Consider the following 221,591-nt stretch of genomic DNA (forward strand, 5'->3'; position numbering starts at 1 on the left):
CCAAGATAAGTTCTGCTTGTTTTGCAGCCCACATTTTGTGGGCCTCATTGTTCAGTGCATTTCATGTTTTTTCTTGTCCAGCTTAATCTGTGTAAGGATTTATGCAGTCAAGCTGGAATCTCTGGAGAGGCAGATATACCCTCCATTTCTTTAGTTAGATGTGGAGTTTTTTGTATTTTCTGTGGTGGATATTTCCTAGTATTTTAATACTGACCGCACAGTTCTCTGTCCTATCTTTCCTATTTAGCTAGATTGGCCTCCTTTGCTAAATCCTGTTTTCAGCCTGTGTATGTTTTTTCCTCTCCTCTCACAGTCAATATTTGTGGGGGGCTGCCTATCCTTTGGGAATTTTCTCTGAGGCGAGATAGTTTTCCCTTTTCTATCTATAGGGTTAATTAGTCCTCCGGCTGTGTCGAGGTGTCTAGGATCAGTAGGTACATCCCACGGCTACTTCTAGTTGCGGTGTTAAGTTCAGGGTCCGCGGTCAGTACAGATACCACCTTCTCCAGAGTACGTCCAATGCTACTCCTAGGCCACCAGATCATAACAGATGGCCACAGAAGATGATGTTACAGTAACCGAGGCAGGAGATGATGAGAGCATGCACAAGCATTTTGGTAGAGTGAGGGTTGAGGAAAGGATAGACTCTGCAGATATTTTTGAGCTGGAGGCGACAGGAGGTGGCAAGATTTTGGATGTGTGGTTTGAAGGACAGGGCAGAGTCAAGGGTTTCCAGAACAGGGGAAAGCGTGATGTTATTTTTTGAGTTGGTAGATCAGGTAGGGAAGATGCTTGAGATGGAGGAAAGATAATGAGTTCAGATTTGTCCACATTGAGCTTGAGGAAGTGAGAAGAGAATGAGGATATGGCTGATAGACACTCCGGGATTTTGGAGAGCATAGGGGTGATGTCTGGGCCCGATTGGTAGATTTGAGTGTCATCAGCATACAGATGGCACTGGAAGCCATAGGACTTAATGAGTAGTCTCTGGCCAAGAGTATAGATAGAGAAAAGTAGGGGTCCTAGGACAGAGGCTTGGGGATTTCAACAGAGAAAGGTTGAGATGAGGAGGTAGTGTGGGAGTGGGTGAAGCTAAATGTGCTGTTGGAAAGGTATGAGGAGACCCAGGATAGGACAAGGACTTTGATACAAAAGGAAGAGAGGATGGGTAGCGGATTTTAGTTAATTTTTGATGGAAAGTCAGCATATTATTTGTCTCCCACTAAATAAAAAATGGTTAATCTGTATACTCTCTTTTGCTTCCACCCCTGCCAAGGAGATGTGGTACGATCAGACCTTGTTCCTGCACTGTCACACAGCCATTACACAGTACAGAGCAGGGGCACATCTCTTAGATTATCTCGGCCAAGGAACATTTTTATCTAACACATCCAATTGTGGAACTGATTATTATTCCAAGATCTATTGATTAAAATGTACTTTGTTCATGGGAAAACACCTTTAACTTACATTATCCCATATATAACAGCGTGATATAAGTGAGATACACACACATGGCTCCTTATGCATCATATACTGTACACACTTGGCTCCACACACGTCTTACAAGCAACACAGCTCCGCTCTCCACATGTAGTATACGTAACACCAATCCATACACGTACTTGCACAGCTCTGCTCCACACACATCATAATCACGCCGCTCACGTCGTACACGCACACGGCTCTTCCCCACACACGTCGTAATTGCGCCGCTCACATCGTACACGCACACGGCTCTTCCCCACACACGTCGTAATTGCGCCGCTCACATCGTACACGCACACGGCTCTTCCCCACACACGTCGTAATTGCACCGCTCACGTCGTACAAGCACATGGCTCTGCTCCACACATGGATTTATTCCATACACATCTTACTTGCAGTATATGTCGTACAAGCACACAGCTCTTCCCCACAAACGTCGTAATCACGCCACTCACGTCGTACACGCACACGGCTGTTCCCCACACGTCGTAATCACACCGCTCATGTCATACAAACACACGGCTCTTACCCACATGTCGTAATTGCGCCGCTCACGTCATAGAAGCACACGGCTCTTACCCACACGTCGTAATTGCGCCACTCACATCGTACTAGCACATGGCTCTGCTCCACACATGGAGTCATTCCATACACATCTTACTTGCAGTATATGTCGTACAAGCACACAGCTCTTCACCACACACGTCGTAATCACGCCACTCACGTCGTACAAGCACAGGGGTCTCTTCCCCACACACGTCGTAATCATGCCACTCACATCATACAAGCACACGGCTCTTACCCACACGTCGTAATCGCGCCGCTCACAACGTACAAGCACACGGCTCTGCTCCACACAAGTTGTACACACACAAGGCACCACTGCACTATGCACACTTTGTACAATCAACACAACTCCACACACACCATTATCGCCTGGCTCTGAACCGCACACACTCGTCTCCACTCCATACCCATCATACTGGCAAAGACACGCTCCACACATAAACTTCCTCTCATCCAGCACCATGACAACCAGCACCATACAGTCCTACATACACTGAGGCCCCTGATCATGTGAACCCTGACTCCTCCCCTCCTGTGACCTCATCCCAGGTCCTGTGTGCACAGAACAGCCATATATGTGGTGTGCAGCTCTGCAGGTGGAGGTAGGTGCTGGAGATTCCCCATTACTGGGCGGGGGCAGGGGGCAGTAACCCCTCCATTCCCGGAGATAGTGCCCCCAGCTCTGCCATGTGTATATGTACAGTAATAGATCGCTGGCTGTGCTCATGTATACAGGGGAGGGCGCTCTGGTTTGGGGACAGATGACGCTTTCTCTCTAGGGTGGAAATTACAGGGAATGGAAATGTCACGTCTCTATTGTCGGAAATCTGGAAAAATGTCATTTGCAATGTAATTGTGGTAAGCTCTTTAAAGGATTGTCCTGTGAAAGCAAGTTATTACATATCCATATGATTGGTGAATTTGTGGACTGGTAGAGGTCCGACCACTGGAACCGACACTGATTGGCAAAATGGGGATCTTTTATCCCCATTAAAAAGGTGCGGCATGTGCTCCATTCATTCACTATTTGGCTACCGAGCGCTGTCCTTGGCTTTTTCTACTCGCCCCATAGAGAGTGAATGGATCAGTGGTCACAGATTGCAATATGTGTTTATTTATTTAACGATCTCAAGCCATGGCGACTTGATGGATGAACACTTTGTAGGACTAGGAAAATGTATCTTGTGCAAGCCCAGATGGGTCCACCAGGAAGCTCTCCGCCATTATCTTTAATGTATCAAGCCGTCAGGTTGTTGACCTTCCTCTTCGCCTTATGCCTTCTAGTCTTCAGGCCATAATGTCCTTCTCCAGTGATTGCTCTCTTCGTTTGATGTGTCCAAAGTAAGCAAGTCATATCTTTTTGATTCTTTGTGATGTCTGGCTATTTGTTCCAAAATTGATTAAAAATTCCGGACCTGACAATCCGTGCAAGCTCCAAGCAATGGGACTGCCACTGATCAGCAGTTTATCACCTATCTCGAAGATACGTGATAATTAGTTTTCTAGTTTTCACTGGACAATCCCCTTTAGCTACCTGAGACTTATATTTTCATCACAGGTCACAAGCTGCTGTCATAGAGTGGGTTCAGTAGCTGTGTTTTGCAGCCAACACCTGCCTATAACAGCAGCAACTAGAGCTAGCTCAGATCGCTGTTTAACAAATTAAATGCTCCTATCAAGCATATAAATAGCAAAAAAATTATATCACCAGATCTCAAAAGGGTAAAGTAAAGGTAATTTCTTATACAGCCATGGTCGAAAGTGCTGGCATCCTTGAAATTGTTCCCGAAAATGAAGTATTTCTCCCCAATAATTGCCTTTGTGTGTATTGTAATAAGGCAAAAAAAAACTGAGAGGGGGGAATGTAAATTGGACATAATTTCACACAAAACCCCCAAAATGGGCAGGACATAATTTTTGTCACCCTCAACTTAATATTTGGTTGCACACCATTTGAAATAAATAACTGCAATCAATTGCTTCTATAACCATGAACAAGCTTCTTACAACTGGAATTTTGGACCACTCTTCTTTTGCAAACTGCTCCAAGTCTCTCATATTTGAAGCAGCCTTCTCCCAACAGTAATTTTAAGACCTCTCCACAGTGCTTTACAAAAAAGCTCTATACTGGTCTCATCTATCAACAAGACACTTTCCCAGAAGGATTTTGGCTTACTTTCATACAATTTTGGCAAACTATAGTCTAGCTTGCTAATATCTCTGTGTCACCAGTGAGGTTCTCGTGGGTCTCCTGCCATAGCGTTTCATTTTATTCAAAGGTCGACGGATAGTTCGCACTGACACTGATGCCCCCTAAACCTGCAGGACAACTTGAATTTCTTGTGGCTGTTTATCCAACATCCTGACTATCCTGCATTGCAATCTGTCATAAATTTTTCTTTGCTGTCCATGTCCAGGGAGATTAGCTACAGTGCCATGGGCTGTAAACTTCTTGATTTTATATTGTTCACCGAAGACAAAGGAGCATCAAGATCTCTGGAAATGGACTTGTAACCTTCAGATTGTTGATTTCTATCAACAATTTTATTTCTCAAGTCCTCAGACAGTCCTCTTCTCCTCTTTCTGTTCTCCATTGTTTGGCACACAGTGCAACTTCTCCCCTTTTTTATCTGGGTTCCGGTGTGATTTCTATATTTCACATGCTTGAAACAAAGTTGTTTACCCACATTTTTGGAAAGGTGCAAACAATTTTGTCCAGCCTATTTTTGGCGTTTTGTGTGATATTATGTCCAATTTACCTTTTCTCTGTTTTTTGTGTTATTCCAATACACAAGAAAGAAAGGAACATGTATAACAAAACATGGGTAATTTGTAATAATTTTCTGGGAGGAAGAAATATTTCATTTTCTGGAACAATTTCAGTGATGTCAACACTTTCGACCATAACTATATCTATTGTTCCTGATAGCATACACCTCATATGGAGCAGGATATGGGATAAAACTCAAGAACTCGTTGCATTATAGGATCAGATTGTGAATTTTATATTGTGATAGAAATTTATGGGGTAAAAGTCAAGACCTCGTTAGAACTATGATTGTTGTGCAGAAGCAGCTGTGGTAAAATGAAAGCTGTGCTGCAATTGGTTGCCCTGGTAAAGTGAAAGCAGTACTGTGATTGGTTGTCCTGGTAAAGTTTTAGTTACGGTATTAGTTGCTATAAACAACAATACAAAAAGTTTTTCTTTATGACAGTTTTATTGAAAGTAATAAGCTGAGCGTGGGGGGCCACGTGGTATGGGTTGTCACCGTACCCGGCCCTGTCATTCAGGCGGTATTGCACCTGTGAAATGCTCCAGGACAGGTAGGTCCATTTTTGGGGGATCTACTAGTAGACTTATGTTTGTGTGTTTTCATCAACATAAGAAAGCTCACATGGGCAAGTAGGTACATATAGGATAAAAGCAGTGTTGCAAGTAGGGTGGATTTGATTTAAATCTAACTGATTTAAATCACGATTTAAATCACGATTTAAATCACTAGTCAGTAAGGCTTGATTTAAATCAGTGATTTAAATCAAAGTTTCTACCTAAACTAGTTCTTGCTACTTTAACATGCAAGTAGATGAAGATTTTTAGAATCACTTTTTATATTACTTTTTTCTCCCCAGTTTAATGGGTTAATCATTCATATTTGGACACCACTGTTCTGTTGTACTTAGGAAGGAGAAAAATAATCCTGACCTTAATAACAATTTAAATAGATTTATTCAACTGAAACAATAACAACATTACAGCATAAGTTATTTGCTTAAACAAACATCCATGTTTGTTAACTAATTTGGCTAAACAAAATATATATATATTTTAAGAAACTTAGACTGTCAGCCCAGCCGACACATGAAAAACTTAAATACTACTGTCCCTGCTGTCCTCTGTAGCTCACTTGTCGTCATCTTCATCATCATCTTCTTCTTTGTTCCTATTCATAATCTGGAAAAGAAAAACAAGCTTTCCTGCTTTATTGGGTCCCAACCGATTTCTCAATTTAGAATGAATGAGTCCAAAGGAAGAGAATATTCTTTCAACGCCTGCAGAAGAAGCTACTGCTGTTAAAAGTGAAATCATTACTTGAACAGTCTCTAAATCCAAGCGCTTAAGTGACTTCCACCAGTTTACTGGTGTGACCTTCCTTAAAATATCTTCAGCAAACATATATTTCTTGAATGGTTCCCCCTTAGCTCTGAAGTTTATTATAGTTGGCATTAAAGATGGATGATTGCTGGATACCCATGTCATAGCTAACTCCTCTTCCTCAGCACTTAGGTTTTGACCCTGATATTGGATATTGACAATATTTGCCAAAAAATGAGCTGGAGTCAGTGCTTGTCCCATTCGTTTGTTTACTGCTTGTAATTTAATTCTGTCCATGTGTAGTTCTGTTTTCAAGTGTTCACTCAGTTCCTTCCAAATTTCAACAGCATCCGCAATAAAACAGCTATTTTTCTGTATTTTGTTTAAAGCTTGAGAGATGGGTTTCAGGAAGCTCAGCATATGTTCAACATTTCTCTTAAGCCCAATGTTGAGGATTTTGGCCGTGACAGTGCCATCTATTTTATCTCGATTTTCTTCACAAAGTGTCATCAGAATAGGCCAGTTTTTGATATACTGCTCAAAACAGTCCACCACAGAGTTCCATCTAACATCTTGTGGGAGCGTTAGCTTGGTTCCACCCATCCTTTTCAGAGCTGCTGCAGCAAAATGATTATTATGGAAGTATTTAGCAATTTCAACAACATTAGCCTTTATTTCTGGAACACTTAAGTCTTTGGCTAAGAGGTGCAGCAAATGAGCACTGCAACCATATGTTATTAGCAGCTTTGTATTCCCTCCCTGCTCTTCTAAATCTCTTCTCATCTTGGATACGTTTGCAGCATTGTCAGTGACCAAACTGCGTATTAGACATTTGAATTTTTGTTCACATGTCGTTATAGCTTTTACTGCCACTTCTTGTAAGTATTCTGCTGTGTGTGCATTTCCTGACGTATCAGTTGTTCGTGCAAGGAAGACTTTACCTTCTTCTGTTGTTATACAAGCACATACAATAGGATCATTGTGGACATTACTCCACACATCACTACTTAGGTTAACAATTTTACCCTCCAGAGCTGTTGCACATTGCTCCATTTCTCTGTCATACACTTGATCCAGCAGTTTCCCTGCAACATCAGCTCTGCTGGGTGGACTGTATCCTGGTCTCAGTGACTGAACCATATTAATGAAATGTGGGTTCTCAGACGGAAAGAAGAGTTTGTTGCATAAATAAACTGGGCAATTTTTTCATCAATCAACTCTTTTTCTAATCTGCTAGTTCTTATCACAAACCTATCTATGGTGGTTCCAGGAGGTAAAGGTTTTTTCTTCCTTTTGGGTGATGGTGATATGTGGCTGTGGGTGTCTGATGATGATGCTGCTGCTAATGAAGCACTATCCTGGATGGATAACTCTGAAACTGTAGAACAGGATGATGGTGATCTTGGAGGTGGATAGTTTCCAGAATCCATGAATTCCCCTAAACAAAAAAAAGTCAATGCTGTTATTTTATTGTTTATACAATTTCTGCTTATTGTACACAACACATCCCTGCCCCAAAAGGAATATTTGTTTTTCTTCATAACTGTACCAAATGACAGTAACATGCAGTAATAATAAGAAATATAATTTTTCTCACACACGACAGTTCAGTCTTTAGAAATAGGATTCAATAAAAATGTTTACCAACCTGAAGATCCTGCCTGTTCAGAAGTGTTTCTTTGGTCATCTTCATCATGATGTTGCCTCATTCGCGCCACCAGGCCTTGCATCTCTTTGTTGCATCGTTTGCATTTTGCATGCATGCCTGCCTTACCGATAGGCGAAGGAGCTTCATTAAAATATTCCCAAACTGGGTCTCTTTTACGGCCTGCTGCCATTATAAGAATGTAATAAACCTCAGATTGTACACACAAACAGATCCAGACTTATCTGTCTGTGGCTATGCTGCAGTATTGTGCTCAAAGTTTCACTTTCATTTTCTTGTCTGCTTGCCCTTCCTCCTCCTCACACTTAGATTCACATTCTTCTTGTGTTGTGCAGATCTATTCCACTCCAAACAATCAGAAACATATTGTCTAACTTCTTGGACTTGGCACTGAAGGGGTTGATTCTGTATTCATAGGTTTGTAGAACAATAGGATTAAGGTCTTTTTCTCAACTCTGTTCATGTTGTAACATTTTTGCTGTGAAGAAGAGGCTGGGACCTCTGCGGAGTCAAATTCAGTTTTGAGAACTGCGTAAGTAAAGCGAGCGTCTGTGATAATATAGGAGAGAAACTGCCCACTAATCCTACAGAAATACAGAAACCTCTGGAAGAGCATGGCATTGTGAATGTTACACATATACAGCCTTTATTCTACTGAGTTAAACAACTCAGCTTTATCTCATGATGGAAGAACCTTTGGATGGTAAAATATTTTCCTCAAAAAGCAGTTTATTGAAAAAAATCCGATTTAAATAAAAAAAATCCGATTTAAATCAAAAAAAGATTTTTTTGATTTTTTTAAAAAAAAACATTGATTTTTATCCACCCTAACTTGCAAGTATAGTTACAGCAGAACAAATATGGAAATGTGCATATTTTGGTTGTGATAGAAATCTTCGTGCAATAGTGTTGCCTGCCATGTTGACCCTGACAAGTTCATCACGTATAGAGCAGGGCTGGTGGTAAACCATGATGGGTGGTTAGAGACGTCATAAGGCTAGCCTCCGCAAATGGAGGAAAATTGATTGGCTGCCACTGAACGTCAATGTATACAGGAGGATGTAATGGAGTTGAGAAGTAGCACTATTGGAACATGCCTTATGGGAAGGATGAAGAAATAAGCCACTATGTACTGGCGATTCACAGCATAGTCCTTTGATGACACCGCAGAAGTGATGAAACATATCAGGAGGAGTGAGGGGGTATAATTTAATATAATATATAGAACTGATGTTTTAGCTGGTTGGCTAATTATTACAGCCAATAGTGTGTATCTCCTGAGACAGCAAGCCAGTTATAGTATACCAGAAGAAATGGATTTGTTCTGCGCTGCTGGAATGTCAAAGACCAGATCTGTAGACCAAGGTTGGATAAAAATGGTTTATTGTGAACAGGTTTCAAAGTCAAACCGACACCTTTTTCAAGAAAACCACACTCCACCAGAAGAAGCAGGAGCGAAATGCGCGTCAGGGTGGAGGCACATGAGGATGGGCTTTAGTGTTGGGTGCAATTAAATCTTCTCTTATAGGTAATACGATGATTATTTATCTTACATATTGAACCATACTAATATGTCACATATATATCAGGATGGCATATATCCTATTATGGATGGCAATATCTACACTGTTACCATTTAGATTCCCCAAATAATCACTACTATTTTTTAATATTCATATGATATGTTACTACTCACCGTCATACCATGTACCTTTTCAGAGGCACCATTTTATGTTTGTTTTTAAATTGTGCTTATACTCTTCTAAAGAGATAGTATATACTATTGGACATTTGTGTTTACTTTTCAGTGACTTAGGGTACCGTCTCACATTGGCACTTTGATCGCTACGATGGCACGATTCGTGACGTTCCAGCGATATCCATACGATATCGCTGTGTCTGACACGCAGCGGCGATCAGGGACCCGCTGAGAATCGTACGTCGTAGCAGATCGTTTGAAACTTTATTTCGTCGCTGGATCTCCCGCTGTCATCGCTGCATCGGTGTGTGTGACACCGATCCAACGATGCGTTCGCTTGTAACCAGGGTAAACATCGGGTTACTAAGCGCAGGGCCACGCTTAGTAACCCGATGTTTACCCTGGTTACCATCGTAAATGTAAAAAAAAAAAAACAGTACATACTTACATTCCGGTGTCCGTCAGATCCCTGGCTGTCTGCTTCCCTGCACTGACTGTGAGCGCCGGCCGTAAAGTGAAAGCAGAGCACAGCAGTGACGTCACCGCTCTGCTTTGGCCGGCGCTTACACAGGATGCAGGAGTGCAGGGAAGCGGACGCAGGCACCGGAATGTGAGTATGTGTTTTTTTTATTTTACGTTTACGCTGGTAACCAGGGTAAACATCGGGTTACTAAGCGCGGCCCTGCGCTTAGTAACCCGATGTTTACCCTGGTTACCCGGGGACTTCGGCATCGTTGGTCGCTGGAGAGCTGTCTGTGTGACAGCTCTCCAGCGACCACACAACGACTTACCAACGATCACGGCCAGGTCGTATCGGTGGTCGTGATCGCTGGTAAATCGTTTTGTGTAACGGTACCCTTAGTCTTATCATTCAGTTGGTGTGGTAATTTATACTTGCAAGTGCTTTCCATTATTGATTTCTCATTCATTATTGGTCTATTTGGTTACCATTTTTATTCCAGTATTAGATGGTCTTATTTTATATAATAAAAGTTGTATCTTAACATACCTATCAGTAGGTGTAAGCAAGGTATTTTCGTGCCAAATGATAATTCGTAATATTGTTTTCATTAGTTAGCAAACCACCTTCTACTAGTCCTGCTAATGGTACTTTTGTAATTTTACCATTCTGCACATAAAATAGTTTGTCCATGAAACTAAGTTCTATTTTCAAATGTACTAGGGTAAATTTTTCTATCTGTTGTTTTCTTGTAGTACAGTACAACAAGACTTGTTCCAGCAACTCCATGTCACTGGTCAATACTGTAAAGACGTCATCTATGTACCGCAACCAGATTGCACAAAATTTTGCATAGAGCTGGCTCTGTTGTACAAAGGACTTCTTAAATTCTGTCATGAACAAATTGTAATAAGTGGGGGCTACATTAGCCCCCATGGCAGTCCCTCACCATTGCCCATAGTAGCGATCCTGAAAAAAACAATTACAGTACAGCATGATTTTTTATTATGCAAAGATGATGTTCTTTTTATTACAAAGAGACATTGTTATGATCAAGAGTGGCCACAAAAGCATGGCGACCACTCTGGGGATAAACATGTACTACCTCCTGGACTGCCGTAACATCATTGTTAATGGGGAAGATGCTGAGATAGGCCAAGAATTTCAGCGTTTCAGAAACACCACTTTCCTACCTCAAGGAATTCATACACTATATGGATCCCCAGCTTCCTCAGTTATGCGTACAAAAGTTTGACCTGTCATTTCACTTAAACATTAGTATTCCTATATATTACTTTTACTATACTTTTAAATTAAAATTTTCATGATCTTATACAGTATATACAAAAAATTGTCATACTGTACGTAATATAAAACTTTTAAATTAGGTTCATACTTTATTGTTAATATGTAAAAAAGTAAGCTTATTAACAGACTTGAAATAATTTTATATACAGTCATGTCCGAAAGTGTTGGCACTCTTGAAATTGTTCCATAAAATGCAGTATTTCTCCCAGAAAATTATTACAGTTACGCATGTTTTGTTTATTGAAACAAAAACAAAAAAATAAAGGCAAATTGGACATAATTTCACACACAACCTCAAAAATGGGCAGGACAAAATTGTTGCAACTTTCCAAAAGTGTGGGTAAACAGCTTTGTTTCAAGCAAGTGATTTTCATTTAAACGCACCTGTGGCAAGTAACAGGCGTGGGCAATATGAAAATCGCACCTGAAACTGGATAAAAGGGGAGAAGTTAACAAAATCTTTGCATTGTGTGTGCCACACTAAGCATGGTGAAGAGAAAGAGGAGAAGAGAACTGCCTGAGGACTTGAGAACCAAAATTGTTAAACAACATCAACAATCTCAAGGTTACAAGTTCCCAGAGTCTCCAGAGATTTTTTTTTAACCAAATATTTTTTATTGTGCAAAAGATATACAACAATATCCATTCAAGTAACAAGGTACATCAGTGTTTTTTGATTTTAAAAGAAACAAACCCACCCACCCCCCTCCCCCCTTAACTACCAACTCCAACCATACAATACTCTTGGAAAGAAAAGATTAAACAATACATATATATTTATTATTAGCATCATTTTACCACCACCCTTCAGTTATTCCCATCCAGCCATGGCTGCCACAGCTTTTGAAAAATTCCCATCTTATTCCTCTTATTATATATGCTTTTTTCGAGCTGGACAATATGATTCGCTTGTGCGATAAACTCTCGTCTAGTAGGAGATTCCTCCCTGATCCAATACCTTGCGATCACCTTTCTCGCAATGAACAACAGTCTAGCAATTGCCATTTTGGCAGTTTCGTCGGTCATGATTTCCTCCACGTACCCAAGTACACACACCACCGGATCCCTAGGAATCGAACACCCATAAATCACCCCTATCCGGTTCAGCACGACAACCCAGTATGCGAACAATCTGGGACACAGCCACATCATGTGCAGTATACCAGCCTGAGACTGGGAACACCTGGGGCACCCAGAGTCGCCTCTGAGCCCAGCTTTAAACAACATATCAGGTGTCCTGTAGGCCCTATTTATCACATATAGTTGCGACAGTCTCCCAGGTTCACTCATCGACAGCTTAGGTATGTATTCCAGTATAGACTCCCACCTATCATCGTCTATTTGCCCCAGTTCCTCCTCCCATTTCCCTCTGGCCTTAATAGGGTAATCCATTAGAAAGGTATATAATAAATCGCCATATACTTCGGATATTGCCCCTTTCGTTCCGTTGTTATTTAATATAAAATCCAACATTAGATCCTTCTGAATCACTATAGACCCTCTCTTTGTTTTGTGCCTGAAATGCGTGCTGAACCCGTCTATATTGATACAACTTTAAGCCCGGGAAATGAAATTCCTGCTGCAGCGTATCAAAAGATTTAAGATTCCCACTGTGAATCAACTGACCTATCAATCCAATGCCTTTTTCCCTCCACTCTCCCATTCCTTCCATATGATTAAATTCTTGAAAAGAGAGGTTATCCCAAATAGGCGACAACTCAGTGAATTTCACAACCCCCCTTATACCTTTAATCGTCTGCCATACCTTATGAATTAAAATTATGGTGTGAAAACAAGTTCCCAGCTTCTTAAATATGCCTGCTTCTAAACCCTGACCCAAGGGCCACCTGCCAATAATATGTACCAGGCTACTATGTCCCTGACCTTTCTCAAGTCCTTCCCCCCAACCCCTAAGATGTTGGCTTTGCGCAGATAAAAAGTATAACCAGGGATTAGGCAGGGCAAGTCCCCCTTCATCTTTAAGTCGCTGCAGTATCTCCTGCCTAATTCTAGGGTTCTTCCCACCCCACACCAATTCCCCAAATAATGATCTTAGTTTACGAAATCTGGTCAGAGGGATCCACACCGGAGAGTTATGCAAAATATACAAAATCTGTGCCATCACCACCATCTTAAGTAGATTTACTCTACCCACCACCGACAAATGTAGCTTATTCCAAGCTGAGATTTGTTTGTTTATTAAAGGCTCAAGATTTGTTATGACCCCAATGGCGAGGGTCTCAGAGGAACGTGGAAGTCTGCAGAATACAAAAATCCAGCTCATAGGGCAGTGGTAACTGGGTTGACCATATATCTACTCCTAACGCCAACACTAGAAGTAGCCGGGGATCATTCCTACGTTGATTCTAGATGACACGCGCCAGCCGGAGAATCTAGCTACCCCTAGTAGAGGAAAACAAAGACCTTTCTTGCCTCCAGAGAAGGGGACCCCAAAGCTGGATAGAAGCCCCCCACAAATAATGACGGTGAGGTAAGAGGAAATGACAAACACAGAAATGAACCAGGTTTAGCACAGAGAGGCCCGCTTACTGATAGCAGAATAAAGAAAGGTAACTTATATGGTCAACAAAAACCCTATCAAAATCCACACTGGAAATTCAAGAACCCCCGAACCGTCTAACGGTCCGGGGGGAGAACACCAGCCCCCTAGAGCTTCCAGCAAAGGTCAGGATATAGATTTGGAACAAGCTGGACAAAAATACAAAACCAAAACAAATAGCAAAAAGCAAAAGGCAGACTTAGCTGATATAACTGGAACCAGGATCAGTAGACAAGAGCACAGCAGACTAGCTCTGATAACTACGTTGCCAGGCATTGAACTGAAGGTCCAGGGAGCTATATAGCAACACCCCTAACTAACGACCCAGGTGCGGATAAAAGGAATGACAGAAAAACCAGAGTCAAAAAACTAGTAACCACTAGAGGGAGCAAAAAGCAAATTCACAACAGTACCCCCCCCTTAGTGAGGGGTCACCGAACCCTCACCACGACCACCAGGGCGATCAGGATGAGCGGCATGAAAGGCACGAACTAAATCGGCCGCATGAACATCAGAGGCGACCACCCAGGAATTATCCTCCTGACCATAGCCCTTCCACTTGACCAGGTACTGAAGCCTCCGCCTGGAGAGGCGAGAATCCAAGATCTTCTCCACCACGTACTCCAACTCGCCCTCAACCAACACCGGAGCAGGAGGCTCAGCAGAAGGAACTACAGGCACAATGTACCGCCGCAACAAGGACCTATGAAATACATTGTGAATAGCAAACGACACAGGAAGATCCAGACGAAAAGATACAGGATTAAGGATTTCCAATATCTTGTAAGGCCCAATAAAACGAGGTTTAAATTTGGGAGAGGAGACCTTCATAGGAACAAAGCGGGAAGAAAGCCATACCAAATCCCCAACGCGTAGTCGGGGACCCACACCGCGGCGGCGGTTGGCAAAGCGCTGAGCCTTCTCCTGTGACAACTTCAAGTTGTCCACCACATGATTCCAGATCTGCTGCAACCTATCCACCACAGAATCCACCCCAGGACAGTCAGAAGGCTCCACATGACCCGAAGAAAAGCGAGGATGGAAACCAGAGTTGCAGAAAAAAGGCGAAACCAAGGTGGCGGAACTAGCCCGATTATTAAGGGCAAACTCAGCCAACGGCAAGAATGTCACCCAATCGTCCTGATCAGCAGAGACAAAACACCTCAAATAAGCCTCCAAAGTCTGATTGGTTCGCTCCGTCTGTCCATTAGTCTGAGGATGGAAAGCAGACGAAAACGACAAATCAATGCCCATCCTACTACAAAAGGATCGCCAGAACCTGGAAACGAACTGGGATCCTCTGTCTGACACAATATTCTCAGGGATGCCGTGCAAACGAACCACGTTCTGGAAAAACACAGGAACCAGATCGGAAGAGGAAGGCAGCTTAGGCAAAGGAACCAAATGGACCATCTTGGAGAAGCGATCACATATCACCCAGATAACGGACATGCCCTGAGATAGCGGAAGATCAGAAATGAAATCCATGGAGATATGTGTCCAAGGTCTCTTCGGGACAGGCAAGGGCAAGAGCAAACCGCTGGCACGAGAACAGCAAGGCTTAGCTCGAGCACAAGTCCCACAGGACTGCACAAATGACCGCACATCCCTTGACAAGGAAGGCCACCAAAAGGACCTGGCCACCAGATCTCTGGTGCCAAAAATTCCCGGGTGACCTGCCAACACCGAGGAATGAACTTCGGAAATGACTCTGCTGGTCCACTTATCCGGGACAAACAGTCTGTCAGGTGGACAAGACTCAGGCCTATCAGCCTGAAATCTCTGCAACACACGTCGCAGATCCGGAGAAATAGCTGACAAGATAACTCCATCTTTAAGAATACCAACAGGATCCGCGACTCCAGGAGCATCAGGCACAAAGCTCCTAGAAAGAGCATCGGCCTTCACATTCTTTGAACCTGGTAAATACGAGACAACAAAATCAAAGCGGGAGAAAAACAATGACCAGCGGGCCTGTCTCGGATTAAGGCGTTTAGCAGACTCGAGATACATCAGATTTTTGTGATCAGTCAAGACCACCACACGATGCTTAGCACCCTCGAGCCAATGACGCCACTCCTCAAATGCCCATTTCATGGCCAACAACTCCCGATTGCCCACATCATAATTTCGCTCGGCAGGCGAAAACTTCCTAGAGAAAAAGGCACAAGGTTTCATAACAGAGCAACCAGGGCCTCTCTGCGACAAAACGGCCCCTGCCCCAATCTCCGAAGCATCCACCTCAACCTGAAAGGGAAGTGAGACGTCAGGCTGGCACAAAACAGGCGCCGAAGTAAACCGGCGTTTCAACTCCTGGAAAGCCTCCACGGCAGCAGGAGCCCAGTTAGCTACATCGGAGCCCTTCTTGGTCATATCCGTCAAAGGTTTCACAATGCTAGAAAAATTAGCGATAAAACGACGGTAGAAGTTAGCGAAGCCCAAGAACTTCTGAAGACTCTTAACTGACGAGGGCTGAGTCCAATCAAGAATAGCTCGGACCTTGACTGGGTCCATCTCCACAGCAGAAGGGGAAAAAATGAACCCCAAAAAGGGAACCTTCTGTACACCAAAGAGACACTTTGAGCCCTTGACAAACAAAGAATTTTCACGCAAAATTTTAAAGACCAACCTGACCTGCTCCACATGCGAATCCCAATTATCAGAAAAAACCAAAATATCATCCAGATAAACAATCAAAAATTTATCCAGATACTTCCGGAAAATGTCATGCATAAAGGACTGAAAAACTGAAGGCGCATTGGAGAGCCCAAAAGGCATCACCAAGTACTCAAAATGACCTTCGGGCGTATTGAATGCGGTTTTCCATTCATCACCTTGCTTAATGCGCACAAGGTTGTACGCACCACGAAGGTCTATCTTGGTGAACCACTTGGCAGCCTTAATCCGGGCAAACAAGTCAGACAACAGCGGTAAAGGATACTGAAATTTGACAGTGATCTTATTTAAAAGCCGATAATCAATACACGGTCTCAAAGATCCGTCCTTTTTTGCCACAAAAAAGAATCCCGCACCAAGAGGGGAAGAAGACGGACGAATATGTCCTTTCTCCAGAGACTCCTTGATATATGAACGCATAGCGGTATGTTCAGGTACCGACAGATTAAACAGTCTTCCCTTAGGAAATTTACTGCCTGGGATCAAATCTATAGCACAGTCACAGTCCCTATGAGGAGGCAGTGCACTGGACTCAGACTCACTGAAGACATCCTGATAATCAGACAAATACTCCGGAACTTCCGAAGGCGTAGAAGAAGCAATAGAAACAGGCAGGGAATCCCCATGAATACCACGACAGCCCCAACTTGAGACTGACATAGCCTTCCAGTCCAGGACTGGATTATGGGTCTGTAACCATGGCAGCCCTAAAACAACCAAATCATGCATTTTATGTAAAACCAGGAAACGTATCACCTCGCGGTGTTCAGGAGTCATGCACATGGTAACCTGTATCCAATACTGCGGTTTATTTGCTGCCAATGGCGTAGCATCAATACCCCTAAGAGGAATAGGATTTTCTAATGGTTCAAGAGTAAAACCACAGCGCTTAGCAAATGAGAGATCCATGAGACTCAGGGCAGCACCTGAATCTACAAACGCCATGACAGGATAAGATGACAGTGAGCAAATCAAAGTTACAGACAGAATAAATTTAGGTTGCAAATTACCAACGGTGACAGGACTAACAACCTTAGCTATACGTTTAGAGCATGCTGAGATAACATGTGTAGAATCACCACAGTAGTAGCACAAGCCATTCCGGCGTCTATGAATTTTCCGCTCATTTCTAGTCAGGATTCTATCACATTGCATTAAATCAGGTGTCTGTTCAGACAACACCATGAGGGAATTTGCGGTTTTTCTATCACATTGCACCGAATTAGGTGTCTGTTCAGACAACACCATGAGGGAATTTGCGGTTTTGCGCTCCCGCAACCGCCGGTCAATTTGAATAGCCAGTGCCATAGTATCATTCAGACCTGTGGGAATGGGAAAACCCACCATAACATTCTTAATGGCTTCAGAAAGGCCATTTCTAAAATTAGCGGCCAGTGCACACTCGTTCCAATGTGTCAGCACGGACCATTTCCGAAATTTTTGGCAATACACTTCAGCCTCGTCCTGCCCCTGAGACATAGCCAGCAAGGCCTTTTCTGCCTGAATCTCAAGATTGGGTTCCTCATAAAGTAAACCGAGCGCCAGAAAAAACGCATCAAGATCAGCCAATGCCGGATCTCCTGGCGCCAGCGAAAAAGCCCAATCCTGAGGGTCGCCCCGTAAGAACGAAATAACAATTTTTACTTGCTGAGCAGAATCTCCAGATGAACAGGGTCTCAGGGACAAAAACAATTTACAATTATTCACGAAATTCCTAAACTTAAACCTGTCTCCGGAAAACAGTTCAGGAATCGGTATTTTAGGTTCTGACCTAGGATTTCTGATAACATAGTCTTGTATGCCCTGCACACGAGTAGCCAGCTGGTCCACACTTGTAATCAAGGTCTGGACATTCATGTCTGCAGCAAGCATAGCCACTCTGAGGTAAAGGGGAAGAAGAAAAAAAAAAAACTCAGAATCTTCTTTCTTATAATCCCTCTTCTGCAATGCATTAAACATTTAATAAGGCCTGGCAAACTGTTATGACCCCAATGGCGAGGGTCTCAGAGGAACGTGGAAGTCTGCAGAATACAAAAATCCAGCTCATAGGGCAGTGGTAACTGGGTTGACCATATATCTACTCCTAACGCCAACACTAGAAGTAGCCGGGGATCATTCCTACGTTGATTCTAGATGACACGCGCCAGCCGGAGAATCTAGCTACCCCTAGTAGAGGAAAACAAAGACCTTTCTTGCCTCCAGAGAAGGGGACCCCAAAGCTGGATAGAAGCCCCCCACAAATAATGACGGTGAGGTAAGAGGAAATGACAAACACAGAAATGAACCAGGTTTAGCACAGAGAGGCCCGCTTACTGATAGCAGAATAAAGAAAGGTAACTTATATGGTCAACAAAAACCCTATCAAAATCCACACTGGAAATTCAAGAACCCCCGAACCGTCTAACGGTCCGGGGGGAGAACACCAGCCCCCTAGAGCTTCCAGCAAAGGTCAGGATATAGATTTGGAACAAGCTGGACAAAAATACAAAACCAAAACAAATAGCAAAAAGCAAAAGGCAGACTTAGCTGATATAACTGGAACCAGGATCAGTAGACAAGAGCACAGCAGACTAGCTCTGATAACTACGTTGCCAGGCATTGAACTGAAGGTCCAGGGAGCTATATAGCAACACCCCTAACTAACGACCCAGGTGCGGATAAAAGGAATGACAGAAAAACCAGAGTCAAAAAACTAGTAACCACTAGAGGGAGCAAAAAGCAAATTCACAACAAGATTAAGTTCCTCAAATCTAGTTAAGGGAAGAGAGACCTGAATCCCCAGGTATTTAAATTGCGTCACCACCCTTAATTTCGTATTCTGCTCCACCTCCCCCGTACTTTCCACTTCTCTATCCACCTGCATAACACTTGATTTATCCCAGTTGATAATCAATCCAGAAATTTGCCCAAATCCTTCAATTAATGCAATCACATTTCTTAGTCTCCCCAGGATCCTCAAGAAAAAGCAAAATATCATCGGCATATAGAGCAATTTTCTCCTCCATTTTCCCATACACAAACCCCTTTACCAATTGAGACCTTCTGATAGCCGCTGCCAGTGGTTCCACTGCCAGAGCAAACAGCAACGGGGACAACGGGCACCCCTGCCGCGTACCCCGAAAGAGCCGGAAGCTCTCAGACCGTACGTTGTTCACCCTAAGTTTAGCCACTGGAGAGGAGTATAGGAGTCTCACCCATGACACAAAAACTGGCCCAGACCCAAAGCGACCCAGAACCGACCACAGGTATTGCCATTCTATACTATCGAAGGCTTTATGTGTGTCGAGGGAAACTACCACCCTCCTACCAGCATTCTCCGCCGGTATCTGCATATTAAGGAATAGCCTTCTCAAGTTGATGGCGGTGGATTTACCAGGCATAAAGCCAGATTGGTCCGAATGAACCACCTTTTCTATCACCTGAGTCAGTCTGTTCGCCAAGGCCTTAGCCAAAATCTTAACATCTGTTGTCAGGAGTGATATCGGTCTGTATGACTCCGGCAACCGTGGGTTTTTATCAGGTTTAGGAATGACCACAATAGTGGCCTCCCTCATGGAAGCGGGCAATATTCCCCTCTCCAGTGACTCCTCAAACACCCCCAACAATCTGGTCAACAACTCTTCAGAAAGGACATCATAGATCTCAACAGGGACGCCGTCACCCCCCGGAGCCTTCCCCCCCGCCATTGACCTCAAGGCACCCTCCAGCTCCTCCACCGTAAGCGGCCTATCTAACGAAACTCTATCCTCTAGAAATCTATTAATTTCATCTTCCCTTTGCCCCGTGTGCGATGCATATAATTTACTATAAAATCCCTTAAACCCTTCCAAGATTTGGCCCCCCTGTGTTACAATATTACCATTTTCTAATTCCAGAGCGTGTACATGTGTCGAGTCCCTCTGAGCAGATGTTATCACCGACAGTAGGTGACCTACTTTCTCCCCTTCCGCATAAAAGGCCTCTCTTTGGAAAGCTCTTGCCCTCTCCGCTTTGCGTAAATGTAGTTTATTAGCCTCCTCCTGAGCCAACTTCATACGGTTCATGGTGTCCTGAGTGCGTACATTACTCAATGCAGCCTCCGCTGCCTTCAATTCCTCCAAAATGATTTTGTCAGACTCCCTTGTTTTTGTTTTATGCCTAATAATCTCTTTAGATAGTATTCCCCTCAAATAAGCTTTCATGGTGTCCCATACCACATGCTTCGCTGCACTACCATCATTAAATTTTAAAAATTCCCCTATCTCTTCCCCGATCTTTCCCATATCAAGAATTTTTAACCAGAAAGAGTTAATTTTCCACCCCAATTTAACCGCCTCCCCGGGGCCTTCAATTTTGCAGTGTCACTACCAATGGACTATGATCCGATAATATTCTGGGCATATAGTCTATCTCCTGTACCATCCTATCCATTCCTTCATTACCCAGGGCCAAATCAATACGGGATAGAGAGCCATATGTCGCCGAATAACAGGAGAAACAGTATATGTCGTTGTTACGAACTCTCCACAAGTCCCTCCATGCCACCTCTTTTAAATAGCTACCAAATGCTGTTAAATTCCCCTCCTTCCTCAACATAGCATGCTGCCCCCTATCCCAGTGATCATCAATAATATTGTTCATGTCTCCCATTATGAGTAACGGAACTCCTCCCCACCTGCCAGATAAATTTAGGATTTCCTGTAGGAAATTACGTTTGGTATCGTTCGATAGACCCCTAATGTTCCAGCTCAAGATTTTTACTTTATCCCCCATCATTTTGTATAATGGTAAAACTGCTCAGCTTCCCTCCGTTGGTCTCCCTTATCCCCCCAACCTGGGCCCACCTACCCAAAACACCCTCCCAAATCTTCATAATACAAAACAAAACCCTAACCTTACCCTTCCCGTCCCTCAATAACTTCCTCCCCCAAAACCCCCCAAAACTTTTTACCAATCAAGAAAAAGTCTCCTACTCCCTCTCTGTATGAGAAAGGGGAACGCGCTATCGCAGTCTCAACAGTGGCTCAATAGCCAACACCAACTCCCAATGGGTTTAACACTCTCCTTCAGTCGTTCCTCCCTCCGCCCTTTAAAAACAGAATATATAAACAGTTGCACCGCCGAACACAACTTTAACGCACAAGAACCACATATCAGAATCCTCTAGTAATAAACCAGAATAAATCAACAACTCGATTTTCTTCCCCTCCCACAACTATCACAACAGCCTGAAGTTCACGTCTGATGTTCCTCAGCGGGTCTTTTCTGCTCCAATACGTTTAGCATTCAAATCCAGCCAATGAGACACCTCCTCAGGATTTTGAAAAAAGTGGACCTTTTCCATGGCCACCACACATAGTTTCGCCGGATACAGCATAGAATAAACCAGACCCAGTTCACGTAAGCGTCTTTTTGCCTCTCCAAACTTCATCCTGAGCTTCTGTAAAACTGTGGAATAATCAGGGTATAGAGATATTCGGTTGCCATCAATAGTTAATTCCTCCATATTCCTGGCTTTTCCTTAGCAAAATATCTCGGTCTCTGTAATTTAGGATTTTGGCTAGAAAGGTCCGTGGGGCGGAGCCAGGGGGCAGAGGTCTGGTCGGCACCCGGTGAGCCCTCTCTACTGCAAATAATTTAGTGAGACTGTCCCCTCCGACTCTAGTTTTCAGCCATGTCTCAATAAAGTCAGTGGGGTTGTTTCCTTCGGTCTTTTCGGGCACACCTACAATTCTCAAATTATTCCTGCGCGAACGATTCTCCAAATCGTCAGTTTTAAGTTCCAACTCCGCAATGCGCTGGACATATTTTTTCTCTCTTTTTGCCAGTTTGGCAATTTGATCTTCTGCACCTCCCACACGTTCCTCCAGCATTTCAACTCTCCCTTCCATCTTGTGCATAGCCGAGCGAAAAGAGGTAACTTCCCCTTTAAGATCATCCACCTGGGCAGTTAGGGTTGTCAATGCAGTCTTACAGAATAGTACTGCAGAAAAAATATCTTTCAGGGTTGCCTCCCCAGCTCCCTCATCTCTCACAGACCCCATTTGTGCAGCATGTTCCTGGGTCAGATCACCCACCACATTCAGTGGAGCATTCCTCATAGTTGGTGCTGTTGTGGAAGCTCCGCTCACAATCCCCTCTACCTGTGCCCCAGACCTCACATCCACCTGCTCCCTCATATCTGCCGCTCCTCCTGTTACCTCTCCACCGGCTCCCACCATCAGACGCTCTGAGTCCTCTGTTCTGGCGAACTGCTCCAGCCTGGCGATCACTTCAAGCCGCCTCTGGTATGCAGCATCAGCTCTTGCCGCCTCTTCCACAGCGCTGCCGGCGCCATCTTGGGAGCGCGTGCTGCCTTCCATCCCGACCTCTTTCTGCCTCTTACGGGTCATTCCTAGCCTTCCTCGCAGTGCGTCCGGTACCCTCCGCTCCTCGGATGTTCAGAAGCTCTCTCTCCGGTTTTTGGCGTTCGGCGGCGCCTCTGAAATGTCCGGATCGCCGTTCGAGCAGCAGGGAGAGATCCGACTCACGTCTTCCTACATCTCCCGCTAGGCCACGTCTCCAGAGATTTTGATGTTCCTTTGTCCACGAAGAAGTGTAAAACCTATGGCACTGTAGTTAATCTCCCTAGACATGCATGGCAGAGAAAAACTAATGAAGAGTTGTAATTGAGGATAGTGGATAAACAGCGCCAATCAAGTTTCAGAGAAATTCAAGCTTTTCTGCTGGCTCAGGGTACATCAAAGCCAGTGTTAACTATCTGTCGACATTTAAATGAAATTAAAAACTATGATAGGAGACCTAGGGAGACCCCACTGCTGACATAGAAAATTTAGAAACGACTGCAGTTTACCAAAATGTATGTGAGTAAGCCAAAATCCTTCTGGGAAAGTGTCTTGCGGACAGATGAGACCAAGATAGAGCTTTTTGGTGAATCGCATCATTCTACTGTTTACCAGAAATGGAATAAGGCCTGCAAACAAAGGAACACAGTACCTACAGTCAAATATGATGTAAGTTCAAAGATGTTTTGGGGTTGTTTTGCTGTCTTTGGAACTGGGTGACTTGACTGTGTTCAAGGTATCATGAAATCTGAAGAATACCAAAGGATTTTGGGTCGTAATGTAGTGCCCAGTGTCAGCAAACTGGATTTGTGCCCTAAGTGATAGGTCTTCCAGCAGGACAAAAACCCAAACATACTTCAATCATCCATAAATGGATGGAAACAAAGTGCTGGAGAGTTCTGAAGTGGCCAGTAATGAGTCTGGATCTAATTCCCATTGAACACCTATGGAGAGATCTTAAAATTGCTGTAACTATGTCCAATTTGCTTTTTTCTCTGTTTCTTTGTATTGTTCCAATACTCGCAAAGATAATAAACATGTGTAATTGCAATAATTTTCTGGAAGAAATACATTTTCTGGAACAATTTCAATAGTGCCAACACTTTCGGCCATGAATGTATACATGTGTGTGTATTTAAAGTGCCTGACACGAGAGCTGGATTCCCCATAATCTTTCCTCTTAGTATAGGTGTGGCTTTTTGATTTGCTGCTCTTTCATTATCATTGTAGGTGAAGTTTGGCATTGGCCCTTATTGTAATTGAATTTTTTTGCAATACATTCTGGTAACACCTCAGTGCACAGTGATAGTGTTTATGTGAAGGTGTGACATGATATGTCATTAAATCTGGAAAAGCTGCTGTATATCTCCCCATACATTTCCCTTAGTCTGGAAAAATTAAAATATTTTTATGATTTTGCATTTTTTCATCTTCATCTCATTCAGCACACTACAATATCAGATCCTCTCAGTGGAGATCTTCTATATAAGAGAATTTTCCCAACTGACCCATCAAGCATGAAAAGGGACAGGGACAAGATAGCGGAGAAAATATTACACCTCACCCTAGAGATCCTCTTTCGACTTACTGGAGAGGTGAGAAATTCTTATGGTGTCACATTACAACTTTTTTGGGGGAGTAACAGATGGACAGAACTGGAGAAGTGAAGACTCTGGAAATGTCTGTAATGAGATTAATTAATGTGTCTCTCCATAACTAGGATTACACAGTAGTGAAGAAGACCTCTAGTGAGCGCTGTCCCGACCCTGTGTCTGATGGATGGGGAAGACCCCTGAGCCCAATCACTGGGCCTCCACCTCACCCCCTGATACATGAGGACATCAATGATCAGAAGATCCTAGAACTCACCTACAAGATGATTGAGCTGCTGACTGGAGAGGTGACATTGCTGGGAAATGTGGGACATTATACAGTAACGTTATGAAAGGATTGAAGGAATGACTAACACTGTATGTGACAGGTTCCTATAAGGTGTCAGGATGTCACCGTCTATTTCTCCATGGAGGAGTGGGAGTATTTAGAAGGACACAAAGATCTGTACAAGGACGTCATGATGGAGGATCCCCAACCCCTCACATCACCAGGTAATGGACAGGACTAAATACACATGGTCTTGAATAATCTGCGTGTAAAGATTTAATTCAGTCCCTGTATGTGTTTCCTCCAGTTCTATCCAGTAAGAGGACAAGACCAGAGAGATGTTCCCGTCCTCTTCTTCCACAGGACTTTAAACAAGAAAATCCCAATGTTCCTCAGGATCATCAGGTAGATGGAGAGAAGGTGTCATGAGATTTCCCCTATGACGTGTAGATGGCTGTGAAGGTCTTGTGCTCTGTCTAGTTTTATCCACCAGTATTTTATGTTTTATACTTGTGTAATGAGAATGGTGGAGATGGAAGGATTAGAGCTGATCATAGATGTGACTTCTCCGTCTGTCTGTGACTTGTACAATATTTGTTTCAGGATGAAGATCTGATCCATATTAATAATACAGAGATATATGAGGAGTGGTGTAAAGTGGAAATTCCTACAGATGACTACCCAGGTGAGTAGTAACCATGAAATGCAGAGATGACACAAATTCTTCTCTCAGTTGTGGGCTGGTGCCACATTGTGTTAATTGTTCTTTTAGGTTTTTCAGCTTTAAGTTCATCTCTTCTGCCAAAATAGTGAATAAAAATATATGAAAATATGATAATGTTAGAAAAAAAGATGAGGTAGTTGTAGTTTAGTCTACCTGAAATAATATAAAATAAAATGTTTTAAGAACAGCTATAGTAATAGTTTGAATAAAATACAATACTAAATAGCCCTTTTCATATAGTCAAACTTAGACCATGTCTAATTATTTAAGACATTTAGGTTAGACTCCTAACAATCACTGCAAACATCACAATGTCCTGGGGACTTAACTGAAGATTTCTCCATCAGAACCTCACAAATTGTTATAGCAGCTGTTTTTGGAAATTGCTAAATAACTTGGATTAATTTGGCTTTTTGCACAGTATGTCACAGTTTAGTTCATACCATAGTGATAAAGATAATCTTTTTGTAAATTTGTGCTCATTCTTTAATACCTTCAGTTGTCGATGTTTGTCAAAATATCCAAGACATCTTGACAGAGGTTCAGAATTATTTCGAGGCTGATGCTAACTTAAGTAGGTTTGCTGAGAAAAATCAGTGACATGGTCCCCAATTTTTTTTTTATAAGGAATAAAATTTAATTGACTGGGACTTTAGGTTTCAAATGCTTTTTGTAAGCAAAATTATTCAACCTGTCCATTGTAAATTAGGCTAGGGTCACATTGCGTTAGGGCAGTCTGTTTAGCGCATAGCGCTACGGACTGCGCTAACGCAATGTCCCAAAAGGGATCGCGTTAACCGATCCCGCTAGCGCAGATCCCCGATCTGCGCTAGTGAGGAACGGACCGCGAACGCTGCGAGCAGCGTTCGCGGGCCATCACTCAAATGACGGCACATCGCTAGCACACGCCCAATGTGGGCGTGCGCTAGCGATGCGTTCGCCATTACAGGCAATGGCGGCGTTAACGGACTACGTTAACACCGCGTTATGCCGCGGTGTAACGTAGTCCGTTAAACGCGGTCACATAACGCAATGTGACCCTAGCCTTAGGCTTATTAGTAACACTTACAAATCTATTAAAGAAAAACAGTTAAAACAGCTCAATATATTGTTTTTTTTTGTTTCATAAAATACCACTTTTAATGACTACTGCAGTTTCATAATTTTTTACCCCTTCAGCACAAGTATCTTTAGTACCTAGTGGGGCCACTTTAGTTGTTATGACCTGATGCTGTCACGTTCCACGCAGGAGCCAGATTATGCACAGCAAGACGGATGTGAAGGGAAGCACTGAAACTAGGGAATGATTAGAGGGGCAACCCCTGAAACTTGTCCTACGCAATTATGAGCTCCCTGATGCCCCTAGACGGGTTCTTTCACCCCATGTGATGATCGTGTTCTTACCTCTGTCTTTCCCTAAGCATGTTCTTGACTAGTGCATAGGTCAGCATGAATGCTAGTCCTGCTCTACAATACAGGCACAAAGGAAAACAGACAAGGGTAAAAGGAAACAGCAATTACTCTCAATGCAACCAGAATGTGGAATGGTATATAAAGGTAGAGAAAGGGAGAGGCAAACCAAAAGGGAAATAATGAAAAGGAACATACCAGGCAAACTTCCAAACAGCAATCTCTGGAGATGACTCCTAAACGGCTTGTCATTCCACGTCTCACAGCTCCAAACCAATTCCAAGATATAGCAGGCTATCACTGGCAACTACCCCAACTAAGAGGTGAGTCTTTATACAACAAGGGAGTGGAGAAAAACAGAACAACTAAGATAACTCAGGGCTGAGCTTTAGGAGACAAGCAGGAGTGTTTAACCCTTGCAACAAACGCAGGAGAAATATCTGCACAGCTAACAGGAAAGTAAAGCAGATCCAACCAGTGCAGAAATGCATATAGACAATCACTGCGAACTTCTGACCCCTGAAGTAGAGGAGACCACTCTATGGCATGGTACCCCTGTGACAGCTGCAAATGTTATGCATAGGCAATGGCCTCCAGTTCACTAACATTCTTAGGTTTTGCAACCAAAAAGTTAAATGGTTATTCTCGCCATCACATTTTTCAGAAAGAACAGTATCGGCATATCTATTGTTAAGACCCAGACCTAGCTAAACAGAAGTTTTCTTTGTGAAAGATCATAAAGATACTAGAAGTTTTCTTTCTAGTATCTTTGTGATCTTTCACATCTCCTTCTGCCCCTCTGATCATCCAGCTTTACTAAGCTGAAGGAAGATATTTATACTTCTCTGCTAAACCAAGAAATTACTTTGAATTATTCTTTATGTCTTGCAAAACTCCCTTCAAGATTGTGATAAAGCAGAGCCCACAACTCTTACCAACATCTGTGATTTACTGCTTGTAACTAGACTCTTCCTTTACTGTTGCTTTTGACCAAAAGTGTCCTCCTAATCTTCAATATTCTGGGAACTACAAAATGCAGATCATTCTGAAGCAAAACCCATAACTCTTTGTGAGGAATACACTGTATTCCAAATTATTATGCACAAAGAGTTTAGGAGTGATAAGGTTAGAATTTTTTTGTTTGTCATTTAAACTCATTGATGGTGATGTGTGTCAGGGCTCTTTATATCACTGAAAGCAATTGCAGATACCTGTGCAAATTAGTTTGGCAGCTGTGTCCAAATAAAGGCAAGACTACTTAAAGAAGTTGTCCACTACTATAACCTTTTTTTTTTTTTTTTCATAAATCTTGCTATTATGGGCCACTGAAAACATCTACTGTGTTTATTTTAGCAATATTACCTTTTATCATGCTGTAGCAGCACATTTTAGTGCTGGATTCAGCTCTCATGGGGTTAATCGACAACTTCCTTACTCCTGAGTCATTGTGCTCTAATACTACAAGTTCCATGATGCATTGCACTGCTACTAAGCCTGAACCTAGCACACCCTCTCCAAAACACACCCCAACCCCTCCCTCCCCTCCCTCCTCTAGCTTCAAACAGATTTGTGATGTCATTTCTGTCCAACCTCCTCTTTTACATTTGTCCAACCCACACTCCATTACACACAGATAGATAATAGATAGATAGATAGATAGATAGATAGATAGATAGATGATAGATAGATAGATATGGGATAGATAGATAGATAGATAGATAGATAGATACAGATATATCTATATATCTATGTCTATTTCCATAGGTATGTCCATATCCATGTTTCTAAACCCCTTCACCCCCTGGAGCATTTTTGGTTTCCTTTATCGCTCCCCTTCTTTCCAGAGCCATAATTTTTCCGTCAATATGGCCATGTGAGGGCTTATCTTTTGCGGAACAAGTTCTACTTTTGAACGACACCATTGGTTTTAGCATGTCGTGTAGCAGAAAATGTGAAAAAAATTCAAAGTGCGATGAAATAGCAAAAAAAGTGCAATCCCACACTTATTTTTTGCTTGGCTTTTTGGCTAGGTTCACTAAATGCTAAGGCTGTGTGCACCCGTTGCGGATCTGATTGAAGATCCGCAGCGTTTTTTGCTGCACTGAATTGCATCAAATCCGCAGTGTACTGCACAACCAATGTAAGTCTATGGGAGCCGCAGACTTGTGCACATGCTGCGAAAAAAGCCGCACCAAAACCACACCAAGAACTGCATCAAAACCGCACCAAAAACTGTATCAAAACCGCACCAAAACTGCAAAACTGCACCAGGTTTTGATGCAGTTTTTGGTGCAGTTTTGATGCAGTTTTTGGTGCAGTTTTGATGCTTTTTTTGGTGCGGTTTATGCGCGGTTTTAATGCCGTTTTTGGAAATAAGTAAATAAACGGAAAATGTGCATGATTTGAATGGAAACATGCATGAAAAAACGGATTCCAAGGCCGGATTCATCATTTCACAGCTCAGTTTCATACTTTTTTTGCCGGATCCGTCGCTGTGCGTTTTTTCGCCGGACAGAAAAAACGTTCCTCTGTATGTGTTTTCCATCCGGCGGAAACAGCGTTTTTGACGGATCCGGCAAAAAACGGATGAAACTCTGAGAAAAAGACGGATCCGACGGAAAAAAATGGATCTGTTTTTTTCAAAACTCGCCGGATTGTGCCTCACGGCAAAAACCTGATGTGTGAAAGCACCCAAATATATGGATAGATACATCTATGTATCTATAGATATATCTATAGATAAATATATCTATAGATAGATATATCCATAGATATATAATAGAAAGGCCGATGTTTCTATAAGGCTACTTTCACACTTGCGTTTTTCGCAATCCGTCTTTTTGGGAAAAAAACGGATCCTGCAAATGTGCTCGTAGGATGCGTTTTTTACCCATAGACGTGTATTAGTGAGGGATCGCGACGGATGGCCACACGTCGCGTCCATCGTGCAACGGATGCGTCGTGTTTTGGCGGACTGTTGGCACATCCGTCACGTCTCCAATTTTCTACCGCGCATGCGCGGCCAAAACTCCGCCCCCTCCTCCCCGGACTTCAGAATGGGCAGCAGATGCGTTGAAAAACTGCATCCGCTGCCCACGACGTGCACAAATTTCACAACCTGCGTCGGTACGTCGGCTCAACGCATAGCGATGGACCCGTGCCGACGCAAGTGTGAAACAGGGCTTAATGAGTGTTTAATTTAATAAAAAAACTGAAAAAAACGGTGTGGGCTCCCGTGCAATTTTCTGCGCCAGAGGGGGAAAGCCGACGGCCGGGGGCCAATATTTGTAGCCTGCTATGAATATCAGCCCGCAGCTGTCTGCGTAGCCTTTACTGGCTATTAAAATAGAGGGACCCCCCCCAAAAAAAAATGACGTGGGGTCCCCCTATATTTTATAGCCAGAAAGGCTACGCAGACAGCTGCGGGCTGATATTCATAGCCTAGAGAGGCCATGGATATTGGTCCCCCCCCGGCTACAAATACCAGTCCGCAGCCACCCCAGAAATGGCGCATCTGTAAGTCTACGTTCACATTAGCGTTCGGCATGGGTTTTTTTGGCCGCAAGCGTTGGGCGCAGAGGACGCAGCAAGTTGCATTTTTTTTTTGCGTCCAAACTTTCGGCCAAAAAGGACGCATGCGTCGCAAAACGCAGCGTTTTAGCGTGCGTTTTGTTGCGTTTTTGTTTGCGTTGTGCGTTGCGTCTCCGACGCTGCGGCGTACAACGCAAATGTGAACATAGCCTTAGATGCGCCAATTCCGGCACTGAGGCTGGTTTCACACTTGCGTTTTTGGACGCTGCGTTTTAGCGCTAAAAAACGCATGCTTTTTTTTCCTATACTTAACATTAAAAACGCATGCGTTTTGACGCGTTTTCGGCAACGCATGCGTTTTTGAACACGCGCGTTTGTTTGCGTTAAAAACGCATGCGTTTTTATAGAAAAAAAAAACAGAAAAAACACTGAAAAACCACCCACCACCATCAGGGTGATAAAGGGATCCAAACCCTAACCCTACCCCTAACCTCACCCCTAACCGTTTAATGAACATTTTATGACATAGTGCCACGATATTTCAGTGCCACGTATGTAAGTGCCACGTATGTAAGTGCCACGTATATAAGTGCCACGTATGTAAGTGTCACGTGCCACGTATATAAGTACCACGTATGTAAGTGCCATGTGCCACGTATGTAAGTGCCACGTATGTAAGTGCCACGTATGTAAGTGCCACGTGACACGTATTTCAGTGCCACGGATTTAAGTGCCACGGATTTCAGTGCCACGTGCCATGTATTTCAGTGCCACGGATTTAAGTGCCACCTATGTAAGTGCCACGTATTTCAGTGCCACGTATTTAAGTGCCACGTATGTAAGTGCCACGTGCCACGTATTTCAGTGCCACGTATTTCTGTCACGTTTAGGGTTAGGGTTAGGCCCTAACCCTACCCCTAGCTATTTCTATTTATAGTGGGTTTTCTTGTGGATTTTGATGATTGGCAGCTGTCACACACTTCTCAGCATGCGTTTTAAAAACGCAAACGCATGAAAAAACACATGTAAACGCGGCAAAACGCCGCGTTTTTTTCCTACATGCAAAAACGCATGCGTCTAAAAAACGCAGCGTTTTACCACATTTACATGCGTTTTTTCACACATGCGGTTTTTTAAAAAACGCATGCAGATAAAAACGCAAGTGTGAAACCAGCCTAAGCCCCTCTCTTCCCACTCCCGTGTAGCGGTGGGATATGGGGTAATAAGGGGTTAATGTCACCTTGCTATTGTAAGGTGACATTAAGCCGGGTTAATAACGGAGAGGCGTCAATAAGACCCTATCCATTATTAATCCAATATTAATAAAGGGTTAATAAAACACACACACATTAGGAAAAAGTATTTTAATATTCTTCATTTCACCATACTTACCATACTTCAGCCCCTGCAAAAACGTAAAATAATAAACCGTATACTACCTGTCATGATTCTCAATGGCGAGAGAACATAGCCCAGCATATATGAGAACTAGCTCTTGGAAGATGGAAACTATACTGACCATGAACTAAACCTGCCGCACAACTAGAAGTGGCCGGGTAGCATGCCTACGTTTTTTTATCCCTAGATGCCCAGCGCCAGCCGGAGAACTACCTAATCCTAGCAGAGGAAAAGACAGTCCTGGCTCACCTCTAGAGAAATTTTCCCAAAAGGCAGACAGAGGCCCCCACATATATTGGCGGTGATTTTAGATGAAATGACAAACGTAGTAGGAAAATAGGTTTAGCAAAAATCGAGGTCCGCTTACTAGATAGCAAGAAGACAGAAAGGGCACTTTCATGGTCAGCAGAAAACCCTATCAAAACACCATCCAGAAATTACTTTAAGACTCTAGCATTAACTCATAACACCAGAGTGGCAATTTCCGCTCACAAGAGTTTTCCAGACACAGTAACGAAACAGCAGCTGTGAACAGGAACAAAATGCAAAAACACACAAGGACAAAAGTCCAACTTAGCTGGGAGTTGTCTAGTAGCAGGAACATGCACAGAAAGGCTTCTGATTACATTGTTGACCGGCATGAAACTGACAGAGGAGCAAGGTTATATAGCGACTCCCACATCCTGATAGGAGCAGGTGAACAGAGGGGATGATGCACACAAGTACAATTCCACAAGTGGCCACCGGGGGAGCCCAGAATCCAATTTCACAACAGTACCCCCCCCTCAAGGAGGGGGCACCGAACCCTCACCAGAACCACCAGGGCGATCAGGATGAGCCCTATGAAAGGCACGGACAAGATCGGAGGCATGAACATCAGAGGCAGTGACCCAAGAATTATCCTCCTGACCGTATCCCTTCCATTTGACCAGATACTGGAGTTTCCGTCTGGAAACACGAGAGTCCAAGATCTTTTCCACAACGTACTCCAACTCACCCTCAACCAACACCGGAGCAGGAGGCTCAACGGAAGGCACAGCCGGTACCTCATACCTGCGCAACAATGACCGATGAAAAACATTATGAATCGAAAAGGATGCAGGGAGGTCCAAACGGAAGGACACAGGGTTAAGAATCTCCAATATCTTGTACGGGCCGATGAACCGAGGCTTAAACTTAGGAGAAGAAACCCTCATAGGGACAAAACGAGAAGACAACCACACCAAGTCCCCAACACAAAGCCGAGGACCAACACGACGACGGCGGTTGGCAAAAAGCTGAGTCTTCTCCTGGGACAACTTCAAATTGTCCACCACCTGCCCCCAAATCTGATGCAACCTCTCCACCACAGCATCCACTCCAGGACAATCCGAAGATTCCACTTGACCGGAGGAAAATCGAGGATGAAACCCCGAATTACAGAAAAACGGGGACACCAAGGTGGCAGAGCTGGCCCGATTATTGAGGGCGAACTCCGCCAAAGGCAAAAAAGCAACCCAATCATCCTGATCCGCAGACACAAAACACCTCAAATATGTCTCCAAGGTCTGATTAGTCCGCTCGGTCTGGCCATTAGTCTGAGGATGGAAAGCAGACGAAAAAGACAAATCTATGCCCATCCTAGCACAGAATGCCCGCCAAAATCTAGACACGAATTGGGTCCCTCTGTCAGAAACGATATTCTCCGGAATACCATGCAAACGAACAACATTTTGAAAAAACAGAGGAACCAACTCGGAAGAAGAAGGCAACTTAGGCAAGGGAACCAGATGGACCATCTTAGAGAAACGGTCACACACCACCCAGATGACAGACATCTTATGAGAAACAGGCAGATCCGAAATAAAATCCATCGAGATGTGCGTCCAAGGCCTCTTCGGGATAGGCAAGGGTAACAACAATCCACTAGCCCGAGAACAACAAGGCTTGGCCCGAGCACAAACGTCACAAGACTGCACAAAGCCTCGCACATCTCGTGACAGGGAAGGCCACCAGAAGGACCTTGCCACCAAATCCCTGGTACCAAAGATTCCAGGATGACCTGCCAACGCAGAAGAATGAACCTCAGAGATGACTCTACTGGTCCAATCATCAGGAACAAACAGTCTACCAGGTGGGCAACGATCAGGTCTATCCGCCTGAAACTCCTGCAAGGCCCGCCGCAGGTCTGGAGAAACGGCAGACAATATCACTCCATCTTTAAGGATACCTGTGGGCTCAGAATTACCAGGGGAGTCAGGCTCAAAACTCCTAGAAAGGGCATCCGCCTTAACATTCTTAGAACCCGGTAGGTAAGACACCACAAAATTAAACCGAGAGAAAAACAACGACCAGCGCGCCTGTCTAGGATTCAGGCGCCTGGCAGACTCAAGGTAAATTAAATTTTTGTGGTCAGTCAATACCACCACCTGATGTCTGGCCCCCTCAAGCCAGTGACGCCACTCCTCAAAAGCCCACTTCATGGCCAAAAGCTCCCGATTCCCAATATCATAATTCCGCTCGGCGGGCGAAAATTTACGGGAAAAAAAAGCACAAGGTCTCATCACGGAGCAGTCGGAACTTCTCTGCGACAACACCGCCCCAGCTCCGATTTCAGAAGCGTCGACCTCAACCTGAAAAGGAAGAGCAACATCAGGCTGACGCAACACTGGGGCGGAAGAAAAGCGGCGCTTGAGCTCCCGAAAGGCCTCCACAGCATCAGGGGACCAATCAGCAACATCAGCACCCTTCTTAGTCAAATCAGTCAATGGTTTTACAACATCAGAAAAACCAGCAATAAATCGACGATAAAAGTTAGCAAAGCCCAAAAATTTCTGAAGACTCTTAAGAGAAGAGGGTTGCGTCCAATCACCAATAGCCTGAACCTTGACAGGATCCATCTCGATGGAAGAGGGGGAAAAAATGTATCCCAAGAAGGAAATCTTTTGAACCCCAAAAACACACTTAGAACCCTTCACACACAAGGAATTAGACCGCAAAACCTGAAAAACCCTCCTGACCTGCTGGACATGAGAGTCCCAGTCATCCGAAAAAATCAGAATATCATCCAGATACACAATCATAAATTTGTCCAAATAATCGCGGAAAATGTCATGCATAAAGGACTGGAAGACTGAAGGGGCATTTGAAAGACCAAAAGGCATCACCAAATACTCAAAATGGCCCTCGGGCGTATTAAATGCGGTTTTCCACTCATCCCCCTGCTTGATTCGCACCAAATTATACGCCCCACGGAGATCAATCTTAGAGAACCACTTGGCCCCCTTTATACGAGCAAACAAATCAGTAAGCAGTGGTAACGGATATTGATATTTAACCGTGATTTTATTCAAAAGTCGATAATCAATACACGGCCTCAAAGAGCCGTCTTTCTTAGACACAAAGAAAAAACCGGCTCCTAAGGGAGATGACGAAGGACGAATATGTCCCTTTTCCAAGGACTCCTTTATATATTCTCGCATAGCCGCGTGTTCAGGCACAGACAGATTAAATAAACGACCCTTAGGGTATTTACTACCCGGGATCAAGTCTATGGCACAATCGCACTCCCGGTGCGGAGGTAGTGAACCAACCTTGGGTTCTTCAAAAACGTCACGAAAGTCAGACAAGAATTCAGGAATCTCAGAGGGAATAGATGATGAAATGGAAACCAAAGGTACGTCCCCATGAGTTCCTTTACATCCCCAGCTTAACACAGACATAGCTCTCCAGTCGAGGACTGGGTTATGAGATTGCAGCCATGGCAATCCCAGCACCAAAACATCATGTAGATTATACAGCACCAGAAAGCGAATAACCTCCTGGTGATCCGGATTAACACGCATAGTCACTTGTGTCCAGTATTGTGGTTTATTACTAGCCAATGGGGTGGAGTCAATCCCTTTCAGAGGTATCGGAGCCTCCAATGGCTCCAAATCATACCCACAGCGTTTGGCAAAGGACCAATCCATAAGACTCAAAGCAGCGCCAGAGTCGACATAGGCGTCCGCGGTAATAGATGACAAAGAACAAATCAGGGTCACAGATAGAATAAACTTAGACTGTAAAGTGCTAATTGAAACAGACTTGTCAGGCTTCTTAGTACGCTTAAAGCATGCTGATATAACATGAGTTGAATCACCACAATAGAAGCACAACCCATTTTTTCGTCTAAAATTCTGCCGCTCGCTTCTGGACAGAATTCTATCACATTGCATATTTTCTGGCGTTTTCTCAGTAGACACCGCCAAATGGTGCACAGGTTTGCGCTCCCGCAGACGCCTATCGATCTGAATAGCCATCGTCATGGACTCATTCAGACTCGCAGGCACAGGGAACCCCACCATAACATCCTTAATGGCATCAGAGAGACCTTCTCTGAAAATCGCCGCCAGGGCGCACTCATTCCACTGAGTAAGCACAGACCATTTGCGGAATTTTTGGCAGTATATTTCAGCTTCATCTTGCCCCTGAGACAAGGACATCAAGGCCTTTTCCGCCTGAAGCTCTAAATGAGGTTCCTCATAAAGCAACCCCAAGGCCAGAAAAAACGCATCCACATTGAGCAACGCAGGATCCCCTGGTGCCAATGCAAAAGCCCAGTCTTGAGGGTCGCCCCGGAGCAAGGAAATTACAATCCTGACCTGCTGTGCAGGGTCTCCGGCAGAGCGAGACTTCAGGGACAAAAACAATTTGCAATTATTTTTAAAATTTTGAAAGTGAGATCTATTCCCCGAGAAGAATTCAGGCAAAGGAATTCTAGGCTCAGACATAGGTGCATGAACAACAAAATCTTGCAAATTTTGTACCTTTGTGGCGAGATTATTCAAACGTGTAGCTACACTCTGAAGATCCATTTGAAACAGGTGAACACAGCCATTCAAGGACAAGAAGGAGAGAAAGAGAGGAAGGCCGCAGCACAGGCAGACCAGCAAGTGATTCAATCAAGAGCACACTCAGAACTAGAGGAAGAAAAAAAAAAAAAAAAATTGTAGCAGACTTCTTTTTTCTCTCCTTTCTCAGCCAGTAATTTAACCCTTCTTTTTTTTTTTTTGGCCGGTCAAACTGTCATGATTCTCAATGGCGAGAGAACATAGCCCAGCATATATGAGAACTAGCTCTTAGAAGATGGAAACTATACTGACCATGAACTAAACCTGCCGCACAACTAGAAGTGGCCGGGTAGCATGCCTACGTTTTTTATCCCTAGATGCCCAGCGCCAGCCGGAGAACTACCTAATCCTAGCAGAGGAAAAGACAGTCCTGGCTCACCTCTAGAGAAATTTTCCCAAAAGGCAGACAGAGGCCCCCACATATATTGGCGGTGATTTTAGATGAAATGACAAACGTAGTAGGAAAATAGGTTTAGCAAAAATCGAGGTCAGCTTACTAGATAGCAAGAAGACAGAAAGGGCACTTTCATGGTCAGCAGAAAACCCTATCAAAACACCATCCAGAAATTACTTTAAGACTCTAGCATTAACTCATAACACCAGAGTGGCAATTTCCGCTCACAAGAGTTTTCCAGACACAGTAACGAAACAGCAGCTGTGAACAGGAACAAAATGCAAAAACACACAAGGACAAAAGTCCAACTTAGCTGGGAGTTGTCTAGTAGCAGGAACATGCACAGAAAGGCTTCTGATTACATTGTTGACCGGCATGAAACTGACAGAGGAGCAAGGTTATATAGCGACTCCCACATCCTGATAGGAGCAGGTGAACAGAGGGGATGATGCACACAAGTACAATTCCACAAGTGGCCACCGGGGGAGCCCAGAATCCAATTTCACAACAACTACCTGTCCGCCATAGTCCAATTAATAACGAGTGTCCCACGACGATCTCCCCTATAGAACAGTGACATCAGGTGATGTCACTGCTCTATTGGACCCTCAGTGACACACTGACAGGAGACAATGGCTCCTGCAGTGCATCACTGAGGTTACTATAGTTCACTGGTCTCACTTTATGGCAAAAAAGCTGCGTGGGAACTTTCTCATACAGCATGCCATAAAGTGAGACTAGGGACTATTTTCTCACAGGGGCGTAGGAATACATTGTGGGGAATACATTGTGGAAGGATACCTTCCCCTCATTGTGTTCCTGGAGCCCCTGGAGAGTGGTTGCATCAGCAGATGCTCCTGTTCTCCACGGGAGATCGTCGTGGGACACTCGTTTTAATTGGATTTCTGCGGATCAGGGAGTATATTGTTTGTTTATTATTTTAATATTTTTTATGACACTGGCTTCAGGGATCAAAGTGACAAGTGATGGTGAGTATGTAATCTATGTTACATGTACTGTATGTCTATATTTTTTTTTATGTCTGTACTGTATGTATGTACTGTATGTATGTACTGTATGCGGCATGGCGCATGTTGTCGCATGGCGCATGTCGTCGCATGGCGCATGTCATCGCATGGTGCATGTCGCATGTCGTCGCATGCCGTCGCATGGTGCATGTAGTTGCATGGTGCATGTCGTCGCATGGTGCATGTCGTCACATGGTGCATGTAGTTGCATGGCGCATGTCGTCGCATGGTGCATGTCATCGCATGGTGCATGTAGTTGCATGGCGCATGTCGTCGCATGGTGCATGTAGTTGCATGGTGCATGTCGCCGCATGCTGCATGTCATTGCATGGTACATGTCGCATGACGCCGCATGGTGAGTGTCGTTGCATGGTGCATGTCGCCGCATGGTGCATGTAGTTGCATGGCGCATGTCATCGCATGCTGCATGTCTCGCATGTCGCATGTCGACGCATGGTGCATGTAGTTGCATTGTGCATGTCGCCGCATGGTTCATGTAATTGCATGCAACATGTCGCATGACGCCGCATGGTGAGTGTCGTTGCATGGTGCATGGCGCCGCATGGTGCATGTAGTTGTATGGCGCATGTCGTCGCATGCTGCATGTCGCATGTCATCGCATGGTGCATGTAGTTGCATGGTACAAGTCGCATGCCGCCGCATGGTGAGTGTCGTCGCATGCTGCATGTCTTGCATGTTGTTGCATGGCGCATGTCGTCGCATGCTGCATGTCGCCGCATGGCGCATGTCATTGCATGGTGCATGTCGCATGGCGCATGTCGTCGCATGGTGTGTGTTGTATGTATGTATGTATGTATTGTATATGTATATGTGTATTTTTTATTTTTATTATTATTACATTCAACACATTAGCCGGATGATGGGACTACTACTGTCCCATCATTGGCTAATGTGTCACTCACTGCCACTGTAGCAGGCAGAGCCCGATGGGACTTGTCCCATCGGACGATGCCTGCATACAGAGACACACACACACACACACACACACACCCGAGCACATACCGGTACGCACAGCGCCGGCGCCCGGGACCGCACAGCACCGGCGACCGCACAGCGCCGGCACTCGCGACCGCACAGCGCCGGCGCCCGGAACCGCACAGCGCCGGCGCCCGGAACCGCACGTCGCCCGGGACCGCTCGGCACCTGCGACCGCACAGCGCCGGCACCTGCGACCGCACAGCGCCGGGGACACACAGCACCGGCGCCCGCCCGCACATCCCTGCCTAGCCCCGCCCGCCCCCAGCACAGCCCCGCAGGCAGCCTCAGCACCGCCCACAGCCCAGTCACTCTTTATGAGTGACTGCTGTCTGTGGAGCCTGGGGACACGCCTGCTACTGACGTCTTGTCAATTTCCAGAGTCTGGAAATTGACGAGACGTCGGCGGAAATGAGCGGCGGCTGAATCCTGGGGGTCACGTGACCCGGACTCAGGCACCAGCATAGCGCCGCTCACAGGCGAAAACGGCTAAAGAAGGTAATTACACAAATCATCAGGGGCCCTGGGGGGATACATAGGGGGGTTAATTGAAAGTAGTGGACAACCCCTTTAAGAAGGCTGTTCCACATTATTAAGCAGCCTACATTTTTTGCCAAAATGGGAAAGTAAAAGGATGTGTCGGCTGCTGAGAAGCAACAAATTGTGGAGTATTTAGGTCAAGGCATGACTACAATCAACATTGCCAAGACACTTCATCGTGACCATCGCACAATCAAGAAGTATGTAGCTGATTCCCAGCACACACGTGTGCGTGCTGATAAGGAAAAATTGAGGACTCTTTCCAACAGGCAATTGCGTAAGGTTAAAAGAGCAGCTGCAAAAATGCCTTGTCATAGCAGCAGACAAGTTTTTGAAGCTGCTGGTGCCTCCAACGTCCCCAGAACAACAAGATGCAGGGTCCTTCATAGGTTTGCAGCTGTGCGTAAGCCATCCTGTCGACCACCTCTATCCACTGCACACAAGCAGAAAGGGCTGCAGTGGGCCAAACGATACATGAAGACTGACTTCCAAACTGTTTTGTTCACCGATGAGTGCCGTGCAAAGCCTGATGGTCCAGATGGATGGAGTGGAGGATGGCTGGTTGATGGACACCCCATGAAAACACGGCTAAGGCGCCAACAAGGAGGAGGTGGAGTAATGTTTTGGGCTGGAATCATGGGGAGAGAGATTGTCGGCCCCTTTATGATCCCTGAAGGGGTAAAGATGAACTCCATAATCTATGTGGAGTTTCTAAAACAACACTTCCTGCCATGGTTCAAGAGGAAGAACCGTGCTTTCCGCAGCAAGATCATTTTCATGCATGATAATGCACTGTCTCATGCTGCAAAAAACACATCTGCATCTCTGGCTGCTATGGGCATAAAAGAGGACAAACTTATGGTGTGGCCACCATCTTCCCCTGACCTCAACCCCATTGAGAACCTCTGGAGCATCATCAAAAGGAGTGTCTATGATGGCGGGAGGCAGTTCAAAACTAAGCAACAGCTCTGGGAGGGTATTCTGTCCACATGCAAAACAATTGAAGCAGAAACCATCCAAAAACTGACAAATTCAATGGACGAGAGAGTTCAGAAGCTTCTTTCCAACAAGGGGTCCTATGTGCAAATGTAACATCACCTAGAATAAAGTTTTCACTTGAAAACTGTTTGATTTCATTTTGTAATAAGCTGATAATGCTTAGAACTTCACAATTGACCATTTTTTTGTTCAAAATAAAAAAAAAGGTTGAAAACTCTGCTGTGCATAATAATTTGGAACATGCATTTTGAGTGTTTATTTTTTTTTTTTAAAAGATACTGTTTTCATAGGCAGTTTGTTCCAAAACATTGCAATTATACTAGAATATATATATCAAAAAAGAGAACATAGAAGCATGATGGCCATAAAAATTACAAAATTTTATTAGATTAATTAAAATAGTACATACAGTAGTAAATGGGGAGAACTATACAGAAAACACCAACCACCGCATGGGTAAAATAATGGTTTCCTTTGATGTCAAAAGGTGATCAAAATTACACACACCTCCCCGCAGACGAAGCTACACGCGAAACGCGAGTCCGGGTTATCGCCGCTGCCACCGCATGCAGGTAATCACTATATATGCCATTCATTGAAAATTATCTTGCATATGCACCATTCCATAGATAGGCTGTTTGAATATTTAGGGGTCCATCTAGTCTTTGTACCACAAGGTTAAACCACAAGATTTTTTACAAATTCTTATAGGGTTGATTTTTCTCTCCCTTTATACACAGGCCCCTTCCTACTTTCTTCTCTATGGTTAATAACACACTAGGTTTTGAAGACATTCATATATTCAGTGGCACTGGCCATTTTACTATTTTTGTATTGGCATATACCTATTATAGGAATTTACTAATTTTGATCACCTTTTGACATCAAAGGAAACCATTATTTTAGCCATGCGGTGGTTGGCGTTTTCTGTATAGTTCTCCCCATTTACTACTGTATGTACCATTTTAATTAATCTAATAAAATTTTGTAATTTTTATGGCCATCATGCTTCTATGTTCTCTTTTTTGATATATGTATTAGTTTTTGAAGCAGCGCCACTTGAACTAGGCAGTATTTTCCTTTCTTTTTGATGAATTATACTAGAATAGTAGATGACTGGAAAATAACAATGACTGCAATTCAGATAGGTAATTTAGAGAAAATATGAGGAAATATTAATTGCATAATAATTTGGAACACTGTGTAGACTTCAGGGTGAAGACTTAGGGTATGTTTCCACGTTCAGGAAACGCTGCGTGTTTCATGAAATCCCGTCTCCACTATGCATTAAAAGACGCATGCGGCAGACCCGCGGAAACGGACATGCGGTGCGTCTTTTCAGAACGCAGCATGTCCTTACAATGCTGAAACAACGCAAGAACAACGCAGGTGACCTGCCAGTGACCTCAGGTGCAGATTTGGTCAGGATTTTACCTGCATAAAATCCTGAACAAATCCTGATGCAATCCTGAACATGGACACATACCCTAAAGGGTTGCTTATACTTTGAACCCCAGTCTGGTAAAGAGGCACTGTGTCGCCCTAGGAGTAATGTAGAGGTGATATATGTAAGTGCTTTAATACTGCTGATAGGCCTGTCACTTCACTGCAACTACAATGGGGAATATTCTTCTTTTTCAGGCCTATGGGAACCAACAAGCTAGGAGACTGGTGGTATCTTGCCATTCCTGTAAAATTCAAGTGATTTTCACTACATACTTTGTAAGCTGCAATATTGTAGGTTCCGATCCCTTAAAGGGAATAAAAGATAAAGTAAAAAAAAATAAAAAGTTTAAATTATAAAAAAAGTTAGCAATACTCCCTTTTTTCTTTAAAAATAAAGAAATTAAAAAATAAAAACAATCATATTTCATATTTCGATGTCCATAGTTGTCCTTTCTAACAAAATATAAAATTAATTAACCTATGCCGCAAAGGAAAAAAAGGCAAAACACCAAAATTGTGTTTTTTACGGTCAGCCCACTACACTAAAAAATGTAAACATACAGTGTGTGTATATGTATATATATATAAACCCTCACATAGAAAATGGCGACAAACAACAGTTATTTCTTTATTTTTTTAAATAAAATTTTCAGAATTATTTTCACCACTTACATAAAATAAATAGCTAAAGAAGTTTGGTTATCCCATAATCGTACTGACTGGGAGAGTCATGTTTACAAGTTATATTTACCATGAATGCTGTAAAAATAACCCCACAAAAAAACAATTACGGAATTACATTTGTTTTTCAGCATTTCTAAGGAATTTATTTTCCATTCTTCAGTACATTATATGGTAAAATAAATGGTATTGTTCAAAATTCCAACTCATCCCACAAAAAACAAGCTCCATACAGCTAGAAAAAATTCAAAGTATAAGACGAAAAATTGTCTGCAGAGGCAAGAGGTTAGCAACACTACATAACAATGCAAAGCATTTTATCAGAAGGCCCTGTTTGTCACTATGTTTTATATTCTATTAATTTTGCTATTTGCCCTGTAGTTTGTATGGGGATTTTTACATAGAAATATTTTAAAAATACTATAATATTAAGATTATGTTATACAAAAATAAAAAAAATAAATCATTCTTCTTGGCAGGTGACTGTATTAGAAGCCCAGAGGAACTTGTCATATCTTCAAATTCTGAAGCAGATGATCAAGGCATCACACAAGATATATGTGAAGCACATTCAATTATATCAGATAGGCCACCAGCCCTTCATATGGAAGATCTACCATCTAATTGTTTTCAAAAGGTCCTATCTTATGATTCAATACAGACTGTTAAGAAAAAAAATGGAACAGATGTTGAACATGAAATATCTCACAAAGGGGAAAATCCATTTGCATGTTTAAATTGTGGAGAATGTTATATAAATATATCAAATCTTTTTAAACATGAGAAAAGTCACACAGAAGCAAAAGAATTTTCACACTTAGAAAGTGGGGACTCTTTTACGTGGACATCAAGTCTTTTCGAGAATCAAAAAAGTAACACGGGGGAGAATCCATGTTCTGAATGTGTGAAATGTTTTAAAGCTGGTTCAAAACTTGTCATACATCAGAGAATTCACAAGAGCGTGAAGCCATATTCATGTTTTGAATGTGGGAAATATTTTACAGAGAAATCACATCTCATTATACATGAGAGATGTCACACTGGAGAGAAGCCGTTCACATGTTTAGAATGTGGAGCTTGTTTTAACCGTCAGTCGAATCTTGTAAGACATGAGAAAAGTCACACTGGGGAGAAGCCATATTCATGTTCAGAATGTGGGAAATGTTTTAAGCAGAAGTCAGATCTTGTTACACATCAGAGAATTCACACAGGGGAGAAGCCATTCTCGTGCACAGAGTGTGGGAAGTGTTTTAGTCAAAAATCACATCTTTTTACACATCGTAGAGGTCACACAGGGGAAAAACCTTTTTCATGCATAGAATGTGGGAAATGTTTTTCTCGGAAGTCAAATCTTGTTGCTCATAATAAAACTCACACAGGAGAAAAGCCATTTTCATGCTTAGAATGTGGGAAATGTTTTTCTCGAAAATCAAATCTTGGTGACCATCAAAGAATTCACACAGGAGAAAAGTCATTTTCATGTTCAGAATGCGGGCAATGTTTTAAACAGAAGTCAGATCTTGTTACACATCAAAATACTCACACAAAGACAACTTATTCATTTGTGTAAATGTTTTACAGCTAGACTTGTTACTAGAGATGAGTAAATTGATGGAATGCAAATCTAATTTGTGGTGAATGTTTAGCAATTTGAATCCTGAAAATTTCAAGAACTTGTAATTCTCTCTGTGGGAATTATATAAAATGGCTGCCACCTTTTTGCACCCTCTGAAAGAAGCTTAATCTTTTCACTACAAGTGGGGATTCATTTTTACCCCACAAGGATATTTCTATTATTTAATCCTCTACCTCTTTCCTCTGGACTAGTATTTATTTAATGTGCTAATATATACTTTTATTATTGTTGGCACTCTTAATGTGATTTTTCATGATGTTACTTTTTCATTACTGATTTTTTGTATATGTTCCTCACATGTTTTTTCTGAAATCTAAGACGGTTTCTTTCTGGATATTGTGACAAAGTCACTGGCAAAGTGCTGGAGGGGAGATATGTTTCACTGAGGCTATTAGTTTCAGTGATTTGAATCCCAGAAGATTGCTTCAGCACACTATGTGTTGAGAGGGGTTAATTTTAAGGGCTGGGTTTTTGTGGATAACCATAGAGCGGGTGAGTGGTTGTTCACCTTATCTCCACCCCAGAACGTGGTCTGGGAAAAAAATAGCCAGCCTTTTGAGCCTTAGGTATTCAGTAGGCCCGGATATGGGAACTATGAGAAAGGCTGAACCATTGTGTGTTATTTTCCTGAACGAGCAGATCCCCGTGACGACATGGACTGTGCAGTAAGTTTTGTTTTCCTTAGGCCAGAAAGGCCTTGTTTACTTTTACTAACTCTGCACTGGCTTATGCAGCACCCTTAATAAACCAGTGAGAGTCTTAAAGATACAGTTTTCCTTTGTATACCTCTGTGTGCAGCCGAGTGAGCTAATCTACCACAGTGTGTACTAGAAGTGTGGGCAACTTCCCCATGGAGCACATGTGACGGCTGTGGAAACCTGCATGTCATCGGTGAAGTTGGCAGTGAACCAGGAAGGAAAGTCAGATAGCATGAAGGACCTGATCAAGCATCTTATTAAAGCACAGCAGCAGCAACAGCTGGCACATCAGGAGGCAAGTAAGATGTTTATGCAACAACAGCAGTAGCAGTACCAGCCCGAACAGCAGCAGCACCCACAAGACCAATTACGACAACAGCAGCAGCAGATTGAATTGTTCACAGAGGTGGTTTGTGGGAGGCTGGCAAGCTCTCCCCCAAGTCCAGGTGACGACACGTCTGGAATGCGGCAAGACAAGCGATGCAAAAAATGCCCCTGGGTGATGATGTGGAAGCTTTTTTAACAGTGTTTGAAAGGCTGGCAGACCGGGAGAAGCTGCCACTGGAGCAGTGGTCAGAGGTGCTTGCTCCCTAGCTAACTATTGAGCCCCATAAGGCTTATTATGACTAGAGCTGAGCGAATATTTCAATGTTTGGTTCGGTTTACCTGTGCCGAATTTGCAATATTCGCCGAACGCCATTACAGTCAATGAGAGACAAAAACAAACGCATGCACAACACCTTCAAACGGTCGCAAAAGCTGCCTAAACACTTCAGATTAGGGAATATGGCCTCAATTCACCCACAGTGCAAATTGTAGCATGGCACAGCAGCAATCAGCCATGCATGAGGTATCAGGGTCTGGGCCAGCATTTAATTGAATGTCAAAGTAAGACAAGGTAATTGAGGAATTGGTGTAGGCCTGCTGTCCTGGGAGCCCTGATACCACATGCGACAACTCAACCTGCTTTCATGCTCAGCCACACTCAGGAGGCACAAATAGTTTCGTAGACTACAGTAATAGTTACTAGTAGTAACACGGGTAGTTGACTCCAATAAATATGAGGTCTGACTGTCTCGGAGGCCTACTGCTACAGGCAACACACATGAAGGAGATCCAACCAGGAGTCTACACATTTACAAAAATTAGTGGCACACACCACCAAAGAGGAATCTATTTCACGACAGAAAAAATAGTATAATAGGAACCGACAGGTCTTCCACTACACCCAACCCAGCAGATGGACATCCAAGCAGGATTGTTCAAACTTACAAAAATTAGTAGCAGACACCATCAAAATGGCATGAATTTTACCACAGTAGAAATAGTATAATAGAGACCGACAGGTTTTCCACTACACCCAACTCATTAGATGGATACCCAACCAGGAATGTTCACATTTCTAAAAATGGCAGACAAAACCAAAATGGCATCAATTTCACCACAGTAGAAATACTATAATAGGGAGGGACCGACAGGTCTTTCACTACACCCAACCCAGCAGCTGGACACCCAACCAGGAGTTTTAACATTTACAAAAATTATTGGCAGACACCACCAAAGTGGCATGAATTTTACAAGAGTAGAAATAGCATAATAGGGATCAACATCTCTTCCACTACAGCCAACCCATCACATGGACACCCAACCAGGAGTTTTCACATTTCCAAAAATTAGGGACTGACGCCACTGAAGTGGCATCAATTTCACAAGAGTAGAAACAGTATCATAGGGACCAACACGTCTTCCACTACAGCCTACCCAGCAGATGTAGGCCCAATCAAGAGTCTTCAAATTAACAAAAAATAAGGGCCTAAACCCAGGGAAGTGGCATAAATTTCACAAGCGTAGAAATAGTACAATAGGGACAGAAACGTGTTCCACTACAGCCAATTGTTACGGCTGTGACCGCAGATGCGGCCGAGCCGACGCCTCCACGTCGCCTGACCATGACGACGTGGGTGAGTGTCCCAAAAAGGAACGCAATGTGGACCCACTGGACCACATAGAGCAACCTGGACCCACCCAGACTAGGGAAGGGCAGCGAGCAGGGTCTGTGGCAGCTGAGCATGTGAACAAGATGTCGATATGCAGAACTAGACTACACCGCACAACTTCAGGTATGAAGAAACAAAGTTTACTTAAATGAAAGCACAGTACATAACAAAACATAATGATGTCAGGATCCCGATTCCACACGTCTAGGAAGGGTACACGTCTCAGACGTCAGACGATGGCAGGAGTCATCACGGGTTGATGCAGTCCAGGGTTATCTGGCACGTGCTTACTAGGACGGCCTCTCTCAGGCCACAGGCATAGCACAGGCTCATCAGGAGAACATCAGACACCGATCCCAGAAGGATGGCATCACAGGGTGGACCTCAGGACACAGGCAGGACATCAGGTCATCGGACTCAGGCAGCACATCATGACATAGGAACACAGGCAGGACATCAAAACACAGGCTTAGATGGACGTCTGACGATGGCAGGAGTCATCATGGGTTGACGCAGTCCAGGGTCATCTGGCACGGGCATACTAGTCCGGCCTCTCAGGCTTCAGGCGTAGCACAAGCTCAGCAGGAGAACATCAGACACCGATCCCAGAAGGACGTCATCACAGGGTGGACATCAGGACACAGGCAGGACATCAGGTCATTGGACACAGGATAGACATCTGGGACACTGGTGTGGCAGCCCAGGTCATCGGCTGGGACACTGGCGTGGCAGCCCAGGACATCAGGTCATAGGACACAGGATAGACATCTGGGACACTGGCGTGGCAGCCCAGGTCATCGGCCGGGACACAGGCGTGGCAGCCCAGGTCATCGGCTGGGACACTGGCGTGGCAGCCCAGGTCATCAGGACATCGGACACAGGAAGAACATCAGGACAAAAGCAGGACATCAGGTCATAGGCAGGACATCAGGAACAAAACACAAAGCTCACAGTTCAGACAGGATCAGGTACTGGATATGCAGCCTCCAGGACAGGTGGATCTGGGTACTCTGCCCCCAGAACAGGCGGAAAACACAAACGGACTGGATATGCAGCCTTCAGGATAGGCGGATCTGGGTTCTCTGCCCCCAGAACAGGCGGGAAAAACAAGATACAAACGGATCTGGGTATTCTGCCCCCAGAACAGGCGGTAGACAGGTATCAGCTATCCCAGAACATACTGCAGACAGGAACAGGAGCTGGATACCTAACTCACTAGGCAAGACACAGAAACACAATGCAATGCTCGGGCAATGCCCAACAGGAAAGAGGGAGTTTATATAGAAGCTGCTCCTCAGCAATAGGCTGAGGAAGCAACACAGGTGCACACTCAAACCCTAATAAAAGCTGGGTAGGTGTGGCCGCGCACACCCTAAGCACAAACAGAAACTATTACAGCACAGTCAGCACAGGAACTGTGGCTTAGGGCACCTGGCAGTGACTGCTAGCCTGGACATACGTGGAAAGTCATGCACCAGCTGCAGAGGACCTCGCAAGCTGTGGCTAGCTTCCACAGCAGCAGCCAGGGACCGCTCATGCGAGTGGCCATGCAGCAGAGCAAAGACATCACATCACATGCACAGCTACGCAGCGGTGGCAGGGAACTGAGCAGCGTCCATACAGGTAACAGACAACAGTATCCCTGCACATTAGGGGGAGAGGAGCAAGGGTTAAAGCAGAGACATGCAGAGTAACGCCGAATAAACAAGGTATAAACCCAGCGGCATTACACCAATCCAGCATATTTAGACCAACCATGACTGTTCACATTTCCACAAATTTGTGTTAATATCTGCAACAACAGCAGGCACATAAGCCACACTAAAGATTTCACATTGTGCAGTTACACTAGATTAATGCAACACACTAAAAAATGCAATATCGCCTAGTTTGTACAGTTTGCGATCGGGGTGCAAAAGTCCTTTGAGATCCATGACTTGTTCATTTTGATAAAAGTTAGATGGTCTACACTTTCAGGGGACAGCCAGCTGCGCTTATCCGTCAGGATACCACCATCAGCACTGATGAGAGAACGCTGGCTGCCGGGCATGATAGAACCTCCAAGGCGTGTGAGGTGAGCTCAGGCTACTCATCCATTTTGGAAGACCAAAATGTGAAAGGGGCCAAACCCTCCCTGATGGTATTAATATTCAGTTCTAGATACTCCTGCACTATCTTCTCCATTTGTTCACCATGTGTAAGAATTGGATTCTATTGTGCTGGTGCACCAGCTGGTTAAAAAAAAAAGTGTCAAAGAATTCATATAAATTGCTTCTTTCACTTACACTACTGTAGCTGCTGCTGCTAATGTTTGGACGTTGACAAATTGACGTGCTGGATGTTGAAAGTCTAGAGCTGCGATGTGCACCGTGTGCTTCAATGCTATCTTGGGGAAAATTTGTCTTAAGGTTGTATAAAAGCATGTTTCGATACTCCAGCAATTTGGGTCCCCTTCCAGGGTGGGAAGCATCTGGCCAAATTTGGTCTTATAACGGGGATCTAACAGAGTGGCATCCCAGTAGTCAGCACTATTTCGAATCATAACTATACAGGGATCATGTTGCAGATAGTGCAGCAAGAAGGCACTCATATGTCGGGATCTTCCATGATGTCCAAGCCCATGCTGTGTTGGTAACACTGATGCTTGTTTCCTCTGTCCCCTCCAGCCAACCACAAACAGAGGGGGGATGTTTATCCTCTTCAACTCCTGACAGTTGATTTCCCATCACCCCTTTCTCCACCATGCGTTCCTCTGCTCTTGCACCTTAACTAATAGTTTGTCTGTTATCACCAGCCCCCCTCAATCTCAGTAATCCATCCTCCTTTGGCACCCCCCTGTGTGATGAAAGTCTGGAATTTTGAGACAAGTTTATCCCTTCCACATCCTCTTCTGCTTCCTCTTCTTCCTCGGGGACCACCACCTCTCCCGCAGGCTATTCAAAGTCTGCTCCAGCATATAGATGACTGGAATAGTGATTCTGATGATGGCATCATCAGCACTAAACAGCTCACATAGAAAAAACTCAGAAAAAATACATACCATAAGAATGTAATGGTATATATATATTGCTGGAAGGTCAATTTCACAGCAGCCACACAGGACTCTAGCTAGCTAAACTATCTGACTGATAAACAACCGCCTAGCTAACTAGCTCAAATCTAGCTGCTAACAGTGCCAGCGTCAGGAGTAGCCTCTCTATGCTATTACAGTGTCAAAATGGCAGTAATACAAGAAGTCGGCTCTTTATATGGAGAGAGACATGTGATTTTAGCAGCCAATGACACAAGCCGTTGTGTCAAGACATTGTGGGTGTTTCCTGCGCCCAGATTGGCTAGCCACAATGTGCACACATAAAGATAGAAAAAAAATGACAGTTTACAACACGCCACACCACTGAGCTCTGCAAACCCTCTACCCTGATCAAACACAAGGCAAGGGCTCATGATACACCACCATTTTCACAGCCAAAGTGTTGAAAATAATTTAGTGGCAATACAAATACAAATATTTTCCTGCACTTTTTACCGAATGCTACCGATTTTTTTTTAAATTTTGCTCATGTTTTTCCGATCACGAATCCGAATGTGCCATATTCGTGCCGAATTTATGTTTGTGATTGTTTTTCGAACAAATTCCCTCATCACTAATTATGACCTGGCCTTACTAGGTGCCTGGGAATATGCCGAACTAAAAACTGAGATACTGCCACACTCAGAGGTGACTGTATCTGTCCGAGCTCAAAGGGTCCACCACTGGGAGTATTGCGGTGATAAACCTCCTCGCACCCAAATGTTTGATTTCCTGCATCTGGTACAGAAGTGGTTGTAGACAGAGTCCTCCACCTGAGCTCAGATGGTAGAGCAGGTCATAATGAATAGATTTATTCACTCTCTTCCCAGATTGGTGGAGACCTGGGTTGCCCAGGTGAACCCCCATAATGCGAACGGCATGGTGGGCATAGTGAAAAACTACCAAATGGTCAAGAGGTCCCTAACGAAGCCGGGTGTTGTTGCATCCCCACACTAGGGTACCTAGAGGGAGCCCAAATCCCAAAAGAGGGATAGTAGAGCCACTACTGGGGGGAATCCTAGGAACAAAGGGTGAGGTGTTGGCTAAAGGTAAAGACTTGCTATGCTGGAGATGTCAAGGTACTGGACATATTGCTGCCCATTGTCCTATGAATAGATGGACTTCAGCATGAGGAGGCACTGTTAGTCCACACTGCAGGTGGGGAAGGCAAGAGTACTATCAGCCTGGTGAGGGGTCGCCGTCATGTCCTGTGAAAATAAATGGGACTCTTGGACTCGGAGAGTTTGATGACCCTTGTAAGGACCACGTGGGCGTCTGCTGTATTCATGAAGACTCCCAAGGACTACTCTGTTTCCAGACTGACTATAAAAACTAACTGTGGGGCTGAGTCACATGACGGGGTGGTTAAGGATCTGCTTCACCTGGTGATAATAGGGCGGGAGTTTAGCCTGTTCTGGGACTTAGGGTATGTGCACACGTCCAGATTTCTTGCAGAAATTTCCTGAAGAAAACCGGAAATTTTCTGCAAGAAATCCGCATTTTTTTTTGCGTTTTTTTTCCGTTTTTTTCCGCGGTTTTTTTAGCATTCTGCAAGCGTAATTAGCTTGCAGAATGCTAAAGTTTTCCAAGCGATCTGTAGCATCGCTTGGAAAACTGACTGACAGGTTGGTCACACTTGTCAAACATAGTGTTTGACAAGTGTGACCAACTTTTTACTATAGATGCTGCTTATACAGCATCAATAGTAAAAGATAGAATGTTTAAAAATAATTAAAAAAATAAAAAGGTTATACTCACCTGCAGACAGCCGATGTCCTCGGCGGCGTCCGTTCCTATAGATGGTTTGTGTGTAAAGGACCTTCGATGACGTCGTGGCTTGTGATTGGTCGCGTGAGCGGTCACATGAGCGGTCACGCGACCAATCACAAGACCGCGATGTCATCACAGGTCCTTCACACAGACCATCTAAAGGAACGGAAGCGGCAGCATGCACCGGAGAGGCGGGAACACTCCGGGGGCCTTCAGAGGGTGAGTATATGACTATTTTTTATTTTAATTCTTTTTTTTTACCAATTATATGGTGCCCAGTCCGTGGAGGAGAGTCTTCTCTCCTCCACCCTGGGTACCAACCGCACATGATCCGCTTACTTCCTGCATGGTGCGCACAGCCCCGTGCGGGAAGTAAGCAGATCAATGCACTCCTAGGTGTGCGGAATCCCCGCAATTCCGCATTTTTAATGAACATGTTGCTTTTTTAACCCCTTCCCGACCCATGACGCCACGTAGGCGTCGTGAAAACCTGTGCCAATCCGACCCATGACGCCTATGTGGCGTCATGGAATGATCGCGTCCCTGGAGATCGGGTGAAGGGGTTAACTCCCATTTTACCCGATCTGCAGAGACAGGGGGAGTGGTACTTCAGCCCAGGGGCTACGATCGCTCTGATTGGCTGTTGAAAGTGAAACTGCCAATCAGAGCGATTTGTAATATTTCACCTAAAAAACTGGTGAAATATTACAATCCAGCCATGGCCGATGCTGCAATATCATCGGCCATGGCTGGAAATACTGAAGTGACCCCCCCACACCCACCGATCGCCCCCCCCCCGTCCTCCGTTATGGGGTCTGGTCCCCTCCGTCCGCATGCCGGCTCCCCCGTCCTCCTGTCCGCTCCCTCCTTGTTTGGATTCACCCCCCCTGTGGTCCGATTACCCCCCCTGTGCTCCGATCCACCCCCCCACCACCCCTTCATACTTACAGATCCTCCCGGTGTCCGTACGTCTCCTCGCTGGGCGCCGCCATCTTCCATTCCAAAATGGCGGGCGCATGCTCAGTGCGCCCGCCGAATCTGCCAGCCGGCAGATTCCTTACAAGTACATTTTGATCGCTGTGGTAGGTTCTATCACAGCAATCAAAATAAAAAAAATAATAAATAACCCCCCCCTTTATCACCCCCATAGGTAGGGACAATAATAAAATAAAGAATTTTTTTTTTTTTTTCATTTTCCACTAGGGTTAGGGTTAGGGGTAGGGTTAGGGTTACGGTTAGGGTTAGGGGTAGGGTTAGGGTTATGGCATGTGCACACAGTGCGGATTTGGCTGCGGATCCTGTCATGGTTCCCAATGGCAGGGACTCAGGCAAAAACGGACTAGCTCTAGGAATGATGGAATCTCAGATGACCGCGACGCTGAACCTAACACGCAACTAATAGTAGCCAGGGGGTGTGCCTACGATGATCCCTAGACACCTCGCACCAGCCGGAGATCTAGTTACTCCTAGTAGAGGAATACACAGACCTGGCTTGCCTCCAGGGAAACCCCAAAAGTGATAGTAGCCCCCCACATATAATAACGGTTAGGTAAGAGGAAAACACGTACGCAGTATGAATATAGATTCAGCAAAGAGAGGCCCTCTGACTAGATAGCAGAAAATACAAAAGAGGACTTCGCGGTCACCTCAAAACCCTAAACAGCCATCCTGAAATTACTTTAACTCCGTTATCAACTCATGACACCGGAGTAGTAATTTCAGATCACTAGAGCTTCCAGCAGCAAAAGAAATATAAATGCATGCTGGACAAACAAACACAAAAAATGCCAAAGATCCAACTTAGCTGAATTGCAGACTTGGAGCAGGTAGCAAGCAACAGAGGTGCTCTGGTAACATTGATTGCCGGCACTAGAATGACTGAGAAGCCAGACTAAATAGGAAACTCCCAGATTCCTGATGGGAACAGGTGCAAGACAAAAGTCAGCCAGTACCAGCAGTAACCACCAGAGGGAGCCCAAAAACAGAATTCACAACAGTACCCCCCCTTAAGGAGGGGGCACCGAACCCTCATGAGAACCACCAGGGCGATCTGGATGCGCCCTATGAAAGGCGCAAACCAAATCAGAGGCATGAACATCGGAGGCAGTCACCCAAGAATTATCCTCCTGACCGTATCCCTTCCATTTAACCAAATATTGAAGTCTCCGTCTGGAAACGCGAGAGTCCAAAATCTTCTCCACAACATACTCCAATTCACCCTCCACCAGCACAGGAGCAGGAGGCTCAACAGAAGGAACAACCGGTACCTCGTACCTCCGCAACAACGACCGATGGAAGACATTATGAATGGTGAAAGATGCTGGTAGGTCCAAACGAAAAGATACAGGACCAAGAATCTCCAAAATCTTATAAGGACCTATGAACCGAGGTTTAAACTTAGGAGAAGAGACCTTCATAGGGACAAAACGAGAAGATAACCACACCAAGTCCCCAACGCGGAGATGATGACCCACACGACGATGACGATTAGCAAACTGCTGAGTCTTCTCCTGAGACAACTTCAAATTGTCCACCACATGACTCCAAATCCGGTGCAGTCTATCCACCACCGTGTCCACTCCAGGGCAATCCGAAGATTCCACCTGGCCAGATGAAAAACGAGGGTGAAACCCTGAATTGCAAAAGAAAGGAGAAACCAGAGTGGCAGAACTGGCCCGATTATTGAGGGCAAACTCCACCAACGGCAAAAAGGCGACCCAATCATCCTGATCAGCAGACACAAAACACCTCAAATAAGTCTCCAAGGTCTGATTAGTTCGCTTCGTCTGGCCATTAGTCTGAGGATGGAATGCAGACGAAAAAGACAAATCAATGCCCATCCTGGCACAGAACGCTCGCCAGAACCTAGACACAAATTGAGACCCCCTGTCAGAAACGATGTTTTCCGGGATACCATGTAAACGAACCACATTCTGAAAAAACAAAGGAACCAACTCAGATGAAGAAGGCAATTTGGGCAAGGGTACCAAATGAACCATCTTAGAAAAACGGTCACACACCACCCAAATGACGGACATTTTCTGAGAAACCGGGAGGTCCGAGATAAAGTCCATAGAGATGTGCGTCCACGGCCTCTTCGGAATAGGCAAGGACAACAACAATCCACTAGCCCGAGAACAGCAAGGCTTGGCCCGAGCACAAACATCACAAGACTGTACAAAGGCACGCACATCCCGAGACAGGGAAGGCCACCAGAAGGACCTGGCCACCAAATCTCTGGTACCAAAAATTCCAGGGTGACCTGCCAACACAGAAGAATGAACCTCCGAGATGACTCTACTGGTCCATTCATCTGGAACAAACAGTCTCCCAGGCGGACAACGATCAGGCCTATCAGTCTGAAACTCCTGCAAAGCACGTCGCAAGTCTGGGGAGACAGCAGACAAAATCACCCCATCCTTAAGGATACCCGTAGGCTCAGAATCACCAGAGGAGTCAGGCTCAAAACTCCTAGAAAGGGCATCTGCCTTCACATTTTTTGAACCCGGCAAGTATGAAACCACAAAATTAAACCGGGAGAAAAACAACGACCAGCGTGCCTGTCTAGGATTCAGACGCCTGGCAGACTCAAGGTAAATCAGATTCTTGTGATCAGTCAAGACCACCACCTGATGTCTAGCACCCTCAAGCCAATGACGCCACTCCTCAAATGCCCACTTCATAGCCAAGAGCTCCCGATTACCGACATCATAATTTCGCTCGGCAGGCGAAAACTTTCGAGAGAAGAATGCACATGGTCTCATCACTGAGCAATCGGGACTTCTCTGCGACAAAACCGCCCCTGCTCCAATCTCGGAAGCATCAACCTCGACCTGAAAAGGGAGCGAAACATCAGGCTGGCGCAACACAGGGGCGGAAGAAAAGCGGCGCTTAAGCTCCCGAAAGGCCTCCACAGCAGCAGAGGACCAATTGGCAACATCAGCACCCTTCTTAGTCAAATCGGTCAGAGGTTTAGCAACACTTGAAAACCCAGTTATAAATCGACGATAGAAATTAGCAAAGCCCAAGAACTTCTGAAGACTCTTCAGGGAAGTAGGCTGCGTCCAATCACAAATAGCCCAAACCTTGACAGGATCCATCTCAACAGAAGAAGGGGAAAAAATATACCCCAAAAGGGAGATCTTCTGAACCCCAAAAATACACTTTGAACCCTTTACAAACAAAGAATTGGCCCGCAAAACCTGAAAAACCTTCCTAACCTGTTGAACATGCGACTCCCAGTCATCCGAAAAAATCAAAATATCATCCAAATACACAATCATAAATTTATCCAGGTATTTACGGAAAATATCGTGCATAAAGGACTGAAAGACTGAAGGAGCATTAGAAAGACCAAAAGGCATTACCAAATACTCAAAATGGCCCTCGGGCGTATTAAATGCAGTTTTCCACTCATCTCCCTGCTTAATCCGCACCAAATTATACGCACCCCGAAGATCAATCTTAGAGAACCACTTTGCCCCTTTAATACGAGCAAATAAATCAGTCAATAGTGGCAAAGGATACTGGTATTTGACTGTAATCTTATTTAACAGGCGATAATCAATACAGGGCCTCAGGGAGCCATCTTTTTTACCCACGAAAAAAAAACCTGCTCCTAAAGGGGATGAGGATGGACGGATATGTCCCTTTTCCAAGGACTCCTTAATATACTCTCGCATAGCAGCATGTTCAGGCACAGACAGATTAAACAAACGACCCTTGGGAAACTTGCTGCCCGGAATCAAGTCTATAGCACAATCACAATCCCTGTGAGGGGGGAGAGAACTAAGTTTGGGCTCCTCAAAAACATCACAATAGTCAGACAAAAATGCCGGAACTTCAGAGGGAGTAGATGAAGCAATGGAAACCAAAGGTACTTCCCCATGAGCCCCCTGACATCCCCAGCTTAACACAGACATTGTTTTCCAGTCAAGGACTGGATTATGAGTTTGCAACCATGGCAATCCAAGCACTAAGACATCATGCAAGTTATGCAACACAAGGAAGCGAATCACCTCCCGATGGTCAGGAGTCATACACATAGTCACTTGTGTCCAGTATTGTGGTTTATTCCTAGCCAATGGTGTGGAGTCGATACCCTTCAAAGGGATAGGAACTTCCAAAGGCTCTAGGCTAAACCCACAGCGTCTGGCAAAGGACAAATCCATAAGACTCAAGGAAGCGCCAGAATCCACATAGGCATCCACAGTAATAGATGATAATGAACAGATCAAAGTTACAGACAAAATAAACTTAGACTGTAAAGTGCCAATTGCAAAAGACTTATCAACCTTTTTTGTGCGTTTAGAGCATGCTGATATAACATGAGCAGAATCACCACAGTAGAAGCACAACCCATTTTTACGCCTATAATTCTGCCGTTCACTTCTGGACAGAATTCTATCACATTGCATAATCTCCGGTGTCTGCTCAGAAGACACCGCCAAATGGTGCACAGGTTTGCGCTCCCGTAAACGCCGATCAATCTGAATAGCCATAGTCATGTATTCATTCAGACCTGTGGGCGTAGGAAACCCCACCATGACATCTTTAACGGCGTCAGAGAGACCTTCTCTGAAATTCGCCGCCAGGGCGCACTCATTCCACTGAGTAAGCACAGACCATTTTCGAAATTTTTGACAATATATTTCAGCTTCATCATGCCCTTGAGAGAGGGCTATCAAGGCCTTTTCAGCCTGAATCTCCAAATTAGGTTCCTCATAGAGCAACCCCAGTGCCAGAAAAAACGCATCCACATTGAGCAGCGCAGGATCCCCTGGTGCCAATGCAAATGCCCAATTCTGGGGGTCACCCCGCAACAAGGAAATCACAATTTTAACCTGCTGAGCGGAGTCTCCAGCGGAGCGAGATCTCAGAGAAAGATACAATTTACAATTGTGCTTAAAATTCAAAAAACGAGATCTATCTCCAGAAAAGAACTCAGGTACAGGAATCTTGGGTTGTGACATAGGAGCATGTATAACATAGTCTTGGATATTTTGAACCTTAGAAGCAAGAGCACCCAGGTTTGAAGCCAAACTCTGGATATCCATTTCTCAACAGCTGAGATCTGAGCCATTCAGGGGTTAAAAGGAGAGAAAAAAAAGCAGCAGATTGCAATTATGGCTAGACAGAACTTCTGAGTAAAAAAAAAAAAAAAAAGTGTCAGAAACTTCTTCTTTTCTCTCTTTCTTCAGCCAATACCTTTAATACATTTGCGGCCGGCAATACTGTCATGGTTCCCAATGGCAGGGACTCAGGCAAAAACGGACTAGCTCTAGGAATGATGGAATCTCAGATGACCGCGACGCTGAACCTAACACGCAACTAATAGTAGCCAGGGGGTGTGCCTACGATGATCCCTAGACACCTCGCACCAGCCGGAGATCTAGTTACTCCTAGTAGAGGAATACACAGACCTGGCTTGCCTCCAGGGAAACCCCAAAAGTGATAGTAGCCCCCCACATATAATAACGGTTAGGTAAGAGGAAAACACGTACGCAGTATGAATATAGATTCAGCAAAGAGAGGCCCTCTGACTAGATAGCAGAAAATACAAAAGAGGACTTCGCGGTCACCTCAAAACCCTAAACAGCCATCCTGAAATTACTTTAACTCCGTTATCAACTCATGACACCGGAGTAGTAATTTCAGATCACTAGAGCTTCCAGCAGCAAAAGAAATATAAATGCATGCTGGACAAACAAACACAAAAAATGCCAAAGATCCAACTTAGCTGAATTGCAGACTTGGAGCAGGTAGCGAGCAACAGAGGTGCTCTGGTAACATTGATTGCCGGCACTAGAATGACTGAGAAGCCAGACTAAATAGGAAACTCCCAGATTCCTGATGGGAACAGGTGCAAGACAAAAGTCAGCCAGTACCACCAGTAACCACCAGAGGGAGCCCAAAAACAGAATTCACAACAGGATCCGCAGCGGATTGGCCGCGGATCCGCAGCGGATTGGCTGCAGATCCGCAGCGGATTGGCCGCGGATCCGCAGCGGATTGGCCGCTGCGAATTCATAGCAGTTTTCCATCAGGTTTACAGTACCATGTACACCTATGGAAAACCAAATCCACTGTGCCCATGGTGCGGAAAATTCCGTGCAGAAACGCTGCGTTGTATTTTCCGCAGCATGTCAATTCTTTGTGCGGATTCCGCAGCGTTTTACACCTGTTGCTCAATAGGAATCCGCAGGTGAAATCCGCACAAAAAAACACTGGAAATCTGCTGTAAATCTGCAGGTAAAACTCAGTGCCTTTTACCTGCAGATTTTTCAAAAATCGTGCGGAAAAATCTCACACGAATCCGCAACGTGGGCACATAGCCTTAGGGTTAGGGTTGGAATTAGAGTTAGGGTTGGAAATAGGGCTAGGGTTGGAAATAGGGTTAAGATTAGGCTTGTGGTTAGGGTTACGGATAGGGTTAGGGGTGTATTGGGGTTACAGTTGTGGTTAGGGTTGGGATTAGGGTTAGGGTTGGGATTAGGGTTAGGATTAGGGTTAGGGTTAGGGTTGGAATTAGGGTTATGGGTGTTGTCATGGTTCCCAATGGCAAGGAAACGTCAGAGAACTTAAACTACAGACTAGCTCCTGGGTGATGGAATCTCGAGCTGACCGTGAGCTAAACCTACCACACAACTAACAGTGGCCGGGTGGCGTACCTACGTTTTATCCCTAGACGCCTAGCGCCAGCCGGAGGACTAACTAACCCTAATAGAGGAAAAGACAGACCTGGCTTACCTCTAGGGAAATTCTAGGGAAAAGGAGACAGAAGCCCCCCACATATATTGACGGTGAGTTCAGAGGAAAAGACATACGTAGTATGAAGGCAGGTTCAGCAAAGCGAGGTCCGCTTACTAGATAGCAAGAAGATACAATAGGGAACTTCACGGTCAGCTGAAAACCCTATGAAAATACCATCCCGAAATTACTTTAAGACTCATGTGTCAACTCATGACACCGGAGTGGCAATTTCGGCCCACAAGAGCTTCCAGCTACAGAAAAATAACATAACTGTGAACTGGAACAAAAATGCAAAACAAACTTAGGACTAAGAGTCCAACTTAGCTGATAGAAGTCTAGAAGCAGGAACATGCAACAGAAAGGCTCTGGTTACATTGATGGCCGGCACTAGAATAACTGAGCAGCAAGGCTAAATAAGATACACCCATATCCTGATGGAAACAGGTGAACAGAGAAAGTGAAGCACACAAGTCCAGTACCACCAGTGACCACCGGGGGAGCCCAAAAACCAAATTCACAACAGTACCCCCCCCTCAAGGAGGGGGCACCGAACCCTCACAAGAACCACCAGGGCGATCAGGATGAGCCCTATGAAAGGCACGGACCAAATCAGAGGCATGAACATCAGAGGCTATCACCCAAGAATTATCCTCTTGACCGTAGCCCTTCCACTTGACCAGATACTGAAGTTTCCGTCTGGAAACACGGGAGTCCAAGATCTTCTCCACAACGTACTCCAATTCACCCTCAACCAACACCGGAGCGGGAGGCTCAACGGAAGGCACAACCGGTACCTCATACCTGCGCAATAATGACCGATGGAAGACATTATGGATAGAAAAAGATGCTGGGAGGTCCAATCGAAAGGACACGGGGTTAAGAATCTCCAAAATCTTATACGGGCTGATGAACCGAGGCTTAAACTTAGGAGAAGAAACCCTCATAGGGACAAAACGAGAAGACAACCACACCAAGTCCCCAACACGAAGACGAGGACCAACACGACGACGGCGGTTAGCAAAATGCCGAGTCTTCTCCTGGGACAACTCCAAATTGTCCACCACCTGTCCCCAAATCCGATGCAACCTATCCACCACAGTATCCACTCCAGGACAATCCGAAGACTCCACCTGACCGGAAGAAAAACGAGGATGAAACCCCGCATTGCAAAAGAAAGGAGAAACCAAAGTGGCAGAACTAGCCCGATTATTGAGGGCAAACTCCGCCAACGGCAAAAAGGCAACCCAGTCATCCTGATCCGCAGACACAAAACACCTCAAATAAGTCTCCAAGGTCTGATTAGTTCGCTCAGTCTGGCCATTAGTCTGAGGATGGAACGCAGACGAAAAAGACAAATCAATGCCCATCCTAGCACAGAACGCCCGCCAAAATCTAGACACGAACTGGGTCCCCCTGTCAGAAACGATATTCTCCGGAATACCATGCAAGCGAACCACATTTTGAAAAAACAGAGGAACCAACTCGGATGAGGAAGGCAACTTAGGCAAGGGCACCAAATGGACCATCTTTGAAAAACGGTCACACACCACCCAGATGACAGACATTTTCTGAGAAACAGGGAGATCAGAAATAAAATCCATAGAGATGTGAGTCCAAGGCCTCTTCGGAATAGGCAAAGATAACAACAATCCGCTAGCCCGAGAACAACAAGGTTTGGCCCGAGCACAAACATCACAAGACTGCACAAAAACTCGTACATCTCGAGACAGGGAAGGCCACCAGAAGGACCTAGCCACCAAATCCCTGGTACCAAAGATCCCGGGATGACCTGCCAACACAGAAGAATGAACCTCCGAGATGACTCTACTGGTCCAATCATCAGGAACAAACAGTCTACCAGGCGGGCAACGATCAGGTCTATCCGCCTGAAACTCCTGCAAAGCCCGTCGCAGGTCTGGGGAAACAGCAGATAATATCACCCCATCCTTAAGGATACCTGTAGGTTCAGAGTCACCAGGGGAATCAGGCTCAAAACTCCTAGAAAGGGCATCCGCCTTCAAATTTTTAGAACCTGGTAAGTATGAGACCACAAAATTAAATCGAGAGAAAAACAACGACCAGCGCGCCTGTCTAGGATTCAGGCGCCTGGCAGACTCAAGATAAATCAAATTCTTGTGATCGGTCAATACCACCACTTGATGTCTAGCCCCCTCAAGCCAATGACGCCACTCCTCAAAAGCCCACTTCATAGCCAAAAGCTCCCGATTACCAATATCATAATTTCGCTCGGCGGGCGAAAATTTTCGAGAAAAGAACGCACAAGGTCTCATCACGGAGCAGTCGGAACTTTTCTGCGACAAGACCGCCCCAGCTCCGATCTCGGAAGCATCGACCTCAACCTGAAAAGGAAGAGTAACATCAGGCTGACGCAACACAGGGGCGGAAGAAAAGCGGCGCTTAAGCTCCCGAAAGGCCTCCACAGCAGCAGTGGACCAATCAGCAACATCAGCACCCTTTTTGGTCAAATCAGTCAAAGGTTTAGCAACATCAGAAAAACCAGTTATAAATCGACGATAAAAATTAGCAAAGCCCAAAAATTTCTGAAGGCTCTTAAGAGAAGAAGGTTGCGTCCAATCACAAATAGCCCGAACCTTGACAGGATCCATCTCAATGGAAGAGGGGGAAAAAATGTACCCCAAAAAAAGAAATCTTTTGAACCCCAAAAATACACTTAGAACCCTTCACACACAAGGAATTAGCCCGCAAAACCTGAAAAACCCTCCTGACCTGTTGGACATGAGAATCCCAGTCATCCGAAAAAAAACAAAATATCATCCAGATACACGATCATAAATTTATCCAAATATTCACGGAAAATGTCATGCATAAAGGACTGAAAGACTGAAGGGGCATTTGAAAGACCAAAAGGCATTACCAAATACTCAAAATGGCCCTCGGGCGTATTAAATGCGGTTTTCCACTCATCCCCCTGCTTAATTCGCACCAAATTATACGCCCCACGGAGATCAATCTTAGAGAACCACTTAGCCCCCTTTATTCGAGCAAACAAATCAGTCAGCAGTGGCAGAGGATACTGATATTTGACTGTAATTTTATTCAAGAGTCGATAATCAATACACGGCCTCAAAGAGCCATCTTTTTTAGATACAAAGAAAAAACCGGCTCCTAAGGGAGATGAAGAAGGACGAATATGTCCCTTTTCCAGGGACTCCTTAATATATTCTCGCATAGCAGCATGTTCAGGTACAGATAGATTAAATAAACGACCCTTTGGAAATTTACTGCCCGGAATCAGATCTATGGTACAATCGCAATCTCTGTGAGGAGGTAGTGAACCAAGCTTAGGCTCCTCAAAAACATCACGATAATCAGACAAAAATTCCGGAATCTCAGAAGGAATAGATGACGAAATGGAAACCAAAGGTACGTCCCCATGAGCCCCCTGACATCCCCAGCTTAACACAGACATAGCTTTCCAGTCAAGGACTGGGTTATGAGATTGTAACCATGGTAATCCGAGCACCAAAACGTCATGTAGATTGTACAACACAAGGAAGCGAATCATCTCCTGATGGTCTGGATTCATACGCATAGTCACTTGTGTCCAGTATTGTGGTTTATTACTAGCCAATGGTGTAGAGTCAATACCCTTCAGAGGTATAGGAACTTCCAGAGGCTCTAGATCAAACCCACAACGCCTGGCAAAGGACCAATCCATTAGACTCAAAGCGGCGCCAGAGTCGACATAGGCATCCGCGGTAATTGACGATAATGAACAAATCAAGGTCACAGACAGAATAAACTTAGACTGTAAAGTGCAAATTGAAATAGACTTATCAACCTTTTTTGTACGTTTAGAGCATGCTGATATAACATGAGTTGAATCACCACAATAGAAGCACAACCCATTCTTTCGCCTAAAATTCTGCCGTTCGCTTCTGGACAGAATTCTATCACATTGCATATTTTCTGGAGCCTTCTCAGAAGACACCGCCAAATGGTGCACAGGTTTGCGCTCCCGCAAACGCCGATCAATCCGAATAGCCATTGTCATGGACTCATTCAGACCTGTAAGGTGCAGGGAACCCCACCATAACATCTTTAATGGCATCAGAGAGACCCTCTCTGAAATTCGCCGCCAGGGCGCACTCATTCCACTGAGTAAGCACAGACCATTTACGAAATTTTTGGCAGTATATTTCAGCTTCATCTTGCCCTTGAGATAGGGCCATCAAGGCTTTTTCAGCCTGAATCTCTAAGTTAGGTTCCTCATAAAGCAACCCCAAAGCCAGAAAAAACGCATCCACATTGAGCAACGCAGGATCCCCGTGTGCCAATGCAAATGCCCAGTTTGGAGGGTCACCCCGCAGCAAGGAAATTATTATCTTAACCTGCTGTGCGGGATCTCCAGCGGAGCGAGATCTCAGGGAAAGAAATAATTTACAATTATTTTTGAAATTCAGGAAACAAGATCTATCCCCGGAGAAAAATTCTGGTATAGGAATTCTAGGTTCAGATATAGGAGCATCAATAACAAAATCCTGTAAATTTTGAACCTTCATAGCAAGATTATTCAAACCTGTATCCAAACTCTGAGGATCCATTTTAATCAGGTGAGATCAGAACCATACAAGGATTAGAAGGAGAGAGAGAGACAAAGGCTGCAATTAGAGCAGAAATGCAACTGAGTCAACTAAAAAGCAAGCTCAAAAAAAAAAAAAAAAATCTGCAGACTTCTTTTTCTCTCCTTTCTTCTGCCAACGGTTTTAACCTTTGGCCGGCCATACTGTCATGGTTCCCAATGGCAAGGAAACATCAGAGAACTTAAACTACAGACTAGCTCCTGGGTGATGGAATCTCGAGCTGACCGTGAGCTAAACCTACCACACAACTAACAGTGGCCGGGTGGCGTACCTACGTTTTATCCCTAGACGCCTAGCGCCAGCCGGAGGACTAACTAACCCTAATAGAGGAAAAGACAGACCTGGCTTACCTCTAGGGAAATTCTAGGGAAAAGGAGACAGAAGCCCCCCACATATATTGACGGTGAGTTCAGAGGAAAAGACATACGTAGTATGAAGGCAGGTTCAGCAAAGCGAGGTCCGCTTACTAGATAGCAAGAAGATACAATAGGGAACTTCACGGTCAGCTGAAAACCCTATGAAAATACCATCCCGAAATTACTTTAAGACTCATGTGTCAACTCATGACACCGGAGTGGCAATTTCGGCCCACAAGAGCTTCCAGCTACAGAAAAATAACATAACTGTGAACTGGAACAAAAATGCAAAACAAACTTAGGACTAAGAGTCCAACTTAGCTGATAGAAGTCTAGAAGCAGGAACATGCAACAGAAAGGCTCTGGTTACATTGATGGCCGGCACTAGAATAACTGAGCAGCAAGGCTAAATAAGATACACCCATATCCTGATGGAAACAGGTGAACAGAGAAAGTGAAGCACACAAGTCCAGTACCACCAGTGACCACCGGGGGAGCCCAAAAACCAAATTCACAACAGGGTGTGTTGCGGTTAGGGTTGTGGTTAGGGGTGTGTTGGGGTTAGGGTTGTGATTAGGGTTATGGCTACAGTTGGGATTAGGATTAGGGGTGTGTTGGGGTTAGTGTTGAAGTTAGAATTGAGGGGTTTCCACTGTTTAGGCACATCAGGGGTCTCCAAACGCAACATGGCGCCACCATTGATTCCAGCCAATCTTGCGTTCAAAAAGTCAAATGGTGCTCCCTCCCTTCCAAGCCCCAACGTGCGCCCAAACAGTGGTTTACCCCCACATTTGGGGTACCAGCGTACTCAGGACAAACTGGGCAACAACTGTTGGGGTCCAATTTCTCCTGTTACCCTTGCAAAAATAAAAAATTACTTGCTAAAACATAATTTTTTAGGAAAGAACAATTATTTTTTATTTTCACGGCTCTGCGTTATAAACTTCTGTGAAGCACTTGGGGGTTGAAAGTGCTCATCACACATCTAGATAAGTTCCTTGGGGGGTCTATTTTCCAAAATGGGGTCACTTGTGGGGTGTTTCTACTGTTTAGGCACATCAGGGGCTCTGCAAATGCAATGTGATGCCCGCAGACCATTCCATCAAAGTCTGCATTTCAAATGCCACTACTTCCCTTCCGAGCCCCGGCATATGCCCAAACAGTGGTCTACCCCCACATATGGGGTATCAGCGTACTCACAACAAACTGGGCAACAAATATTGGGGTCCAATTTCTCCTGTTACCCTTGTGAAAATAAAAAATTGCTTGCTAAAACATCTTTTTTGAGGAAAGAAAAATGATTTTTTATTTTCACGGCTCTGCGTTGTAAACTTCTGTGAAGCACTTGGGGGTTGAACATGCTCACCACACATCTAGATAAGTTCCTTGGGGGGTCTAGTTTCCAAAATGGGGTCACTTATGGGGTGTTTCTACTGTTTAGGCACATCAGGGGCTCTGCAAATGCAATGTGACGCCCGCAGACGATTTCATCAAAGTCTGCATTTCAAATGCCACTACTTCCCTTCCGAGCCCCGGCATATGCCCAAACAGTGGTCTACCCCCACATATGGTGTATCAGCGTACTCACAACAAACTGGGCAACAAATAATGGGGTCCAATTTCTCCTGTTACCCTTGTGAAAATAAAAAATTGCTTGCTAAAACATCTTTTTTGAGGAAAGAAAAATGATTTTTTATTTTCACGGCTCTGCGTTGTAAACTTCTGTGAAGCACTTGGGGGTTGAACGTGCTCACCACACATCTAGATAAGTTCCTTGGGGGGTCTAGTTTCCAAAATGGTGTCAATTGTGGGGGGTTTCTACTGTTTAGGCATATCAGGGGCTCTGCAAACGTAACATGATGCCCGCAGACCATTCCATCAAAGTCTGCATTCCAAAACGTCACTACTTCCCTTCCGAGCCCCGGCATATGCCCAAACAGTGGTTTACCCCCACATATGGGGTATCAGCGTACTCAGGAGAAACTGGACAACAACTTTTGGGGTCCAATTTCTCCTGTTACTCTTGCGAAAATTAAAAATTCTGGGCTAAAAAATATTTTTGAGGAAAGGAAACACATTTATTATTTTCACGGCTCTGCGTTATAAACTTCTGTGAAGCACTTGGGGGTTCAAAGTGCTCACTACACATCTAGATAAGTTCCCTTGGGGGTCTAGTTTCCAAAGTGGAGTCACTTGTGGGGAGTTCCTACTGTTTAGGCACATCAGGGGCTCTGCAAACGCAACCTGACGCCCGCAGAGCATTCCATCAAAGTCTGCATTTCAAAACGTCACTACTTCCCTTCCAAACCCCGACGTGTGCCAAAACAGTGGTTTACCCCCACATATGGAGTATCAGCATACTCAGGAGAAACTGGACAACAACTTTTGGGGTCCAATTTCTCCTGTTACCCTTGGGAAAATAAAAAATTGTGGGCTAAAAAATCATTTTTGAGAAAAGAAAAATTATTTTTTATTTTCATGGCTCTGCGTTATAAACTTCTGTGAAGCACTTGGGGGTTCAAAGTGCTCACCACACATCTAGATTAGTTCCTTGGGAGGTCTAGTTTCCAAAATGGGGTCACTTGTGTGGGAGCTCCAATGTTTAGGCACACAGGGGCTCTCCAAACGCGACATGGTGTCCGCTAATGATTGGAGCTAATTTTCCATTCAAAAAGCCAAATGGCGTGCCTTCCCTTCCGAGCCCTGCCGTGCGCCCAAACAGTGGTTTACCCCCACATATGGGGTATCATCGTACTCAGGACAAACTGGACAACAACATTTGGGGTCCAATTTCTCCTATTACCCTTGGGAAAATAAAAAATTCTGGGCTAAAAATCATTTTTGAGGAAAGAAAAATTATTTTTTATTTTCACGGCTCTGCGTTATAAACTTCTGTGAAGCACCTGGGGATTATAAGTGCTCACTATGCATCTAGATAAGTTCCTTGGGGGGTCTAGTTTCCAAAATGTGGTCACTTGTAGGGGAGCTCCAATGTTTAGGCACACAGGGGCTCTCCAAACGCGACATGGTGTCCGCTAACGATTGGAGCTAATTTTCCATTCAAAAAGTCAAATGGCAAGCCTCCCCTTCCGAGCCTTGCCGTTCACCCAAACAGTGGTTTACCCCCACATATGAGGTATCGGCGTACTCAGGAGAAATTGCCCAACAAATTTTAGGATCCATTTTATCCTGTTGCCCATGTGAAAATGAAAGAATTGAGGCTAAAAGAAATTTTGTGTGAAAAAAAAGTACTTTTTCATTTTTGCGAATCAATTTGTGAAGTACCTGGGGGTTTAAAGTGCTCACTATGCCTCTAGATAAGTTCCTTGGGGGGTCTAGTTTCCAAAATGGGGTCACTTGTGGAGGAGCTCCAATGTTTAGGCACACGGGGGCTCTCCAAACGCGACATGGTGTCCGCTAACGATGGAGATAATTTTTCATTCAAAAAGTCAAATGGCGCTCCTTCCCTTCCGAGCCTTACCATGTGCCCAAACAGTGGTTTACCCCCACATTTGAGGTATTGGTGTACTCAGGAGAAATTGCCCAACACATTTTAGGATCCATTTTATCCTTTTGCCCATGTGAAAATGAAAAAACTGAGGCTAAAATAATTTTTTTGTGAAAAAAAGTACTTTTTCATTTTTACGGAACAATTTGTGAAGCACCTGGGGGTTTAAAGTGCTCACTATCCTTCTAGATAAGTTCCTTTGGGGGTCTAGTTTCCAAAATGGGGTCACTTGTGGGGGAGCTCCAATGTTTAGGCACACGGGGGCTCTCCAAACGCGACATGGTGTCCGCTAAAGATTGGAGCCAATTTTTCATTGAAAAAGTCAAATGGCGCTCCTTCCCTTCCGAGCCCTGCCGTGCGCCCAAACAGTGGTTTACCCCCACATATGAGGTATCAGCGTACTCAGGACAAATTGGACAACAACGTCCATGGTCCAGTTTCTCCTTTTACCCTTGGGAAAATAAAAAAATTGTTGCTAAAATATCATTTTTGTGACTAAAAAGTTAAATGTTCATTTTTTACTTCCATGTTGCTTCTGCTGCTGTGAAACACCTGAAGGGTTAATAAACTTCTTGAATGTGGTTTTGAGCACCTTGAGGGGTGCCGTTTTTAGAATGGTGTCACTTTTGGGTATTTTCAGCCATATAGAACCCTCAAACTGACTTCAAATGTGAGGTGGTCCCTAAAAAAAATGGTTTTGTAAATTTTGTTGTAAAAATGAGAAATCACTGGTCAAATTTTAACCCTTATAACTTCCTAGCAAAAAAAAAATTTGTTTCCAAAATTGTACTGATGTAAAGTAGACATGTGGGAAATGTTATTTATTAACTATTTTGTGTCACATAACTCTCTGGTTTAACAGAATAAAAATTCAAAATGTGAAAATTGCGAAATTTTCAAAATTTTCGCCAAATTTCTGTTTTTTTCACAAATAAACTCAGAAATTATCGACCTAAATTTACCACTAACATGAAGCCCAATATGTCACGAAAAAACAATCTCAGAATCGCTAGGATCCGTTGAAGCGTTCCAGAGTTATTACCTCATAAAGGGACACTGGTCAGAATTGCAAAAAACGGCAAGGTCATTAAGGCCAAAATAGGCTGGGTCATGAAGGGGTTAAAAATACTGAACGTGTGCACATGGCCTTATAGTGGAAGGCGGGGTACCAAGTGACTCAGAAGCAAATATTATACTCACGTCACCATGTTTGCAAGCTGTTGCTCTATCTAGGAGCCATAATGAGGTACATAGGAGAGTTTAATAATATTGACATCTACTGCAAGCAGTGAACCATATTTCTATGGTCCCTGTATACTGAGATGAAGAAAAATATTTTTTATATTCTTATAAAAAGTTGTAAAAATAATAAGCAATTACAAAAATGTAAGTTTTCTTTTTTTGTGTCAATTGAACTCCCAACCTTCAACTTTACAGGCAGGAGCTAGTGATGTAATGGGGAGAATTTAGTATACTATATACTAAACTATACTATATAGTTGACATTGCAGACTCTGACTCCACAGGCAGCATGTACACATTTTACACAGCCGTGGATTTCTAGGAGATTTTTTCATCCTATAAAATTACTAAAAAAAATGATAAGTCTTGAAAACACTTGATAATGAAAAAAAGTTCTTTTTTTAATGTGTGTTTTAAATAATAAATATCACAAATCAGCAAATAACATGGACATATTTGGTGCCCCTGTAATCCTAATGATCTACCCAAGACAGCAATCATATTATTTAAGGGAATTGGTAAATTAAGTAAAAAATGCTGTGATTGATACATTTTTTATTGGTTTAATAGAAAAAAAAATAAAACTGTAATGCTGAGGCATGTATGTTACGCCTGCAGGTGATGCCAGGGGCCACTCCAGGGTGGCATCTGGAAGCAGCAGCAGGCCTCAAGGGTCCAAGCCGTTAATCCAGATTTCCAGAAAGGGCAAGACGGCCCCCTGGGACAGATTCAGACTGTGCAGGCAGGACGGCCACCTGGGACAGGTTAAGACTGTGCAGGCAGGATGGCCCCCTGGGACAGGTTCAGACTGTGCAGGCAGGATGGCCCCCTGGGACAGGGTCAGACTGTGCAGGCAGGACGGCCCCCTGGGACAGGTTCAGACTGTGCAGGCAGGATGGCAACTTGGGACAGGTTCAGACACACAAGTCTCAGGTAACAGATCAGGTACCGCCAATGCAACCACGGGGAACAATTAACACAAACGCGATTCAAGCTATGGACACCGCCATAGCGGTCACCACAAAGGACTCATTATCCCTTTAACGACTGGCGATACGCCTTTTAATGGCGGTAGTTAAGGGTACTTAAACCACAGTGCCGTTAATTAACGACGCTGTGGAAAAAGTGTATAGCGCCCTGTTATGATCCGGTGACCCTGGAGCCACATGTGACTATCTCTGGAGTAAGTGGTACCTGTACTGACTGCAATCCTAATACTGACACCGCAACTAGAAGTAGCCGTGGGATGTACCTAACCAGGCCTAGACAACTCGACACAGCCGGAGGACTAAATACCCCTAAAGATGGAAATGGGAAATCCTATCTTGCCTCAGAGCAAAGCCCCAAAGGATAGGCAGCCCCCCACAAATATTGACTGTGAGTTTAAGAGGAAATACGTACACAGGCAGAAAAAACAGAGTTTAGCAAAAGAGGCACTTCTAGCTAAATAGAAAAGGATAGGACAGAGTACAAAGCGGTCAGTATTAAAACTCTAGAAAAATCCACAGCAGAATATACTATCACTACATCTAACTAAAGACATAGGATGTATATCTGCATCTCCAAAGAATCCAGCATGACAGAAAAATCCAAACAAGTCTAAGCTGGACAAAAACACAATAGATTGCACTGCACATAAAAGCACATTGCATGCGTGCTAAAGAGAACAAAAACTAGACACTTATCTTAGCTGAAATAACTGCAGGACAAGTGGAGCCAGACAGAGATGCAATCCCTCCAAGATACAATGGACAACTGGCAGGGATTGATGGATCCTACACACCTAAATACCTAATAGAGCTGCAATAAGCAGAAACACCTGCCCAGCTTACAATCCAGAGACCACTGCACTACCACTAACAACCACCGGAGGGAGCCCAAGAGCAGAATTCACAACAGCGCCCCCCCAGAGTCAGATTTTCTCCAGGGTCTCGGCTGCCGGGGATAGCTGAGACCCCAGAGAACATGATTCGGGATGGTTTTTACCGACCCCCGGGTTGCGATTGCCGTTATTAACCGTATAACGGCGACTGCAAAAAAAGCGCGATTTGCCATTTAATTTCTCTGTCCTCCGATATGATCACACATCAGAGGACAGAGAAATAGGGTCTCCAATCAACCTCTGATACTTATCTGTGCATCCCGGTGTCCTTGGATCCTCCTGCTTACCCCCATGGCTGCTGGCATCTTCTTCCGGCAAGAAAACGGCAGGCGCATGCGTAGTGTGCCCGCCAGGATCTGCCGGCCGGCACCTGGCAACAATAGGAAGATTTTTCCTATTGGTTCATTTTCGTCACTGTGATAGACCCTATAAAAAAAGTAAATAAACCCCCCCCCTTTATCACCCCCTTAGTTACGGAAAAACAATAAAATAAAAGGAAAAGTATTTATTTCCATTTTCCTATTAGGGTTACAGTTGGGCTAAAGTTAGGGTTGGGCTAAAGTTTGGGTTAGGATTGGGGCTAAGGTTAGGGTTGAGATTAGGCTTAGGTTTGGGATTAGGGTTTGGATTAGAGTTAGGATTCAGGTTAGGGTTAGGTTTGTGGTTAGGGTTATGGTTGGGGTTGGGAATTAGGGTTAGGGGTGTGTTGGGGTTAGGGTTGTGATTAGGGTTGTGATTAGAGTTCGGGGTGTGTTGGGGTTAGGGTTGTGACTAGGGTTATGGTTAGAGTTGGGAATAGGGTTAGGGGTGTGTCGGGGTTACGGTTGTGATTAGGATTATGGTTGGGATTAGGGTTAGGGGTGTGTTGGGGTTAGGGTTGGAGTTAGAATTGGGGGATTTCCACTGTTTAGGTACATCAGGGGGTCTGCAAATGCGACATGGCGCCACCATTGATTCCAGTCAATTTTGAGTTCAAAAAGTCAAATGGTGCTCCTTCCCTTCCGAGCTCTGCCGTGCGCTCAAACAATGGTTTACCCCCACATATGGAGTATCAACGTACTCAGGACAAACTGGACAACAACTTTTGGGGTCCAATGTCTCCTGCTACCCTTGGGAAAATTAAAAATTGGGGGCTAAAAAATCATTTTTGTGGAAAAAAAATGATTTTTTTATTTTCACGGCTCTGCGTTATAAACTTGGACGTTCAAAGTGCTAACCACACATCTAGATAAGCTCCTTGGGGGATCTAGTTTTCAAAACGGGGTCACTAGTGGGGAGTTTCTACTGTTTAGGCATATCAAGGGCTCTGCAATCGCAACATGACGCCCGCAGACCATTCTATCAAAGTCTGCATTCCAAAACGGTGCTCCTTCTCTTCCAAGCTCTGCCATGCGCCCAAACAGTGGTCCCCCAACATATGGGGTATCGCCATACTCAGGACAAATTGCGCAACAACTTTGATGGTCCAGTTTCTCCTGTTACCCTTGTGAAAGTAAAAATTTTGGGGTGACAAGATCATTTTTGTGGGAAAAAATATGATTTTTTTATTTTCGCGGCTCTATGTTATAAACTTCTGTGAAGCACTTGGGAAGTTGGAGCGCCCCCACGTAAGGGCAATGGGGTACTCAGCACCGGGTCCTTCAGTTCAGGGGATGTCACGGTGGTCCGACCCGGTCCGTGGCTCTTTGACGGGAGTCCAATAAGAGGAATACTTCTTATGGGGAAAGGTCTTTAAAGGGGTATGTTCGTGACGCCACCTGTGGTATTCGGTCAGGGTGACCGACGCTGCTTAGGGGTCCGCTGGGGTGATGTGATGGCAGCTAGATGGTATACCTTCCCACAGTTTAAGTGTATCCCCAGGGCTTCCCAGAAGTGAAGGGGGTGATGGTGGATGATGTAAGGTGCAGTGAATAACGAGGGCACAAGGTTGCAGTCTCTTTACCTTTACTGGAGGCTTCAGCATCCACAGTCCAGGGTACAGACCACAGGGTAGGCAGAGTCCGGCCGGTCCAAAGGCAAATCCAGAGTCCCCTGATCCAGGTGGAAATCAGTAGCCTTCCTCTAGCGCCTGTGTGTTGTAGTACCTCCCTGCTGAGCTTCTCAGTAAGGTCCTCACAACTATTGTAGATGTTCTAGATGTTATATCTTCCTCTCTGTCCCCCAGATGGTATGGATAGGACAATCCCGTATGACTGGTGGCCTGAGGCTTTTTACAGGGACTCTAGAGATGCCCCAGCCCCCACAAGTTGCCACCGTACCTCCTGTCCTGCCGGTCTCTGGAGCAAGGCTTGGAGACGATTGCTCCCTCGATGTTCCAGCCACTGGCTCAGAAGGAGGCAGCCTTTTGCAGGGCAGAACTCCCTCTGGTTTTCTCCCCTTGTGCTATGACTTTGTTTCTCACCCGCTACAATACAGTTCTCTTCGTGTCCTTCCTTAGGATGCTGCCACTCGTGGGGCAGGCACAGCTCCGTAGCCTTCTATCTAGACATCTGACAGGATCCCACCCCTGTCAGGGTCCTCTCTGTCTGCAGCTCTGATGTTCCTCTTTTCCCCCTGTCTGCCTGACAGGTGCTGCCTGGGTGAAACCCAGTCAACTTCTGACTCCTGGATACTGCCTGGGTGAAGCCCAGTCAGCTTCTCACTAACTTTCTATCCAGCCCACCAGTTTTACCTAATTGTGAGGAGTGCCGTAGTAGATAGGAGCAAGGCTCCCCCTGGTGGACTGGAGTGTGAAGTGTGGTGTATGGTTTGTGATACCTGGTGGGAAGATCTCCTTTATTGCCCTCAGATGTAACATCACTCCCCCTGGTGGAAGAATGACATTACTGCAACGACCAGAACTCTGGGGTGCTGCACTCCCCCCCCCCCCCCCCCCCGTTAAATCCAGTACTCCTGGACTGGGAAAAGAAAACAATAATTACAGGTTAACAAAAGACATGCAAAATTTTGAAATGCTATAAAACAAGTTAATATAATAAGGCTTCCCTTTATGGGAGGTGAGAACACTTGAACGTTGCAAACAATAACATATTTACATGACTGATAAAGACAATACAGATGCATAACTATAAAATACTATTACCCGTACAGGTATACTATCTATTAAGTGCAATTAGAAAACACAATTATAAGTGCATTTACCCTCTAAGGGTGTACTATCATAAAACCTCAAAGTACAAAATAACATTTTCTTTATTCTTACTCTTCCACACATGCAGGACTATCTATCAACCCCTACGGGCTCACTGCATTTTTCTTCAATCTATTTTAACCTCAATTTTATTTAAAGTACATCACTAAACATTTCCTATCCTTAGCTACATACTATCGGCTATGTAAACATTATTACTATCTAACTACTCAAGGCAACACTATCACTCTTAGACAAAGTGCAAGAAGTAAACATTCCCTTTAAGGGCGAACCCAAGTCTTTTTCTGAGGTAAGGCAAACAATCACATCATCAATATTCAAGTCAGTTCAAAAGCGACGTGATGCAATATGAGGGACCCGTTACGAACCCCCGAACGTTGGTCTTGGGTGGGTTACAAGACGTGTAATCCTGACCCGGAATTCTACCGCACCAACGGGTTTTTCTTCAGGTCTGAAAGGCAAAGTTATTTTTACAGCATGATTAACAGCAGTTTCTGTTAAGATGCAGTCTCTGTAAAAGCTTCCTTTGTAAAACCAGTAGAAAGCACCTTTAAGAAGGTGCAAACTATTTACAAGGACAGTTTGTGATCATGCACAGTTCACGATTCTGCAGTTCTTTAATAGAAATAAGAAAACTTGTGCATAAACATAGGATCCCTTTAAACAGGGGATCCCTTTAAGAGTTAACCCTGGATGGGTTAAAGCAGCAAAAGAAACAGGAAAAAAGTTTTGAAACTATTTACAGTTTTTTGGTTTTCCGAGGTTTATTTAAACCATTCTGGAGGTAGTACCAGTGGGGGTAGTCCTTTCGGATATTGACGACCACCTGGTAACACATAGGGAGCTCTCTCACTCCAGTTGGGGGTCTGAGTGCCCACAGTGTTCCATTCAGGGGTAACCTTTGCATGGGTTACCACGGGAGTTGGCTCGGTAGCCACCACAGTTTCAGTCGTGGTGACAGTGCAGGTGGTGAGCCGAGTAGCTGTGTATGCTGGGGTGACAGTGGTAGTGGTAGTCGTCGCAGTAGTTTTGACACATGGTGGCGCCGTTGCCACAGGAGACGATTTAGCTGGAGCTTTGGCGTGATGTGCCACAGTGTCTCTTTTTTTGTGCACATTTAGAGCGAACCAGCTTTTCTCACCGAAATGCCTTGTGTAGGTGACGGTGTCTCCCGGGTAAAGGTCTCGGTCTGGGTGGCCTTCCCAGAGGTGGGATTCCAGGTCCCTCCTATTCACAAAGAAGTCGGCATACAGTCCTTGCTCTTTGATGAAACCCCATCCCCCTCGTAGTTTGAAAGCTACGACTGTGCCCGGCTTATGCGGGGCTTGGTGAGCAGTGCGGTCCTTGCGGGCCTGGGCCTTGACTGCTAGGTCGCGTTGATCATGAGCCTTTCATTGGGTCTGGTGTTTCTCCTCGGTTTCCTCCCACCTGCAGGCCAGCTGGGCCTGGTAGTCCTCCCAACTCAAAACCTCCACAGTCTCTCCCTTTTGTCGCTCTGCTCCGGGGAACCCCATGAAATCGGATCCGGGGTTCACCCAGCGGTACACAGTCTGCTCCGCATATACCTCACCTGGCAGGGTGGTGGGCACGATTGGGGCCGGCATGAACTGCTCCATCCCCGTGGCCCGGTCCCTTGGTTTGAGACGCTTCAGGCGGTGGGTACCGCGAGGAGGTGGCGCTGCTACGGGGCCTACCAGTAAGTCTTCTGTGACTGGGGCAAGGTCAGCGGTCTTACCTGCCGCAGCGGTGACGGCTGACTCTGTTGGCGGCGGCGTCCGCGACGGTGTTGGCAGCGGCTCCTGTAGCGGTGCAGGGAGCGGTGGCGGTGCCGGCGGGTCCTCCGCAGGTATTACCTGGCATGCGGCCATGGTGGTCACCTGCAGCTGCAGAAGTTGGTCGATCAGCTCGTCCACCCCGTCCTGCAGGAAGTCAGCGCCGACAGTGGAGGCCTGGTCGGGGTGCCCCTCCGGGTAGCTGGGGGAGTCCTCTGCTCCGACCCCATGCTGGTTCTGGGCAGCTTGCCATGGCATCCTCCACGTGGCTGGCTCCTTCCTGATTCTTTTCCCGCTCTCTTATTCTGGGGCGGTTTTGTTTTCTTTGTCTCCGCCCACCATTAAGGATCAGGAGGCGGATCTTGGCTGCTGACGGACACGTCCTCAAGGTACAGAGATATTTAGACTGGGCGGCCATTATTTTTTGTGCTTCTCAGTTCGTTCACGCCCACAACTTCACGCCCTTCTTCTTCTCCTGCGCTCCTTGTGATGCTGTAATGGCGGCAGTTTTGGCGGGAATTTTGGCGGTCTTTTGCAATACACAGTCTTTAAGCAAATCACAGTTCAAATACAGTTCTGGCACAGATCTTAGGTGCACATGACCCAATTTTTCAGGCTTAAGTAGATCCTGTTCGTGACGCCAAAGTTGGAGCGCCCCCACGTAAGGGCAATGGGGTACTCGGCACCGGGTCCTTCAGTTCAGGGGATGTCACGGTGGCCCAACCCAGTCCATGGCATTTTGAGGGGAGTCCAATAAAAGGAATAGTTCTTATGGGGAAAGGTCGTTAAAGGGGTATGTTCGTGACGCCACCTGTGGTATTCGGTCAGGGTGACCGGCGCTGCTTAGGGGTCCGCTGGGGTGATGTGATAGCAGCTAGATGGTATACCTTCCCATAGGTGAAGTGTATCCCCAGGGCTTCCCAGAAGTGAAGGGGGTGATGGTGGATGATGTACGGTGCAGTGAATAACGAGGGCACAAGGTTGCAGTCTCTTTACCTTTACTGGAGGCTTCAGCATCCACAGTCCAGGGTACAGACCACAGGGTAGGCAGAGTCTGGCCAGTCCGAAGGCAAATCCAGAGTCCCCCGATCCAGGTGGAAATCAGTAGCCTTCCTCTAGCGCCTGTGTGTTGTAGTACCTCCCTGCTGAGCTTCTCAGTAAGGTCCTCACATCTATTGTAGATGTTCTAGATGTTATATCTTCCTCTCTGTCCCCCAGATGGTATTGATAGGACAAACCCGTATGACTAGTGGCCTGAAGCTTTTTACAGGGACTCTAGAGACGCTCCAGCCCCCACAAGTTGCAACCGTGCCTCCTGGGTATATGGTCGGGCAGCCAAGCTGGAATTGACTGTCCTGCCGGTCTCTGGAGCAAGGCTTGGAGACGATTGCTCCCTCGGTGTTCCGGCCATCGGCTTCTGCACCTCAGAAGAAGGCAGCCTTTCGCAGGGGAGAACTCTGTTATGACCTGGTGGTTACGGAGTGGTACTGAGATGACCTGGTGGGTAAAACCAATCATAGACAAGCTCAGAGGAGGTGGCAGCTCTACAGACAGTAATCACCTATATGACCTAGTGATTACGGAGCAGCACTGAAATGACCTAGTGGGTAAAACAAATAATGTACTATCTCTGAGGAGGTGGTAACTTTACTGACTGCAATCCCTACTCCTAACACCAACACTAGAAATAGCCGTGGAGCGTTCCTATCTCTGCCTAGACGCCTCTTCACAGCCTAAGAACTAGCTACCCCTGAAGATGGAAACGGAAAACTATCTCGCCTCAGAGAAACCCCCAAAGGAAAGATAGCCCCCCACAAATATTGACGGTGAGTGAAGAGGGAAATGACAAACTCAGAAATGAAACTAGATTATAGCAAAGGAGGCCACTACTATCTAAATAGACAGAGAAAGAAAAGGCTACTGTGCGGTCAGTATAAAAACTAAATGTCCACGCAGAGTTTACAAAAATAACCTCCACACCGACTCACTCAAATCTGCAACCCCAGAGCTTCCAACTAGCCGGAATATTTCATGATGACAAGCTGGACAAAAGAGACATAAACTTAAACTGAACAAAAGGTCATAGGCAGGGAAACACCCAAAAACTAGCAGAACTTATCTTAAGCTGAAATGGACTGGCCAACAGAGAACTTCCAGGAAAGGACTGAATCCACAGGAAGGAACATTGACAGCTGGCATCCACTACAGCCCAAAGCCCAGTTAAATAACAAGGCCAGGGAACCGATTAGTGAAAGCAGCTGCTAAGTACCACCTGAAACCACCAGAGGGAGCCCAAGAGCAGAACTCCCAAAAATACCATTTGCAACCACAGGATGGAGCCCAAGAACGGAACTCACAACAGTACCCCCCCCCCCTTGAGGAGGGGTCACCGAACCCTCACCAGAGCCCCCAGGCCGATCGGGACGAGCCAAATGAAAAGAACGTACCAAATCGGCAGCATGAACATCGGAGGCAAAAACCCAAGAGTTATCCTCCTGGCCATAACCCTTCCACTTGACCAGATACTGAAGTTTCCGCCTTGAAAGACGAGAATCCAAAATCTTCTCCACCACATACTCCAGCTCCCCCCCAACCAACACCGGAGCAGGAGGGTCAACGGATGGAAGCACGGGCACCACATATCTCCGCAACAAAGATCTATGGAACACATTATGAATGGAAAACGAAGCTGGAAGGGCCAAACGAAAAGACACCGGATTGATAATTTCCGAAATCCTATAAGGACCAATAAAACGAGGTTTGAACTTAGGGGAAGAGACCTTCATAGGAACATGACGAGAAGACAACCAGACCAAATCCCCAACCCAAAGCCGGGGACCAACACACCGACGGCGGTTAGCAAAACGTTGAGCCTTTTCCTGAGACAATGTCAAATTGTCCACCACATGAGTCCAAATCCGCTGCAACCTGTCCACCACAGAATCTACCCCAGGACAGTCCGAAGGCTCAACCTGCCCTGAAGAAAAGCAAGGATGAAAACCTAAATTACAAAAAAAAGGCGAAACCAAGGTAGCAGAACTAGCCTGATTATTAAGGGGAAACTCGGCCAACGGCAAGAAGGTAACCCAATCATCCTGATCAGCCGACACAAAGCATCTCAAATAGGTTTCCAAGGTCTGATTGGTTCGCTCCGTCTGTCCATTTGTCTGAGGGTGAAACGCCGAAGAAAAAGACAAATTAATGCCCATTCTACCACAAAAGGACAGCCAAAACCTAGAAACAAACTGGGTACCTCTGTCAGACACAATATTCTCCGGAATACCATGCAAACGAACCACATGCTGGAAAAACAAAGGAACCAAATCAGAGGAGGAAGGCAACTTAAGCAAAGGTACCAAATGGACCATTTTAGAAAACCGGTCACAAACCACCCACATGACAGACATCTTCTGAGAAATAGGAAGATCAGAAATAAAATCCATGGAAATATGCGTCCAGGGCCTCTCAGGGATAGGCAAGGGCAAAAGCAACCCACTAGCACGAGAACAGCAGGGCTTAGCCCGGGCACAGATCCCAAAGGACTGCACGAAGGAACGCAGATCCCGTGACAAAGAAGGCCACCAAAAGGACCTGGCAACCAAATCTCTGGTACCAAAGATCCCAGGATGACCAGCCAACACTGAACAATGAATCTCAGAAATCACCTTACTAGTCCATCTATCAGGAACAAACAATTTCCCCACAGGACAGCGGTCGGGTCTATCAGCCTGAAACTCCCGAGGCACCCGCCGTAAATCAGGGGAGATAGCAGAAAGAATCACCCCCTCCCTGAGAATACCAGCCGGCTCACGGACTCCAGGAGAATCAGGCAAAAAACTCCTAGACAGGGCATCAGCCTTCACATTCTTAGATCCCGGAAGATACGAGATCACAAAATCAAAACGGGAGAAAAACAAAGACCACCGAGCCTGTCTAGGATTCAACCGCTTGGCCGATTCAAGGTAAATCAGATTCTTATGATCGGTCAAGACCACAACACGATGCTTGGCTCCCTCAAGCCAATGTCGCCACTCCTCGAATGCCCACTTCATAGCCAACAACTCCCGATTGCCGACATCATAATTACGCTCAGCAGGCGAAAACTTTCTGGAGAAGAAAGCACACGATTTCAACACAGAGCCATCAGAACTTCTCTGAGACAGAACAGCTCTTGCCCCAATCTCAGAAGCGTCAACCTCAACCTGAAAAGGGAGAGAGACATCTGGCTGACGCAACACAGGGGCAGAAGTAAAATGACGCTTAAGCTCCTGAAAGGCCTCCACAGCCGCAGAGGACCAATTCACCACATCTGCACCTTTCTTGGTCAAATCGGTCAGAGGTTTAACCACAGTAGAAAAATTAGCAATGAAGCGGCGATAAAAATTAGCAAAGCCCAAAAACTTCTGAAGGCTCTTCACAGATGTGGGCTGCGTCCAATCATAAATAGCCTGGACCTTAACAGGGTACATTTCAATAGCCGAGGGAGAAAAAATGAACCCCAGAAAAGAAACCTTCTGAACTCCAAAAAGGCACTTAGACCCCTTCACAAACAGTGTATTAGCACGAAGAATCTGAAATACCATCCTGACCTGCTTCACATGAGACTCCCAATCATCGGAAAAAAACAAAATATTGTCCAAATATACAATCATAAATTTATCCAGATAATTCCGGAAGATATCATGCATAAAGGACTGAAACACAGATGGAGCATTAGAGAGCCCGAAAGGCATCACAAGATATTCAAAATGGCCTTCGGGCGTATTAAATGCTGTTTTCCATTCATCACCCTGTTTGATGCGGACCAGATTATATGCCCCTCGAAGGTCAATCTTGGTAAACCAGCTAGCCCCTTTAATCCGAGCAAACAAATCAGAGAGCAAAGGCAAAGGGTACTGGAATTTGACCGTGATCTTATTGAGAAGGCGATAATCTATACAGGGCCTCAAGGAGCCATCCGAATGGCCGAGCGAATATGCCCCTTCTCCAAGGACTCCTTTTACATAAGTCCGCATAGCGGCATGCTCTGGCACAGACAGATTGAAAAGTCAACCCTTAGGGAACTTACAGCCAGGAATCAAATTAATAGCGCAATCACAGTCCCTATGAGGAGGCAGAGGACTGGATTTAGGCTCCTCAAATATATCCTGGAAATCCGACAAAAACTCAGGAACTTCAGAAGAAGGGGACGAGGAAATTGACATCAGAGGAATGTCACTATGTATCCCCTGACAACCCCAACTAGTCACAGACATAGATTTCCAATCCAGTACTGGATTATGTACCAACCACATCATGCAAATTATGCAACACCAAAAAACGAATATTTTCCTGATGTGCTGGAGCCATGTTCATGGCTAACTGTGTCCAGTACTGAGGTTTATTCTTGGCCAATGGCGTAGCATCAATCCCCCTCAAGGGAATAGGACTCTGCAAAGGCTCCAAGGAAAAACCACAGCGCTTGGCAAATTCTAGGTCCATTAAGTTCAGGGCAGCGCCAGAATCCACAAATGCCATTACAGAAAAGGACGACAATGAGCAAATCAGGGTAATAGACAAGAGAAATTTAGGCTGTACAGTACTGATGGTAACCGAACTAGCAACCCTCATAGTTCGCTTCGGGCAATCAGAGATAGCATGAGTAGCGTCACCACAGTAAAAACACAGCCCATTCTGACGTCGGAACTCCTGCCGTTCTGCTCTCGTCAAAACTCTATCACATTGCATAGGCTCAGAACTCTGCCCAGAGGACACCGCCATATGGTGCACAACCTTACGTTCACGTAGGCGCCGATCAATCTGAATGGCCAGAGACATTCATTCGTTCAGACCAGCAGGCGTGGGAAACCCCACCATAACATCTTTAAGAGCTTCAGAAAGACCCTTTCTGAAAATAGCCGCCAAGGCATCCTCATTCCATTTTGTAAGCACAGACCACTTTCTAAATTTCTGACAATATATCTCTGCCGCTTCCTGACCCTGACATAGGGCCAACAAGGTTTTTTCTGCATGATCCACAGAATTAGGTTCGTCATACAATAATCCGAGCGCTTGAAAAAATGCATCTATATTAAGCAATGCCGGATCCCCTGATTCAAGGGAGAATGCCCAGTCCTGAGGGTCACCACGCAGCAGAGAGATGACAATTTTAACCTGCTGAATGGGGTCACTAGAGGAACGGGGTCTCAGCAAAAAACAATCTGCAATTATTTTTAAAATTCAAAAACCTAGATCTATCCCCAGAAAACAAATCAGGGATAGGAATTCTAGGCTCAGAAACAGGAGTTTGAACAACATAGTCTTGGATACTCTGTACCCTTGCAGCGAGATGATCAATACGCGCAGACAGACCCTGAACCTCCATATCAGTACCAAGCTCCTGCACCATCCAAAAATCAAGGGGAAAAAAAAGGACGAAACAAGCAACAAGAAAAAAAAACTATGACTCAGAACTTTCTCTTCCCTCTTTTAAGATGCATTTAACACTTTGTGGGCCAGCTGTACTGTTATGACCTGGTGGTTACGGAGTGGTACTGAGATGACCTGGTGGGTAAAACCAATCATGGACAAGCTCAGAGGAGGTGGCAGCTCTACAGACAGTAATCACCTATATGACCTAGTGATTACGGAGCAGCACTGAAATGACCTAGTGGGTAAAACAAATAATGTACTATCTCTAAGGAGGTGGTAACTTTACTGACCGCAATCCCTACTCCTAACACCAACACTAGAAATAGCCGTGGAGCGTTCCTATTTCTGCCTAGACGCCTCTTCACAGCCTAAGAACTAGCTACCCCTGAAGATGGAAACGGAAAACTATCTCGCCTCAGAGAAACCCCCAAAGGAAAGATAGCCCCCCACAAATATTGACGGTGAGTGAAGAGGGAAATGACAAACTCAGAAATGAAACTAGATTATAGCAAAGGAGGCCACTACTATCTAAATAGACAGAGAAAGAAAAGGCTACTGTGCGGTCAGTATAAAAACTAAATGTCTACGCAGAGTTTACAAAAATAACCTCCACACCGACTCACGGTGTGGAGGGGCAAATCTGCAACCCCAGAGCTTCCAACTAGCCGGAATATTTCATGATGACAAGCTGGACAAAAGAGACATAAACTTAAACTGAACAAAAGGTCATAGGCAGGGAAACACCCAAAAACTAGCAGAACTTATCTTAAGCTGAAATGGACTGGCCAACAGAGAACTTCCAGGAAAGGACTGAATCCACAGAAAGGAACATTGACAGCTGGCATCCACTACAGCCCAAAGCCCAGTTAAATAACAAGGCCAGGGAACCGGTTAGTGAAAGCAGCTGCTAAGTACCACCTGAAACCACCAGAGGGAGCCCAAGAGCAGAACTCCCAAAAATACCATTTGCAACCACAGGATGGAGCCCAAGAACGGAACTCACAACAGAACTCCCTCTGGTTTTCTCTCCTTGTGCTATGACTTCGTTTCTCACCCGCTACAACACAGTTCTCTTCGTGTCCTTCCTTAGGATGCTGCTGCACATGGGGCAGGCGCAGCTCCGTAGCCTTCTATCTAGGCCTCTGACAGGATCCCACCCTTGTCAGGGACCTCTCTGTCTGCAGCTCTGATGTTCCTCCTTTCCCTCTGTCTGCCTGACAGAAACCCAGTCAGCTTCTGACTCCTGGATACTGCCTGGGTGAAGCCCAGTCAGCTTCTCACTATCTTTCTATCCAGTCCACCAGTTTTACCTAATTGTGAGGAGTGCCCTAGTAGATAGGAGCAAGGCTCCTCCTGGTGGACTGGAGTGTGAAATGTGGTGTATGGTTTGTGATACCTGGTAGGAAGATCTCCTTTATTGCCCTCAGACATAACATCACTCCCCCTGGTGGAAGAATGACATTACTGCAACGACCGGAACTCGGGCGCTGCAGGTTCATAGTGCTCACCACACATCTAGATAAGTTCCTTGGGGTTTGATGCGAGGCATCACTATCTGTGTATTCTTCTTCTTTCTATTATTATTATTATTTATTGTTATAGCGCCATTTATTCCATGGCGCTTTACATATGAGGAGGGGTATACATAATACATCTTAGTGTGAGATCAGTGGCCCAAAGTTATTTAACCCCTTAAAAACATCAGTTACTTATTCAAATCTGTGAAAATCGGCTGTTTGCCAACTTTGATATCGGTTCTGATGCCCAGAACCCATTTGGGCCAGGCTGGAGGCACCTGGGTTTGATGCAGGGCATCACTATCTGTGTATTCATAGTGTGAGATCAGTGGCCCAAAGTCCTTTAACTCCTGAAAAACATCTGATACTTATTCAAATCTGTGAAAATCGGCTATTTGCCCACTTTGATGCCGGTTCTGATGCCCAGAACCCATTTGGGCCAGGCAATAGGGACCTGGGTTTGATGCAGGGCATCAATGTCTGTGTATTCTTAGTGTGAGATCAGTGGCCCAAAGTCATTTAACCCCTTAAAAACACCAGTTACCTATTCAAATGGCCAAAATCGACTGACTGCCCCCTTTGATGCCAGTTCTGATGCCCAGGACCCATTTGGGCCAGGCTGAAGAGACCTGCTTTTGATGTGGGGTGCCCTGTTCTATATGTCTGCAGTGTGAGATCAGTGGCCCAAAGGCATTTAACCCTTTCTTCAACGCTCTTTGGTGCCCACTTTTGTGCCAGTTTTATAATTTTTGTAGCAGTTTTTAAGTGTATTCACATCAGCGCACCTTGCTGATCATGTGACCCCTGACTCCCCCCCCCCTGTGACCTCATCCCAGGTCCTGTGCGCACAGAGCAGCCATATATGTGGTGTGCGGCTCTGCAGGTGGAGGTAGGTGCTGGAGATTCCCCATTACTGGGCGGGGGCAGGGGGCAGTAACCCCTCCATTCCCGGAGATAGTGCCCCCAGCTCTGCCATGTGTATATGTACAGTAATAGGACGCTGGTCATATGTACCGGTACCAGGTTCTCCCCCTCCCTCTGCACCTTCTGTTTCTCAGTCCCTCTCCATTCCTGTCCTCCTCCCTTCCGCTCTCCCTTATTTGCAGGGCTCAGGCTGTACAACCTTCCTCAGGACTTTTCCAGACTTGTGAATGGGCTCCTTGTTGGCAGTAGCAGCAGGTACGTGAGTGAGGAGAGAATTTTGGGAGAGGAATGTTGTCCCTTTCTTGTCATATGTAGGCTATGTGCACACGCTGCGGATTTTGCTGCGGATCCGCAGCAGTTTTCCATGCGTTTACAGTACAATGTAAACCTATGGGAAACGCAATCCACAGTACACATGCTGCGGAAAAAAACGCGCGGAAATGCAGCGGTTTACATTCCGCAGCATGTCAATTGTTTGTGTGGAATCCTCAGCGGTTTTACACCTGCTCCATAATAGAAAACTGCAGGTGTAAAACCACAGTGGAATCTGCACAAAAACCGCGGTAAATCCGCAATAAATCCACAGGAAAAACGCACAGTTTTTGCCCTGCGGATTTATCAAATCCGCTGTGGAAAAATCTGCAGAGGATCATTCTATGTGTGCACGTAGGATTCTCGCTGCTCAGCAGTCCAGGGTCTTCTTTGTTGGATTTTTGGTTTATTCCTGCCTTAAATGTTTTCTATTGGTGAAAGGTCCGGACAGCAGGCAGCCGATTCATCACCCAAACTCTTGTTCTACCAAGCTGTGCTGTTGTGCTGGGTGCAGTATGTGGTTTAGCTCTGTCGTGCTGAAATATATTAGTATTATTATTTATTTATATAGCACCATTGATTCCATGGTGGTGTACATGAGAAGGGGTTACATACAAATTACAGATATCACTTACAGTAAAAAACTAACAATGACAGACTGATACAGAGGGGCGAGGACCCTGCCCTTGCGGGCTTACATTCCACAATATACAAGGTCTTCCATGAAATAGACATTGCCTGGATTGAAAATATGTTATTTCACACATCCGACACCCCCCCCCCCCCGCCCCCCGCAAAATGGGATTCGAGTGTATATGCCAACATGATCATAAACTATAATGGTGCCAACAGTGACTCAGGCGTAGTAGACTCCATCTGGGTGTCAGTCTCCAGTTGGCGTATACACCCAAAAATGGTGCACGACAGATCACACATTCACAGTCAGAACCATTCTAGTCTATGGCCCATATAGTCAGTGCATACGCCCTGACTAATCCTGTTTTGCAGGGTGGTTCAGACGTAAGTCCCGACTGGGATCAAGGAAAGAATGCCGAAATGAAGTGTGAAATCACCCTAACACCTATATATAATGCTCAGAATTGATGACACCTTTCATTAATCAAGCACCCATACCATCAGATTCAGAACTGTGCACTGATAAGCTGGATGGTCCCTCTCCTCATAAGGCCACATACCACAGCGTCCATGGTTTCCATAAATAATTTCACATTTTGATTCATCTGACCACAGAGCTATACTGCCCCTTACCCCACAGGTACGTACCACCTTATATGGAAGGTTTTAGTCATCTGTGCTTTCTATTCATGCAGGAGGTTTGACCAGGAGAGCTGTACAATTACATCTAAGGGTATGTTCCCACATACAGGATCTGCTGTGGTTTTGGCGCTGCAGAATGTCCAGACCTATTATGTAAATTGGCAAACAAGCATTTATGTTTATTACATATGCAAGTCTGGGGAAAATCTGCATGTGTACCCACAAGAGAAATCGATATGCTGCAGATCTGAAAGATGTGCCACATGTCGGTTTTCGGGGGTGATCTGCAAGTTCACATAGACGCACAGTGGACATGGGATTTCTAGAAATCCCATCCACTATGCTGTAACAGCTGGCATTTTTGACGCTGCATAAATGTGTTCTTCTTATCTTTGGGTGTTGCTGCCTGCTTATGATTGGCCAGCATCATACAGGGGGAAGAAGTACACACCCCCCAGTGACAATTTTGATAACACCACTTGCACGAAACTAACAATATAATTTTTAAACTCTATAGGTGCCAAGTACTTTTATATCTCCACAGTGGAAAGGCAACATTAAGCAAGGTCCTTGTCCCTTGTGCAGATGGTTTCTCTAGAATCTCTGAATCTTTTCATGATCCTGATAGTGTCGATATTCAAAGTCTGTACAATTTTACGTTGAAGAATATTTCTATGAAGCTAAACAGCGGATTTTCTAGGCAAAAAAATGCAGCAGAAATATACACTCACCGGCCACTTTATTAGGTACACCATGCTAGTAACGGGTTGGACCCCCTTTTGCCTTCAGAACTGCCTCAATTCTTCGTGGCATAGATTCAACAAGGTGCTGGAAGCATTTCTCAGAGATTTTGGTCCATATTGACATGATGGCATCACACAGTTGCCGCAGATTTGTCGGCTGCACATCCCAAAGATGCTCCATACAAGGCAGGATGGATCCATGCTTTCATGTTGTTTACGCCAAATTCTGACCCTACCATCCGAATGTCGCAGCAGAAATTGAGACTCATCAGACCAAGCAACGTTTTTCCAATCTTCTACTGTCCAATTTCGATGAGCTTGTACAAATTGTAGCCTCAGTTTCCTGTTCTTAGCTGAAAGGAGTGGTACCCGGTGTGGTCTTCTGCTGCTGTAGCCCATCTGCCTCAAAGTTCGACGCACTGTGCATTCAGAGATGCTCTTAGGCCTACCTTGGTTGTAACGGGTGGCGATTTGAGTCACTGTTGCCTTTCTATCAGCTCGAACCAGTCTGCCCATTCTCCTCTGACCTCTGGCATCAACAAGGCATTTCTGCCCACAGAACTGCCGCTCACTGGATTTTTTTTCTTTTTCGGACCATTCTCTGTAAACCCTAGAGATGGTTGTGCGTGAAAATCCCAGTAGATCAGCAGTTTCTGAAATACTCAGACCAGCCCTTCTGGCACCAACAACCATGCCACGTTCAAAGGCACTCAAATCACCTTTCTTCCCCATACTGATGCTCGGTTTGAACTGCAGGAGATTGTCTTGACCATGTCTACATGCCTAAATGCACTGAGTTGCCGCCATGTGATTGGCTGATTAGAAATTAAGTGTTAACAAGAAGTTGGACAGGTGTACTTAATAAAGTGGCCAGTGAGTGTAGGTTATGCTATGTTGGGGTCTGTGCACGTTTGGTTTTTTTTCTGCAAAGTTTTGTCCCAAAACCTGAAGGATTTCCTATAAAATGAATGGAAATCCTGGAGACTCATGCACACGTTGCTTGTTTTTTCTTGCAGAGTTTCTACAGATATATATCTGCAGCATCTCTATTTTTTTCAGCGTTTTTGCTGCAGATTTTACCTATTCTAATGTGTAGAAAAGTCCGCGGCATATAAAAAATGCAGCAAAAAAGTCCTTTTTTATGCAGTGTTTTTCCCGCCAAGACGTGCAGAAATTTCTGCTGCAAAGACGTGTTCTCATACCCTTAATGCGAATTTTCCTGTGTCATAAGATATGTTCACATATTGCATTTCTGCAGCCTGTATTTGCAGCGTTTTTTTTTTTTTATGCAAATGAAAAGTTGCTTTTTACACTACGAGCAAAAGCTATGAGATTTTAGAAATCTAATGCACACACTTGGTTTCTCTTCATGACTGAGTAGGAACACTGCAGGGTTTTTTAACTCTGCAGAATGTCAATTCTTTCAGCATTTCTTCACTAGTAGAAAGCAAGTGAAAAAAAGTTGCGGGGAAAAAAAAGGCAGCGGCATTTGTCACAATGTCTTTGCTGCATTTTTGGTGCATAAAACTAACTCTATTAATAATGTACTGTAGATAAAGCATAACTGTAATGTGCCCCCCAAAAAACACTGCATAAAATGTGTTGAAAACGCTGAAAAGCCTGAGTGTCGAATGCAGCTTTTTTTACTGCCAAGCGAGCAAAGGTACAGAACACAGCAAAAACACTGCATGTGATCACAGTCTTAGTCTGGATTTTAGTGTGAACCTTCCTTGTGCAAGATTCAACTACAAATTTATATTAACTTGTATACTGGGCAGACTGGGGGGGCAATAGACAGGAGTCAGAATTAATCTTTGTTGCTGATTCTGAATGGCAGGAGTGCATGTGAAAAGCCATAGGTGAACCTTTATATGCTTCTCTGCACAGATCATACAAGATGGATGTTGGAGGTTAAGGCCACGTTCACAAATTCAGTATTTGGTTAGTATTTTACATCAGTATTTGTAAGCCAAAACCAGGAATGGGTGAAAAATGCAGAAGTGGTAGAATCATAGAATGTTAGAGTTGGAAGGGACCTCCAGGGTCATCTGGTCCAACCCCCTGCTCAATGCAGGATTCAATAAATCATCTCAGACAGATATCTGTCTAGCCTCTGTTTGAAGACATCCATTGAAGTTATTTCTCTTAATACATCCCAGAACTCTTTTTTTTTTTTCATTTGCTGCTGCATCACACTGTTGACTCATGTGCAATCTGTGATCTATTCGAATACCCAAGACTTTTTCACATGTGCTGTTGCTTAGATCTATTGCTCTTTTTCTGTAAAAGTCATTTTCATTTTTCTTGATCAGATGTAGAATCTTGCAGTTTCCTCTTTAATACTATTCTATTAGTCGCTGCCCACTTGTATGCTTAACTAGATCCTTCTGAATCCTTTCTCTGTCTTCTCTAGAATTAGCTATCCCTCCTAGCTTTGCATCCTATGCAAATTTGATTAGTTTACCTTCAGTTCCCTTATCTAGATCATTTATAAAAATATTGAAGAACACTTGGGACAAGACAGAGCCTTGTGGTACCCCACTTGAAACACTTCCAGTTGGATGTGCAACTATTTATTACCACTCTTTGAGTGTTATGAACCCATCTAGCCGTAACCTTGTCAATCCCATACTTGGTCATTTTTTCATTAAGGATAGTATGAGTTACTTTATCAAATGCTTTGTTGAAGTCGAGATATACCATGTCCACTGCATTTCCCTAATCCACACAGTCAGTGATTCCATCAAAGAAGGAAATTAGATTAGTCTGGCATGACTTGTTTGCTGCAAACTCATGCTGGTTCTGTTTAATTACTGTATTCTTATCCTAGTACTAACATTCATGTTGTTTAATAATTTGTTCAAAAATCTTTCCTGGTGTAGAAATAAGTCTCACTGGCCTGTAATTTCCTTCCTTTTTTGAAGATGGGGACAACATATACACTTCTCTTTTTTCTATAGTTTTGGTCCTAATATCGAGCTTGATGTGAGGTAGCGTAATGTACAGTAGCTAGACCACTCAGGTCTTAATTACTGGTATACTAAGGCCACATGCACATATTGAGTATTTGGTCTTTTTTTTTTACCTCCGTATAAGCCAAAATTAGGAGTAGAACAATCAGAGGGAAAAGTATAATAGAAACACTTGCACCACTTTTACATTTTTTACCAACTCCTGGTTTTGGTTTTCAAATAATGAGGTAAAAAACTCACCAAATAATCAACGTATGCACGTGGCTTAACAGCTTGACAAAGTAACCTAAATGCGCTCCCATGGCCTACAGGCAGCAGCTCCCAACAAGCATGTCTGTGATTTAATTGGTCAGCTCTTAAAAATTGAGCTATCAGCAGCCCAAGTGCATTCAAAGTGGTAGAACATCCCTTAGACAACCATTAATAACCTCTTTAATCGCATGCCATGGTATATAAGTGTATGTCTTTATGGCACGCTGATATTTGATACTGAATGAATTGAGATATTTTCAAATTTTTCCATAATTTGCATATCATAAAAATGTTGTAAGCAGCCAACAAGTAGAATGCTGGATGGTTGGTATGTACTACTGAGATTGCTGATCTCACTGGCATGAATCCTGGAAATAGCAATCCTAATAGTCAATATCGACTCTTTAACGAGCCTTGATACAACCCAAAACCATGATCTGTTTTAAAACATGGCAAAGCTGCTTTATATCTCCAAATATGTTTCTCTTATTTTCATGATTTTTTATTTGTATATTTTCTCATCTTCTCATTCAGATTCCTAAAATATCAGCTCTTCTTAGTGAATATCTTCTACATTCTATATCTATATTCTACATAATGTAATTTCCTGATTAACCATCAAGGATGGACAGAGACAAGATGACGGAGAGGATATTGCGCCTCACCCTAGAGATTCTCTTCCGGCTTACTGGAGAGGTGAGAGATTCTGATGACGTCACATTAAATCATTCTTATCTATGAGAATAACAGATGGACAGAACTTGAGAGGTGAGGACTCTGGAGATGTCTGTACTGAGATTTATTAATGTGTCTCTCCATAACCAGGACTACACAGTAGTGAAGAAGACCTCTAGTGAGCGCTGTCAGGACCCCGTGTCTGAAGGATGGGGAAGACCCCTGAGCCCAATCACTGGGCCTCCACCTCACCCCCTGATACATGAGGACATCAATAGCCAGAAGATCCTAGAACTCACCTACAAGATGATTGAGCTACTGACTGGAGAGGTGACAGTGCTGGGAAAATTATACAGTAACACTATGAAGGGATCGGGGTGATGACTGTATGATTATATGATTGTATGTTTCAGGTTCCTATAAGGTGTCAGGACGTTGCCGTCTATTTCTCCGTGGAGGAGTGGGAGTATTTAGAAGGACACAAAGATCTGTGTAAGGACGTCATGATGGAGGTTTCCCAGCCCCTCACGTCAACAGGTAACATGCTGAAATGCACACGGCCTATAATCATCTGTATATGAAAATTGAATTCACTCCCTGTATTTGTTTTCTTCCAGTTTTATCCGGTAAGAGGACACCAGAGAGATGTCCTCTCTTTCAACAGGATTGTTCAGAAGAAAATCCAAATGTTCAGCATCATCAGGTAGATGGAGAGAAGGTGTCATGAGATCTCCCCTATGATGTGTAGATGGCTGTGAAGGTCTTGTGTTCAGTCTTGTTTTATCCACCAGTATTATATGTGTTATACTTGTGTAATGAGAACGGTGGAGATGGCAGGATTAGAGCTGATCATAGATGTGACTTCTCCATCTGTCTGTGACTTTTACAATATTTGTTTCAGGGTGAAGATCTGACCCATATTAATACTACACAGACGTACGTGAGGGGAGGTGTTGAGTGGTGTAAAGAGGAGATTCCCCTAGATAACTGTCAAGGTGAGTAGTAACCACTAAATGCAGAGCAGTCACACATTCTTCTCAGTCACTGACTGATAATTTCGTGACTTGTTTTGAGCTCTGTGATTTTTTTTTTTACGTTTTTCAGCTTTAGATTCACCCGTTTTGCCAAAATGCTAAGTAAATATGCATGAAAATATGGTATTTTTATAGACTATAATATAAGGATGTAAAATACAGATGCAATATGGCAATTGAGGGAAAGAACTTTTCTTTTTTTTTTTTTTTTAAATCAGATCATTTTTATTGATTATTTGATTTTTATAAACAATTACATACATTATAGTACAAACACAATAAACTTAATAAACAAGTTTAACCCTTAAAGTTTATATAGTCCTATACATGCCAAACAAAGTTATCAATTTTGTCCAAATGAAGATTTTCCCAAAGATTGGTGACACGTTATTAACCCCTTTCTGCCATCGGATGGAATAGTACGTCCAATGGCACACCCCCGCTTTGATGGGTGAGCCCGCATCAAAGCCGGGATATGTCAGCTGTTTTGAACAGCTGACATGTGGCTGCAATAGGTGTGGGCAGAATCGCGATCTGCCCATGCCTATTAACTAGTTAAATGCCGCTGTCAAACTGACAGCGGCATTTAACAAGCTCTTCCGCCCATCCAGCCGGAAATGCGTGCATCGGTGACACCCGTCACGTGATCGGGGGTCATCGGCGCATTGACATGACAACCAGAGGTCTCCTTGAGACCTCCCTGTGGTTGGCGCTCATAGCAATGCTGTAATTCTACTACATAGGAGCGATCTGAGAATCGCCTCTATGTAGCAGAGCCAATCAAGTTGTGCCAGCTTCTATCCTCCCATGGAGGCTATTGAAGCATGGCAAAAGTAAAAAAAAAATGTTTTTAAAAATATGAAAAATATAAAAGTTCAAATCGCCCCCCCTTCACCCCATTCAAAATAAAACAATTAAAAAAAAAACCCTACACATATTTCGTATCGCCACTTTCAGAATCGCCCGATCTATCAATAAAAAAAAAAGGATTAACCTGATCGCTAAACGGCGTAACGAGGAAAAAACTTCAGAACGCCAGAATTATGTTTTTTTTGGTGGCCGCGACATTGCATTAAAATGCAATAATGAGCGATCAAAGGATCGTATCTGCACCAAAATGGTATCATTAAAAACTTCAGCTCGGCACGCAAAAAATAAGCCCTCACCCGACCCAAAATCAGGAAAAATCGAGACGCTACGGGTATCGGAAAATTGCGCAATTTATTTATTTTTTTTAGCAAAGTTTGGAATTTTTTTTTCACCACTTAAATAAAATATAACCTAGACATGTTTGGTGTCTATGAACTCGTAATGACCTGGAGAATTATAATGGCAGGTCAGTTTTAGCATTTAGTGAACCTAGCAAAAAAGTCAAACAAAAAACAAGTGTGGATTGCACTTTTTTTTTTTGCAATTTCACCGCACTTTTTTTTTTTCCTGTTTTCTAGTACGCGACATGGTAAAACCAATGGTGTCGTTCAAAAGGGCAACTTGTCCCGCAAAAAACAAGCCCTCCCATGGCCATATTAACAGAAAAATCAAAAAAGTTATGGCTCTGGGAAGGAGAAGGGCGAAATACAAAAACGTAAAACCGAAAAAAGCTCTGGGGGTTAAGGGGTTAAATGCACTAATTATACCAAAACTAGTGTTGGTTGCATGTTCATTAACAACATGTTTACAAACAGAAAATAATTGGTATCTCTATGTCATCAACATACAATATTTAAAAAGCCGAAATAGCCAACTGGTCTAGTACACTAAAGCTAGGTTCACATTGCGTTAACAGCAGCCCGTTCAACACATACGTTAACGGACTGCTAACGCAAGTGCCGGTATGGCTGTCCGCTAGCGCAGATAGAGCATCTGCTAGCTCTATCTGCGCTAGTGGTGATGGACCCGGAAACGCTGCAGCCCGCGTCTCAGGGTCCGTCACTCAATGACGGAACATCGCTAGCGCACGCCCATTGTGGGCGTGCGCTAGTGATGCGTCCGACATTGCATTCAATGGCGACATTAACGGACTACGTTACACCGTGTTATGCTGCGGTGTAACGTAGTCCGTTTAACGGACGCACAGAACGCAATGTGAACCTAGCCTAAGGCAGGGGTCACACTAGAGCGTTTTACGGAGGTATGAGAGGTGCAAAAACTACGCATTGCACACGGACCAATGATTCTCTATGGGGCAGCTTCTATCTGCCGTATATTACATCCACGAAAGTTGTGAGGACCTTACCGAGTTGCTCAGCAGGGAGGTACTACAACACACAGGCGCTAGTAGGAAGGCTACTGATTTCCACCTGGATAAGGGGACTCTGGTTTTGCCTTCAGACCGGCTGGACTCTGCCTACCCTGTGATTCGGTGCCCTGGGCTGTGGATACTGAAGCTTCCAGTAAAAGGTAAAGAGACTGCAACCTTGTGTTCTCGTTATTTTCTGCGCCTTACAACCTCCACCATCACCATCTACACTTCTGGGAAGCCCTGGGGATACACTTCACCTCTGGGAAGGTACACCATCTAGCTGCCATAACAACACCCCAGTGGACCCCTAAGCAGCATCGGTCACCCTGACCGAGCACCACAGGTGGCGTCACGAACATCATACAAACTCTTACTTTTAATGGACACCCCTCAAAGGGCCACGGACCGGATCAGGCCACCTTGACATCTGTTATGATCTGGTGGCCTAAGAGCAGCATGAGACGTACTCTGGAGAAGGTGGTACCTGTACTGACCGCAGACCCTGAACTTAACACCGCAACTAGAAGTAGCCGTGGAATGTACCTAGCGCTCCCTAGACATCTCGACACAGCCGGAGGACTAATTACCCCTAGAGATAGAAAAGGGAAAACTATCTTGCCTCAGAGAAAATCCCCAAAGGATAGACAGGCCCCACAAATATTGACTGTGAGAGGAGAGGGAAAAAACATACACAGACTGAAATGAGAATTTAGCAAAGGAGGCCACTTCTAGCTAAATAGAAAGGATAGGACAGAGTACTATGCGGTCAGTATTAAAACACTAGAAAATATCCACCACAGAAAATACAAAATCTCCACAGCTAACTAAAGATATGGAGGGTATATCTGCATCTCCAGAGATACCAGCTTGGCTAATCAAATCCTTATACAGACCAAGCTGGACAAGACAAAAACATGGAAAAGAACTGAACAATAAGGCCACAGCATGTGGACAGCAAAAATCAAGATCAGAACTTATCTTTGTTGAAATGAACTGCAAAGCAGAAGAGACCAGGCAGGGATGTGAATCCTCCAGGAACAATGGACAACTGGCACTGACTAAAGGGTGAAGCAAGACTAAATAGCCCAGTCAATATTGCAAAAAGCGAACACACCTGATAAATGCTGCGATTCAGAGACAGCAGCGCTACCACTTACAACCACCGGAGGGAGCCCAAGAGCAGAATTCACAACAGACATCCCCCGAACCGAAGTGCCCGGTACCGAGTTCCCCATTGCCCTTACGTGGGGGGCGCTCCATACTCCATATATGTGTGTGTATATATATATATATATATAATATATATTTCATACAGAGCTAGATAACATAACGGCTGGTAATTCAATTGCCGGCTTTTGCTATCTGCTTACCGAACCCGACAGGATATGAGACATGGTTTACATACAGTAAACCATTTCATATCCCTTTTTTTTTTTTACATATTCCTCACTAATAATGTTAGTAGTGTGTGTGTGTGTGCAAAATTTGGGAGCTCTAGCTGTTAAAATAAAGGGTTAAATCACAGAAAAAACTGGCGTGGGCTCCCGCACAGTTTTCTCTGCCAGAGTGGGAAAGCCAGTGACTGAGGGCAGATATTGATAGCCTAGAGAGGGACCATGGTTATTGGCGCCCCCCGGCTAATAACATCTGGCAATTAACTTTCTGGCCATGAATAGCAGCCTAGCCACGGCCAACTTTTTTGAATTATTAATTCCAATTTCTTCAACGTACCCCAACACACACACTAATGGAGTCCTAGGCACTACAAATTCATACCTCCCTTCAATCAGACTAATCACTGCAAAGCAAAAAACTTGTAATCGCGGACATTCTCACAACATATGCAAAATACCTGCGCCCTCATTCATACATCTCGGACACTCAGAAGTGCTTCTCACACCAACCCTATGTAGAAACTCAGGGCATCTGTAAGCTCTATTAATGGTATACAGTTGCAACAATCGACCAGATTCACTTAATGACAATTTTGGAACATATTCTAATATAAACTCCCAAACTTCATCATCCAATATACCTTATTCTTCCTCCCATTTGTCCAGCGCATGGACAGGGTGTCGCAGTAAAAAGGTATGCAACAGGTCCTCATAGATCATGGAAATATCCCTTCTCGTGATCCCCTCCATACAAATATAATCTAACAAAATATCTTTCTGTACCCTTAGACCACTTACCCTCCTCTGCTGCCTATAGGCATGCTGGACACTAATATAGAGAAACCGATCCGTATCAAGCACCTGAAATTCTTCTTGTAAGGACTCAAACGACTTCACCTCCTGATTCCCAAGTATAGCTGCGATAGATCCCCTTATGCGACCAAGCCTTCTGATCCTCCAATTTATAGAATTCGCCCCAAATTTTTGTTCATCCAAATGGGGTTATAGATCGTCATTTCAGAGATCCCGCTATTCTTTTTTTATCCTGGACCACGTCTTCTGCACCAGACCCAGAGTGGGGAACCTCTTACCCAACCGACCAAAACTCCCATCCTCCAGCCCTTGCACCAGGGGAGCCCTCCGAACCACATACTCAAGCATAGCCTGCACTGAACTCCCATAGACTCTTGAAACCCATCCTCTGATATGTTGGCCTTGGGACGCCAGAATATATAACCAGGGATTGGGCAGATCAAGTCCCCCTCCTCCTTAGGTAATGAATTTGAACTTAGTCTCAGGTATTTAGGATGATCTATCTGTTAACTATGCATATGCCTAACGAGCATTGCAAATAACACATTGCCCAAAACTCATTAAAGTATTTACACCATAAAACTGTCCCAAAACACTTTGAAAAGTCACAAAATGTCTGCAGATCTTCCTGAAGCAAAACCCATAACTCCTTGTGAGGTTTAGACTGCAGGGTGACAACTAGAGGATTGCTTAAACTCTGCAATTTAGTCTGGTTAGAGTCAAGTGACGATCCTGTTTTTTGTCAATAAAGGTTCATTTACATGGACCGACCGGTAGCACAAAGTGATTACACAGGCAGACCAAAGTAAATGATTCGTACAGAGGGAACAATACTACATTGCTCAATGAACATTGGCTGCCAAAGTTCTTGGAGGTTCAAGTCCTGTTTACACGAGATGATGCATCGCCAAGAGTAATGATCTTTTGATCATTTTACGCAATGAACGAGCATTTGGCTAATTTATCGGGTGATCAGCAGCCTGTTTACACTGCAAAATAATTGTGAAACGAACAATTTTAGCAATACTCGTTCATAATTACAGTATTTTGCTGTGTATAGACTATTTCTAGGAGTTCTAGGAAAACCAAAGACTAGTCCCTCCCCCAGACGTCATCAGTGACATCTGTTTTGAGGTCTGGGACAGGTCTCTGCTCCCCGCGTTCTCATTTTCTATGCGCACTTACAGTACACTCTCTTCCCAGCTCATAATTTCTCTTTTTGGGTTGAAGAGGGAGCGCACTGTCCCTGAACATTGAAAAGGATTCTCGCACAGTGAGCAGGAAGCTCATACTGAGCATTCTTCGAAATGGCAACCTATTCATGATCAGTACAGCAGGGACTAGCCCAGCCCCTTTAATGGACATTACTGATGACACTTTGCTTATATGTATTATAAAATGTTAATATTATAAAATGTCAATATATTTATCTCATATCATTTTTCATATCAAATTTTCTACTTTCCCTGCAGTTTATATGGAATTTTTAGATATATTGATAGAAATGTTATAAAATGTCATATTATAAAAATCTACTTTTCTTTCTTGGCAGGTGACTGTATCAGTAGCTCAAATGGACATGTTACATCTTCAGATTTTAAAGCAGATAAAAATGGTATAACACAAAATACATGTGAAAAGCATGACACTATTCCAGATATACCATCATCCCTTCACAGCAAAGATCTATCATCTGATCCTTTTCAACAGGACTCATCTTCTGATTTATCACAGACTGTTAAGAAAAATAACAGAAGGGACACTGATGATGAAATATCTCACGAACGGGAGAATACATATGCGTGTTTAAAATTCGGAGAATGTCACTTTGATATATCAAAGAATTTTAAGCATGAGAAAAGTCAAACTCAAGTGAAAGCATTTTTACATACAGAATCTGGGACATGTTTTACATCAAAATCAAATCTTTTTGAGGATCAAGAAACTAACACGGGGGAGAATCCACATTCATGTTCTGAATGTGGGAAATGTTTTACAACTAGTTCAAAACTTATTATACATCAGCGAATACACACAGAGGAGAAGCCATATTCATGTTCTGAATGTGGGAAATGTTTTGCAGTGAAATATAATCTTATTACACATAAAAGGAGTCACACTGGAGAAAAGCCGTTCTCATGTTCAGAATGTGGAGCATGTTTTAATCGTCATTCGAATCTTGTTAGACATGAGAAAAGTCACAAAGGAGAGAAGCCATTCTCATGTACAGAATGTTGGAAATGCTTTAAACAGAAGTCAGATCTGGTTACACATCTGAGAATTCACACCGGGGAGAAGCCATTCTCATGCACAGAATGTGGGAAGGGTTTTGCTAAAAAATCACATGTTTTTGCACATCAGAGAACTCACACAGGAGAGAAGCCATTTTCATGTTTGAAATGTGGAAAATGTTTTTCTCGGAAATCAAATCTTCTCACTCATAACACAACTCACACAGGAGAGAAACCATTTTCATGCTTAGAATGTGGGAAATGTTTTTCACGGAAATCACGCCTTGTTGACCATCATAAAATTCACACAGCAGAATATCCATTTTTATGTTTAGAATGTGGGAAATGTTTTAAATATAAGTCAAATCTTGTTGCACATCAAAATTCTCACACAAAGAACACTCAATATTAATTAATGTAAATGTTTTACAGCCAGTTCAAAACTTGTTAATGGAGATGAGCAAATCGATGGGATAAATATCAAATTGGTGGTAACTTTTCATGAAAACCAAACCCTGCAAATTTGAACAATGTGCAATTTACTTCAATTAAAATGGCTTCCACCTTTTTAGAAATTGAAGGAGATTGTAGACGCACATGACCTTGGGCAATGCAGGAAAGGCCTTCTTCAAAAAGCCTTGCTACTATCACATCACATATTACTGCACAGTCAATGGGGAGAAACTACCATATGCTATTTAAAAGTTAAAGCTGGGATTGCAGCAGATATTTTTTCTGTGAATCTGGATAGTGAGAGAACATCACAGGTTTGTCATAGAAGTAGGGCTAGGAAGTGCTATAACAGGCACAACAATTTCTTCAAGTTGATTTCCTAAATCGGATGAGTAGTCAGTATTTGGACAGAATCATTAAGATTCTGATTTGGCTTTTTTCCTTAGTCTTATTTCAAGGCTCGTTAAGGGGACAATAATGACTTGTAGGATTGCTACTTGCAATAGATGGAACTAGAGTTCAAGTCCTTTCCCTCTCGGAAGAGACAATTTGCATATTTAATTTTCCAGAGGAGCATGCAAGGTGCTTATGTCTTCCCACCCTGCCATGCCAGACCTGGCATGTCACTCTCCACAAGGAGAAACCTTACCCCTTAGATCTCATATATATTGAAGTATTTTTAACAGTACAAAGGCAAACTGAGCTTGAAAGGGGTCTTCAATGTTGTACACATCTTCTGAGGACAGTTGGATGTTTTGAAGTACTTTCAGTAGATGGATAATTGATTTGCTGATAATTTAATATAAAAGCAAAAAAAAATTGAACAAGATTGTGGGTTTGAATTTCATAAGCCTCTCACATTTCTACCAGAGTTGTTAACTGTCCGGAAATTCCTGGATAGTCCATAAAAATGGCACTTTTTGCCCTCTCCGTAATAAGTTTTTTTGGAAACCAAAGAAACTTATACAGATTGCCATGACTGTACATAATCGTCTTTTTACAGTGAATTAAGCTGGTGTCTTCATATCAGATTTATGGGCTGAAGACATATTTCACTTATCATGCTTTATTATGGTTTCCATTGTGTCTAAAAATATTATACGTGTGATTTTTTTTTTTTTTTTCTTTTGTTGTAAACTGTTCAAAAAAATAAAAAGTGAAGTTGGCAACCATGATCTCTACTTGTTACACATCAGATTTTCTACAGGGGAGAATCCATTATTTTGATTATAATACGGGAAATGTTTTGTCAACAAAAAAAAACGAGAAAAATGTTTTAAGTGTCGACAAACTCACTCAAGGAAGTAGAAATTTCTGCTCCAAATTTGTATTACTAACAAATAGGTAAATAAAACATAACAGATAAAGTTGATAACAGTTAAAGTGGCAGTAAAATTACATGTTATACATGAGAAAGGCATATCAATCTGATGATTAAGAAACATTTTCAATTACCGATTAACATATTTATGAAAATCTAATCCATAAGCCTCTTTCAATAGAATAGCAGTTTTCTCATATGAGGTGTTGTACAGTTGGAGGTGGTTGATGGACTGATTTGGTCATATGCGGCTCCATTTTTTTTCTAACGGCTTTCATCTCGATATAGAGCCATGTCGACTTGATGGATGAACGATCTGTAGGAAGATCGATATTGTGTAAGCATAGATGGGTCCACCATGGTCCTCTCTGTCATTATCATCATCAAACCATCAGATTGCTTATCTTCGCCTTGCTCCTTGTATTTTTCTTACCTTGATGTCCTTCTCCAATGATTGCTGTCTTTGTATGATGTGTCCAAAGTAGGAAAGTCGTAGCTTGATGATCCTTACTTCGAGTGACGTCTCTGGCTTGATTTGTTCCGCTCTTGTTGCCATCCATGGTATTGAAAATATCCTTCTTCAGCATCACATTTCAAAGGTGTCAATTCTTGTTTCTTTATTCTTCAGGTTTTGCATCCATGTTATCACAGAAAAGACCAAACTACTATATGTACTACATGTATGAGCCGTGTCTTCATCGCCAGTGAAATGTTTCTCGATTTGAAGACCTTGTCCAGTGACTTTTATCGTTTTTTTGACCATGCCTAGTCTATTGACTTCTGGTGTTGTCGCTGCATCTTTATGGATCATTCATCCGAGTAGGATGAAGTAATTTACAACTACCAGTTTGTTGCTGTCCGTCTCAAATGTGTCTCATATCTGGTATTAGTCAATATCTTTGATTTCTTGGTGTTGAGTAGCAGGCCTGTGTTTGAGCTTTCCATCTTGACATTCCATAATACATCCTTCATTCCATCTACACTTATTCCTATCAATGTTGTATCATCTACATATTTAAGATTGTTGATTCTTTTTTGGCAAGTCCAGCCTTCCTAAAAAATAGCTTCTGCATATAAATTGAAGGGAAATGGTGACAGCATGCAGCATCGTCTGACGCTTCACTCTACTTTGAATCATGCCATGTGACGGTGGTCTATGAGTGGAACAGGCTGCCACAATAGATGGTGAGTTCTCCTTCTTCAATGTAAGCTTTCAAACAGAGGCTGGACAGACATCTGCCTGAGATGGTTTAGTGAATCCTGCATTGAGCAAGGGGTTGGACACAATGACACTGGAGATCCCTTCCAACTCTAACATTCTATGTTTCTATGTTGCCATGTTCCATCCGGACTGTGGCTTCTTGGTCGATGTAAAGGTTCCTAATGAGGCTGATCAGATGGTTCAGCACACCGATATCGTTCATGGTATTTCAAAGTTTCTGGTGATCAACACAGTCAAAGGCTTTACTGAAGTCAAAAATAGATCTCCTTGTTGTATTTTTCAGAATTTTCCACTAGTGGTCACTTTATAGATAGAAATGTTAGTGCAGCTTTTCTCACAAACTTACTAACAAGATAAAGTGGCCAACCATTTTAATTGCTGAAAAGATACCGATCTTTTTTTAAAAAATATATATATCCTCACTTACATCTGAGACCTCCACTGATGTATTAAAAAAATGCTCTGTAATGAGCAGCTCATCAGGAAGAAGCTCCTGGCTGAATGCTTGCACTGATCGAGGCATGTGTTCAACATAAAGTCTATGAGGCTATTAGGTCAGGAATCCCTGTGACTTGTGGGCCCATTATGTTAATTGCAGAGGACCGGTGTAAGCAGTTGCAAGAAGTTGCTAACTTGCTGAGAAGTTGGTATGAACATAAGACAACCACTTTTCAGCCCTCCTACAGCATTCTAATGTGCTGTATATATGTCCCCCCATTCGAAAAGCAACAAAAGAAAAACACTTTTTATTATACTTGCCTGTGGGGCAGTCAGGTTCAATGGGTGTCGCTGGTCTTGGTCCAGCGCCTCCTTTCTACTTTCAATGTCGTCCTCCGGACACATCTGTGAAATCAGCCTGTCCAGTTATGAAGCGACACTGATTGAATCAATTTCTCCTGCTGTTGTGCAAATGGAACAGACAACAGGTAGAAATTATAGGCAATTTGCAGGGCAACTCCTATAAAGGAGAGGTGGTGACCACAAACTATTTCTATGTTCTTATCCTTTTTTTGCCGTTGTTTAGGTCACTGTTGCATTTTGTCATTGCACTCACCCCTAGAGGTACAGTGCAGTAGCATGTGGTGGTGTCTACAATCCACAGAAGTTGCTCAGTTAGTGCAGCTCATCCAGGATGGCACATCAATGCAAGCTGTGACAAGAAGGGTAGATGTGTATGTCAGTACAATGTCCAGAGCATGGAGCAGATACCAGGAGATGGGCCAGTACAAAAGGGAACATGGAGGGGGCTATAAGGGCAACAACCCAGCAGCACAGAAAGTGCCAGAGCCATGCAAAATTACCTCCAGCAGGCCACTAACATCAATGTGTCTGGTTAAACTGTTAGAAATAGACTCCATGAGGGTGGTATAAGGGCCTGATGTCCACAAGTGGGTGTGGTTCTTACAGCCCAACACTGTGCAAGGCGATTGGCATTTTCCAGAGAACACCAATATTGTCAGTGTGGTCTTCACGGATGAGAGCAGGTTCACACTGAGCACATGAGACAGATGTGACAGAGTCTGGATACACCATGGAGAACGTTCTGCTGCCTACAATATCCTCTAGCATGACTGGTTTGGCAGAGGGTCTGTAATGGTTTGAGGAGGCATTTCTTTGGAGGGCTGCACCAGTCCTCCATGAGCTAGCCAGAGGTACCCTGACTGTCATTAGGTACCAGGATGAGATCCTCAGACCCATTGTTTGACTATATGCAGGTGTAGTGTGTCCTGGGTTCCTATTGATGCATGGCAATGCTAGGCCTCATGTGGCTGAACTGTCAACAGTTCCTGCATGATGAAGGCATTGATGCTATAGACTGGCCAGCCCGTTACACAGACCTGAATCAACTGGTGTTCAAATAATTGTTTTTGTTTCAATAGATTTTTATTTATTTTTCTGAAAAGAAAGAAAAAGCAACAATTTTTTTTTTAAGAATAACGAGCTGTGCATGTGGCATATCACTTCATATCTTGTAAGTATTTCTTCTCTCAATATTTTACTATACTTAAAACATATTATTTATTGTAATGGGAGAGATAGGCAGGGGAAGGGCAAGGAGGAGGGGTTAGAAGGGTAAAGGAATGGGTATATCCAAAACTAGGATAAAAACGACTAAATGCCGTATAGTCAATTTTTTTCAAAAAAAACAAACAAAAAAACAAAATTATCTGTTTAACCCCTTAATCCCGTATGACGTACTATCCCGTCAAGGTGACCTGGGACTTAACTCCCGGTGACGGGATAGTACGTCATACGCGATCGGCCGCGCTCACGGGGGGAGCGCGGCCGATCGCGGCCGGGTGTCAGCTGCCTATCGCAGCTGACATCCGGCACTATGTGCCAGGAGCGGTCACGGACCGCCCCCGGCGCATTAACCCCCGGCACACCGCGATCAAACATGATCGCAGTGTACTGGCGGTATAGGGAAGCATCGCGCAGGGAGGGGACTCCCTGCGGGCTTCCCTGAGACCCCCGGAGCAACGCGATGTGATGGTGTTGCTGCGAGGGTCTCCTACCTCCTTCCTGGCTGCAGGTCCCGCATCCAAGATGGCCGCGGCATCCGGGTCCTGCAGGGAAGGAGGTGGCTTACCGAGTGTCTGCTCAGAGCAGACGCTGGTAAGCCTGCAGCCCTGTCAGTGAGATCGGTGATCTGACAGAGTGCTGTGCACACTATCAGATCATCGATCTGTGATGTCCCCCCCTGGGACAAAGTAAGAAAGTAAAAAAAAAAAATGTTTCCACATGTGTAAAAAAAAAAAAAAAAAAAATTCCTAAATAAATAATAAAAAAAAATATATATATTATTCCCATAAATACATTTCTTTATCTAAATAAAAAAAAAACAAAACAATAAAAGTACACATATTTAGTATCGCCGCGTCCGTAACGACCCAACCTATAAAACTGCCCCACTAGTTAACCCCTTCAGTAAACACCGTAAGAAAAAAAAAAAGAGGCAAAAAACAACGCTTTATTACCATACCGCCGAACAAAAAGTGGAATAACACGCGATCAAAAAGACTGATATAAATATCCATGGTACCGCTGAAAACGTCATCTTGTCCCGCAAAAAACAAGCCGCCATACAGCATCATCAGCAAAAAAATAAAAAAGTTATAGTCCTAAGAATAAAGCGATACCAAAATAATTATTTTTTCTATATTTTAGTTTTTATCGTATAAAAGCGCCAAAACATAAAAAAATGATATAAATGAGATATCGCTGTAATCGTACTGACCCATCGAATAAAACTGCTTTATCAATTTTACCAAACGCGGAACGGTATAAACGCCTCTCCCAAAAGAAATTCATGAATAGCAGGTTTTTGGTCATTCTGCCTCACAAAAATCGGAATAAAAAGTGATCAAAAATGGTCACGTGTCCGAAAATGTTACCAATAAAAACGTCAACTCGTCCCGCAAAAAATAAGATCTCACATGACTCTGTGGACCAAAATATGGAAAAATTATAGGTCTCAAAATGTGGAGACGCAAAAATTTTTGCTATAAAAAGCGTCGCTGGTTTCACACTTGCGTTTTTGTCTGCGGCGTTTCTTGCACAAAAAAACGCATGCGTTTTTCCCTATATTTAACATTGAAAACGCATGCGTTTTTTGTACGCGTTTGGTCGCGTTTTCAAACACATGCGGTTTTTTTTCTGCATGCGTTCATTTTCAGAAAAACGCATGCGTTTTTATCGAAAAAAACAGAAAACACACTGAAAAGCCACCCACCACCATCAAGGTGATAAAGGGATCCAAACCCTAACCCTAACTCTACCCCTAACCTCACCCCTAACCGTTTAATGAACATTTTCTGACAGTCATAGTGCCACGTATTTCAGTGCCACGTATTTCAGTGCCACGTATTTCAGTGCCACGTATTTCAGTTCCACGTATTTCAGTGCCACGTATCACGTATTTCAGTGCCACGTGTTTCAGTGCCACGTATCACGTATTTCAGTGCCACGTATCACGTATTTCAGTGCCACATATTTTAGTGCCACGTATTTAAGTACCACGTATTTCAGTTGCACGTATTTCAGTGCCACGTATTTCAGTGCCACGTATTTCAGTGCCATGTATTTCAGTGCCACGTATCACGTATTTCAGTGCCACATGTTTCAGTGCCACGTATTTAAGTGCCACGTATCACGTATTTCAGTGCCATGTATTTCAGTGCCACGTATTTCAGTGCCACGTATTTCAGTGCCACGTATTTCAGTGCCACGTATTTCAGTGCCACGTATTTCAGTCACGTTTAGGGTTAGGGGTAGGGTTAGGGTTAGGGCTAGGGTTGGAGGTAAAGTTAGGGTTAGGGTTGGGGCTAAAGTTAGGGTTGGGGCTAAAGTTAGGGTTAGGATTTGGATTACATTTACGGTTTGGATTAGGGTTGGGATTAGAATTATGGGTGTGTCAGGGCTAGGGGTGTGGTTAGGGTTACCGTTGGGATTAGGGTTAGGGGTGTGTTTGGGTTAGGGTTTCAGGTAGAATTGGGGAGTTTCCACTGTCCAGGCACATCAGGGGCTCTCCAAGCGCGACATGGCGTCCAATCTCAATTCCAGCCAATTCTGCGTTGAAAAAGTAAAACAGTGCTCCTTCCCTTCCGAGCTCTCCTGTGCGCCCAAAAAGGGGTTTACCCCAACATATGTGTTATCAGCGTACTCGGGACAAATTGAACAACAACTTCTGGGGTCCAAGTTCTCTTGTTATCCTTAGGAAAATAAAAATTTGGGGGGCTAAAAATCATTTTTGTGGGAAAAAAAAGATGTTTTATTTTCACGGCTCTGCGTTATAAACTGTAGTGAAACACTTGGGGGTTCAAAGTTCTCACAACACATCTAGATAAGTTCCTTGGGGGGTCTAGTTTCCAATATGGGGTCACTTGTGGGGGGTTTGTACTGTTTGGGTACATCAGGGGCTCTGCAAATGCAACGTGACGCCTGCAGACCAATCCATTTAAGGCTGCATTCCAAATGGCGCTCCTTCCCTTCCGAGCTCTGTCATGCACCCAAACAGTGGTTCCCCCCCACATATGGGGTATCAGTGTACTCAGGACAAATTGGAAAACAAATTTTGGGGTCTAATTTATTCTGTTACCCTTGTGAAAATACAAAACTGGGGGCTAAAAAATCATTTTTGAGAAAAAAAAATATATATTTTCACGGCTCTGCGTTATAATCTGTAGTGAAACACTTGGGGTTCAAAGCTCTCAAAACACATCTAGATAAGTTCCTTAGGGGGTCTACTTTCCAAAATGGTGTCACTTGTGGGGGGTTTCAATGTTTAGGCACATCAGGGGCTCTCCAAACGCAACATGGCGTCCCATCTCAATTCCAGTCAATTTTGCATTGAAAAGTCAAATGGCGCTCCTTCCCTTCCAAGCTCTGCCATGCGCCCAAACAATGGTTTACACCCACATATGGGGTATCAGCGTACTCAGGACAAATTGCACAACATTTTTTGGGGTCCAATTTCTTCTCTTACCCTTGGGAAAATAAAAAATTGGGGGCGAAAAGATAATTTTTGTGAAAAAATATGATTTTTTATTTTTACGGCTCTGCATTATAAACTTCTGTGAAGCACTTGGTGGGTCAAAGTGCTCACCACACATCTAGATAAGTTCCTTAGGGGGTCTACTTTCCAAAATGGTGTCACTTGTAGGGGGTTTCAGTGTTTAGGCACATCAGGGGCTCTCCAAATGCAACATGGCATCCCATCTCAATTCCAGTCAATTTTGCATTGAAAAGTCAAATGGCGCTCCTTTCCTTCTGAGCTCTGCCATGTGCCCAAACAGTGGTTTACCCCCACATATGGGGTATCAGCGTACTCAGGACAAATTGTACAACAACTTTGGGGGTCCATTTTCTCCTGTTACCCTTGGTAAAATAAAACAAATTGGAGCTGAAATAAATTTTGTGTGAAAAAAAGTTAAATGTTCATTTTTATTTAAACATTCCAAAAATTCCTGTGAAACACCTGAAGGGTTAATAAACTTCTTGAATGTGGTTTTGAGCACCTTGAGGGGTGCAGTTTTTAGAATGGTGTCACACTTGGGTATTTTCTATCATATAGACCCCTCAAAATGACTTCAAATGAGATGTGGTCCCTAAAAAAAAATGGTGTTGTAAAAATGAGAAATTGCTGGTCAACTTTTAACCCTTATAACTCCGTCACAAAAAAATTTTGGTTCCAAAATTGTACTGATGTAAAGTAGACATGTGGGAAATGTTACTTATTAAGTATTTTGCGTGACATATGTCTGTGATTTAAGGGCATAAAAATTCAAAGTTGGAAAATTGCGAAATTTTCAACATTTTCGCCAAATTTCCATTTTTTTCACAAATAAACGCAAGTTATATCGAATAAATTTTACCACTAACATGAAGTACAATATGTCACGAGAAAACAATGTCAGAATCGCCAAGATCCGTCAAAGCGTTCCATAGTTATAGCCTCATAAAGGGACAGTGGTCAGAATTGTAAAAATTGGCCCGGTCATTAACGTGCAAACCACCCTCGGGGCTTAAGGGGTTAAACAGTTATAATCATACTATTACCCATTATTAATTATACCAACTTTATATCCACCAATAATACCCAATATATTTATTTCTAATCATGTTTCTACACTGCTCAAAAAAATAAAGGGAACACTTAAACAACAGAAAATAACTCCAAGTAAATCAAACTTCTGTGAAATCAATCTGTCCACTTAGGAAGTAACACTGATTGACAATCATTTTCACATGCTGATATGCAAATGGAATAGACAACAGATAGAAATTATTGGCAATTATCAAGACACACTCAATAAAGGAGTGGTGCTGCAGGTGGGGACCACAGACCATATCTCAGTACCAATGCTTTCTGGCTGATGTTTTGGTCACTTTTGAATGTTGGTTGTGCTTTCACACTTGTGGTAGCATGAGACGGACTCTACAACCCACACAAGTGGCTCAGTGTTATGATCCCTAGTGGCTGAGGATCACACATAGACCAGTAAGTGATTAAACTAAGGACGAGCTCTAGGGAGATGGTAACTGGACTGATCGCAAATCTGAACCTATCCAACACAACTAGAGGTAGCCGATGAACATGCCTAAAAAATTCCTAGACGTCTCGAGCCAGCCTGAGGAACTAGCTACCCCTAAAGAGAAAGAAGGACCTCGCTTGCCTCCAGAGAAATAATCCCCAAAGATATAGAAGCCCCCAACAAATATTAACGGTGAAGTAAGAAGAAGGCACATACATAGGGATGAAATCAGATTCAGCAAAAGAGGCCCACTAGTACTAGAAAGCAGAAAATAGAGCAGGGGTCTATGCGATCAATAAAAAACCCTTACAAAATATCCATCCTGAGATTTCAAGAACCCACACACCAACTAACGGTGTGTGGGGAGAAACTCAGCCCACTAGAGCAACCAGCAAGCGAGGGTATTACATTTTAGCAAGCTGGAACAGAAAACATGATAAACACTGCTGATAAAAAATGAGCAAACAAAACTTAGCTTGTCCTGGATGGACTGGGAGCAAGGTAGTCAGAAGGAATCTGAGTAGCACTGATTACATCGACAGCCGGCAACAAGTGGAAGTAAAACAGAGCTACATAGGAACCTCCCAGAGGATAACGAACCAGCTGATAGCCAGAGACCAGCAGGATAACAGACAAAGCCACCAGGGGGAGCCCAAAGCAAAAGTCACACCATACCACCAGTGACCACAAGAGGGAGCCTGAACACAGAGTTCACAACAGTACCCCCCCCTTGAGGCGGGGTCACCGAACCCTCATGAAAACCACCAGGGCGATCAGGATGAGCCACATGGAAGGCACGAACCAAATCGGCTGCATGAACATCAGAGGCGACAACCCAAGAATTATCCTCCTGACCATAGCCCTTCCATTTAACCAAATACTGGAGCCTCCGTCTAGAAATACGAGAATCCAAGATCTTCTCCACCACGTATTCCAATTCTCCCTCAACCAGCACCGGGGCAGGAGGCTCAACCAGAGGAACCACAGGCACCACATACCTCCGCAACAACGAGCGATGGAACACATTATGAATAGCAAATGATGCTGGGAGGTCCAGACGAAATGACACAGGGCCAAGGACTTCCAGAATCTTATAAGGACCGATAAACCGAGGCTTGAACTTAGGAGAGGAGACCTTCATAGGAACGAAGCGAGAAGACAACCACGCCAAGTCCCCAACGCGAAGTCGGGGACCCACACAGCGACGGCGGTTGGCAAAGAGCTGAGCCTTCTCTTGAGAAAGCTTCAAATTGTCCACCACATGATTCCAAATCTGATACAACCTATCAACCACAACATCCACTCCAGGACAGTCAGAAGGCTCCACCTGACCCGAGGAAAAACGAGGATGAAACCCCGAATTACAAAAGAAAGGAGAAACCAAAGTAGCAGAACTAGCCCGATTGTTAAGGGCAAACTCGGCCAACGGCAAAAAAGTAACCCAGTCGTCCTGATCAGCAGAAACAAAACATCTTAAATAAGTCTCCAAGGTCTGATTAGTTCGCTCGGTTTGGCCATTCGTCTGAGGATGGAAGGCCGACGAAAAAGACAAATCAATGCCCAATTTAGCACAAAAGGTCCGCCAAAATCTAGACACAAACTGGGATCCTCTGTCAGAAACAATGTTCTCAGGAATCCCGTGCAAACGAACCACATTTTGAAAAAACAGTGGAACCAACTCGGAGGAGGAAGGCAACTTAGGCAAGGGCACCAAATGGACCATCTTAGAAAAACGATCACACACCACCCAGATGACAGACATTCTCTGAGAGACAGGGAGATCTGAAATAAAATCCATGGAAATGTGCGTCCAAGGCCTCTTCGGGACAGGCAAAGGTAACAGCAACCCACTGGCTCGAGAACAGCAAGGCTTAGCCCGAGCACAAATTCCACAAGACTGCACAAAGGAACGCACATCCCGCGACAAGGAAGGCCACCAAAAAGACCTGGCCACCAAGTCTCTGGTACCAAATATTCCAGGATGGCCCGCCAACACCGAAGAATGAACCTCGGAGATGACTCTGTTGGTCCATCTATCCGGGACAAACAGTCTCTCCGGTGGACAGCGATCAGGTCTATCCACCTGAAACTCTTGCAGCACACGTCGCAAATCTGGGGAGATGGCAGACAAAATCACCCCTTCTCTAAGAATACCAGCCGGCTCTGAATCTCCAGGAGAGTCAGGCACAAAACTCCTAGAAAGAGCATCAGCCTTCACATTCTTCGAACCAGGCAGGTACGAAACCACGAAATAAAAACGAGAGAAAAACAATGACCAACGAGCCTGTCTGGGATTCAGCCGCTTGGCCGACTCGAGATAAATCAAATTCTTGTGATCAGTCAAGACCACCACACGATGCTTAGCTCCCTCGAGCCAATGTCGCCACTCCTCAAATGCCCACTTCATAGCCAACAACTCCCGATTACCGACATCATAATTCCGCTCGGCAGGCGAAAACTTTCTTGAAAAGAAAGCACATGGCTTCATCACAGAGTCATCGGAGCTTCTCTGCGACAAAACAGCCCCCGCTCCAATCTCGGAAGCATCAACCTCCACCTGGAAGGGAAGTGAGACATCTGGCTGACATAAGACCGGAGCCGAAGAAAACCGGCGCTTCAGCTCCCGAAAGGCCTCCACAGCCGCAGAGGACCAATTAGTCACATCAGAACCTTTCATGGTCAAATCCGTCAAAGGCTTAACAACACCAGAAAAATTAGCTATGAAGCGACGGTAAAAATTAGCAAAACCCAAGAACTTCTGAAGACTCTTAACAGATGTAGGCTGCGTCCAGTCATGAATAGCCTGAACCTTGACTGGGTCCATCTCAATAGTAGAAGGAGAAAAAATGAAACCCAAAAAAGAAATCTTCTGGACTCCAAAAAGACATTTTGAGCCCTTCACAAATAAAGCTTTGTCACGCAGGACCTGAAAGACCATCCTGACCTGCCTAACATGAGACTCCCAATCATCCGAAAAAAAAAGAATATCATCCAGATACACAATCATAAACTTATCCAGATATTCACGGAAGATGTCGTGCATAAAGGACTGAAAGACTGAAGGAGCATTAGGAAGTCCAAAAGGCATCACCAGGTACTCAAAATGGCCTTCAGGCGTATTAAATGCAGTTTTCCATTCATCACCCTGTTTTATACGCACAAGGTTATACGCACCACAAAGATCTATCTTGGTGAACCAACTAGACCCCCTAATGCGAGCAAACAAATCAGTTAACAATGGCAAAGGATACTGAAATTTGACCGTGATTTTATTCAAAAGGCGATAATCAATACAAGGTCTCAGGGAACCATCCTTCTTAGCCACAAAAAAGAATCCCGCACCAAGAGGGGAAGAGGACGGGCGAATATGTCCCTTCTCCAAAGACTCCTTTATATAACTCCGCATGGCAGCATGCTCTGGCACAGATAAATTGAAAAGTCGTCCCTTAGGAAACTTACTACCAGGAATCAAATTTATAGCACAATCACAGTCCCTATGAGGAGGTAGAGAATTGAGTTTGGGCTCCTCAAATACATCCTGGTAGTCTGACAAAAACGTAGGGACTTCAGAAGGAGTGGACGAAGCAATTGACACCACAGGAGCGTCACCATGAATTCCCTGACAACCCCAACTTGACACAGACATAGCTTTCCAATCCAGGACTGGATTATGAGTCTGCAACCATGGTAGACCCAACACGACAACATCATGCAAATTATGCAATACAAGAAAGCGAATCACCTCCTGATGAACAGGAGTCATGCACATGGTCACTTGTGTCCAGTACTGAGGTCTATTCATAGCCAATGGCGTAGAGTCAATTCCCCTTAGTGGAATAGGGAATTTTAAAGGCTCCAAATCAAAACCACAGCGCCTGGCAAATGACCAATCCATCAGACTCAGGGCAGCACCTGAATCTACAAAGGCATTAACCGGGTAAGATGACAGGGAACAAATCAGGGTAACAGACAAAATGAACTTAGGCTGTAAGGTACCAATGGTGACAGATTTATCAACCTTTTTTTTGCGCTTAGAGCATGCTGAGATAACATGAGCTGAGTCACCACAGTAAAAGCACAACCCATTTTGCCATCTATAATTTTGCCGTTCACTTCTGGTCAGAATTCTGTCACATTGCATAGATTCAGGTGTCTATTCAGAAGACACCGCCAAATGGTGCACAGGTTTGCGCTCCCGCAACCGCCGATCAATCTGAATGGCCAGAGTCATTGATTCATTCAGACCTGCAGGCGCAGGGAACCCCACCATGACATTCTTAATGGCTTCAGAAAGACCTTCTCTGAAATTTGCAGCCAGGGCACACTCATTCCACTGAGTAAGCACCGACCATTTCCGAAATTTCTGGCAGTACACCTCTGCTTCATCTTGCCCCTGCGAGAGGGCCAATAACGCTTTTTCAGCCTGGTTCTCAAGATTAGGTTCCTCATAGAGCAATCCAAGGGCCAGAAAAAACGCATCCACACTGAGCAATGCAGGATCCCCTGGCGCCAATGCGAAGGCCCAATCCTGAGGGTCACCACGCAAAAAGGAAATGATAATCCTAACTTGCTGAACGGCATCACCAGAGGAACGAGGTTTCAAAGAAAGAAACAACTTACAATTGTTCTTAAAATTCAGGAACCTAGATCTATCTCCAGAAAACAACTCCGGAATAGGTATCCTAGGCTTAGACATAGGACTGTGAACAACAAAATCCTGAATACTTTGAACTCTAGCAGCAAGATGATCCAGACTGGAAGCCAAGCTCTGGACATCCATGTCAGCAGCTGAACTCAGAGCCACACCAAGATTAAGAGGAGGAGAGAAGCTAGCACAGCAGCTAGACACACGGCAACAACAAGAAAAAAAAAAAAAAATTCTCAAGGCTTCTTTTCTCCTGCTTCTGCCATGCAATTAACACTTTCAGGGCCGGCTGTACTGTTATGATCCCTAGTGGCTGAGGATCACAAATAGACCAGCAAGTGATTAAACTAAGGACGAGCTCTAGGGAGATGGTAACTGGACTGATCGCAAATCTGAACCTATCCAACACAACTAGAGGTAGCCGATGAACGTGCCTAAAAAATTCTTAGACGTCTCGAGCCAGCCTGAGGAACTAGCTACCCCTAAAGAGAAAGAAGGACCTCGCTTGCCTCCAGAGAAATAATTCCCAAAGATATAGAAGCCCCCAACAAATATTAACGGTGAAGTAAGAAGAAGGCACATACATAGGGATGAAATCAGATTCAGCAAAAGAGGCCCACTAGTACTAGAAAGCAGAAAATAGAGCAGGGGTCTATGCAATCAATAAAAAACCCTTACAAAATATCCATCCTGAGATTTCAAGAACCCACACACCAACTAACGGTGTGTGGGGAGAAACTCAGCCCACTAGAGCAACCAGCAAGCGAGGGAATTACATTTTAGCAAGCTGGAACAGAAAACATGATAAACACTGCTGATAAAAAATGAGCAAACAAAACTTAGCTTGTCCTGGATGGACTGGGAGCAAGGTAGTCAGAAGGAATCTGAGTAGCACTGATTACATCGACAGCCGGTAACAAGTGGAAGTAAAACAGAGCTATATAGGAACCTCCCAGAGGATAACAAACCAGCTGATAGCCAGAGACCAGCAGGATAACAGACAAAGCCACCAGGGGGAGCCCAAAGCAAAAGTCACACCATACCACCAGTGACCACAACAGGGAGCCTGAACACAGAGTTCACAACAGCTCAGGTAGTGCAGCTCATCCAGGATGGCACATAATGCGAGCTGTGGCAAGAAGGTTTGCTGTGTCTGTCAGCGTAGTGTCCAGAGGCTGGAGGCGCTACCAGGAGACAGGCCAGTACACCAGGAGACGTGGAGGGGGTCGTAGGAGGGCAATAACCCAGCAGCAGGACTGCTACCTCAGCCTTTGTGCAAGGAGGAACAGGAGGAGCACTACCAGAGTTCTGCAAAATGACCTCCAGCAGGCCACAAATGTGCATGTGTTTGCACAAACGGTTAAAAACCGACTACATGAGGATGGTCTGAGTGCCCGACATCCACAGATGGGGGTTGTGCTCACAGCCCAACACCGTGCAGGATGCTTGGCATTTGCCACATAACACCAGGATTGGCAAATTCGCCACTGGCATCCTGTGCTCTTCACAGATGAAAGCAGGTTCTCACTGAGAACATGTGACAGACGTGACAGAGTCTGGAGACGCCGTGGAGAGCGATCTGCTGCCTGCAACACCCTTCAGCATGACCAGTTTGGCAGTGGGTCAGTAATGGTGTGGGGTGGCATTTCTTTGGAGGGCCACACAGCCCTCCATGTGCTCGCCAGAGGTAGCCTGACTGCCATTAGGTACCAAGATGAGATCCTCAGACCCCTTGTGAGATCATATGCTGGTGCGGTTGGCCCTGGGTTCCTCCTAATGCAGGACAATGCCAGACCTCCTGTGGCTGGAGTGTGTCAGCAGTTCCTGCAAGATGAAGGCATTGAAGCTATGGACTGGCCAGCCTGTTCCCCAGACCTGAATCCAATTGAACACATCTGGGACATCATGTCTCGCTCCATCCACTAATGTCACGTTGTACCACAGACTCTCCAGGAGTTGGTGGATGCTTTAGTCCAGGTCTGGGAGGAGATCCCTAAGGAGACCATCTGCCGCCTCATCAGGAGCATGCCCAGGCATTGTAGGGAGATCATACAGGCACGTGGAGGCCACACACACTACTGAGCATCATTTCCTTGTCTTGAGGCATTTCCACTGAAGTTGGATCAGCCTGTAACTTCATTTTCCACTTTGATTTTAAGCATCATTCCAACCCCAGACCTCTGTGGGATATTAGTTGTGATTTAAGTTGATCATTTTTTAGGTTTTATTCTCAACACATTCCACTATGTAATGAATAAAGATTTACAACTGGAATATTTCATTCAGTGATATCTAGGATGTAGGATTTTAGTGTTCCCTTTATTTTTTTGAGCAGTGTAATAATTCTACATTTACTAAAACAAACTCTTTTATTCCAAGCCTACATTTCTTTTGCAATTGTTAATTCCCCATTGCAAAGGAGGGATCCTTGTCAGCCACCCAAGGACGTCTCATACTGATAATCTTTTTTTTTTTTTCTTAGCTTCTCTCCTGTGATTAGAGGGGACTAGTTGAATGTTGTTGTAAATTCTTTATTCCAGGAGGGGCAATTTTTTGAGTATTTGGGAAATCTATTGTGTCGTTTGGCGTAGTTAAATTCATACACATTATGTGTAGCTATTTCTGTCTATGATGTCCCCTATTTTTGAAGGATCTTTCCTTTTCCAATGGGATGCAATTAAATGATTTGTTACCATTATTATATGTAAGATATTTTCTTTTGGTACACCATTTATCCCTATTGCTAGAATTGTTAATTGTGGAGAGAGTCTTATATTACTGTGTGTAATCTGTTGTATCAATTGTTCCACTTTTTTCCATGGGACATTCCCTAAAGATATGCTTGATATCTTCCTTTTTCCCGCATTCCCTCAGCACAATGGTGACTGTGCTGGGAAGATTTTATTAAGTCTAACTGGGGTAAAGTACCATCTTGTGATCAGCTTAATACGTTTCATGCAGCGTAGCGCATGTATTGAATTGATATACTGTTTTAATAGATTTTTCCCATTGTTCTGAATCCTGAGTAAAGTTCAAGTCTTTCTCCCAGTTTGTCATGTTAGTTGTCTTTTTAAGATCAATGTCGCTATTAAAAAGTTTATATATACTACAGGTTTTCCATTTTATTTCATTCTTGGGTTCCTAGATCAAAGTTCTGTTTTTTGTTTTATTTTGGTTATGTATCTTTTAAAGGGCCACTGTCACCCCCTCCAGCCGTTATAAACTAAAAGAGCCACCTTGTGCAGCAGTAATGCTGCAGTCTAACAAGGTGGCTCTTTTAGTTTTTGATTAAGTTATTACCTCAATAAAGCGTTTTAAAAATTGGCCACAAAGACCAGATATTGTACCTGGAGGCGGTCCGAATCGTCCTCTATCAATCTTCCAACTGCCGTCACTCTTCTCTTCAGGGGCGATGGTTGCCGCCCCCTTCGCGTTGTTGCTTCTTAAATCCGGCGCCTGCGCTGTGCGTGCCTGCCTGGGGCAGGCGCAAATAACAATGCCGGAAGGCGGGTGAGCAGGGGGAGCGTCAGAGATGGGAGAGCGTCCAAGATGGGGGAGCGCCTGAACAGCGCAGTGCGCATGCCCAGGAATGCCAGCCCCGCACTGTGCATAATGAATAACACAGTGCGGGGCTGGCATTCCTGGGCATGCGCACTGCGCTGTTCAGGCGCTCCCTCATCTCGGACGCTCTCCCATCTCTGATGCTCCCCCTGCTCCCCCGCCTTCCGGCATTGTTATTTGCGCCTGCCCCAGGCAGGCACGCACAGCGCAGGCGCCGGATTTAAGAAGCAACAAGGCGAAGGGGGCGGCAACCATCGCCCCTGAAGAGAAGAGTGACGGCAGTTGGAAGATTGATAGAGGACGATTCAGACCGCCTCCAGGTACAATATCTGGTCTTTGTGGCCAATTTTTTAAACGCTTTATTGAGGTAATAACTTAATCAAAAACTAAAAGAGCCACCTTGTTAGACTGCAGCATTACTGCTGCACAAGGTGGCTCTTTTAGTTTATAACGGCTGGATGGGGTGACAGTGGCCCTTTAATGTCCAAGTATTTTACTAATTCTATCCTCTAATTTATATTTTTCTTGTAGTATATAGAAAGGTAATAGTTCTGTAACAACCCTGCCGGCATAACTCCATTGCTTTGCTTGCTCTGTGCATGCTTTCTGTCTGTGTGCATAGGGGGGGGGCGGCGCTGGCAATTCCTGTTTCTTATTGAGACTGTGTGCACCTTGCTAAGGTGTCCCCGGCTAATTGCCACGAGGCCTCCTGTACTTAAGACATCCCCACCAATTGGTGGGGGCTTGTGCAACTTACTTCCTCAGCCAGTGTCTGTCTGCTGAGGTGCCAGGTCCCGTCTCTGTCTAATGTGTCTGCCACCCAGTGGGGCATGGTACCCTGGGTTCTGTCCTTGTTTCTGTGCGTAGTCCTGTTCCTGACCCTGTTTTAGCCTAGTCCTGTTCCTGTGTCCGTTTATATCCCAGTCTTGTGCCTTCCCTATCTCTCTGTGTGTTTCCTTGTGTTTATTCCTTTTGCTCTGCTCTCTGCTCTGCCATCTGTGTCTTTGCTTTTCTCTGCTCTCGGCTCTGTACTCTGTGTCTTTGCTTTGCTCTCGGCTCTGCACTCTGTAGCCTTTGGTTTGCTCTCGGCTCTTCACTCTGTCTTTGCTTTGCTCTGCACTCTGCGGCTTTGCTCTGCTCTCGGCTCCACACTCTGTGACCTTGCTTTGCTCCTTGCTCTGCATTCTGTGACTTTGCTCTGCTCTTGTTTCTGCACTCTGTGGCTTTGGTCTGCTCTCGGCTCTGCACTCAGTGGCTTTGCTCTTCTCTCAGCTCTGCGGCTCCGCTTCTTGCGGTTCTGCCCTGCTCTGCTCCTTGCGTTTCTGCCTTGCTCTGCTCCTTGCAATTCTGCATTGCTCCGCTCCTTGCAGTTCTGTTTTGGCTCCACCTCCTATGTTTCTGCTCTTGGCTATGCCTCCTACGTTTCTGCTTTTAGCTCCACCTCCTGTGGTTCTGCTTTGCATCCACTCTTGTGGTCTTTCTCTTCCTCCGTTCCTCCAGTCTGAACAGGTCCCAACCTGTTCTCATATACCAGCCATGCCTGCCTGTATACCGGTCCTGCCAGTGTACCAGCCCTGTCCGCCTGTCGTGCTAGACATGCCCACCGGCCTGCCAGTGTCTCAGCCCTGCCCATCTGCCCACTAGTGTCTCTGCCATACCGTCTGCCTGCCAGTGTCTCAGCCGTGCCTACCTGCCTGTGTTCCGTTCCCTGGTGGGATCAGCAGCCACAGCCAGACACCATCCTGGAGTGGTACCTGGTAGTTTCCTGCCGCACAAGCCTGACCTCACCATCAGAGGCTCCAGCGAACACCAAGGAAGCTACTTAGTCTGGTTTGTGGCACAGTGGGGCCACACCCCCGCACGCCCATGCCAACCAGTCTGGGCGTGAGCGTGACAAGTTCTTTAGTTCCTTCTTGATATATGTCATCTAAGTGATTTACACCTTTTTTTCCCATAACTATGTTACCTATGGTAATGCCGATTCCAGAATCTGTATTGGAATATTTTTTATTTTATCCTGGATAGGATGGTCTATTAGTTTTTTGTTTAGTAGTGTCCATAATTTAATTGAAGCTTGTAGAGTTGGAAATTGTGGCAATTGAAGAGATAAATCTAAGATATGGGCTAAAATGAGAGATTTTAATGATTTGTTATTGTTTAATACGGTTTAGCCCCTTAGTGACAGAGCCAATTTGGTACTTAATGACCGAGCCAATTTTTACAATTCTGACCACTGTCACTTTAAGAGGTTATAACTCTGGAACGCTTTATCGGATCCCGCTGATTCTGAGATTGTTTTTTCATGACATATTGTACTTCAAGTTAGTGGTAACATTTCTTCGATATTACTTGCGATTATTTATGAAAAAAACGGAAATATGGCGAAAATTTTTAAAATTTTGCAATTTTCAAACTTTGTATTTTTATGCCCTTAAATCAGAGAGATATGTCACGAAAAATAGTTAATAAATAACATTTCCCACATGTCTACTTTACATCAGCACAATTTTGGAAACAAAATTTTTTTTTTGTTAGGGAGTTATAAGGGTTAAAATTTGACCAGCAATTTCTCATTTTTACAACACCATGTTTTTTTTAGGGGCCACATCACCTTTGAAGTCATTTTGAGGGGTCTATATGATAGAAAATAACCAAGTGTGACACCATTCTAAAAACTGCACCCCTCAAGCTGCTCAAAACCACATTCAAGAAGTTTATTAACCCTTTACGTACTTCACAGGAACTGAAACAATGTGGAAGAAAAAAATGAACATTTAACTTTTTTTTGCAAACATTTTAGTTCAGAACCATTTTTTTTAATTTTCACAAGTGTAAAAACAGAAATTTAACCACAAAAGTTGTTGTGCAATTTCTCCTGAGTACGTCGATACCCCATATGTGGAGGTAAACCACTGTTAGTATGCACCGCAGAGCTTGGAAGTGAAGGAGCACCGTTTGACTTTTTCAATGCAGAATTGGCTGGAATTGAGATCGGATGCCATGTTGCGTTCGGAGAGCCCCTGATGTGCCTAAACAGTGGAAACCCCCCACAAATGACACCATTTTGGAAACTAGACCCCTTAAGGAACTTATCTAGATGTGTGGTGAGCACTTTGAACCCCCAAGTGCTTCACAGAAGTTTATAACGTAGAGCTGTGAAAATAAAAAATCGCATTTTTTCTACAAAAATGATCTTTTTGCCCCCAAATTTTTATTTTCACAAGGGTAACAGGAGAAATTAGACCACAAAAGTTGTTGTGCAATTTCTCCTGAGTATGTCGATACCCCATATGTGGGGGTAAACCACTGTTTGGGCGCACCGCAGAGCTTGGAAGAGAAGGAGTGTCGTTTTACTTTTTCAATGTAGAATTGGCTGGAATTGAGATCGGACGCCATGTCACGTTTGGAGAGCCCCTGATGTGCCTAAACAGTGGAAACCCCCCACAAATGACACCATTTTGGAAACTAGACCCCTTAAGGAGCTTATCTAGATGTGTGGTGAGCACTTTAAACCCCCAGGTGCTTCCCAGAAGTTTATAACGTAGAGCCGTGAAAATAAAAAAAATCGCATTTTTTCTACAAAAATGATCTTTTTGCCTCCAAATTTTTATTTTACCAAGGGTAACAGGAGAAAATGGACTGCAGAAGTTGTTGAACAATTTGTCCTGAGTACGCCGACACCCCATATGTGGGGGTAAACCACTGTTTGGGCGCATGGCTGAGCTCGGAAGCAAAGGAGCGCCATTTGACTTTTCAATGCAAAATTGACTGGAATTGAGATCGGACGCCATGTCGCGTTTGGAGAGCCCCTGATGTGCCTAAAGAGTAGAAACCCCCCAAAATGACCCCATTTTGGAAACTAGACCCCCCATGGAACTTATCTAGATGTGTAGTGAGAACTTTGAATGCCCAAGTGCATCACAGAAGTTTATAATGCAGAGTCGTGAAAATAGAAAATATTTTTTTTTTCCACAAAAAAGATTTTTTAGCCCCCAAGTTTTTATTTTCACAAGGGTAACAAGAGAAATTGGATGCCAATATTTGTTCTCCAATTTGTCCTGAGTATGCTGGTACCCATATGTGGGGGTAAACCACTGTTTGGGCACACGGCAGAGCTCGGAAGAGAAGGAGCGCCATTTTGGAATTCAGACTTTGATACAATTGTCTGTGGGTGTTATGTTGCGTTTGCAGAGCCCCTGATGTACCTAAACAGTAGAAACCCCCCACAAGTGACCAAATTTTGGAAACTAGACCCCCTAAGGAACTTATCTAGATATGTGGTGAGAACTTTTAATGCTCAAGTGCTTCACAGAAGTTTATAATGCAGAGTAGTGAAAATAAAATTTATTTTTTTTCCCCACAAAAAAGATTTTTAGCCCCCAAGTTTTTATTTTCACAAGGGTAACAGGAGAAATTGGACCCCAAAAGTTGTTGTCCAATTTATCCCGAGTACGCTGATGCCCCATATGTAGGGGTAAACCACTGTTTGGGCGCACGGCAGAGCTCAGAAGGGAGGGAGCACCATTTTACTTTTTTAGCGCAAAATTGGCTGTCGTGTTTGGAGACCCCCTGATTACCTAAACAGTGGAAACCCCTCAATTCTAACTCCAACCCTAACTCCAACACACCCCTAACCCTAATCTCAACCCGATCCATAATCCTAATCACAACCCTAATGATAATCACAACCCTAACCCCAAAACAGCCCTAATCTCAACCCTAACCATAACCCTAATCAAAACCCTAAATCCAACACACCCCTAACCCTAATCTCAACCCTAACCTCAAACCTAACCCTAATCCCAATACACCCCTAACCCTAACCTTAACCCTAGTCCCAACCCTAACCCTAATCCAAACCCTAATCCCAAACGTAACCCTAATCCCAACCCTAATCCCAAACGTAACCCTAATCCCAACCCTAATCCCAAACGTAACCCTAATACCAACCCTAATCCAAACCCTAACCCTAATCCCAACTCTAACCCTAACTTTAGCCCCAACCCTAACCCTAACTTTAGCCCCAACCCTAATCATAACTTTAGCCCCAACCCTAACCCTAATTTTAGCCCCAACCCTAGCCCTAACCCTAGCCCCAACCCTAACCCTAAATTTAACCCTAACTTTAGCCCCAACCCTAACCCTAAGGCTACTTTCACACTTGCGTCGTGTGGCATCCGTCGCAATCCGTCGTTTTGGACAAAAAACGGATCCTGCAAATGTGCCCACAGGATGCCTTTTTTGCCCATAGACTTGTATTACTGATGGATGGCCACACGTCGCGTCCATCGTGCACTGGATCCATTGTGTTTTGGCGGACCGTCGTGACAAAAAAAGTTCAATGTAACCTTTTTTTTGTACGGCGCGTCCGCCATTTCCGCGCATGCGTGGCCGTAACTCTGCCCCCTCCTCCCCAGGACATAGACTGGGCAGCGGATGCATTGAAAAACTGCATCCGCTGCCCACGTTGTGCACAATTTTCACAACGTGCGTCGGTACGTCGGGCCGACGCATTGCGACCGCCCCGTACCGACGCAAGTGTGAAAGAAGCCTAAGGCTACTTTCACACTAGCGTCGTACTCGGCCCATCGCAGTGTGTCGGGCCGACGTACCAACGCTAGCGTTGTAAGCGCCGCACAACGGGTACAGCGGATGCTATTTTTTCAACGCATCCGCTGCCCCATTGTGAGGTGCGGGGAGGCGGGGGCGTAGTTCCGGCCGCGCATGCGCGATCGGAAATGGCGGACACGTCGCACAAAAAAAGTTACATGTAGCGTTTTTTTGTGCTGACGGTCCGCCAAAGCACGACGCATCCGTCGCACGACGGATGCGACGTGTGGCAATCCGTCGCAATGTGTTGCTAATGCAAGTCAATGGAGAAAAAACGCATCCTGCAAGCACTTTTGCAGGATGCGTTTTTTCTCCAACGACGCATTGCGACGGAAGCCAAAAAACGCTAGTGTGAAAGTAGCCTAACCCTAACCCTAGCCCTAACCCTAAATTTAGCCCCAACCCTAACCTTAAATTTAGCCCTAACCCTAACCCTAGCCCTAACCCTAATTTTAGCCCCAACTCGTCTCTCCGGCCGGCAGATGGCAGCAGATGGCACTGCGCATGCGCCCGCCATTTTCTTTCCTGAGGAAGAAGCCGGCTGGCAGGAGGAGACGCAGGAGGACCCAGGGACACCGGGTGAGTATGATAGGGTCCCCGAATCCCCCTATTTCTCTGTCCTCTGATATACGATCACATCAGAGGACAGAGAATTACAGATCGCTTTTTTTTTTTTTGCGGTCGCCAGTAAACAGTTAATTACCGGCGATCGCAAAACAGGGGTTGGTAAAAACCGACCCCGATCATGTTCTTTGGGGTCTAGGCTACCCCCGGCAGCCGAGACCCCAAAGATCTTCCGGGTGCCGGGCGGCGGGCGCACTGCGCATGCGCCCACCATTTTTTCCCCGGAAAAAAGATGGCGGCGCCCATCGGGAGCCACGAGGAGCACCGGGGGAGATAGGTGAGTATTGGGGGCTATTGGGGGTGATCGGGGACCCTATTTCTCTGTCCTCCGATGTGCGATCACATCGGAGGACAGAGAAATTAAATGGCAAATCGCGTTTTGTTTTTTTTTGTTGCGACCGCCGGTAAACGGTTAATTACCGTCGATCGCAACTCGGGGGTCGGTAAAAACCCCCCGAATCATGTTCTCTGGGGTCTCGGCTACCCTCGGCAACCGAGACCCCAGAGAAAATCTGACTCTGGGGGGCGCTATTCACTTTTTCTACAGCGCCGTTAATTAACGGCGCTGTGGTTTAAGTACCCTTAGCGGCCGCCGTTAAAAGGCGTATCGGCGGTCGTTAAGGGGTTAAAGTAATACCCATCCCGTGTTATCATTACGGTTGATCCATTTTTTACTTTGCTTGATTAAGTTGGTTAGGTTCATGATATTTGGTACATACAGTTAGGTCCATATATATTTGGACAGAGACAACACTTTTCTAATTTTGGTTATAGACATTACCACAATGAATTTTAAACAATTCAGATGCAGTTGAAGTTCAGACTTTCAGCTTTCATTTGAGGGTATCCACATTAAAATTGGATGAAGGGTTTAGGAGTTTCAGCTCCTTAACATGTGCCACCCTGTTTTTAAAGGGACCAAAAGTAATTGGACCTAACTGTATAAGCCTCCATTTTTTTTTTTTGCAGTATGGCAACCCTTGGTCTTTTACAGCTCCAAATAAATCCAGACACTTGGCTTTCTGTAGCCAGTTTTGAGAAACTTCAAGGGGATTGTTCTAAATACACAAAGTATTTTAAGGAGACGAAACATCTTATACTGTATGTCAATATTTTTCCCAACCAAGATATGTCTTGTTTGGCAAATTTTGTGATATAAATCTTTATGTTGTTCTGAATTAAGGCTAGGTTTGTATGTATTAAGTCCTTTTTTTTCCTAGTTATTTGAATTCCCATTTTGGTATAGTGTCTTTTTCCCATACATACTTGAATTCTTTCTTAATACTCTCCTTTTGTTCCTCATCCAAACATAAGTCCAAAATTTGCGATTTGTTCTGGTTGATTTTATAAAATGAGACCTTGGAAAATTCATCTATTGTTTTTGTTATTTCTCTAAGTGATTCTTGGGATTAGTTATGGTGAGCATTACATCGTCTGCAAATAGACTTATTTTATAGTTTCTGACATTTGTTGGAATACCTTTAGCTAGATTTATTCTATTTTTTTCTGTGAATTGTTCCATTACAATTGCAAATAATATGGGAGAGGGCAACCTTGTCTCGTTCCCTTGGTGATATTAAAGATTTCCAAAGCATATTTGTTTGTTATTACATTAGCCGTGGGATTTTTATACATTATTCCATTCATGATGGGACCACTAAAGCCAAATTAAATCCTCAATGAATCCTATCAAAAGTCTTCTCTGCATCTAGGGTGAGAAGCAGAGAAGGCATTTGCTCAACCTCTACTAGGCTGATGTTGATAAACCTTCTGGTAGCATCAGGAGCCTGTTGACCTTATACAAATCCTACTTGGTCCTGGTGTATAATTTTGGGTAATTTTTTTTTAGTCTATTGGCAATAGCTTTTGAGTATATTTTGATGTCTGAATTTAGTAGTGATATGGGCAGGTAATTTTTTACTGATGTTTGGTCACCTTTGTTTTTTGGTATGACTATTATACTTGCTTCTACCATTTCATTTGGAATGTTTCCTTCAATTAAAAAGGTGTTGAATACTCTAGTTACGTGGAGGGTTAATTTGTTTGCGTTTGCTATAAAATATTCATTACTGAACCCATCTGGTTCTGGGGCCTTATTGCTTTTTAGTTTACTTATAATTTCTTCTATTTCAGGCTCTGTAAATGGTTTGTTTATATTATCTAGTTGTTCACAATCTAATTTTTCATAACTGAAGGTTCTTTAAAAAAGTTGTTTATGCTTTTTTCTGTTGGTTGCGTTGTTTGTCATTTTTTTAGATTATATAATGCCTCATAGTATTCTGCAAATTCTTTTGATATATCTTTTGGGTGTTCTTGTCTTTCTCCTTTATCACTTTTAATTGGTGCAATTCTTGATTTGGCTTTTTGCTCTTTAAACCTCCTTGTCATGAGTTTTGTTGGTTAATAGAAAAATAGTGATTAATTTTCATATTCCTGATATATTTATCGTATTCGTCTGATAAATGGGCTTTAAGTTCTATTCTTAACCTTATGATTTTTTTGGGAAGGTCTGGTGAAGGTGTGGTAAGTTTTTGCTGGGCTTTTAATGCATTTTTTATTTGTTTTGTAACTTCCACATTTTTTTTCCCCTTTTTTTTTGTTATCTCGGTGAGATCTGAATTAATATTCCTCTCATAACGGCTTAATGGGCTCTCCAGATTGTATGTGGTGATAAACTATTTGATGGATATTTTTTAAAATAATTGTCTAATGCCTCTTCAATTTTTTTTATACTGAGCGAGTTGAATTATATAATTATTGCATTTCCATATTCTGGAATTTTTAAGTGTTTCTCTATTCGATCTCAAATTTCAGTGGGGCGTGATCCGACCAAGTGATTGTATCAATTTCTACAGATTTAATTTTTTGTAGTGTGTATATATTGGTAAGTAAGAGGTAAATCCTTCAAAAGCTTTTATGCCTATTAGAATAAAATTTATACTCTTTAGACGTTGAATTTAAACACCTAATGGTGCTATAAAGGTGTTCTTTGTGTAGCCATTTATTTCAATTCAATTTTGGGTTTCTTATTGTCGAAGTTGAGTCTATACCCTCATCTGAGACTGAATTGAAATCTCCGAATATGAATATTTACCCTTTTTGGATTTCTTCCATTTTTCCTATTACTTTGTTTAAGAATGTAATCTGACCTTTGTTAGGTGCATAAATATTGGTTATAGTGTACAATGTATTGTCAATTGTACACACAAAAATTATGAACCTGCCTTCATTATCAATTATTTAGTCTATGATTTGAAAATTAATATTATTTTTATAATCAGCGTGACTCTTGCTTCTTTTTATTGATGCAAGATTATATAATGGGTGGAAAGTCCTTGTTTGTGAATTTTGGGTTTTTCCCCTGGGCAAATTTAGTTTCTTGTAAGCCAATTATGTCTGCATTGGATTGTTTAATTTTTTTCCATAATATGTATCTTTTATTTGGGCTATTCAAACCCTTTACATTTAATGATAAAAACTTACTTTCATTTTTATCCCTCTGGGTCCTCAGGCGACTGGAATGTACTCCTAATCTGTATGAAAAAGGTTAATACAAAACAAAACAGTACGTTTGTTACAGCAAAATTAAGTATTATGTATTAATATTACTGACAGTAACAAAAACTAGAGCACAACCACAATATATTCCTTGTTGGTATATAAAAGGAATCTGTTAACACTATCTCTATTGACTCCAGGTGGTGCCAAAAGATTTAAAAAAAAAAAAAACTAAATGGCTAAGAACCTTTGGGTGCACAGTTCTGGCTTTATGCCTGGAAAAAAAAAAAAATGTTCAGTGAAGAAAATATAAGGGATATTTGTTGGCTCCTGGATCCTTATAAATCTTCACCACAAGTTGGGCTTGTGAGACCCCAAATGTTTATAAATCCTAAAGATTAGGCATTATGATTCATCATGTTGGAGGGTGCGTTCTTCTCTCAGTTGAAGGTCGGTAGTTCTTGCCAATCCTTTTTAGTGTCTCTTTTGCATCTTCTGGTCTGTAAATAGACATGATATTCCCCTGATGAAGAATGAGGATTTTCGTGGGAAAGCCCCATCTGTAGGGGATCTCTTCCCATCTCAGAAAAGATGCGACATCACCAAATGCTCTTCTTCTTGCCAGTGTTCCTTTAGATTAGTCTGAGACTATCTTAATCTTTTCATAAGGAGCTGGGAGGTTGTCATTTTCCTTTATGTATTCTGTGATCTTTTCTTTTGTCTGAAAAAGTGAAAACGCATTATTACGTCCCTTGGTAACTCTGGGGAGATGTTTTTTGGTTTTGGCAATCTGTGAATTTTAGCCACCTTTGTGTCCACTTCTTTCATGTCTGGAAAGGTTTTCTTTATTAAATCCTGAATGAAGGGTTGGAGTTTGGATTGTATGATACTCTCCGGAATACCTCTCATCTTCAGGTTATTTCTTCTGTTTCGTTCCTCCAGATCTGCCATCTTTGCTTTTAGATTTTTTTATTTTCTTGCTAAGTTCTTTCTGGTCCTTATTATTTGATTCTATGGCTTTTTCCATGTTATTTATCTTTCTATCATACACTTCCAGTTTTGTTTTAATATTTTCTATTAAGTTTTGGATAACATTAAATTGCTTTTCTATGCTTATTTGAATTGACTTGCCAAATGCTTTAAGGGCTTCAGTTATATACTCTTCTGTTGATTAATTTTTCCCCATTGGTTTAATATTCTCCCATAGGTCTCCTTGATTTTTTTTCTGACGTGCGGTGGTATGCTGATGATTTTACATTAGGTGAGTCACTAACATCTCATCTTATTCTCTGGACTATTTGAGGGAGATGAGTATTCAGAATCTTCTTCATCTTGGTCTAAAACCTCTGCTGCAGCTGCCCCTTTAAGTAAGGCTAACATAGAAAAAACTCAGAAAAAAATACATACCATGAGATACGGCCTTCCCAAAACCCTGTCTGATGACAAATGCACACTTAGCAGGATGCAGCAGGCCTCCACTAATAAAGGCTAGGAGTGGCACAGGTGCAAACTACTTGATAAAAACAACCACCCCCACACCAACCAAACATTGCAGGGGTTGGCTGCCTAGTAGAAAAAATGCACATTGATATAACTCACATAGGACCTCAGTCACACTGATAAGTGTGGTGCACAGTGTCTGGTATGCAACCTATTAATGACGCCCCTTGTATTAACAGGCGGGCTGCCCAGCACTATAATATGCAGCACACAGTGACAGACGCCCCAGAAAAACCTAACCAACATAAAGAGGCCTGGCCACATCCTGCAAAAAAGGATATGATATAGTGCAAAAAAAGTATGCATATGATAAACACATACACTATATGAGGTATTGGTTTAATATTTTGGTTAATAGGTTGCATACCAGACACTGTGCACCACACCTGTCAGTGTGACTGGCGTCCTATGTGAGTTGTATCAATGTGCATTTTTTCTACTAGGCAGCCAACCCCTGCAATGTTTGGTTGGTGTGGGGGTGGTTGTTTTTGTCAAGTAGTTTGCACCTGTGCCGCTCCTAGCCTTTATTAGTGGAGGCCTGCTGCATCCTGCTAAGTGTGCATTTGTCATCAGACAGGGTGTTGGGAAGGCCGTATCTCATGCCCTTTAAGTAAGGCACTGCTCGATTCCAGTGTTGTTTTTTTAACACTTTGTTTTTGAGGGGTTTGTACTTCCATTTCTGTTCCCTCTGTGAAAGCTGATATCTGCTACTGTCCTCACTTGTGCAGGAGGTTTGTGTACATAATGAGTCATCAGACACAGTCTGCCCAGACTTCTTGTAGCTGCAAGACAGAGATACCGTGCGCACAACTATATAGAAAGGTGCCTGGGTAGGTTCCCACACCGTAAGCATATATTAAATCAACCCGACACTTATCTTATGTGATCAAACAGAATTTAATATTTTACTGTAGTACAAAACGTTTCAATCTTGTCATCAGACCTTCATCAGTTACAGTAAATAAGAGTGCAGACTCGCTTGTGGGAGTTAGTCGATCACAAAAATTTGGTAATCTCAAAGCTTCTATTAGGAGCGGAGTAGAATGGCGAAGTAGAGTTGGCAATAGTGCGGAGAAGCGTGCTCGCATGCCGCCGTGGCGTTCATGGACGCGGTGTCCGCTGCTGGTATGAGCGAGCAGGCCGTGCTTCTGACTTTAAAGTAAGTGGCTTAGCCCAGCTTCCTGAGAGTACCTTGCTTTGCTTGATCGGTGTGACTGCGGGGATCACAGGTGTCTGGACAAGTGGGCTCAGGCATCTAAGTGCATCTTCTCCCCTCTATTGCAGTTCTCTCTGTGAGTGTGGGTGCTTTGATGTTCTTTTTTTTTCAGGCAGTTCTTATTAGGTGTTGGTAGCGATGGAAATGAACCTTGGACAGGACCCTGGACAGGGGTTACAGTCTTCCCTTTATCCTGTGGGTCTCTCAGGCCACGCTGTACTTTACCCTCAGGCTGAGGAAGTTTGCTGTAGGCTGCAACTTTCTTGGGGGAATCTCTTTCTCCTTTGGGGTCTTTGGGGCCCATAGGTGTCATCTTTGTAGCCCAGGAGGGTTTATGAACCTGAATGGCCACTTATTTTCTTCAGTAGTCTGCTTTGAAGTAGCATTTTTCACTTTTTCCTTGGGAGCTCAGACTTACTGCTGCTGCATGGACTGAGTGCAGGCCACGCATCCCTCCAGTTAATTTTTTTAGAGCAGTGTATAAGTGATAGAGGTGCATATGGCTCTGCTCTGTACACGTTGTATACACCTGGATCTGCTCCGTACACCCCGTATACACGCGGCTCCGCTCTGTACATGTCGTACAAACACGGCTCATTTCCGTACCCACGCGGCTCCACTCCGTACATTTTGTAGAAACGCGGGTCCGCTCCGTACATGTCGTACACACGCGGCTAATTTCCCTACATCCAATACACATAAACGTCATACACACGCGGCTCTGCTCCGTACACCTCATACACACGGCTCCTCCCCGTACACCTCGTACACACACGGCTCCGCTCCGTACACCTCGTACACACACGGCTCCTCTCCGTACACCTCGTACACACACGGCTCCTCTCCGTACACCTCGTACACACACGGCTCCGCTCCGTACACCTCGTACACACACGGCTCCGCTCCGTACACCTCGTACACACACGGCTCCTCTCCGTACTCCTCGTACACACACGGCTCCGCTCCGTACACCTCGTACACACACACGGCTCCGCTCCGTACACCTCGTACACACACGGCTCCGCTCCGTACACCTCGTACACACACGGCTCTGCTACGTACACACACGGCTCTGCTACATCCACCCTGTAAACCCCTCCTGACCCCACACCTAAACTTCCCCTCATCCAGCACCATGACAACCAGCACAGCAGAGTCCTGCATACACTGAGGCCCCTGATCATGTGACCCCTGACTCCTCCCCTCCTGTGACCTCATCCCAGGTCCTGTGCGCACAGAACAGCCATATATGGGTTGAGCCTAGAGTGTATGGGCTCCTTCCAGGTCCTGACTGCAGCCCATACACTCTAGCCGGCTCACTGTGAAGATGCTAGAGTGTATGGGCTCCTTCCAGGCATATATTCTTGAAGATAGCAGACTTTATGGGTTGCTGCCTGGCCCTGACTGCAGCCTAAACATGTCACTAGAATGTATGTGCTCCTTCAAGGTATAAATTATTAAAGCCAGCAGAATATATGGACTCCTGCCAGGTCCTGACTGCAGCCCATACAGTCTAGCCAGCTCACTGGTGAAGAGACTAGACTGTATGGGCTCCTTCCAGGTATATATTATTGTAGATACAGACTGTATGGGCTCCTGTCAGGTATATATTATTGTAGATACAGACTGTACGGGCTCCTGTCAGGTATATATAATTGTAGATACAGACTGTACGGGCTCCTGTCAGGTATATATTATTGTAGATACAGACTGTACGGGCTCCTGTCAGGCATATATTATTGTAGATACAGACTGTACGGTCTCCTGTCAGGTATATATTATTGTAGATACAGACTGTACGGACTCCTGTCAGGTATATATTATTGTAGATACAGACTGTATGGGCTCCTGTCAGGTATATATTATTGTAGATACAGACTGTACGGACTCCTGTCAGGTATATATTATTGTAGATACAGACTGTACGGTCTCCTGTCAGGTATATATTATTGTAGATACAGACTGTACGGTCTCCTGTCAGGTATATATTATTGTAGATACAGACTGTACGGACTCCTGTCAGGTATATATTATTGTAGATACAGACTGTACGGACTCCTGTCAGGTATATATTATTGTAGATACAGACTGTACGGACTCCTGTCAGGTATATATTATTGTAGATACAGACTGTACGGACTCCTGTCAGGTATATATTATTGTAGATACAGACTGTACAGGCTCCTGTCAGGTATATATTATTGTAGATATAGACTGTACGGGCTCCTGTCAGGTATATATTATTGTAGATATAGACTGTACGGGCTCCTGTCAGGTATATATTATTGTAGATACAGACTGTACGGGCTCCTGTCAGGTATATATTATTGTAGATATAGACTGTACGGGCTCCTGTCAGGTATATATTATTGTAGATATAGACTGTACGGGCTCCTGTCAGGTATATATTATTGTAGATACAGACTACGGGCTTCTGTCAGATATATATTATTGTAGATATAGACTGTACCTACTCCTGTCAGATATATATTATTGTAGATACAGACTGTACGGGCTCCTGTCAGGTATATATTATTGTAGATAGACTGTACGGGCTCCTGTCAGGTATATATTATTGTAGATATAGACTGTACGGGCTCCTGTCAGGTATATATTATTGTAGATACAGACTACGGGCTTCTGTCAGATATATATTATTGTAGATATAGACTGTACCTACTCCTGTCAGATATATATTATTGTAGATACAGACTGTACAGGCTCCTGTCAGGTATATATTATTGTAGATACAGACTGTACGGGCTCCTGTCAGGTATGTATTATTGTAGATATAGACTGTATGGGCTCCTTCCTGGTTCCCTGACTGCAGTCCATACACTCTAGCCGGCTCATTACTGAAGATGCTAGAGTGTATGGGCTCCTTCCTGGTATATATTATTGTAGATATAGACTGTACAGACTCCTTTCAGGCATATATTATTGTAGATATAGACTGTACGGGCTCCTGTCAGGTATATATTACTGTAGATATACTGTAGACTGTACGGGCTCCTGTCAGGTATATATAAGCGATGATATCAGAATGTATGGGCTCCTATCAGGTATATATATCATTGACGGTATCAGAATGTGTGGGCTCCTGTCAGGTGTATATTAGTGATAATATCAGAATGTATGGGCCTCTGTGAGGTATATATTACTGATGATATCAGAATGTGTGGGCTCCTGTCAGGTATATATTAGTGATGATATCAGAATGTATGGGCCCCTGTCAGGTATATATTAGTTATGATATCAGAATGTATGGGCTCCTGTCAGGTATATATTACTGATGACATCAGAATGTATGGGCTCCTGTCAGGTATACACTCACTGGCCACTTTATTAGGTACACCATGCTAGTAACGGGTTGGACCCCCTTTTGCCTTCAGAACTGCCTCAATTCTTCGTGGCATAGATTCAACAAGGTGCTGGAAGCATTCCTCAGAGATTTTGGTCCATATTGACATGATGGCATCACACAGTTGCCGCAGATTTGTCGGCTGCACATCCCTGATGCGAATCTCCCGTTCCACCACATCCCAAAGATTTCATGTTGTTTACGCCAAATTCTGACCCTACCATCCGAATGTCGCAGCAGAAATCGAGACTCATCAGACCAAGCAACGTTTTTCCAATCTTCTACTGTCCAATTTCGATGAGCTTGTGCAAATTGTAGCCTCAGTTTCCTGTTCTTAGCTGAAAGGAGTGGTACCCGGTGTGGTCTTCTGCTGCTGTAGCCCATCTGCCTCAAAGTTCGACGCACTGTGCGTTCAGAGATGCTCTTAGGCCTACCTTGGTTGTAACGGGTGGCGATTTGAGTCACTGTTGCCTTTCTATCAGCTCGAACCAGTCTGCCCATTCTCCTCTGACCTCTGGCATCAACAAGGCATTTCCGCCCACAGAACTGCCGCTCACTGGATTTTTTTTCTTTTTCGGACCATTCTCTGTAAACCCTAGAGATGGTTGTGCGTGAAAATCCCAGTAGATCAGCAGTTTCTGAAATACTCAGACCAGCCCTTCTGGCACCAACAACCATGCCACGTTCAAAGGCACTCAAATCACCTTTCTTCCCCATACTGGTGCTCGGTTTGAACTGCAGGAGATTGTCTTGACCATGTCTACATGCCTAAATGCACTGAGTTGCCGCCATGTGATTGGCTGATTAGAAATTAAGTGTTAACAAGAAGTTGGACAGGTGTACCTAATAAAGTGGCCAGTGAGTGTATATATATATATATATATATATATATATATATATATACACACACACACACATACATACACACACATACATACATACACAGACAGTACAGACCAAATGTTTAGACACACCTCATTTAAAGATTTTTCTGTATTTTTATGACTATGAAAACTGTACATTCACACTGAAGGCATCAAAACTATGTGGAATTATATACTTAATAAAAGTGTAAGGCAACTGAAAATATCTTATATTCTAGGTTTTTCAAAGTAGCCACCTTTTGCTTTGATGACTGCTTTGCACACTCTTGGCATTCTCTTGATGAGCTTCAAGAGGTAGTCACTGGGAATGGTCTTCCAACAATCTTAAAGGAGTTCCCAGAGATGCTTAGCACTTGTTGGCCCTTTTTGCCTTCACTCTGCGGTCCAGCTCACCCCAAACCATCTCGATTGGGTTCAGGTCTGGTGACTGTGGAGGCCAGGTCATCTGGCATAGCACCCCATCACTCTCCTTCTTGGTCAAATAGCCCTTACACAGCCTGGAGGTGTGTTTGGGGTCATTGTCCTGTTGAAAAATAAACGATGGTCCAACTAAAAGCAAACCGGATGGTATAGCATGTCGCTGCAAGATGCTGTGGTAGCCATGCTGGTTCAGTATGCCTTCAATTTTGAATAAATCCCCAACAGTGTCACCAGCAAAGCACCCCCACACCATCACACCTCCTCCTCCATGCTTCACGGTGGAAACCAGGCATTTAGAGTCCATCCGTTCACCTTTTCTGTGTGCGACGTGTGGCAATCCGTCCCAATGTGTTGCTAATGAAAGTCTATGGAGAAAAAATGCATCATGAAGGCAACTTTGCAGGATGCGTTTTTTCTCCAAAACGACGCATTGAGACGTACAGCAAGCGACGTTAGTGTGAAAGTAGCCTTAACGGAGGAAGAAGGCTGCCATCCGCAGCCCTGCCGAACGCTGGTGTGAAACCAGCCTACGGCTGTTATTATAGCACCTTCCATGTGTTAAGGTACCTTCACACTAAACGATATCGCTAGCGATCCGTGACTTTGCAGCGTCCTGGCTAGCGATATTTGACACGCAGCAGCGATCAGGATCCTGCTGTGATATCGCTGGTCGTTGAACAAAGTTCAGAACTTTATTTGGTCGTCAGACCGGCGTGTATCGTCGTGTTTGACACCAAAAGCAACGATACCAGCGTTGTTTTACGCAGGGCCGCGCTTAGTAACCCGATGTTTACCCTGGTTACCAGTGTAAAATGCAAAAAAACAAACAGTACATACTCACCTTCGCATCCCCCGGCGTCCGCTTCCCACACTGACTGAGCACCGTAAAGTGAAAGTGAAAGTACAGCACAGCTCTGCTGTTAGGGCCGGCGCTCAGTCAGTGCTGGAAGCGGACGCCGGGGGACGCGAATGTAAGTATGTACTGTTTGTTTTTTTTACATTTTACGCTGGTAGCCAGGGTAAACATCAGGTTACTAAGCGCGGCCCTGCGCTTAGCAACCCGATGTTTACCCTGGTTAACCGGGGACCTCGGCATCGTTGGTCGCTGGAGAGCGGTCTGTGTGACAGCTCTCCAGCGATCAAACAGCGATGCTGCAGCGATCGGCATCGTTGTCGCTATCGCTGCAGCGTCGCTTAATGTGAAGGTACCTTAACACAGATACATCATGGGCTTGTCCTGCCCTGCGCATGAAATGAAAGGCAAAAATACAATGTGGAGACTTCATCAGAGCAATGTTTTATTTACATTCAGAACTGGTTTAAGAGGAACAAATTACCATTTCCCACAGAAATCTCAGACTTTTACTTATAGAAATACTGGATAAATATCATTTTACCATTAGATATAGAAACATTTCCAATTTTATAAAACTGCATTTTTTTGCATTGAATAACTTTATGCCTTTGCTTGTTTCATTTTATGCATTTCTAAAGTATTGTAAAACTGTAGTATGCTGTTGGTGCATGCGGGCTGGACTGTCGGTTTGGTATGTGGCTCTGTTCCCCCCAGGCCTGCCTCCGATGTCTGAGGTTTCGGTGTCCCAGACCAGAGATCATAATACCGGCCTTGAATTGTGAAGGACACGGCAGCCGACCCTGAGAAACATCCAAGGTGGGAACGCCCCATCATGTCGAAGAGAGTCTGCTAGATCCAGGCCTAGCAGACCAGTGCTGGTGGGTTCATGGATGCCAGGAGGGGGTTGGCCTAAAGGCCCCGTCTCACATAGCGATTTACCAAAGATCACGACCAGCGATACGACCTGGCCGTGATCGTTGGTAAGTCGTTGTGTGGTCGCTGGGGAGCTGTCACACAGACCGCTCTCTCCAGCGACCAACGATCAGGGGAACGACTTCGGCATTGTTGAAACTGTCTTCAATGATGCCGAAGTCCCCCTGCAGCACTGCCGTACAGTGAGAGCAGAGCGCAGCGGTGACGTCACTGCTGTGCTGTGCTCTCACTGTACGGCCGGCGCTCACAGTCAGAGCAGGAAGCAGACGGCAAGGGACCTGACGGACATCAGATGGTGAGTATGTACTGTTTGTTTTTTTACATTTACGCTGGTAACCAGGGTAAACATCGGGTTACTAAGCGCGGCCCTGCGCTTAGTAACCCGATGTTTACCCTGGTTACCAGTGAAGACATCGCTGGATCGGTGTCACACACACCGATTCAGCGATGTCAGCGGGACCTCAACGACCAAAAAATGGTCCAGGCCATTCCGACACGACCAGCGATCTCACAGCAGGGGCCTGATCGCTGGTACGTGTCACACATAGCGAGATCGCTACTGAGGTCGCTGTTGCGTCACAAAACTTGTGACTCAGCAGCGATCTCGCTATGTGAGACGGGGGCTTAAAGGAAGGTCTCGTCTTTTCCTGGCGGGTCGGAGAGTTGTCCCGTCGGTTTTTTGGACAGAACATTTCCAAGACAACCAAAATTGAACAGCAGATCTCTTGGGAGGCAGACTTTAGTACTCTGTTGCAGAAGCGAAGTACTCTTAAACTGATAGGTGCAGAGTACGACGCACTAGAAAGTTGGCGTGCATGATTGTTCAGGGCACTGGCGGTGTGGACCGGCCACCAGAGAAGTCCTAGACCGAAGCCTGGATATTTTAAGAGCAGGGTCACAGGAGCCTCTGGAAAACATGGAGGCTGCATGAATAGGAAGGTTTCCCCAGGAGACGTCCATATTGCTCAGGGGCAAACTAGGACATACTTGTCCTGTCCATTTTTTTTTTTTTTTTTTTTTTTTAAAGTAACCCCCTCACTGCCTGAAGATCACACATCATTCTTCACAGACCGATGATGAAGATGGGCATGGAATAACCTGGACGCAGACCTTTCGGCGGCTGGCACATAACGGATTAGTCTTCCCTCCCTACTCTATCTGGCTCTGGGGGGGCCGGAGGGTAGGGGGATTCATGGCATGGACCGTCCTCTGGGGAACCACAAACACTCTTGATGTGTTAGGGCCTTGCCTCGTAGACCACAGATGATACGGTAGTGACAATTCTAGGTGGGAGATTAGAGTGACAATTCCACTGTCGCCCTCAAAAGCCGTATCTGAAAAAAAAAGAAAAGAAAAAGGAAAATCGTTAATAAAAAAAAACCCCAAAACCTAAGTCGGAACTGGGATGGGTGGTCCAGACCCATGTCTGCCTCCTACTGACATTAAGCTAAAAAGGATTAGCTTCGTGCCAGTTGGTGGTGTGGCCTACTCTACAGGGAAATACCTCAAAAATTTTTTTGCATAGCATAAGCAGCATACACTCATTTTTTTTGTGTACCCCAATGAAGCATTAGCCCCCCCCACATCAACCAGATGGCCACACAGCATAAACTCGCTCCCCCAGTCAGAAACCTCCACCTCACATTAACCAGCGGGCCACACAGCATAACCTCGCTCCCCCAGTCAGAAACATCCACCTCACATTAACCAGCGGACCCCACAGGATAAATCCAAAGCCCACCAGACATTCCCTCCCCTCAAGCGTAAATCCAAATATGACGCCCCCTGCCCCAACCATAAATCCCATCAGACACCCCCTCCAATCGAACGCCACCCTAGCTTAAACTCTCATCGGACGTCCAACCCCCACAAACCCCCATCGGACGTACAACCCCCACCGGACGCGGAACCCCCCACCCAGCAGAAACCCCCAGATGCAGACCCCCCACCCCGCACAAACCCCCATCACACGTGGACCCCCCCCCACCCAGCACAAATCCCCATCGGACGTGGACCCCCCCACATTCAACGACAAGCAGGTCGCCTCCCCACATTCAACGACAAGCAGGTCGCCTCCCCACATTCAACGACAAGCAGGTCGCCTCCCCACATTCAACGACAAGCAGGTCGCCTCCCCACATTCAACGACAAGCAGGTCGCCTCCCCACATTCAACGACAAGCAGGTCGCCTCCCCACAAGCAGGTCGCCCTCAAATCTGACCACAGGGGTCCCCCAAATAGCCTGCAGCAGGTCACCCCTCACATGCAGGTCGCCTCCCCACATCCCACCACAAGCAGGTCACCCCCACATCCCACCACAGGGGTCCCCCAATAGCTTGCAGCAGGTCTCCCCCCACATCCACCACAAGGGTCCCCCCCAATAGACAGCAGGTCACGCCCTCCCAAAACCCGACCACAAGCATGTCGCCCTCAAACCCCACCACCAGGGTCTCCCCAATAGCCAGCAGCAGGTCGCCCCCACTAAAAGGGGTCCACCCCGTAAGCAGCACGTCACCTCCAAACCCCATCACAGGGATCCCCCACAATAGCCAGCAGCAGCAGAGCCCCCCAAAATCCTACCACAGGGGTCCCCCACAATAGCCGGCAGCAGCAGAGCCCCCCAAAACCCCACCACAGGGGTCCCCCACAATAGCCAGCAGCAGCGGAGCCCCCCAAAACCACACCGCAGCGGTCCCCCACAATAGCCAGCAGCAGCGGAGCCCCCCCAAATCCCACCGCAGGGGTCCCCCACAATAGCCAGCAGCAGCGGAGCCCCCCCCCCAAATCCCACCGCAGGGGTCCCCCACAATAGCCAGCAGCAGCGGAGCCCCCACAAATCCCACCGCAGGGGTCCCCCACAATAGCCAGCAGCAGCGGAGCCCCACAAAATCCTACTGCAGGGGCCCCCCACAATAGCTAGCAACAGCGGAGAACCCAAAATCCCACCACAGGTCACTCCCCACACAGACAAGTATGTCGACCACCACAGGGCCTCCCCCCAATAGCGAATAGCGATCGGCAAGTAGCATTTTTCACCCTGAAACCACCAACCTCCATGGCGTCCACAAGCTGTCATGCTGCTTTCCTTTGCCGCCTTGGAGAACACGCCCCCCTCCCGATAGGACACGCCCCCGGCAATGACGTCACACCTGGAAGGAGCCCATACACTCTAGCATCTACCGCCATATATGTGGTGTGCGGCTCTGCAGGTGGAGGTAGGTGCTGGAGGTTCCCCATTACTGGGCGGGGGCAGGGGGCAGTAACCCCTCCATTCCCGGAGATAGCGCCCCCAGCTCTGCCATGTGTATATGTACAGTAATAGGACGCTGGCTGTGCTCCTGTATACAGGGGAGGGCGCTCTGGTTTGGGGACAGATGATGGAGATTACAGGGAATGGAAATGTCGGGTTTTTCTCCCCATAGAAATCTGGAGAAACTGTAATTTCCCTAATTTTGGCTGTAATAGGTTAGTATAAAGGGATTTCCCATGAAATGTCTGTGGCGTCGGTCCTGTACTGAGGACACTGATCCTGGAGGAGGAGACTGGGGGGCAGAATATGGAGGAAACACAGCGACGTCACATTATAGGAGGATTGTGGGTTTTATACCGGGAGGGAAACTTATGGGGAAAGAGACGAGGCCTCAATAAGACGGCGATGTTCAGGAACAGCTGTGGGAAGATGGAAGCTGGGCTGGGATTGGTTACTATTATGAGTAACAAATATAGGTTTTTCTTTTTTAAACTTTTGATACCTCTGTCCCAATGTAATCTAAAAGCCAGCACCACAAAGTTTCTTCTAGATGTGGAGAACCAGTGGAATGAACTTCCAGAGTTGCAGTGACAACAGTGTTACTGGTACAGATAGTACAGATGCCGAGACAGGCCAAACATTTTTGTATTTCAGAAATTCCAACTCACCTCAGAAAATCGAGGTCACTAAATCAACCTAAATAGTCCCCAGAATTCAGACACTTCACTTTCCTCAATTATATGTACAAAAGATCAACCTGAGCATTACAAAGGTTCATATATAAAAAAAACAAAAAGTACACTCACTTCCCAGACTGGTGTTGTCCCCTTGATGTTGGGATTGGCTCTCACCTGACTGTCGTTTCACACTAGATAGCTGCTGCCTGTGATGAGGTGAAGCCTTCACAGATGAATTTTACAAAAGTGTGAAGACTGCAGCCAATCAGATACACATTATATCTCCACACTTGTTTCCCTTTATTATTTACAGTAATTGTACTATGGTATTGTTTATGATGTTACATCATCATCATCTCCCCTTTCAGGTCCCTACAATATCCGTTCCCCTCAGTGGAGATATTCTATATAAGAGAATTTTCCTGATTGACCCATCACAGATGGATAGAGACAGGGACAAGAAGACGGAGAGGATATTACACCTCACCCTAGAGATCCTCTTCCGGCTTACTGGAGAGGTGAGAGATTCTGATGACGTCACATTACATCATTCTTATCTATGGGAATAACAGATGGACAGAACTGGAGAGGTGAGGACTCTGGAAATGTCTGTAGTGAGATTTATTAATGTGTCTCTCCATAACCAGGATTACACAGTAGTGAAGAAGACCTCAAGTGAGTGCTGTCAGGACCCTGTGTCTAAGGGATGGGGAAGACCCCTGAGCCCAATCACATGGCCTCCACCTCACCCCCTGATACATGAGGACATCAATGACCAGAAGATCCTAGAACTCACCTACAAGATGATTGAGCTGCTGACTGGAGAGGTGACACTGCTGGGAATGCGGGGACATTATACAGTAACGGTATGAAGAGATCAGGGGATGACAGTATCATTGTATGTGTCAGGTTCCTATAAGGTGTCAGGATGTCACCGTCTATTTCTCCATGGAGGAGTGGGAGTATTTAGAAGCACACAAAGATCTGTACAAGGACATAATGATGGAGGTTCCCCAGCCCCTCACATCACCAGGTAATAGACTAAATACACACGGCCTCTAATTATCTGTATGTAAATAATGAATTCAGTCCCTGTATGTGTTTCCTCCAGTTCTATCCAGTAAGAGGACAACACCAGAGAGATGTCCGCTTCCTCTTCTTCAACAGGACTGTAAACATGAAGATCCCAATGTTCCTCAGGATCATCAGGTAGATGGAGAGAAGGTGTCATGAGATCTCCCCTATGATGTGTAGACGGCTGTGAAGGTCTTGTGCTCAGTCTTGTTTTCTCCACCAGTATTATATGTTTTATACTTGTGTAATGAGAACGGTGGAGATGGCAGGATTAGAACTGATCATAGATCTGACTTCTCCATCTGTCTGTGACTTCTACAATATTTGTTTCAGGGTGAAGATCTGACTCATATTAATACTATAGAGATATATGTGAGGGGTGATGAGTGGTGTAAAGAGGAGATTCCTACATATGACTACCCAGGTGAGTGGTAACCACTAAATATAGAGAAGTCACAGATTCTTCTCAGTCACTGGCTGTAGTATTGTTTTGCTGATTTTTTTACACCTTATCGTCTTTCAGATTTTAGATATATTTTTCCTTCATCAACCAAACTAATAACCCCTTTCTGCTATCGGACATAATAGTGCGTCCAGTGGCAGAACCTCCACTTTGATGCAGGCTCTGGCCGTGAGCCCTCATCAAAGCTGGGACAAGTCAGCTGTTTTGAACAGCTGACATATGCCCGCAATAGGCGCGGGCGGAATCGCGAGCCTCCTGCGCCTATTAACTAGTTAAATGCCGCTGTCAAGCTCTGACAGTGGCATTTAACAATGTTTCCGGCCAGAAATACGCACACTGCTGTCACTGTCACGTGATCGGGGGTCAACAGTGCATCTGTATTACAACCAGAGTTCTCCAGGAGACCTCTATGGTTGTTGATTCCACATTGCTGTGAGCGCCACCGTATGGTCGGACCTTAGACCCAGGGTCTTAGACCCTGCTGGAGTCTGAGAGGAGAAGACGTACATTTAAACAAGTGAGCTCGTGTGTTTATGTGGACTTGATATTTTTCTGTTTTGTTTGGGTATATATAGAGATGGGCGATCCCAAACAGTAAAGTTTAGTGTCTGTAACGAACACCTACTTTTCGGGCACGGACACCGAACACGGACTTCTCCAGGAGACCTCTATGGTTGTTGATTCCAGATTGCTGTGAGCGCCACCGTATGGTAAAAGCATGGCAAAAGTAAAAAAAATTAAAAAAAAATAAGACAATAAAAAAATGAAACCTACACATTTTTGATAGGGCGATTCTGAACACTGCAATATCTATCAATATAAAAAAAAAGAATTAACCTGATCACTAAACTGTGTAACGAGAATTACGTTTTTTTGGTCGCCGCGACATTGCATTAAAATGCTATAACAGGCGATCAAAAGAATGTATCTACACTGAAATGGTATCATTAAAAATGTCAGCTTGGCACTCACAAAATAAGCCTCATCCAACCCGAGATCACGAAAAATGGAGACCCTGGGGGTCTCGGGAAAATTGCGCAATTTATTTATTTTTTAATTTATTTTTTAAGCAAAGTTTGGAATTTTTTTTACCAGTTAGATAAAACTAACCTAGACATTTTAGGTGTCTATGAACTCGTAATGACCTGGAGAATCATAACAGCAGTTTAAGCATTTAGTGAACCTAGCAAAAAAGCCAAACAAAAAACAAGTGTGGGATTGCACTTTTTTTGCAATTTCACCGCACTTGGAATTTTTTTCCTGTTTTCTAGTACTCAACATGGTAAAACCAATGGTGTTGTTGAAAAGTACAACTCGTCCCTCAAAAAATAAGCCCTCACATGGCCATATTGACGGAAAAGTAAAAAAGTTATGGCTCTGGGAAGGAGGGGAGCGAAAGACGAAAACGCAAAAGCGAAAAAAGCTCAGAGGGTTAAGGGGTTAAATAAAGATGTAATTACTAAAATATTATAGCTGATTACACAATTGTGCCTTTAAAATCTGGAAATGATTTATTCCTATGTGGTGGAGGCTCAATTATTCATCATCTGTTGTCCCAATTTTAGAACTTGGAAAGCATTAACTCATATTAGACTTGTATCACTTTACAACTGTGCGATAACAAAATACACAACATGGCGGCATATAGCCAAACAAAAAAATAGATGATTTGAAAAATGGAAGATTGGTGCTGTAAGTGTCATGAATGTTGTTCACCAGGAACTAATAGGACAAAAAGAAATGTTAAGCTAAAGCAAATAAGCTGAAAGATCTGGTTGGGATCGACTGCTCACTTAACTCCAGTCCAGGAATTTAAGGCAGCTGGGGCTGCCTCACTTAGTCTGTGTATTTTGCAAGGTGAAGAAGCCTTGTATGTGCTGCTTAGACCCTGCTGGAGTCTGAGAGGAGAAGACGTACATTTAAACAAGTGAGCCCCTGTGTTTATGTGGACTTGCTATTTTTCTGTTTTGTTTGGGTATATATAGAAATGGGCAAACTCGAACAGTAGAGTTTAGTGTCTGTAACGAACACCTACTTTTCGGGCACGGACACCGAACACGGACGTCTCCAGGAAGTCCATGTTACTGTTCGGGTTTGGCTGCCTGATCACCGGTTGTTTGTTGCGCTGTCCTGTGGGAAACGTGAGAAAAACTCACACGGTGCTAGCCGGGATCTCACCGAGGTCACGGCAGTTCAGCCCAGCTGGGAAAGCAGACTCAGTGACCGGAGGTAACCTCGATGACGTAACCACCGGTCTCTGTGGTGCGCTTGCAGCAGTTTAGTCACCAGTGATTCGCAGCCTGGACGGTCGCATCTTGGCACTGTCCAGGTTGAAAACTGTTTATCCCCAGACATGGATTACGGCATGGGACAGAATAACAGACAGGCATGGTAAATAGTTGTTTTTTTATTTTATTTTTATTACAGGAGAACGAGGGCTTCGGTAGAATAGGCGTTTGGTGAGTATAACTGTGTTTGCTATTTTTAAATAAAAATGGAAAATTGTGTTTAGTCTTCTTTCAAATAAAGGACTTTATTCTGACTGTGTCTTTATTTATCATACATCTATAGGATTAGTAATGGATAGGTGTCTTATAGACACCTCTCCATTATTAAGCCGTGGGCTTGATGTCACCTGACAATACAAAAGTGACATGAACCCCACTTGCCACCGCTACAGGGCAAGTTGGAAGAGCTGAGCAAAGCTCCAGAATTGGCGCATCTAATAGATGTGCCTTTTCTGGGCAGCTGCGGGCTGCTATTTTTAGTCTGGGGGGCCAAGATCCATGTCCCCTTACCAGCTTGAGAATACCAGCCCCCAGCTGTCTGCTTTAGCAAGGCTGGTTGTCCAAAATGGGGGGACCCCACACCGTTTTTTTAAAGTAATTATTTAATAATTTGAAAAAAAACAAAACGTGGGGACAGCTGAGGGTTGCCTGGCTGGTTATAAAAAATCCAGGAGAACCACACCGTTTTTGTTTGCTTTTTTAATTATTTACAGTGCAGGTGTGGCTGATGAATGCACCCATCAGCCGTTCCTGCTCTCACTGTTATTAGCAGCAGTGGGTGTTGGATGATGGGATCAGTAGTCCCATCAGCTGACACCAGTGACCGGAGGTATACTTTATACCTCCGATCACAGCTGAGCGCTGGAACCGATTGTTAGGGGGTAAGGGTGTTATTTGTGCAAAATGAAAATGTATTAATAGGTCTTGTATTCATTGTACCTCTCTGGAAATTGTATCAGACAGTGTTACTGCATGTCATATGCTTTAATTAAAACTGTGTGATTTAAAAAAAAAAAAAAAAAAGTACACTGTGCACCCCATCTTGACGGAAAAAAACAAATGTAGTAATTTTTGCAAATTTATTAAAAAAGAAAAACTGAAATATCACATGGTCATAAGTATTCAGATCCTTTGCTCAGTATTGAGTAGAAGCACCTTTTGAGCTAGTACAGCCATGAGTCTTCTTGGAAATGATGCAACAAGTTTTTCACAACTGGATTTGGGGATCCTCTGCCATTCTTCCTTGCATATCCTCACCAGTTCCGTCAGGTTGGATAGTGAATGTTGATGGACAGCCATTTTCAGGTCTCTCCAGAAATGCTCAATTGGGTTTAGGTCAGGCCTCTGGCTGGGCCAGTCCAGAATGGTCACAGAGTTGTTCTGAAGCCACTCCTTTGTTGTTTTAGCTGTGTGCTTAGGGTCATTGTCGTGTTGGAAGGTGAACCTTCGACCAAGTTTGAGGTCCAGAGCACTCTGGAAGAAGTTTTCATCCAGGATATCTCTGTACTTGGCCGCATTCATGTTTCTTTCAATGTCTCTACAGCTGAAAAACATCCCCATAGCATGATGCTGCCACCATCATGTTTCACTGTTGGGATTGTATTGGGCAGGTGATGAGCAGTGGCTGGTTTTCTCCACACATACCACTTAGAATTATCACCAAAAAGGTCTTTGTCTCATCAGACCAGTGAATCTAATTTCTAATAGTCTGGGACTTCTTCATGTGTTTTTTTTTTTTTTTTAGCAAGCTCTATGCGGGCTTTCATATGTCTTGCACTGAGAAGCGGCTTCTGTCGGGCCACTCTGCCATAAAGGCCCGACTGGTGGAGGGCTGCAGTGATAGTTGACTTTGTGGAACTTTCTCCCATCGCTCTACTGCATTTTTGGAGCTCAGCCACAGTGATCTTGGGGATCTTCTTTACCTCTCTCTCACCTAGGCTCTTCTCCCACAATTTCTCAGTTTGGCTGGACGGCCAGGTCTAGGAAGACTTCTGGTGGTCCCAAACTTGTTCCATTTAAGGATTATGGCGGCCACTGTGCTGTTAGGAACCTTGAGTACTGCAGAAATTCTGTGGTAACCTTAGCCAGATCTGTGACTTGCCACAATTCTGTCTCTGAGCTCCTTGGCCAGTTCCTTTGACCTCATGATTCTCATTTGGTCTGACATGCACTGACTGTGAGCTGTGAGGTCTTATATAGACAGGTGTGTGCCTTTCCAAATCAAGTCCTATCAGTTGGATTAAACACAGCTGGCCTCCAATGAAGGAGTAGAACCATCTCAAGGAGGATCACAAGGAAATGGACAGCATGTGACTTAAATGAGTGTCTGAGCAAAGGGTCTGAATACTTATGACCTTGTGATATTTCAGTTTTTCTTTTTTGTAAAGTTTGTAAAAATGTCTACATTTGTTTTTTTTCAGTGAAGATGGGGTGCAGAGTGTACATTAATGTGAAAAAATGAACTTTTCTTAATTTACCAAATGGCTGCAATGAAGCAAAGAGTGAAAAATTTAAAGGGGTATGAATACTTTTCACACCCACTGTATATGTGTATAATATATATCTGTGTGTGTGTATATATATATATATATATATATATATACACTCACCGGCCACTTTATTAGGTACACCATGCTAGTAACGGGTTGGACCCCCTTTTGCCTTCAGAACTGCCTCAATTCTTCATGGCATAGATTCAACAAGGTGCTGGAAGCATTCCTCAGAGATTTTGGTCCATATTGACTTGATGGCATCACACAGTTGCCGCAGATTTGTCGGCTGCACATCCCAAAGATGCTCCATACAAGGCAGGATGGATCCATGCTTTCATGTTGTTTACGCCAAATTCTGACCCTACCATCCGAATGTCGCAGCAGAAATCGAGACTCATCAGACCAAGCAACGTTTTTCCAATCTTCTACTGTCCAATTTCGATGAGCTTGTACAAATTGTAGCCTCAGTTTCCTGTTCTTAGCTGAAAGGAGTGGTACCCGGTGTGGTCTTCTGCTGCTGTAGCCCATCTGCCTCAAAGTTCGACGCACTGTGCATTCAGAGATGCTCTTAGGCCTACCTTGGTTGTAACGGGTGGCTGTCATGTTCTCAATGGCAAGAGAACATAGCATCAGCATATATAGGAACTAGCTCTTGGAAGATGGGAACTGAGCTGACCATGAACTAAACCTAACACACAACTAGCAGTGGCCGGGTAGCATGCCTACGTTGATTCTAGATGCCCAGCACCAGCCGGAGGACTAAATAATGCTAGCAGAGGGAAATATTAGTCCTAGCTCACCTCTAGAGAAATACCCCGAAAGGAGACAGAGGCCCCCCACATGTATTGGCGGTGAATCAAGATGAAATAACAAACGTAGTATGAAAATAGGTTTAGCAAATTTGAGGTCCACTTACTACATAGCAGAAGACAGAAAGGGCACTTTCATGGTCAGCTGAAAACCCTATCAAAACACCATCCAGAAATTACTTTAAAACTCTGGCATTAACTCATAACACCAGAGTGGCAATTCCTGTTCACAAGAGCTTTCCAGACACAGTAACGAAACTACAGCTGTGAACTGGAACAAAAATGCAAAAACAAACATGGACAAGAGTCCAACTTATCTAGTAGTTGTCTGGGAGCAGGAACAAGCACAGAGAGGCTTCTGATAACATTGTTGACCGGCAAGCAACTAACAGAGCAGCAAGGTTATATAGCGACTCCCACATCTTGATGGGAACAGGTGAACAGAGAAGATGAAAACACCAGATCAATTCCACCAGTAGCCACCGGGGGAGCCCAGAATCCAAATTCACAACAGTACCCCCCCCTCAAGGAGGGGGCACCGAACCCTCACCAGAACCACCAGGGCGATCAGGATGGGCCCTATGAAAGGCACGAACCAGATCAGAGGCATGAACATCAGATGCATTAACCCAAGAATTATCCTCCTGGCCGTATCCCTTCCACTTGACCAGATACTGGAGTCTCCGTCTGGAAACACGAGAGTCTAAGATTTTCTCCACAACGTACTCCAACTCACCCTCAACCAACACCGGAGCAGGAGGCTCAACGGAAGGCACAACCGGTACCTCATACCTGCGCAATAATGACCGATGAAAAACGTTATGAATAGAAAAGGATGCAGGGAGGTCCAAACGGAAGGAAACAGGGTTAAGAATCTCCAATATCTTATACGGGCCGATGAACCGAGGCTTAAACTTAGGAGAAGAGACCCTCATAGGGACAAAACGAGAAGACAACCACACCAAATCCCCAACACAAAGCCGAGGACCAACACGACGGTGGCGGTTGGCAAAAAGCTGAGTCTTCTCCTGGGACAACCTCAAATTGTCCACCACCTGCCCCCAGATCTGATGCAATCTCTCCACCACAGCATCCACTCCAGGACAATCCGAAGATTCCACCTGACCAGAGGAAAATCGAGGATGAAACCCCGAATTACAGAAAAACGGGGACACCAAAGTGGCAGAGCTGGCCCGATTATTGAGAGCGAACTCTGCCAATGGCAAAAAAGCAACCCAATCATCCTGGTCAGCAGACACAAAACACCTCAGATATGTCTCCAGGGTCTGATTAGTCCGCTCGGTCTGGCCATTCGTCTGAGGATGGAAAGCGGACGAAAAAGACAAATCTATGCCCATCCTAGCACAGAATGCCCGCCAAAATCTAGACACGAATTGGGTCCCTCTGTCAGAAATGATATTCTCAGGAATACCATGCAAACGAACAACATTTTGAAAAAACAGAGGAACCAACTCGGAAGAAGAAGGCAACTTGGGCAGAGGAACCAAATGGACCATCTTAGAGAAACGGTCACACACCACCCAGATGACAGACATCTTCTGAGAGACAGGCAGATCTGAAATAAAATCCATCGAGATGTGCGTCCAAGGCCTCTTAGGAATAGGCAAGGGCAACAATAATCCACTAGCCCGAGAGCAACAAGGCTTGGCCCGAGCACAAACGTCACAAGACTGCACAAAGCCTCGCACATCTCGTGACAGGGAAGGCCACCAGAAGGACCTTGCCACCAAATCCCTGGTACCAAAAATGCCAGGATGACCTGCCAACGCAGAAGAATGAACCTCAGAGATGACTCTACTGGTCCAATCATCAGGAACAAACAGTTTATCAGGTGGGCAACGATCCGGTCTATCTGCCTGAAACTCCTGCAAGGCCCGCCGCAGGTCTGGAGAAACGGCTGACAATACCACTCCATCCTTAAGGATACCTGTGGGCTCAGAGTTACCAGGCGAGTCAGGCTCAAAACTCCTAGAAAGGGCATCCGCCTTAACATTCTTAGAACCCGGTAGGTATGACACCACAAAATTAAACCGAGAGAAAAATAATGACCAGCGCGCCTGTCTAGGATTCAGGCGCCTGGCGGTCTCAAGATAAATCAAGTTTTTGTGGTCAGTCAATACCACCACCTGATGTCTGGCCCCCTCAAGCCAATGGCGCCACTCCTCAAAAGCCCACTTCATGGCCAAAAGCTCCCGATTCCCAACATCATAATTCCGCTCAGCGGGCGAAAATTTACGGGAAAAGAAGGCACAAGGCCTCATCACGGAGCAGTCAGAACTTTTCTGCGACAACACTGCCCCAGCTCCGATCTCAGAAGCGTCGACCTCAACCTGAAAAGGTAGAGCAACATCAGGCTGACGCAACACAGGGGCAGAGGAAAAACGGCGCTTAAGCTCCCGAAAGGCCTCCACAGCGTCAGGGGACCAATCAGCAACATCAGCACCCTTCTTAGTCAAATCGGTCAATGGCTTAGCAATATCCGAAAAACCAGCAATAAATCGACGATAAAAGTTAGCAAAGCCCAAAAATTTCTGAAGACTCTTAAGAGAAGAAGGCTGCGTCCAATCACAAATAGCTTGAACCTTGACAGGATCCATTTCAATGGAAGAGGGAGAAAAAATATATCCCAAAAAGGAAATCCTCTGTACCCCAAAAACACACTTAGAACCCTTCACACACAAAGAATTAGACCGCAAAACCTGGAAAACCCTCCTGACTTGCTGGACATGAGAGTCCCAGTCATCCGAAAAAATCAGAATATCATCCAGATACACAATCATAAATTTATCCAAATAATCGCGAAAAATATCATGCATAAAGGACTGGAAAACTGACGGAGCATTTGAAAGACCAAAAGGCATCACTAAATACTCAAAGTGGCCCTCGGGCGTATTAAATGCGGTTTTCCACTCATCCCCCTGCCTGATTCGCACCAAATTATATGCCCCACGAAGGTCAATCTTAGAGAACCACTTGGCCCCCTTTATGCGAGCAAACAAATCAGTCAGCAACGGCAATGGGTATTGATATTTTACAGTGATTTTATTCAAAAGCCGATAATCGATACATGGTCTCAAAGAGCCGTCTTTTTTTGACACAAAGAAAAAACCGGCTCCTAAGGGAGATGACGATGGACGAATATGTCCCTTTTCCAAGGACTCCTTTATATATTCTCGCATCGCAGCATGTTCAGGCACAGACAGATTAAATAAACGACCCTTTGGGTATTTACTACCCGGGATTAAATCTATGGCACAATCGCACTCTCGGTGCGAAGGTAATGAACCAAGCTTGGATTCTTCAAAGACGTCACGATAGTCAGACAGGAACTCAGGAATTTCAGAGGGAATAGATGATGAAATGGAAACCACAGGTACATCCCCATGAGCCCCCTTACATCCCCAGCTCAACACAGACATAGCTCTCCAGTCGAGGACTGGGTTGTGAGATTGCAGCCAAGGCAATCCTAGCACCAAATCATCATGTAGATTATACAGCACCAGAAAGCGAATAATCTCCTGGTGATCCGGATTAATACGCATAGTTACTTGTGTCCAGTATTGTGGTTTATTATTAGCCAATGGGGTGGAGTCAATCCCCTTCAGAGGAATAAGAGTCTCCAAAGGCTCTAAATCATACCCACAGCGTTTGGCAAAGGACCAATCCATAAGACTCAAAGCGGCGCCAGAGTCGACATAGGCGTCCGTGGTAATAGATGACAAAGAGCAAATCAGGGTCACAGATAGAATAAACTTAGACGGTAAGGTGCAAATGGAAACAGATTTATCAAGCTTTTTAGTGCGCTTAGAGCATGCTGATATAACATGAGTAGAATCACCACAATAGAAACACAACCCATTTTTCCGTCTAAAATTCTGCCGCTCGCTTCGGGACAGAATTCTATCACACTGCATACTCTCTGGCGACTTCTCAGTGGACACCGCCAGATGGTGCACTGGTTTGCGCTCCCGCAAACGCCTATCGATCTGAATAGCCATTGTCATGGACTCATTCAGACCCGCAGGCACAGGGAACCCCACCATAACATCCTTAATGGCATCAGAGAGACCCTCTCTGAAAGTCGCCGCCAGGGCGCACTCATTCCACTGAGTAAGCACAGACCATTTACGGAATCTTTGACAGTAAATTTCCGCTTCATCTTGCCCCTGAGATAGGGACATCAAGGTTTTTTCTGCCTGAAGCTCCAAATGAGGTTCGTCATAAAGCAACCCCAAGGCCAGAAAAAACGCATCCACATTGAGCAACGCAGGATCCCCTGGTGTCAATGAAAAAGCCCAGTCTTGAGGGTCGCCCCGGAGCAAGGAAATCACAATCCTGACCTGCTGTGCAGGGTCTCCGGCAGAGCGAAATTTCAGGGACAAAAATAATTTGCAATTATTTCGAAAATTCTGAAACCCAGATCTATTCCCCGAGAAAAATTCCGGCAAAGGAATTCTCGGCTCAGATATAGGTGCATGACAAACAAAGTCTTGCAAATTTTGTACCTTCGTGGCGAGATTATTCAAACCTGCAGTTACACTCTGAAGATCCATTACAAACAGGTGGACACAGAGCCATTCAAAGATTAGCAGGAGAGAAAAAAAAAAAAAAAAATTCTCAGCAGACTTCTTATTTCTCTCCTTTCTCAGCCAAGGATTTTAACCCTTTAGTGGGCCGGTCAAACTGTCATGTTCTCAATGGCAAGAGAACATAGCATCAGCATATATAGGAACTAGCTCTTGGAAGATGGGAACTGAGCTGACCATGAACTAAACCTAACACACAACTAGCAGTGGCCGGGTAGCATGCCTACGTTGATTCTAGATGCCCAGCACCAGCCGGAGGACTAAATAATGCTAGCAGAGGGAAATATTAGTCCTAGCTCACCTCTAGAGAAATACCCCGAAAGGAGACAGAGGCCCCCCACATGTATTGGCGGTGAATCAAGATGAAATAACAAACGTAGTATGAAAATAGGTTTAGCAAATTTGAGGTCCACTTACTACATAGCAGAAGACAGAAAGGGCACTTTCATGGTCAGCTGAAAACCCTATCAAAACACCATCCAGAAATTACTTTAAAACTCTGGCATTAACTCATAACACCAGAGTGGCAATTCCTGTTCACAAGAGCTTTCCAGACACAGTAACGAAACTACAGCTGTGAACTGGAACAAAAATGCAAAAACAAACATGGACAAGAGTCCAACTTATCTAGTAGTTGTCTGGGAGCAGGAACAAGCACAGAGAGGCTTCTGATAACATTGTTGACCGGCAAGCAACTAACAGAGCAGCAAGGTTATATAGCGACTCCCACATCTTGATGGGAACAGGTGAACAGAGAAGATGAAAACACCAGATCAATTCCACCAGTAGCCACCGGGGGAGCCCAGAATCCAAATTCACAACAGGTGGCGATTTGAGTCACTGTTGCCTTTCTATCAGCTCGAACCAGTCTGCCCATTCTCCTCTGACCTCTGGCATCAACAAGGCATTTCCGCCCACAGAACTGCCGCTCACTGGATTTTTTTTCTTTTTCGGACCATTCTCTGTAAACCCTAGAGATGGTTGTGCGTGAAAATCCCAGTAGATCAGCAGTTTCTGAAATACTCAGACCAGCCCTTCTGGCACCAACAACCATGCCACGTTCAAAGGCACTCAAATCACCTTTCTTCCTCATACTGATGCTCGGTTTGAACTGCAGGAGATTGTCTTGACCATGTCTACATGCCTAAATGCACTGAGTTGCCGCCATGTGATTGGCTGATTAGAAATTAAGTGTTAACAAGAAGTTGGACAGGTGTACCTAATAAAGTGGCCGGTGAGTGTATATATATATATATAGATATATATATATATATATATATATATATATATATATATATATATATATATATATATATATATATATATATATATATATATATATATATATACACAGTATACCGTATATACTCGAGTATAAGCTGAGATTTTCAGCCCATTTTTTGGGGCTGAAAGTCCCCCTCTCGGCTTGTACTCGAGTCATACCCAGGGGTCGGCTGGGGAGCGGGGGCTGTCTAATTATACTCACCTGCTTCTGGCACGGTCCCTGCAGGTCCCTGGTGCCCCAGCTTCTTCCTGTACTGAGCGGTCACATGATACCGCTCATTACAGTAATGAATATGCTGCTCCACCTCCCATAGGGGTGGAGCCGCTATTCATTACTGTAATGAGCGGTAACGGTGACCGATCAGTGCAGAAAGAAGCTGCGGTGCTGGGGAACCAGGGACTGCACAGCGCCAGGAGCAGGTGAGTATAATGGTGTGGGGGAGCGCTGCGCGATATTCACCTGCTGCCCGTTCCGGGCTCCACTCCGTCTTCAGCATCTTCTGCAGTGACACTCAGGTCAGAGGGCGCGATGACGTGGTTAGTACGCGCCCTCTGCCTGAATGTCAGTGCAGAAGACGCTGAAGATGGTGTGGCGCCGAAACGAAGTCAGGTGAATATTGAAAGTGCCGGGGGCCTGAGCGACGGAGAGGTGAGTATGTGATTTTTTTATTTTTTTTTTAATCGCAGCAACAGCAAATGGGGCAAGTGTCTGTATGAAGCATCTTATGGGGCCGTAACATTTTTGCAGCACTATATGGGGCAAGAGTCTGTATGGAACATCTTATGGGGCCATAATTAATGTTTGTGCAGCATTATATGGAGCAAATGTCAGTATAGAGTATTTTATGGGGCCATAACGTTTGTGGAGCATTATATGGGGCAAGTGTCTGTATGGAGCATCTTTTGGGGCCATAATCAAGGTGTGTGCAGCACTATATGGGGCAAATATCTTTATGGAGCATCTTTTGGGGCCATAATCAACATTTGTGCAGCATTATATTGGGCAAATGTCTGTATGGAGCATCTTATGGGGCCATTATTAAGCTTTATGCAGGATTATATTGGGCATATTTTAATATGGAGCATCTTATGGGGCCATCATAAACTTTATGGAGCATTATATGGGGCTCCTGATTCAATATGGATATTCAAAAATAACTTAACCTACTGATGTCTCAATTAATTTTACTTTTATTGGTATCTATTTTTACTTTTGACATTTACCGGTAGCTGCTGCATTTCCCACCCTAGGCTTATACTCGAGTCATTAAGTTTTCCCAGTTTTTTGTGGCAAAATTAGGGGGGTCGGCTTATACTCGAGTATGTGTATATATATGTGTGTGTGTGTGTGTGTATATATATATATATATATATATATATATATATATATATATATATATATATATATATATATATATAATACATATTAATGTATACATACAATGCTCAAATTGATAAGGGGAACATTACAGTCCATCATCAATCGATATCACTGAATGAAATATTCCAGTTGTAAGTCTTTATTCATTACATAGTGGAATGTGTTGAGAACAATAAAACCTAAAAGTGATCAATCAGTAAATCACAACTAATATCCCACGGAGGTCTGGAGTTGGAATGATGGTCAAAATCAAAGTGGAAAATGAAGTTACAGGCTGATCCAACTTCAGTGGAAATGCCTCAAGACAAGGAAATGATGCTCAGTAGTGATGAGCGAGTGTACTCGATGCTTAGGTTTTCCTGAGCACGCTTGGGTGACCTCCGAGTATTTATGACTGCTCGGAGATTTAGTTTTCATCATGGCAGCTGAATGATTTACAGCTACTAGCCTGCTTGATTACATGTGGGGATTCCCTAGCAACCAGGCAACCCCCACATGTTCTCAGCCTGGCTAGTAGCTGTAAAATTATTCAACTGCCGCGATAAAAACTAAATCTCCGAGCAGTTACAAACACTCGGAGGTCACCCAAGCGTGCTTGGGAAAACCCGAGCAACGAGTACACTCGCTCATCACTAATGCTCAGTAGTGTGTGTGCCCTCCACGTGCGGGCCAGTCCATAGCTTCCATGCCTTCATCTTGCAGGAACTGCTGACACACTCCAGCCACATGAGGTCTGGCATTGTCCTGCATTAGGAGGAACCCAGGGCCAACCGCACCAGCATATGGTCTCACAAGGGGTCTGAGGATCTCATCTCGGTAACTAATGGCAGTCAGGCTACCTCTGGCAAGCACATGGAGGGGCGTGCGGCCCTCCATAGAAATGCCACCCCATACCATTACTGACCCACTGCCAAATCGCTCATGCTGAAGGATGTTGCCGGCAGCAGATCGCACTCCACGGCGTCTCCAGACTCTGTCACATGTGCTCAATGTGAACCTGCTTTCACTGGAGAGAAGGAAAAAAAATAAGATTATCAGTATGAGACTGTAGTAGGCTTGGAATACAAGCGTTTGTTTTATTAAATGTAGAATTATTACATTGCTGAAAAAAATAAAGGGAACACTAAAATCTCATATCCTAGATATCACTGAATGAAATATTCCAGTTGTAAATCTTTTTATTCATTACACAGTGGAATGTGCTGAGAACAATAAAACCTAAAAATGATCAACGTAAATCACAACTAATATCCCACAAAGGTCTGGAGTTGGAATGTTGCTTAAAATCAAAGTGGAAAATGAAGTTACAGGCTTATCCAACTTCAGTGGAAATGCCTCAAGACAAGGAAATTATGCTCAGTAGTGTGTGTGGCTTCCATATGCCTGTATGATCTCCCTACAATGCCTGGGCATTCTCCTGATGAGGTGGCGGATGGTCTCCTTAGGGATCTCCTCCCAGACCTGGACTAAAGCATCTGCTATACTCCTGGACAGTCTGTGGTGCAACGTGACATTGGTGGATGGAGCGAGACATGATGTCCCAGATGTGTTCAATCGGATTCAGGTCTGGGGAATGGGCGTCCCAGTCCATAGCTTCAATGCCTTCATTTTGCAGGAACTGCTGACACACTCCAGCCACAGGAGGTCTGGCATTGTCCTGCATTAGGAGGAACCCAGGGCCAACCGCACCAGCATATGGTCTCACAAGGGGTCTGAGGATCTCATCTTGGTACCTAATGGCAGTCAGGCTACCTCTGGCACATGTATGGCACCTGCAACCAGGCACAGCATACCACCGATGTGGTCACACACGGTTTTTTTCCCATGTGCCTCCTGAAGAACCATATCATGGGGGGGAAACGCGTAGAGGCGAGATCTGGGCACAGATAAGTGCAACAGATTTTTTATCTTTATTGTTATCATTTTTGATTTTTCACCATGTATATAGTTTGAAATAACAATGACATTAACATATATGTGTTCCTAGTACATAGACAAGATTGCACTTTCTCGGCTTTGTGTGATAGACTCAACAATAGAGCTAACACACAGGATGTTCTGATTCACTGAAGCACTTCATGCTGGCATGATAAATTGATATGTATATTGCAGCCCACTAGTATAGCCCCGTAGGCACTTTCCCTCAGCGGGTCCAAATATCTGTAGGGACCTGTTTAGGGTATCCTAGGGACAGCCGCCGAGGAGCGGGGGCGCCAATTTGCGACCAAGAGGGTGCCAACCTCCGCTGTAAGGCAGGAAAGTGTTGGTAGGGACGCATAAGGGTGCGATAGCCAGTGAAGGAGGCGTAGAACAGACGGATAAATGTGCTATCTTGTTTATTTTTGAGCCTTAAGAAGCAGTGAATTTATCTATCATTGTGTTATTTGGTGGAAATATCATTTCTGGTAAATGTTTTTTATGTTTGGGCCCTAGGAGTGGGCAGGTGTGAGGTGTCCACGACGCATGGTGCACTAGGGACCCGCAGGGCATCGAGGGTCAGCCGTCGAGGAGCGGGGGCGCCATATTGCGTCCAAGAGGGTGCCAACCTCCGCAGTCAGGTAGGGGGCACCATAGGGACGTGTAGGTTCAGATTCTTGTTAGGCACCCCATCCCTCTGCCCGTATATATATATATATATATAGACCAGATAGTCAACCCTGTCTTACACAGAAGGGTTTTTTAAGGGGTTGTGTTGTTTTGTTTATCCTAAATATGTTGAAATAAAGATATTGTTTATAAATTAGTTCTCGGTTAATTTTCACATGTATGGCCCTCCAAAGAAATGCCACCCCACACCATTACTGACCCACTGCCAAAACGGTCATGCTGAAGGATGTTGCAGGCAGCAGATCATGCTCCACAGCTTCTTCAGACTCTGTCACGACTGTCACATGTGCTCAGTGTGAACCTGCTTTCATCTGTGAAGAGCACAGGGCGCCATTGGCGAATTTGCCAATCCTGGTGTTCTGTGGCAAATGCCAAGCGTCCTGCACGGTCTTGGGCTGTGAGCACAACCCGCATCTGTGGACGTCGGGCACTCAGACCATCCTCATGGAGTCAGTTTCTAACCGTTTGTGCAGACGCATGCACATTTGTGGCCTGCTGGAGGTCATTTTGCAGGGCTCTGGGAGTGCTACTCCTGTTCCTCCTTGCACAAAGGCTGAGGTAGCGGTCGTGCTGCTGAGTTGTTGCCCTCCTATGGCCCCCTCCATGTCTCCTGGTGTACTGGCCTGTCTCCTGGTAGCGCCTCCAGCCTCTAGACACTACACTGACAGACACAGCAAACCTTCTTGCCACAGCTTGCATTGATGTGCCATCCTGGATGAACTGCACTACCTGAGCCACTTGTGTGGGTTGTAGAGTCCGTCTCATGCTACAACGAGTGTGAAAGCACAACCAACATTCAAAAGTGACCAAAACATCAGCCAGAAAGCATTGGTACTGAGATGTGGTCTGTGGTCCCCACCTGCAGAACCACTCTTTTATTGAGGGTGTCTTGATAATTGCCAAAAATTTCCATCTCTTGTCTATTCCATTTGCACAACAGCATGTGAAATTGATTGCCAATCAGTGTTGCTTCCTAAGTGGACAGTTTGATTTCACAGAAGTTTGATTTGCTTGGAGTTAGATTCTGTTGTTTAAGTGTTCCCTTTATTTTTTTTGAACAGTATATATATATATATATATATTTAGTATTTTGTTATAAAGAGTTAATGCAAGGATGGTGGATGTGAGTGAATGCAGCAGCCAGGATATAAATTTTACAAATGCATATGGTAAATATTTGTTGTAATCCAAATGTACAGGAAATAGGTTTGTTTAATTGTCTTACCTGTCTCCTCCTGCCCTGTCTAACTGCCATGGTATAACTGCCTGGTACTTTGATAAAATTGACTTACCGTATATACTCAAGTATAAGCCGACCGTAGTATTAGGCTGGTTTCACACTTGCGTTTTGATCTGCAGCGTTTTTAAGAAAAACGCAGGTGGTGAAAAAACACATGTAAACGCATGCAAATGCTGCGTTTTTTAGACAGAAAAAAAACGCGGCGTTTTGACGCGTTTACATGCGTTTTTCTTGCGTTTTTGAAACGCATGCTGACAAGTGTGTGACAGCTGCCAATCATCAAAATCAACTAGAAAACCCACTATTAATAGAATTACATAGGGTTAGGGTTAGGATCCCTAGGGTTAGGGTTAGGGGTAGCTTTTTACTAGAAGAATGTCCTGGTCACCAGGTCACTGATAAGCCACCCCCCACCATCAAGGTGATAAAGGGATCCAAACCCTACCCCTAACCCTAGGGATCCTACACCTAACCCTAACCATAACCCTTGGGATCCTAACCATAACCCTAACCCTAACCCTAGGGATCCAAACCCTAACCATAACCCTAGGGATCCTAACCCTAAGGGTTAGGATCCTAACCCTAAGGGTTAGGGTTAGGATCCTTAGGGTTAGGGTTAGGATTCCTAGGGTTACTAGGGATCCTAACCCTAACCGTTAGGGTCTATCACAGTGATCAAAATGAACCAATAGGAAAAATTTCCTGTTGTTGCTGGATGCCGGCTGGCAGATTTCGGCGGTCGCACTGCGCATGCGCCCGCCATTTTCTCCCAGAAGTAGATGCTGGGGGACTACAAGGGGGGGATTCCTGGACACCACAGGTACCGGGGGACCCTATTTCTTTCTCCTCTGTGCGATCACATCAGAGGAGAGGGAGAAATTAAATGGAGAGTCGGACTTTTTTTTGCGGTTGCCGTTATACTGTTAATAACGGCAACTGCAACACCGAGGTCGGTAAAAACAGACCCAAATCATGTTCTCTGGGGTCTCGGCTACCCCCGTCTGCAGAGACTCCGGACAAAATGCGACTCTGGGGGAACTATAACTTTAAACCTGCGACGGTGCTGTGGATTAAGTACCCTTAACTGCCACCGTTAAAAGGCATATCGGCAGTCATTAATGGGTTAAAGGGTTTAAAAATCAGGAATATACATAAAATTTACATGATTATAAATTATTTAAAAAATCAATAATACACTAAACATTATTTGTTAGAAAAAGGAGACCATTCTTGAACATACGCCTGAGACCAGTCCATATCGGATAGAGATGCTGAATGCAGAGTCCTTCTGGATATATAACTTGGCTGCTTTGCATCCAGGGGGTTTGAAAAACCCATTAATTGAACATCATATAACTTAGCTAGGTGAGGTTCTGATTAATAATAGTATTACATTTATCTATAAACACAAATAAGTCCTGCCAAACAATTTTTAATCCAGATCTAGTTGAGCCGTCCAGGGGGATGGAATCTTTGGAGTTTTTGAATTGTACCTACTTATATTTTCTAATCTTTCTAACAATTAATGTTAAGAGTATTATTTATCTTCAATATTGTTTTGTCTTGTATAATTTATAATCATATAAAATTTGTGTATATTCATGATTTAAAGCCTGTATGCAGTTAATCAACCAATCACGTCAATGCCGTCCCTGAAAACGTGCTGTGTGTTGAATAAATCAACTCTTCTTATCTGACCTGGCTGGTTCCTGACTCAGAGCATTATGCCCTGTGGATTTCCTTCCCCCACCTTCTGTAGAGGTTAATTTCTTTTTTAAATAAAGAAATGTGGATTTTCAAGGCCATGCAAACTGCTACTCGCCTGTCTCAGCTCCAACGACCAATCAGGGAGGAGCAAGTTTGCAAATTTCAATAAATTTGACTCAATTCCACATGAATTCAAATATTTTTAAATTTGATTTGCGGTTTGCAAAAGGAAAAGAAAAAAAACAACTTTCCTGGCACCATTTCCTACATTGTTGAAGCATCAGAGAAGGGGCAAAATGTCATTTTGCGTTGCAATGTCCTGCAGCAATGAAATCTTACGAATTATCATACCTTGTGCAGTGGTGATCAGTACCAGGACCATCAGAGATCAACGGTTCTAGTAGAGCAAAGTTTGTACAGCAGAGTTATTTTCAATCTTCAGAATCACTGGGCAAGTCTCTCTCCTGCAGAGTGTAAGCTCTTATGGTCAGTGGGTAAATTTCTCACTTCTATAGAAAGTAAGCTCTTTATAGTCAGTGAGGTCCACACTCTCATTTTTTCCCTTTTGTGGTGTAGAAGCTCTTATTCCTGGGAGGGTTCTCTCTCTCTCTTTCCTCTTCCCCACGTGTATTTACTGAGCAATTATAAGCTTTCCAGAATTAAAATTTGCTCAAATTTATTAGCGACTAATCAAATTTTCTTGAAATATTTTTTGAATTTTAAAGGGCACCTGTCACCCCGTTTTTTCCGTATGAGATAAAAATACTGTTAAATAGGGCCTGAGCTGTGCATTACAACAGTGTATTTTGTGGACCCCGATTCCCCACCTATGCTGCCAAAATACGTTACCAAAGTAGCCGTTTTCGCCTGTCAATCAGGCTGGTCTGGTCAAAAGGGCGTGGTGTCTTCCCCCAGATCTTGCTTAGTTTTCCGTTGGTGGCGTAGTGGTTTGCGCATGCCCAAGGTCCCGAATCCACTGCACAGGGGAGTGAAAATAGCGCGATGTGCCTTATTTCCCTGTTGATCGGTGGGGGCGGCCATCTTCCTTTGGCCGCGCGTGCGCAGACGGAGATCGCGGCGGCCATTTTCCTGAAGCTGAATTCGCATCTCGGCTTCAGGAAAATGGCCGCCGCGATCTCCATCTGCGCACGCGCGGCATCCCGCGGCCATTTTCCTGAAGCCGCGGGCAGCAGAGCGCTCCATCTGCGCACTCGCGGCCAAAGGAAGATGGCCGCCCCCACCGATCAACAGGGAAATAGAACACATCGCGCTGTTTTCACTCCCCTGTGCAGTGGATTCGGGACCTTGGGCATGCGCAAACCACTACGCCACCAACGGAAAACTAAGCAAGATCTGGGGGAAGACACCACGCCCTTTTGACCAGACCAGCCTGATTGACAGGCGAAAACGGCTACTTTGGTAACGTATTTTGGCAGCATAGGTGGTTAATCGGGGTCCACAAAATACACTGTTGTAATGCACAGCTCAGGCCCTATTTAACAGTATTTTTATCTCATACGGAAAAAACGGGGTGACAGGTGCCCTTTAAATTTCAATAAATCTGTTCATCTTTAGCTGGGTTTTCTCAAATAGCCTAGTGAACTCCTGTGAAACCATTACCCATGACCTTTTAAGGCCGACGCAGACCGCTATTTGCGTCTGTCTATTTCTGATTACTGGAAATATTCTCTTCAACAAACTCCTGTTGTTTATGAATTATTTGCATTTACTTTCGGTCTCAGACCTGCAGTTCATCTCTTCATCTGCTGTTATGATAGCATTCTCTTCTATAGTGCTGTTCACACTACTAATCCTACTGCAACATTGCGTATCTTCTCTGCAAGCAAGTGTTCAATTTGACTGTTCAACACTGCTGTATTCGTCCCTGCCATCGCCCATCTGCTGATAACATACAACTCTTTAAGCATTTGTTTGTGGCAAGTTCTGGATTAGCTATACATCTACTGTTCCTATGAATGTCTACATTCCTGTTTTCATGTCTTCTGGCGTATCCTGCTCCTGCCTATTTGATTTTAGACTGTGGATCGCATTGTTCTCCCTGAGATAAGCCATAGACCAACATGTCAGCAGTTGTTTTTCTTATACAGAACATACAAGGGCTCCTGTGTATGGTAGAGTGGGCTGAGAGGGCTGTCTGCCGAGCACCATCTAAGGCTGGTGTCACACTTGCGAGTGCAATGCGAGAAACTCGCATCAATAGAGCTGCATAGAAATGCATGCAGCTACACACTCCGGTCCTGAGTGCCGGCGGCAGTGTCTGGTATTGATGTGAGTTTCTCCCATTGCACTCGCAAGTGTGACACCGGCCTAATATGTATGGTTGGCTTATCTCTGCACTGCTGCCAACCACAGCAGGTTGCGCAACACAGTGTTTGCTGACTCAAACTCCTTCTTTCTGGAGCCTTAAAGTGATCTGATGTGTCAGAGTAGAGGCGGAGACAACATATGCCCTCAGAAGTCATTGAATAGTGTTTAGAGAAAAGAGTAGAGGGACAAAAAAAACATATGTCCTGAAGGTCATATCAGGCTTCAACTACAGATGCAGTCAAACTTTTCTGCCACTAATATAAGAGTGTGTCAAAGTAACATCCCTCATTTAAACACACTAAGGCTAGGTTCCCATTGCGTTAATGGGATAGCGCTAACGGACAGCATTGCATGGCGAAATTAACGCCGTGCACCGCGTCCGTTAGCGCTCCCATTGCCGGCAATGTTAGAGCGCATTGCTAGCGCGTGTCATTTTCGGCACGCGCTAGCGATGTGCCGGTCTTTTGTAGCGCGGCTCGGACGCTGCTTGCAGCGTCCGCGGCGCGCCAGAGGTCCGTTCCCCGCTCTCGCAGATCGGGGATCTGCGAGAGCGGGGACGTTAACGCGACCCCTGAACGCGGCCCCGAAAAAGACATTGCGTTAGCGCAATCCGCTAGCGCTCGCGCTAAACGGATTGCACTAACGCAATCTGAACCTAGCCTAAGGCTATGTGCACATGTCAGGATTTCTGGCAGAAATTTTCCTGACAGAAACCGGACATTTCTGCCTGAAATCCGCATGCGTTTTTACTGCGATTTTACCACGTTTTTGACGCGTTTTTTGTGCGTTTTTTCCCAAATGCATAGAATCGCGGGAAAAACGCAGAAAATCTGCAAAATTAATGAACATGTTGCTTTTTTTGCCGCGATGCGTTTTTTTCGCTGAAAAAAACGCACCATGTGCACAAAACATGCAGAATGCATTCTAAATGATAAAATGCATAATGTATACGTTTTTATAGCGTTTTTATAGTAAAAAAAACCGCGAAAAAACCTGAACGTGTGCACATAGCCTAACTGGTACAACACTTTTGGGTTTAACCTGTGGCTTAAGGTGTATGCACGTTACAGCAGGCAAGCGTTCACAACGTAGAAAAAAAAATATATTAATTTATCCATTTCCCAAAGGAAAATGTTTATATCCACTGACACTGGGTTGTTAACTTCCGAAACACACATTGAAGATGAGATCCACTTCCTTTACAATTGCCAAAGTGTTTGTGTGGTCCAGAGCTTAATATTTCCACAAAATAAAATATCTGGCTCAAGGGGGAAGTCTTGCAATTTGTGTGGAAATTTTCTACATGGAAATGTTATAAAATGGTAAAATAATGTTAAGGTTATATTATTAAAAATAATAAAATCAATGTTATTCTTGGCAGATGATTGTACCAGGAGCTCAGAGGGATATCCTACATTTTCAGATTTTAATGAAGATCATTGCATCACAGGAGTTACATATGACGAACATGCCTTCATCTCAGATACATCCTCAGCCTTTCACAGCAAAGACCTACCACCTGATCCTTTTAAACAAATCCTATCTTATGATTCTTATGATTCTAAAAGACACAAAAGGAATATTGAATATCAAAGAGCTCACAAAGTGAAGAAGCCATATTCATGTTCAGATTGTGGCAAATGTTTTAATCAGAAATCAAACCTTGCTGCACATCAGAGGATTCACACAGGGGAAAAGCCATTTTCATGTTCAGAATGTGGGAAATGCTATAGTATTAAATCAGCTCTTGTTATGCATCAGAGAATTCACACAGGGGAGAAACCATTTTCATGTTCAGAATGTGAAAAACGCTTTACTCAAAAATCAGATCTTGTTAGACATGAGAGAACTCACACAGGGGAGAAACCATATTCCTGTGCTGTATGTGGGAGATGTTACAGTGTTAAATCAAATCTTGTTAAACATGAGAGAAACCACTTAGAAAAGGAGCCAATTTCATTTTTTGAATGTGGGAAAAATGTTAATATAAAATCAAATACAGTTACACATCAGAGCATTCATGAAGCATATAAGCAATTTTCATGTTCGGAATGTGGGAAATGTTTTAACCATAAATCAGATCTTGTTAGACATCAGAGAATTCACACAGGGGTTTTACCATTTTCATGTTCACAGTGTGGTAAAAGGTTTAACCAAAAATCAGATCTTATTAGACATCAGAGGAGTCACACAGGGGCAAAGCCATATTTTTGCTTAGAGTGTGGAAAATGTTTTAAGCAGAAATACAATCTTATTACACATCAGCGAACTCACACAGGGGAGAAACCATTCTCATGTTCAGAATGTGGGAAACGTTTTAAGATTAAATCGGCTCTTCTTATACACCAAAGAATTCACACAGGGGAAAAACCATTTTCATGTACAGAATGTGGAAATTGTTTTAATCAAAAAGCAGATCTTGTTAGACATGAGAGAAGTCACACAGGGGAGAAGCCGTTTTTATGCTCAAAATGTGGGAAATGTTATAGTGTTAAGGCAAGTCTTATTGCACATCAAAGAATTCACACGGCAACCAGGTCATTTTTACATGCAGAATGCGGAAAACATTATAGTATTAAATCAAAAATCCAACATGAGAGCATTCACATAGATGATAAACCATTTTCATGCTCAAAATGTGGGAAACATTATAGCGCTAAATCATATCTGGTTACACATCAGAGAATTCACACAGGGGAAAAGCCATTTTCATGTTTAGAATGTGGACATTGTTTTAACCAAAAATCAGATCTTGTAAGACATCAGAGAACTCACACAGGGAAGAAGTCATTTTCATGTTCAGAATGTGGGAAATTATTTCACCAGAAATATAATCTTGTTACGCATCAGAGAAGTCACACAGGGGAGAAACCATTTTCATGTCCAGGATGTGGTAAATCTTTTACTCGGAAAGCAAATCTTGTTGCGCATCAAAAAAACTCACATAGGGAAGAAGCCAAATACATGCCCAGAGTACTGGGAATTTGTGAGCCATAGGAAACATCTTCTGAACCATCAAAGAACTCACCAGAGAATTAGCCGTTTTCTTTGAAGAAAAAACTTTTTTTTACTAATCCAATCACAGACTCATAACAAAGCATGTACATTAAGGATTACTTAGGCTGGTGTTGGTGCAATATCAAAATTTTTTTTACATGTTGTACAGTACTTTATCCTCCTCAGGAACAAAAAGACAGGTTGGTAGCAGTAATTGGTTTAGGTATTTTTATTTAAAATGTAAATGTTTCGTCTCCATACTGGAACCTTCAGATAAAATTTCAATACATAAAGATAGTAGTATCATGATCTTATGTAAACAAAAAAATGGGTACAAGCAAAAAGATTTTTCATGATGTGTTATGCAGAAGATTTTCTAAATTTAACTATCCTGTGCTGGTACAGAGAGATATCCATTTGAATATGTGGGAACAGATTAATCTGACTATGACTAATTATTAAGTAAAGTTTGTAGAGTGTCAGGTAATTAATTACATCAAAACTTCGGGATGCCTAGTAATCTCTCTTGTAAAGCTAGTTGAGCTGTCCGTACACTCCCAGAATCTTTTGGGGCACACCTTAGAGGCAAATAGTGCTTTCTTCAACTGAAAGGCTAGATCCTTAGGTCAGGAATAGAACAGACATTTCATAACTTTCCCAATTTTTTATGAAAAATTATTCAGCACATACTGAATTGTACTAGGAAAACAAAAAACTTGTTCCAGCTCCATGATAAAATTCAGGCTTTATAACTTTATTGAATCCTGTTTGAAAGCAGTGGCTGGAGAGCCCTCCAAAGGCACACGGGAAAAAACGAGCGACGCGTTTCGATCCGACAGGATTCAATAAAGTTATAAAGCCTGAATTTTATCATAGAGCTGGAACAAGTTTTTTGTTTTCCTTGGATTTGACCTCGTTGATCAGCGTGGAGTTCCGTGCACCTGCGGTGGTTGCTTGGTGAGCTGGCTTTTCTTCTCTATTTTCTACATGAATTGTACTACTTTATACAAATTATTATATATTGTCAGTCAGTCCATTTTCTACCGACTCTGGCTCCACCAAAACGGACACCAACTCCACAGCTCTGCTTTCCAGTATTGAGATTCGAGTGCATATGTTCACCACAAAGAAATATTTTGGGGAAAACAGGATATTATCAACCCACAGCTGTCTTTTTAGCCTTGGCTGGTTAGAATTTATAGAGTGACCCAAAGTCAGTTTTTATGGAGTTCCCCATAAATTCCATAGGAAAGGCTAAGAAAACAACTGTGATCTGTTATTATTGGCCTGGGAACCTTTTGGGATATTGTCCACTTTCCCAGATTAGTAACATCAGCCCCAGCCGTGAGCTTTCCCTCTGTTGGTTATCAAAATTACCCATGAGCCCATGTATATTTTTTAAGTTTATTTTACGCACAATGTACACAGCTGGTACTGAATACAACTCATGTCAGTGTCGCATTATCATACTGATCTCAGGGATACCATGCGACAATGATCCGATCTGTCTTCAGCACCCAGCACCTGGGAACAGCATGGTCATCTGTGTGTCATCAATGTGTGGAATGCATTGTGTACATGGTGCATGTAAAAATACTGATTTCTGCAGTTTTTCACACGGTCCTGACATGTGCGCACTGCCATTGAATTCAGTGGGTGTGCGTGTGTCCATATTTGTGGTCCTAAAAATAGATGTGTGAAGGAGGGACCCACTTTTACTCTGCATCTAGCACTTAGAAACCCTGTTCTAAAATACAAGTGTAAAGTCACCTGAGAAATTTACTTGGAAGAAATTAATCGGGACTTTTACTAAGGGAGAATGCAGGGCCTCCATTGTAGGGCTAGCTGTAGACTGCCCTTGTCAGGGTGAGACTACTTGGGGTTTCAGCCGAATGTAGCTACTTTAGAGATCTGTATGGCTTGACTGCAACCCTTTTTCCTGTATGATTCCTACCAACTGCAGCAAAGAACACAGAATGAGGATTCCTTATTATGTCTAGCCATTTGGCGTTCTTAAATGTATCAGGGGCCATGGATTGGCTAACCTGACCGTGTCTGTAGTTTACGTAACAAAATCCTGCTGACAGGTTCACTTTAAGACTATTGTATATGCCTGCAACATCCTTCAGCATGACCAGTTTGGCATTGGGTCAGTAATAGTGTGGGGTGGCATTTCTTTGGAGGGCTGCACAGCCCTTCATGTGCTCACTAGAGGTAGCCTGACTGCCATTAGGTACCGAGATGAGCTCCTTATGAGACCATATGCTGGTGCGGTTGGCCCTGGGTTCCTCCTAATGCAGGACAATGCCAGACCTCATGTGGCTGGAGTGTGTCAGCAGTTCCTGCAAAATGAAGGCATTGAAGCTATGGACTGGGACGCCCATTCCCCAGACCTGAATCCGATTAAACACATCTGGGACATCATGTCTTGCACCATTCACCAGTGTCAAGTTGCACCACAGACTGTCCAGGAGTTGGTGGATGCTTTAGTCCAGGTCTGGGAGGAGATCCCTCAGGAGACCATTCGCCGCCTCATCAGGAGCATGCCCAGGCGTTGTAGGGAGGTCATACAGGCACGTGGAGGCCATACACACTAATGAGCATCATTTCCTTGTCTTGAGGCATTTCCACTGAAGTTGGATCGGCCTGTAACTTGATTTTCCACTTTGATTTTGAGCATCATTCTAACTCCAGACCTCCGTGTGATATTAGTTGTGATTTAGACTGATCATTTTTATGTTTTACTGTGAAATCATTGCACAAGCCAACAGGATAGAAGACATGGTTAGTAGTTTGTGTGTAAAATTTGGGACCTGTATGTATTTAACAAAATAATGTTTTCACGGAAAAATCTGGAGTGGGCTCCCAAGCAATTTTCTGCGCCAGAGAGGGAAAGCCAGTGACTGAGGGCAGATATTCATAGCCTAGAGAGGGACCATGGTTATTGCCGCCCGCTGACTAAAAACATCTGCCCCCAGCCACCCCAGGAAAGGCGCATCTGTAAGAAGCGCCAATTCTGGCACTTAGCTTCTCTCTTCCCACTGCCCTGTAGTGGTGGCATATGGGGTAATAAGGGGTTAATGTCACCTTTGTATTGTAAGGTGACATTAAGCCTGGTTTAGTAATGGAGAGGTGTCAATAACACACTTATCCATTACTAATCCTAAAGTTTGTAAAGGGTTAAATCAACACACACACAGGCATAAAAAAAAAGTATTTTAATAAAATGAAAGACCACACAGTTTTGCCATCTTTATTCTTCTACTAATCCAAGCGATGCCCTCTATCTCCTGTAATAAATAAAAAAACAACAGTATACCATACCTGTCCGGCGTACAGTCAGTCCCACAACGTAATCCATATCTAGGAGTTAAATAGTTTACATTCGGGAGTATCAGTGAAGTCTGCGCAGCCTCTCAGCCTGACCCACGGTGAACTCATGAGCATGGGAAAATGACAGTTCAATAGGACTTGTGGAAATGACCAAGCATTTACTCTGTTTTTTTCAGACAGTCCACATAGTGAATGAGCAGAGTGAAGTTCAAGCATGCGCACCTTTGCATCATTCATATAGAACCCCATTCTTAGAATTGCTGCAAGTCAGTCTCTTCATCTCCTCCCCCACCCAGTGCTTAGTACTTATTCTCTATCTCAGCTTTCGATTCTGGGAATACTCTTTCAAGAATCTGTAGTCTGGATAATAGTGATGAGCGAACATGCTTGGATAAGGTGTGCTAACCGCATGAACGTGTGCTAACCAAGTGTCTTTGAAAAATATGTTCGAATTCCTGTGGCTGCATGTCTCATGGCTGCTCGATAGCTACCACATATGCAGGGTTTTTATAACAAACAGGCAATTTGGAGACTTGAACATATTTTTCGAGGACGCTGAAGACACTCGGTTAGCACACGAGCATGCTCGCTCATCACTACTGGCTAAGTAATTTTATGATTATCTTACAAATTTACTGTAATTTGATATACAAAGGATAAAGAAATATAGAGAGCAACACAAGCCAATACATTTGAAAAGGACGTTCCAGACAAAACAAGTTGGCAGAGTGGTGCTTCAGTAGTGATTTTAGTGATGCGGTATATCGACTTCCACAGGAAGAAAGAAAGGAGGTGACACTCACCGGTTACCTTTAGTCTTGTTTATTTCACTATATCCACAATGGGAGAGAAGGGCAAATACACAATAAGGCACTGGCCACTCCACATTGTTCAATGCTATCTATGGCCCTTGTGTTACGATATTGTCGAGCTCCTTAAGTATGCTCCATTACAAGTTATCCTGGCAACCATTAAAGGGAACCTGTCATCCTCACCTTAGGTGAGCTAAGCCCATCGGCATCAGGGGCTTATCTTCAGCATTCTGGAAGGCTGTAGATAAGCAACCGATGTATCCTGAAAGATGAGAAAAAGAGGTTAGATTATACTCACAGCAAAGCAAAAAAGTGGAAAATAAAACATAACTTTTAATACACAAAAATCAATAAAAACTAGTCACCCAAGTGGTCACTTAATACGGAGCCAAGTCACCACCATATATAATGGACTTTGGAAAAATGACAAGCTCTAGACAGGATTAAAAGTTTCCGACAATAAATGCGGAATCAATCTGAGATAAGGTTTGCAAAGAAGCTGTACATTAATCCTATAAGACAGCAACAAACCCTATACATGCAGACGCATATAGTAACAATAGACAGTAAGGCATATACTGTAAGAGATGCTTGCTGTAACTATTAAACAAAAAAGGAACGGTCTCACCAATTCCATAAGGCAGGCATCGGAGCACCCGGTATTCTTTTGTCAGATCGATATCCGGTTAAAGAAGAGATGACAGTCCCTATGTCAATCCCTATGGGGCTACAATAAACTGTCCCCAAAGCTCCTGCCCTTACAAGGGCAGTCCACATCTACCCCTGTAAACACATGCCCTGCACTCTCCCTCTATTGTCCCAGAGAGGGAGAGTGCAGGGCATCTGTTTACAGGGGTAGATGTGGACTGCCCTTGTAAGGGCAGGAGCTTTGAGGACAGTTTATTGTAGCCCCATAGGGATTGACATAGGGACTGTCATCTCTTTTTTAACCGGATATTGATCTAACAAAAGAATACCGGGTGCTCCGATGCCTGCCTTATAGAATTGGTGAGACCGTTCCTTTTTTGTTTAATAGTTACAGCAAGCATCTCTTACAGTATATGCCTATTACTGTCTATTGTTACTATATGCGTCTGCATGTATAGGGTTTGTTGCTGTCTTATAGGATTAATGTACAGCTTCTTTGCAAACCTTATCTCAGATTGATTCCGCATTTGTCGGAAACTTTTAATCCTGTCTAGAGCTTGTCATTTTTCCAAAGTCCATTATATATGGTGGTGACTTGGCTCCGTATTAAGTGTTCACTTGGGTGACTAGTTTTTATTGACTTTTGTGTATTAAAAGTTATGTTTTATTTTCCACTTTTTTGCTTTGCTATGATTAATTATTAGTGGGATCATCTGTAGGACTTACACTCCATATACAGACATGGCTTTACTATATTATACTCACCCAGGGGCATTCCCGCTGCGGTCCGGTCCGAAGGGTGTCACGGTCCCGTCCAGCGCTTCCCATCTTCTTACGATGACGTCCTCTTCTTGTCTTCACGCTTGCGGCTCCGGCGCAGACATACTTTGTCTGCCTGTTGAGGGCAGAGCAAAGTACTGCAGTGCGCAGGCGCTGGGAAAGGCCCGGCGCCTGCGAACTGCAGTACTTTTCTCTGCCCTCAACAGGGCAGACAAAGTATGCTTGCACCGGAGCCGCAGCGTGAAGACAAGAAGAGAACGTCATTGTAAGAAGATGAGAGGCCCCGGACCGCGACGCTCATCGGATCAGACCTCCCACCCAGGTGAGTATAATCTAACCTCTTTTTCTCATCTTTCAGGATACATCGGGGGCTTATCTACAGCATTACAGAATGCTGGAGATAAGCCCCCTGATGCCGGTGGGCTTAGCTCACCTTCGATTTTGGGGGTGACAGGTTCCCTTTAAACGGTGTATATACATAAAACACAGAAAACACTATGATATACTCTGTATGGAGAAAAGTATTGAGACACACCTATTAATATCTGAATTCAAAGTTTTTTATTCCATCCCATTGGCTGGGGTGTTAAAAAAAGAAATCAAGCAATTAGTAATGCATCCTGCTTCTACTAAAATTTGTGACTGACTTCTCATTCTAAAGAGTTCACCAAATTTGAGAATGATACTATAATAAGACACTATTGTTGTACCAAGACAGTTTCTGAAGTTTCTTCTCTACTAAATACTCTACATTTCCTCTCTGAACCCTGTTCACACAGGTAATATACAGATGAACAGGTTTTTAAATACATCAGATAGGGATTGCATACATCAGTTAGGACTGCTCTAAATGGGTATACCTTGACGTTTGGTGGAGCAGCTTAGTATACATTTTTTGCAAAAAACGTATCAACCAAATACCCTGTTTTTTACATCTTTTTACTAGTGTCGGGGTCGTAACGACAATACCCTTCCTTCACCAGTCATTCCAAATTAAAGTATGAGCCGAGCATCTGGTACCGGGTAAGAATGACTCAGACAAGGTGCTGATTCAATCTCAATTGAATGCCCGTGCATCTACTCATGTCTGCAACGGTCACAACAACTGGCTTTATTCTAAAATACACAATACTAAAAGGGAATGCAATAGGCGGGGTTTCAGCAGCATACGTCTAGTGCTCAATCTCCTCCTGATTCGTCAGACGTCTCCTGGTGGATTCCTCCTCTTCTTTACTTCTCTAAGTTTCGATTTCCAAAGAAATGAATCTTAACCCTTCGGTCACTAAACTGAAACGAAACTGAACACTGGCTGCCATCTTTAAATACAGTTACATTCGCAAGCAGATAGGAAAAACTTATTGTTTTACAGTATAAGATATAAAAGTACAAAAAGTATATAAGGAAATATATTTTCACCTTGACAATCCCCCCTAAACACTAAGTTTTTCCCTTAAAGAAAGATCCTTCGAGACTGTCCATGTGATGGGAAAAGGGGAGGTGGATTTCTTCATCCAGACACCTCAGAAGCTCTCCCCTAGCGAGAGGCCTCCAGGCAGCTGAACCCTTCACTAATCTCACATGGAGTTCTCCCACTGTCCCTAAACTAAATCTCTTAGCATCATCTGAGAATGGGGGGTTTTGTCTACTCTCTTGAGGGGGACATACTTAGGGATCTCCCCTGGATCAGTACCATTGTACTCTGGTGGGTCTACTTCTTGATTGAGGAAGGTGCCAGTCAGAGTTGCTTTGGCAATAACCTTTTTATACAAGGGAATAACACAACAGAGAATTATCGATTCAATTATAAGGAGGGCAATTAGTACCAAACAAACTTATTGAAGGAATCCCTTGATCCCACCTAACCAACTGGAGAAGAAAGATGTGTCTACTCCAGCATACATGACACATCGTCTTATTGTCCTAATTCGTTCAACTTCTTTAGAAACCTTCAGGTCTTTTGGATCTTCATTTCGCCATTCAGGTCTGGCTGTCTATATTTCGTATCGTAAGTCTTTGGTCATACCGTCAATGAATGTATTTACCAATACTCTAACATCAAGTGGGTTTATGGGACTGTACTCCATGTCTTCCCATTTCAGCTGTAACCGTCCAAAGTATAGCTCTACACTTTCTCCTTTTGTCACATTTGTAGAAAATCTTAATTTGCGTCCTAGCACGTCACCTGCTTTTGTGCTCACTAACTACCTAGGCCTGCCTAGGTGCACTTATACATCCATCATATTGTCTTTATCTGAAAAATGAGAAAGGTTGGTTCTCAGGGTCAGCCAATTGTTTTTGCATAGCTATGTGAAGAGCGGAACAAAAATGGTTACCTCAATGAACCAAAAAGAATTTGTGATCAATATTGACCTGTCCATTCAAGGACATTTTAGCCATAGTGTGAAATCCTATTTTTTGTTTGTGAAACTGCCACTTAGGCGAAACTGTACTGTTTTGTTTGTTGTGAAACTATCACATAGCCGAAACTGTTTTCTTTTGTCTTCTCTTTTCTCTCTTTGTTTAAACAAGCAAAACTTGTATAACCACTGAAACTACCTGTACAACTATATAAAGAGGGGATAGCACCTTGAAGGCAGGCGTGCTTCAGAGGCTTCCCAGTGATATACTATACGAGACGTGTCTTGTGTATTATTTCTGGTGATTCCCCACTTCCAAAGGCTTCTCCGACTGAGTGTGGTCCCGACATTTCCTGGCGCCTGAACAGGGACCCGAGGTCTGTGTACTCCTTCAAGAACACCGGCAGAATACGAACGAAAAGAGAATCTGGGATAATGGACGGCAGATGAATTAAAACCTGGCCAGGTAAGAGACACTGTTATATCTCTTATATCTGCCCTGCACTGTCCGTAAGATTTTCTGTGTCGTGTCCTTTAGCAGGTAGTTCTAGTAGAGGAGGATACCTATAGCTCGGATTCTTGAACTACTTAGGAATTGACCACCTCACGGAGTACGGCATTGAATGAGAGTGAATGTGAATAGAAGGTGTGTGGAAGTTGGGAATAGCCCTATAAGCCGCCCAGGGTGTTGAAACAGAAGAAGTGACTGTCCCACTGGGCAACGTGGTTGCGTCCTTTCGGGGAGACCTCCGCGCCTATGTTCAATCTCTGATCCTGTCTTTGACGAAAACCTGGTGACGGATAAGTGTATGATAGTATGAGCCCAGGACAGATAAATTAGCCTGGGACAAGATACGTTGTATTTTGATCCTCTGTCTGGTTGCATTTGTGTTGTTTGCTATAGGTGTAGGAATCAGGATTTTCTTACATCAGCACGGTACGCAGAAGCCGTTAAACATCCTAGCTCCTTAGGAAGAAGGTAACGAGGTATTCTCATACCCAAACGCCACCTAGGGCAAGAAAAGAAAAAAGCTCAGGATAAGAAAATGGGGAATAAGCAAACAAAGTCGGAACCAGAAGAATTAGATATCTATACTATCATAAAGGAGAGAAGTGGTGAAGATGCCACTAAGGGGCTGAGAAAGATTTTTAGTAAGTTTGGAGTTACTAAGGCAGAAGCCTTTAGTAGGAAAAAATGGGAAGGAATTCAGGAAAAAAAAAAAGGCATAATCAGAGACAAGAAATGGATAGATCAGATCCAAGCGTTGATTGATGTCTCTAGGGTAGCAGAAAAAGAGGGATGGACATATAATCAACAGAATAAAAAGTGGTGTATTAGACCCGCAGGCTATGGAGAAAAACAAAATGTGGAATATAAGAACACCCCACCCCCATACCTTAACCCACATGCCCCATCTTTTCTCCAAACACCACCTCAAAGTTTAGCCGGACCAGGAGGATGGGTATGTCCGCACTGTGGACAACAAAATCCAGACTGGAGAAATGATTGCCTAGCCCAGTGATGGCGAACCTATGACACGCGTGTCAGTGCTGACACGCGTAGTCATTTTCAGTGACACGCCGGCCGCCGGCCGCGGCCCCATAGAAATTGCTTCTTTCCCAGGGTCTGAAGGAGAGGAAACTCTCCTTCAGGCCCTGGGAACCATATTAATATGTAAAATAAAGAATTAAAATAAAAAATATTGCTATACTCACCTCTCCGACGCAGCCTGGACGTCCGCGAGGGAACCGGCAGCGTTGTTTGCTTAAAAATCGCGGTTTTCCTTCCTTACTTGAAGTCCCGGCTTGTGATTGGTTGCGTGCCGCCCATGTGACCGAGACGCGACCAATCACAGCAAGCCGTGACGTAATTTTAGGTCCTTCAGGATTTTAAAATTACGTTCCGGCGTTGTGATTGGTTGCGTCGCCCATGTGACCGCCGGAACGTAATTTTAAAATCCTGAAGGACCTAAAATTACGTCACGGCTTGCTGTGATTGGTCGCGTCTCGGTCACATGGGCGGCACGCAACCAATCACAAGCCGGGACTTCAAGTAAGGAAGGAAAACCGCGATTTTTAAGCAAACAACGCTGCCGGTTCCCTCGCGGACGTCCAGGCTGCGTCGGAGAGGTGAGTATAGCAATATTTTTTATTTTAATTCTTTATTTTACACACATTAATGTTGTTTCGATACCGATACCACAAAAGTATCGGATCTCGGTATCGGAATTCCGATACAGCAAATATCGGCCGATACCCGATACTTGCGGTATCGGAATGCTAAAGTAAACAATGGCATCCGATCCGATTTTTTATCGGATCGGATGCCATGCAGGAGGTCTGTGGGTCCAAACAACAGAGCTCCGGTGCAGAGCGTCTAGGCCTGGGACTTCCGGTAGGCCAGGCGCAGCTCCCGGAAGTCCCAGGCCTCTGCGTCGGATCTGTGTTGTTTGGGCGACATTGCGCTGCTCCCTGCTGCGCCGACCAGAAGTCCCAGGCTGCACCGACCAGAAGTCCCAGGCTGCACTTCTGAGGCCTGAGGAGATAGCTGTCTGGAGGCCCTGTGATAGCTGTCTGGACTCAGGCCCTGTGATTGCTGTCTGGACTCAGGCCCTGTGATTGCTGTCTGGACTCAGGCCCTGTGATTGCTGTCTGGACTCAGGCCCTGTGATTGCTGTCTGGACTCAGGCCCTGTGATTGCTGTCTGGACTCAGGCCCTGTGATTGCTGTCTGGACTCAGGCCCTGTGATTGCTGTCTGGACTCAGGCCCTGTGATTGCTGTCTGGACTCAGGCCCTGTGATTGCTGTCTGGACTCAGGCCCTGTGATTGCTGTCTGGACTCAGGCCCTGTGATTGCTGTCTGGACTCAGGCCCTGTGATTGCTGTCTGGACTCAGGCCCTGTGATTGCTGTCTGGACTCAGGCCCTGTGATTGCTGTCTGGACTCAGGCCCTGTGATTGCTGTCTGGACTCAGGCCCTGTGATTGCTGTCTGGACTCAGGCCCTGTGATAGCTGTCTGGACTCAGGCCCTGTGATAGCTGTCTGGACTCAGGCCCTGTGATAGCTGTCTGGACTCAGGCCCTGTGATAGCTGTCTGGACTCAGGCCCTGTGATAGCTGTCTGGACTCAGGCCCTGTGATAGCTGTCTGGACTCAGGCCCTGTGATAGCTGTCTGGACTCAGGCCCTGTGATTGCTGTCTGGACTCAGGCCCTGTGATTGCTGTCTGGACTCAGGCCCTGTGATAGCTGTCTGGACTCAGGCCCTGTGATTGCTGTCTGGACTCAGGCCCTGTGATTGCTGTCTGGAGGCCCTGTGACTACTACAGCAACCATCATCCAGTGAACTGTGGGGTGTCATTGGCCATTACTGAGATAAGTGAGAGGGAGGCATCAGTGATGGCGAACCTGTGGCAGTCCAGCTGTTGCAAAACTACAATTCCCATCATGGCTGGCCATTCAAAGCAAAGGCTTTGGCTGTGAAGACATGATGGGAATTGTAGTTTTGCAACAGCTGGAGTGCCACAGGTTCGCCATCACTGGAAGAATTCCCCCTCCCCCTCACTTATCTTAGTTCACGGCACCCCACACAAGTTAAATAATAGCAAGACCAACAAAAGAAACCAACTGACAGATGAACAAAGAAGTCACTAAGCAGGTAAGTTAATTCTAATTATACATATTTGTTATTTAAACTATACATGTCGCAAAATTATGTTTTTTTATCAAGGTGACACACCACCCAAGTTATGCTCGGTTTTTTGGCGAATTTTGACACACCGAGCTCAAAAGGTTGCCCATCACTGGCCTAGCCTGTGGTACACCTAGACATGGCGCTGTACTTGCCCCTGTTAGGGTAGTACCAAGACCCTTTAGGGAACCTGGTGCTGACGGAGTAATGGGAACTAGATATCACCAAACTCGACAATATTTCCCTTGGTCCCCCGCTGAAGGCATGTCTCTCTTGCATAACGCACCAGATCCCACCCAGTGTCCAGCTAGATTTGCACAATATATACAGCAAATTATGCAGACTCACGCTGGAGTTTGGGCAGATGGAGAAGAATTATGTAGAATGAAAATGACTCCTGGACTCTTCCAGGAGCTATTAGCAAATCTACAGGTACATAGGCCCCAGGCAGGAGATGGTGCCTTACAAACGATAGAATCAGGTACGCAATTTATAGATCACTTAATGGTCTTCATGAGGGAAAAACAGAGGCAGAGAGGAACAACGGGAGTGGTGGCTCAGAAATCTGGACAATCAGTAGACGAATATTATCTAAGTGTAGAAAATAATTTCAGAGATGAAGGCATGGATCTAACCGCTTCAGGAATGATGAGGTTAGTTACAAAAACCTTTATAGATGGATTGTCTCCAAAAGTGAAGGAAAAGCTTAAGGCCGCAACCCCTGATTGGAGAACCTTGGAAGACCCACACCTGGCTAGACAGAAAGCTGTAGGGATAGAAATGGACTTAAGAGAAAATTCTAAGCCAGTAAGAATTGCACAGGCTAATACTGGCTCTGCTAATCAAAAGTTTACTTGTCATTACTGTAAGAAGCCAGGACATTTCCAAAGGGAATGTAGGAAGAGAAAAGCAGATATAGATTCAGGAACCTTTGTACCCAAAAATAGGATAAATAACCCAGCGCCTGATCAAACAGACAGCTCAGAATGACTGAAGGTTATGCAGGTCTCTCTTCCTTCTAGAAGACCAATAATACAAGTTGAGGTTGAGGGTAAAAATGTACCTTTTCTGATAGATACGGGAGCAACATCCTCCATTTTAAATCAAGACTTTTTACCATATCCTGACAATATATCCTCAAAGGTAACATATGCAGAAGGGTATGATGGTAAAATTCAGGCGTTGCCTTTTACAAAACCTTTAAATGTGAGCTTTGGCCCTAAAACCTTTGTATCCAAATTTTTATTTGCTAAAGGTGCACCTACCTGCTTGCTGGGTACTGATGTCTTAAGTAAAATGCACGCAAACATCCATTTTAGAGAAAATGGCACAGTTATGCTGACCATCCCTGAAGATGCAGAAACTCTGGAACAATATGTTAGAATACAGGCAATGGAGGATTTTCCCGAAATTTGCACTCAACAAGCAAAAATTGACTTGTCTCGGGTTCCTGACAGCCTATGGGCAAAAGGAGACACTGATGTAGGATTCTTATCAGTAGCTCCTATACTGTTAGAAACTGCCCCGGGAACCATTTTACCTCAGCTTAGGCAATACCCCATCAGCGCCCAGCAAGAACTGGCGATTTCTCAACAAATTCAGGATTATGTATTACAAGGTGTTTTGGTAGAAATCAGGTCACCCGCCAATACACCCTTATATCCTGTTAAAAAGAAAGTTTCCTCCAAAGAAACTATGGTGAAATATCGCATGGTGCACGACCTACGGGAAATCAATAAGGATTTGGCACCGGTCACCCCTGTGGTACCGAATCCTCATACCTTACTGTCTCAAATTCCCAGCACTGCTGCATATTTTACGGTAATTGACTTATCAAACGCATTTTTTTCTGTGCCACTACATAAGAACTGTTGGCATTTGTTTGCCTTTACATTCAAGGGTAAACAATTAGCATGGACAAGATTGCCACAAGGTATGGTACACTCACCAACTTTGTACTCTGAAGCAATGCAGACCGTGCTGAAAAATTTCACCCCAGAACCAGGAGTAGTCATTCTACAGTATGTAGATGACTTACTTATTTGTTGCCCTGATGAGCAGACGGCAGTTACCTCAACTGTTAATTTCTTAATTTTCCTAGCGCAAGAAGGCTGTAAAGTAAATAGACAGAAACTCCAGGCTTGTCAACAAACAGTCGTGTTCTTAGGTCACTGCATATCACAGGGCATCAGACACCTCACACCTCAACGTACGGAAGCCATAATAATAATAATAATAATTTTATTTATATAGCGCCAACATATTCCGCAGCGCTTTACAACTTATAGAGGGGACTTATACAGACAACAGACATTACAGCATAACAGAAATCACAGTTCAAAACAGATACCAGGAGGAAAGAGGGCCCTGCTGCTCGCAAGCTTACAATCTATGAGGAAAAGGGGAGACACAAGAGGTGGATGGTAACAATTGCTTTAGTTATTTGGACCAGCCATAGTGTAAGGCTCGGGTGTTCATGTAAAGCTGCATGAACCAGTTAACTGCCTAAGTATGTAACAGGACAGACACAGAGGCTATTAACTGCATAAAGTGTATGAGAACATGATGGAGGAACGTGATTATGTTGTTGTTTTTTATTAATAGCATACGTAACATGCTTGAACCCAGGAATCACAAACAGCTGCGTGCTTTCCTGGGTATTGTTTCACACTGTAGACAGTGGATCATACATGCAAGTCAACTCATGCAGTCTTTATATGACTGTATTGCCAACACGCCATATTCACTCAGTGAAGAGGCTAAACAGTCATTTTCCTCTTTGAAAACAGCACTGGTATCAGCTCCGGCTCTGGGACTCCCAGACTACACTAAACCTTTTCAATTGATGGCAGCTGAGATATCCTCACATGCTACAGGGGTGCTCACACAAAAACATGGAAACAAACAGAGACCTGTGGCATACATATCAGCTCATCTGGACCCTGTAGCTAGAGCCGCACCTTCTTGTGTAAGAGTAGTAGCCGCAATTTCACTGTTATTAGATAAAGCTTCTGAGATTGTTCTTGATCACCCACTTCTAGTTCAGACCACTCATAATGTACATGGCATTCTTAACCAGGTCCAACCTAAACATATTTCAATGGCCAGACACCTCCGTCTCCAATGTTCCCTACTACTGCCGCCCAACATTTCCTTTGCCAGGGTTCAGACTCTTAATCTCGCGTCTTTGCTCCCTTTAGAGTCTGAGGGGGGTACCATACCTGAGGAAACTGCACTCTCCAACTCCTTTGACCCATCAGAGTCAATGCATGATTGTGTACAATTAATGGAACAAGAGACTCAGGGCTTACGTAATGTACGTGACAAGCCACTCTGTAATGCTACATTTGAACTTTTCATAGATGGCAGTAGATATGCAGATATGAATGGACAATTTCATACAGGTTATGCGGTAGTAACTCAGCATGAAGTGCTGAAAGCAGAACCTCTCCCTGCTAATCAGTCTGCACAAGAAGCAGAACTTACGGCATTAGTTGAAGCTCTAAAAATAGCCAAAGATCAGACAGCAAACATATACACTGATTCTAGATATGCACATGGCATTATTTTCGATTTTGGCGTAATATGGAGAGCCAGAGGTTATATGACTGCTTCAGGCCAACCTGTTAAACATGCCTCCCTCATTAGACAGATTCTGGAGGCAGCACAAGAAACTAAAGAAATAGCGGTGATAAAGGTAGCTGCACATGTGAGACTCGACACCGAGGAAGCCAGGGGTAACGATAAAGCCGACAAAGCAGCAAAACAGGCAGCACGTAAACCCTTACATCATGCCCACACACTAGATAGCTCTGAAGATGATGAGGAGAGATTGAAGGAAGCTCAGAAACAGGTAGACGACGAAGAAAGAGGGCAGTGGCAGAAAAAAGGGGCAGAAGATCAGCAAGGATTATGGAAAAAAGGAACTTTGTTGTGTTTACCCAGAGCCTGGTACCCCGCAGTGGCGAGTGACCTCCACCTACCTACGCATGTATCGGCAAACGGTATGACGCTCAAGGTAAAAGAAAGGTGGTTGGCTCCAGGCTTTGGTAATTTCGCTCGGAACATGTGTGCTGCATGCGCTATATGCCTGGCACACAATCCAGGTCAGACCATTAAAACCCCAACCAAGCATCATGTAAGACCACTGTATCCCTTTCAAAGACTCCAGATCGACTACATCCAGCTTCCTAGGTACAATGGATAAGAATATGTGCTTGTGTGTGTGGACATGTTCTCAGGGTGGCCAGAGGCTTATCCAGTTCGTAAAGCCTCAGCAAAAACTACTGCCATTAAAATAGCACATGAACTGATACCCCGTTACGGCATGCCTGAGGTGATCGAGTCAGATAGGGGTACCCATTTTACTGGAGAAATATTCCAGAATGTTATGAAAATGTTGGGAGTAGAAAACCAGTTTCACACTCCGTATCACCCACAGAGTTCAGGTAAAGTGGAAAGATTAAATGGAACAATAAAATTAAAAATCCAGAAGGCCATGGCAGAAACAGGAAAGCCTTGGACCGAGTGTCTACCACTTGCCCTGTATTCCATCCGAAACGCCCCAAGGGGGAAGGCTAAGCTGTCACCACATGAGATTCTTTTTGGTAGAGCAGCAAATTTGGGTTGTTATTTTCCACAACAACTGATGTTGAATACTGAGACTTTAACTGCTTATGTACAAGAATTACAAAAACGTTTAACTAAAGTGCATTCGCAAGTTTTTGCTTCCCTTCCAGATCCAGAAAATCTCGAAGGAGGCCACAAGTTGGAACCTGGTGATCAAATCTACGTGAAAAGACACACCAGAAAGACTCTGGAACCGAGATTTGACGGACCTTTCCAAGTCCTGTTAACAACTCCAACAGCAGTCAAGCTTGAAGGAAAGGCATCATGGATACATGCAAGCCATTGCAAAAAAGCAGTATAAGACTCATGATATTGATGTTAATAATGTTAACCTCAACGGAGGCATGGGAAAGATTGAATTCTCTAGCCCCTTTGAACAATAGATTCGCACAACATCATAGAAAATTAGTGCATGATTTGTTAAATGATACGCAACCCCTGGCAGATTGTTGGATCTGTACCCATTCACCAGTATCAGCCACAAGTATACCTTTTCTAGCAGTTCCCGTGTCAGCTGAAGAAATATTCGCTTGGCCTAATTGTTCAGACAACCTGGCCAACAACCAACCTGGCAATACTAGACTATGGAATACTACAATCGCCATACCAGTTGTGGGATGGGTAGAATTTCCTTGGTGGCAGGGCAATCTTACAGGAAAAATAGGCAACTTACAATATTTACCACTCAGAGGAGGAGCATGGGTACCTAGGAGTAAGACTGGATTAACTGATTTAGGACAGGTCCCCACTGAAAATCTACAGCTCAGTTTCAGTACAACCACCCCTTCCTCTGATGCTTTCAAACCTACAGTATTGGAAAGGTACATACATAATAGAAAATGGGAACATTCCGAGTTGTTCCCCCAAGGTGATGCAAACAGTTGTACAAGTAAGCCGGGGAACCTGGTTTGTAATGAATCCGATGAGTATGTCAACGGAATGCATGTATGTGGGAATCCCGCAGCCGGGTACTGTAGCCCCTTGGGACAAAAACCCTCTTGGTGTATGCTTCAGAATGTATCTAGTTTTGTGGATTTGGCTCACAGATTGGTATTGCAGCACTCAGCTTTGTGGGATCTGCCTGAGGGTACATTTTGGATATGCGGAGAAGGAGCATATAAATGGCTTCCCGTAGGTATAAAGGGTACTTGTACATTAGGACGCCTAACTCCGGCTACTTTCATAATTTCGAACAAACAAGTGAATATGCAAGCCGTGCCCAAGCACACACTGTATAAAAGAGCTGCAGATAACTCACCACGTCCCTCGGGGAGGCCACATATAGTACAAATGGGAATTCCCAACAAAATTGCTAGTACCATTTTTATTTATCCTATGTTAACACAGATGTGGGATAAATTAGTTAGAGCCACGGATTATCTAGATGACCAGATCTGGGATATATTGGACATATTAAATACTAGTATAGCTGTACAGAATCAGCTTATAATAGTCACTAACCAACATACCCTGGTATTGGATTACCTAACTGCCTCACAAGGGGGTATGTGTCAAATCATCGGACCCACCTGCTGTCATTATATAGACCCAAATAGTACTATGAGTATGAGATTTAAATTAGAAGACGTACAACGACTCAGGGATCAGTATGACAAAGACAATGACCAAAATAAGGACAGCTGGTGGTCAGATACCTTTTCTTAACCCGGCCAATTGGTTCAGGGGGATCGGTGGGTGGGTTACCGGGATTATGCAAAGCCTAATACATACAGTTATAGTTATTGTAATTATATATGTATTATTCAAGGTTGTATTCAAGGGTATCTCGGTATGCACAAATAAATTTTGTGTAATGGATGCGAGAATATAAAGTTTTTTTTTTTATCACAAAAAGAATGACTAAAATAATCGTCTATATGACAAGGTTTTGAATGGAATATGTCAAAGGGGGAATTGTGAAGAGCGGAACAAAAATGGTTACCTCAATGAACCAAAAAGAATTTGTGATCAATATTGACCTGTCCATTCAAGGACATTTTAGCCATAGTGTGAAATCCTATTTTTTGTTTGTGAAACTGCCACTTAGGCGAAACTGTACTGTTTTGTTTGTTGTGAAACTATCACATAGCCGAAACTGTTTTCTTTTGTCTTCTCTTTTCTCTCTTTGTTTAAACAAGCAAAACTTGTATAACCACTGAAACTACCTGTACAACTATATAAAGAGGGGATAGCACCTTGAAGGCAGGCGTGCTTCAGAGGCTTCCCAGTGAAATACTATACGAGACGTGTCTTGTGTATTATTTCTGGTGATTCCCCACTTCCAAAGGCTGCTCCGACTGAGTGTGGTCCCGACAGCTAGCTAGTCAGAGGGCCTCCAGGGATAATATTCCTGTATCTGTCTTACCCTACCTGATGTGGTTGGTTCTCTGGTGGTGGGGGGCGACATGACATGCTGGTCTACAGCTCCTTCCCAAAAGGATTACTGTCAGCCTACTCCTAAAAGTTAATGTCCCCACTATCCACCAACCACAATCCTGTGTCAGCTTCTTATATCACTACATGTGATCTTGTCTGGACAGGATTCAGTGTAATTCTCTTAGGTCGGTTTGCAGTACGGGTCATACAAGCGTTAGGGCTCAAACCCTCAACTATATCCTGAAAGGCATCTTGGCTAAAATTAACAAATCTTTGTTCTCTGTAATATATATATAATTGATCCATTCAACATTTTTATTAATCTGCATCTGTGGTACTATAGAAGCAATGCCGGCATAAATCTGGTTCTGGGCTTTAAACTGGTCAGGCACCCCCCCCTTGGCACTCCAATGGCATCAATATATACTAGTAGATCTTCATAACTCATGTGGAGCTGATCAAAACTTCTCCTCTTTCTGGTAGATTCATCAGGTATCTTTGGTGTACATATATTGTGTATGTTTAATTAGCAAATCAGTATCTAGAGGACTGTTCTCTTTGCAGAAACTTGTCTTGAAGATCCCTACTGGTGTACTTGTGGTGTCTTGGAAATTATAGCAGGTGTAATTGTCAGCTAATACGGTTACTTCTCCTGGGACCTTTAGTCTAGGTTCCTTATGAATTAGTGGGACATAATCTGGGCAATCAGTGGACTTCAAACCTTTCAACAAATTCGTGACACAGGCAGTGGTGTTGTCATCAGGAAAAAGCAATGCATGTGTATACAGATGCGTATTCGCAGCAGCACAAGCAATACATCCTATAGAGATATTCTGGACTCTTACATTGTATCTCACCCATTCTAACCACAGGTTTTTTTCTTGGGGCTGTTTGTGTTTCTATGGAGAAAACCTCTTGCCAACTGAGACCTGGAATGGGGATCACTTCATTAACTACATTTTGCAAACGCTCACCTGGGCCTGTTTTAGCTGTACTGGTAACAGGGGCCTTGGTTGGTCTGAAGCTAATATCCTGGAGCTGTATATGGCCTAAATTCCCATGGTATCCACTATTAAATACATAATTATAATGCCTTCCCAGTACAAACGTCTGCAGGTCAGCAGATTGGGGGCTTTCAAGATTTAGGAGGAGGGGGTGACAACTTTTACCCCATTTACAGCCCCTAAGTGGTTGCAGAAGGGCTGTTAGATGCATTCTCCCACGAAGACTCCTACCCGTCCCATCCTTAGGGAACATGGCTTCGCTAGGTTTATATCCCCAATCATCTCCCGTATTCCAGGCAGCATCTGTCTAATAATGACAATTATTGTTGTATTGTCTGGTAACACACATATAAAACTGGATGATTCCCCCTACCACCCGTTCAGTCTCAAGGCACTTGACTACATCACAGAAATCAAATCGCCAGATATTCACCGCTGCTGTCAGATTTACCCAGAGAATAGTGGGGCCAGAATTCTTATTTACAATAGGGGCCGAAGAGGTAGGGGCGAGGATAGCCCTCAGTTCCAGGATCAAAAACAACAGCAACATTTCCCTTCAGTCACTTCTGTGACTAAACACTGGTTCGGTCTCTTTTACAGTGTGAGGCGTGGATCCAGGTGCTCTTTCCTTCAAGTTTTACTGCAGTGGGGGTGACCAGAATCACCGTGTGGGGTCCTTCAAATCTTGGCTGGAGACAATCTCTGCGCACAAACTTTTTCACATACACAAGGTCTCCTGGCACAAAGGGATGGTGTCCAGGAACCTTGTCTGGGTCTGGAAGAGAACTGAAGACAGTTAAATGCACTTTGGCAAAGTGTCCATGTAAGGCCTGCACATAGCTAGTCAAGTCCTGGTACTTGAGCTGCAACTGTTGTGGAAAGAAACATTCAAGATTGGGGCCCCTGCCAAACAGAATCTCATATGGTGACAGTCCTGTCTTCCTGTTTGGGGTATATCTTACTGAAAACAAAGCTAGAGGAAGGCATTCTGTCCATGGTTTACCAGTCTCTGTCATTGCCTTCTGGATTTTTAGCTTAAGAGTTCCATTTAGTCTCTCCACTCTTCCACTGCTCTGCGGATGGTATGGAGTATGCAATGCTTGACTTACCCCCAGTGCTGCCATTACCTCTGACATGATCTCTCCAGTAAAATGGGATCTCCGATCGCTTTCAATGACTTCAGGAACTCCATACCTGCATATGATCTCAGCCATCAGTTTCTTCGCCGTTGTCTTAGCCGTAGCTTTGGCAACTGGGTAGGCTTCTGGCCAACCTGAAAATAAATCAATGCAGACCAACACATACTCATACGTCCCTACCCTGGGTAACTAAACATAATCAATCTGCAGTCTCTGGAATGGGTTAAAGGGGCCGGGGAGTGTGTTTGGATGGAGTTTTCACTGTCCTACTCTGATTATGTGTGGCACATATCATGCAGCTCTGTACCTGCCTTTCTGCGCAGGTGGAAAACCCGGGGGGCAATCCATTGTCTCTGTAGGGTGTCACACATGGCCGTCTTCGAGTGGTGCACATTCCCGTGCAGAACCTGTGCCATCATTGGGTACAGTACCTGTAGTAGGCAGACCTTTTCACCCCTCCCCCATAGTCCAGTGACGGTATCAGAGCAAGCCCCTGTCTTTTGCCACCTATTTTTCTCCTCCTTACTTGCCTGTTCTTGTAACCGGGCTAAGATGTCTTTCAACACAAGTGGAGATGGTGGGGTGTCTAGGTGATGTACTCGAGAGGCCACAGGAGTGCTTGCTGCTTTCTTGGCAGCCTGGTCTGCCAGTGCGTTACCCTTTGTCCGTCCATCAGTGCCTTTGGTATGTGCCTTTACCTTTATGATGCCTGCTTGGGTGGGAAGCTGTAGTGCATTCATAAGTTGCTGGACTGCCTCAGCATGTTTAATGGGGTGGCCATTTGCTGTCAGGAAAGCCCTGGCTCTCCAGATAGGCCCATAATCGTGTGCAATGCCAAAAGCATACCTGGAATCAGTGTAGATATTTACAGTCTTACCTTCTGCTAGTTTGCTCTGCTTCTTGTGCAGACATATGAGCTGGCATTGACTCTGCCTTGATTACCTCATGTTCTGAGACCACAGCATATCTGGTACAGTAGCGTCCTTGGTCATCTTGGTGACGGGATCCATCTACAAAAAGCTCAAAATCAGCATTAGAATAGGCACACTAGAGACCAGCCGTTTCCTGAGACATCAATTCTAGACAATCATATGGTTTGGAAACCTAATCTTGTTCCTCTGGATCCATTTTAGAAAGAAAAAGAGTGTCCTTTTTCATGTCACCTACTCCTCCCCCCTTTGGATCCATAGGAACTAGGAGAAGAGTAGCGGGGTTTAGGACAGTGCACCTTTTCAAAGTCACATTAGTAGGCATGAGAATAGCACACCGAAGTCGCAGCTGTCCAGCCATGGACATGTGGCTAGGTTATACTTGATTAAGGATACTATGTACATCGTGTGGGGTATAGACCGTCAGTGGGTGATCCAAAACAATCTCTAAAGACTTGTGTAGCAACAGCTGGACAGACAACACGGCCCGAACACAGGAGGAACTTCCTCTTGCCACCCTATCCAGGCGGCCGCTGTAATAAGCAACAGATCTCTGTTTGTCTCCATGAAGCTGAGTCAGCACACCTGTAGCATGTCCTGCATAGGTGAGCTCTGTCTGCAAGGCAGTCTGCAATACTGTACGGCAGTGCTCGGGTGTCTTGTAATCAGTATTTAGGGCCTGCAGTGTGTAACACTATATCACAGGGCAAATTCCCTCTTTGGGTGGACATAGCGTCTCCTGGATGCAAGGGGCCATAAGTGGCAAGGTAGGCCTGACACTCTTGGGCTATGACTGGGCCTCCCTTTTTAGCTATCTGTTGGGCCAAACCACCTCTATATGACAGGGTAGAATTAGCTGGGTTCACTATGGCTCCTACCTGGTGGGTAACTATGTCCCCATACCCCACTGAGAAAAGAACCTGGGATTCCTGAGGTGTGATGTAGTAACGTGAATGACAGGGAACCAAACTTCAGATTCCTGGAAAATCTGGCCTTGTAGGTGTGAAGGTTTCACGGGAAGAGGAGATGTAGGGGCCTTTCCGGGCTGGGGGGGGGGGGGGGTCTGCCATTTACACCGATTAAAACAAGCTCTTGGTCTGAAAATTGACATGAAGAAGCTGGGAGGCAGTTAGATTCCTATACAGGGTTAAAGACGTATTGCAGTGTGAAGCTGGACTTGCATGTACGATAGGAGGGGGCAGAAACTGGAGTCTGTTACATGGAGATAAGAAACACTGATCTAGCAGCTGCAGCGATGGGGGCCAGTGAGCGAGCAAGAATTACTATGGCTAGTGATTTAACCCTTGTCTTTCCTGCTGGGCTAAATTCTTTTGAAAACCTTTTACTATTTTCAATGCATCATCCGGAGTGGAAATCTCAATATCGGGTCTACTACAAAAAGGTATGAATGGGCTTTTTGTTACAGTGAAAATCCCAGATCTTCAAACACTACCATAAGACACCCATAGAACTTCTCGGCAGTCCAGGATATATATATATATTGGTGCCTTGGCTTTATTTCCTGAGAAAAGACCATATTATCTAACAGGGAGCCCCCCTGTTAATCTTCAATTTGCTATATATCAACCACTCAACTTGATACAGGTAATTACCAATCTTTCAATTACTTACAAGTTTTCCTCTAAGACTAGGCACAGATCTATTTCACTTTCAATTTCATACAGTACTTATTGCTTTAAACACAAATCTCTCAGCGTGTACTAAACCAAGGACAGAGAAAACTTTGGAATGCAATACATGGCCCCCCTTTCTGTAGCCCACAGCACCGAAGGGAAAAATTTCAAGCAGATCGCGCAGGGATTCACTCACCCCCTCCCATCTAGTAACACGGAGATAAGAACTTTCACTGCATTCTTCAGCACTGAAGGGAGAGCAAGAGCCCAACTCTATACCCCCCCTTCTCCAGCACGTAGCGCAGATCAGGAGAAAAGAGGAGAACTGACAAAGAAATCTCGCAGCGGTCCGCTCCGCCCCTCCCATCTCCTACACAGCATTGATAAAGCTCAGTATCTTCTACAAAGTAACAAATTGCAGCAGTTTTCAGACTTAATTTCTACAAAACTTTCCTATGATCCTCCGTGGTCTGGGCGGAGCCCCAAGGACGGCCCGTACGCACACACACGGCAGGTTTCCACCCAGGTTGGATTCTGCACAACACAAACAGGACACACCCACGCTTCTGGAGAGCTCATCCCGTCGCCATTACAGGGCAATGGCTGGGACTGCATTTTCATCATCAGTGGCACGGCGGCCATTTTACAATCTGTAAGATCACAGTTCAAAGGCATTTTATAACCAAACACGGGCTCTGTATTCTCTGATCCTCCCTCTCCATCAACCTATTTTTTTTTCATGCTTACTGCCTTCTTTCCCTCCCGTGACTCTACTATTGTCTTGACTTCCACGGCATCCTCATCTAACTTGTGGGGCACGGACTTTTTCTGCTTTAAGAGACGCAACATGACTCTTACAGAATACTGTGTCCTCCTGCAGTAGGCCACTGACAGCGATCTTCAACACTGGTGTTCTAAAAACACGGAGCCTCTCGCTCAACGTATAAGAAAAAGAGCCTCGCGCTCAATATTTTCTGTCCCTAACCTGAACACCAGTGATTAACAGACTATCCTGCCACGATATTCCAAACCTTTGGGAGGCGGTCTCCTAGTGAGAGCCCTCCACAGAAATACAGGTGGTCCCCCTCCGGGACGTCTTAAATTACCTAGCTGGTACAATATCACAGAGGCTGCGTCTCCTATCCCTTCTCTAAGCCGCCCCACAATCTACAACTTGCTCAATTTATCACTCCACTTCACTACTAGACAATAGTCACGGGTAGGATGGTTGAATGGAGTACAATGACCGGTGGAGGAGGTGTGGTGTACAGAGGACGCACAGAATGCGACGTCTCTCAGTTGCTGGTTCAGAGCGTGGCACAGGATCGCGTTCGATCTCACCACTCGACCGGTCACCTCCCGGACCCAAGGAGACCACAGACAAACCAATAACGGCTGAGACACTAGCAAGTGTGACACATACAGTGTATATGATCGCCACTTACCGTGTTCGGAGGGTGATCAGTCCTCGAGGTCAGCCACTACGGGTATCATCCACAGCCATCCAGGGATGGGTCCAGGGGGTCTCGGATCGCTGTCCACGCCCCCCGTTGGGCTGCCAAATTGTCGGGGTCGTAACGACAATACCCTTCCTTCACCAGTCATTCCAAATTAAAGTATGAGCCGAGCATCTGGTACCGGGTAAGAATGACTCAGACAAGGTGCTGATTCAATCTCAATTGAATGCCCGTGCATCTACTCATGTCTGCAACGGTCACAACAACTGGCTTTATTCTAAAATACACAATACTAAAAGGGAATGCAATAGGCGGGGTTTCAGCAGCATACGTCTAGTGCTCAATCTCCTCCTGATTCGTCAGACGTCTCCTGGTGGATTCCTCCTCTTCTTTACTTCTCTAAGTTTCGATTTCCAAAGAAATGAATCTTAACCCTTTGGTCACTAAACTGAAACGAAACTGAACACTGGCTGCCATCTTTAAATACAGCTACATTCGCAAGCAGATAGGAAAAACTTATTGTTTTACAGTATAAGATATAAAAGTACAAAAAGTATATAAGGAAATATATTTTCACCTTGACACTAGCACTTGCGGATTACTGTGATTTTTTGAAACTGAGTGTTTTTGGTTTTACTATGCTCTTTTGTGTCTTCAAGTTTCTTGGTGGTGTGTGAACATGTTCCTACAGACTTGTTCACTGTGCAAGTAGCCCATGTGTTCCTGTTTCTATAATTGTTCTCTTGTGTCTACAAGACTAGGGAGTTACCCACCACTCCTTGTGGGCTATCTGCACAAACGCTGTTCCACTCAGCGTGTCCACATGGACATTTCCTCTCTGAACCCTGTTCACACAGGTAATATTCAGATGATCAGGTTTTTAAATACATCAGATAGGGATTGCATACATCAGTTAGGAATAAATATTCTACCCTGAATTGTGCGCAGTGTTTGTTGAAATGTGAAAGCGTTTAGGAAACGCGGCAACTCAGCTACAGAGTTTTAGACCATGTAATGTTATACAGCGGAATTCCCAATGCCTGAGGAGCAGAGGGCATAAAAGTTGCCAATACTTTACTGACTCCTTAACAATGGAGATTTCGACTCTGCAATTTCATAACTGGTGGGGGTAAAAGCTGTGCCCCGGTAGAAATTTCATGACATGGGTTTCCATTCTCCATAGCCGAACACCTACATGCACATCGTTGCATCACAAGGTGAAGTGTCAGATGGAGTGCTGTAAAGCCACAACAACTGGACTCTAGAGCAGTCAAAATGTGTTACGTGTAGTGTTGAATTATGATTCTCGATCTGTCAGTCTGATATAGGAGTATAGGTTTGATGAATGCCAAAAGAATGTTACTTTTTGACTGCATTGTGCTAATTGTAAAGAGGTAGTAAAGGGATAATGTTATGGGGTTGACCTTTAGGGATTGGCCTTGCATACCAAGACTTTTTCGACAATTGTATGCTTCCAACATTTTGGGATTACTTTTGGAAAAACCTTTTTCTGTACCAACACGATTGTGCCCCAGTTAATGTAAAAGAACTTGACTATGACAGAACAAAAGCTCTTGTGGGTGTAATGCCTAGGTGTCTCAATACTTTAGTCCTTATAATGTATATCCTATAAATCAATACAAAATTTTCAGTGCACATGTTAGTTTTTATTATCCTCATTCTATTACATTTTTGTAGTTATGTAACTGTAAAACGTTTACTTGTACAATATTCTTCTTCCCTTTTCTTATGCAGAAGTAGACTTGATCTATACCTAAAACATTTCCCACATTCCAAACATGAAAATGGCTTCTCCCCAGTGTGCGTTCTCTTATGTGTAACAAGACTTGACAACTGACTAAAATGGTGTCCACACTCTGAACATGAATATGGCTTCTCCCCTGTATGAATTCTCTTGTGTGTAACAAGACTTGACATTTGACTAAAATGGTGCCCACATTCTGAACATGAATATGGCTTCTCTCCTGTGTGAGTTCTTTTGTGGGTAACAAGATATAACTTCAGCCTAAAACATTTCCCACATTCTGAACATGAATATGGCTTCTCCCCTGTGTGACTTCTTTGATGTCTAGCAAGGTCCGAATTCTGCTTAAAACATTTTCCACATTCTAAACATGCAAATGGCTTCTCCCCTGTGTGAATTTTCTTATGAGAAAATAAATTTGATTTGTTTGCAAAAGTTTTCCCACATTCTAGACATAGATATGGCTTCTCCCCTGTGTGAGTTCTCCCATGTCTAATAAGACTTGATTTTTGACTAAAATATTTTCCACAATCTAAACATGGATAAAACTTCTTCCTTTTGTGAGTGCTTTCATATGGATCAAGAGTTAAGTTACGCTTAAAATATCTCCCATGCTCTGAACATGAAAATGGCTTTTCTTCTGGGTGACTTCTTTGAAGACTAGCAAGAACTGAGTTCAGGTTAAAACATTTCCCATATTCTGAACATGACAAGTTCTTCTTTCCTGTGTTAGAGCTTTGATTTTTATCAAACCTTCTGTGACTTTTGTTTTTCTTAATAGTCTGTGATGAATCAGAACATAAGACATGATTAAAATGATTGCCTGATGGATCTTTGCTGTGAAGGGATGATGCTATAGTTGGTATAATGCAATGTTCTTCATATGAAACTTCTGTGACACCAAGATCATCTGATTGCATATCTGAAGATGCCAGAAGCCCCTCTAATCTCCTGGTAAAGTCATCTGCTAAGAATAAAACTTTATTAATTTTTCAATAATATAAACTTGAAAATAATATACATATTTATACATATACAAATCACTTAACCATCTGCTCACACTTTCTATCCTTCTTCTCCTAGTCGCTGGAGACATCTCTCCCAACCCCGGTCCCCCAAGATTTCATCCATTATAAGTTCATGCTTAAAACATACAACTCTGCCCTTCACCTCTCCAAACAAACCTATTTTAACACCCTCATCACCTCCCTGTCCAATAACCCTAAACGTCTCTTTGACACTTTCCAGTCTCTCCTCAACCCAAAAGTGCAGTCCCCAACCACAGATCTCCACGCTGACGATCTGGCCAATTACTTTAAAGAAAAAATTGACCACATCTGACAGGAAATTATCTCCCAATCCCTTCATACCATGCACTGTCCTCCCTCCCCCACAGCATCTAGTTCACTCTAACTTCGAACCAGTTACAGAAGAAGTAATCAGGCTCCTTGAAACTTCTCGCCCGAGAAGTCATCAAGAAGTGGCTTAAGTTTGGCATAAACAGTGAAATTAACTATAGCTGGATGTCCAGATGAAAAGACAAAAGAAAATTGGACAGGAGTCTGCCACGGTGCCTACAGCAAAATTAAAGGAGCTGCAGGAATTTTTGGCAAGTACTGGTTGTGCACTGCATGTGGCTCCTGTATTCTTCATATATGTTTTGCCAAAGCCTACATCAAATTTGCTGAAAGCATGTGGAAAAATGTGTTATGGTAGGATGAGATCAAGGTTGATCTTTTTGGCCATAATTCCACAAGGCATGTTTAACGGCGTAAAGCTGACATTTCACATAACCAAAAGAACACCATACTCACAATGGAGCATGGTGGAGATAGCAATATACTTTAGGGCTGTTTTTCAGCAGCTAGAACTCATGTTTTACTCAAGGTGGAGGGTATTATGAACAATTCATATAACACAGCCAATAGAACCCTATCAATCAATAGTAGTAGAAGCAAGGATGGATATTATTGGAATAAAACAAGCTTCAATATGTATCATATAAAAAGGAGAAATGCGCACTAACCACAGGTACTAAACAAAACAAAATACAAAAAAGTGGTCACTATAACCAGTGCACATTAGTAAAATGGTATGGTCTCACCCTTTTGATGTCCTGGATGAGCCATCCAAAGTCCAAAAGGACAGAAATGGGAGGGTATGCATTTCCCATCCTGAAAAGAACAGTACCTTATTGCGGTCCTGCTCTCACTTGTGACCCTTCGTTCCCTCTCAACATGTTTTGTCCACCAGTATAGCTGGACTCATCAGGGGAGTTTATGTATGGTTACCGAATATAGAATCCAGAAAACAGAGATACAGGACTCGGGGTGCTGAGAAGTAACCCAGGTTAGGGGATACCCACCTCTGTTGGCAGAGTGCTGCCTACTTCACAGAGGAAATGTTTACTTTAATTCCCCTGATGAGTCCACTTATAGAGGTGAGGCAATGCGGTGGATGGGTAACTCACAACCTATGTTACCATCATGGATTACTCTAGTTAATTCAATAATCCCATATGTAAAAACAGTCCATCAAAATAGAGGATGTCTGTTAAAATTTTCTAGGATTTGGGACTTATGGAATTCTTCATATCTCACAATCTCTACTTGAGGATAAAGATATAAATGGTGGGAAATTTCTAGATTGGATGGGTGAATGTGATGAGGAGCCACTAGACAAGGAGATTGAGTAAATATGTGTATGGGTATGTACTTATATATACCATGATAAGATGTGATATCAATATAAAGGTAATCCTGGCAGCAAAGTTGAAATTGAAACTGTTATCATTACAGGTTTTAAGATTGAGTTAAACTCAAGTTTTGTTATTCTATTTTTTCACTAGGTTATTATTTGTCTGTCTAGAAGAAATGGCACTGGCATAACAGAAAGGCACATGAACACTTGCAATTCTTTTTCTTATTTTTTATTGATAATATGTGCCTTAGTGGATAATGAATGTCACAAGATATCTAATAATAATATGCAGTAATCTATATGATTCATTATGATTTGTACTTGTTTGGAAAATGTTTAACAAAACAAATAAAAAAAAGAGAAGAATGGATTCACTAGAAGTAGAGCAACGTTTTTGAATGGCCTAACCAGAGTCCGGACCTGAGTCGAGTAAAAAGTTTGTAGGCTGACCTGAAGAGGGCGCTGTACACCATACCCACAGTGGATCATGGTGGAGGCAGCATTATGATTTGAGCTGTTTTTCGGCAGCTGGAATTCGCGCTTTACTCAAGGTGGAGGGTATTATAAACAGTTCCAAATATCAGTGAATTTTGCTTTTCAATTTAGTAGTACAGAGTATGTATGACATTAAAGGTGGAAACAGTTCAGAAATGTTTCTTCTTGGTATTCTGTTTTTTAAATGACAAAAACCTGGCATTTTAACAGGGATGTCTAGACTTTCTATATCCATTATATAACTAACTGATCAACAAAACATTCCATGATTAACTCAGAACCAAAAGAAGAACACTCATTTCTCATTAACAAGGAATCGGCGTTTGCTCGCATCTACCACCTGCCGAAGCTTCTTAAGTCTGGCCAAGCCATTATTTCTGTGACTGCATTTCTAACAGGGCACTGATGGGTTGGCAGACCCCTGTGCTTGTCATAGCAGGTGATAATTTCTGCTTCACTTAACAGAGCTGAAGCCCTACTTAGTGTAGCACAAGCGATTGGACAATCGCAGCTTCAAATGTCTATGGAGACTATTAAAGCAAGTAAAAAAAAAAGTTTTAAAAAATATATCTAACAAAATAAAAATAAAAAGTTCAAACCCCCCCTCCCATTTTGCCCTATTCAAAATAAAATAATAATAATAAAAATGCACAAATTTGGTATCCCTGTGTTCAGAAAAGCCCGATCTATCAAAATATTAAGAATAAATCCGTTCAGTAAACGCCGTAATGAGAAAAAAAATCAAAACCTCAAAATTAAGGTTTTTTTGGTCACCGCAACAATAAAATAAAATGCAATAACAGTCGACCAAAACATCGTATCGTATCCATAACGGTATCAATAAAAACGACAGCTCAGCACCCAAAAAATAAGCCCAAGATCCCGAAAAATGGAGAAGCTACGGGTGTCTCTGAAAATGGCGTCATTATTTATACTTTTGTGATTTTTACCTATTTTTACAAGATTTGGATTTTTTTTCACCACTAAAATAAAGAACCTATACATGTTTAGTATCCGTGAACTCGTACTGATTTGGAAAATCACAATTGCAACTCACTTTCAGCATTTAGTGAGCATGGGAAAAAATTGTGGAATTACACTTTTTTTGCAATTTCAACGCATTTGGAAATTTTTTTCCTCATTTTCAAATACACTATGTATTAGGTTTCATCCAAAAGTACAAGTCGTCCAACAAAAAACAAGCCATCATACGGCTATATTGATGGAAAAATAAAAAGTTATGGCTGCTGGAAGAAGGGGAGCAAAAAATGAAAATAGAAAATTCTAAGGTTGTGAAATGGCTAAAACACAAAAACCTGATTTCAACAATGTAATTTTCTGATGATCGCTTCCCTTTAACATTTAGGGCTACTAACAGTAGTTTGGATTTACAATTACTTTTATTAATTAATTTTTAATTTATGTTACACACTGTGCATGTAAAGATTGAAATATTTTTATTTTCACCCTTTTTCCCCTGTAACTGGGGAAAAATATTACCACCAGTTACAAGGGAAATTAAGTCTCGTAGCTCTGCAGTAGAGCTGTCTAAATCTCTTCTGACGTAACAGCTCCTGCTCCTTACCGATACACATCAATCACATAACCTCTCTCTATAGAATAGGATGTGATCACGGTGCTTCCAATTTCTGGGTACACAGCACTTCTTTAGCACTGTGTATACAGCAATCGAGAGGGCACAGATTGTAATAAATCATCTCTGCTTTCTCTATGGTGATTCAGGCTGTCTCTAGCATCTGCAGCTACACCATCACATGTATTTGCGCTCCTATGCAGCGATGTTTTACAACGTCACCGCAGAATAGGAACAAGACAGCCCGGATGTTTATAGTCTATGGAGAGTGTCCAAAGCTACTTGGACCTTTGAAATCCTCTCGGGACACAACATTTTATTTCTACACACACTGTCGCACTTTCATTCATATACAACGTTTAGTTGAATACCCGATCAGGTGTAAATAATCATCACTTAATTTTTATCAGCTGGTGACTGAGAAGAATCTGTGACCTCTCTGCAGTGGTTACTGCTCACCTGGGTGGTCATATGTAGGAATTTCCTCTTTACACCGATCATCACCCGTCACATATGTCTCTGTAGTATTGATATGGGTCAGATCTTCATCCTGGAACAAATATTGTAAAAGTCACAGACAGTTGGGGAAGTCACATCTATGATCAGCTCTAATCCTGCCATCTCCACCGTTCTCATTACACAAGTATAAAACATATAATACTGGTGGATACAACAAGGCTGAGCACAAGACCTTCACAGCCATCTACACATCATAGGGGAGATCTCATGACACCTTCTCTCCACCTACCTGATGATCCTGAGGAACATTGGGATTTTCTTGTTTACAGTCCTGTGGAAGAAGAGGATGGGGACATCTTTCTGGTGTTTTCCTCTTACTGGATAGATCTGGAGGAAACACATACAGGGACTGAATTCATTCTTTACATACAGATAATTATAGGCCGTGTATTTAGTCCTGTTTATTACCTGGTGATGTGAGGGGCTGGGGATCCTCCATCATGACGTCCTGGTACAGATCTTTGTGTCCGTCTAAATACTCCCACTCCTCCATGGAGAAATAGACAGTGATATCTTGACACCTTATAGGAACCTGACACATACAATGATACCGTCATCTCCCTTCATAGCGTTACTGTATAATGTCCCAGCATTCCCAGCAGTGTCACCTCTCCAGTCAGCAGCTCAATAATCTTGTAGGTGAGTTCTAGGATCTTCTGGTCATTGATGTCCTCATGTATCAGGGGGTGAGGTGGAGGCCCTGTGATTGGGCTCAGGGGTCTTCCCCATCCCTCAGACCCAGTGGCCTGACAGCGCTCACTAGAGGTCTTCTTCGTTACTGTGTAATCCTGGTTATGGAGAGACACATTAATAAATCTAACTACAGACATTTCCAGAGCCCTTCCTTCTCCAGTTCTGTCCATCTGTTATTCCCATAGATAAGAATGATGTAATGTGACGTCATCAGAATCTCTCACCTCTCCAGTAAGCCGGAAGAGGATCTCTAGGGTGAGGTATAATATCCTCTCCTTCATCTTGTCCTTGTCCCTATCCATCCTTGAGGGGTCAATAGGGAAAATTATCTTATATAGAAGATTTCCACTGAGAGGATCAGATATTGTAGGGACCTGAATGGGGAAAAGATGACAATGTAACATCATAAAGATCCCGTGTAATAATATTATATCATCACATTCACAATGGCCCGATTTACCCATGGCCAAATTTGGTCTAGACTACTCAAGTCGTTTGGCCAGGAATTAGGACAGGACGACAGAATTTCATTTTTATATATAGAGATTAGCAGATCACATTGTTAATAGTGATGAGTGAGCATGCTCGCCACTACTCGTTACTTGCCCAAGCATCTCACTGCTCAAGATGCTCGAAGCTCGCCGAGTATTTCCGGGATTGGTCTGTGGGAGCTCGGGTCCCTGCCCTGCATGTTTGGCGCTCTTTAGAGAGCCAATGAACATGCAGGGATTGTCTGTCACACACTGTAATGCCGCAGCCATGTTGGTTGTGGCATTACAGTGATTGGCTGGCCAAACAGCATCATCAGGGCTATATCAGACCTGGCGCCGCTATACTCGTCACAGTCTACTACGGAATCAGGCAGTGCAGGGAGAGATTTGCCTGGTTCAAACTTAATGTGAGTATACTATATAGTATATCTCAACTAACAGTCCTTTTGAGGACTAATAAAGCTGCAGAGATCAGTGCTAAGCAGGCAGGCTTTGTATGTGGCAAACTGAGGTGCATATAGCCATTCCAGTTATGTCTGCTGCTGCTATTACAGATATTTGTAGACATAGCCCCAGGTACCAGGGGCCAGGAATATTTTTTATTTTTACAGGCCAGCTATTTAAAACTGTGGTTTGTGCATCACACATGGATCAGTGATAAAAAGTGAGGTCCAAATTCTGCCATTTCTGGCCTTCCTTTAAATTTTGTTGCAGTGTTTTAGCGAAGTTACTGAAACAGTTTTCTGGTAAAAATAGCTACCTACAGGCCAGCTATTTAAAACTGTGGTTTGTTCGTCACACGGATCACCTATAAGTTCGCTCAAAATTCAGCCATTTGTAGTGTACGTGGAAAATATTGTCCTCCATTTAAAATGGGCAAGGGACGGATAACTAAACGTGATGGTGATGCTGCATGCAGAGGCCAAGGCTGAGGCTGTGAGCAAGCTGAAATTGTGCGACAACAAACACCCACATCTTCTCGCCCAACCTTCCTGTACGAATTACTAGGGGATCGCAGCTCAGCACTATTGAACCCAGAGCAGTGTCAAAAGGTTGTTGGTTGATCGCAGATAATGTTTCCAGTCACTTTGCCACCACCACCCTGTCTTCCACATGGTCAGCTCTCAGTAGCCATGAGTCTGGACCGCATATTCATCACCCTGATCCTCCGTCCTCCCATCATGCCGAGTGCCCGGCGACAACTGATCCTACACTTAGACACTTCGAAGAGCTATTCACTTTTCTATTTATATATTCGGGCCTCTCGCCCAGTCCACTTGAAGTGGGGCAAGAGGAGATCGCATTCAACGATGCCCAAATATTTGAGCAGCCACGGTCACACAAAGGCGATGGAGGTTGACGATGATGAGACACAATTGCCAGAATGTCAGGAGGAGGACCAGGGTGCGGAAGTGGAAGACGAGGTGATGGACGATATAGTAACTGACCCAAGGTGGCAGGAGGACATGCAGAGCGAGGACAGCAGCACACAGGGGGAGGAAGAAGAAGCACCCCAACAGGCAGAAAGAAGTAGGGTGGTGGTTGCAGATAGAAGGCGGGTAACTGTTCTCCGTAACACCAACACAACGGAAGTTGCCAGTCCAACTGTTAGGTCTTCCCAAGTCTGGTTGTTTTTTAAAGACTCTGCCGATAACCCCAAAAAGACCATTTGCACTACCTGCCAGGTCAGCTTCAGCAGGGGTAGCAAAACTACCAGCCTGACCACCACCAGCATGATCAGGCACATGGCAGCAAAGCACCCGACTTTGCGGGCTGAACCCCAGAGGAACAGTGTCAGCGGGTGACACCACTGCTTTTTCCGCTGTTGTGCATGCAAACCAATCCCGTGTCCGTGGTGCATGCAAAGATGCCTCCTGCCCTGCACCTGTCATTGCACACACTCAACTAGCACCATCAGCAAGCACGTTCACGTCCTTATCCCAGCGCAGCGTTCAGTTGTACATACCCCAGTCCTTGGAACGCAAGTGCAAATACGCAGCCAGTGCCCCACCAGCCACACTACTAAATTCCCACATTTCGCAACTGCTTGTGCTCGAAATGTTGCCTTTTAGGCTCGTGGAGATGGAAGAGGTCCACAACCTGATGGTATCGGCGGCCGTCCCTCGGTACTCGGTCCTCAGCCGCCACTATTTCTCCTGGTGTGCCATCCCCGCATTACACAAGCATGTGTCCTACAACATTAGCCGTGCCCTCAACAATGCAGTTACTGGGAAAGTCCACCTAACCACGGACACGTGGACAAGTGCTTGTGGGAAGGATGGTACATCTTGCTGACAGCACACTGGGTTAACATAGTGGAAGCGGGGACCCAGTCGGACCTTGGGATGGAACACGTCCTCCCGATGCCAAGGATTGTGGGCCTTAAGTCAATCAGGGTTGCCCCCACAGTCTACAGCTCCTGCACCTCATCCTCCTCTTCAGCCTCCATCTCTGAAATGACCACATCAGTCACAAGCTGGAAGTACTGCAGCACTGCCTCAGCCAAGCGGCAACAGGCTGTGCTGAAGCTAATATGCCTAGGTGACAAACCGCACAATGCTGAAGCGTTGTGCACAGCTCTGGAAGAGCAGGCAGATCTGTGGTTGACGCCGTTGAACCTACAGCCAGGCATGATTGTGTGTGAAAATGGCCGGAACCTAGTTGTGGCTCTGAGGTGAGCTCACACATGTACCATACCTGGCCTATGTGCTTAACCTCGTGGTTCAGCGGTTTCTTAAAACCTACCCGGAGCTGTCGGATCTACTTGTCAAAGTATGTCGCCTGTGTTCCCATTTTAGAAAGTGAGCTACAGCTTCCGCCGTCCTTTCCATGCTTCAGTAATGTTTGCAGCTTTCGGCTCACTGACTGGTGTGTGATGTCCCAATGCGTTGGAACTCTACACTGCAGATGTTGGAAAGTATTTGTCAGCAGAAGAGGGCAGTTATTGACTACCAGCATCCACAAGGCCGTCGCATCGGAAAACAAAATGAATTGGAGCTTTCAAATGAGAAAACGCACCCACAATTGATGAGGATATCTATAAAATACCTCACAAGTCATATAGCTCTATACACTTGATGAAGGCTCTTCTAAGCAGGAACGCATTGTGTACGAATTTCATGCTTTTAATGTTTTTTTTTTTTACTGGTATTTTCATTTTTATTCATGTTCTCCATTTTTTCCTATGCAGCATATCCTCAGTGTCTGCAACCTTTTGGAATAAGCATTTACCCAGCACCCAGTTAACAGTTGGAGGTATGTTTTAAATATTACGACCAATTGGGATCCTACCAGCTAGATGGAACCGTCTCCGAAATCCCCCCTCTGATTGTATCTAGCCCAAAATGGTATCAATGTTCTGATCGCCTGTTATTGCAATTTGCGGTGACCAAAAAAAACGTAATTTTGTTTTGATTCTTTATTCTCATTACACTGTTTACCGATCGGATTCATTATTTCTATATTTTCATAGATCGAACGTTTCTGAAACCAGAGATAAAAAATATGTTTTCCTTTACTGTTTTATTTTGAAGCAAAAGGAGGTGATTTGAACTTTTTATATTTTCTTTTAAATTGTTTTAAAAAAAATTTTTTTCCCTCGCTTCAATAGTCTCCTTAGCAGACTTGAAGATGTGATCATCCGATCGCCTGTGCTACACATAGCAGGAATTCTACGCTGCTATAGATATCAGAAATCACCATGTCCTATAAATGTTGGCCACGGGGAGGCGCTCATAGCAGATTATCAATGACAAATAGTGTTGAGCGATACCTTCTGATACTCAAAGGTATCGGTATCGGATGGTATCGGCCGAGATTCAAAAAATATCGGATATCGCCGATACCGATACCCGATACCAATGCAAGTCAATGGGACACAAGTATCGGAAGGTATCCTGGATGGTTCCCAGGGTCTGAAGGAGAGGAAACTCTCCTTCAGGTCCTGGGATCCATATTCATGTAAAAAATAAAGAATTAAAATAAAAAATATGGATATACTCACCCCTCCGGCGGCCCCTGGACCTTACCGATGTAACCGGCAGCCTCCGTTCCTAAGAATGAGGAGTGAAGGACCTTCGATGACGTCGCGGCTTGTGATTGGTCGCGTGACCGCTCACGCGACCAATCACAAGCTGCGACGTCATCGCAGGTCCTAAACTCACTGTATTCTTAGGAACGGAGGCTGCCGGTTACATCGGTAAGGTCCAGAGGCCGCCGGAGGGGTGAGTATATCCATATTTTTTATTTTAATTCTTTATTTTTTACATGAATATGGATCCCAGGGCCTGAAGGAGAGTCTCCTTTCCTCCAGACCCTGGGAACCATACACTGGGAACTTCCGATTCCGATATCACAAAAATATCGGAACTCGGTATCGGAATTCCGATACAGCAAATATCGCCCGATACCCGATACTTGCGGTATCGGAATGCTCAACACTAATGACAAACATGAGGAGGTCTCCTGCAGACCCTCAATGTCATAACCCATCGGCGCCCCGGGATCATGTGACAGGGGCGCAGATGGGCAAGGTTTATGACACACTTCCGGCGCGTGCATATTGTCAGAGATTGACATCGGCATTTAACATGTTCACAGCCACGGGTGTATTACGATTCTACCCATAGGTGTTAGGATCAGATAAGCTATCACGTGCTGGGAAGATGCGGGCTCATCCCCGAAGCCTTCATCAAAGAGAGGAAGACAAACGTGGACGTACCTATATGTCATAAGCTGTGAAGGGGTTAATACTCCTGATATTTTCCCCAACAGCTCCTCAAAAAAGCTGTGAAAGTCAGGCAGAAAATCATCATCAACTAGTAAAGGACGAAATCTCATACAGCAGACGAAAGACTGAAAAGCTGTGGCTCAGTCCAGCACCTACCTCCACCTGCAGAGCCGCACACCACATATATGGCTGTTCTGTGCGCACAGGACCTGTGATGAGGTCACAGGAGGGGAGGAGTCAGGGGTCACATGATCAGGGCCTCAGTGTATGCAGGACTCTGCTGTGCTGGTTGTCATGGTGCTGGATGGGGGAAGTTTCTGTGTGGGGTCAGGAGGGGTTTACAGGGTGGATGTAGCAGAGCCGTGTGTGTACGAGGTGTACGGAGCGGAGCCGTGTGTGTATGAGGTGTACGGAGCGGAGCCGTGTGTGTGCCAGGTATACGGAGCAGAGCTGTGTGTGTACGAGGAGTACGGAGCGGAGCCGTGTGTGTACGAGGTGTACGGAGCGGAGCCGCGTGTGTACGAGGTGTACGGAGCGGAGCCGTGTGTGTACGAGGTGTACGGAGCGGAGCCATGTGTGTATGAGGTGTACAGAGCAGAGCCACTTGTGTATGAGATGTACAGAGCAGAGCCATGTGTGTACGGAGCTGAGCCGTGTGTATGAGGTGTACGGAGCGGAGCCACATATGTACGAGGTGTACGGAGCGGAGCCACATATGTACGAGGTGTACGGAGCGAAGCCATGTGTGTACGAGGTGTACAGAGCAGAGCCGTGTGTGTACGAGGTGTACGGAGCGGAGCCGTGTGTGTACGAGGTGTACGGAGCGGAGCCGTGTGTGTACGAGGTGTACGGAGCGGAGCCGTGTGTGTACGAGGTGTACAGAGCGGAGCTACATGTGTACTAGGTGTACGGAGAGGAGCCTCATGTGTACCAGGTGTACGAAGCGGAGCCATGTGACCAACATGTTCGGAGCATAGATGCATGTTTACTATCTGTACAAAGCAGAGCCGCATATGTGCAATATGTAGTGTACGGACTGGTGTTGCGATCCGTACAGTGGTGCCATGTGTGTATGACGTGTACGGATCGGAGATGCGCATCTTCTACATGTACGGTGCTAAGCCGCATGTGAACAGCGTATATGGAGCAGAGTCATGTGGGTACGACATCTGCTGGTCAGAGCCACGTGTATATGACAAGCACTGAGCTGAGTGACATTTGTAGATTTTGTACGGTACGGAGCCAGTTTGTACCACATGTGTTTGGATCGGAGTCGTGTGTGTACGACATGTACAGAGTGGAGCTGTGTGGGCACGTTATGTACAGAGGAAAGCCGTGTGGCTACAACTTGTGCGGAGAGGAGCCATGTGGCTATGACTTTGGGGCGGAGCCGTGTTGCTACATGTGCGGAGCGGAGTCGAGCCGCTACGACTTGTGCGGAGCGGAGCCGCCTCATTCAGACTACGTATGTGTTCTTTTTACAAACATGGAATAAACAGCCTTCTGAATGAGGGCTGACACTGACAGACTGGAAAGTGCACTGCACAATGTAAATAGGGCAGTTTATTGTCATTGCGTGGTCAGGTACCTTGTGGGAATAATGAATATGCAGCGCCCCCACTGTCGCAGGGCCGAGGGGTACCCGGTACCGGGCCTCTGAGTTTCTGCTCTGGGGTTGTCACGGTGGCTAGACCCGGTCCGTGACCCTGCTGAGGGGCGCACAATGAAAGGTGTGGATATGGTGATGATGTTATGGTGCGGTGAAGTGCCGGTCGCAGTAAATAACGAGGACACCAGGTTGCAGTCTCTTTACTGAAGGCTTCAGGGTCCTCAATCCGGAATACGGTTAACCGGGCTGCGCAAGCCTGGCCGGTCCGATGGCACCTCCAGAGTTCCCTTTGCAGGTGGAAATCTGTGCCTACCGTCTAGCGCTTGTGTGTTGTGGTCCTTCCCTGCTGTGCTTACGGGATAGTACCCCACAACTGTTGTGTCTGTTTCTCGTGTTCCCTCACAACTCGATTCTGATGTTCTTCCACGTCCCCCAGATCTTATGGTTAGGACGCACCCGTATGACGGGGAGGCTCGGAGCTCTTCCGGGACTCTAGCGTCGCCCCACTCCTGTTGTTACCCCCCTGTGTCTTCCTAGGTCAATTGGGTGAGACAGCCCGCCTCTGACTGACTGTCCTGCCGTAGGTTTGAAGTTTGGCTTGGAGCTCTATACTTCCTCGGCGTTCCGGCCACCGGTTATGCGCCTCAGTGGGATGTTGCCTCGTCTTACAGCACGACTCCTACTGGTATTCTCCTTGTTTGGTTGATCTCGTTTCTCACTCAGCACAATAAATCTCGCTTCTTATCCTTTCTTGGGGTACCGCCGATATATCGTGCAGGCGCGGTCCCGTAATGTTCTCTCTGGTTGCTAGGCCTCTGTCAGGATCCCACCCCTGACAGGGACCCCTCTGAATCTTCCCCTACAACACCCTCTGCCACAAGGTGTTGCCTGGTTCCAACCCAGTCAGCTTTCTCATCTAACTTCCTGCCTAACCCCCAGTTTTACCAGATTGTGAGGAGTGGCCTAATGAATAGTACCCTTAGCTCCCCCTGGAGGCCAGACTGTGAAATGTATTGGTGACTGTGATACCTGGTCAGATGAACTCCTTCAGTGCCATCAGACGTACCATAGCCCCCCTTAGCAGCGGAGCTCCAGTACTGCAACGACCAGGACTCTGGGGCACTGCACTCCCCCCCGGTTAAATCCAGTACTCCTGGACTGGGAAGAAAACGAGAATACATGTCAGCAAAAAGACATACAATTTTTGAAAATGCAAATACAAGTAAACTTTTTAACAGAGCTTCCCTTTATGGGAGGTGAGGACGCTTGAACGTTACAAACATGGTTTAATATTTTAAATAACATACTAAAAATAACTTTCCTTACCCAACCGGGTATTCTACTAAGTGCAAATTCCTTGAACAATAATTTAACTCTGCCTTTAAGGACATACTCGCTAAATCCACTAAAGACCTTCTTATAACACAATATAAGGCTAATCAACTTTTATGCATTCTCCTTCTTTACGTCTGCAGGACCGCCTGTCCTAACTGCTCCAGGCCTACTGCCTTTCTTTTCTGTTACAGGACCGCCCCTTTCCGCCCGGGCCTACTGTCTTTCTACTACTATACACAGTATAGAACATATCATCCATCTTTCAGTTCAGAATTACTGAGCCATCTCTGTATGGCTCCTAGGAGGACTCACTGACTAACCCCGTACGGGTTCACTTTCTGTCCTCATTCTTCTATCAACATTAAACATTTCTTACAATGTGACTAGCTTTCTACATATAACTTTTACATATCAGCATTATCAGTACTTTCTTTCTTTCAAAACATCATCATTCTTTAAGTGCTTTTGATGAACATCCCCTTTAAGAGGGGACCAAGTCTCTATGAGGTAGTGCAACTTCTCAAGCTGCAAGTCCGTATGCAGCAAGGACTCCGGTACTGCTTTCAGGAACAGTTTCTTCGCAAAGAGTCCTTTCTTTTATAAAACCAGTAGAGAGCACCTTTAAGAAGGTGCAAACTATTTACAACATCAGTTTTTGAATCATTCACCGTCCATGATTCGGCAGTCTCTTGATAACTGAAGCAAAAAAGTAGAAAACAAACAAAAGGCAATAGGGATCCCGGGTCAACAAAGGGATCCCTTTAAGAGTTAACCCTGGACGGGTTTTAGCAGCATAACAGCAGAAAACAATGAACTATTTACAATTGCAGAGTGTTAGGATAGTTACTTGAACCACTCAGGAGGCAGCACCGGCGGAGGCAACCCCTGTGGATATTGCCCACCGCCTGGTACCGCGTAAGGAGGGGTGTTGTCCCACCTGGGGGTCTGCGTACCCACTGTCTTCAGTTCTGGGGCAGCAGGAGCACCCCCTTGAAGAGGCGCCTCCTTGGCCACGAGGGTGGTGGAGGTGACGATGCTGCATGTCGTGGTCTTAACCATTGTGCACGTTGGAGTGACCTCGGTGGTCCTGGTGATGATCATGGGCTGACCACAAGGGGGCACCTCTGCCACAGGGGTCAGCTTCACTGGCACCTTAATCGGGGGTGTCACAGGGTTCTGCCTCTTGTGGACATTCAGGGCAAACCACCCCTTTTCCCCAAAGTGCCTGGTGTAACTGACTTCGTCCCCCGGGTAGAGATCCCGGTCTGGGTGGCCCTCTCTGAGATGAGACTCAACATCCCTTCGGTTGACAAACACCTCCGCATACAGGCCCGGCTCTTTAATGAAGCCCCAGCCTCCACGGAGCTTGAAGGTGGTGATGGTGCCCTGCCTGCGCGGGGCCTGGTGAGCGGCGGGGTCCTTGCGGGCCCGGTCTTTGACCGCCAGGTCTTTTTGATGGTGGGCCTCCAGCCCGGCCTGGTACGCCTTTTCCTTCTCCTCCCACTGCTGTTCCAGCTGGGTCTGGTATTCCTCCCAGCTCAGGGCCTGCACCATCTCCCCTTCCCGTGTCTTCACCCCGGGGAACCCCATGAGGTCGGATCCTGGTTTCACCCAGCAGCATACCGTGCGCTCCGCATGGACCTCACACAGCAGGGTAGTTGGCGGGATCGGGGCTTTCAGGAAGCGTTCCATACCCGTTGTCTCCTCCCATGGTAACAGGCGCTGGAGTCTATGGGTCCCAGGGAGAGGGGGTGCCGCAACGGGGCCTACTAACAAGCCCTCTGCCAGCGGGACGGGGTCGGCGGACTCACCAACCGATGCAGGCTCCTCCTCCGCGGCGGGTTCTGCTGACTGTGTCGGCGAGGGTCTCAGCAACAACTCCGGTGGTGGTACAGGATCCGATGCCAGAGAACTTCCTTCCGGTACTACCTGGTGCGGAGCCTGGGCCTTCACGTTCAGCTGAAGGAGCCGGTGGATCAAGTCCTCCATCTCAGCCTGCAAGAGATCAGCGCTGTCCGTGGAGCATTGGCTGCGGTGCTCATCCGGGTAGTTGGGGGAGACTTCTACTTCAACCCCACATTCGGGTCCCGAGCTGCTGGCCATGGCGTCCTCCACGTGGGTTACTTCCTGATCCTTTTCCCGCTCTCTCCTTCGTGGGCGGTTTCGTTTTCTCTGTCTCCGCCCACCATTGAGAATCAGGAGGCGGATCTCGGCTGCTGACGGACACGTCCTCACGGTGCAGAAATATTTAGACTGGGCGGCCATTGTCCTTCGCGCTCTCCAGCTTGTCTACGCCCAGTCCACGCCCCTCTTCTTCTCCTGCGCTCTCCTCAGGGCGCTGTAATGGCGGATTTTGGCGGCAAATGGCAATACACAGTCCTTGCAATAAAGTACAGTCCAAGTATAATAAATCACAGTTCCAAGGCACACATGACCCGATTCTTCAGGCTTAAGTAGATCCTGTTCGTGACGCCAAGTTTGCAGCGCCCCCACTGTCGCAGGGCCGAGGGGTACCCGGTACCGGGCCTCTGAGTTTCTGCTCTGGGGTTGTCACGGTGGCTAGACCCGGTCCGTGACCCTGCTGAGGGGCGCACAATGAAAGGTGTGGATATGGTGAGGATGTTATGGTGCGGTGAAGTGCCGGTCGCAGTAAATAACGAGGACACCAGGTTGCAGTCTCTTTACCTCTTTACTGAAGGCTTCAGGGTCCTCAATCCGGAATACGGTTAACCGGGCTGCGCAAGCCTGGCCGGTCCGATGGCACCTCCAGAGTTCCCTTTGCAGGTGGAAATCTGTGCCTACCGTCTAGCGCTTGTGTGTTGTGGTCCTTCCCTGCTGTGCTTACGGGATAGTACCCCACAACTGTTGTGTCTGTTTCTCATGTTCCCTCACAACTCGATTCTGATGTTCTTCCACGTCCCCCAGATCTTATGGTTAGGACGCACCCGTATGACGGGGAGGCTCGGAGCTCTTCCAGGACTCTAGCGTCGCCCCACTCCTGTTGTTACCCCCCTGTGTCTTCCTAGGTCAATTGGGTGAGACAGCCCGCCTCTGACTGACTGTCCTGCCGTAGGTTTGAAGTTTGGCTTGGCGCTCTATACTTCCTCGGCGTTCCGGCCACCGGTTATGCGCCTCAGTAGGATGTTGCCTCGTCTTACAGCACGACTCCTACTGGTATTCTCCTTGTTGCGTTGATCTCGTTTCTCACTCAGCACAATAAATCTCGCTTCTTATCCTTTCTTGGGGTACCGCCGCTATATCGTGCAGGCGCGGTCCCGTAACGTTCTCTCTGGTTGCTAGGCCTCTGTCAGGATCCCACCCTTGACAGGGACCCCTCCAGGGCCGGACTGGCCATCGGGCAGTTCTGGCAAATGCCAGAAGGGCCGGTGGCAGTAGTGGGCCGCTCGAGTGTGCCGCTGTCGGCACACTCCCCACACTGTCGCGGTACACTCCTGGCCCCATACATTCATAGACACCAGTACAGTTGAATGCAAAAATGGAGGAGAGAGCGTCTGCTGACGCCCCCTCTCCCATCATTCCCCGCTCTGCCTGCCGCTGACACTGCGGGTGCGCGATGACGTCATATCATCGCGCACCTGCTGTGTGACCGGGCGGGCAGACTGCATCTGCTGAGACCGGAGCAGCGCGGGGCACGAGGAGAGAGGTGAGTAGAGTGTTTGTTTTTTTTATCAATGAGTGATGACTGGATTGTGGAGCTATGGGGGGGGGGGGGTCCGGCTGCATTCCATTCCATGGGCCTGTGCTGCATTATATTCTATGGGGCTGGCTGCATTCCATTCCATGGGCCTGTGCTGCATTATATTCTATGGGGCTGGCTGCATTCCATTCCATGGGCCTGTGCTGCATTATATTATATGGGGCTGGCTGCATTCCATTCTATGGGCCTGTGCTGCATTATATTCTATGGGGCTGGCTGCATTCCATTCCATGGGCCTGTGCTGCATTATATTCTATGGGGCTGGCTGCATTCCATTCCATGGGCCTGTGCTGCATTATATTCTATGGGGCTGGCTGCATTCCATTCCATGAGCCTGTGCTGCATTATATTCTATGGGGCTGGCTGCATTCCATTCTATGGGCCTGTGCTGCATTATATTATATGGGGCTGGCTGCATTCCATTCTATGGGCCTGTGCTGCATTATATTCTATGGGGCTGGCTGCATTCCATTCTATGGGCCTGTGCTGCATTATATTATATGGGGCTGTGTCATGATCTCTGCAGGCAGAGATCATAGCAAGCCTATAGAGGGACAAGCTCTCGGAAGATGGAACTATACTGACCATGAACTAAGCCTGCCGCGCAACTAGAAATAGCCAGGTAGCATTTCCTATTTATCGCTAGATGCCCAGCTCTGGCCTAAGACCTAAATAGCTAGCAGAGGGAAATATAAGACCTGGCTCACCTCTAGAGAAATATTCCAAAGAAGACAGTAGCCCCCCACATATAATGACGGTGAGTTCAGATGAAACTACAAACGCAGCAGGAAAATAGTCTTAGCAAATTTGAGGTCCGCTTACTAGATAGCAGAAGACAGATAGTATACTTTCATGGTCAGCAGAAAAACACTAACAAAACACCATCCAGAGATTACCTTAAACTCTGGCATTAACTCATAACGCCAGAGTAGCAATCCCTGATCAACGAGAGCTTTCCAGACACAGTAACAAAACTTCAGCTGTGAACTGGAACAAATAGGCAAAACAAAACATGGACAAAAGTCCAACTTAACTAGTAGTTGTCTAGAAGCAGGAACAAGCACTGAGAGGCATCAGATAACATTGTTGACCGGCAAGAAACCACCAGAGAAATGAGCTTAAATAGCGACACCCACTACTGATGGAACCAGGTGAAACAGGAAAGAGGATGACAAGTCCAATTCCACAAGCGGCCACCGGGGGAGCCCAGAATCCAAATTCACAACAGTACCCCCCCCTCAAGGAGGGGGCACCGAACCCTCACCAGATCCACCAGGGCGACCAGGATGAGCCCTATGGAAGGCACGAACAAGATCAGAAGCATGAACATCAGATGCATTGACCCAAGAATTATCCTCCTGGCCGTAACCCCTCCAGTTGACCAGATACTGGAGTTTCCGTCTGGAAACACGAGAGTCCAAAATTTTCTCCACAACGTACTCCAACTCACCCTCAACCAACACCGGAGCAGGAGGCTCAACTGAAGGTACAACAGGTACCTCATACCTGCGCAATAACGACCGATGAAAAACGTTATGAATGGAAAAGGACGCAGGGAGGTCCAAACGGAAAGAAACAGGATTAAGAATCTCCAATATTCTATAAGGGCCGATGAACCGAGGTTTAAACTTAGGAGAAGAGACCCTCATAGGGACAAAACGAGAAGACAACCACACTAAATCTCCAACACAAAGCCGAGAACCAACACGACGATGACGGTTGGCAAAACTCTGAGTCTTATGGATTGGTCCTTTGCCAATCGTTGTGGTTTTAATTTAGAGCCTTTGGAGACTCTTATTCCTCTGAAGGGGATTGACTCCACCCCATTGGCTAATAATAAACCACAATACTGGACACAAGTAACCATGCGTATCAATCCGGATCACCAGGAGATTATTCGTTTCCTGGTGCTGTATAATTTACATGACGATTTGGTACTGGGATTGCCATGGTTGCAGTCTCACAACCCAGTCTTGGACTGGAGAGCAATGTCTGTGTTGAGCTGGGGATGTAAGGGTATTCATGGGGACGTACCTTTGGTTTCTATTTCGTCGTCCATTCCCTCTGAAGTCCCTGAGTTCCTCTCTGATTATCAAGACGTCTTTGACGAACCCAAGCTTGGGTCGTTACCTCCGCACCGTGAGTGCGATTGTGCCATAGATTTGATACCGGGTTGTAAATATCCAAAGGGTCGTTTGTTTAATTTGTCTGTGCCGGAACATGCTGCTATGCGGGAATATATAAAGGAGTCTTTGGAAAAGGGACATATTCGTCCATCTTCTTCTCCCTTGGGAGCTGGGTTTTTCTTTGTCTCAAAAAAAGACGGCTCTTTGAGACCATGTATTGATTATCGGCTTCTGAATAAGATCACTGTTAAGTATCAATACCCATTGCCATTGCTTACTGATTTGTTTGCTCGTATAGAGGGTGCTAAGTGGTTCTCTAAAATTGATCTTCGTGGGGCGTATAATTTGGTGCGGATCAGGCAGGGGGATGAGTGGAAGACCGCATTTAATACGCCCGAGGGTCACTTTGAGTATTTGGTCATGCCTTTTGGTCTTTCTAATGCCCCTTCAGTTTTCCAGTCTTTTATGCATGATATTTTCCGCGATTTTCTGGATAAATTTATGATAATATATCTGGATGATATTCTGATTTTTTCTGATGACTGGGACTCTCATGTCCAGCAGGTCAGGAGAGTTTTTCAGGTTCTGCGGTCTAATTCTTTATGTGTGAAGGGGTCTAAGTGCGTTTTTGGGGTCCAGAAAATTTCCTTTTTGGGGTATATTTTTTCTCCCTCTTCCATTGAGATGGATCCCGTCAAGGTGCAAGCTATTTGTGACTGGACTCAGCCCTCCTCTCTTAAGGGTCTTCAGAGATTTTTGGGCTTTGCCAACTTTTACCGCCGATTTATTGCTGGTTTTTCGGATGTCGTTAAACCACTGACTGATTTGACCAGACAAGGCGCTGATGTTGCTAATTGGTCCCCTCATGCTGTAGAGGCCTTTCAGGAGCTTAAGCGCCGTTTTGCCTCTGCCCCTGTGTTGCGTCAGCCTGATGTGAATCTGCCTTTTCAGGTTGAGGTTGACGCTTCGGAGATCGGAGCTGGGGCAGTGTTGTCGCAGAAAGGTTCCGACTGCTCCGTCATTAGGCCTTGTGCCTTCTTTTCTCGCAAATTTTCGCCCGCAGAGCGGAATTATGATGTTGGGAATCGGGAGCTTTTGGCCATGAAGTGGGCGTTTGAGGAGTGGCGCCATTGGCTCGAGGGGGCTAGGCATCAGGTGGTGGTATTGACTGACCACAAAAATTTGATTTATCTTGAGACTGCCAGACGCCTGAATCCTAGACAGGCGCGCTGGTCTTTATTTTTTTCTCGCTTTAATTTTGTGGTGTCATACCTACCGGGTTCTAAGAATGTTAAGGCAGATGCCCTTTCTAGGAGTTTTGACCCGGACTCTCCTGGTAATTCTGAACCCACAGGTATCCTTAGGGAGGGAGTAATTTTGTCGGCCGTTTCTCCTGATCTGCGGCGGTCCTTGCAAGAGTTTCAGGCGGATAGACCGGATCGTTGTCCGCCTGATAGACTGTTTGTTCCGGATGATTGGACCAGCAGAGTCATCTCTGAGGTACATTCTTCTGCATTGGCAGGTCATCCCGGAATCTTTGGTACCAGGGATTTGGTGGCAAGATCCTTCTGGTGGCCTTCCCTGTCACGAGATGTGCGAGTCTTTGTGCAGTCATGTGACGTTTGTGCTCGGGCCAAGTCTTGTAGTTCTCGGGCTAGCGGACTGCTGTTGCCCTTGCCTATTCCTAAGAGGCCTTGGACACACATCTCGATGGATTTTATTTCAGATCTGCCTGTTTCCCAGAAGATGTCTGTCATCTGGGTGGTCTGTGACCGTTTCTCTAAAATGGTCCATTTGGTTCCTCTGCCCAAGTTGCCTTCTTCTTCTGAGTTGGTTCCTCTGTTTTTTCAGAATGTTGTCCGATTGCACGGTATTCCTGAGAATATTGTTTCTGACAGAGGTACCCAATTTGTGTCTAGATTTTGGCGGGCATTCTGTGCTAGGATGGGCATAGATTTGTCTTTTTCATCTGCTTTTCACCCTCAGACTAATGGCCAGACCGAGCGGACTAATCAGACCCTTGAGACATATCTGAGGTGTTTTGTCTCTGCTGACCAGGATGATTGGGTTGCTTTTTTGCCATTGGCAGAGTTCGCCCTCAATAATCGGGCCAGTTCTTCCACCTTGGTGTCCCCGTTTTTCTGTAATTCGGGGTTTCACCCTCGATTTTCCTCCGGTCAGGTGGAATCCTCGGATTGTCCTGGAGTGGATGCGGTGGTGGAGAGATTGCATCACATCTGGGGGCAGGTTATGGACAATTTGAAGTTGTCCCAGGAGAAGACTCAGCGTTTTGCCAACCGTCATCGTCGTGTTGGTTCTCGGCTTTGTGTTGGAGATTTAGTGTGGTTGTCTTCTCGTTTTGTCCCTAAGATAGTGCCATCAAAGTTTTTTCTGCCTGAAGTTCCAAATGAGGTTCCTCATAAAGCAAGCCCAAGGCCAGAAAAAACGCATCCACATCGCGTAACGCAGGATCCCCTGCTGGCAATGAGAAGGCCCAATCTTGAGGGTCACCCCTGAGCAAGGAAATCACAATCCTAACCTGCTGAGCAGGGTCTCCAGCTGAACGAGACTTCAGGGACAAATAAAGCTTACAATTATTTCGGAAATTCTGGAAGCTAACTCTATTCCCTGTGAAGAACTCCGGCAAAGGAATTCTCGGCTCAGATACCGGAGCATGTACCACAAAATCTTGTAAATTTTGTACTTTCGTGATGAGATTATTCAAACCTGCAGTTACACTCTGGAGATCCATTATTGTCAGGTGCACACAGAGCATACAGAGATTAGGAGGAGAGAGAGAAAAAAAACTGCAGCAAGGCAGACTGGAGGAAAAAAAAAAAAAAAAAATTCCAGCAGACTTCTTATAACTCTCCTTTCTCAACCTGGGTCTTTAACACTTTATGGGCCGGTCAAACTGTCATGATCTCTGCAGGCAGAGATCATAGCAAGCCTATAGAGGGACAAGCTCTCGGAAGATGGAACTATACTGACCATGAACTAAGCCTGCCGCGCAACTAGAAATAGCCAGGTAGCATTTCCTATTTATCGCTAGATGCCCAGCTCTGGCCTAAGACCTAAATAGCTAGCAGAGGGAAATATAAGACCTGGCTCACCTCTAGAGAAATATTCCAAAGAAGACAGTAGCCCCCCACATATAATGACGGTGAGTTCAGATGAAACTACAAACGCAGCAGGAAAATAGTCTTAGCAAATTTGAGGTCCGCTTACTAGATAGCAGAAGACAGATAGTATACTTTCATGGTCAGCAGAAAAACACTAACAAAACACCATCCAGAGATTACCTTAAACTCTGGCATTAACTCATAACGCCAGAGTAGCAATCCCTGATCAACGAGAGCTTTCCAGACACAGTAACAAAACTTCAGCTGTGAACTGGAACAAATAGGCAAAACAAAACATGGACAAAAGTCCAACTTAACTAGTAGTTGTCTAGAAGCAGGAACAAGCACTGAGAGGCATCAGATAACATTGTTGACCGGCAAGAAACCACCAGAGAAATGAGCTTAAATAGCGACACCCACTACTGATGGAACCAGGTGAAACAGGAAAGAGGATGACAAGTCCAATTCCACAAGCGGCCACCGGGGGAGCCCAGAATCCAAATTCACAACAGGGCTGGCTGCATTCCATTCTATGGGCCTGTGCTGCATTATATTCTATGGGGCTGGCTGCATTCCATTCTATGGGCCTGTGCTGTATTACATTCTATGGGGCTGGCTGCATTCCATTCCATGGGCCTGTGCTGCATTATATTCTATGTGGCTGGCTGCATTCCATTCTATGGGCCTGTGCTGCATTATATTATATGGGGCTGGCTGCATTCCATTCTATGGGCCTGTGCTGCATTATATTATATGGGGCTGGCTGCATTCCATTCTATGGGCCTGTGCTGCATTATATTCTATGGGGCTGGCTGCATTCCATTCTATGGGCCTGTGCTGCATTATATTATATGGGGCTGGCTGCATTCCATTCTATGGGCCTGTGCTGCATTATATTCTATGGGGCTGGCTGCATTCCATTCTATGGGCCTGTGCTGTATTACATTCTATGGGGCTGGCTGCATTCCATTCCATGGGCCTGTGCTGCATTATATTCTATGTGGCTGGCTGCATTCCATTCTATGGGCCTGTGCTACATTATATTCTATGGGTCTGGCTGCATTCCATTCTATGGGCCTGTGCTGCATTATATTCTATGGGGCTGGCTGCATTCCATTCTATGGGCCTGTGCTGCATTATATTCTATGGGACTGGCTGCATTCCATTCCATGGGCCTGTGCTGCATTATATTATATGGGGCTCGCTGCATTCCATTCCATGGGCCTGTGCTGCATTATATTCTATGGGGCTGGCTGCATTCCATTGTATGGGGCTGTGCTGCATTATATTGTATGGGGGCTGTGCTGCATTACATTCTATGGGGGCTGTGCTGCATTACATTCTATGGGGGCTGTGCTGCATTACATTCTATGGGGGCTGTGCTTCATTACATTCTATGGGGGCTGGCTGTATTACATTCTATGGGGGCTGTGCTGCATTACATTGTATGGTGGCTGTGCTGCATTACATTCTATGGGGGCTGTGCTGCATTACATTCTATGGGGGCTGTGCTGCATTACATTCTATGGGGGCTGTGCTGCATTACATTCTATGGGGGCTGTGCTACATTACATTCTATGGGGGCTGTGCTGTATTACATTCTATGGGGGCTGTGCTGCATTACATTCTATGGGGGCTGTGCTGCATTACATTCTATGGGGGTGTGCTGCATTACATTCTATGGGGGCTGTGCTGCATTACATTCTATGGGGGCTGGCTGTATTACATTCTATGGGGGCTGTGCTGCATTACATTCTATGGGGCTGTGCTGCATTACATTCTATGGGGCTGTGCTGCATTACATTCTATGGGGCTGTGCTGCATTACATTCTATGGGAGCTGTGCTGCATTAAATTCTATGAGGCTGGCTGCATTACATTCTATGGGGCTGTGCTGCATTACATTCTATGGGAGCTGTGCTGCATTAAATTCTATGAGGCTGGCTGCATTACATTCTATGGGGGCTGTGCTGCATTACATTCTATGGGGGCTGTGCTGTATTACATTTATGGGGCTGGCTGCATTACATTCTATGGGGGCTGTGCTGTATTACATTCTATGGGGGCTGTGCTGTATTATATTCTATGGGGGCTGTGCTGTATTACATTCTATGGGGCTGGCTGCATTACATTCTATGGGGGCTGTGCTGTATTACATTCTATGGGGCTGGCTGCATTACATTCTATGGGGGCTGTGCTGTATTACATTCTATGGGGGCTGTGCTATATTACATTCTATGGGGGCTGTGTTGTATTACATTATATGGGAGCTGTGCTTTATTACATTCTATGGGGCTGTGCTGTATTATAGTCTATGGGGGCTGTGCTGTATTATAGTCTATGGGGGCTGTGTTGTATTACATTCTATGGGGGCTGTGCTGCATTACATTCTATGGGGGCTGTGTTGTATTACATTCTATGGGAGCTGTGCTGTATTACATTCTATGGGGCTGTGCTGTATTATAGTCTATGGGGGCTGTGCTGTATTACATTCTATGGGGACTAAGCTGTAATGCTGGATACAGCTGTAATTATGTTATATAGTCGTGTTACACTCCCCTCACTTCTTGTAGCCTACAAGTGTACAAAGATATTATACAGTCACCATGTGACAAGTGGGCCTGTGTAACTTCAAATGCCAGGGCTGAATTTTAGTCCCAGTCCGGCCCTGGACCCCTCTGAATCTTCCCCTACAACACCCTCTGCCACAAGGTGTTGCCTGGTTCCAACCCAGTCAGCTTTCTCATCTAACTTCCTGCCTAACCCCCAGTTTTACCAGATTGTGAGGAGTGGCCTAATGAATAGTACCCTTAGCTCCCCCTGGAGGCCAGACTGTGAAATGTATTGGTGACTGTGATACCTGGTCAGATGAACTCCTTCAGTGCCATCAGACGTACCATAGCCCCCCTTAGCGGCGGAGCTCCAGTACTGCAACGACCAGGACTCTGGGGCGCTGCAAATACATAAAAGGATATGTGCATATTTGTATTCTTTCATGACATAACAAAAAAGACAAGTGATTTTCTTGTGCAGGTAACATATATAAAATGTTGCAAATTGGGCGTCACTGTAATCATATTGGTTTTTACTATGACCCTTTTTCTTTCTACCGTATGAATAAGACAAAATCGCCATTCTGGCTCTGCTATGGAGTGATGTAAAGCCTTTTGGCTAAGATCAAGTGTAGTATCTTTCAAAAAGGTTGCTTTTAGGTGTGGGACCACCCCAGTGGGTGTGGTGCACTGGTTAGCACGCCAGGTGGCTCATAGTCATCCGGTAGAAATACTGGCCCTCCAGTATTTATACCACTAGGTTTGGTAAATTTAAAAGCCCAAAGTGATTCTGGGAGGCCTTAACTCACTAGGCCTGGGAATCCCGCTTGAGTTTTGACACTTTTGCTCAAATTTGTATTCTTATTTGAGCATACACCATTTTCTGGGACTTTTGGCTGAGAGGGGGAGTTGGTTAAGCAGATATGGTCCAAACGAAGCTAAGTCAAGATGAGCTAGATCTAAGAATACTTAAGATACTTGGCTCAGTTATTGCTGGGGTCCTCTACATAATTTTTTAGAGATTTCTAGTGACTGGTACTGTACCACATGTCTGACGCAAAGCTAATGTGGTGTTCATGTTCAAAAACAGCACCAGGTATTTCCCTGGTAATTACACTGTTCTACATATTTTCAAAAGTTGTCATGTTCATTTATGAATTGAGCCATTTCTTAATGATTGGCTCTTGTTTCTATGATATCAAAGAGTTTTCCTTTTAATGCTACATATAATTAATGCATGAAGCTTTCAGTACTTTAAAACATCATTATTTTTGCAAACATAAAGATGCAGAACATTTTGTCATGCCAATTTTCTGATATTTATTTAAAGTAAACTTAGCAACAATTCCAATAAGTAAAACATGTCTAAACACTATTGTGAATTATAAACAGTTTCAGAAATTGCACTACAAAATTTGGTCCTAACTCAGTGACAACTCTTTTTTGCTTGTCTCTTGTACTCCTGCATCGGATCATCTTTTACAATTGTCCAGTAGTAATTTTCAAGCATTGATAGATTCCATGTTCGTTGACATATTTTCTCCATAGCCTCAATATATTGGTGAAATCTCTCACCGTGCTCGACGCTCACTGCTCCGCAGTTTGGTGGAATGAAGTCTAGTTGCGAATGTAAGAAATTAATCTTTAAGGACGTTACAGCCAAGATCCTTATATGTGTTGAGATTTTCCACCAATACTTCATAGTTATCTGCTCTTGAGTTTCCCAAAAAATTAGTTACCACTAAGGTAAATGCTACCTATGCAGATTTCTTTTTGTATTGCAACAAACGAAGAAACTCATAATCTTGAAGAAGCTTATGAATTTGACGTCCAATAAACAAACACTTCTTGCTTTGTCTTTTTTTCATTTGACCTTGGAAATTTATCAATGAGATAATTGAATGCATTTGCATTTTTATGCATTGCCGTTACATAGTTCTACATTGGGCCCAACTTGATATGCAATGGTGGTAACAAAATCTTATATGGGTCAACAAGTGATATTGTAGTGATATTCTCTTGTATTTCTATCACAGAAAGCAGCCTTACTAATACTACTCTAACCAGCCTACTGCTGCTGCCATTAATAACAGTGAGAGCATGCGGTGGCTGATGGGAGTATCCATTGTGCATTTTTCCTTATTTCCCGTTTTTTAGAGACTCTGCATTTATCAAGTAATAGCTAGTGAGTTTGAGATCTTCATGCTATCTCTGCATTTATCAAGTAATAGCTAGTGAGTTTGCGATCTTCATGCTATCTCTGTGAACTGTTGGTTAGTCTCTTCCTTGTAAATAGACAGTGGTTGCAACCGGAGAGAAAGGCACTCCCGCACAGGAGTCATAAATAAGTATAAGGGGTTCTCTAAACTTTATTAAGTAACTCATGTTTATATAGAAAATATGTGCAAAGCTAATTTCATTAATTTAATAAATTTATTATTAAATGCAAAAAATCTACTTTAATAGGTGAATCTATTTTAGCTATTCACAGTTTCATGCAAGCATGCATGTAGACGGAGTTGTAATGGGAATCAAATCATTCAATTCCTGCACTGATCCATCCTGCATGTGTTCACTCTATTCTATGTCAGCAAGCAGCTTGTAATGGTACAACTCCTCATCTCTGCCTGCTGTCTCATCTACTGCATGTCACCTGCAATATATTTTAATGAATTATGCTTACTGAATATTTGCTATAATTCATCTGTTGCATTGTTCTCAGTACTCACTGTTGTATATCCATGGGGGGGGGAGTCACTGTAGATGTTATCTTGAGAGAGATGTTATAGCACAGAGATGGAATCAGGACGTGTCTTTGATCATCTATCCACACCAGGATGTGTTGAGCAGCTGTTGCTAATTTATCCCACTCCAGCTCCCACAATACCTCTCTCCTGACCCTGTATTGTGTCCTATAAATTTAGAAACACTTTAAGGGGTGCACACAGTGTGGGGTCCATGCACGCATCGCATAAGCAAAGCAAAGCATCAAGAAAAAGCAGTTATTCCATGGCAGTTAGTCAGGGCAGGAGACAGGTAATCCACACTTTGCTCTCCCTTTTAGCCATGTGCTTTATTTCTATACTCCTGTGTTGCCTTGCCATCCACATTCACCGCACCGTCCCCCCTCATACACATCAGCCCCTCTAAGCTTCCCTCTCCCATGTACAGCTCCCATGCACTTCTCACCTTCCTAAAAAACCTCAGCCCATCTTGCCCAAACACATTGCACAAAAAACTTCATACAATTTCAAAAACTACTTGCTCTTTATCTTCCTACTCCTACTGATTTCAGTGGACATCTCCCCCAACCTCAACCCCTACCCTACCTCATATCGAAACCATACTAATCTTATTAATATCACTTGCACTCCCTTATCTCCTTCTTATTTGTGCCCTCTGGAATCCACGGTCTGTATGTAACAAGCTTCCTTTCCTGCACAACTAATTTCTGAATAACTCTCTGAATCTGTTGGCCCTCACTGAAACCTGGATCCAGGATTGTGTCACTGTCTCCCCTACTGCCATTTCCCATGGAGGCTTACAATTCTCCCATTCCCCGAGACCCACAAACAGACCTGGTGGCGGAGTCGGTATACTCCTGTCCTCACAATGCACTTTCCATGTCATCCCCCCAGTTCCATCACTCTCATTCCCTTCTTTTGAGGTCCACACCATCAGGCTCTTTCGTCCCCTCTCCCTCAAAGTAGCGGTCATATATCGGCCCCCAGGCTCACCCACCCACTTCCTTGACCATTTCTCAGCCTGGCTGCCGCACTTCATGTCCTCAGAACTACCAACCCTTATCCGGAGAGGCTTCAACATCCCCATTAACAGCCCCACTTCCACATCTGCATCTCAGCTTCTATCACTAACCACTTCTCTCAGCCTCTCACAGCTCTCAACCTCTGATACACACAAGGACAGTAATACCATTGACCTGGTCTTTGGCTCTGTTCAATCTCCTATCTAGATAACTCACCGCTTCCCCTCTCTGACCACAACATTCTCTCCTTCACG

General features: G+C 44.5%; 3 protein-coding genes and 1 long non-coding RNA gene across 9 annotated transcripts; 2 read left to right on the plus strand and 2 right to left on the minus strand.

Annotated features, from left to right (window-relative positions):
- The first annotated feature begins 2,613 nt into the window (after window positions 1-2,613).
- On the plus strand, window positions 2,614-166,871 carry LOC143767460 (uncharacterized). 4 transcript variants are annotated; one of them, XM_077255815.1, is made up of 8 exons: window positions 2,614-2,657; window positions 9,209-9,342; window positions 24,286-24,435; window positions 24,561-24,740; window positions 24,822-24,945; window positions 25,029-25,126; window positions 25,325-25,406; window positions 43,219-45,136. In XM_077255815.1, the coding sequence occupies exons 3-8, from the start codon at window positions 24,358-24,360 to the stop codon at window positions 44,307-44,309; spliced, it is 1,653 nt and encodes a 550-aa protein (XP_077111930.1). In that variant the 5' UTR covers window positions 2,614-2,657; window positions 9,209-9,342; window positions 24,286-24,357; the 3' UTR covers window positions 44,310-45,136. The 4 variants fall into 4 exon arrangements, with proteins under 4 accessions (XP_077111930.1, XP_077111928.1, XP_077111929.1 ...); XM_077255813.1 differs by lacking the exons at window positions 9,209-9,342; window positions 25,325-25,406; window positions 43,219-45,136 and adding exons at window positions 141,469-141,559; window positions 163,723-166,871 and having other exon boundaries at window positions 2,621-2,657; XM_077255814.1 differs by lacking the exon at window positions 9,209-9,342 and having other exon boundaries at window positions 2,621-2,657; window positions 43,219-45,120.
- Window positions 84,968-101,006, plus strand: LOC143767485 (uncharacterized). 2 transcript variants are annotated; one of them, XM_077255870.1, is made up of 7 exons: window positions 84,968-85,015; window positions 91,142-91,303; window positions 91,433-91,612; window positions 91,696-91,819; window positions 91,900-91,985; window positions 92,184-92,277; window positions 98,318-101,006. In XM_077255870.1, the coding sequence occupies exons 2-7, from the start codon at window positions 91,232-91,234 to the stop codon at window positions 99,406-99,408; spliced, it is 1,647 nt and encodes a 548-aa protein (XP_077111985.1). In that variant the 5' UTR covers window positions 84,968-85,015; window positions 91,142-91,231; the 3' UTR covers window positions 99,409-101,006. The 2 variants fall into 2 exon arrangements, with proteins under 2 accessions (XP_077111985.1, XP_077111984.1); XM_077255869.1 differs by having other exon boundaries at window positions 85,006-85,305.
- LOC143767510 (uncharacterized) lies at window positions 135,631-139,313 on the minus strand. The gene is made up of 2 exons (XR_013213717.1): window positions 139,186-139,313; window positions 135,631-137,468 (listed from the first exon to the last, which is right to left on the minus strand). It is a non-coding gene; the product is annotated as an uncharacterized LOC143767510 (long non-coding RNA).
- Window positions 166,872-190,746: 23,875 nt separating the features above from the next.
- Window positions 190,747-203,326, minus strand: LOC143767482 (uncharacterized). Of its 2 annotated transcripts, none has more exons than XM_077255865.1 (7): window positions 203,267-203,326; window positions 198,115-198,264; window positions 197,806-197,985; window positions 197,606-197,729; window positions 197,427-197,524; window positions 197,138-197,228; window positions 190,747-192,853 (listed from the first exon to the last, which is right to left on the minus strand). In XM_077255865.1, the coding sequence occupies exons 1-7, from the start codon at window positions 203,291-203,293 to the stop codon at window positions 191,823-191,825; spliced, it is 1,701 nt and encodes a 566-aa protein (XP_077111980.1). In that variant the 5' UTR covers window positions 203,294-203,326; the 3' UTR covers window positions 190,747-191,822. The 2 variants fall into 2 exon arrangements, with proteins under 2 accessions (XP_077111980.1, XP_077111979.1); XM_077255864.1 differs by having other exon boundaries at window positions 190,747-192,856.
- Window positions 203,327-221,591: the final 18,265 nt, after the last annotated feature.

The sequence above is a fragment of the Ranitomeya variabilis genome, chromosome 4 (assembly GCF_051348905.1).
Source record: "Ranitomeya variabilis isolate aRanVar5 chromosome 4, aRanVar5.hap1, whole genome shotgun sequence".
NCBI classification, from domain to species: domain Eukaryota; kingdom Metazoa; phylum Chordata; class Amphibia; order Anura; family Dendrobatidae; genus Ranitomeya; species Ranitomeya variabilis.

Bases quoted from the DNA above. Each gene is read 5' to 3' on its own strand.
- LOC143767460 (XM_077255812.1), top strand. From the start codon at position 140,385: ATGGTATTGTTTATGATGTTACATCATCATCATCTCCCCTTTCAGGTC. The intron at 141,095-141,172 runs GTAATAGACTAA...TGTTTCCTCCAG, and splicing joins CCAGCCCCTCACATCACCAG to TTCTATCCAGTAAGAGGACA. The intron at 141,560-163,722 runs GTGAGTGGTAAC...TATTCTTGGCAG, and splicing joins TCCTACATATGACTACCCAG to ATGATTGTACCAGGAGCTCA.
- LOC143767482 (XM_077255864.1), bottom strand. From the start codon at position 203,293: ATGTGGTGTGCGGCTCTGCAGGTGGAG. The intron at 197,730-197,805 runs GTGACACTGCTG...TGTATGTGTCAG, and splicing joins TTGAGCTGCTGACTGGAGAG to GTTCCTATAAGGTGTCAAGA. The intron at 197,525-197,605 runs GTAATAAACAGG...TGTTTCCTCCAG, and splicing joins CCAGCCCCTCACATCACCAG to ATCTATCCAGTAAGAGGAAA.
- LOC143767485 (XM_077255870.1), top strand. From the start codon at position 91,232: ATGGACAGAGACAAGATGACGGAGAGGATATTGCGCCTCACCCTAGAG. The intron at 91,820-91,899 runs GTAACATGCTGA...GTTTTCTTCCAG, and splicing joins CCAGCCCCTCACGTCAACAG to TTTTATCCGGTAAGAGGACA. The intron at 92,278-98,317 runs GTGAGTAGTAAC...CTTTCTTGGCAG, and splicing joins TCCCCTAGATAACTGTCAAG to GTGACTGTATCAGTAGCTCA.